Here is a 229,843-nt window from a genome sequence, read left to right as displayed (position 1 = left end):
TTCTTGCACTTAGGAAACTATGGAACCAATTCAGTACATTACCTCTGATTCCAAAGTATTCTAGAATGTTTAATAGAATACCGTGGTTGACCATGTCAAACGCGCTGGACATATCAAATTGTAAGAGGAGAACATTGTTACCAGTTGCAATAATTTGTTTGAATTTAGTCAGAAGTGTTATAAGAACTGTTTCGGTGCTATGATTAGCACGGAATCCAGATTGGGATGCATGTAATACTGAGAAATTGCTGAAGTAATTGGCCAGTTGTTTAGTTACTAGACTTTCCATTAACTTAGTTACAAGAGGGATGGATGTGACTGGGCGATAATTAGTTATATCATTTAATTTTTTCTTCTGGTCTTTGGGAATTGGAGTAAGTAATATATTGCCTTTATCCAAAGAGAAGGATCCATGTTGGAGCATGTAATTTAGGTAGGAAGTGAGGTCTATTGTGAAACGTTGACGGGCAGATTTTATTAAGTGACTAGGACATGTATCTAGTTTGCAGTGGGATTTGGTTAATTTGTTGATCGCTTGGATGACAGTGTCCTCCATTAATAAGTTGAAATTTGTCCAAATTCGGTCAGCTGAATATTCCTCAGTGGTTGGCTCCAAGCATTCAATGAATTTTTCATGGTCGGAGAATTTAGTTGGTAAGGTGGATTTTACCTTGATGATTTTCTATTTAAAGTAAGTGGCTAGGTCATTTTCTGATGGGGTATTTGTATTAGTTGAGGTGACAAGTGTGGTATCTTGGAGATTATGTACAGATTGGAATAATTTATGTAAATCTTTATAATCTGGCCCTATTTTGGATTTGTAATATGACCTTTTAGTTTGTCTGATGGTATATTTGTATTTTCTTAGCATTTGTTTCCAAGCAGTGAATGTTCGTTCATCTTTCATTTTATTCCATGCGCGCTCAAGCCTCCTTGTTTGAGTTATTAGTTTTTTCAGTTCGTCATTAAACCAAGGAAGTGAGTTATGTCTTCACGATGTTCTTGGTTGTAATGGTGCTATTGTGTCGAGTATTTTCTTGCATCTATTGTCCCAATTTAAAAGGTACTGATTAGAGTCTGTTTGTACTGTCCATTCATTTGTGTAAAACTGTTGCCAGAATAGTACCGGGTCAATTTGGCCTCTTGTGGTGAAAGTTTTTCATTCTTGTTTCTGGACTAGATTTTTTGTTCGCCATTGCATGGATATATTTAATTTGCAGTGGTCTGACCAGGGTACCTCTGTCCAGATTAAATCTGTTATTATAAAGGTTTGATCTGAAGAGAATTTGTGTGTGATGAGGTCAAGCGTATGTCCTTTGACATGTGTTGCTTGAGTATTGATCCAGTTGAATTCCCATTGTTGGAAAAAATCTTTACATTCTTGTATTGTGTATTGTGTATTGTATTGTGTATTGTGTACATGTGTATTCTTTGTATTGTGGTCTTCTAGATGCAAATTTATGTCTCCTAATATAAGAAGATTAGAATTAGATATGCAAGCATTCGAGATGAAGTCCATGAACTGTGGTTGGCATTCTTGCCAGTTTCCTGGTGGTCTATAAAACAAAATGATGTTTAGATGGTCGAGTAAGGTAGGATGATTAATTCTAATAGAGGCAATTTCGAGTTGTGGTGTCATAGATTCAGCTATAGGTGTTACTGTAAAATGAGATTTGTGAATTAGTGCCATGCCTCCTCTCTTTCCATTTCTTGGCCAGTGAGTAATTTTGTAGTCTGGAGGGCAGAGATCTAGTAACATAGTAGATGACGGCAGAAAAAGACCTGCATGGTCCATCCAGTCTGCCCAACAAGATAAACTCATATGTGTATACCTTACCTTGATTTGTACCTGCCTTTTTCAGGGCACAGACCGTACAAGTCTGCCCAGCAGTATTTCCCGCCTCCCAACCACCAGTCCCGCCTCCCATCTCCGGCTCTGGCACAGACCGTATAAGTCTGCCCTCCACTATCCTCGCCTCCCAACTACCAACCTCTCTTCCCCCACCTGCTCCGCCACCCAATTTTGGCTAAGCTTCTGCCAAAATACGGTCATTGTGACTATGAATCCAAGTTTTGTTGATAATTAGTAGATCCAGGCTATCATCGGTAATATTATGATCTACTACATCGAATGCGCTAGACATCAAACTGCATTATTAAGATCTTAGACCCTATGCTAATTAATATTCTGAGATTTGATACTAGGGTAGTGAGAACAGTCTCGGTGCTATAGCATGGTCTGAAACTTGATTGCGATTTGTGTAGTAGGGAGAAATGTGAAAGGTAGTCCATAGTTTGTTCTGCTACTGTTCCTTCCATCACCTTTATCATCAAAGGAATGGAGGCTACTGGTCTGTAGTTTGTTACATCAGTTATGGAGATTGAATTGTTTTCTGGTATTAGGATAATAGAACCTTTATTATCAGGGAAAGTGCTATGGAATAGTAGGAAGGAGATATGATGCTGAAGCAGATTGATGAATATATTAGGAGCTTCCTTCATAAGGTAACTGGGACAAGGGTTTAGTATGCATTGTGAGTTTGAACATTTTAAGAGGTAATGTTTTACTGTGTCATGGATTGGTAGTTAGAAGGAAGACCAGATTCTGTTGGTGGCTATTCCTGTATGTGTGTCTGACTGTTTTTTGTAAATATCTTGATGGTTGATTTTTAATTTGAGGACTCCTCTGATTTTAACTATTTTTTGTTCAGAAAAAGTAGCCAGTTGCTCTCCTGTTGGTGGAGACTCTGTGGTTGGGGTTATTTCTTTTGTGGAAATTAGGCTTTTTATCAGATTGAAAAGTTTACTGGTATTAAGGAAATTAGTACCGATTATTTTGTTATAGTGTTGAGTTTTTGCAATTTTGATCTCATTTTTATTTGTTTTGATGGCAATTTTCCAAGTTAATTTGCTTTCGTTTGGCATGTCTCTAGCCCATTTTCTTTCCAGTTTTCTACATTTTCTTTTCTAAAGAAGGATAGATTGATTAAACCAAGGTGAAATTTTCTGGGTTGGTTTGGATGTAAGTTTGAGGGGAGCTATGTTATTTAAGACATTTTCGCATAGGTCATCCCATTTAATCATGAAGTTGTTGTTGTCTGCTGGAGGAAGAGCAGGATTATTCAAGACGTTAGACCAGAAGGTTGTGGGATTTATATTTCCTTTATTTTTTGAGGAGTTGTAGTACTTTTATTTTTCATTGATTTTGTATTTTCCCTCCTATAAAGGGAGAACTCGAGTTTACTGTGATCGAACCAAGGAGTTTGAGTCCAAGTATGGTCACTTAGATGAAAGTTGTTGTTGTTTGCAAATTTATAGGCTAAAAGGTCAAACCCCAACAGTTCCTGTAAAGCAGTTCCCCAAAAAAGGGTTCAAAATCACCACCCATTGGGCCAGCACTATCTTCCAGGCACCTCTTCCCCATTGGATCCTCCAGAAAAAAACAGCTTCTCAGCTCCTCTTTGGAGAAAACCACCTTCTTCCTTTTTTCACCAAGCTCCCAACTGCTGCTTTATCTCACCTTTTAGTTTAGCTAGAGCTGAGGTATCCATCGGCTCCTCCTCTTTCCTCTCCCTTTTCTGCCCCTTGCCAGTCCATGGGTTCCTTCCCACACCCCTCTCCCAGCTGCCCCTCCTTTCCTTGATTGGACAGATTCAGGACCTCCTCCCCTAGCCTAGTTCTCTGTGTGAGGGTTGTCCAATTCCCCGCTCTTGTCTTTCTCTCAACCTCCTCTGGGGGCTGATGGGAATGGAAGTACCTGCTGCGATGGTATGCCTCCCTCCGGAGCTGCTGGGAAACGTAGTTCCGCATTCTAGATTGCGCTCGTCTTGGGGACTGGTGGGAGTTGTAATCTTTCTCCTTTCTCCACTTCTCTGGGGAATAGGATCTGCTCCTTTCTCTAGCCCTGTCTTCCCTCCTTCCCCCCTCATATTCCTTACACTGTTGATGTTGGCGTTACTACCTAGCAATTTTTGCACGTTAAAAATGTTTGAGATAAAACACAGTAAACAATACAAATACATTCAAACAATACAATTAACGATCTGTCAGAATTTTGCAGTCACTGCACCAGTGATTTCACAGTAAGAATACTGAAAGGTAATTTTAAAACAATACAGGAACGTAAGACCTTTGAAATAAGAATGATTGAATATTTTGACACCCAACAAACAGGACTTAATAAGGATCTGGGTTTTCTAACCCATTATAAACCATAAAGCTGTATTCCTCTGTTTATTTCTCTGTTTATCACCTTTCCACACCATCCTGTTAGAATATCAATGAAGTGCTTTGATGTCCCCATGCATACCCCCACCCTCCCACTCTGTCAGACTGTCAAAGTAAAGCTTTGATGTTTCTCTTATATATACTATCTGCTACCACATTTGCTTATTTCCGATCTGATGAAGAAGGGCAACCTTCGAAAGCTAATCAAGAAATTTATTAAGTTATGTCCAATAAAAAAGGTATCATCTTATTTTCTTCTCCATGTTTTATTTTGTTTGATTTCTATTGATAGCAGTCACATTGAGAAATGTTCTTCACAATGCTGAGCTTCTGGTTCTTGAGATGATTCTCAGCCATTATCGCCTTTGCTCTGAAGCTTAGTTCACAGAGAGGGGCATAATCGAAAGGGACACCCAAGTTTTCCTGGGGACGTCCTCACAGGACGGCCCCATGAAGGGGCGGGGAAACCCATATTATTGAAACAAGATGGGCATCCATCTTTCATTTTGATAATACGGTCAGGGACGCCCAAATCTTGAAATTTAGGTCGACCTTAGACTTGGTCGTTTCTGATTTTCAGCGATAATGGAAACTGAGGACGCCCATCTCAGAAACGACCAAATCCAAGCCATTTGGTAGTGAGAGGAGCCAGAATTTGTAGTGCACTGGTCCTCCTGACATGCCAGGACACCAACCGGGCACCCTAGGGGGCACTGCAATGGACTTCATAAATTGCTCCAAAGTGTATAGCTCCCTTATCTTGTGTGCCGAGCCCCCCAAAACCCACTCCCCACAACTGTACACCATTACCATAGCCCTTATGGGTGAAGGGGGGCACCTAGATGTGGGTACAGTGGGTTTCTGGTGGGTTTTGGAGGGCTCACAATTACCACCACAAGTGTAACAGGTAGGGGGATGGGCCTGGGTCCACCTGCCTGAAGTGCACTGCACCCACTAAAACTGCTCCAGGGACCTGCATACTGCTGCGATGGACCTGAGTATGACATTTGAGGCTGGCACAAAATATTTTTAAAGTTATTTTTTGAGGGTGGGAGGGGGTTCGTGACCACTGGGGGAGTAAGGGGAGGTCATCCCTGATTCCCTCTGGTGGTCATCTGGTCAGTTGGGGCACCTTTTGAGGCTTGGTCGTAAGAAAAAAGGGACCAAGTAAAGTCGGTCAGAACCGGTGGCTGCTGTGGACTGTCACCCGTTCCAGCTTTCAGCGCAGTCCGGTCCGGATCTTCCAAGCTGCCAGGTTTGCTTGTGCTGTTTGAGCCTGCACAGCACCCGTAGCTGCCTGGTGATTGCAGCAGCTGAGTTCCAACTGCTTCTGGGCTTATCAGCCATCTTGGAACATTTCTGCTTGGCCTTTGCATTGCGTCTAAGGTCCCTGGTTTTGTTGGTGCTGTGCTGCACTTCTGCCTAGTCTGATTCCCTGATTCTGGCTTTGACTCTGCTTGTCTACTGGACTATTCTTCTGCCTGCTGCCTGCCTAGACCCGGATTGTTACTGGACTATTCTTGCTGCCCACCTAAGAGACCTTGCCTGGATTTGCTGGTACGTTTGTTCTGCCTTGCTTCTGGTGTGGGGTGGTTTTGCCTGCCGCTGCTACCCCTCAGCAGTGGCCCAAGGGCTCACAAACCCAGTTTCCAGCTTTGAAAAAATGTGACAGAATGCAAAGGCCATGAGCTTGGCAAGATCACACGACCTGCTGGGCTTCCAGCCTAGAACTTCTGCTCCTGTTTCCCTTGTGGAGTTCGGTTCTGGCATTATGGTTGTTTTTGACCTCTTTGTGACACTGGAGGAATATCGTAGAGAACTTTTGTCTGATCCTCGGGTGAGGATGCTGCATGAAGCTTCAGCGGAGAGGAAGCGTGTCCGGCGGCTTGGGCGCGTGGTGAACCCAGTTTCTGCCATTGATCCTAGAACCCCGCTCTGGGAATACCGTCGCCTACTTGTCTCCGACCCAGCCCTGTGGGATACTCTGGAAGCTGCCATTGAGAGAGAGCGTGTTGCAAAGCCCAAGGTCCAAGCGTACCATCAGTCCATCCAGAGGGACGCTCTCAGCTGAATTGTTCCAGAGTCCAAGCTGAGTTCCAGCTCCAGTCAAGTTGCTGAGTCCATGTTAAGTTCCAGTTCCAGCCAAGCTCTGAGTCCTGTCCGAGTGACGCTTCTAACTGAGGCTCCAATTCCAGTTCAAGTAACGCTTCCAGTTAAGCCTCCGAGTCCTGTCCGAGGGAAGCTTTCGATTGAGCCTCTGATTCCTGCTCGAGTGGCACATCTGGCCGAGCCTCCAGTCCTCATTCAAGTGGCACGGCCAGTGAAACCCCTGAGGCCAGCTCGGGGGGTGCTTCTGATGGAGCCTCCGAGACCTATTCAAGTGGCGCTCCAGGTCGAGCCTCCGGTCCTAGTCCAAGGGACCCATCCAATCAAGCCTCTGAGTCCAGTTCGAGGGGTGCTTCTAACAGAGTGGACACCCCGGAGGGAGTGGAAAACATGAAAAAAGATCTGAAGAAGCTGGAAGAATGGTCTAACGTTTGGCAATTAAAATTCAATGCAAAGAAATGCAAAGTGATGCACTTAGGGAGTAGAAATCCAAGGGAGGCGTATGTGTTAGGTGGGGAGAGCCTGATAGACACGGACGGGGAGAGGGATCTTGGGGTGATAGTATCTGAGGACCTGAAGGCGATGAAACAGTGCGACAAGGCGGTGGCCGTAGCGAGAAGGTTGCTAGGCTGTATAGAGAGAGGTGTGACCAGCAGAAAAAAGGAGGTTTTAATGCCCCTGTATAAGACGTTGGTGAGGCCCCACCTGGAGTATTGTGTTCAGTTTTGGAGGCCGTACCTTGCGAAGGATGTTAAAAAAATGGAAGCGGTGCAAAGAAAAGCTACGAGGATGGTATGGGAGTTGCGTTCCAAGACGTATGAAGAGAGGCTTGCTGACCTGAACATGTATACTCTGGAGGAAAGGAGGAACAGGGGTGATATGATACAGACGTTCAAATATTTGAAAGGTATTAATCCGCAAACGAATCTTTTCCGGAGATGGGAAGGCGGTAGAACGAGAGGACATGAAATGAGATTGAAGGGGGGCAGACTCAGGAAAGATGTCAGGAAGTATTTCTTCACGGAGAGGGTGGTGAACGCTTGGAATGCCCTCCCGCGGGAGGTGGTGGAGATGAAAACGGTAACGGAATTCAAGCATGCGTGGGACAGGCATAAAGGAATCCTGTGCAGAAGGAATGGATCCACAGAAGCTTAGCTGAAATTGGGTGGCAGGGGGAAGAGGGGTTGGTGGTTGAGAGGCTAGGATGGGGGAGGGCAGACTTTTTATACGGGGTCTGTGCCGAAGCCGGTGATGGGAGGCGGGACTGGTGGTTGGGAGATGGGAAATACTGCTGCACAGATTTATACGGCTGTGCCCTGAAAAAGACAGGTACAAATCAAGGTAAGGTATACACATGAGTTTATCGTGGGCAGACTAGATGGACCGTGCAGGTCTTTTTCTGCCGTCATCTACTATGTTACTATGTAACTGAACCTCCGATTCCTGCCCGAGAGGTACTTCAATCCAGGCCGCCACTTCCAGTCCAGGTGGCGCTTCCAGTGAAGTCCCGGAGTCCTGTTCAAGTGGCGTTTCTGGCCGAGCCTCCGGACCCAGTTAAAGTGGCACGTCCAGTTAAGCCCCTGAGTCCAGTCCAAGGGACGCTTCTGACCGAGCCTCTGATGCCAGTTCGAGTGGCCCTGCTAGCCAAGCCGCTGCCAAGTTCCGAAGGGACTTTAATGCTTTACCTAAGTCAACTGTTGCCTCTGTTCACACAGAAAGAGGTAGGGATTAAATGGGTCTCAGGGTAATTGCCCTTCCTCTGCCCCACTTTTGCAAAAGCTGCCCCCAGGCTCCAGGTTACACACAGGAAACGTCATGGGAAGAGGTTGCTGTTCTCCCTGCAGCTCCCAGACCCCTGGGTCTCTGTAGCTAGGAAAAAAGGGAGGAACAAGGAAACAGGAAGGCGGGCAGACCAGTGGCGTAGCTAGGGTAGTTGACACCCGGGGCCGGTCATTTTTTAACACCCCCCCCCCCCCCAAATCCAGTACTAGGCATACCGAGAATACAAAACACTCAGGACCTATACAGCAATTCTTGCATACCATAAGCAGTCATTTCTACAAGTCACACAAGGAAAAGGAAAGCATCCTAAACACTACACTGAGCACTAGAACATCAATTCACCAATTGTAAAACAAAAACAGGCAGATTAGTACAGATCGCCGATCCTGCACAGTCAATGCCAACCGAAAGACATGTCTTTTTCACAAACACACCCTAATCCACAATAGAATAAGTAATCATAAACTTTCTATTTAGACAAAAACTGAACCCCCGATGCCAGACTCTGCAGACAATGCAACACCACAGAAACAGAAAATGTCCCCTAGTACTGTGCAAAATATCAAGACAGCAGATGTAAATTTGAAAAAACTAACAAATACCAATCACCACTTTACAAATTAACAAATAGAAATAAAACAAATACAGAAAATAAAATAATACCATTTTATTGGACTAATACATTTAGCTTTCAGAGGCCAAAACCTCTTTCCTCAGGTCAATACAGTATAGTGCTCTTATAGTATCCTATCCTGACCTGAGGAAGGGGGTTTTGTTCTCTGAAAGTTAAGTCAAAATGTATTAAAAATTAGTCCAATAAAATGATTACCTTATTTATATGTTCTATTTATAAACATTTATTAACACATAAACACAGATACAATACTATACCCTAAAGCAAAAAAATAAAAAATATATATTTTATTTACAGTTTGTTGTCTCTGGTTTCTGCTTTCCTCATCTTCTTTTCACTGTCTTCCTTCCATCCAGCATCTGTCTTTGCTCTTTCTCTGAAATCCAGTGTCTGCCCTCTCTAATGTCCCTTCCATCCAGTCTGCCCTCTCTCTCTGCCCCTTCCATCCACCATCTGCCCTCTTTCTCTCTCCCCCTTCCACCCACCATCTGCCCTTTCTCTCTGCCCCTTCGATCCGTCTGCCCTCCCTCTCCCATCCATCCAGAGTCTGCCCTCCCTCACGCTCCCCCCTTCCATCCAGGGTCTGTCCCCTCTCTCTCTGTCCCCTCTCTCTGCCCCCTCTTTCCACCTGCAGCTAGTTCCAGTTCCAGCCCACATCTCCCACCTGCCACCCTTTTCAGCCCCACTATCCCACCAGTCCCCAGCCCTTTTCTCCCATCAGTCCTGGGCTTCAGCCCCCAGCCAGTTCTCCCTGTCCCCTTTAAAGCCCCAAGTCCCAACAGTTTCAGCCCCTGCCCCTTTTCAGCCCCCAGTTCCAGTTTCAGACCCCTTCTCCCATTAGCACTTCCCTCCCCAGTCCCCTTATTCCCTCTGAGCACCCCACCCCTCCCCAATCCCATTCTCACCTCTGAGCACCCCTCCTCTGAACTCCCCCACCCCTCCCCTATCCCCTTCTCAACTCTGAGTACCCTTCTGAGCTCCCCACCCTCCCCAATCCCCTCGAGGAAATAGGAAGTTACCTCACAAGAGGGCAGGGCATCGAGGGAAGGCCCGACGCCAGCGCTGGCGATTTACTTCTTTCACAGCACACGCAGGGCAGACGCGAAGCGCTGCCTGCGTGGCTGCACGGATTTAAAAAAAAAAAAAAGAAAAAGGCAGGCAGTGGCAGGAGAAGAGACGCGACGGAGCACCCCCCCACCCGCGGACACCCGGGGCGGACCGCCCCCACCGCCCCGCCACTGGGGCAGACAGCCCTGGTGTCTTCAAATTACACAAAGTCCCTGACAAAGTTCCTGTTCCACACAGACACTCCTTATTTTCAAACTGAATTCAAGTTATAATGTTATCAATAGAAATCAAACAAAATAAAACATGGAAAAGAAAATAAGATGATACCTTTTTTATTGGACATAACTTAATACATTTCTTGATTAGCTTTCGAAGGTTGCCCTTCTTCGTCAGATCGGAAATAAGCAAATGTGCTAGCTGACAGTGTATATAAGTGAAAACATTCAAGCATTACTATGACAGTCTGACAGGGTGGGAGGATGGGGGTGGGTCGGAGGTATGCATGGGGACATCAAAGCATATCATTGATATTCTAACAGGGTGGGTGTGGATAGGTGAGGGGAGGGTGATCAACAGAGACATACAGCTTTATGGTTTACTAGTAAAAAAGCCCCGTTTCTGATGCAAATGAAACGGGGGCTAGCAAGGTTTTCTTCAGAGTGTGTATGTGGGAGTGTGTGTCCCTGCCCTCTGCCCTCTCTCCCTCCCCCTCCCCCCTTGGAGTCCAGTCCTTCAGTGTTAAGTTTCCTGCTGTTCTGTGTTACAGAGAGAGTGAGGGCATCTCTCTCCCCTCCCCCTCTGAGTCCTTCACTGTTACAGAGAGAGGGATTTCGTGCTGTGCTGTTTTCCTTCACTCATGGGGAAACCGGATATCTCTGGCGCTTCACACTTCCGGCTGGAGGCTTCATAGAACGTTGGTCTAGATAATGGGCTAGGAACCCCAGATCCTTGTTAAGTCCTTTCTGTTGGGTGTTACAATATTCAATCATTCTGACTTCAAAGGTCTTACGTTCTTGTATGGTTTTAAAGTTATAATGTGAAATGGAAACTGAATTCCTGCCTCACTTTTGCAAAAGCTGCCCCCTTCCTGAGATCTTTGCTTGCTGCAGAGCTGGGCTATGTCTCTGCCCCAGGATCCATCTTACACACAGGAAAGTTCATGGGAAGAGGTCACTGCTGTTCTCCCTGCAGCTCCCAGACCCCTGGGTCTCTGTAGCTGGGAAAAAAAGGGAGGAACTAGGAGACAGGAAGGAGGGCAGACAGCCCTGGTGTCTGCAAATTACACAAAGTCCCTGGCAAAGATCCTGTTCCACACAGACACTCCTTTATTTTGAAGATGTGAAACAGAAACTGAATTCTTACTCTCATTTCCTCTAAGAAGCATGGCAGCTGCAAATGCTGCTGAGAGTCTGCGAGATGAAGCTTCTTGTTCTATCTGTCTGGATTATTTCACAGATCCAGTGACCATAGACTGTGGACACAACTTCTGCCGCTCATGTATCACTCAGAGCTGGGAGGGGAGAGACACAGACTTCCCCTGTCCCCAGTGCAGGGCAATGTCTCCGCAGAGAAACCTCAGACCTAACAGGCAGCTGGCAAATATGACAGAAATGGTGAAAAATCTCAGTCAGACTTCAGTGAGACCAAAAGAGGAGAATTTGTGTGAGGAACATGAAGAGAAACTGAAGTTGTTTTGTGAAGAGGATCAGAGAGCAATTTGTATGGTGTGTGACAGATCCAGGGATCACAGATCTCACACCGTGATCCCAATAAAGGAGGCTGTGCAGGAATACAAGGTATGTGTCAGTTTCTTTATTATAACAGTGTGTCCTGGGGTCACAGATATCACACTCTGATCCCCCTAGTGGAGGAGTAGCCTAGTGGTTAGTGCAGCTGACTTTGATCCTGGGGAACTGGGCTCAATTCCCACTGTAGTCCCTTGTGACTCTGGGCAAGTCACTTAACCCTCTATTGCCCCAAGTACAAATAAGTACCAGAATATACCAGTGGCGTTCCTAGGGGGGTGGAGCCCCGCCCCCAGGGTGCAGCGCCCCCCCCCCCCCCCCGAGGCAGCGCGGCACCCCCGGCGAAAGAGCCCCCCCCCCAGGTGCATGCCGCCACGGCACCCCCCAGCAGCGTGCACCCGGGGCGGACCACCACCACCGCCCCCCCCCTTGGTATGCCACTGGAATATACTATGTAAACTGCTTTGAATGCAGTTTCAAAACCCACAGAAAGGTGGCAGATCAAGTCCCATTTCCCTTTCCTCCATAGTGGAGGCTGTGTAGGAATCCAAGGTGTGTGTCGGTATCTTTAGTATCACAGTGTGTGTCCTGGGGTCACAAATCTCACACCATGAACTCTATAGAGGAAGCTGAGAGACGAAGGTGTGAGTATTTAATGAAATTACTGAAAATGTACCTTTTCATTCCCATAAAACTAAACGGAGTTGAATTAGCAGCATTTTGAAGCATATGAGTAGTAAGATCAATCATCAAAACTTGAATCCTGGCTGCTGTCTATTCAGGCATCTTCCATATACATTCAGGGGTCAATATTCAGCCTGTGAGTTGTGGCTCCCAGAAGGAATACAGGTATTGCCAATACTCCATGCTGTACCCAAGAACCTAAACAGATGATAATAATAATTAATAATAATAATGAATAATCTTATTGAATTACCCCCTCGTAATGCTGTTTTATCTTTCTATTTCACTATCTGTAAGAACGTGATATATAAAACAATTCACTCTGCTAATTTCTCCTATCAAAGCACCAAAATTCTCTTCCTAAATCAATCAAGTTTACAGCTGATTACCTAACTTTTACAAGTCTTCTAAAAACACATTTCTTCAGTTTGACCTTTCTGAATACAAAGAATTTTACCCACACCCTTTTCTTGATCTAGTTTCCCATCTAGTCCTGCCTAATTATGCTCTCACCTATCCACCCTTGAGATAGTCTAAATCCCTGGTTAGGACACCTTGTTCATGGTTCAGTTTACCTGGTTAGATATGGGGTACTGGAACTGAATATCACTGGTACCCACATATCTCTCAGTTCCACCCTGACTGCCCCCGAATCACCCCTCCCTCCACTGTCTGGACAGAACCTTTGCCAATATTCAGTGGCACTGTTGGGTTAAGTGCTGTTTAATATTGGCTCATGGCCAGTTCAGCATGATTTAACCAGGCAGGAGCCTATCCTGGTTATATCACTTTGAATATTGACCCATCAGAATTCTGTTATTTCAAAGAAACGATCTAAATTGGAAGGGACATCTCACATTTACAGTCAAGTCTGAAATTGTGGCTATAAAAATAATCACATGCTAATCAATGATGTTTAATGTTCACAGGAAAAACTTAAAATGCACCTGGAGCCTCTGAAAAAGGACCTGGAAGATCTTCTGAAGTTTACATCTACTGAAGAGAAGAAAGCTGAAGAGCTGAAGGTGGGTGTCTGTGTCTCCTTCTGAGCCAGTTTCTGTAGGGTTTTTGTTCCTTTCAGTACTTCAATCCCATAAATCACCTGAATAAGAGAATAATAGACTTCAATCTGCTTCGTTACTTATAGTATGGAAACTATTGGTTCCTTATTGGCTGAGAACAGGCAGATTCTGAATCCGTATGTGGAACAAAGGAAAATTGTGACATTGTATTTCTTGCAGAGAGGTAGTGTGATGTGGGTTGCAAAATGGGAAAGGAGAACTGGGCTCAGGCTTGAGGCAGTCCAGCAGTGTTTGTCTTCACCACCCTCTTTGTGAAAAAGTACTTCTTAACGTTACTCCTAAGTCAACTTTCTTGTAACCTCAATTCATGTCGTCTAGTTCTACCACTTCTCCGTCTCTAGAAAAGATTTGTTTGCATATTAATACCTGTCAATTATTTAAATGTCTATATAATATCTCCTCTATCTCTCCTTTCCTCTAAGGTAAACTTATTCTGTTCATCAGAACTAGAGTACATGAACAGGATGTTCGACTTAGGAGTAACATCAGGAATTACTTTTTCACAGTGAGGGTGGCGGAGACAGGAAAACAATAGTAATAAACAAACTAAAAAGAGGTGAGTTAGGGTCTCAACGATATCAGATCAATTATACCAACTGAAAATGTAAATAGTCTTTCAACACTGAGTCATAATGAAGTATTTTTCAGAGTCTGTTTCAAGACACTTCCCTGATGGAGTCTATTAAAACACTGGCCACTCTCGGAAGTTCGTTTGATGCATCTGCACCGCTAAGATAAGTGTTGACACACAGACACACATGATATAGATAAAAATTCCCTTTTTAGTATATGGCAAGTATTCTGAGGCTTATTACTTCCTTTTTATCTTGGAGTTATTACATTTTGAGAGGGTATAATTGATTGGAGACAAAAATGGTGGCCAGAATTCAAACATTTCAATGAGTGGGGGCAGCTGAGACCTGTTAGCTATTCTCTGGAAAAACATTCAGATCTCCGTGAAGGCAGGAAAAGCAGGAAAATGCCTGTTAGTAATTTACCAGCTGAGATAGCAGAGAAGAAATAAGTTAGGACAAGAAGGAATTATATAGTCAATACTGAGGATCTTAATTCCTGAACAATTTAATCATCTCACCATTTGAGACTAGAATTAAAAAAAAAAAAATAGTGAGACTGAAGAGAGAGATTAAAAAGGTTGAGTAATAACTTGAAAATATTAAGAATCATTTCTTCAGTGGGAAAGTTAGGGAATATTATATTTTTAAATAAAAGGAGTTAGATAACAGATTATTGAAGAAAAAGATGCACAATAGAACATACAGTATAAATAATGGAAAGATGGGATTCTTGTATTTGTTGTAGATAGTCTAGTAGGGGGAGAATAACAGAAGACGACCCTTTCATACTTACCTCAGGAGGAGGATGGGTATCTTTCAATACTGGTCCATGCAAGAAGGATTTTCCTGGAAGACACTGAAAGATAAAAGAGATAAATGATTGAGAAAAATACACAGACACTAGAATGTGCACATAAAGAAAAATTGACTTAATTGAGAAACACCCTGTTGGTGGAAGAAAATATAAAAGAAAAGAAAAAAACTTGTAAAGTATCTTGTTTATACCAGACTCATTTCAAAACAATTTAAATGAAAGTTCAAGCAAAGAATACTGAAAAACTAAGGGTGATATGATACAGATGTTCAAATATTTGAATGGTATAAATCCGCAAACGAACCTTTTCCGGAGATGGGAAGGCGGTAGAACTAGAGGGCATGAAATGAGATTGAAGGGGGGCAGACTCAAGAAAAATGACAGGAAGTATTTTTTCACGGAGAGAGTGGTGGATACTTGGAATGGCCTCCCGCAGGAGGTGGTGGAGATGAAAACGGTAACGGAATTCAAACGTGTGGGATAAACATAAAGGAATCCTGTTCAGAAGGAAGGGATCCTCAGGAGCTTAGCCGAGATTGGGTGGCAGAGCCGGTGGTGGGAGGTGGGGCTGGTGGTTGGGAAGCAGGGGTAGTGCTGGGTAGACTTCTACGGTCTATGCCCTGAAAATGACAGATACAAATCAAGGTAAGGTATACACAGAAAGTAGCACATATGAGTTTATCTTGTTGGGCAGACTGGATGGACCGTGCAGGTCTTTTTCTGCCGTCATCTATATAAATCGGGAGATGGCCAGCGATCTCACAAAAGCGGTATTTTGACACCATCGCTGCTATCCTGTCGCAGAGCCGGCGAAAAGTCTAGGGGACGTGTCGGTGGTGTAGCAAAGGCGGGACATGGGCGTGGCTATCAGATGGCCGGCTTTAGCGTATAATGGAAAAAACAAAAGCGGCTTTAAAAAGCATTTCGCCAGTTTTACTTGGTCCTTTTATTTTCACGACCAAGCCTCAAAAAGGTGCCCCAACTGACCAGATGACCACCAGAGGGAATTGGGAATAACCTCCCCTTACTGCCCCAGTTGTCACCAACCCCCTCCCATCCAAAAAAAAAAAAACTTCTTTGCCAGCCTCTATGCCAGCCTCAAATGTGATACCCAGCTCCCTGACAGCAGTATGCAAGTCCCTGGAGCAGTTTTTAATCGGTGCAGTGCACTTCAGGCAGGCAGACCCAGGTCCATCCCCCCCCCCCCCCCCCCCCCACCTGTTACACTTGTGGTGGTAAGTGTTGAGCCCTCCAAACCCCCCCAAAACCCACTTTACCCACATATAGGTGTCCCCCTTCACCCATAAGGGCTATGGTAATGGTATAGAGTTGTGGGGAGTGGGTTTTGGAGGGATTTGGGGGGCCCAGCACCCAAGGGAAGGGAGCTATGCACCTGGGAGCAATTTGGATATTTTTTAACAATTTGTAGAAGTGCCCCCTAGGGTGCCCGGTTGGTGTCAGGGGGACCAGTGCACTACAAATGCTGGCTCCTCCCACGGCCAAATGCCTTGGATTTAGCCGGGGTTGAGATGGCCACTTTTCTCTTCCATTATCGCTGAAAAACAAAAGCGGCCATCTCAAACCCGGCTAAATCCAAGGCATTTGGCCTGTTCCAAACGTATTATCGAAACAAAAGATGGCCGGCCATCTTTTTCAATAATACAGTTCCTGCCAGCTGTTGCGGCACCACCAAAATAGATTGCCGGCAATCTATTTCGCCGGCGCCGTTCGATTATTCCCCTCAACGTTACTATGTAGTTGTGCAAACCTTTTAGCACAGCTAATGCTCGAGACACCCATAGGAATATAATAAAATTAGAGGGATTTGGCTGATAACATCTTTTAGTTTTCTGCTCTTACTCTATAAGGCTTAGGTTTGTCCTAAAATCATTAAATAAATGACATTAAGTGCACCCCATAGTGTTACAAGAAATGATTTATCTTGGGGGAAAGAGCTCTAGAGCACTCGCTACTGTTTATAATTTAAGAGCAGGCGCTGTATTTATAAGTTTTAGGATATTAATTTCTCCACCAATCACCAAAGGTGATAATTGCAATAAATTAAATAAATTAAGTATATATAAAAGATACCATATACTCAGAACACAAAGAGACCGTATTTTTAGCTTCAAAAAGGTTGATTTAATATACAATTGCACACGAGAGGTAGGTTTTAAGAGATCTTTACAGATAATCTGTGCTTAAGTAAGGTAAAGTAGAGTAGCAGGTCTAGATCAAAAGTTATAACTTACAAAGCAGTCTGTTGCAAAGCATTTTGTGGTCCATTGAAGAGCCATGAGGCAGGTGGACTGCAGATCAGGAGCAAGGCATCTGGATTGGTGCTGAAGAGAGAATCTCCTGGAGGGAGAGTCTTGAAGAGACTTCTTGAGGAAACAGCTTTTGCTTTTATATCTTGCAAGCTGCAGGAGGATATGATCACAGAGTCCCAGCACCTGCTTCCTGGTTTGCACTGGATAACTTGCAAGGCATTATGGTTATTGTAGTCTGTTCACATGATCTGCATTATAGGTCTCTCCTTTCTGCAGATGTCCTGGCGTCCATTTGTCTGATAGCTGATGGGAGGGGCAGGTATACCTTTGACAAGAAAATGTCTTGTTTATGGTTTCCCCTCTGAAGTCTTTGTTATCAATAGCTGGAGTTATGCCTTTTCCAGACTATCTGTCTGCTGGTGGAGATGTCTATGTGATTCTTCAAGTATCCACCTTAGTCATGCTTTTGTTCAGTCTTTTTAGGTGGGAGGGCAGAGAGAGTTTTATTTCTCTTTGAAGCACAGTACCCTTTTGACTCTTAAATGTCTTTGTCCTACTTCCAGAAATTCCCAAGGAAAAGGGGAAAGAAGGTACATCTTTTAAAAGCTGCGTTTTTATATTGATAAAATAATTCTGACAATTGGCTTATACCATAACAATAGTTGTACCTCTCTCTTGGTACCAGTTCATAGAATTGCCCCAAAGTGCTTTCATCACATCATAGCTGAGGTCATCCGCTCGGTGAACTGTGACATTATAGTAAGGACTGATCTGGTGACACTCACTGACTGTTACATGTACATTTCTGCTCATTCAGGGATGGGTCTGTCCTGATGCCTTTTAACTGAGTTCCAGGATATAGATTTCAATCTTAAATAACTCCTTTGATGTGGAAGCTCATTTTCATCTAATATAATCATGTGTAACCTGCAACTTTTGATGGGATTTTGAGAGCTCCAGGATAGAGTTGCGGATTCTGGATCCTCTGGTGTCACAAAGCTTAGCGAACCTCACATGTCACCTAGATAGGATTCTAGATAGTGCTGGGGAGGAGTCGGCTGTCTTGGTACATGTGAGTACCAATGACATAGGAAGATGTGGGAGAGAGGTTCTGGAAGCCAAATTTAGGCTCTTAGGTAGAAATTTCAAATCCAGATCCAGATTTGTTAGGAACTGGGCAACATTCTGGGGAAGGGGGAAGCCTATTCCGAAAGGATGGGCTCCACTTTAACCAGGGTGGGACCAGGCTGCTGGCATTTAAAAAGGAGATAGAGCAGCTTTTAAACTAGAAATGGGGGGAAGGCCGACAGTTGCTCAAAAGCGCATGGTTCGGGATAAGGTATCTTTCAAAGATATCACCAAAACAGGGAAAATAGAGTATCCTGATAGTGAGGTTGCAAACGAGACCGTAGTAGATCAGGTGTCCTTAAATAAAAATAAAAATCAGACAAAAGATTGCAAATTAATACTGTCAAGTACTGAGCATGATGTAAATAGGAACAACAAACACACTTTGAAATGTCTATATGTGAATGCCAGGAGCCTAAGAAATAAGATGGGAGAGTTAGAATATATTGCACTAAATGAAAAATTAGATATAATAGGCATCTCTGAGACCTGGTGGAAGGAGGATAACCATTGGGACACTGTCATACCGGGGTACAAATTATATCGTAGTGATAGGGTGGATCGAATTGGTGGATGGGTAGCATTGTATATTAAGGAGATCCTTGAATCAAATAGAATTAAAATTCTGCAGGAAACAAAACACATGATAGAATCCCTATTATTGAAATTCTACATGTAAAGGGGAAAAGGATAGTGATAGGAGTGTACTGCCGTCCGCCTGGCCAGGATGAACAGACGGAAGTACAAATGTTAAAGGAAATTAGGGACGCTAACAAACTGGCAACACAATAACAATGGGTGATTTCAATTACCCCGATATTGACTGGGTAAATGTAACATCGGGACACGCTAGGGAGGTAAAATTCCTTGATGAAATCAAGGACAGCTTTATGGAGCAGCTGGTACAGGAGCCAACGAAAGAAGGAAAAATTCTAGACCTAGTCCTTAGTAGAGTGCATGAACTGGTGCGGGAGGTAATGGTGCTGGGGCCGCTTGATAACAGTGATCATAATATGATCGGATTTGATATTAGCCTTGAAGTAAGTATACATAGGAAATCAAATACGTTAGTGTTTAACTTTAAAAAAGGAGACTATGATAAAATGAGAAGAAAGGTGAAAAAAAAAAACTTAGAGGAGCGGCTGCGAGGGTCAAAAATTTACATCAGGTGTGGATAATGTTCAAAAACACCACCCTAAAAGCCCAGGCCAAATATATTCCGCGTATTAAAAAAGGAGGACAAGGGTGAGCCGGTTGATGTTGTGTATCTAGATTTTCAGAAGGCGTTTGATAAAGTCCCTCTTGAACGACTGCAGAGGAAATTAGAGGGACATGGGATCGGAGGTAATGTCCTACTGTGGATTGCAAAATGGTTGAAAGATAGGAAACAGAGTATTTATTTATTTATTTATTTGTGGCATTTATACCCCGCTCTTTCCCGCTCGATAGCAGGTTCAGTGCGGCTTACAAAGTATGGTACATAGTATCATAGAGATAACACAGTTATATAGAGTGGGACAAAATTATGAGATGCTGCTTTTTAACATATTTATAAATGACCTGGAGATGGGGGTAACTAGTGAGGTAATCAAATTTGCCGATGACACAAAGTTATTCAAAGTCGTCAAATCACGGGAAGATTGTGAAAAACTACAAGAGGACCTTACGAGACTGGGAGACTGGGCGTTTAAATGGCAGATGACGTTTAATGTGAACAAGTGCAAAGTGATGCATGTGGGAAAGAGGAACCCAAACTATAACTACATCATGCAAGGTTTATTTATTTATTTATTGCACTTGTATCCCACATTTTCCCACCAGGCTCAATGTGGCTTACAAAGATCTGTTATGGTTCAGCGTTGGGAGTCACGGACCAAGAAAGGGATCTAGGTGTCATCATTGATGATACGTTGAAACCTTTTGCTCAATGTACTGCTGCGGCTAGAAAAGCAAATAGAATGTTGGGTATCATTAGAAAAGGGATTGAAAACAAAAATAAGGATATTATTCTGCCACTGTATCGCTCCATGGTGCGACCGCACCTCGAGTATTATGTTCAATTCTGGTTGCCACACCTCAAAAAAGATATAGTGGAATTGGAAAAGGTGCAGAGAAGGGCGACAGATGATACAGGGGATGGGATGACTTCCCTATGAGGAAAGGCTAAAGCGGCTGGGGCTCTTCAGCTTGGAGAAAAGGTGGCTGAGGGGAGATATGATAGAGGTCTATAAGATAATGAGTGGAATGGAACGGGTTGATGTGGAGCGTCTGTTTATGCTTTCCAAAAATACTAGGACAAGGGGGCATGCGATGAAGCTGCACTGTGGTAAATTTAAAACGAATTGGAGGAAAGTTTTCTTCACTCAACGCGTAGTTAAACTCTGGAATTCGCTGCCGGAGAAAGTGGTTAAGGCGGTTAACTTAGCGGACTTCAAAAAAAGGTTAGACGGCTTCCTGGAGGAAAAGGCCATAGAATGTTATTGAATGAACGAGGAAATAATACACTATTTCTAGGATGGGCAGGACAAATTGCTTGTTCTTTTGGCCACTGTCAGTGATATGGTGCTGGGCTCGATGGACCCTTGGTCTGTCCCAGCATGGCGATGCTTATGTACTTATGTACTTAAGACCAAACGACAGCCGGCATGGTTAAAAAGTGAGGTGAAGGAAGCTATTAGCGCTAAAAGAAAATCCTTCAGAAAATGGAAGAAGGAACCGAATGAAAATAATAAGAAACAGCATAAGGAATGTCAAGTCAAATGCAAAGCGCTGTTAAGGAAGGCAAAGAGGGACTTTGATAGCGTTGGAGGCAAAAACAGATAGTAAATAATTTTTTAGGTATATTAAAAGCAGGAAGCCTGCAAAAGAATCTGTTGGACCGCTAGATGACCGAGCAGTAAAAGGGGCGATCAGGGAAGACAAAGCCGTAGCGGAGAGATTAAATGGATTCTTTGCTTCGGTCTTCACTGAGGAAGATTTGGGTGGGATACCTGTGCCGGAAATGGTATTCGAAGCTGACGAGTCGGAGAAACTTAATGAATTCTCTGTAAACCTGGAGGATGTAATGGGGTAGTTTTACAAACTGCAGAGTAGCAAATCTCTTGGTCCGGATGGTATTCATCTCAGAGTACTGATAGAACTGAAAAATGAGCTTGCAGAGCTATTGTTAGTAATATGTAATTTATCCTTAAAACCGAGCGTGGTACCGGAAGATTGGAGGGTGGCCAATGTAACGCCGAATTTTAAAAAAGGTTCCAGAGGAGATCAGGGAAATTATAAACCGGTGAGTCTGACGTCGGTGTCGGGCAAAATGGTAGAGACTATTATTAAGAACAAAATTACAGAGCATATTCAAAAGCATGGATTAATGAGACAAAGTCAACATGGATTTAGTGAAGGAAAATCTTGCCTCACCAATCTACTACATTTCTTTGAAGTGGTGATCAAACATGTGGATAAAGGTGAGCCGGTTGATATTGTGTATCTGGATTTTCAGAAGGCGTTTGCAAAGTACCTCATGAAAGACTCCAGAGGAAATTGGAGAGTCATGGGATGGGAGGTAGTGTTCTATTGTGGATTTAAAGCTGGTTAAAAGATAGAAAACAGAGAGTAGGGTTAAATGGTCAGTATTCTCAGTGGAGAAGGGTAGTTAGTGGGGTTCCCCAGGGTTCTGTGCTGGGACCACTGCTTTTTAACATATTTATAAATGACCTAGAGATGGGAGTAGCTAGTGAGGTAATTAAATTTGCTGATGACACAAAGTTATTCAAAGTCGTTAAATCGCGGGAAGATTGTGAAAATTACAAGAGGACCTTACGAGATTGGGAAACTAGGCATCTAAATGGCAGATGACGTTTAATGTGAGCAAGTGCAAAGTGATGTATGTGGGAAAGAGGAACCTGAATTACAGCTGCGTCATGCAAGGTTCCACGTTAGGAGTCACAGACCAAGAAAGGGATCTAGGTGTCGTCGTTGATGATACGTTCTGCTCAGTGTTCTGCTGCGGCTAAGAAAGCAAATAGAATGTTAGCTATTATTAGGAAAGGAATGGAAAACAAAAATGAGGATGTTATAATGCCTTTGTATCGCTCCATGTTCGTTAACATTACTACTACTACTACTACTTAGCATTTCTATAGCGCTACAAGGCATACGCAGCGCTGCACAAACATAGAAGAAAGACAGTCCCTGCTCAAAGAGCTGACAATCTGGTCTGGTCTGTGACCACTTACTTTGTTGGTTTTTTTTTAGTTTTTCAAAGCTTTATTGAAAATAGAGTCAAATTTAACAGTAGTAAGCAGAAAATGAAGAGACCCTTTTACTAAGCTGCATTGGTGGCCCGGGCGGTAATTTCATTTTTTGCGTGTGTCTGTTACAAACGCCAGAAAATAATTTAAAATTTTCCGGCGCACGGCGGAAACCAGGTGGTAATCATCATTCTACATAATTTTTATTTTACCGCACGTCCATTTTCAGCCGTTTTTTACAGGCTTGCTGAAAAATGGATCTGCTCATGCCCAAAACATGAGCCTACACCAGTGCAGGCCATTTTTCGATGCGCCTTAGTAAAAGGGCCCCTAAGTCTTAAAGATTTAACAGCCCTTCATCCCCTCCCTCCCTCCCACCACCCCTTCCCCCCCAACTGTGACCTCTTGTTTTGAAAGTGCTCGCAGTGCTGTCGTTGAAGAACCACCACTCAACAAAATGTTCAAAAGGGCAGGGCAAGATTGTGGGGGAGGAACGAGAAGGAAGCTGGGGCTAGATACTAGAAGGAGAATGAGAAGAATGAGATGCTAATGAATACTGAGGAAGGGGAAGAATGGGGAGATGCAGGGAGTAGATGATGGGGAAGTGTGAAATGGAGGTTGCTTGTAGTAAGGGGTAAGAGCAGGAGAGGACGGAGACCCCTCTTCTGCTCACTTAGAAACAATATGGGGACAACAGTGGTACCGGGATGAGTACAGTTCACATGAGGAGAGAGGCAGAGGGAGTTTGTGGGTAGGGGGTGGAGGAGATACGCTTCTGAGTATGGTGAGAGAGGAAGGCTGGGAAAAGAGTGGGTGGTGAGTGGAGGAAAGCTGTGCTGGAGTCACCACTGTTAAAGGAGGGAGTGCTGTACCAGAGCCACCACTAAGAGGAGGGTAATGGAGTCACTGCAACAAAATCACTCTAGTGTTACTGAGAATTATCTCTCGTTTAATCCAGAGTGAGACACAGATCAAACGACAGAAAGTGGAATCTGAGTTTGAGGAGTTACAACAGTTTCTGAATAAGGAGAAGCAGATCCTTCTCTCGAGACTGGAGGAGGAAGAGAAGAAGATTCTTCAGAGAATCAGGGAACATGAGACCCAGCTAGAAGAACAAAGTTCTTCCCTCATGCAGCTGATCTCTGAGATAGAGGAGAAGATTCAGCAGCCGGCCACTGAGTTACTGAAGGTGAGATAAGCAAATATATTTCTAAGGAGGTTATAGTTCTTCCAGGAGGAATCAGGGAATTCAAGTAGCAGATCAAAATATCTTACATAAGGTCCTGAATAAGGGCTGATTTTTCTGCCATCAGCTGCACTTACCAAATCAGAGCTTTTAAAATAATTTCATGGGGCTTAAATGGCCAAATCCTCCTGCTCTGAAGAAGGTGTAAATTGTTGTATGTGTTCTACACATGTACACACAAGTCATGTTTTTAATGATCAATATTTGACTCACTGAGTGAAAAGATACCAAACGAGGGGTTACAAATAACAGAGATAAAGGCTATAAAACTTTGGAAGGGTAAATTGGGCACCTTTCATTTTTGAAAGTTTTGTTTACTGTAGGGTCAGTAGAGAGGGACTATACAACTTTTTCACAACGTTGATGTTGTTCATGTTCTACAGCCTAAAAACTGTGGGTATGTGATTTCCGGGGTTAATCACTTAATTGATAAACATTTCTTATTTTTTAAAGATGTAGTTAGTCCATTCCTGAGGCTGAAATTTTCCAGGATTATACAGTTGATATCCCTCTGGTAGAAATAAGTCACTTACCCCACTTTTGATACCTTTTCACCCAGATATCACAACTCCACCTCTGCCCAAACCAGGCTCTTGAGAATGTCTACATGGAGATCACAGATCAGAGCCACTAAGGAGGTTTCAGTACTGTTCCCCACCCAATAGTCTAATTGATTGGCATGAAGGACCTGTGTTTTATCTAAATACTTGAAAAGTTGCCCAAGTATCAATCAGGGGCGTATCTGCGTGGGGCCACAGGGGCCTGGGCCCCCGCAGAGTTTGCCCCGGACCCCCCTACCGCCGAACCTCAGTTACGCCCCTGGTATCAATTACAACTTAAGAGATAAATGTTAGGTTTGAAACAGGCTGATACACTTGTTTCCATAATGAGTTTGGGTGTTTCTTATAGATTTTTGGATGCTGATCATAGAAATGGCATCAAAATTTTGTAGCTGTTTTGTGATTGAGCAGAGCTATGAGTAGAGTATCCTAATGTATAATGTGTTCTCATAAACTGTGAAATCTAACTAGAAATATTCTCCGTTTCATTTCCCTTTAGGATGTGAAGGATGCCCTGAGCAGGTACAAGTTAGTTTTCTGTCATTTTCTATGCGGCTGGATGGATTTTGAGTGAGAAAGAAGGGAATTAATTGATTGGTGAAAGGGAGAGGAGTAGCCTAATGGTTAGTGTAGTGGGCTTTGATCCTGGCAACCTGGGTTCGAGTCCCACTGCAGCTCTTTGTGACCTTGGGCAAATCACTTAACCCTCCATTGCCCCAGTTACAAAAAACTCCGAATCTGAGCCCCCTAGGGACAGAGAAAGTACCTGTATATAATGTGTACAGTGCTGCGTACGTCTAGTAGTGCTATAAAAATGATTAGTAGTAGACGTTGAATTGAGAAAGTAGTTGGGATTAAGTGAGGAGAGGGCGAACTAAAGTTTAGAGGAAGCACTGAGAAATGGAGGGGAAGAGATGGAGGATGGGGAGGAGAATTACAGATCTACCTTCCCTTCCCTCTGATTCTCCTATTTCCTCTCCCACCAACCTCCCTGTCCTCACCCATTTGGCCCTCCGTGAATCCTCTGTTCATTCCCCACCAAACTTCACCCTGTGAATCTCCTTTCCACCTCTACTCTCCCAGTTGTGTTGCCCCTCAACCCTAGTGCAGAAGGAGTTGCTGGTGATGGTCTCTGCTCTGACGCTGTCTATAACAAAGTAATTCTATCAAAATGTGTTTATATTTCTTTGAAGGATGAATAAACATGTGGCATAAACCTATTTTTAGACGTTTTTCTATGAAGTCCATCAGAAGTGCGTCCAAATCTCAAGTGGTGTGTGAGGGGCGTGTTCAGACGGGGACTTATGCGTTCTTAAGACTTAACGTTTTTCAGTCATAATGGAACAAAACAAAAAAATCCAGGTCCAAAACTTAGAAGTTTTGAGCTAGACCTGTTTTTATAACGAATAAGGCACAAAAAGGTGCCCTAAATACCCAGATGACCACTGGAGGGAATCAGAGATGTCCTCCCCTAATTCCCCCAGTGGTCACTAACCCCCTCCCACCCCCCAAAATGTGATGAAAAACATTACTTGCCAGTCTCTATGCCAGCCTCAGATGTTATACTCAGGTCCATTAGAACAGCATGCAGGTCCCTGGAATAGTCTAGTGGCTCAACCTCTGGGGAATGGAAGGAGACACAGGGGGAGCTCGGGGTTGGCCGACAGCTCGGTGGGGAATCTTTCTCCATCGGGCACAAGGGCTCACATCTCCACTTGACCTTCCTGACAGCATGCAGGTCCATGGAATAGTCTAGTGGCTCAACCTCTGGGGAATGGAAGGAGACACAGGGGGAGTTCGGGGTTGGCCGACAGCTCGGTGGGGAATCTTTCTCCATCGGGCACAAGGGCTCACATCTCCACTTGACCTTCCTGACAGCATGCAGGTCCATGGAATAGCCTAGTGGCTCAACCTCTGGGGAATGGAAGGAGACACAGGGGGAGCTCGGGGTTGGCCGACAGCTCGGTGGGGAATCTTTCTCCATCGGGCACAAGGGCTCACATCTCCACTTGACCTTCCTGACAGCATGCAGGTCCCTGGAGTAGTCTAGTGGTGGGTGCAGTGCACTGCCGACAGGTGGACCCAGGCTCCTACCTCCCCCTACCTGTTACACTTCTGGACGAAACTGTAAGCCCTCCAAATCTCACCAGAAACCCACATATAGGTGCCCCCTTCACCCGTAAAAGCTGTGGTAGTGGTGTACAGTTGGGGGTGGTGGGTTTTGGGGGGGCTCAGCAGACAAGGTAAGAGACCAATGGTGAGATGTGTACCTGAGAGCCAGTGGCGTACCGAGGGCAGGGCGGTGGGGGCGGTCTGCCCCAGGTGCACGCTGCTGGAGGGGTGCAGAGAGCAGCCACACGCCTGTCGTCTCCGCTGGTTCCCTGCTTCTTCTACCCAAGAACAGGTTACTTATCTACAATGACACCCAGATCTTTTTCTTGAACGCTGACCCCCAAGATGGACCCTAGCATCAAGTAACTATGATTTGGATTATTCTTTCCAATGTGCATCACTTAGCATTCGTCCACATTAGATTTCATCTGCCATTTGGACGCCCAGTCTTCCAATTTCCTGAGATCTTCCTAAAGTATTTCACAGTCCACACGTGTTTTAACAACCTTGAATAGTTTTGTATCATTTGCTAATTTGATCACCTGACTTGTCATTCCGATTTCCATATATGTTAAATAGTACCGGTCACTGTTCACCCTCCTCCGTTGAGAGAAATGACCATTCATCCCTACCCTCTGTTTTCTGTCCAATAACCAATTCCTAATCTACACTGGTTAAAAGATAGAAAACACCCAGCTAATAAAGTCCACCTTCTACATTATCCTGCCTAACACCTCCCTTCTCTCTTCCTTTACCCAATCTTTGTATACTACTAATTTCATCTGATATCCTGGTATGACCATGTCATAACTAAACTCTGTAAGCCACATTGAGCCTGGGAAAGAAAGCCAGCAGATCAATATCACAACAAAAAGATTTTATTGAAGATACCGTGTATGAACAAATCGCTCGACACAGGCCGTGTTTCGCCCACCTAGGGCTGCGTCAGGGGCTACAATGAACAAATATATAATAATTATCATAGATCCTAATAAATAAAATATAACACACATACAAGCATAATATATCAAATATATACAGTGGGGGAAATAAGTATTTGATCCCTTGCTGATTTTGTAAGTTTGCCCACTGACAAAGACATGAGCAGCCCATAATTGAAGGGTAGGTTATTGGTAACAGTGAGAGATAGCACATCACAAATTAAATCCGGAAAATCACATTGTGGAAAGTATATGAATTTATTTGCATTCTGCAGAGGGAAATAAGTATTTGATCCCCCACCAACCAGTAAGAGATCTGGCCCCTACAGACCAGGTAGATGCTCCAAATCAACTCGTTACCTGCATGACAGACAGCTGTCGGCAATGGTCACCTGTATGAAAGACACCTGTCCACAGACTCAGTGAATCAGTCAGACTCTAACCTCTACAAAATGGCCAAGAGCAAGGAGCTGTCTAAGGATGTCAGGGACAAGATCATACACCTGCACAAGGCTGGAATGGGCTACAAAACCATCAGTAAGACGCTGGGCGAGAAGGAGACAACTGTTGGTGCCATAGTAAGAAAATGGAAGAAGTACAAAATGACTGTCAATCGACAAAGATCTGGGGCTCCACGCAAAATCTCACCTCGTGGGGTATCCTTGATCATGAGGAAGGTTAGAAATCAGCCTACAACTACAAGGGGGGAACTTGTCAATGATCTCAAGGCAGCTAGGACCACTGTCACCACGAAAACCATTGGTAACACATTACGACATAACGGATTGCAATCCTGCAGTGCCCGCAAGGTCCCCCTGCTCCGGAAGGCACATGTGACGGCCCGTCTGAAGTTTGCCAGTGAACACCTGGATGATGCCGAGAGTGATTGGGAGAAGGTGCTGTGGTCAGATGAGACAAAAATTGAGCTCTTTGGCATGAACTCAACTCGCCGTGTTTGGAGGAAGAGAAATGCTGCCTATGACCCAAAGAACACCGTCCCCACTGTCAAGCATGGAGGTGGAAATGTTATGTTTTGGGGGTGTTTCTCTGCTAAGGGCACAGGACTACTTCACCGCATCAATGGGAGAATGGATGGGGCCATGTACCGTACAATTCTGAGTGACAACCTCCTTCCCTCCGCCAGGGCCTTAAAAATGGGTCATGGCTGGGTCTTCCAGCACGACAATGGCCCAAAACATACAGCCAAGGCAACAAAGGAGTGGCTCAGGAAGAAGCACATTAGGGTCATGGAGTGGCCTAGCCAGTCACCAGACCTTAATCCCATTGAAAACTTATGGAGGGAGCTGAAGCTGCGAGTTGCCAAGCGACAGCCCAGAACTCTTAATGATTTAGAGATGATCTACTACTACTACTACTTAACATTTCTAGAGCGCTACTAGGGTTACGCAGCGCTGTACAATTTAACAAAGAGAGACAGTCCCTGCTCAAAGAGCTTACAATCTAATAGACAAGTGAACGGTCGGTCCGATAGGGGCAGTCAAATTGGGGCAGTCTGGATTCACTGAACGGTAAGGGTTAGGTGCCGAACGCAGCATTGAAGAGGTGGGCTTTAAGCAAAGACTTGAAGATGGGCAGGGAGGGGGCTTGGCGTAAGGGTTCAGGAAGGTTGTTCCAAGCATAGGGTGAGGCGAGGCAGAATGAGCGGAGCCTGGAGTTGGCGGTGGTGGAGAAGGGTACTGAGAGGAGGGATTTATCCTGTGAACGGAGGTTACGGGCGGGAACGTAAGGGGAGATGAGGGTAGAGAGGTAGTGAGGGGCAGCAGACTGAGTGCATTTGTAGGTAAGAAGGAGAAGCTTGAATTGAATGCGGTATCTGATCGGAAGCCAGTGAAGTGACCTGAGGAGAGGGGTGATATGAGTATATCGGTTCTGGCGGAATATGAGACGTGCAGCAGAGTTCTGAACAGACTGAAGGGGGGATAGATGGCTAAGTGGGAGGCCGGTGAGGAGTAAGTTGCAGTAGTCCAGGCGAGAGGTAATGAGAGCGTGGACGAGAGTTCGGGTGGTGTGTTCAGAGAGGAAAGGGCGAATTTTGCTGATGTTAAAGAGGAAGAAGCGACAGGTCTTGGCTATCTGCTGGATATGCGCAGAGAAGGAAAGAGAGGAGTCAAAGATGACTCCGAGGTTGCGGGCAGATGAGACGGGGAGGATGAGGGTGTTATCAACTGAGATAGAAAGTGGAGGAAGAGGAGAAGTGGGTTTTGGTGGAAAGACGATAAGCTCGGTCTTGGACATGTTCAGTTTCAGGTGGCGGTTGGACATCCAGGCAGCAATGTCGGATAAGCAGGCCGATACCTTTGCCTGGGTCTCCGCGGTGATGTCTGGTGTGGAGAGATACAGTTGGGTGTCATCAGCATAGAGATGATACTGGAAACCATGAGATGAGATCAGGGAGCCCAGGGAAGAGGTGTAGATTGAGAAGAGAAGGGGTCCAAGGACCGATCCCTGGGGAACACCAACAGATAAGGGGATGGGGGTGGAGGAAGATCCATGAGAGTGAACTTTGAAGGTGCGGTGGGAGAGATAGGAGGAGAACCAGGAGAGGACAGAGCCCTGGAACCCAAATGAGGACAGTGTGGCAAGAAGTAAGTCATGATTGACAGTGTCAAAAGCGGCGGATAGATCCAGGAGGATGAGGATGGAGTAGTGGCCTCTGGATTTGGCAAGGAACAGGTCATTACAGACTTTAGAAAGTGCTGTTTCTGTCGAGTGAAGAGGGCGAAAACCGGATTGAAGCGGATCAAGGATGGCATGAGAGGAGAGAAAATCAAGGCAGCGGCTGTGGACTGCGCGCTCAAGTGTCTTGGAGAGGAAGGGTAGGAGGGAGATGGGGCGGTAGTTGGAGGGACAGGTAGGGTCTAGTGATGGTTTTTTGAGGAGTGGCGTGACTACAGCATGCTTGAAGGTGTCGGGGACAGTTGCAGTGGAGAGAGAGAGGTTGAGGATATGACAGATGGAGGGGGTGATAGTAGGAGAGATGGTGTTAAGTAAGTTGGTGGGGATGGGATCAGAGGAACAAGTGGTGCATTTTGAGGAGGAAAGAAGGCGGACGGTTTCCTCCTCGGAGGTATCAGGAAAGGAGGAGAAGGAGGTCTGGGTTGGTTGGTTGAGGGAGAGGGTTGAAGGGTGAAGAGGAGGAGGTGGCTTGGTAGTGAACTCAAGGTTGATCTTTTGCACCTTGTCGCGGAAGTAGTCAGCCAGTGATTGAGGAGAGAGTGACGGGGGGGTGGGAGCGGAGGGCACGTTGAGGAGGGAGTTAAGGGTGGCGAAGAGACGACGAGGGTTAGAGCTGAGAGAATTAGTCAATTGGGTGTAATAGTCCTGTTTGGCAAGGAATAGTGAGGACTGGAAGGAGGATAGCATGAATTTGTAGTGAAGGAAATCTGAATGGGTGCGAGATTTCCTCCAGAGGCGTTCAGCAGATCGGGCGCAGGAGCGAAGGTAACGGATGCAAGGGGTCAGCCAGGGCTGGGGATTAGTACGCCTTGTGGGACGGGAGGTGGATGGTGCAAGGGTGTCCAGAGCAGAGGAGAGAGTGGCATTGTAAGCGGAGACAGCCTCGTCAACAGACTCGGAGGACATGATGGAGGGGAGGAGATTAGAAATACTAGATGATAAGGTGGGAGGGTCAATAATCTGGAGATTCCTGGAAGTAGTGGTTAATGTTGGGCGGGGCTGAGGGGGAGGGTGAAGAAGTGTGAAGGTGATCAGGTGATGATCAGAGACAGGAAGAGCTGAGGTGTGGAAATTGGAGGGTGAGCCGGAAGAGGAGAGGACGAGGTCAAGGCAATGGCCATCACGGTGAGTAGGGGTGGTGGAACAAAGCTGGAGGTTGAAGGAGGATGTTAGAGTGAGGAACTGAGAAGCGTGAGAGTTGGACAGGTCATCAACGTGTATGTTGAAGTCTCCGAGAATGAGGGATGGAGATGAGGGTTCAAGAAAAACAGAAAGCCAGGCATCGAAGTCGGTGAGGAAGGAAGGGAGGGATTTATCAGGGGGGCGGTAAATGACTGCCACTCTGAGTGGCAACGGGTAGAATAGACGGATGGAGTGGACTTCAAAGGATGAGAAGCAGTGAGACTGTGGTAGGAGGAGGGGTTGGAAGCTACAGGAGGGCGAGAGTAGTAACCCGACGCCTCCTCCACGGCCAACTAGGCGGGGAGTATGGGAGAAGAGATAGCCTCCATGGCATAGAGCCGCAACTGAGGCAGAGTCGTCAGGGGAGAGCCAGGTTTCAGTTAGGGCAAGCAGGTGAAGGGAATGAGAGATGAAGAGATCGTGGGTGAAGGGAAGTTTGTTGCAGACCGAGTGGGCATTCCACAGTGCACATGAGAAGGGGAGGGAAGAGGGGGGGAGGAGGGGAATAGATATGAGATTGGAGACATCCCGGAAACGTTTGCATGGATAGGACGAAGACAGGTGTGGGGGACCTGGATTGGGATTGATGTCTCCTGCGGATAGCAGGAGGAGGAGCAAGAGAGTGCGGAGGAGGGTGGGGGAGGTAGGGCGACGAAGGCGACGAAGACGGGATGCGCTTAGGTGGAATGGGGATGGGTTAATGGCAGGAAGGAAGTGTTGAAGGTTGAGAGCTAGGAAGGAGGAGGGGGACAGGAGAGATGGTGAGGTGGTGAGGGACGGGGGTGAGTAGGGTATTGCAGTAGTGAGCAAGATGGGAGAGGACATGGGTGGGCAGTGAGTTCCAGTGGTAGACAGCGGTAGGGTCTGCAAAGAGGAGTGGACCAAAATTCCTCCTGACATGTGTGCAAACCTCATCATCAACTACAGAAGACGTCTGACCGCTGTGCTTGCCAACAAGGGTTTTGCCACCAAGTATTAGGTCTTGTTTGCCAGAGGGATCAAATACTTATTTCCCTCTGCAGAATGCAAATAAATTCATATACTTTCCACAATGTGATTTTCCGGATTTAATTTGTGATGTGCTATCTCTCACTGTTACCAATAACCTACCCTTCAATTATGGGCTGCTCATGTCTTTGTCAGTGGGCAAACTTACAAAATCAGCAAGGGATCAAATACTTATTTCCCCCACTGTAAATTGACAGAAAACAAATAATAAAATATGGAATATTACTAAGTATACATAGAGAGTATACTAGAATAAGCATATCGCTACGCACTGTCCAATATAAATTATATATATATATACATGTACATAAAAGAGCATATATATGAAAATATATTTATAAAAGAAGTGTATGTAATGCAACAATTGTATGACAGTGCATATAAACATATATATAAAAGCATAATAAAATCTGACATCACATAACAGCAAAGCAAGGGCACTGGTATAGGTTACGAACTTCAATACAAATATGTATAAAAAATGTATAAATGAGATAATAAAAGGCACATACCTAATTTGAAACCTCTATGTGAAAAACACAAAACATCAAGCCTTAGGATGGATGTTTGCCAGTATTCTTAGTAGACTGGCCACACAGACATCCCAGCAGAGCAGTGGGGCACCCTAGGAGGTCCCAGTTAGACATCTTACCACTGCCCCATTATCTTGTAGGGTGAGCCTTCCAAAATCCGTAGAAAAACTACTGTACACATCTACAATAGCCCTTATGGCTGCAGGTGTCACCTATATGTAGGTACAGTAGGCTTTTGGTAAGTTTTGGAGGGCTGATACTTTCCACCACAAGTGGAACAGATAGAGGGAGATATGGGCCTGGTCCATATCTCTGACCACTAGGCTACTCCAGGGACCTGATTGCTGCTCTAAGAGGACTGACTATCTGAGGCTTTTCATAGAGGCTGTTATATACTGTTTCTTTCACATCTTTGGGGGTGGGGGGTGGGTGGGAGGGGGTCAGTGACCACTAGGGAAGTAAGGGGGGGGGGTCATGCCTTAATCCCTTTAGTAGTCAATTAGTCATTTAGGGCACCTTGTTGTGACTTAGTTGTGATAAAAACAAAACATATAAATTGTAGCCCTGGATATTTTTGTTTTGTTCCAATGCGGCAGAAAAACATCCGAGTATTAGGAATGCCCAAATCCCACCCCTAACACACTCCCTTGCGTAGCAAAATGTTTAAAAAATAGGTTTCAAAAATAGCGATTTCCAAATGCCGTTTTGTGCCACTTTTTGAATGTTTTCCTATTTCAAAAATCAGTCCCATAATCACAGAAAACTGAGTGTTGATGGTATATTTCATTCCTTCCACTGTCACATCTCTATCCCCTGGGTGTGAACATCTCCCAGAATAATCCCAGTGACTCTGTAACCCATAGGTGGCAGAAAATGAAGTTTCCAGTACCAGAGGCTGTTTCTACTGATCTGAAAATGGGTTTCCAATTGCGCTATCCTCAGCAGCTGAAAAAATGGATTACAAAATTTGGAGGTGAGGAATTGATCGCTTTTTTTTTTTTAATCATTTATTTATAATTTTTTCATTTTACAAGGATCACTTGCAAAACAGTAAAACAGAGATGATTGTACATTAAAACAATATTAGAAGAAAACAATTTCAACAAGATAAATGGATTTTATACAATCTTTCTCTTTCTTAGAGCACAAAATAAATAGGGAGAGTGAAACAAGACAAGGAGATCAATTTAAGCAACAGCAAACAAAGAAAACATGGTATTAACCCGATTATCCCCAGTCATTATTTATCTAAATCATTAATCCACATTGATCATCTGGTTGGTTTCTTCAAGACCATAACGGTGCTTAGTCCATCAATTTCATTGGAAACATACTTATTGTCCAATATTAATGAAAGTAATACACCTGATTTCATTTTTTTTCCCTTTTAAAACCAGAAATTGTTTAACAATACAAACCCTTGAATCTCCAATCCAATTCCCGCTGATTAAAGTAATCCCAGTTTCACAGGCTTCACTCCTTTTGAATTAATATATTAAGAGGAATCATTTCAGAGGAAAAAAAAACATTTGGAGTCATACCCGGAACTCTGGGAAAACAACAATCTCGATATTAATCATCTGTAACAATATTCATTTTGTTCAAATTTTTTCTGGTCTTTTATCATTTTCAAATCTTAACCGTTTCCTACTTCAGTAGAACTTCATTTGCTGTATATTCTCAAAGGATTCGATTAGATTATCCATGTGGCTCATTAACAAGACTATATCTGAAGCAAAGTCATTCTCTACCACCGTCAAGTCCTGGAGCACCCTCCAGATGACATTCAATGCAACCTCCACGGGAGCCAAAAACTCCAAGCTGATAACTCTTAAGGGTTTAGGAGTAGCACCGCCAACACGGGTTCAGCTGTAAACGACTTCCGTTTCAGCATACACTCCTGACTCACTCCTCCACTCCTTTGGGCATGGTGGTTAAATGATTTTTGAGCGATGAAGTTGTTTCCAGGTCCAAGAGCATCGACGCTCCTTCGTTGGCGCTAATCAAAGGACTCATCAACCCAGTCATCTATGGGCAGCTCGTCACACAGCGGTCCCACACTTGCTGCACAGGGGACAAAACGCTGGTCATCGGCGGCTGACCCCCCATTGTCCCCTTCCTCTGTTAAGGCAACTGCAATGCAGAGAGGAAATTTCAAGTGAACAAAAACTGAACTTCAGAGGACAGCTGGGCCGTTGAGTGTACGAGCTTCAGGTCACCATCTTTCCCCTCTCCCTAATTTGGGACACTCTTTGTCTGGTTTCTCCTCAGAGGCCTGTCTGATATGGGTAACCCTTCAGCGTAGCCCTCTGAGTCATTGAAACACGGAAGCCCCTCCATCACTTACAAGGTGGTGTCCCTTCGGAGGGGAATTGATCGCTTTTTAATTTGGTTTGTCTTCTTTTCAAATGCTCTGGATGATTCCACTAAAAATGTGCAGAAATAAAAGTATAAATCTGAGTTCTTTGTCATCAAACAGATGAATCCATTACGAATGGGTTGTGTCCACCTACCAGCAGGGGGAGATAGAGAGCACTAAAAAACCATAGTGCCTCATGGCCAGCTAGCTCCATCTGCCTCTTCAGTATTCTCTATCTCCCCAGCAGGGTGATTGCAGCTTTTTCAGCTCCTTCTAAATTCTGCCTGGGGTGGCTCCTGAGCTTTGCCAGTGGAAGCAGGGGTGTTAAGGCTATTGTAGCTTCACTTTAAAGGCACATAGGTTAGCCCTTTCCCTGCCTTACCCATCCCCCCAGTGGATGTGAACACAGTTCGCTTTTCCCTGCCTTTCCCACTCTTCTGCACCTCCAGAGTTGATTTGATTGCCTCTTTTGCTGTTTTCTCTACAGAGTTAAAAATAAAAAATAAAAATGCCGCGTTGCACTTTGGCGCTGCAACCTCAGAAAAGAGGTTTTCTTATGATTCTAGTGTGACCGGAGCTTTGATACTCGGTCCAGTGAGGTAAGAGTGCTTTCTAGCTCCTCTGGGGAGGGCCCGCGATCGAGACGTTTTTGGCGCGAAGCCGCCATTTTGAATTTTCCACCGTTTTCGGCGATGGCTGCGGAGGTTGTAAAGCGCTGTTTTAAGTGTGGCAAGTGCAGATCCGCAGCTGGGCTCTGTAAATTGTGCTGTTCAGGCGTTAGAGCCGGCCCGAGCATGGCGAGTGAGGATTCTTCCCGCTCTGTGGAATGCGCCACATGGCTTGACCCCTGCTGAGGCGGAGGGTCTTGAATCCGGGAGGGGTGCTCGGATTGAGGCTAATCAAAGAGCTTCTAGCCCCGGACTGGAACCGGGTGACCAGGGCGAGTTTTTCTCCCCTGACTTTGTTTTATTGATGCATAAGGCATATATGCTTAAAAGAGCTCTGCCCAAGGGGTCTTCTACGGCCCCCCTTACTGCCCCTCCAGCGGATTCTGGCCTGGGACTGCCCTCTGAGGCGTTTTTCCCTGATAGCTGGCCACAAGAGATGCGCAGAAGGGTTAATTCCCCTTTGGAGAGCGCCCCCTGGTATGTATGTAAATTTATGTGTGGTCTGGATCTATAATCATATCTCTGTGTTTTTATGTTAGACCCTGAGGCAGGCGCTTGTGTGCCGAAACACGGCCCATGTCGGGTCTTTTTCACAATAAAGGACGGCTGTTATCTCTTTCTTGAAGGCCCAGTGCTGCTTTTATTGTCTGTGTTCTATGCTTGTATGCTGTAATACCCTCTCTTTTGTGACTACGTTCTTACTTTATACCAGCTGTACCATCAGTTCTGCCCAAAGCAACAATGACCTTGCGTTGTCTATTGTCACTTCTATTTGAGTATAACCTGAAGAAGGAATGGGTGATAAGGCAAAGATTGTTTTATTTTGTTGCATTGCACCCTGGAAGTCATGTGTTTGCTTTGTCATAAGCTTATTCCTGGGATAAGCAGAAGAAAATCTGTTTTACTCTTTTGGGACCTTGCCAGGTATTTGTGACCTGGATTCACCACTGTTGGAAACAGGATACTGGGCTTGATGGACCTTCAGTCTTTCCCTGAATGGCAGTTCTTATGTATGAATGTAATTATAAGACAATTGAAGGACAGTTTTATAATTCAAAATCTCTAACATTTCTCTCTCTATTGTTTTTTTTACAAAATAAAATCATATCCTGCAGGAATAGGTAAGTTTTATTCAGTTAGCAACTTATATATTTTAGGGTGGGCAATTAATGTGTTAATAACACTATAAATGCATTAATATTTTAACGCATACCATGTTGTTTGATGCTGCCTGTGTTTTTTTAATGCTGACCCACCCCTCCCCCACGCTTACCTCTACAGCAGGACTCTTTTCTCCTTCCTCGGAGCTGCCTCAAACTCCTTCTCTCCCCCTGCACGGACAGGCTCTGCAGATACTTGAGCTGCATGGTGCATGAAGTTAGGGAAGGTCTCTTGAGACTTGAAACCGCGAGACTTCCCCAAATTCCTGCACTGCGTGACTCAAGTATCTGCAGAGCCCAATCACTGTGCAGGGCGAGACAAGGAGTTTGAGGCAATGCTGAGTCTGAGCCCTGCTGTACAAGTCAATGTAGGGATTGGGGAAGAGAAACTTGGTGAAGGCTGTTTGAATCTTTCTTATTTAATGCCCAAAATTCTGTGATTAAGCGCACTTAATTGCATGATTAACATTTTTAATCTCATAATTAATCACTATTAAAATTTTTAATCATTGTCCACCTCTAATATATTTTTTATATCATTGTACTTATTTCTCTTCTCTGCGATCTGATCATTGTTCATCTTTATTTTAATGCAGATTGGTGGATGGAATGTGGCAGATATACAGGTAACAATCTGATATATAATAATTATACAAAACCATCAAATCCACTAATGTGTTTTTTGACTGTGATTTTGCTATACCGACACCTACAGCCAGTGTTAGGGATCATTTTCAGCCCTGTGATAGAGAAGACAATGTGTGATTCCGATAGGGTACACTGAAAAGCTGATATCCAATAAGATGTGTCAAATCTATGAGGCAGGAAGGTGAAAAAGAGTAGTTACTTACCTGTAACAGGTGTTCTCCGAAGACAGCAGGCTGCATATTCTCACAAGTGGGTGACGCCACGTCGGCCCCGGAGGATTTTAAAGCAAAATCTCAAAATCTCTTTACGGCGTTCCGTCGCGCGAGCGATCGTACTGCGCATGTGCGCACACCTCTTCCCGCTCGCCGTGCGGACACGCCCCTCAGTTATATCCAAAAGATGGAGGAGACAACTCCAAAAGGGGAAGGTGGGAGGGTTTGTGAGAATATGCAGCCTGCTGTCTTCGGAGAAGGTAAAATTATGTATAATCATACCTGATAATTTTCTTTCCATTAATCATAGCTGATCAATCCATAGACTGGTGGGTTGTGTCCATCTACCAGCAGGTGGAGATAGAGAGCAAACTTTTGCCTCCCTATATGTGGTCATGTGCTGCCGGAAACTCCTCAGTATGTCGATATCAAAGCTCCATCCGCAGGACTCAGCACTTAGAGAATTACACCCACGAAGGGACACTCTGCCCAGCTCACCACCGCCGAAACGGGGGAGGGGAATTAACCCAGCTCATCCCCACACAAGTGGGGGAGGGGAATCCGTCCAGCTCATCCCCGCGGAGCGGGGGAGGGACACCACACCCGCCGATGCGGGGGGATCTGGCTTATCCTGCAACCGCAACCGCGGGAGGAGCTGACTGACCCTAACACCGCCGAAGCGGGAGGGGTACAAAGCTGCCCTACAGCCGCACGAAGCGGGAGGGAGTGCCGGCAGAATTTATGTCTCAATCCAGCCCCGTAAAACGGGGGGGAGAGGAATGCAGCAGCTCACTGTAACACAAACTCGTCTCAACTCTTGAAGAATCCAAGTGAAAAAACTTGAACACGAAGTCTTTCTGAAGTAACTGAAGACTAAACTTGAACCTGAAATGCAACCAGAATAAAAACAGTACAGATATCTGGGAGGGGCTATGGATTGATCAGCTATGATTAATGGAAAGAAAATTATCAGGTATGATTATACATAATTTTACCTTCCATATCATCAAGCTGATCAATCCATAGACTGGTGGGATGTACCGAAGCAGTACTCACCCAGGGTGGGACATTGAAATCCCTGACCTCAACACTGAAGCTCCAAACTGGGCCTCCGCCCGTGCAGCCACCGTCAAACGGTAATTCTTGGAGAATGTATGAGCCGAAGACCAAGTTGCCGCCTTGTATATCTCTTCCAAGGAGCCGGATCCGGCCTCTGCCATCGAGGCCGCCTGAGCTCTCGTGGAGTGAGCCTTCAGCTGGATAGGCGGCACCTTCCTTGCGGCCACATAAGCCGCTGCAATGGCTTCCTTGACCCATCTTGCCACTGTAGGCTTAGCAGCCTGCAGACCCTTACGAGGACCTGCAAACAGGACAAACAGATGATCCGATTTCCGGAAATCATTGGTCACTTCCAAGTATCTGATGATGACTCGTCTCACATCCAGATATTTAAGAGCAGAGTACTCCTCTGGGTAGTCCTCCCTACGAAAGGAAGGGAGACAGAGCTGCTGATTCACATGGAAGCGAGAAACAATCTTGGGCAGAAAGGAAGGCACTGTGCGAATAGTCACTCCTGCCTCAGTGAACTGCAGAAAAGGCTCTCGACATGAGAGCGCCTGGAGCTCGGACACTCTTCTGGCTGAAGTGATAGCCACCAAAAAGACTGCTTTCAACGTCAGGTCTTTCAGAGATGCCCTCGACAAGGGTTCAAACGGCGGCTTCTGCAATGCTCTTAGCACCAGGTTGAGATTCCACGCAGGCACCACTGAGTGCAGAGGAGGGCGCAGGTGATTAACTCCCTTGAGAAAGCGCACCACATCTGGCTGCGAAGCCAGGGAAGCACCCTTCAGGCGGCCCCTGAAGCAAGCCAGAGCCGCTACCTGGACTTTAAGGGAACTGAGCGACAGGCCTTTCTCCAGACCTTCTTGCAGGAACGCCAACACTGAAGAAATTGGAGCAGTGAAGGGAGAAAGTGAGCCTGCTTCACACCACGCTGCAAAGGTACGCCAGACCCTGGCGTAAGCAGTAGAAGTAGAGCGCTTCCTCGCTCTCAGCATAGTGGCGATGACCTTGTCTGAGAAGCCCTTCTTCCTCAGACGCTGCCGCTCAATAGCCAGGCCGTAAGACCAAAGGGGGAGGGATCCTCCATCACCACGGGACCCTGATGTAACAGGCCCTGCTCCACTGGCAGCCGCAGAGGATCGTCGACTGAGAGCCTGATCAAGTCCGCATACCAGGGACGTCTGGGCCAATCCGGACCCACCAGGATTACCCTGCCGGGATGCTTTGCCACCCGGTCTAGCACCCTGCCCAACATGGGCCAGGGCGGGAACACATAGAGGAGCTCTTGTGTCGGCCACTGTTGGAGAAGAGCATCTACTCCCAGGGATCGAGGGTCCCGTCCTCTGCTGAAAAAGCGCGGCACTTGGCAATTGGCCGATGACGCCATCAGATCTAGGCTCGGCTGGCCCCAGTGCTTCGTGATGTCCAAGAATGCCTGAGCAGATAGCTGCCACTCTCCGGGCTCCAAGGTATGGCGACTGAGAAAGTCCGCCTTGACATTCATGACTCCGGCAATGTGGGCCGCTGAAAGCTGCTCCAGGTTCGCTTCCGCCCACTGGCAAAGATTCATAGCCTCCTTGGCTAGAGGGGCGCTCTTGGTACCTCCCTGGCGGTTGACATAGGCCACAGCCGTGGCATTGTCCGACAGGACCCGTACAGGCTTCAACACCAGTACCGGGATGAACTCCAAAAGCGCCAACCGAATGGCTCTGAGTTCCAGGAGGTTGATAGACCACTTTGCCTCTGCAGGAGACCAGAGCCCCTGCGCTGTCCTTCCCAAGCAGTGGGCTCCCCAGCCCGACAAAGAGGCGTCCGTCGTGACGACAATCCACTCTGGGGTCACCAGAGGCATTCCCGCAGACAACTTGTCTGTCTGCATCCACCAGCTCAGCGCCTTGCGCACTGCTGGGTCCAAGGGAAGGCGCACAGCATAATCCTCCGACATCGGAGTCCAGCGCTGTAGCAAAGAGTGTTGAAGTGGTCTCATATGAGCCCTGGCCCAGGGCACTACTTCCATCGTGGCCGTCATAGAGCCCAACAGCTGCACATAGTCCCAAGCCCGAAGAGGAGAGGCTACTAGGAACTGGTCCACCTGAGCCTAAAGTTTGACAATCCGATTGTCTGGCAGGAACACTCTGCCCACTTGGGTGTCGAATCGAACTCCCAGGTACTCCAGGGACTGAGTCGGGCGCAGCTGGCTCTTCTCCCAGTTGATGATCCATCCCAGGGAGCTCAAAAGAGCAACTACCCGGTCCACAGCTTTGCCGCACTCTGCATAAGAGGGGGCTCGGATCAACCAGTCGTCCAGATAAGGATGGACTTGTACCCCTTCCTTTCGTAGGAAGGCCGCGATGACCACCATTACTTTGGAAAAGGTCCGCGGAGCAGTAGCCAACCCGAATGGGAGGGCTCTGAACTGGAAGTGTCGTCCCAGGACTGCAAAACGCAGAAAGCGTTGATGAGGAGGCCAGATGGGAATATGCAAGTACGCTTCCTTGATGTCCAAGGAGGCCAAGAACTCTCCTGCCTTCACTGCCGCTATAACAGAGCGGAGAGTCTCCATGCGAAAGTGCCGCACTTTCAAGGCCCGATTGACCCCTTTGAGGTCGAGGATAGGCCGGACAGAACCTCCTTTCTTTGGTACCACAAAGTAAATGGAGTAACGTCCCTTGCCAAGCTGACTTTCTGGCACCGGAACGACCGCGCCCAGGCGGATCAGATTGTCCAAGGTCTGCTGCACTGCCACAGCTTTGACCGGAGACTTGCAGGGAGAGAGTACGAACCCGTCTCTTAAGGGTCGGCAGAACTCTAGCTTGTAGCCGTCTCTGATGACTTCCAGCACCCACGCGTCTGAAGTTATTGAGGTCCACTCGCCCAGAAACGAGGACAGCCGTCCTCCAATCTGCACTGGGGCGTGGACCAAGGCCCCGTCATTGGGTACGAGACCCTGGGGGAGGACCGGAGGGAGCACCTCCGGGACGGCGGTCTCTGCGAAAGGAATGCTGCTTGGGGGAGAAATTCCTCTTGAAGGAAGAGGGGGCAGAGGAACCCGACTTGCCCGGGCGGTACCGACGGGCTTCCTGCAACCGTCCTCTGGAGGTACCGGGACGAGTACTAGCCCGAGCCCTGACCTCTGGTAATTTCTTGCCCTTAGACGTGCCGAGATCGGTCACGATTTTGTCCAGCTCGACCCCAAAGAGCAGCTTGCCTTTAAAAGGCAATCTAGCCAGGCGGGATTTAGAGGCGTGGTCAGCAGACCAATGTTTCAGCCAAAGCCACCGCCGCGCAGAGACTGTCTGAGCCATGCCTTTAGCTGAGGCTCTCAAGACATCATACAGCAAGTCTGCCAAATAGGCTAAGCCCGATTCCAGGGCCGGCCAATCAGCCCTCAAGGAATGATCCGAGGGGGAAGCCCGCTGCACCATAGTCAGGCACGCCCTGGCCACATAGGAGCCGCAAACTGAGGCCTGCAAACTTAAAGCAGCTACCTCAAAGGACGACCTTAAGGCCGCCTCCAATCTTCTGTCTTGGGCGTCCTTTAGGGCCGTGCCACCTTCCACCGGCAACGCCGTTTTCTTAGTCACCGCAGTGATTAAAGAATCCACGGTAGGCCACAGATAGGCCTCACGTTCACTCACAGCCAAAGGATAGAGGCGGGACATAGCCCTAGCCACTTTAAGGCTCGCTTCCGGGACATCCCATTGAGCCGAAATTAAGGTGTGCATGGCATCATGCACGTGGAAGGTTCTAGGCGGGCGCTTCGTCCCCAGCATAATGGCAGAGCCAACAGGGGCTGAGGGAGAGACGTCCTCCGGAGAGGAAATCTTCAAAGTGTCCATGGCCTGTAACAACAGGTTGGGCAAATCCTCTGGGCTAAAAAGCCGCGCTGCAGAGGGGTCATCCGCTCCATCCGAGCGGGGATCCGTCTCCTCCAAGGAATCCGCAAAGGACCGTTGGGAGACCTCAGACACGCTGCCCTCATCTACATCGGAGGAGACAAAGTCCTCCAAGGCCTGGGAATCAACCCGAGGGCGTTTACCTCTGGGAACCTCAACCTCTTTACCAGACGAGGGAGCAGGGGCAGCGTTTTGCATGAGGAAGGCCTGATGCAGCAGCAAAACAAACTCGGGGGAGAAACCCCCCAGACTGTGCACTTCCGCAGCCTGGGCCACAGCCCTAGACGCACCCTCAACCGGCGCTCGCCAGAGCGGGGGAGAGACATGCTGCGCATCCAAAATGGCGTCCGGCGTGACACTCCGCAAAGGAGCCGCGCGGGAAGAACGGCGCTTAACTTTAGCCGCTTTTGTGCCGTCGCCCAAATTAAGGGCGTTCATGGCATTAATGTCTCCAACCTCAAGGGCGGCCCACAAAGAAGCCGTCCGAGCCGCGTGGCCGGCCAAGATGGCGGAGGCGAGGAGCGGGGGATGGGCGTTTATGGCGGGAAAAACCGCCACGCCGGAGGAAGGACCGGGACATTCATCGGTCACTAAACTGTCACCCATCAAGGGCGAATCAGGCTGTAAAACCCCCGCATCCCCTTTAGAAGCGCTCCAGCGATCCGGGGAGCGACCCTTTGCGCCCTCGCCCTCCGACGCCATATGCCACGAGGAGAAGAATCGGGGAACCCCCTGCCCGCTATAAAAAGGTAAAATTACCTGCTTGCCGCTCCGAGCTGTAACGAACTGGTGTCCCAGTGAGTAGCTGCAATGAACGTTTAAATAAACGTCGAAATAAACGCCTTTAAGGACGTTTAAAAATTTTTTTTTTTTTTTTTTTTTTTAACGGAGCCAGCGGGAGGGGGGAGAAAAGGAGGGACCTGGCACCACCAGGTTTGCACTTGCTCAAAAGAGCCCTCAACCCCAGGCCTCAACAAAACCTAAGGATTAGGCTTGGAGGCCTAGCCAGAGCTGCTGCTGTGTGTGACCACCACCTGCTGAGATAGAGAACATACAGGAGTTTCCGGCAGCACATGACCACATATAGGGAGGCAAAAGTTTGCTCTCTATCTCCACCTGCTGGTAGATGGACACAACCCACCAGTCTATGGATTGATCAGCTTGATGATATGGAACACCTGTTACAGGTAAGTAACTACTCTTTCTCCAAAGACAAGCAGGCTGATATTCTCACAAGTGGGGTATCCCTAGCTTCCAGGCTTACACAACACAACAAACAGTGGTCAATTGAGTCTCGCAATGGCGAGGCCAGAATAAAATTGACCTGAAAAGAAGAAACATCTAAATGAGTGTAGCCTGGAACAGAACAAAAATGGGCTTAGGAGGGTTGGAGTTGGATTCTAAACCCCAAAGAAGTTCTGCAGCCCCGCCTGCCCAAACCGACTGACGAGTCGGCTATTGCTGAAGGCAGTAGTAAGATGTGAATGTGTGGACTGATGACCACGCCGCAGCTTTGCAGATCTCTTCAATAGTGACTGATCTTAGATGAGCCACCGATTCAGCCATGGCTCTAATTTTATGAGCCGTGACATGGCCCTCTAGAGTCAGTCCAGCTTGGACAAAAATGAAGGAGATGCAATCTGCTAGCCAAGAAGAAATGATGCGGTTTCCAACAGCAACTGGCATTAAAAGAAATAAACAACTGGGCGGACCGTCCGAGGGAACTCGTCTGCTCCACGCAAAAAGTGCGCAGCTTGCTTTCGCCAGGGATGTAAGATGAGGGAGAAAGAATGTTGGCAAGACAATTTACTGGATCAGCTGGTACTCTGATACCAGCGCCAGTAAGAACTTTGTCTGCATGCGGAGAACTACTCTGTTAAGATGAGAAGTAGGGTAAGGCGCTTGAGCTACTAGAGACTGAAGCTCACCGACCTTACGAGTTGAAGGAACAGCCACTAAGGAAAACGACCTTCCAGGTCCAATACTTCAGATGGCAGGAATCCAGTGGCCAGAATTGAGCTTGCAGCAGCTGGATGAAAACGACATTGAGACCTCAAGATACTGGATAAGGAGTGATAGGGACTCTGACCGAAGCATAAGAGCCAACTGTCAAAATTATTGGGGGTGCTAAGCCCAACAGAAATAATCTCCCATAGACACATACAAGGAATTCTCTCAATATTGGGGGAGAAAGAAACCTCTCATGAAGTGGACAGCTAAAGGCTGACCTTTCACACGTTGATGATAAGCTCTTATAGCACGAAGATGAATACTGACAGAGTTGGTCTTGAGACCAGACTCAGACAGGTGTAGAAAGAACTCAAGCAAGGTCTGTATAAGACAAGATGCAGGATCTAGGGCCTTGCTGTCACACTAGACGGCAAACCTCTTCCATGAAAAAGAATATCACCTCTTTGTGAAATCTTTTCTGAAAGCAAGCAAGAGTCGGGAGACACTCTGGAAAACTCAACGAAACCCCACTCTCAACATCCAGACTGTGTGAGCCAGAGATTGGAGGTTGGGATGTAGAAGTGCCCCCTCGTTCTGCGTAATGAGAGCTGGAAAACATTCCCACTGCAGCAGAAGAGGGAATCCTATCTGACGCAGCTAGAAAAGAGCAATCAGAATCATGGCTCCACAATCTTGCTTGAGAAACAGCAAAGTCTCTTCCACCAGATGTATGGGAGGATACGCATACAGAAAACCTGTCTCCCAAAGAAGGAGAAAGGCATCCTATGGTAGCCTGCTGTGAACTTGCAGCCTGGAACAGAACTGAGGGACTTTGCGATTGGACTAAGTAGCAAAAAGATCCACTGAGGGGTCTTTCGAACTATAGGCATGCTCAACTGTAGCATTATCCTGCTCAGCCTGTCGGCCAGACTGCTGTTCACGCCAATTAGATAAGTGGCTTGGAGAAAACATGCCGCATTGCGGTCCCACCGCTACATCTGCATGGCATCCTAAGTCAGAGGGCAAGATCCAGTACTCCTTTGTTATCGAGTACATCACAACCCGATTGTTTGTTGAATTAAAATAATTTGGTTGGATAGCCAGGAGGGATGCAACCTTCGTCAGCAGCTTTTGACTGAGTAAGGTGCCTCAGAATCAAAATAGAGAGAATTAACCACCTCTGAGGGGAATACCGAAGACTGGCGGACAGTCGGGTTACATCCTCTAGATACCCTAAACTTGATACCACTGGGAAGCTAGGATGCACTGAGCGGATGTCATGTGCAAAAGTGCCATGGGAGTTACGTGAACTGTGAAAGCCATGTGTCAAGAAGTCTCAATATGTACTGTGCTGTAATCTGTTGAGACGGGCAATCATCGTGTTAAGGGAACACATGCACTCTCAGTCCATGAAGATACGCTGCAACAACAGCGAGGCACTAGGAAAAAAACATACTCTGGATGCAAAGAGAGTATAAGTATCCTGTAAATCCAGAGAGCATAACCAATCGTTTTCCTGAAGCATGGGAAGAAGGATGCCCAGGGAAAGCATCCTGAACCAAATCTGTTTAGGCCCCTTATGTCTATGATGGGACGCAACCCACAAAGAAAGACCTGGAATAGAATCTCAACCCTTCTTGCCCTGGTGGAACGGGCTCGACTGCATTGGCGCTGAGAAAAACAGAGAGTTCCTCTGCAAGTACTCACTTTTGATGGAAGCTAAAGGATTAAGCTTCCAATGAACAATGTGGAGGGTTTGATTCCAGATTGAGAATGTATCCTAACCGGACTAGTTGAAAAACCCCACCGGTTGAAGGATAAAAGAAGTCACTTTTGGTGGAGAAAATGTAAACTTCCCCCCCCCGACAGCAGAATGGCCGGCACGGACATTTTTTTTTTTTTTTTTTTTTTTAGTGGCTATACTGAATTGGAGCCAGTCAAAAACCCCTCTGTTTCCTGGGGAATAGGTGCAGGGGCCTGATTAGGTGCACGCCGCTGACTAGAACGAGCGTGCTGAGGCATAGTCCGAACCGGCTGTCGAGAAGTAGGAGTATAGGTACGACCCCTTAAGGCACAAGGAAAACTACTCCTCTCTCTAAAGAACTTCCAAGATGAGGAAGTGTATGCACAGCATATCTACAGTTTTCTGCTGAGTCTCCTCCTCCAGGAGAGAGGCACACAGTCATGAGAGTCTGCGCATCACTGTACCTAGAGCAGAAATCTAGGTGTTACATTACAAGTGTCGAAAATGCCCTTGGACAGGAACCTGCGACACACCGTGTGCTACCTGACCACTTGGTGAAAAGGTTTAGCCTACTCCGGTGGGAATGCTCGTAATGCGATCATGCCAGCCTGGTACGCCATTCTCCAAAAGAGGCTAAGGACGTATGCTCTGGCCGAAATAAGTTCCTAGAACTCCTATCTGTTCTGAGTGCAGAAGACTCAGGTGAAGATAGTAGTCCAGGACCTCTAGCATCTGGGCATTGGGATTCACAATCTCCACTGTAATGTCAGATGACCATCATTGAACTGAACTAACTACTCAAGCAGAGCAGCTCAGATCCAAACGCGTCCGATATGGAGGCTACTATGGGTCGAGAAGTTGCTCCAGTAGGGTGCGAACACCCATACCAGAGGCAGCATCGGTGAAGGAGACCAGGTGAAAAGCCAGATGCCGCAGGAGGCGGTAGCACCCATGGCATCCAATGGTACCCATGGTCCCGAAGCTAGACCATGGCACCGACGGTACCGATGATACACATGGTACCGATGGACCCCGGTACCAATGGTACCCATGGTACTTGGTACTCCTGGTATCGATACTCCTCGGTACCGACGGTACCCATGACACCTGGCGCCGATGGTATCCACGGCACCGATGATACCTGGTACCGATGTACCGGTGCATCGACGTCCAATGCCAGGATACCTTCATAACAGAGGGAGCAACGCTCTCGTACACATGGCACCGACGGTGCTCATGACACCTGGTACCAATGGCACCCATGGCACCGATGGTACCTGGTCATGATATCTGGTATCGATGGTACTCATGTGCCTACGGCATCCATGATACCTGATACCCATGTGGCAGTCATGATACTCGGTACCGATGGGCGATGATACCTGGTACCGATAGTCGATGGTGCCCATGATACCTGGTGCCGATGGTACCCATGACTCCCGGTACCGACAGCACCCATGGCACCGATGACACTCGGCATCGACGGCACCCATGGTACCGATGATACCCGGTGCCGACGGGACCCATGGTACCGATGATACCCGGTACCGACGGGACCCATGACACCGACCATGGTACCAATGTAGTTGGTATCGATACTCCTCGGTACCGACGCATCGATGATATTCGGTACCGACAGTACCCATGGCACCGATGATACTCGGTACCGACGGCACTCATGGCACCGATGATACCCGGTACCGACAGCACCCATGGCACCGATGACACTCGGCGTCGACGGCACCCATGGTACCGATGATACCCGGTGCCGACGGGACCCATGGTACCGATGATACCCGGTACCGACGGGACCCATGACACCTACCATGGTACCAATGTTCCTGGTATCGATACTCCCCGGTACCGACGGTACCCATGACACCTGGCACCGATGGTATCCACGGCACCGATGATACCTGGTACCGATGTACCGGTGCATCGACGTCCAATGCCAGGATACCTCCATAACAGAGGGAGCAACGCTCTCGGCACCGACTGATGTCTGAAGCCCGGATACCTCCATAACCGAGGGAGCAGAGCTCTGGGCATCTCCTTTGGGCATCCCTGGCAGAGTAGAATACGTCTCGTTCCTTTGAGACACTACTTGCGCTTCACAGGGAGATGATCCGGCCCAAGACACATCCGCCGATGCGCCCAAATGACCTGCCAAGCAGGAGGCGCCGAGGCAGATGGAGACCTATTCGATGCATAACTATACCCAGCGTGCATCGGTCTCTGTCAGACTCCATAATGATCTCCTTTGGGCATCCCTGGCAGAGTAGAATACGTCTCGTTTCTTTGAGACACTACTTGCGCTTCACAGGGAGATGATCCAGCCCAAGACACATCCTCCGATGCGCCCGAATGACCTGCAGAGCAGGAGGCGCCGAGGCGGGTGGAGACTCACTTCAAAGGTTACACCACTGATATTGTGTCACCAGGTTGCCCATTCAGTGGCTGACCAGGGATGCACCTGTTTAGGTTCCTGGTTTTTTCTGTGACATACAGGCTTAAAGACAGTGGTGTGCTGGAGCAGGCTCTCACAGCTCTGGAGAGCCATTTGTAAAGTTTTAATAAATGGATTCCTAAAAATGTGGGCTTGTTTTATTTGCTGGCTAGAGAGAGCCCACAGATAACAATATACCAGCAAGTTAAAAAAGAAAAGAGAAGCTTAAATGCTTTGTTCAGGCACAGCCCCTTGTGACTCTGGCAATTACTTAAATTTTTTCTTGCCTCAGGTACAAAAAATACCTGTATATATAAGCCACAATGAGCCTGCCATGAAAAGTACAAATGAAAAAAATAAAAAAGAGATTTAACTCCGAAGACCTGAAGAAAACACGAAGCCCTAACGAACTCCGTGTCTCCTCAGACGCGGAAAAAGAAAAACTGAGGGGCGTGTCCGCACGGCGAGCGGGAAGAGGTGTGCGCACATGCGCAGTACGATCGCTCGCGCGACGGAACGCCGTAAAGAGATTTTGAGATTTTGCTTTAAAATCCTCCGGGGCCGACGTGGCGTCACCCACTTGTGAGAATATCAGCCTGCTTGTCTTTGGAGAATAGTCAATAGCAGAGCTCCTCAGGGTTGCCAGGTGGAAAATTTTTTTCCAGCCCACTGGAGCCCAAAAAACAGCCCAAAAACCGCCCAAACACAAACCCCGCCCCTGACACCCCCACCCCCGCGTCATCACCCCCGCCCCCGCCGTCATCAACCCCGCCCCCGCCGTCACCGGCCCCGCCTCCCACGTCACCGGCCCTGCCTCCCCGTCATCGGCCCCGCCTCTCACGTCATCGGCCCCGCCTCCCCGTCATCGGCCCCGCCTCCCACGTCATCGGCCCCGCCTCCCACGTCACTAACCCCGCCCAAAACGTCATTAACCCCACCCAAAAACGTCACTAACCCCGCCCCCCCGCGGCCGAAAAAACCGCCCGAAGCACAAAAACCAGCCCAAAAAACCGAAACCCGCCGCGGGCAAAAATTTCCCGCGGCGGGTCGCGGAAAACCGCCCAATTGGGCGGTAAAACCGCCCACCTGGCAACACTGGAGCTCCTGTCATAGAAAAAGTGATTGACTGAAGAACTAGCAAATGAGGGTTAGAGGTAGGTGCAGCAGCAGCCAATGAAGGTTAGACCTGGGTGTGTGAGGAGCCAATGAGGGTTAGAGGTGGGTGTGTGAGGAGCCAATGAGGGTTAGAGGTGGGTGTGTGAGGAGCCAATGAGGGTTAGAGCTGGGTGTGTGAGGAGCCAATGAAGGTTAGAGCTGGGTGTGTGAGGAGCCAATGAGGGTTAGCGGTGGGCGTGTGATAAGCTAATGAGAAGTGTTTGCTCATGTTTATTAATGTGTTTTCTCTGCAGTAAATGTGACTCTGGATCCTGAAACCGCTGGTCCTAATCTTGTCCTGTCTGAAAATGGGAAAAGTGTCAGAAGTGGAAACACAAGACAGATTGTGCCGGACACTCCTCAGAGATTTGATCTTTATTCCTGTGTGTTGGGGAGAGAGGGCTTCACCTCAGGGAAACATTACTGGGAGGTGGAGGTGGGGGATGTGAGTTACTGGATATTGGGAGTGTGTAAAGACTCTGTGAGGAGGAAGGGGGGGATCACACTGTCACCTGAGGAAGGATTCTGGACAGTGGGGCTGTGGTTTGGAGAGAGATGCTCTGCCTTCACCTCCCCTTGGACCCAGCTCCCCCTGAGAAAGAGACTCTGGGCGGTGGGGATTCTGCTGGACTATGAGGCAGGAAAGGTCTCGTTTTATGATGCAAATAATAAATCTCATCTCTTCACCTTCACTGACTCCTTCACAGGGAAACTCCGACCTTTCTTCAGGACTAATTCTGATTTTCCTCTGAGAATCCGCCAGGTACCAGCCTGGATTTAAACAGCAGGACTCAGGATTAACATTCCCAGACTCTCTCTCTCTGCTTGAGAATTTGTAGTTATGTTACCAAACTCTTATATACAAATAAATCTGGGAAGCTCTGCTGCTGTTCCTTATGATTTCATAAAATCCAGCTTCTGTCCTGATTTATTTCTTGAGGGCCCCTTTTACTAGGCCACGTGATTTTTGGTGTGAGTCCACTACGCATGTCTGGGAAATATTTTATTTGTGGACGGGCGTAGCAGATGCACACCAAGTGGCATCTGACGCCCAAATTTTTACCGCTAGGTCTATGGCTGGTGGTAAGGTCTGAGACCCAAAATGGACGCACGGAAATTTTGATTTTGCCGCACGTCCATTTTCGGCAAAAATTTCAAAAAGGCATTTTTTTCTAGGCACGCTGAAAAATAATTCTGCACATGCCCAAAACCCACGCCTACACTACCGCAGGCCACTTTTTACCGCTGATTAGTAAAAGGACCCCTTAATCTGAAGTCTCTGGCAGGATTGTGAGAGGTGGAAGATTGTTCAGATTTGTGTTAAACATGTTCAAATCGATCACTGCCACAGAAATATTAAAGTTTGAGGATTTCTTTCTTTCCTGTAAAGATGGAAACCAGAAAACTTTCACAGTTTAAAATATGAAATTATCTATATAATAATTTGTACCTCAAGATTCTCTGGCTATCTGAGTTCGTAACATCCTGACATTAGCTCTCCTCCAGCGTTCCCTTCCCTCTCACGGTCCCACCCTCGCGTAAAGACCAAACGATGTCAGAGGAGGGTGGGACACTGAGAGGGAAGGGAACACTGGAGGTGAGCTGACATCAGGACGTCCATCTCAGAAACGACCAAATGCAAGCCATTTGGTCATGGGACAAGCCAGCATTTGTAGTGCACTGGTCCCCCTCACATGCCAGGACACCAACAGGGCACCCTAGGGGGCACTGCAGTGGACTTCATAAATTACTCCCAGGTACATAGCTCCCTTACCTTGTGTGCTGAACCCACCAACCCCCCCCCCCCCCAAAACCCATTAACCCCAACTGTACACCACTACAATAGCCCTTATGGGTGAAGGGGGGCACCTAGATGTGGGTACAGTGGGTTTGTGGTGGGTTTTGTAGGGCTTGCTGTTTCCTCCACAGACATAACAGGTGGGGGGGGGGATGGGGCTGGCTCCGCCTGCCTGAAGTGCACTGCACCCACTAAAATTGCTCCAGGGACCTGCATACTGCTGTGACGAACCTGATTATGACATCTGAGGCTGGCATAGAGGCTGGTACGAAATATATATATATATTTTTTTTTTAATCTTTATTTATATAAGAACAAGAAAACGTGGTAAAAGTAATAAACTATCAGAATCACAACATTTTCCTTTTGTCCAATGTCCGCTCTGTACACCTACATACCCCCAGATCCCCCCTCCCTCCCCAACGTCTTACCCCCCCCCCCTCTTTGTGGGCTTAGCCATTCAAAATCCTACTGCGGGCTACCAGTGTTAATGTGTCCCAGAATGGAGACCAACATTGGAACAGGTGGTCTCCCCTCTTCGAGGCTAGGTCAACCACATCTCTGCGCTCTATTGCACTCAAAGAGATTGCGAGGGATATTCACCGCTGCAGAGTAGGTGGGTCTGCTGACAGCCAACCAAGCAGTATAGTCTTTTTCCCCATGATGACTGCTCTTCGGAAAAATGCCACCATTCCCTTCTTACGACGGCCCTCCACCTGATATACATCAAATAAAAGTGTGGGGGTAGGGTGCCAGTCAGTTCCCCAGATCCCTGACACAAAAGCACATAGTCGGGTCCAAAAGATTCGCACCGGGGGACAGACCCAAAACATGTGGCCCAAATGTGCCCCTAGGCCCGAACACTTCGGACAGTCATCCTGGGGTCTCAGAGTGGCTCTGAAGGCTCTGTGAGGTGAGATATACAGACGCATAATAAACTTATTTTGTAGCTCTCGTAGGGCACAAAATATTTTTAAAGATGTTGTTTGAGGGTTGTAGGGAGTTAGTGACCACTGGGGGAGTATGGGGAAGTGATCCCCGATTCTCTTCAGTGGTTATCTGGTCAGTTCAGGCACCTTTTTGTGCCTTGCTCGTAAGAAAAACACGACCAGGTAAAGTCGTCCAAGTGTTCGTCAGGGACGTCCTTGTTTCTTTCGATTATGGGTCGAGGACGTCCTAGTGTTAGGCACGCCCCAAGTCCCGCCTTTGGTACGCCTCCAACATGCCCCCTTGAACTTTGGCCGTCCCTGTGACAGAAAGCAGTTAGGGCCGTCCAAAATCGGCTTTTGATTATACCGATTTGGACGGCCCTGTGAGAAGGACGTCCATCTCCCAATTTATGTCGAAATATGGGCCTCGTCTTTCGAAAATGAGCGCAATAGTCACCTCAGGGATCACCTGCAGTATATAAAGCACTGAAGTAAAACAAATAAATAAAAACTATTTTCCATTTGATTTTCTGTCACTCTTTAGTTCCACAGATGTTTCCTGGGAGATCCCTGCTGTCTGAGGGATAACACCATACTCATATGTCCACATACAATCCTTTATGGGCAGAGTAATATTAATATTGGGCAATTTAAATGGCAAGGAGAGGGTTAACTGATTACTGCTACTGAATCTCCCCAGTAATCAGCCATCCCCTAACCGGATAGGGTAAGGGCGAGACATGGTTGAAACGCAAACTTAGCTGTTAGCGGTCATTTTCAGCCTGCTAACCGGCTAAGTAACCGCATAAAGTTAACAACAAGGCTACCCTAACTTAGAGTCCCTTTTACTAAGGCATGCTAGTGGATTTATTGATTTATTTATTTGTGACATTTATATCCCACATTATCCCAAACAAGTTTGAGTTCATTGTGGCTTACAATAAACAGTATAGGATACATAACAAAGAATAATAAATAAGAAAGTATTTTGTTGTAAGAATCCAATTTTACAATACAGTATCATAAACATACTGGGATAACTATGGAAGTTTAACATTTAGAAAATCTATTATGAATGAGAAATTGTACATGAAGCAAAGAGAAGGCTAATGGTAGAGTAATAACCAATTCAGGTAATAATTGTTTGAGATATGGTTGTTCTTTGCGAGGGTCTTGTTTTGAATAGGAACGATTTGAGGATTTTGCTGACTCTAGTATATTCCTGGATATTTCTTATTTCGGGTGGGAAGGAGTTCCAGCATTTGGTTCCTAGGTGAGTGAAGTCTGCAGAGTGGACGGTTTTGTAGATCACTTTTCTGCAATTTGGAAGGTGTAGTCTGAGATAGATCCTTGCCTCATATTTAATGTTTCTTATTTATTTATTGCATTTGTATCCCACATTTTCCCACCTTTTTGCAGGCTCAATGTGGCTTACAATACATCATAAGTGGTGAAGATATAATAAAAAAAATAGGCATTTTGTTTACAGAAGAATCGTGGTAATATGATAATGATATAACAGGATAGTAGTATAACAAGAAGATATTATATGGCAGTTCTGAATATCTGTGAAGGACTAGTGTATGTTTACATTTGTTGATCTTTCTTCAGTAGTTTTCGCAAGTTGGTTAGTTCGTAACTCATTTTTAGGTTGCGCGGCAGTGCGTTCCATAGCTGTGTACTCAAGTAGGTGAAATTCGACGCATGTATTAATTTGTATTTTAGGCCTTTGCAGTTTTTGAGGTAAGTTTATTAATGGTACCGTATAGTATTTGAAAGATAAAGGTACATAATTTGAAGGTGATTCTCACTTTGATGGGAAGCCAGTGTAATTTGATTAATAAAGGGGAGGCACTTTCAAAATGAGAGATTTTATATATGAACCTGGCTGCAGTGTTTTGAGCTGTTTGGAGATTTTTCAACAGGTTCTCCTTACAGCCAGCATATATGGCATTACAGTAATTGAATTGGGATAATGTTAATGATTGAATCAATAGACTGAATATTTCTGATGAAAAATAGGGTCTGATCCTTTTTAGTTTCCAAAGAGACCTGAAAGATTTTGTGATTACTGAACCTTTATTATCAGGCAAAGTGCTGTGGAATAGTAGGAAGGAGATTGATGAATATATTAGGAGCTTCCTTCATAAGGTAACTGGGACAAGGGTTTAGTATGCATTGTGAGTTTGAACATTTTAAGAGGTAATGTTTTACTCAGGGCCGTGCCTAGGGTCTCTGGTGCCCCCCTGCAGACTATCAGTTGGCGCCCCCCCCCCCCCCCCCCCCCTCCGTCTAGCAGAGCAGGAACAGAAGGGAGCAGGCAAGTAAGCAGGACCTCAGGAAAAAATAGCACTGTACTTATCCCTCATTGATAAGTCTCTGACTCTAAAGTTTAGCAATTTCATTAAAGCAAAATGTATTTTCATAACACTTCACAGATTTCCAACTCAAAATAGGAATGCTAATTCAAAATGTGAGCAAAGTCCTCTTAGTTTCCAAAGATTCTTTTTCTAATCTCCTTTGCACCAAAGGATATAATTCAGATCAAACATTTATCTCTGATCAACTATCTCAGATCAAATATTAAGGTTTCCTTGCTTACAGTCACTTAAATCTACCTAGCCTTTATATAGCTTATAGGATTTAAACACTCTTAAACTGAAATTCACCCTTTTCTATTCTTCATAAACGTCAAGTAATCCTGAAATATTCAGATCCTTTTTCACTAGAGAAACCTCAAACTTCAATCTCCTCCAACCTCTTTTCATTCATATTTTCTCATTTACCACATAATCTGGCAGTCTTTTATAATTTCAGTCAACACACACAGGAACTCACAGCTGCATGTCTCTCTTGGCCAAACCCACAGTCAGTTGCTGTCTCACTCTGTTCCCTTCCCGGCAGATTTCTAACAGAAACTGATCATCCAATCAGAGAGCTCTATTTGAATGCAGATTAACATACAGATACTGTAATGGGAATGTTTAGTGAAAAACACTAGATAAACCCTTCGTTTTTGGACCAAACTTCACACATTTGATGAGAGCCATGCCCTAACATTAAGGCTGTAAACACTTCCATCATTTTTTATTCATAAATATGCAAATGAGAACCTCCCCAAAACGGACTAATTTGCATATGATTTAAAGAAATCTGAGCATATGACAACCAAGTACAGACTCCCAGCACCTGAATTCTGCAATTAGATTTAATAAAAATACTTTTAAAACTTATTTTAGCACTTTTAAAATTTCAGGTTCTCTTTAATTTGAATGCTGGTCAAGCTCTGAAGCTCACCCTGAGTGAGGAGTTAGCCACAAACCACAGCATATATAGCAATTTGGTTGCATTATTTCAAATAACTTGAAGAGCCTGCCTGCCTCGTTGAATACTGCTGTGTTGCTATCACTTCCGGTTTGCCATGAAAAGGAGAGCAGGGGTGATCTCAACTTTAGGTAATAGATTTTGCAAGTGAGTGGAAGGCAGGGACCGCAGGGCAGCAGCGCCCCTCCAAGGCAGGCGCCCCCCTGCCTTGCTTACCCCGCTTACTGCATTGGCACGGCCCTGGTTTTACTGTGTCATGGGTTGGTAGTTCGAAGGAAGACCAGATTCTGTTGGTGGCTATTCCTGTATGTGTGTCTGACTGTTTTTTGTAAATATCTTGATGGTTGATTTTTAATTTGAGGACTCCTCTGATTTTAACTATTTTTTTGTTCAGAAAAAGTAGCCAGTTGCTCTCCTGTTGGTGGAGACTCTGTGGTTGGGGTTATTTCTTTTGTGGAAATTAGGCTTTTGATCAGATTGAAAAGTTTACTGGTATTAAGGAAATTAGTACCGATTATTTTGTTATAGTATTGAGTTTTTGCAATTTTGATCTCATTTTTATTTGTTTTGATGGCAATTTTCCGAGTTAATTTGCTTTCGTTTGGTTTGTCTCTAGCCCATTTTCTTTCCAGTTTTCTACATTTTCTTTTCAAAAGAAGGATCGATTGATTAAACCAAGGTGACATTTTCTGGGTTGGTTTGGATGTAGATTTGAGGGGAGCTCACGTTATTTAAGACATTTTCGCATAGGTCATCCCATTTAATCATGAAGTTGTTGTCTGCTGGAGGAAGAGCAGGATTATTCAAGACGTTAGACCAGAAGGTTGTGGCATTTATATTTCCTCTATTTTTTGAGGAGTTGTAGTACTTTTATTTTTCATTGATTTTGTATTTTCACTCCAATAAAGGGAGAACTCGAGTTTACTGTGATTGAACCAGGGAGTCTGAGTCCAAGTATGGTTACTTAGATGAAAGTTGTTGTTGTTTGCAAATTTATAGGCTAAAAGGTCAAACCCGAACAGTTCCTGTAAAGCAGTTCCCCAAAAAAGGGTTCAAAATCCCAACAGTTCATGTAAAGCAGTTTCCACAGGGTTCAAAATCACCACCCACTGGGCCAGCACTATCTTCCAGGCACCTCTTCCCCATTGGACCCTCCAGAAAAAAACAGCTTCTCAGCTCCCCTTTGGAGAAAACCACCTTCTTCCTTTTTTCACCAAGCTCCCAACTGCTGCTTTATCTCACCTTTTAGTTTAGCTAGAGCTGAGGTATCCATCGGCTCCTCCTCTTTCCTCTCCCTTTTCTGCCCCTTGCCAGTCCATGGGTTCCTTCCCACACCCCTCTCCCAGCTGCCCCTCCTTTCCTTGATTGGACAGATTCAGGACCTCCTCCCCTAGCCTAGTTCTCTGTGTGAGGGTTGTCCAATTCCCCGCTCTTGTCCTTCTCTCAACCTCCTCTGGGGGCTGATGGGAATGGAAGTCCCTGCTGCGATGGTATGCCTCCCTCCGGAGCTGCTGGGAAACGTAGTTCCGCATTCTAGATTGCGCTCGTCTTGGGGACTGGTGGGAGTTGTAATCTTTCTCCTTTCTCCACTTCTCTGGGGAATAGGATCTGCTCCTTTCTCTAGCCCTGTCTTCCCTCCTTCCCCCCTCATATTCCTTACACTGTTGATGTTGGCGTTACTACCTAGCAATTTTTGCACGTTAAAAATGTTTGAGATAAAACACAGTAAACAATACAAATACATTCAAACAATACAATTAACGATCTGTCAGAATTTTGCAGTCACTGCACCAGTGATTTCACAGTAAGAATACTGAAAGGTAATTTTAAAACAATACAGGAACGTAAGACCTTTGAAATAAGAATGATTGAATATTTTGACACCCAACAAACAGGACTTAATAAGGATCTGGGTTTTCTAACCCATTATAAACCATAAAGCTGTATTCCTCTGTTTATTTCTCTGTTTATCACCTTTCCACACCATCCTGTTAGAATATCAATGAAGTGCTTTGATGTCCCCATGCATACCCCCACCCTCCCACTCTGTCAGACTGTCAAAGTAAAGCTTTGATGTTTCTCTTATATATACTATCTGCTACCACATTTGCTTATTTCCGATCTGATGAAGAAGGGCAACCTTCGAAAGCTAATCAAGAAATTTATTAAGTTATGTCCAATAAAAAAGGTATCATCTTATTTTCTTCTCCATGTTTTATTTTGTTTGATTTCTATTGATAGCAGTCACATTGAGAAATGTTCTTCACAATGCTGAGCTTCTGGTTCTTGAGATGATTCTCAGCCATTATCGCCTTTGCTCTGAAGCTTAGTTCACAGAGAGGGGCATAATCGAAAGGGACACCCAAGTTTTCCTGGGGGCGTCCTCACAGGACGGCCCCATGAAGGGGCGGGGAAACCCATATTATTGAAACAAGATGGGCATCCATCTTTCATTTTGATAATACGGTCAGGGACGCCCAAATCTTGAAATTTAGGTCGACCTTAGACTTGGTCGTTTCTGATTTTCAGCGATAATGGAAACCGAGGACGCCCATCTCAGAAACGACCAAATCCAAGCCATTTGGTCGTGAGAGGAGCCAGAATTTGTAGTGCACTGGTCCTCCTGACATGCCAGGACACCAACCGGGCACCCTAGGGGGCACTGCAGTGAACTTCATAAATTGCTCCAAAGTGTATAGCTCCCTTATCTTGTGTGCTGAGCCCCCCAAAACCCACTCCCCACAACTGTACACCATTACCATAGCCCTTATGGGTGAAGAGGGGCACCTAGATGTGGGTACAGTGGGTTTCTGGTGGGTTTTGGAGGGCTCACATTTACCACCACAAGTGTAACAGGTAGGGGGGATGGGCCTGGGTCCACCTGCCTGAAGTGCACTGCACCCACTAAAACTGCTCCAGGGACCTGCATACTGCTGCGATGGACCTGAGTATGACATTTGAGGCTGGCACAAAATATTTTTAAAGTTATTTTTTGGAGGGGATCATGTGGTGCTATGAGCTAAGCAGCAGTCGGTTGCTTGGGCTCCGGAACCCTCACCCGCAATTCGCATAAATTAACGATTGCAGCTGAAATATTTTTTCACAGCGAAATGTGTGAACCCCACATGGATAGATATCTCCGTAGCACACCCGCGACAAAAGCTCCGAAGATCACAAAAAAAGAGAAAATTAAAGTCGCGGTCGGCGAAAACAAAATGGCGGACGGCGTGCACGAGGCTCCGGTGGTGTTCTCGGAGGTTCAGCTGGAACAACTCACCTCCGCAATGACAAGAGCGTGGGAGCCGAAATGGGCAGCGCTCGACAGAAAGCTGGAAGGGATCCAAACCACGCTGGCAGGTCTGCAAACCCGCGTGAGCGACGCGGAAGTGCGAATAGCGGCGATGGAGGATGAGGCGCGTGCATACGGGCCGGATATAACCAGTTTACAGCAGCAGATGGAAACGCATGCCTCCAAGTTGGAAGATCTGGAGAATCGCTCCCGCAGAAACAATATACGTCTGGTGGGACTCCCTGAATCGCTCCCGGAGCGTAATCTGGAGGTATGGCTGGAGACGTGGCTATCGAAAGAACTGGCCCTAACAGACTCTATGGGGCCAGTGGTGGTGGAGCGGGCCCACCGAGTGGGGAGAAAGATGGAGACACAGGGAAGACCTCGAGTGGTGGTAGCCAAGCTGTTAAACTACAGGCATAAACAAGAAATTTTACAGGGCTTTCGCATGAAGAGGGAGACTTTCAAATATAACGGGAGGAACGTCTTAATATTCCAAGATTTCTCAACTGAGGTGCAAGCAAAGCGAAAGCAGTTCCATCCATTGTGCACTGCGTTAATCAACAAAAAAATCCGTTTTGCCCTACAATATCCAGCACAATTAAAGGTGCAGCTACAAGACCAATGGCATACGTTTCCGACAGTGGAGGCCGCACGGAAATTCCTCCGGGACAAAGATATCACGGGAACAGGACAAGAACACGATAACAGGCCTTAATACAGAGGGGGCACAAAGTTTAGACTGTACGTGAGTAGAGAGAAAAGCAATCTACACATATTTGAGCATAGCGGGTGGGGGTCACTAGCCGAATAGCGTGATTCAGTTCCATAACTAGGTTGGGCCTAGAATATGGAAAGGGTGGTTGATAAAAGGAAGCATGGGAGGGTGGGTTCGGGTGGGGGGAAGGGTAGATGGAACGGGAGGTTATTAAATATCACCAGATTAAACGTGCAAAGAAGATGGAGATATATGAAGTTAGTTGGTACAAGTACACACAAGTGAGATCAGCTGATAACGGGGAGAAGTCAAACAGATGGGAAAGGAGCTCAGGGGTTGGTCGCGGAGGCAGTTTTAGAAACATCATGCCAGCACGGATAATATCGTGGAACGTGGGGGGGATTAGCACCCCCACGAAACGTTATAAGATCTTGCAAGCGCTACGAAGGCACAAAGCGGATATAGCTTGTCTGCAGGAAACGCGGCTGAATGGCCAGGAGCATACTAAATTGAAAAAGACCTGGGTGGGAGAATGTTATGCAGTAGCTGCGCAGGGGCGGAGAGGGGGCCTGGCGGTCTTGATTAGGAAAGGGCTCTCGTGCAAAGTGGATGTGTTAACTCAGGGCGGACAGGGGAGGTATCTTATTTTGAAGATATGGATACAAGGAGTGGAGTTTATATTGGTAAATGTATATGGCCCTAATGGGTATGTACCCGGTTTTTATGCGGCCCTGGGAAGCGCCTGCTTGCAGTATAAAGAGGCAAAATTGATGGTTGTTGGGGATTTCAATATGGTCTCAGACCCTGAGATGGATACATCGAGCCCCACCTCTCCACATTACCAAGGACAAAGGCGTAAAGATTTCAGTGCCTTCCGGAGAATGTTGGGGTTGGTGGATGCCTGGAGAATCCTACACCCTGGGGATAGAGAATACACTCATAGATCACGGGCGCATGGCACATTAGCCCGTTTAGATTACATACTGTTGGAGTCCACCATGTTCCCCTGGGTGCAGGCCGCAGAGGTGGATCCCGAGGAAGTCTCAGACCATGCGCTGGTGTGGCTGGATATTGCTGTTCCGGCGGATAGGGAAGGGGGTAAGGGATGGCGGTTCCCGGCATATTTGCAAGGAGATGTGCGATTTCAGACATATCTGCGAGAGAAATGGGACACATATATTACTTATAATGGGGTTCATGCAGAAACACAACCGGTGCTGTTCTGGAATGCTTCCAAGGCAGTGATACGGGGAGATATTATCGCATACTGTAGTGCACGGCGCAAGCGACAACAAGCTAGTATTTTACATTTAGAGAGACAATTTCAGAGGGCTAGACGTACACACATGCGCAAGCTCACTCCTGAGTCATTAGAAAGATTAAGGGCGGTTCAGGTGGCGCTGAACACCCTTCTGCATGAACGGGAGACACGATCTGCTATATACTACAAATATAAGTTAAGTAGATTTGGGAATAAAGCAGGTCCCTTGTTAGTAAGAGTGATTAAGACCTGGGGGGGATCTAGGGCCATTGTAGCGGTAAAAAATCAGGCGGGGTCATTGGTTAATTCTAGGGAAGAGATTGCACAGATATTTGACGAGCACTATGCCAAGCTATATGCAGCCGGGCCAACAAGCGAAGTACAAATAATAGAGCAATATTTGAGGAAAGCTGGCCTGGATAGGTTGACCGAAGAAGAGCAAGAGGGATTGAATGCCCCTTTGACCTTAGAGGAATTGAAAAGAACGATTAAGGGATTAAAGCTCAGATCGGCCCCGGGCCCGGATGGTTACACGGGGGAATACTATAAAATGCTGGCTCCAGAAGCGTTGGTTTCCTTGTTGGAATATTACGAGGGTGTAATAGATGCGGGCCAGTTACCTCCATATGCAAATCAGGCTTTGATTACACTAATTCCCAAGCTGGGTAGGTCACCAGATAGAGCAGATGCATACAGGCCAATATCACTTCTTAACGTAGATATTAAAATCTTAGCCAAAGTGATGGCCGAAAGACTGGCTGACTGCCTACCTCGCTTAATAGGTAGTGAACAAGTAGGATTTGTGAGAGGTCGACAGTCTACCCAAAATGTTCGCAGATTACTTTTGGCAATGGCAGTGTGCATAGAGAAAGCTGAGCCGGCTTGGATACTCAGCCTAGACGCGGAAAAAGCGTTTGATCGGGTGCAATGGGGTTACCTGTTTCAGGCGCTTGAACATATGGGTATTACTAGTAAGTTTCTAGAAATAATTAAGGTTCTTTACTGTCACCCCACGGCGCGAGTACTGGTGAATGGCCTGAAGGGTAGTGAATTTGAAATAGAGCGGGGCACTAGGCAAGGTTGCCCCCTCTCTCCCCTGCTGTTCATCCTGGCATTGGAGCCTCTACTGCGCACGCTGAAAGCAGAACAAGCAGTTGAAGGGGTCCAGGTAGGGGAGCAGTCAATAAAAGTGCTGGCATATGCGGACGATTTGCTGCTAACGTTGACCAACCCACAAAGATCTACAGAGGTCCTATTAGAACATATTAGGCAGTATGGTCATATATCAGGATTTAAGTTAAATTTATCAAAATCAGTGGTACTGCGGATAGGGCATGCGGGGGAGGGGGGAGCAAGGGGAGGACAGATGCCTTTCCAGATAGCTCAAGGTAAATTTAAATATTTGGGAGTCCTGGTTTCCGCAGAGAGGAGGGAACTCTATGATCTTAATATACAAAGACTGCTAATGGATACAAGAAATAGCCTACAAGCATGGACAGCATTGCCTCTCTCTTTGTTGGGCCGAATAGCCTTATACAACATGATCATTGCCCCGAGGTGGTTATATGTCCTCCAAACAATGCCGTTATACCTGAATAAGAAAGATGAGAAAGAACTGGACAGAATGATTCAGCATTACTTATGGCGGGGCAAAAGAGCTCGATTGCCGATGAGGGTACTATGCGTACCAGTGGACTATGGAGGATTAGGACTATTGAGTGTGCGGTACTTTAATGTGGCCTGTGGAATGAGACATATAAATGATTGGTTCCGAGGACTAAGCGACTTTTCAGATACTTCTGTGGAACTGAGTTTTACTTTGGGGACCCACTTCAGCAATTATCTGCACTCGACTGGGGCACCCATCCCGCAGGTCCTACAGCAAGCCCTAATTATGAGAACAGCAGCAGCAACCTGGAAATGGGTTAGTAGGATGCATCATTTTTCAACAAAGGTCTCGCCATACTTACCCATTTGTGACAACTCGGCCTTTGTACCAGGCAGTATGTATGGGACATTTAGGAAATGGAAAAAGCGGGGATTGGAGTATCTGCTACAGGTGCTAACCCGAGAAGGGCACATGAAATCGTTTGAGGCCCTGAAAACAGAATACGGCCTTCTTGAGGGAGAGCGATTTCATTATGAGCAGTTAAAACACTATGTGGCATCTCTGCCCTGGGAACACCTAGCAGAGGATGTTCAGGAGGAACTTGCATTGGCTTTCTCCCTAGAGGCCCAACAGAGAGTGCCACTCTCCCATCACCACAGGCACATAAAGGATACTATGCCAGAACCGGATTATAAAACTCTATCCCAGCAGTGGACAACAGACCTGGGGACAGACGTTACACCAGCGTTGGTGCGGTCTCACGTGCTATCAATCAGAAGGGTGACGTACCAGTCTACACACTGGGAATTACAGTACAAGTTTGTTTTTCGGCTGCATATTCCCCCTAGAAGAGCGTTTTATATGGGTCTGTCGTCCTGGGGGGAGTGCCCGAAGTGTGGAACAGAGGGCGCCAACTTGGGACACATGTTTTGGACATGCAAAAGCATAGAGGGACTCTGGAAGGCCATTATAAACTATGTTAACAAAATCTGGCACCAGTGTTGGAGCTATGATCCGGCGCTACTGTTTGGCCAACCCCAGCTGCGGCAGCCCTTGGCGAGGGGCTTTACAGCATTTGTAGCAAGAACCGTGAAAGCTGGCAAACAGATTATCCTAACGGAGTGGTTGGCTACTAAAGCGCCCTCCCTCCAACAGTGGCGGTTGAAAATGCTGTTAATGATGCGGATAGAGAGGGTGGAGATTGTTGACTTTGAATCACAGGCAGGGGAAAAAATTCAGCAATTGTGGGCACCTCTTTGGAATACGTTAACTCCATCAGCACGAAGTCATTTATTGAATGTATGAATAATGTGATATTAGTACAAGGGGGGGGGGGGAAGGGGGGGTGGAGTAGGGGGGGGAGAGAAGAAATGTAAAAACTCCATTTCTGTAACAAAAGTAGTTTTGCTACTGTGTATTTTGTTTGAATAAACATGATTTAAACATAAAGTTATTTTTTGAGGGTGGGAGGGGGTTTGTGACCACTGGGGGAGTAAGGGGAGGTCATCCCCGATTCCCTCTGGTGGTCATCTGGTCAGTTGGGGCACCTTTTGAGGCTTGGTCGTAAGAAAAAAGGGACCAAGTAAAGTCGGCCAGAACTGGTGGCTGCTGTGGACCGTCACCCGTTCCAGCTTTCAGCGCAGTCCAGTCCGGATCTTCCAAGCTGCCAGGTTTGCTTGTGCTGTTTGAGCCTGCACAGCACCCGTAGCTGCCTGGTGATTGCAGCAGCTGAGTTCCAACTGCTTCTAGGCTTATCAGCCATCTTGGAACATTTCTGCTTGGCCTTTGCATTGCGTCTAAGGTCCCTGGTTTTGTTGGTGCTGTGCTGCACTTCTGCCTAGTCTGATTCCCTGATTCTGGCTTTGACTCTGCTTGTCTATTGGACTATTCTTCTGCCTGCCGCCTGCCTAGACCCGGATTGTTATTGGACTTTTCTTCTGCCTGCTGCCTGCCTAGACCCGGATTGTTACTGGACTATTCTTGCTGCCCACCTTGCCTGGATTTGCCGGTACATTTGTTCTGCCTTGCTTCTGGTGTGGGGTGGTTTTGCCTGCCGCTGCTACCCCTCAGCAGTGGCCCAAGGGCTCACAAACCCAGTTTCCAGCTTTGAAAAAATGTGACAGAATGCAAAGGCCATGAGCTTGGCAAGATCACACGACCTGCTGGGCTTCCAGCCTAGAACTTCTGCTCCTGTTTCCCTTGTGGAGTTCGGTTCTGGCATTATGGTTGTTTTTGACCTCTTTGTGACACTGGAGGAATATCGTAGAGAACTTTTGTCTGATCCTCGGGTGAGGATGCTGCATGAAGCTTCAGCGGAGAGGAAGCGTGTCCGGCGGCTTGGGCGCGTGGTGAACCCAGTTTCTGCCATTGATCCTAGAACCCCGCTCTGGGAATACCGTCGCCTACTTGTCTCCGACCCAGCCCTGTGGGATACTCTGGAAGCTGCCATTGAGAGAGAGCGTGTTGCAAAGCCCGAGGTCCAAGCGTACCATCAGTCCATCCAGAGGGACGCTCTCAGCCGAATTGTTCCAGACTCCAAGCTGAGCTCCAGCTCCAGTCAAGTTGCTGAGTCCATGTTAAGTTCCAGTTCCAGCCAAGCTCTGAGTCCTGTCCGAGTGACGCTTCTAACTGAGGCTCCAATTCCAGTTCAAGTAACGCTTCCAGTTAAGCCTCCGAGTCCTGTCCGAGGGAAGCTTTCGATTGAGCCTCTGATTCCTGCTCGAGTGGCACATCTGGCCGAGCCTCCAGTCCTCATTCAAGTGGCACGGCCAGTGAAACCCCTGAGGCCAGCTCGGGGGGTGCTTCTGATGGAGCCTCCGAGACCTATTCAAGTGGCGCTCCAGGTCGAGCCTCCGGTCCTAGTCCAAGGGACCCATCCAATCAAGCCTCTGAGTCCAGTTCGAGGGGTGCTTCTAACTGAACCTCCGATTCCTGCCCGAGGGGTACTTCAATCCAGGCCGCCACTTCCAGTCCAGGTGGCGCTTCCAGTGAAGTCCCGGAGTCCTGTTCAAGTGGCGTTTCTGGCCGAGCCTCCGGTCCCAGTTAAAGTGGCACGTCCAGTTAAGCCCCTGAGTCCAGTCCAAGGGACGCTTCTGACCGAGCCTCTGATGCCAGTTCGAGTGGCCCTGCTAGCCAAGCCGCTGCCAAGTTCCAGTTCCAGCCAAGATGATGCTGAATCTGTTCCGAGTTTGAGTTTCAGCCCAGATGAGCCTGAGTCTGCTCTGAGATCCTGCCAAGTGCCGGAGTCTGCTCTGAGTTCCGGTCAAGCTTCTGAGCCAGCCAGGAGTTCCAGCCCAGATGTTGAATCCAAGCTGAGTTGCCGCTCCAGCCGAGATGCAGAGTCCGAGCCGAGTTCCAGCTCCAGCCGAGATGCGGAGTCCGAGCCGAGTTCCAGCTCCAGCCAAAAGGCGAAGTCCAGTCCTGATGCCTATCCGGGTTCCAGCCTTGAGCCTTGTTCAAGCTCTAGCCAAGCTACCCCTGGTCATGTTTTGCGACTCCTCCGTAGATTTCACCATTGCTACCCGTGGAGACCTGAATTCCCCGTGGAAGTTGGGGGGGCCTTGAGGGGGAGATACTGTCACGTCTGTGCTCACCTCGCCCTCTGGTGGCCAGAACCGGTGGCTGCTGTGGACCGTCACCCGTTCCAGATTTCAGCGCAGTCTTGTCCGGATCTTCCAAGCTGCCAGGTTTGCTTGTGCTGTTTGAGCCTGCACAGCACCCGTAGCTGCCTGGTGATTGCAGCAGCTGAGTTCCAACTGCTTCTGGGCTTATCAGCCATCTTGGAACATTTCTGCTTGGCCTTTGCATTGTGTCTAAGGTCCCTGGTTTTGTTGGTGCTGTGCTGCACTTCTGCCTAGTCTGATTCCCTGATTCTGGCTTTGACTCTGCTTGTCTACTGGACTATTCTTCTGCCTGCCGCCTGCCTAGACCCGGATTGTTATTGGATTTTTCTTCTGCCTGCTGCCTACCTGGACCCGGATTGTTATTTGACTTTTCTTCTGCCTGCTGCCTGCCTAGACCTGGATTGTTACTGGACTATTCTTGCTGCCCGCCTAAGAGACCTTGCTTGGATTTGCCGGTACGTTTGTTCTACCTTGCTTCTGGTGTGGGGTGGTTTTGCCTGCCGCTGCTGCCCCTCAGCAGTGGCCCAAGGGCTCCCAAAACCAGTTTCCAGCTTTGAAAACGTGACACATATGATGTAACCTAACTGGTGTAAGGTACCATCTGTAGAAGACTTTTATCGCATTCTCCTGCAAGGCCACTGATCTTGCAGACTTCAGTATGCTTTTCTCAAGCTGCTGCCAACTGGCTTCTATGAGTGTAAAATTCAACTCTCGCTCCCACTGCGTCCTATGCATCGGAGAGGGTCTATGGCGGACAGTTAAATGGGCATACAGAAGGGATATCATACCACGCGCTGTCGTAGAGTCTACACATATGTGCTCCAAGGGATGTACATCCCTCTTCATACATTCACCGTAGTCCGGCCCCCTCATGTAATGCAGGGCCTGCACATAGGCATAATGATCATCCTGCCTGAGACTATAGTGTTCCCGCAGGGTCTCGAAAAGTATCACTTTTGTACCCACATGCAACTGCCCCCACATGTCCAAGCCATTTTTCGCTCATCTACTAAATATAGTGTCTCCCACCCCCGGCGGGAACCTCGGGTTGTCCGCTATCGGTGCTAAGGCAGAAACAGGTGGCTGACGCTCTCCAAACATAAGGTCCCAATAATGGAATGTGGCCTGTACGGTGGGTGGGAACTTATCTATCTGGCCTCTATGCCGTGCGCTCACCCACATTAAGTGCCCCAGTCTGCGGGAACCCACCATGGTTTGCTCCATTTGGACCCATAGCTTGTGGTCATCTCTACAAAACCAATCCACAGCAGCTCGTGACTGTGCTGCACAATAATACCAAAAGAGGTTGGGAACTCCCAGCCCTCCCTCCCTTCTACTCCTATACAAGAACGCTCTCGAGAGCCTTGGTCTCTTCTGATTCCAAATGAACCTAATGATTTTGTCCTGCAACCCTGACAAGAAAGACCGAGACAGTCGCACTGGGATTATCTGAAACAGGTAGAGAAGGCGTGGCAACACGTTCATCTTGATGGTGGCAATCCATCCCATCCAGGATAGCCCCAAAGACATCCAGCTATCTAAGTCTCTTATTATCTCTCTCTTAAGGGCCGGGTAATTAACATCAAACAGTTCGGACAATTTTTTTGGGATCTGCACCCCCAGGTATCTCATGTCCCGCTCAGCCCATTTAAAAGCAAAAGATGTCTTCAACATGTCCATCAAACCCGCCGGAATGCCCACCGCCATGCCAACCAATTTGCTAGCGTTCAACTTGTAACCAGATATCCTAGCATATCCCTCTATCTCCCTCATCAAGTTGGGGAGGGAGACCATTGTCTTCGTCATATACAAGAGAACATCGTCTGCAAATAGTGCAATTTTGTGCTCCCGGTCCCCTATCCTGACTCCAGTAATGTCCACATTTTCACGAATAGCCTCCACTAAGGGCTCAATCGCCAGTGCAAATAACAATGGAGACAGAGGGCATCCCTGTCTAGTTCCTCTTCCCAATGTAAAGTTCCCCGAGTTCCCACCGTTAATTCTCACACATGCTTGGGGAGATGAATATAAGGCTTGGATCCAGGACCTATAATACGGACCAATCCCAACTCGATGTAGAACCATGTCCAGGTAACCCCAGTGGACCCTGTCGAAAGCCTTTTCTGCGTCTAATCCTAACAGCACTACAGGATTGACCTTCACCTTTGCACTGTACAGCACATTCAACGTTCTACGTACACTATCTGCTGCTTGCCTTTTGGCTACGAATCCTACCTGGTCCGAGTGGATCAGGTCTGGAAGCACCCATCCCAGACGATTGGCAAGCACCTTCGCCAGTATCTTGACATCGGCATTGAGTATCGAGATAGGGCGATAGGATGCACAGTCAACCGTGCCCTTACCCGGTTTTGGAATGACGGCCACCCACGCTTCCATCATGGGTTGGGGGAGCTTGGCCCCGCCCCTCACAGCATTTATTACCCTCGCCAGGTACGGCGCCAACTCCCCCCCAAAAATCTTGAAAAACTTGTTTGTGTATCCGTCCAAACCTGGGGACTTACCATTTGGCAGAGTTTTAATAACCTGAAGCACTTCATCCACTCCCACCGGTGCCTCCAAGTCCCTCTTCTGCTGCTCGGTTAGCACCGACAGGCCTCTGTCTTTCAGATATTTGTCTATCTCCCCGGTCTGTACAGCCGCATCCTCCCTGTATAGCGATTTGTAGTATTTAGCAAATTGCTCCCGTATCTGCTTTGAGGTGTTCAACATGTTCTCTGTGTCATCTTTTATTCTCAGGATTTGCCTATCCGCCCTCATCTTTCGCAATTTGTTAGCCAACAACCTTCCCGGCTTGTTAATGCTTTCATAGTATACCTGCTTCAGACGTGCATGCACAAACTTCAGACTCTCCTCATGCATCTCAGACATCTGCAGCCTCACGTCCTGGAGCCTACAGTAATCGGCCACAGCGCCAGTGGCCCTATACCTAGACTCCAACACCCCCAGTCTCTCCAAACAATTAGCCAGACGTTCCTTTCGTACCCTAGCCCTTTGACTTGCCCACTTGATGAAATAGCCCCTCGCTACTGCCTTGAAGGCATCCCATACTGTGGCTAAGGTGGGACCTGAATCTATGTTAATGTCAAAATATTCCTTCAAAATTGGTACAAATTTAGTCACTATATCTGGGTCTTGTAACAAACAGTTGTTAAAGGCCCATCTTCTTTCTTTCGCCTCTTCCCTTAGGGATGGGATGATTGCCCAAGCCGGTGCATGATCTGATATTGTGATATGCCCTATAGTTACTCCTCCCCTCCTAACAAAGATTTGTCAACAAACACATAGTCCAATCTTGAGTAGGAGGAATGCACATGAGAGTAATATGTGTAGTCCCTACCTCTCGGGTGCCCCTGTCTCCACACATCGCATAACCCCAATCCTTCCACCAAGTGGTTCATTGCCTGGGAGACTCTATTATTGCTTGTGGTAGGAGGAGAGGACCTATCGCGATGGGGCTGCATAGTCGCGTTGAAATCTCCCGCCAGCAGCACCTTGCCTCTTGCAAATGCCTGCAACTCCTTCTGGAGGCGCCGGTAGAAGCGTTCTTGCCTCTCATTTGGGGCATAAACACATGCCAATGTGCATTCCTCCTGTTCCAACATTACATGGAGAAAAAGATAACGCCCTTCTGCTTCCCGCTTCTCATACAATACCTGTACCTTAACATCTTTATGAAACATGATTGCTACACCTCTTCTTTTTGCCCCCTTCGTATCTGATGCACAGCATACCCTCAGGTATTGCCTAGAGGTCAGGAGTCTTTCATGCTGTCTACGTAGGTGCGTTTCTTGCAGGAACACCACCTGTGGGTGCATCAGGCTTAATTCTCGCCCCAGGGCATGACTTTTGTAGGGCGAGTTCAATCCTTTTATGTTATAGGTTAGGAATTTAAGATCTGTCATCCTGACTATTCTTTGCACGATACAGTATAGCTAAGCTGCGTGGTCGAGTCCCTAAAACTTCACCCCCCCTTGTGCCCCCCTCCCCACTGCCTACCACCCCATCATTCCCCTCCCAAGACCTTTCCCCCTTCCCTCTCTGAACCACCCACCAAACAGTGTACTACCATACTACTTGGGGCTATAGGAGAAGAAACCCCACCAGCCAAACAGGCAAATGTTATGCAATCTTATCAATATACTAACAAGTGATGTACCCCCAACTCCCCCCGCCCCGCACCCAACCTCCCACCTTCTTTTGCCTTCACACCCAAAAATATGAGTTATTAAAATTTAAATTTGTTTACAAAATTGTACAGCACTATGATATCATTAACAGTAAGCTGGTACCCTTGGGGGAGGGGGGTTCCAAATAATGGTAGTTTTACAGTGCAGGAAGGGAGGTGGGGAGAAAGAGAGAGGAGGACATGAAATAATGATGAGTTCTGCGAGGAAAGGAGGAAGAGAAAGATATAGTGAACCTACGAGATGTGAGCTCAGGGGCAGGAGAGAGAGGGACCTTTGCTGAATTTCTTTGGAGGAAGGCATGAGGAAAAGGCAAAAGAAGGAGAGATTCTGAATATGGGATAGAGGGATAGAGACACAGAGGGATGATGTGGGCAGGTGGAGGAGGGGGATAGGGATACAAAGGGATGATGACACGATTGGGATGGGGACACAGAAGGGTGATACTGGGTAGGGCAAGAATACAGACACAGAGAAGAGGAATATTTAACACGGTGGGGGGATAGGAGCAGGGACACAGGGGAAATAGTAGACAGGGCAATAGCGGCACAGAGGGAAGATGGATGGAGACAAGGAGAGAGAAGAAATGGCAAATGGACCAAGAGACCTTGACAAGAGAGTTCAGAGGAAAGCAGAAACCAGAGACTGAGATCAACATGATGAGGATAATGAAATGACCAGACAACAAAGGTAGAAAAAAGAATTTTATTTTCTATTTATTGTTTATATTTAATCTTGGGTTGTTGATTCTTTCCTATCATCAATGGAATTCTTTTCAATGCTTTAGTTTTTATGTTATGTAGTTTTCAATGTAAACCACCCTGACCTGCTTGTCCAGCAAGGGCGGTATAATAAGTTTGAAGAAACATGCACATTCCAAAAACTGACATATGTTTATCTGGCAAAACTGAGGCAGTGGGCAAAAGAAATTGAATAATTCTGAGAAATCATATGAAGGGTTAATTTTGTTTAAAGGTGCTCAGATATTATTTTAAATTCTCAGTTCTGCTAGCAAGTGAAGGTATGCCAGATGGTTCATATTATTTCAATGTCTAGCTTGGCCGAGCTAAGGTTAGGAAAGGTCAGTGAGAAATGAAACTCTGTCCCTTGTGAATTGCCAATGCTAGCTGGCACAGCTGTAAACTATTATGAATGAACAAAGCATGAGCCAGACATGCCGTAGTTTTAAAAGAATTAGTTTAATGCTAGTTAGATTCTAAATAATTCTAGATATTCCTGATGTTTAGACATGTCTTATAAGAATGCTTATTTTAGAATATGTGTATTCTGTGTAGTTCTATGTAGAATACCTTTTTAAATCTAATGTTACTCTCTGCTGTATTTTCTAAGCAAAGACTGCTGTGAGGAGGCCAACATGTGTTTTGACTTATTTGCAGTTCTGGCTGGTTCAATGTATAAGCTGATAGGTGAAAGAGGTCAGGGCTAGTCAGCTCTCTTCTCCTTGATTAATTATAGCTAAGTGTAGGACTGGCCTCCTGAAAGTATATATGTATGCTATTAAGTAAGATTGGCTTTTGACCTCTTTAATGAATGCCAGAGTTTAGTTAGCAGTTAGTACTAGGAATATGAGAAATCAATCATAATAACATGTAAGAGTTCTGGAGACCAAATGTCTGGCTTAAGGGGCCCCAGGTTAGAGGTCAGTTTGAGGAATACCAAACCTATGTAACTGATATTTTTAAAGTAATGATTGGTTGAGGCAAAGTGACCAATCTATTCCTTAACCAATTGGAGAGTAAGGGGGCTGGGCTAGGCTAGGCTGGATAGAACAGTATTTAAGTAGGAGCAGAAGCAGTTTACGTCAGAAGGAGCTCAGAAGAAAGAGAAGGACAGAAGGAACAGACAGAAGGAGGAGAAGACAGCATAAGAAGAGAGCTGAGACAGAGAGCTGAGAGAAAGACCCAGAGAGCTGAGAGAAAGACCCAGAGAGCTGAGAAGGAGGAGAAGAGAGCTAGAACTGATGTCCTGCTTTGTTTGCTGGCAAATAAAGAAGATTACTTTCTCATTCTGGTGTGTGCTGTCTGACTCCTGAAGTATCATAAATTCATGCATCCATTCCTGCAACAATTCTTGGTGGCAGCGGTGGGATGAATCCTGCATTAATCCCAGCACCCAACTGACTGGAGAACATTCGCCGGGTATGTATTCTGTATTTTGTATTGTAATTCTAGCTAGAAAATTGTAAATCAGCCCCTCAAACAAATTGAGGAAGGAGAGCCTGATCAACTCTCAGCGAAGGCCCTAGTACCTTCTAATCTAGAGGAGATTAGAAGCGAAAACGCTTGAGCTTATCTGTATCTGAGAAATCTGAAATTGTTGGGTGGGATTTTCTGTATGGAATGTGTGATGCGTGAATGATTATTGAGTGCGGACTTCTTATAGCTGCATTTCCAATTAACGCGAGTTCAATTGGTTAGCAACGGAAGGAAGCGATTGCTGTCTGTCTACCTAGTGTCTCGAGAGTGCAGACCCCTTACTGCACTTTCAAAAAAAATTCCCCCCCTCTTTGTGTGTTGTAACTGTAAGCATTATGGGTGGGACATCATCTAGACAAATTGCTACCCCCCTAGACTGTATGCTTAAGAACTTCAAGAAAGGATTTTTAATTAATGACTATGGACAGACTTTAAGCTCAAGTACTCTAAGAACCTTGTGTGAAGTTGAGTGGCCATCTATGGGAGTGGGGTGGCCCCCTAGTGGCAGCTTAGATATTGAAGTAATCCGGAAGGTCTACAGCATAGTTGTAGGAGAACCAGAATATTCTGAACAACTCCCCTATATAGATTCCTGGGACAGCCTTGTGACTGACCCTCCCTCCTGGTTGAAAACTTATATGGGATCCCCAGTAAAATTCATGTTAGGCCGTGTTCAAAGAAAGATTAGAAAATCTAAACTAGAAGAGGGAAAGAGCCCTAGGAAGCCTACCACCCAATCGGTGGCTTCCGCCCCTACCCTGTCCGAGAAACCCATACTCTCTGATGACCCCTCAGACCTTGAGCCACCACCTTATGGCCCATTGTTGGGGTTCCGTGCCACCCCCAGAGATCCACGCCGTCCAGCCCAAGCTTCTCCAGCACAGGCTTCTCCGGATAGTTCTTCCCCTCCTGTGCCAAACCTGCCACACCCTAGGTTGGACTTTTCACCCGGCCTCTACCCTTCTGTGCAAAATCCTCTCCTGTTAACCTCTGAAGACCCGTTTTGGGTTCCACTCCCTGACTCCTCAACTCCTGACAGCCCAGCCTCTCCCTCTAATACCCCTACCCACTCATCAGGGGCCCGGCATCCCTTTCAATGGACTGAATCACCTGTGACCACCTCTCAGTCTATGAGTACCCCTCCCCATCCCTCAGGGGTTCAACATACCTCCACTGAATGGGTTAGACCCGCTGCAATCACCTTTGAGCATGATAGGAGGGTAGCTCCTAGCTCTACCTCAGGTTCCATTCCCACCTCCTCGAGAGTTCTGCCCCTTCGTCAGGTAACTACCACTCGACCGGATCCTAATAATCAGGGTCAGGTTATACAGGCACAGGCCTATCAGTATGTACCCTTCACAACCACCGATCTCCTGAATTGGAAGACGCATTACCCCTCTTATACTGAAAAGCCTCAGGCAGTGGTGGACCTAGTGGCTAGCATTATGGCCACCCATAACCCAACCTGGACTGATTGTCAACAACTTCTCCTGACCCTCTTCACAACTGAGGAGAGGCGGAAGATTTTGCAAAATGCTGAGGCCATCACGCGAGAGCGTGTCCCCGGGGGGACACAGGACCCAGAGGGGTGGGTTAGAGCTCGGTTTCCTCGCGCAGCTCCAGCTTGGGATCCAAATGATGGGCAGCACTATGAACTGTTGTCTGGCTATTGCCGGGACTTGCTGGAAGGTATGAGGAAAGGCATAAAGAGGCCCATTAATCTGGCAAAGGTCTCTGAAATTCTCCAAGGGGCAACTGAATCCCCTGGGGCCTTTCTAGAGCGACTAATTGAAGCCTACAGAACATACACCCCATTTGACCCTGAAGCCCAAGAAAACCAGAGAATGGTGAATAGTGCATTGGTGGCCCAGAGTATGCCAGATATCCGGAAGAAGTTGCAGCGTCAGGAGGGATTCGCAGGGATGAATACCACCCAGCTAATTGAGATCGCAACCAAGGTTTTCATTAATAGAGATCAGGAGGTGCGCTGAGAGGCTGACCGGAAGATGCAGAAGAAGGCCGACCTTTTAGCGGCAGCCATTACTAATTCCACCCTTAACCGAGGTCGACCTCTAGCTAATGGGAAGCCAAAGTGGGACCCCGGACCACCAGCCAGGCCCCGAGATTCCTTCAATCAATCCCGGCCAAGGGGGGAGAATCCCAGACCAAGATTGGAGAGGGACCAGTGTGCCTATTGTAAGGAAAGAGGGCACTGGAAAGATGAATGCCCCCAGAGGCGCCAGGGACTGAGAAGGGGACCAGGAGATCGAGGAAGCCGAGGCCGAGTTCGAGAGGGAAGATATGAGCCTGCTGAATCTGACATCATCGGGATAGCCGAGATGGCAGAATGGGACGAATAGGACAGACCGGGTTCCTACAAACTGGGCTCCCAGGAACCTATGGTCAAGTTAACTATAGGGAGCCGCTCAATTCCATTCATGATTGATACAGGAGCTGAACATTCTGTTGTGACGGAGCGATTAGCGCCTGTGTCTGGAAAAACTGTCCGAGTGGTGGGAGCCACGGGGGTGCAGAACCGGAGGCCTTTCCTGACAACCCGTAGATGCCAATTAGGCTCACACATAGTCACTCATGAATTCCTGTATATGCCAGACTGTCCAATCCCTTTGTTAGGTCGAGACCTGCTGTCCAAGCTTAGGGCCCAAATTTCTTTTGACTCTGATGGCCAGACTTCAGTCTCCTTTCGGCCCCCAACATCCAGCCCTAAGGGTATATTGAGTTTCTGTTGCCCTCTTGAAGAAGAATGGCGGCTGCATCAGTCACATAGCCAAGTTGACCTACCCCTGGCAGACAGCTTTCAGGTCAGTGGGGTATGGGCAGAAGATAATCCCCCAGGGTTGGCCCGAAATATTCCTCCAGTCCATGTAGATTTACTTCCAAATGCCCGGCCAATCCATCTTCGCCAATACCCAATTCCCAGAAAGGCTCTGGAAGGGATTCAAGCACATTTGAATCGTCTGTTATCCTATGGAATTATTCGTCCTTGCCAGTCTCCATGGAATACGCCACTATTGCCAGTTCAGAAGCCAGGGACTGAGGACTACCGGCCAGTCCAAGACTTACGAGTGGTCAACAAATCCACTATCTCATTACACCCTGTAGTGCCTAATCCATATGTCCTGCTAGGATTGATACCTTCTGGAGCTACCCATTTCACGACACTAGACTTAAAAGATGCCTTCTTTTGTATTCGGGTGGCCCCAGCCAGTCAATTGCTTTTTGCCTTTCAATGGGAAAACCCAGTAACAGGAAGGAAGCTTCAGTATACATGGACCCGTCTGCCACAGGGGTTCAAGAATTCCCCCACTATTTTTGGGACAGCCCTAGGGCAAGACCTTAAGACTTTTAAATCTGAGCCTTCCAGGCGAGTTTTACTCCAGTATGTAGATGACCTCCTGATTGCAGCAGTGACCCAGGAAGAGTGTTTTGAGGCTACCAGAGAATTGCTGGAGCTACTCTTGGATGCAGGCTATAAGGTCTCACGCTCAAAGGCCCAACTTTGTCAGTCAGAAGTGAAGTATCTGGGCTTTTGCATTTCCCAGGGAAGTCGGAGACTGGATGCTAGTAGGAAGCAAGCGGTAGCTGCAATTCCCCAACCCAAGTCCAGAAGAGAAGTTAGGGAATTCCTGGGAGCAGCTGGATTTTGCAGAATTTGGATTCCAAATTTTGCATTGATGGCGAAACCCCTTTACCAAGCCACAAAGGGGGGTGAAAAGGAACCATTTGAATGGGGACCTACTGCTCAACAATCCTTCATTGCCATAAAGAAAGCCCTACTCCAAGCCCCTGCGTTAGGCCTTCCTGATGTGGAGAAACCTTTCTCACTGTATGTCCATGAGCGACAGGGGGTTGCTCTGGGTGTGCTGACCCAGATGATGGGATCCTGGCAGAGGCCTGTTGCATACCTGTCTAAACAGCTGGATGGAGTGGCTAAAGGATGGCCAGCCTGCATGAGGGCCATTGCAGCAACAGCCTTACTGGTCCAGGAAGCTGATAAGTTGACCTTGGGGCAAGAACTGGTTGTTAAAGTCCCCCATGCAGTTCTCACCCTCATGGAGTATAAGGGCAATCACTGGTTTACAAATAACCGCATGGTTAAGTACCAAGCCAGTTTGTGTGAGAATCCACGGATACACCTGGAAACAGTGGCTACATTCAATCCTGCTACTCTTTTGCCAGCATCTGAGGGACCACCGGATCATGACTGTATCCAAACCATGGATGAAGTGTACTCCAGTCGACCAGATCTTAAAGATGTTCCGTGGAGGGACCCAGATGTAATTTATTTCACAGATGGAAGCAGTTATGTGGAGAACTCCAAGCGATTGGCAGGCTATGCTGTGGTGACAGAGGACAAGGTGATAGAAGCGAGAGCCCTGCCCCAGGGAACTTCAGCCCAGAAAGCAGAACTTGTGGCCCTCATACGAGCTCTGGAGCTAGCAGCAGGACTGGTGACTAACATTTATACTGATTCTAAGTATGCCTTCACAACCCTACATGCTCATGGAGCTTTGTATAAGGAAAAGGGACTCATAAATGCTGCAGGCCAACCTGTTAAGTATGGACCTGAAATACTTCAGCTGCTAGAGGCTGTGTGGGCCCCCAAGAAGGTAGCTGTCATTCACTGTAGGGGACACCAAAGGGTAGATACTCCAGTGGCCCGAGGGAATCGCCATGCTGATCGGGTGGCCAAGGAAGCTGCTCGAGGACCCCCAGCAAGTACTGTGACCCCCCTGTTCCAAATCCGACTGCAAGAATGGACACCTATGTATACCCAAGTGGAAGAGAAATGGGCTCAAGAGGAAGGTGCAGTAAGGAGACCTGATGGCTGGTTACATCTCCCTGATACCAGAGTTCTGGTGCCACGCCACCTAGCTTGGCCTGTAGTGTCTCAAGCTCATGACCTATCACACTTAGGGAAAACAGCACTAGCCCGCCTACTCAATCGAGTAGTGGTGCTGGAAGGATTGGATAGTCTGGTTGCCACTGCCTCTGCCCGATGTACTCTCTGTGCCCAGAATAATGCCCGTCAGGGACCCCGTATTCCACCAGGAGTTCAGTCTAGAGGACTAACACCCTTTGAGTCCCTAGTTATAGACTTCACAGAAATGCCCAGGAGCGGTAGGCTCCGATACCTCTTAGTTATGGTCTGTACCTTTTCTGGGTGGGTGGAAGCATATCCTACAGTTACTGAGAAAGCCACAGAAGTAGCTCGAGCTCTCCTTAGGGATGTCATCCCCAGGTATGGACTGCCCCTTGCCATAGGTTCAGATAATGGTCCCGCCTTTGTTGAAGCTACACTTCAGGCCCTGTCCCGCGCATTGCGCATTACCTGGAAATTGCATTGTGCCTATCGTCCCCAGAGTTCAGGGCAGGTTGAGCGGGCAAACAGAACCTTGAAAAATAGCCTAGCAAAGATTTGTCAGGAAACCCAATTGAAATGGCCACAGGCATTGCCACTAGCCCTCTTTCGCCTCCGATGCACCCCAACTAAAGGAACAGCCCTCTCTCCCTTTGAAATTGTGTATGGGAAGCCCCCAGCCATTTTACAGGGAATTAAGGGAGACATAGGGATTTTAGGGTCTGCCCAGGTGCAGGAGCAGGTAGCCCTCCTGGGTAAGATAATTTCTGAGCTTCAGTCTTATGTGAGAGAAATAAACCCTGTCCCCTTCCAGGCTCAGGTACATTCCTTCCTGCCAGGGGATAGAGTTTGGGTGAAAGACTGGAAGCTCCAGACTTTGGGGCCCCGATGGAAAGGACCTTTTACTGTTTTGCTTTCTACCCCTGCAGCTGTGAAGGTCGCAGGGATTACTCCATGGGTCCATTGGTCTCGAATTAAGTCTGCTGACCAGACTGAGCCCAGCACGGATCAGACGGAGCCTAGACAGTGGAGAGCAGAAAGAGATCCAGCGGAGCCATTGAAGTTGCGCCTGACCCGAACCAAAGAATCTACTAGCTGAAAAGAAGGGTCAACTGCATACTGCAGGAGCGGCTGAACTTCGGCTTCACACTGAGACTCTTTCTTGCCCTGATTCTGGCTTTCCTGGAATTTGAAAGCTTGATCCTTATCAGTTGAGGGTCTATCCCAACTGGTATAAGAACTCAAAGACTGAGAACACTATATGAGAGTAATCTGTGATTAGCACAGACTGTTGAAATATTATTGCTTAATTAGTTTGCTGTATTTGTTTTAGATTAGGAAGAGAGAAAATGTTAGTAGTTTGGATGCTTTTGTTGTTTTCTACTCCTTGCCTCCTTGTTCCTAATACCCCAACTCGCTCCAACCTTTGGTTACACTCAGTCCAGGAACTAATTAGCCAGGCAAAGATTACTTCCCCTTGTATTGTGTGTTCCCGATTTTCTCCTTATACCACAGATGTCCCAGCTGTTCCTGTCCCTGTGCAACTCCCAGCTCTTATACCTCCCTACTTTTCGAGTTCAGGCCCTTGGAGCCAGGATTATACTTGGTGGTCCTTTTATAATGCTACTTCCCCCTCTGAATCTTCTCTAAGGCCAGTTTTTACGTCTCCCTATCCAGCTTCTGGAGTGTTTTGTTTAACAAGAAGCATCTCAACTGTTCTTCCCATTCCCTGTAATTATACTAATGTTCTCCCAGAAAAAGGAGAATCTGTGTGGGTAGTTTCTCCAGGTACTCCTATGTGCCCTGCTACCATACCTGCAGATTATGACCCAGGTGATTATCTGGCTCCTAAGCGTACCACTGAGAAGACTATAGTGTCCAAGCTTATTTTCTACTTTCATAAGTCCCCGGGGTATGAAGAGTTACTAACAAATGAGCAGCCTGTCACAATTGGGGATTGGCGCCTATGGTGTGCAAAGTCTCCATTTCGTCTTCGTTCCCCCTGGGATAGGGGCTCGCATTATGGGCACCCTAAGTACCCTGTCCAGCCTGAGCCAACATTTATTGGGAACTTTCCTCACCCTCTCCTTGGTCATTACTGGCTCTGTGATAATGTCCTCCACATGATTCTTCCCCCTACATATGATTTTTGTGTATTGGTAACCTTGAATTATTTTCCTAAAGTTATTCCTCTTAAGCCACTATCCCCGCACCGCTCTAAGCGAGAGGCTTTGTCCTTACCCTCCTCCGTTGCCACAGAGGATGAGGCGATTGAATTAGCCCTCCAGTATATTAATTCTACTTATCCTCTGACTAAAAAGAGACTTGTAGCCCTTTCTGCCACGGCCTGGATTCCAATTGGAGGCCCGGTAGCGGGTATTACTGAACTAGGTATGGCTACCCGGAGACTTCAGTCCCTACTCCATGTTTTAGTTCATGAGCTGAACGTGGTAGTCAATGCATTGCAGGATCAAATTAATGAATTAAGTATAGTTTCTCGGTATAATCGTATGGGCCTTGACTATCTCTTTGCAGCCCAGGGTGGCCTCTGCACAGTGCTAAATTCTTCAGAGTGCTGTACTATTGTCATAAATAGGACGCATGTAGTTAGGCATGCCATGGATAAAGTCCTACAGTTGGCCAGCCTTAATGTGGAGGATTACCGAGGAGGATTAGACCTTACCTCCTGGTGGTGGTCATTGACCTCCTGGATACGCCCCTTGTTCATTTCCCTAATAGTCTTAGTTTTAGCAGGGTTGTTGTTTTGTTTCCTGGCCTCATGTGCTTCGGCAGTATGCCGTCGGACCTTAACAAGTAGGGTAATGGTAATTCACAAGTCTATTCCCAGTTAGGATCACTATAATCTCCAGAGTTTGAGTAGTGAGACTTATCTCTGCATAAGCTGATTTTAGTCTCAAAGGGGGGAATGAGGCAGTGGGCAAAAGAAATTGAATAATTCTGAGAAATCATATGAAGGGTTAATTTTGTTTAAAGGTGCTCAGATATTATTTTAAATTCTCAGTTCTGCTAGCAAGTGAAGGTATGCCAGATGGTTCATATTATTTCAATGTCTAGCTTGGCCGAGCTAAGGTTAGGAAAGGTCAGTGAGAAATGAAACTCTGTCCCTTGTGAATTGCCAATGCTAGCTGGCACAGCTGTAAACTATTATGAATGAACAAAGCATGAGCCAGACATGCCGTAGTTTTAAAAGAATTAGTTTAATGCTAGTTAGATTCTAAATAATTCTAGATATTCCTGATGTTTAGACATGTCTTATAAGAATGCTTATTTTAGAATATGTGTATTCTGTGTAGTTCTATGTAGAATACCTTTTTAAATCTAATGTTACTCTCTGCTGTATTTTCTAAGCAAAGACTGCTGTGAGGAGGCCAACATGTGTTTTGACTTATTTGCAGTTCTGGCTGGTTCAATGTATAAGCTGATAGGTGAAAGAGGTCAGGGCTAGTCAGCTCTCTTCTCCTTGATTAATTATAGCTAAGTGTAGGACTGGCCTCCTGAAAGTATATATGTATGCTATTAAGTAAGATTGGCTTTTGACCTCTTTAATGAATGCCAGAGTTTAGTTAGCAGTTAGTACTAGGAATATGAGAAATCAATCATAATAACATGTAAGAGTTCTGGAGACCAAATGTCTGGCTTAAGGGGCCCCAGGTTAGAGGTCAGTTTGAGGAATACCAAACCTATGTAACTGATATTTTTAAAGTAATGATTGGTTGAGGCAAAGTGACCAATCTATTCCTTAACCAATTGGAGAGTAAGGGGGCTGGGCTAGGCTAGGCTGGATAGAACTGTATTTAAGTAGGAGCAGAAGCAGTTTACGTCAGAAGGAGCTCAGAAGAAAGAGAAGGACAGAAGGAACAGACAGAAGGAGGAGAAGACAGCATAAGAAGAGAGCTGAGACAGAGAGCTGAGAGAAAGACCCAGAGAGCTGAGAGAAAGACCCAGAGAGCTGAGAAGGAGGAGAAGAGAGCTAGAACTGATGTCCTGCTTTGTTTGCTGGCAAATAAAGAAGATTACTTTCTCATTCTGGTGTGTGCTGTCTGACTCCTGAAGTATCATAAATTCATGCATCCATTCCTGCAACAAAACTAGTTTTAGACATGGCTGTGGCCCACAAGAAAAATCTGCCTCATTGGCCTTCAATCTCCAGCACTGCGGTGGTAAATCTCCAACATTGGGATGCGGGGACTGGACAGGCCAATATGGTCTTTATCTGCCTTCATTTTTCTATGTAACATCTTACCTTATGCCCCGCCTCTGCCCTGCCCCTAAAGATAACTGGAGTGCAGGCTTTAGCCCTCATTTACAGTCCCTATCTTAATTTCCCAACAAATATACTCCCCCAAGCTGTTAAATCCAGAAATATATTATGTATCCCCCCTACAATATTTGCAGAGAAGAGTTAGGACATTACCCCACAGAGCCAGTTCCAGAAAGCCGCAATACTGAAGGCCGGACAGATTTTGGGTAGGCCTAGGCAAGAAGTGGGTGGGCACCAAGTATTCTCTCCCCCCCAGCAAAAATAAATCTCAGCAGTCAGGAAAACGCTTCTTTCCACCTTGGCAGTCTGCAGCACGCAGGTGGAAGTCTTCAGCTGGTGGAGCTTGGGATCCCCACCAGCTACCGCTAAATGTGTGCTACTGTCTGAGCCCTAATTAGGTGGGCCCTGGCCCATCCAGGCCCACCTGTGGCTACGCCACTGGCATTGACTGGTTGGCAACCCTACGGATATTATGTTTTCTCTGATAGAGGGTTAACAGTCTCGCTACATTTTTAACACATCACTTGCTTTTTTAACAGTGTTTTTGGTATTATAATCCCTCCGAAGGGACTTTAATGCTTTACCTAAGTCATGGGAAGAGGTCACTGCTGTTCTCCCTGCAGCTCCCAGACCCCTGGGTCTCTGTAGCTGGGAAAAAAAGGGAGGAACTAGGAGACAGGAAGGAGGGCAGACAGCCCTGGTGTCTGCAAATTACACAAAGTCCCTGGCAAAGATCCTGTTCCACACAGACACTCCTTTATTTTGAAGATGTGAAACAGAAACTGAGTTCTTACTCTCATTTCCTGTAAGAATCATGGCTGCTGCAAACCCTGCTGAGAGTCTGCGAGATGAAGCTTCTTGTTCTATCTGTCTGGATTATTTCACAGATCCAGTGACCATAGACTGTGGACACAACTTCTGCCGCTCCTGTATCACTCAGAGCTGGGAGGGGAGAGACACAGACTTCCCCTGTCCCCAGTGCAGGGAAACGTCTCAGCAGAGGAACCTCAGATCTAACAGGCAGCTGGTAAATATTACAGAAATTGTGAAAAAGCTTAGTGAGACTTCAGTGAGACCCAAAGAGGAGAATTTGTGTGAGGAACATGAAGAGAAACTGAAGCTGTTTTGTGAAGAGGATCAGAAAATGATCTGCATTATTTGTAGAGAGTCCAGAGATCACAGATCTCACACCGTGATCCCAATAAAGGAGGCTGTGCAGGAATACAAGGTGTGTATCAGTAGCTTTAGTATAACAGTGTGTCCTGGGGTCACAATCTCATACCATGAACTCTATAGAGGAAGCTGAGAGAGGAAGGTGTTAGTATTTAATGATATTACTGAAAATTTACCTTTTCATTCCCATAAAACTAAACGGAGTTGAATTAGCAGCATTTTGAAGCATATGAGTAGTAAGATCAATCATCAAAACTTGAACCCTGGCTGCTGTCTATTCAGGCATCTTCCATATACATTCAGGGGTCAATATTCAGCCTGTGAGTTGTGGCTCCCCGAAGGAATACAGGTATTGCCAATACTCCATGCTGTACCCAAGAACCTAAACACATGATAATAATAATAATGAACAATCTAATTGAATTACCCCCTCGTAATGCTGTTTCATCTTGTCTTACATTTCCCTATCTCTGTAAGAATGTGATATATAAAACAATTCACTCTGCTAATTTCTCCTATCAAAGCACCAAAATTCTCTTCCTAAATCAATCAAGTTTACAGCTGATTACCTAACTTTTACAAGTCTTCTAAAAACACATTTCTTCAGTTTGACCTTTCTGAATACAAAGAATTTTACCCACACCCTTTTCTTAATCTCGTTTCTCATCTAGACCTGCCTAATTATTCTCTCACTTATCCAGCCTTAATTATTTCTTTACCCTTGAGATAGTGTAAATCTCTGATTAGGACACCTTGTTCATGGTTTAGTTTACCTGGTTAGATATGGGGCACTGGAACTGAATATCACTGGTACCCACATATCTCTCAGTTCCACCCTGACTGCCCCCGAATCACCCCTCCCTCCACTGTCTGGACAGAACTTTTGCCAATATTCAGTGGCACTGTTGGGTTAAGTGCTGTTTAATATTGGCTCATGGCCAGTTCAGCATGATTTAACCAGGCAGGAGCCTATCCTGGTTATATCACTTTGAATATTGACCCATCAGAATTCTGTTATTTCAAAGAAACGATCTAAATTGGAAGGGACATCTCACATTTACAGTCAAGTCTGGAATTGTGGCTATAAAAATAATCACATGCTAATCAATGATGTTTAATGTTCACAGGAAAAACTTAAAATGCACCTGGAGCCTCTGAGAAAGGATCTGGAAGATCTTCTGAAGTTTACATCTACTGAAGAGAAGAAAGCTGAAGAGCTGAAGGTGGGTGTCTGTGTCTCCTTCTGAGCCAGTTTCTGTAGGGTTTTTGTTCCTTTCACTACTTCAATCCCATAAATCACCTGAATAAGAGAATAATAGACTTCAGTCTGCTTCGTTACTTATAGTATGGAAACTATTGGTTCCTTATTGGCTGAGAACAGGCAGATTCTGAATCCGTATGTGGAACAAAGGAAAATTGTGACATTGTATTTCTTGCAGAGAGGTAGTGTTTTGTGGGTTGCAAAATGGGAAAGGAGAACTGGGCTCAGGCTTGAGGCAGTCCAGCAGTGTTTGTCTCCACCACCCTCTTTGTGAAAAAGTACTTCTTAACGTTACTCCTAAGTCAACTTTCTTGTAACCTCAATTCATGTCGTCTAGGTCTACCACTTCTCCGTCTCTGGAAAAGATTTGTTTGCATATTAATACCTTTCAAGTATTTAAATGTCTATATAATATCTCCTCTATCTCTCCTTTCCTCTATGGTAAACTTATTCTGTTCATCAGAACTAGAGTACATGAACTGAGGTTACAGGATGTTCGACTTAGGAGTAACATCAGGAAGTACTTTTTCATTCACAGTGAGGGTAGCGGAGACAAAAAATGGTAATAATCTAAAAAGAGGTGAGTTAAGATCTCAACGATATCAAATCAATTATACCCACTGAAAATGTAAATAGTCTTTCAACACTGAGGACCAGATGCACTAAACTTTACGAGTCAATAACGAGGCAATAACGAGGACGTAGTAAACCTTGGCATGCACTAAATACTTTTTTCCGACGGCGGTAGCAGCTAACGCAAACGGAATGCAGATGAGTGAATTGTGTAGAAACCCTATTGAAATGAGATGCACTAAGGTTTTCCGCTTGCCCTAATGCTGGAAAATGCCTGGAAAGCTAACGAGAGGTCTGTACCTCTCTTTGGGGCTGTGCGGGCTTCGGAAACTTAAATGTAAAAAAAAAAAAAAAATCGGGAGGGGGCAAAAATGCTAGTCAGGAGCGTCCTTTATGGACGTCCTTTATTGATGACCTTGCCCCCCCCGCCCACCCCCCGCCCGAGGTCCTTTATTGACGGCCTTGCCCCCCGCCCCGCCCAGGTCGCCGCTCCCCGCTCCCCCCTGCATTGAAATCATAACTTTAGGCAGCCCCAGCCCCCCTCCCTTCCTCCCTTCCTCCTCTTCCTTTAAATGTCTGTATAATATCTCCTCTATCTCTCCTTTCCTCTAAGGTAAACTTATTCTGTTCATCAGAACTAGAGTAAATGAATTGAGGTTACAGGATGTTCGACTTAGGAGTAACATCAGGAAGTACTTTTTCATTCACAGTGAGGGTAGCGGAGACAAAAAATGGTAATAATCTAAAAAGAGGTGAGTTAAGATCTCAACGATATCAAATCAGTTATAAACACTCAAAATGTAAATAGTCTTTCAACACTGAGTCATAATGAAGTATTTTTCAGTGTCTGTTTCAAGACTCTTCCCTGATGGAGTCTATTAAACACTGGCCACTCTCGGAAGTTCGTTTGATGCATCTGCACCGCTAACATAAGTGTTGAAACACAGACACACATGATATAGAAAAAAATTCCTTTTTTAGTATATGGCAAGTATTCTGAGGCTTATTACTTCCTTTTTATCTTGGAGCTATTACATTTTGAGAGGGTATAATTGATTGGAGACAAAAATGGTGACCAGAATTCAAACATTTCAATGAGTGGGGGCAGCTGAGACCTGTCAGCTATTCTCTGGAAAAACATTCAGATCTCTGTGAAGGCAGGAAAATGCCTGTTAGTAATTTACCAGCTGAGATAGCAGAGAAGAAATAAGTTAGGACAAGAAGGAATTATATAGTCAATACTGAGGATCTTAATTCCTGAACAATTTAATCATCACACCTTCTGAGACTATAATTAAAAAAGAAGATAGTGAGACTGAAGAGAGAGATTAAAAAGGTTGAGTGATAACTTGAAAATATTAAGAATCATTTCTTCAGTGGGAAAGTTAGGGAATATTATATTTTTAAATAAAAGGAGTTAGATAACAGATTATTGAAGAAAAAGATGCACAATAGAACATATAAATAATGGAAAGATGGGATTCTTGTATTTGTTATAGATAGGCTAGTAGGGGGAGAATAACAGAAGACGACCCTTTCATACTTACCTGAGGAGCAGGAGGGGTATCTGTCAATACTGGTCCATGCAAGAAGGATTTTCCTGGAAGACACTGAAAGATAAAAGAGATAAATGATTGAGAAAAATACACAGACACTAGAATGTGCACATAAAGAAAAATTGACTTAATTGAGAAACACCCTGTTGGTGGAAGAAAATATAAAAGAAAAGAAAAAAACTTGTAAAGTATCTTGTTTATACCAGACTCATTTCAAAACAATTTAAATGAAAGTTCAAGCAAAGAATACTGAAAAACTAAGGGTGATATGATACAGACGTTCAAATATTTGAATGGTATAAATCCGCAAACGAACCTTTTCCGGAGATGGGAAGGCGGTAGAACTAGAGGGCATGAAATGAGATTGAAGGGGGGCAGACTCAAGAAAAATGTCAGGAAGTATTTTTTCACGGAGAGAGTGGTGGATACTTGGAATGCCCTCCCGCGGGAGGTGTTGGAGATGAAAACGGTAACGGAATTCAAACATGTGTGGGATAAACATAAAGGAATCCTGTTCAGAAGGAAGTGATCCTCAGGAGCTTAGCCAAGATTGGGTGGTAGAACCGGTGGTGGGAGGTGGGGCTGGTGGTTGGGAGGCACGGGTATTGCTGGGTAGACTTCTACGGTCTATGCCCTGAAAATGACAGATACAAATCAAGGTAAGGTATACACATATGAGTTTATCTTGTTGGGCAGACTGGATGGACTGTGCAGGTCTTTTTCTGCCGTCATCTATATAAATCGGGAGATGGCCAGCGATCTCGCAAAAGCGGTATTTTGACACCATCGCTGCTTTCCCGTCGCAGAGCCGGCGAAAGGTCCAGGGGGCGTGTCGGTGGTATAGCAAAGGCGTGGCATGGGCGGGCATGGGCGTGGCTATCAGATGGCCGGCTTTAGCGTATAATGGAAAAAACAAAAGCGGCTTTAAAAAGCATTTCATCAGTTTTACTTGGTCCTTTTATTTTCACGACCAAGCTTCAAAAAGGTGCCCCAACTGACCAGATGACCACCAGAGGGAATTGGGAATAACCTCCCCTTACTGCCCCAGTTGTCACCAACCCCCTCCCATCCAAAAATAAAAAAATAAAAAAACTTCTTTGCCAGCCTCTATGCCAACCTCAAATATGATACCCAGCTCCCTGACAGCAGTATGCAAGTCCCTGGAGCAGTTTTTAATCGGTGCAGTGCACTTCAGGCAGGCAGACCCAGGTCCATCCCCCCCCCCCCCCCCCCCCCCCGCCTGTTACACTTGTGGTGGTAAGTGTTGAGCCCTCCAAACCCCCCCAAAACCCACTTTACTCACATATAGGTGCCCCCCTTCACCCATAAGGGCTATGGTAATGGTATAGAGTTGTGGGGAGTGGGTTTTGGGGGGATTTGGGGGGCCCAGCACCCAAGGGAAGGGAGCTATGCACCTGGGAGCAATTTGGATATTTTTTAACAATTTGTAGAAGTGCCCCCTATGTTGCCCGGTTGGTGTCCAGGCATGTCAGGGGGACCAGTGCACTACAAATGCTGGCTCCTCCCACGGCCAAATGCCATGGATTTAGCCGGGGTTGAGATGGCCACTTTTCTCTTCCATTATCGCTGAAAAACAAAAGCGGCCATCTCAAACCCAGCTAAATCCAAGGCATTTGGCCGGTTCCAACCGTATTATCGAAACAAAAGATGGCCGGCCATCTTTTTCGATAATACGGTTCCTGCCAGCTGTTGCGGCACCGCCAAAATAGATTGCCGGCAATCTATTTCGCCGGCGCCGTTCGATTATTCCCCTCAACGTTACTATGTAGTTGTGCAAACCTTTTAGCACAGCTAATGCTCGAGACACCCATAGGAATATAATAAAATTAGAGGGCTTTGGCTGATAACATCTTTTAGTTTTCTGCTCTTACTCTATAAGGCTTAGTTTTGTCCTAAAATCATTAAATAAATGACATTAAGTGCACCCCATAGTGTTACAAGAAATGATTTATCTTGGGGGAAAGAGCTCTAGAGCACTCGCTACTGTTTATAATTTAAGAGCAGGCGCTGTATTTATAAGTTTTAGGATATTAATTTCTCCACCAATCACCAAAGGTGATAATTGCAATAAATTAAATAAATTAAGTATATATAAAAGATACCATATACTCAGAACACAAAGAGACCGTGTTTTTAGCTTCAAAAAGGTTGATTTAATATACAATTGCACACGAGAGGTAGGTTTTAAGAGATCTTTACAGATAATCTGTGCTTAAGTAAGGTAAAGTAGAGTAGCAGGTCTAGATCAAAAGTTATAACTTACAAAGCAGTCTGTTGCAAAGCATTTTGTGGTCCATTGAAGAGCCATGAGGCAGGTGGACTGCAGATCAGGAGCAAGGCATCTGGATTGGTGCTGAAGAGAGAATCTCCTGGAGGGAGAGTCTTGAAGAGAGAAGAGAGTCTGCTTCTTGGGGAAACAGCTTTTGCTTTTATATCTTGCAAGCTGCAGGAGGATATGATCACAGAGTCCCAGCACCTGCTTCCTGGTTTGCACTGGATAACTTGCAAGGCATTATGGTTATTGTAGTCTGTTCACATGATCTGCATTATAGGTCTTTCCTTTCTGCAGATGTCCTGGCGTCCATTTGTCTGATAGCTGATGGGAGGGGCAGGTATACCTTTGACAAGCAAATGTCTTGTTTATGGTTTCCCCTCTGAAGTCTTTGTTATCAATAGCTGGAGTTATGCCTTTTCCAGACTATCTGTCTGCTGGTGGAGATGTCTATGTGATTCTTCAAGTATCCACCTTAGTCATGCTTTTGTTCAGTCTTTTTAGGTGGGAGGGCAGAGAGAGTTTTATTTCTCTTTGAAGCACAGTACCCTTTTGTCTCTTAAATGTCTTTGTCCTACTTCCAGAAATTCCCAAGGAAAAGGGGAAAGAAGGTACATCTTTTAAAAGCTGCGTTTTTATATTGATAAAATAATTCTGACAATTGGCTTATACCATAACAATAGTTGTACCTCTCTCTTGGTACCAGTTCATAGAATTGCCCCAAAGTGCTTTCATCACATCATAGCTGAGGTAATCCGCTCGGTGAACTGTGACATTATAGTAAGGACTGATCTGGTGACACTCACTGACTGTTACATGTACATTTCTGCTCATTCAGGGATGGGTCTGTCCTGATGCCTTTTAACTGAGTTCCAGGATATAGATTTCAATCTTAAATAACTCCTTTGATGTGGAAGCTCATTTTCATCTAATATAATCATGTGTAACCTGTAACTTTTGATGGGATTTTGAGAGCTCCAGGATAGAGTTGCGGATTCTGGATCCTCTGGTGTCACAAAGCTTAGCGAAGGTGGCGGACCTCACATGTCACCTAGATAGGATTCTAGATCGTGCTGGGGAGGAATCGGCTGTCTTGGTACATGTGAGTACCAATGACATAGGAAGATGTGGGAGAGAGGTTCTGGAAGCCAAATTTAGGCTCTTAGGTAGAAATTTCAAACCCAGATCCAGATTTGTTAGGAACTGGGCAACATTCTGGGGAAGGGGGAAGCCTATTTCGAAAGGATGGGCTCCACTTTAACCAGGGTGGGACCAGGCTGCTGGCATTTAAAAAGGAGATAGAGCAGCTTTTAAACTAGAAATGGGGGGAAGGCCGACAGTTGCTCAAAAGCGCACGGTTCGGGATAAGGTATCTTTCAAAGATATCACCAAAACAGGGAAAATAGAGTATCCTGATAGTGAGGTTGCAAAAGAGACCGTAGTAGATCAGGTGTCCTTAAATAAAAATCAGACAAAAGATTGCAAATTAATATTGTCAAGTACTGAGCATGATGTAAATAGGAACAACAAACATACTTTGAAATATCTATATGCGAATGCCAGAAGCCTAAGAAATAAGATGGGAGAGTTAGAATATATTGCACTAAATGAAAAATGAGATATAATAGGCATCATTGAGACCTGGTGGAAGGAGGATAACCATTGGGACACTGTCATACCGGGGTACAAATTATATCGTAGTGATAGGGTGGATCGAATTGGTGGAGGGGTAGCATTGTATATTAAGGAGATCCTTGAATCAAATAGAATGAAAATTCTGCAGGAAACAAAACATATGATAGAATCCCTATTATTGAAATTCTACGTGTAAAGGGGAAAAGGATAGTGATAGGAGTGTACTGCCGTCTGCCTGGCCAGGATGAACAGACGGAAGTACAAATGTTAAAGGAAATTAGGGACGCTAACAAACTGGCAACACAATAACAATGGGTGATTTCAATTACCCCGATATTGACTGGGTAAATGTAACATCGGGACACGCTAGGGAGGTAAAATTCCTTGATGAAATCAAGGACAGCTTTATGGAGCAGCTGGTACAGGAGCCAACGAAAGAAGGAAAAATTCTAGACCTAGTCCTTAGTAGAGTGCATGATCTGGTGCGGGAGGTAATGGTGCTGGGGCCGCTTGATAACAGTGATCATAATATGATCGGATTTGATATTAGCCTTGAAGTAAGTATACATAAGAAATCAAATACGTTAGTGTTTAACTTTAAAAAAGGAGACTATGATAAAATGAGAAGAAAGGTGAAAAAAAAAACTTAGAGGAGCGGCTGCGAGGGTCAAAAATTTACATCAGGTGTGGATAATGTTCAAAAACACCACCCTGAAAGCCCAGGCCAAATATATTCCGCGTATTAAAAAAGGAGGACAAGGGTGAGCCGGTTGATATTGTGTATCTAGATTTTCAGAAGGCGTTTGATAAAGTCCCTCTTGAACGACTGCAGAGGAAATTAGAGGGACATGGGATCGGAGGTAATGTCCTACTGTGGACTGCAAACTGGTTGAAAGATAGGAAACAGAGTATTTATTTATTTGTAGCATTTATACCCCGCTCTTTCCCGCTCGATAGCAGGTTCAGTGCGGCTTACAAAGTATGGTACATAGTATCACAGAGATAATACAAAGTATGGTACAAAGTATCATAGAGATAACACAGTTATATAGAGTGGGACAAAATTATGAGATGTGGGGAAAGGATTGGAGTGTGGGTATTGTTTGTGGTGTGGGTTAGGTTCGAGACTTTGTAGGGTCATTTGGGTAGGCTTGTTTGAAGAGGTAAGTCATCAGTAGCTCTCGGAAAGGTAGATGTTCGCTGGTATTTTGGATATGTCGAGGTATGGTGTTTCAGAGTTGGCTGCCTATAACAGAGAAATAGGATGCGTAGTAGGTTTTGTATTTGAGGCCTTTACAGTTGGGGAGATGAAGATTGAGATAAGTTCGAGAAGATTTGGACCGATTCCTGGTTGGAAGATCGATCAAGTTGGACATGTAGCTTGGAGATTCGCCATTGAGAATCTTGTGGATCATAGTGTGGGCTTTGAAGTATATTCGTTCCTTGATAGGGAGCCAATGTAGCTTTTCTCGAAGTGGTGTTGCGCTTTCGAATCGTGATTTGCCAAAAATGAGTCTTGCTGCTGTGTTTTGGGCGGTTTGGAGTTTTTTCATGATTTGGGCTTTGCAACCGATGAAGAGTAGGATTAAAAGGTCAATATTCACAATGGAGAAGGGTAGTTAGTGGGGTCTCTTAGGGATCTGTGCTGGGACCTCTGCTTTTTAACATATTCATAAATGACCTAGAGATGGGGGTAACTAGTGAGGTAATCAAATTTGCCGATGACACAAAGTTATTCAAAGTCGTCAAATTACGGGAAGATTGTGAAAAACTACAAGAGGACCTTACGAGACTGGGAGACTGGGCGTTTAAATACCAGATGACGTTTAATGTGAACAAGTGCAAAGTGATGCATGTGGGAAAGAGGAACCCAAACTATAACTACATCATGCAAGGTGTATTTATTTATTTATTTATTTATTTATTGCACTTGTATCCCACATTTTCCCACCTATTTGCAGCCTCAATGTGGCTTACAAAGATCTGTTATTGTTCAGCATTGGGAGTCACGTACCAAGAAAGGGATCTAGGTGTCATCATTGATGATACGTTGAAACCTTTTGCTCAGTGTTCTGCTGCGGCTAGAAAAGCAAATAGAATGTTGGGTATCATTAGGAAAGGGATTGAAAAGAAAAATAAGGATATAATTCTGCCACTGTATCGCTCCATGGTGCAACCGCACCTCGAGTATTATGTTCAATTCTGGTTGCCGCACCTCAAAAAAGATCTAGTGGAATTGGAAAAGGTGCAGAGAAGGGCATCAAAGATGATACAGGGGATGGGATGACTTCCCTATGAGGAAAGGCTGAAGAGGCTGGGGCTCTTCAGCTTGGAGAAAAGGCGGCTGAGGGGAGATATGATAGAGGTCTATAAGATAATGAGTGGAATGGAACGGGTCGATGTGGCACGTCTGTTTGCGCTGAATTTTAAAAAAGGTTCCAGAGGAGATCAGGGAAATTATAAACCGGTGAGTCTGACGTCGGTGTCGGGCAAAATGGTAGAGACTATTATTAAGAACAAAATTACAGAGCATATTCAAAAGCATGGATTAATGAGACAAAGTCAACATGGATTTAGTGAAGGAAAATCTTGCCTCACCAATCTACTACATTTCTTTGAAGTGGTGATCAAACATGTGGATAAAGGTGAGCCGGTTGATATTGTGTATCTGGATTTTCAGAAGGCGTTTGCAAAGTACCTCATGAAAGACTCCAGAGGAAATTGGAGAGTCATGGGATGGGAGGTAGTGTTCTATTGTGGATTTAAAGCTGGTTAAAAGATAGAAAACAGAGAGTAGGGTTAAATGGTCAGTATTCTCAGTGGAGAAGGGTAGTTAGTGGGGGTTCCCCAGGAGTCTGTGCTGGGGCCGCTGCTTTTTAACATATTTATAAATGACCTAGAGATGGGAGTAGCTAGTGAGGTAATTAAATTTGCTGATGACACAAAGTTATTCAAAGTCGTTAAATCGCGGGAAGATTGTGAAAATTACAAGAGGACCTTACGAGATTGGGAGACTAGGCATCTAAATGGCAGATGACGTTTAATGTGAGCAAGTGCAAAGTGATGCATGTGGGAAAGAGGAACCTGAATTACAGCTACGTCATGCAAGGTTCCACATTAGGAGTCACAGACCAAGAAAGGGATCTAGGTGTCGTCGTTGATGATACGTTGAAACCTTCTGCTCAGTGTTCTGCTGCGGCTAAGAAAGCAAATAGAATGTTAGCTATTATTAGGAAAGGAATGGAAAACAAAAATGAGGATGTTATAATGCCTTTGTATCGCTCCATGTTCGTTAACATCAGGATGTGCTGGTATGTGACCACTTACTTTGTTGGTTTTTTTTTAGTTTTTCAAAGCTTTATTGAAAATAGAGTCAAATTTAACAGTAGTAAGCAGAAAATGAAGAGACCCTTTTACTAAGCTGCATTGGTGGCCCGGGCGGTAATTTCATTTTTTGCGCGTGTCTGTTACAAACGCCAGAAAATAATTTAAAATTTTCCGGCGCACGGCGGAAACCAGGTGGTAATCATCATTCTACATAATTTTTATTTTACCGCACGTCCATTTTCAGCCGTTTTTTACAGGCTTGCTGAAAAATGGATCTGCTCATGCCCAAAACACGAGCCTACACCAGTGCAGGCCATTTTTCGATGCGCCTTAGTAAAAGGGCCCCTAAGTCTTAAAGATTTAACAGCCCTTCATCCCCTCCCTCCCTCCCACCACCCCCTCCCCACCAACTGTGACCTCTTGTTTTGAAAGTGCTCGCAGTGCTGTCGTTGAAGAACCACCACTCAACAAAATGTTCAAAAGGACAGGGCAAGATTGTGGGGGAGGAACGAGAAGGAAGCTGGGGCTAGATACTAGAAGGAGAATGAGAAGAATGAGATGCTAATGAATACTGAGGAAGGGGAAGAATGGGGAGATGCAGGGAGTAGATGATGGGGAAGTGTGAAATGGAGGCTGCTTGTGGTAAGGGGTAAGAGCAGGAGAGGACGGAGACCCCTCTTCTGCTCACTTAGAAACAATATGGGGACAACAGTGGTACCGGGATGAGTACAGTTCACATGAGGAGAGAGGCAGAGGGAGTTTGTGGGTAGGGGGTGGAGGAGATACGCTTCTGAGTATGGTGAGAGAGGAAGGCTGGGAAAAGAGTGGGTGGTGAGTGGAGGAAAGCTGTGCTTGAGTCACCACTGTTAAAGGAGGGAGTGCTGTACCAGAGCCACCACTAAGAGGAGGGTAATGGAGTCACTGCAACAAAATCACTCTAGTGTTACTGAGAATTATCTCTCGTTTAATCCAGAGTGAGACACAGATCAAACGACAGAAAGTGGAGTCTGAGTTTGAGGAGTTACAACAGTTTCTGAATAAGGAGAAGCAGATCCTTCTCTCGAGACTGGAGGAGGAAGAGAAGAAGATTCTTCAGAGAATCAGGGAACATGAGACCCAGCTAGAAGAACAAAGTTCTTCCCTCATGCAGCTGATCTCTGAGATAGAGGAGAAGATTCAGCAGCCGGCCACCGAGTTACTGAAGGTGAGATTAGCAAATATATTTCTAAGGAGGTTACAGTTCTTCCAGGAGGAATCAGGGAATTCAAGTAGCAGATCAAAATATCTTACATAAGGTCCTGAATAAGGGCTGATTTTTCTGCCATCAGCTGCACTTACCAAATCAGAGCTTTTAAAATAATTTCATGGGGCTTAAATGGCCAAATCCTCCTGCTCTGAAGAAGGTGTAAATTGTTGTATGTGTTCTACACATGTACACACAAGTCATGTTTTTAATGATCAATATTTGACTCACTGAGTGAAAAGATACCAAACGAGGGGTTACAAATAACAGAGATAAAGGCTATAAAACTTTGGAAGGGTAAATTGGGCACCTTTCATTTTTGAAAGTTTTGTTTACTGTAGGGTCAGTAGAGAGGGACTATACAACTTTTTCACAACGTTGATGTTGTTCATGTTCTACAGCCTAAAAACTGTGGGTATGTGATTTCCGGGGTTAATCACTTAATTGATAAACATTTCTTATTTTTTAAAGATGTAGTTAGTCCATTCCTGAGGCTGAAATTTTCCAGGATTATACAGTTGATATCCCTCTGTTAGAAATAAGTCACTTACCCCACTTTTGATACCTTTTCACCCAGATATCACAACTCCACCTCTGCCCAAACCAGGCTCTTGAGAATGTCTACATGGAGATCACAGATCAGAGCCACTAAGGAGGTTTCAGTACTGTGCCCCATCCAAAAGTCTGATTGATTGGCATAAAGGACCTGTGTTTTATCTAAATACTTGAAAAGTTGCCCAAGTATCAATCAGGGGCGTATCTGCGTGGGGCCACAGGGGCCTGGGCCCCCGCAGATTTTGGCCCGGACCCCCCTACCGCTGTTAACCCTCCTTCCCTCGCCTACCGCCATCACCTACCCCGAGGTCCGCTTCCTCTGGCTTTTTAAAATATTGCTTCAGCTGGCGGGGGACCCCAACCCCCCGCCAGCCCAGCCGCTATCTTTAACTTTTTCATTCTCGTCGTGCAGCGCGCTGTGAAAGCTGCATGCATCTTTAGATCCAGTTGGATGGAGTCTGTCTGACGTCACAGCAGTTAAAGATCGCGGCTGGGCTGGCGGGGGGTTGGGGTCCCCCGCCAGCTGAAGCAATATTTTAAAAAGCCAGAGGAAGCGGACCTCGGGGTAGGTGACGGCGGTAGGCGGGGGAGGGAGGGAGTGTTAACGGCGGTAGGGGGGGGGGGTTGACGGTGGTGGTGGGGGGCTATAATGTGCCCCCTCACTCTAGCCCCTGCCCCCCCTACCGCCGAACCTCAGATACGCCCCTGGTATCAATTACAACTTAAGAGATAAATGTTAGGTTTGAAACAGGCTGATACACTTGTTTCCATAATGAGTTTGGGTGTTTCTTATAGATTTTTGGATGCTGATCATAGAAATGGCATCAAAATTTTGTAGCTGTTTTGTGATTGAGCAGAGCTGTGAGTAGAGTATCCTAATGTATAATGTGTTCGCATAAACTGTGAAATCTAACTAGAAATATTCTCTGTTTCATTTCCCTTTAGGATGTGAAGGATGCCCTGAGCAGGTACAAGTTAGTTTTCTGTCATTTTCTATGCGGCTGGATGGATTTTGAGTGAGAAAGAAGGGAATTAATTGATTGGTGAAAGGGAGAGGAGTAGCCTAATGGTTAGTGTAGTGGGCTTTGATCCTGGCAACCTGGGTTCGAGTCCCACTGCAGCTCCTTGTGACCTTGGGCAAATCACTTAACCCTCCATTGCCCCAGGTACAAAAAAACTCTGAATGTGAGCCCCCTAGGGACAGAGAAAGTACCTGTATATAATGTGTACAGTGCTGCGTACGTCTAGTAGTGCTGTAGAAATGATTAGTAGTAGACGTTGAATTGAGAAAGTAGTTGGGATTAAGTGAGGAGAGGGCGAACTAAAGTTTAGAGGAAGTACTGAGAAATGGAGGGGAAGAGATGGAGGATGAGGAGGAGAATTACAGATCTATCTTCCCTTCCCTCTGATTCTCATATTTCCTCTCCCACCAACCTCCCTGTCCTCACCTCTTTGGCCCTCCATGAATCCTCTCTTCATTCCCCACCAATCTTCACCCTGTGAATCTCCTTTCCACCTCTACTCTCCCAGTTGCGTTGCCCCTCAACCCTAGTGCAGAAGGAGTTTCTGTTGATGGTCTCTGCTCTGACGCTGTCTATAACAAAGTAATTCTATCAAAATGTGTTTATATTTCTTTGAAGGATGAATAAACATGTGGCATAAACCTATTTTTAGACGTTTTTCTATGAAGTCCATCAGAAGTGCGTCCAAATCTCAAGTGGTGTGTGAGGGGCGTGTTCAGACGGGGACTTATGCGTTCTTAAGACTTAACGTTTTTCAGTCATAATGGAACAAAACAAAAAAATCCAGGTCCAAAACTTAGAAGTTTTGAGCTAGACCTGTTTTTATAACGAATAAGGCACAAAAAGGTGCCCTAAATACCCAGATGACCACTGGAGGGAATCAGAGATGTCCTCCCCTAATTCCCCCAGTGGTCACTAACCCCCTCCCACCCCCCAAAATGTGATAAAAAAACATTACTTGCCGGTCTCTATGCCAGCCTCAGATGTTATATTCCTGTCCATTAGAACAGCATGCAGGTCCCTGGAATAGTCTAGTGGCTCAACCTCTGGGGAATGGAAGGAGACACAGGGGGAGCTCGGGGTTGGCCGACAGCTCCGTGGGGAATCTTTCTCCATCAGGCACAAGGGCTCACATCTCCACTTGACCTTCCTGACACCATGCAGGTCCCTGGAGTAGTCTAGTGGTGGGTGCAGTGCACTGCCGACAGGTGGACCCAGGCTCCTACCTCCCCCTACCTGTTACACTTCTGGACGAAAGTGTAAGCCCTCCAAAACTCACCAGAAACCATAGGCGTAGTTTGACTGTTTCATTTGGGGGGGGGGGCAAAAAATGGGCGGAGCATATTAGCATATCATTTGCATATATACATATGCAAATGAATATGCTAATATGGAGGAAGGAAATGAAATTTACAGGCAAAATATCACAGATGCACATTTCAAAAAGCTGACACATTTCAATTAATAAATTATGAATAAAATAAACTTTTATTTACCTTTGTTGTCTGATCATGTAGTTTTTCTATTCGCTTTGATCCCAGTGTCTTCTGTTTTATGCAGTGTCTTCTTTCCAGTAGGCTTCCCTCTGCTCCCCACCCTCCCAGTCCCATCCATCTCTTGCTCCTTCCCTCTGCTCCCCACCCCTCCCAGTCCCATCCATCTTCTGTTCCTTCCCTCTGCTCACCATCCCTCCGTCCCATCCATCTCTTGCTCCTTCCCTCTGCTGTGCCTGACCTCTCCAAATCCCATCCATCTCCTGGTCCATCCCTCTGCTCCCCACCCCTCCCAGTCCCATCCATCTCTTGCTCCTTCCCTCTGCTCCCCACCCCTCCCAGTCCCAACCATCTCTTGCTCCTTCCCGCTGCTCCCCACCCCTCCCAGTCCCATCCATCTCCTGCTCCTTCCCACTGCTTCCCACCCTCCCAGTCCCATCCATCTCCTGCTCCTTCCCACCCTCCCAGTCCCATCCATCTCCTGCTCCTTCCCACTGCTTCCCACCCTCCCAGTCCCATCCATCTCTTGCTCCTTCCCTCTGCTCCCCACCCCTCCCAGTACTATCCATCTTCCCTCTGCTCCCCACTCCTCCCCCCTGCGCGAGGTCCAAGATGGTGACTCGTTTACCCCCTCTCTTCCTCCCTCCCTCCCTCCGGCGCAGGCAGCAGTCTTTTCCAGCGTTCCTGGCAGCTGTAGCGATATACACGCTGCCTTCGGTCTGCCCCGGAAGCCTTCTCTTCAAGTTCCTGTTCCCACCTATGCGGGAACAGGAACTTGAAGAGAAGGCTTCGGGGCAGAGCCAAAGGCAGCGTGTACAACGCTACCGCTGCCAGGAATGCTGGAAAAGACTGCTGCCTGCGCTGGAGGGAGGGAGGAAGAGAGAGGAGTAGACGGAGACGCTCCTCTCCATCCGCTTGGCTTCCCTGCCCTCTCTGTCTGCGTCCCGCCGAAAGGAAATGACGTCAGAGGAAGGCGGGACGCAGACAGAGAGGGCAGGGAAGCCAATCGGACGGAGAGGAGCGCGTGCCTGCATGTGTTTGTTTGTTTTTTTTAAACTTTTTTTTTTTTTTTTAACTAATGGCGCGGCAGCGCCTCGCGTCGTTTGGGGGGGCACTGCCCCCCCTCGCCCCCCCCAGTCTACGCCTATGCCAGAAACCCACAAAAAGGTGGCTCCTTCACCCGTAAAAGCTGTGGTAGTGCTGTACAGTTGGGGGTGGTGGGTTTTGGGGGGGCTCAGCAGACAAGGTAAGGGACCAATGGTGAGATGTGTACCTGAGAGCCAGTGGCGTACCGAGGGCAGGGCGGTGGGGGCGGTCTGCCCCAGGTGCATGCTGCTGGAGGGGTGCAGAGAGCAGCCACACGCCTGTCGTCTCCGCTGGTTCCCTGCTTCTTCTACCCAAGAACAGGTTACTTATCTACAATGACACCCAGATCTTTTTCTTGAACGCTGACACCCAAGATGGACCCTAGCATCAAGTAACTATGATTCGGATTATTCTTTCCAATGTGCATCACTTAGCATTCGTCCACATTAGATTTCATCTGCCATTTGGACGCCCAGTCTTCCAATTTCCTGAGATCTTCCTAAAGTATTTCACAGTCCACACGTGTTTTAACAACCTTGAATAGTTTTGTATCATTTGCTAATTTGATCACCTGACTTGTCATTCCGATTTCCATATATGTTAAATAGTACCGGTCACTGTTCACCCTCCTCCGTTGAGAGAAATGACCATTCATCCCTACCCTCTGTTTTCTGTCCAATAACCAATTCCTAATCTACACTGGTTAAAAGATAGAAAACACCCAGCTAATAAAGTCCACCTTCTACATTATCCTGCCTAACACCTCCCTTCTCTCTTCCTTTACCCAATCTTTGTATACTACTAATTTCATCTGATATCCTGGTATGACCATGTCATAACAAAACTCTGTAAGCCACATTGAGCCTGGGAAAGAAAGCCAGCAGATCAATATCACAACAAAAAGATTTTATTGAAGATACCGTGTATGAACAAATCGCTCGACACAGGCCGTGTTTCGCCCACCTAGGGCTGCGTCAGGGGCTACAATGAACAAATATATAATAATTATCATAGATCCTAATAAATAAAATATAACACACATACGAGCATAATATATCAAATATATAAATTGACAAAAAACAAATAATAAAATATGGAATATTACTAGGTATACATAGAGAGTATACTAGAATAAGCATATCGCTACGCACTGTCCAATATAAATTATATATATATATATATATATATATATATATATATATATATATATATATATATATATATATATATATATATACAGTGGGGGAAATAAATATTTGATCCCTTGCTGATTTTGTAAGTTTGCCCACTGACAAAGACATGAGCAGCCCATAATAGAAGGGTAGGTTATTGGTAACAGTGAGAGATAGCACATCACAAATTAAATCCGGAAAATCACATTGTGGAAAGTATATGAATTTATTTGCATTCTGCAGAGGGAAATAAGTATTTAATCCCTCTGGCAAACAAGACCTAATACTTGGTGGCAAAACCCTTGTTGGCAAGCACAGCGGTCAGACGTCTTCTGTAGTTGATGATGAGGTTTGCACACATGTCAGGAGGAATTTTGGTCCACTCCTCTTTGCAGATCATCTCTAAATCATTAAGAGTTCTGGGCTGTCGCTTGGCAACTCGCAGCTTCAGCTCCCTCCATAAGTTTTCAATGGGATTAAGGTCTGGTGACTGGCTAGGCCACTCCATGACCCTAATGTGCTTCTTCCTGAGCCACTCCTTTGTTGCCTTGGCTGTATGTTTTGGGTCATTGTCGTGCTGGAAGACCCAGCCACAACCCATTTTTAAGGCCCTGGCGGAGGGAAGGAGGTTGTCACTCAGAATTGTACGGTACATGGCCCCATCCATTCTCCCATTGATGCGGTGAAGTAGTCCTGTGCCCTTAGCAGAGAAACACCCCCAAAACATAACATTTCCACCTCCATGCTTGACAGTGGGGACGGTGTTCTTTGGGTCATAGGCAGCATTTCTCTTCCTCCAAACACGGCGAGTTGAGTTCATGCCAAAGAGCTCAATTTTTGTCTCATCTGACCACAGCACCTTCTCCCAATCACTCTCGGCATCATCCAGGTGTTCACTGGCAAACTTCAGACGGGCCGTCACATGTGCCTTCCGGAGCAGGGGGACCTTGCGGGCACTGCAGGATTGCAATCCGTTATGTCGTAATGTGTTACCAATGGTTTTCGTGGTGACAGTGGTCCCAGCTGCCTTGAGATCATTGACAAGTTCCCCCCTTGTAGTTGTAGGCTGATTTCTAACCTTCCTCATGATCAAGGATACCCCACGAGGTGAGATTTTGCGTGGAGCCCCAGATCTTTGTCGATTGACAGTCATTTTGTACTTCTTCCATTTTCTTACTATGGCACCAACAGTTGTCTCCTTCTCGCCCAGCGTCTTACTGATGGTTTTGTAGCCCATTCCAGCCTTGTGCAGGTGTATGATCTTGTCCCTGACATCCTTAGACAGCTCCTTGCTCTTGGCCATTTTGTAGAGGTTAGAGTCTGACTGATTCACTGAGTCTGTGGACAGGTGTCTTTCATACAGGTGACCATTGCCGACAGCTGTCTGTCATGCAGGTAACGAGTTGATTTGGAGCATCTACCTGGTCTGTAGGGGCCAGATCTCTTACTGGTTGGTGGGGGATCAAATACTTATTTCCCTCTGCAGAATGCAAATAATTCATATACTTTCCACAATGTGATTTTCCGGATTTAATTTGTGATGTGCTATCTCTCACTGTTACCAATAACCTACCCTTCAATTATGGGCTGCTCATGTCTTTGTCAGTGGGCAAACTTACAAAATCAGCAAGGGATCAAATACTTATTTCCCCCACTGTATATATATATATATACACATGTACATAAAAGAGCATATATATAAAAATATATTTTTAAAAGAAGTGTATGTAATGCAACAATTGTATGACAGTGCATATAAACATATATATAAAAGCATAATAAAATCTGACATCACATAACAGCAAAGCAAGGGCACTGGTATAGGTTACGAACTTCAATACAAATATGTATAAAAAATGTATAAATGAGATAATAAAAGGGCACAAACCTAATTTGAAACCTCTATGTGAAAAACACAAAAAAATCAAGCCTTAGGATGGATGTTTGCCAGTATTCTTAGTAGACTGGCCACACAGACATCCCAGCAGAGCAGTGGGGCGCCCTAGGAGGTCCCAGTTAGACATCTTACCACTGCCCCATTATCTTGTAGGGTGAGCCTTCCAAAATCCGTGGAAAAACTAATGTACACAACTACAATAGCCTTTATGGCTGCAGGTGTCACCTATATGTAGGTACAGTAGGCTTTTGGTAAGTTTTGGAGGGCTGACACTTTCCACCACAAGTGTGACAGAGTGAGACATGGACCTGGTCGCCTTTTCTACAGTACACTGCACCGACCACTAGGCTACTCCAGGGACCTGATTGCTGCTGTAATAAGATGGACCATAACATCTGAGGCTGTTATAGAGGCTGCTATATATACTGTTTCTTTCACATCTTTGGGGGTGGGGGGGGGGGGGTGGGAGGGGGTCAGTGACCACTAGGGGAGTAAGGGGGGGGACATGCCTTAATCTCTTCAGTAGTCAATTAGTCATTTAGGGCACCTTGTTGTGACTTAGTTGTGATAAAAACAAAACATATAAATTGTAGCCCTGGATATTTTTGTTTTGTTCCATTGTGGCAGAAAAACATCTGAGTATTAGGAATGCCTAAATCCCACCCCTAACACACTCCCTTGCATAGCAAAATGTTTAAAAAATGGGTTTCAAAAATTTATTTATTTATTTATTTGTTGCATTTGTATCTCACATTTTCCCACCTATTTGCGGGCTCAGTGTGGGTTACAATAAGACTTGAATAATAGAAATACATTTGTTACGACTAGGTTATGGATTACATTGAACAGAGTTGTGCGAGGCATTCGAATATCATTGGTAGTATAACAATGGGACAACTACATAGAAACATTAGAAAGAGACAATGGGAAAAAAGGGCATTATTAGGCGCCTAGACATATAGTGTATATAGTTCCGTGGATGAATGTATGGTTGACTGGATAAAGGGATGATGGATCAGATGTGGATGTGTATTGCATTGTGAACAGTGAGTGGTCTCTATGTGTTTTGGCTCTTTCCGTAAGTTTGTTCAAACAGGTGTGTCTTCAGTAGTTTACGGAAGGAGGCTTGTTCGTTAATCATTCTTAGGTTGCGTGGTAATGTATTCCAAGACTTCGTGCTCTTGTAGGAGAAGGTTGACACGTGTATCGTCTTGTACTTCAAGCCCCTGCAGGTTGGGTAATGAAGGTTGAGGTGAGTTCGGGATGATCTTTTGGCGTTTCTAGGTGGTAGGTTTATTAAATCAGACATGTACGCTGGGGCTTCACCGTAAATGATCTTATGGACTAGTGTGCAAGTTTTAAAAGTAACGCAGTCCTTGAGTGGAAGCCAATGTAGTTTCTCTCGTAGTGGTTTTGCCCTTTCATATTTAGGTTTTCCGAAGATGAGCCTGGCTGCTGTGTTCTGGGCTGTTTGAAGTTTCCTTAGTATTTGCTCTTTGCAGCCAGCGTATAATGAGTTGCAGTAATCCAAGTGGCTAAGGACGAGGGATTGCACTAGGCTGCGGAAGACGAATCTTGGGAAGAATGGTCTAATCCTTTTCAATTTCCACATGCTGAAGAACATTTTCTTGGTTATGTTGTTTGCGTGAGTTTCGAGTGTTAGGTGGCGGTCGATAGTCACTCCAAGGATTTTTAGCGTTTCTGAGATTGGAAGTTTTAGGTTTGGTGTGTTTATCACGTTGAATTCTGTTGTGTTGTATTGGGAGGTGAGTATCAGGCATTGGGTTTTTTCTGCCTTTAGTTTCAGGCGGAATGCATCTGCCCATGTGTTCATGATGTGTAGACTTTTATTGATTTCGCTGGAGATTTCTTTGATGTCTTGTTTGAATGGGATGTATATTGTCACATCATCGGCGTATATGTACGGGTTGAGGTTATGGTTTGATAGGAGTTTTGCTAAAGGGATCATCATTAGGTTGAATATAGTTGGAGAGAGAGGTGATCCCTGTGGGACTCCACATTCAGGTATCCATGCCTTGGACGTGGTTGAATTTGATATGACTTGATACAAGCGAAGGGTTAGGAACCCCTTGAACCAATTCAAGACATTTCCTCCGATGCCAAAGTATTCAAGTATGTGTATTAGGATTTCATGATCAACCATGTCGAAGGCGCTGGACATGTCGAATTGTAAGAGGAGTATATTGTTGCCGGTTGCAATTCTTTGTTTGAATCTGGTCATTAGGGTGACTAATACTGTTTCTGTGCTGTGATTCGAACGGAATCCTGATTGGGCATCATGCAGTATTGAATGTTTGTCTAGATAGTTTGTGAGTTGTTTGGTTACCATACCTTCGGTTATCTTGGTTATTAGTGGTATGGATGCAATTGGCCTGTAGTTGGTTATTTCGCTCGTGTTTTTCTTTGTGTCTTTAGGAATTGGTGTGAGTAGGATTTTTCCTTTTTCTTTTGGGAAGAGTCCATTTTGTAGCATGTAGTTTATGTGATTTGTTAGGTTTGTTATGAATTGTTGAGGAGCAGTTTGCATGAGGCTATTTGGACATATGTCTAGTTTGCAGTTGGATTTGGCATATTTTTTGAGAGTTTTAGAGATGAGTTCTTCTGGTAATAGTTCAAATTCGGTCCAGGTTCTGTCTGCTGGGTGTGTTCCTTCTTCTGGATCTAGACAGTCTAGGAGAGTGGTGTATTCTATAGGGCTGGCAGGTATTTTTTGTCGTAATTGTACAATTTTCTCCTTGAAGTATTTTGCAAGGTTGTCAACACTTGGTATATCTTTGCCATTGGTTGTAACAGGTGTGGTGTCTAACAGTTTGTTCACGAGGTTGAAGAGTTTATGTGTGTCTTTGTAGTTTGGTCCTATTAATGTTTTATAGTGTAGTCTTTTTGTCTGTTTGATGGTGTATTTGTATTTTCTCCGAAGTTGTTTCCAGTCGTTTAGTGTTTGTTCATCTCTCTTTTTGTTCCAGGCTCGTTCAAGTCTCCTGACTTGTGTTTTCAGTTTTTTCAGCTCTTCGTTGAACCATGGATTTGCATTTTTCCTGTGTGATGTTCTGGTTTGGGCTGGGGCGATTTTGTCTAATGTTGTTGTGCTTATATCGTCCCATTCTTGGAGGAATTGGATGGTGCCAGCGTTTGTAGTCCATTCACTCTGGTAGATCTGTTGCCAGAATGTTGTGGGATCTATTTTTCCTCTCGTTGTGTAGGTTGTTCGCTCATGTTTGTTGATTGTGTTTGGTTGTGTTTTGTGCCAGTAAAGTGTGACATTTGCTTTATGGTGGTCTGACCATAGTGTGGGTGTCCATCTTGTGTTGGTGAGTGTGATAGTTGACCTTCGGTTCGAGTCTATTTGTTATGATATCTAGTGTGTGTCCTTTTTCGTGTGTTGGTTGTAAGTTGGGTGTTTGCAGATCCCAGAGTTGTAGGGATTCTTTGAATTCTCATGTACTTGGTAGGGTGTCATCTTCTAGGTGTAAGTTGATGTCTCCTAGTATGAGGATGTTTGAGGTTGATACGCAGGTATTCGAGATGAAATCCATGAGTTGTGTTTGGGCGTCTTGCCATTTTCCTGGTGGCCTGTAGAATAGGATTGTGTTAAGGTGTCCTATTAGACTTGGATGGTTGATTCTTGTCGATGCAATTTCAAGTTGTGGTGAGGTAGATTCGCCTGTGATTGTGATGGTGAATTCAGGTTTGTATATCAAAGCTATTCCGCCTCCTCTTTTTTCTCCATTTCTTGTCCAGTGCGTGATTTTGTATTCTGGTGGGCACGTTTGTAGGATGGCGGGGTCCGTAGGACTATGGAACCAGGTTTCTGTGATAAATAAGAGGTCTAGTTTGTCTGTGGTGATCCAATCTAGTATGTCTATCGAGTTGCTTACTGCTGATCTTGCATTGACGTATCCTAGTTGGATTTGGTGATGTGGTTCCAAGGCGGGGTTAGATGTGTTTATTTTTATTAACTGTCTGTGTCTTCGATGGTTGAATTTGTTGTTGTCATTGTTTTCCTTGTTTTGTCGGTGGTGTAAATATTTGGGGTTTGTTCCTGTTGGTTGGTTGTTGTGTCTTTGATTTGGTAGGTTGTTTAAAGGTTGTGCATGGGATTGGTGATATGTAAGTGGGTTGTTGTGGTTGTTGTTTTGGGTGTGCATGGTGTGTGTGTGAGTGTTATGCGGATTGTGAGTAGTGGAGTTGTTGTTGTCTAGGTTTTGTGTTGAGAATATAATGAGACACTGGATGGTTATGAGTGTATTGCTGGTGTTCATTTCTATGTGTTGGGTGTTGTGGCAAATAAGTAATTGGTGTATATTTGAGCAATACTACGTTACAATTGCTGTTGAGCTTGGTTACAATTCAAGCGAAGTAGTGCTAACATTTCCAGTTAATCTAGCAACAATTTAGTTCAAAGCTGGCAGCAGTTCAGTGCTAGGCAGGTGCAGTGTTACTTAACTTTGTATTTAAGTATGGCGACAATTTAATTTAGAGCTTGGTAACAGTTTATTGCTGGGCGAGCCTATTCTGAATGCTTGCCAACAGTTCACTATTAGGCAAATGAGGTAGTATTTGGATTCGCGTTAGTCTTAGCAGCAATTTTAATTGAAGCATGGCAACAGTTAAAGGTGCTATTTTGGCATAGGACGCTGTGGCTATCAGTTTAGAGTAAGCAGAGCAAAGCAGGGTAAAGCAAAGATTTTTTAAATTATGAAAAAGCTAAAGCAGTGCATGCAAGCTTGCTTGGTAACAGTTCGCTGTTATGCGAATGAGGTAATATTTACATTTGCATTAGTCTTAGCAGCAATTTAAATTAAAGCATGGCAACAGTTAAAGGTGCTATTTTGGCATAGGACGCTGTGGCTATCAGTTTAGAGTAAGCAGAGCAAAGCAGGGTAAAGCAAAGATTTTTTAAATTATGAAAAAGCTAAAGCAGTGCATGCAAGCTTGCTTGGTAACAGTTCGCTGTTATGCGAATGAGGTAATATTTACATTTGCATTAGTCTTAGCAGCAATTTAAATTAAAGCATGGCAACAGTTAAAGGTGCTATATTGGCATAAGACACAGCAGAGTATAGCGAGGATTTTTAAATCATGCTAAAGCAATGCATGCATTTAAGATGAGCAGGTGTTTTATTACTCTGTTCAGTCTCGGCAGGCAGCTCCTGTTCCCGGCAGGTTGGTCCTCTCAGTCGGTCTTGGTTGTCAGCAGTCGGCCTTTTCAAACTCACTACAAGTTACAGTGTGAAACAGGAACTGAATTCTTGCTCTCATTTCCTGTAAGAATCATGGCTGCTACAACCCCAGCTGAGAGTTTGCGAGATGAAGCTTCTTGTTCTATCTGTCTGGATTATTTTACAGATCCGGTGATGACAGACTGTGGACACAACTTCTGCCGCTCCTGTATCACTCAGAGCTGGGAGGGGAGAGACACAGACTTCCTCTGTCCCCAGTGCAGAAAAAGATCCAGGCAGAGGAATCTCAGACCAAACAGGCAGCTGGGAAATATTACGGAAATAGCAAAAAAGCTTAGTGAGATTTCAGTGAGACTCAAAGAGGAGAATTTGTGTGAGAAGCATGAAGAGAAACTGAAGCTGTTTTGTCAAGAGGATCAGAGAGCAATCTGTGTGGAAATCACTGCGGAAACCCAGGCCAAGGTATCGGCCTGCTTGTCCGACACTGCTGCTTGGATGTCCAACCGCCACCTGAAACTGAACATGGCCAAGACCGAACTTATTGTCTTCCCACCCAAACCCACTTCTCCTCTCCCTTCACTCTCTATCTCAGTTGATAACACCCTGATCGTCCCCATCTCATCTGCCCACAACCTCGGTGTCATCTTCGACTCCTCCCTCTCCTTCTCTGCGCATATCCAGCAGATAGCCAAGACCTGTCGCTTCTTCCTCTATAACATTAGCAAAATTCGCCCCTTCCTCTCCGAGCACACCGCCCGAACTCTCATCCACTCTCTCATTACCTCTCGCCTTGACTACTGCAACCTACTCCTCACCGGCCTCCCACTTAGCCATCTAACCCCCCTTCAATCCATTCAGAACTCTGCCGCACGTCTTATCTTCCGCCTTAACCGATATACTCATATCACCACTCTCCTCAAGTCACTTCACTGGCTTCCGATCAGATACCGCATACAGTTCAAGCTTCTCCTATTAACCTACAAATGCACTCGATCTGCAGCCCCTCCTTACCTCTCTACCCTCATCTCCCCTTACGTTCCTACCCGCAGTGGCGTACCTAGGGTAGTTGACACCCGGGGCCGGTCATTTTTTAACACTCCCCCCCCCCCCCCCAAATCCAGTACTAGGCATACCGAGAATACAAAACACTCAGGACCTATAGAGCAATTCTACCATACCATAAGCAGTCATTTCTATGAGTCACACAAGGAAAAGGAAAGCATCTTAAACACTACAGTGAGCACTAGAACATCAATTCACCTATTGTAAAACGAAAACAGACAGATTAGTACAGATCGTCGATCCTGCACAGTCAATGCCAACCGAAAGACATGTCTTTTTCACAAACACAGATACACCCTAATCCACTATAGAATAAGTAATCATAAACTTTCTATTTAGACAAAAATTAAACTGAACCCCGATGCCAGACTCTGCATACAATGCAACACCACAGAAACAGAAAATGCCCCTAGTACTGTGCAAAATATAAAGACAGCAGATGTAAATTTGAAAAAACTAACAAATATCAATCACCACTTTACAAATTAACAAATAGAAATAAAACAAATACAGAAAATAAAATAATACCATTTTACTGGACTAATACATTTAGCTTCCAGAGGCCAAAATTTCCTTCCTCAGGTCAATACAGTATAGTGCTGTTACAGTATCTTATCCTGACCTGAGGAAGGGGGTTTTGTTCTCTGAAAGTCAAAATACATTAAAATTAGTCCAATAAAAAGATTACCTTATTTACATGTTCTATTTATAAACAACACAGCTACAATACTATATCCTAAAGCAAAATAATAAAAATATATATTTACAGTTTGTTGTCTCTGGTTTCTGCTTTCCTCATCTTCTTTTCACTGTCTTCCTTCCATCCAGGATCTGTCTTTGCTCTCTCTCTCTGCCATCCAGTGTCTGCCCTCTCTAATGTCCCTTCCATCCACTGTCTGCCCTCTCTCTCTCTGCCCCTTCCATCCACTGTCTGCCCTCTCTCTCCCTTCCATCTACCATTTGCCCCAGTCTGCCTTCTTTCTCTCTCCCCCTTCCACCCACCATCTGACCTTTCTCTCTGCCCCTTCAATCCGTCTGCCCTCCCTCTCCCATCCATCCAGGGTCTGCCCTCCCTCATGCTCCCCACTTCCTTCCAGGGTCTGTTGTCCCCTCTCTCTCTGCCCCCCCTTTTCAGCCCCCAGTTCCACCTGCCCCTAGTTCCAGCCCCAGCCCACATCTCCCACCGGCCCCCCTTTTCAGCCCCACTATCCCACCAGTCCCCAGCCCTTTTCTCCCATCAGTCCTGAGCTTCAGCCCCCAGCCACTTCTCCCTGCACCCTTTTCAGCCCCTAGTTTCAACCCCAGCCCTTTTCTCTCACCAGTCCTGAGCTTCAGCCCCAGCCAGTTCTCCCTGTCCCCTTTAAAGCCCACAGTTTCAGCCCCTGCCCCGTTTCAGCCCACAGTTCTAGCACTAGCCCCCTTATCCCAAATACCCTCCTTTTCAGCCCCCAGTTCCAGCCCCCTTCATCCACCATATGCTTTGCAACCCCCCTTTTCAGCCCCAGACCCATTCTCCCACCTGCCCCAGGCATGGACCCATTCTCCCTCCTGCCCCCTTGTCGGACCCCAGTTCCAGCTTCAGACCCCTCCCCTCTGAACACCCCCACCCCTCCCCAATCCCCTTCTTCCCTGTGAGCACCCCTCTCAGCTCCCCCACCCCTCCCCAGTTCCCTTCTCCCCTCTGAGAACCCCTCTGAGCTCCCCCACTCCTCCCCAGTTCCCTTGTCCCCTCTGCGAACCCCTCTGAGCTCCCCCACCCCTCCCTCACCCCTCCCCAGTTCCCTTCTCCCTTCTGTGAACCCCTCTGAGCTCCCCCCACCCCTCCCCAGTTCCCTTCTCCCTTCTGCGAACCCCTCTGAGTTCCCCCACCCCTCCCCAATTCCATTCTGCAAACTCCTCTGAGCTCCCCCACCCTTCCCCAGTTCCCTTCAACCCTCTGCGAACCCCTCTGAGCTCCCCCACCCCTCCCCAATTCCCTTCTGCGAACTCCTCTGAGCTCCCCCACCCCTCCCCAGTTCCCTTCAACCCTCTGCGAACCCCTCTGAGCTCCCCTCACCCCTCCCCAATTCCCTTCTCCCCTCTGAGCTCCCCCACCTCCTTCTCCCATCTGAGCCCCCCCCCCCCCTCCGTGGAGAGCGACAGAGCCCTCTTCTCCTGCCACCATCCTGCATTTTTTTTTTAATCCATGCAGCGACGCAGGCAGCGCCTCGTGTCTGCCCTGCTGTGTGCTGTCAAAAAAGAAAATCGCTTCGCCGGCGTCGGGCCTTCTCTCGCTATGTCCCGCCCTCGAGGATGAAGTAAAGCAGATCGATTGCACTGAAAAAGAAGAAAGAAAGTTATAACAAAAACATAGTAACATAGTAGATGACGGCAGAAAAACACCTGCATGGTCCATCCAGTCTGCCCAAGACAAACTCATATGTGTATACCTTACCTTGAATTGAATTTGTACCTGTCCTTTTCAGGGCACAGACCATATAAGTCTGCCCAGCAGTATTTCCCGCCTCCCAACCACCAGTCCCGCCTCCTATCACCGGCTCTGGTATAGACCGTATAAGTCTGCCCTCCCCTATCCTTGCTTCCCAACCACCAACCCCTCTTCCCCCCACCTGCTCCGCCACCCAATTTCAGCTGAGGATCCATTCCTTCTGCACAGGATTCCTCTATGCATATCCCATGCATGTTTGAACTCTGTTACCGTTTTCATCTCCACCACCTCCCGCGGGAGGGCATTCCAAGCGTTCACCACCCTCCCCGTGAAAAAATACTTCCTGACATCTTTCCTGAGTCTGCCCCCCTTCAATCTCATTTCATGTCCTCTCGTTCTACCGCCTTCCCATCTCCGGAAAAGATTCGTTTGCGGATTAATACCATTCAAATATTTGAACGTCTGTATCATATCACCCCTGTTCCTCCTTTCCTCCAGGGTGTACATGTTCAGGTCAGCAAGCCTCTCTTCATACGTCTTGGAACGTAAATCCCATACCATCCTCGTAGCTTTTCTTTGCACCGCTTCCATTTTTTTAACATCCTTCGCAAGATACGGCCTCCAAAACTGAACACAATACTCCAGGTGGGGCCTCACCAACGTCTTATACAGGGGCATTAAAACCTCCTTTCTTCTGCTGGTCACTCCTCTCTCTATACAGCCTAGCAATCTTCTAGCTACAGCCACCGCCTTGTCGCACTGCTTCGTCGCCTTCAGGTCCTCAGATACTATCACCCCAAGATCCCTCTCCCCGTCCGTGCCTATCAGACTCTCCCCGCCTAACACATACGTCTCCCTTGGATTTCTACTCCCTAAGTGCATCACTTTGCATTTCTTCGCATTGAATTTTAATTGCCAAACGTTAGACCATTCTTCTAGCTTCTTCAGATCTTTTTTCATGTTTTCCACGCCCTCCGGGGTGTCCACTCTGTTGGAAATCTTGGTGTCATCCGCAAAAAGGCAAACTTTACCTTGTAACCCTTCGGCTATGTCACTCACAAATATATTGAACAGAATCGGCCCTAGCACCGATCCCTGAGGCACTCCACTACTCACCTTTCCCTCCGAGTGAATTTCATTAACCACCACCTTCTGGCGTCTGTCTGTCAACCAGTTCCTAATCCAGTTCACCACTTCGGGTCCTATCTTCAGCCCATCCAGTTTATTTAAGAGCCTCCTGTGGGGAAAGGTGTCAAAAGCTTTGCTGAAATCTAAGTAGATTACGTCTATAGCTCGTCCCTGATTTAATTCTCCTGTCACCCCACTTTTGCAAAACCTGCCCCCTTCCTGAGACCTTTGCTTGCTACAGAGCTCGGCTGTGTCCCTGCCCCAAGATCCATCTTACACGCAGGGAAACTGTTTGGGGACAGGTCACTGCTGCCCTCCCTGTAGCTCCCAGATCCCTGGATCTCTGTGGCTGGGGAAAAAAGGGAGGCACTTAGGAGACAGGAAGGAGGGCAAACAGCCCTGGTGTCTTCAAATTACACAAAGCCCTTGACAAAGATCCTGTTCCACAGAGCCACTCCTTATTTTCAAACTTACTACAAGTTATAATGTGAAACAGAAACTGAATTCCTGCTCTCATTTCCTGTAAGAATCATGGCTGCTGCAAACCCTGCTGAGAGTCTGCGAGATGAAGCTTCTTGTTCTATTTGTCTGGATTATTTTACAGATCCGGTGATGACAGACTGTGGACACAACTTCTGTCGCTCCTGTATCACTCAGAGCTGGGAGGGGAGAGACACAGACTTCCCCTGTCCCCAGTGCAGGGAAACCTCTCAGCAGAGGAACCTCAGATCTAACAGGCAACTGGCAAATGTGTCAGAAATGGTGAAAAAGCTTAGCGAGACTTCAGTGAGACCCAAAGAGGAGAGTCTGTGTGAGGAACATGAAGAGAAACTGAAGCTGTTTTGTGAAGAGGATCAGAAAATTATCTGCCTGATTTGTAGAGAGTCCAGAGATCACAAATCTCACACCGTGATCCCCATAGAGGAGGCTGTGCAGGAATACAAGGTATGTGCATTTAATGAAATTACTGAAAATTGACATTTTCAATCTCATAAAACTAGGAGTTGAATTAGTAGAGTTTGAAACATGAGCAGTAAGATCAATCATCAAAACTTGAATCCTGGCTGCTGTATCTGAGCACCTTCCATCTACATTCAGGGGTCAATACTCAGCTTGTGAGTTGTGGTTCCTGGAAGGAATACAGGTATTGCCAATACTCCGTGTTGTACCAGAGTACCGAAACAGGTAATGTTAGGGCACCTTGTGCAGTTTACCTGGTTAGGGGAGAAAGGGAATGGGATGATATACTGCCTTTCTGTTTTTTTGAGAATATGTCTATGAGTGGGAAAGTGCGGGGTACAAATGTAACTAAAATTAAATTTAAAAAATTAAGGTGCATAACATATACATTACATTACATCCGATCCCACCTATATCAAATGTATTATAGGCTTGCAGATACATACTACTACTATTTAGCATTTCTATAGCGCTACAAAGCGTACACAGCGCTGCACAAACATAGAAGAAAGACAGTCCCTGCTCAAAGAGCTAAGTAATAAAAGTGAGCCAAGTATAGGACAATCAAGCCATTGTGACATCACTGATGAGGTTGGCTCTTATTGGTGGACTGAGGCATTATGACATCACACTATTAGCTCTGGTTACAAGAGACTACTACTACTACTATTTAGCATTTCTATAGCGCTACAAGGCGTACGCAGCGCTGCACAAACATAGAAGAAAGACAGTCCCTGCTCAAAGAGCTTACAATCTAATAGACAAAAAATAAAGTAAGCAAATCAAATCAATTAATGTGAACGGGAAGGAAGAGAGGAGGGTAGGTGGAGGCGAGTGGTTACAAGTGGTTACGAGTCCTTCTATGTTTAAATTGTACAGCGCTGCGTAACCCTAGTAGCGCTTTAGAAATGCTAGTTAGTAGTAGTAGTAGTAGAGTCAAAAGCAATGTTAAAGAGGTGGGCTTTCAGTCTAGATTTAAAGGTGACCAAGGATGGGGCAAGACGTAGGGCTCGGGAAGTTTATTCCAGGCGTAGGGTGCTGCGAGACAGAAGGCGCGAAGTCTGGAGTTGGCAGTAGTGGAGAAGGGAACAGATTACTACTACTATTTAGCATTTCTATAGCGCTACAAGGCGTACGCAGCACTGCACAAACATAGAAGAAAGACAGTCCCTGCTCAAAAAGCATAGCAGTCGATACTACTTCAGATATCAAAATACAGTCTTACAGATCCTGCTGTACATTCTGTAGAAGCCATCACACAGCCATTCTATGTGCACAAAACAAATAGAACAGTCATTAAACAGTATTTATTTATTGCATTTGCACCCCACATTTTCCCACCTATTTGCAGGCTCAATGTAGCTTACATAGTACCGTCAAAGGCGTTTGCCCAAATCACCTTACTTTTATGTTAATGCCCCCCACAAACACACATCACCTATTTACTTCCCCTCCCTCCCTCCTCCCCCTTCCCCCTCACCCCGCCCTCTCCTGGAGAACGTTGAGATCCCGCGTATAACACCGCATAAAACTGCCATAGAGATCTATACGCCTGGCCACTTATTTGTCGAGATGCTAGTAGCCGCTCTGTCTCCCATCTAGCCATTTGTACCATCTTTGCTGGCCATTGCTGAACAGTTGGTGGTTCATCTGCTATCCAGTTCACCAATAAGGCTTTCCTATCTACCATTAGCGCCACACACACAAAACACACCTGTGAGGAAGATAATCCCTGGTCAGTCAAATGTGCCCCATCTCCCAGGAGTAGCACCTTGTAAGACCATTCCACCAAAACATTTAACATACTACTACTACTACTTATCACTTCCAAAGCCCCCAACACTCCCATCCAAAAAGTATGCAGTTTCATACATTCCAAAAAAGTGTGGACAAGTGTGCCCACTCGCTGTTTGCAGTGCACACACCTGTCATCCTCCCACAGCCCCATTCGCTTCCCCTTTTCCCTAGTGATGAAAGCACCATGGAGCAGCTTGTAAATTAGCACTGGGAGTCACTTTGAATGCTCCCATAAAATATTTTGGTAACATGTCCACCGTGGTCTCCTCTTCCAACTGCTCCCCCCACCGCCCCGCTAATCCAGCAAAAAAAAAAATGCCTCTCTCTGCTCCCTGCCCAAGGCATACCATACTGCAAGCTTATTGGCCTCCTTAGGCACCTGACAAAATATCTTGTCCAAAGGTGAGAAAGTGGGACCACATGTCCTTGTAGGTAACAGAGACCCACAGTACTGCCTCCATAGCTACCTTTGTTGTCTGGTGACTTTGTTTTTCCGATCATGTCGGTCCCAGTTTCTGATTCTGCTGCTCTCTATCTGTTCCCTTAACTCCGTTTCCAGGGATTCCTTTCCATTCATTTCTTTACTTTCCTCCTTTCTTCTTCATTTCTTGTTCTACATCCATAGGTAAAAGCTGTGGCCTCCGCAGACTTGACTGGAGGAGGTACAGAGTGGATCCAGTTTTTGCCTATTTTCTCCATCCATGTGCAGTTTTTCTCCTCTTTTCCCTTTCCCTCTTCTCCATCAGTATGCATCTCATAGTAGTAACATAGTAGATGACAGCAGAAAAAGACCTGCACAGTCCATCCAGTCTGTCCAACAAGATAAACTCATGTGCTATTTTTTGTGTATACCCTACCTTGATTTGTACCTGTCCTCTCCTTCCTAGTCTTTCCTCCCCTCCATCCATATGCATCTCCTGTCCTTCCTCTCTCTTCCCTCTCATCCATCCATGTCCAGCATTTCTCCTCTCTCTTCCCCTCCATCCATGTTCATCTCACTTCCTCTCTCTGCCCTCTGCTCCATCCATGTTCATCTCACTTCCTCTCTCTTTCCTTCCCTCCATCCGTGTCCAGAATTTCTTGTCTCTCCTAAATCCATGTGCATCTCCTCTGTCTTCCCTCCCCTCCATCCATGTACAGAATATATATATATATGTATAGAATATTTTCCAGGGGGGCAGAACGGAATGTAGGGGAGCTGTCGGCCTTCAGAAATAAAGGTGCCAGTATGCCGTACCGGTGCGTACCAGCACAAAAAAAAAAGCGCTGGTTATATCACTTAGAATTTTAACCTCTCAGAATTCAATTATCTTAAAGAAATGATCTAAAGTGGAAGGAACATCTCATATTTACTGTTGAGTCTGAAATTGTGGTTATAAAATAATCACATGCTAATCAAGGATGCTTTAATACTCACAGGAAAAGCTTAAAATGCACCTGAAGCCTGTGAAAAAGAATCTGGAAGATCTGGAGAAGTTAAAATCTACTGAAGGGAAGAAAGCTGAAGAGCTGAAGGTGGGTGTCTGTGTCTCTTTCTGATCCAGTTTCTGCAGGGTTGTTTTTTTTCCTCTCACTACATCAATCCCCTGAATCACCTGAATAAGAGAATTCAATCTGCCTCGTTACTAATAGTATGTTTTCAGCCAATAAGGAACCAACAAATAGTTTCCATATTATAAGTATTGCTTCCTTATACGCTGAGAACAGGCAGATTCTGAATCCGTATGTGGAACAAAGGAAAATTGTAACGTATTTCTTGCAGAGAGGTAGTGTGGTATGGGCTGCAAAATGGGAAAGGAGAACTGGGCTCAGGCTTGATCCCATCCAGCAGTGTAGAGTGGGGGTCTTCGGGGCTGTTGTGGTGCCAGGAAGGATGGCTGCAGGGCTGAGTGCACCAGGGCCTGTTAGGGGGCAGGAATTGGAGCAGTAGCATGGTCCTGAGAACTGAAAGAGTCTCTGGTGTAGGGAAGCAAAGCGAGAGGTAGGCAGGAGCCTGAAAAAGAGAAAGAAGTAAGTTCTGGGCACACTGGGGAAAATATTGTCCCGATTCAGCTGGCTTGCCTTGTTGGAGTGAGCCTGGGAAACCAACTTGAGCACCAGTGGGTCAAAAGCAGGAGCCCTGACAAACCCAGAAGTATGTTCATGGGTGCATGCATGTTCATGGGATCACAAGTCCACACAGGGCCCATAAGGAAAGTGGAGCTTGGTGTGGAACAGAACTAGGACTCAGTGGGGAGGTGAGAAGTGAGAGTGGAGGAAGAGAAGAGCAACAGCGGAGGTCTTTTAATGATTCTGAGTTGGTCATTGAAGGAAGGTTGTGAGAGCTGAGTTATCCTCCACCCGATAATACTTCAAAAAGTTGAAGATGAGTATTTTATATACATTTATGTAAAAAACATTTAAAAGACAGTTAAAGGTGTTAGTTAAAGGTGTTATATTAGATGTGCTTTTGAATTTTTGACCCACAGTAGAGTTTTGCCAGGTGTGACGTGAAGTTTTCAGATTTCTCAGCTGCTGGAGTTGCCCTCAAAGCCCATCTAGATCTGTCTTTCTATAATTCGGACAGAGATCGTACAAATGTATTTATTTATTTGTTGCATTTGTACCCCACATTTTCCCACCTATTTGCAGGCTCAATGTGACTTACATAGTACCGTCAAAGGCGTTTGCCCAGTCGGTGGATAACAAATACAAAGTTGTATAGTGATTGTATGAGGTATAAGTGGAGGGTCGGAATGGATGAAGATTGCGTGTTGTCTTGTTCGATCATAGTCATGCTGTGTTGGTAGGTGAAGAGGGTTACGTGGGGTTGTTGGGGTAGGCCTTTTTGAAGAGGTTGGTTTTTAGTGATTTCCTGAAGTTCAAGTGGTCGTGGATTGTTTTCACAACTTTTGGGAGCCCATTCCATAGTTATGCAGTTATGTAGGAGAAGCCGGCTGCGTAAGTTGATTTGTATTTCAGTCCTTTGCAATTTGGGTAGTGTAGGTTTAGGTAGGATCTTGATGATCTGACTTTGTTTCTTATTGGTAAGTCTATGAGGTCTGTCATGTATTCTGGGACTGTGCCGTATATGATTTTGTGGACTAAGGTGCAGATTTTGAAGATGATCTGTTCTTTGATTGGGAGCCAATGCAACTTTTCTCGGAGGGGTTTGGCACTTTCAAAGCGTGTTTTGCTGGTTAGAAAGCCTTTGATCCAGTTAAGTACGTTTCCTTCAATCCCGAAGTGGCCTAGTATTCTTAGTAGTATGTTGTGGTTTACCATGTCGAATGCGCTCGACATGTCGAACTGGAGAAGGAGTATGCTTTTGCCTGTGGCAGTCTCCTGCTTGAATTTGGCCAGGAGGGTGACTAGGACAGTTTCGGTGCTATGGTGGGATCGGAATCCTGATTGTGAATTATGTAGTATTGAGAACTTGTCCAGGTATTCCGTAAGCTGTTTAGTCACGAAGCTCTCCATCATTTTTACTACTAATGGGATAGACGCAACTGGGTGGAATTGGTGATATTGTTTGTGCTTTTCTTGGCGTCTTTTGGTATTGGGGTGAGTAGGATGTTGCCATGTTCCTCAGGGAAGAGACCTTGTTGTAACATGAAGTTTAGATGGGATGTAAGGTCTGCTATGAAGCGGTCTGGGGCAAACTTCAGTAGATGACTGGGACATGTATCCAGTTTGCAGTGGGTCTTGGCGAACCTGTGAGTCGCTTGTGTAACTGATTCGGTGCTGAGGAGATTAAATGTTGTCCAAATGCGGTCAGCTGGGTATCCTTCGGAGGATGGGTCCAGATCGTTGAAGAAGATTTCGATGTCGGTATTGTGATGAGGAGGTGTGCTGCATAGTTTTATTATTTTTTCGATAAAGAAGTTAGCAAGTTTGTCTGCGGGGGGGATGTCTGTGTTGGTTGTGGTGATAGGGGTGGCGTCTAGTAACTTATTTACGAGTTGGAATAGTTTCTTCATATCTTTGTAGTCCGGTCCTTATTTGGTTTTGTAGTAGGATCTTTGTATTTTCTACGCATTTGTTTCCATGCATTGAGTGTGTGTTCATCTTTTGTCTTTCTCCATACTCGTTCAAGTTTTCTAGATTGGGTTTTGATTTTTTTTTAGTTCATCATTGAACCAAGGTATAGTGTTTTGTCTTTTTGATATTTTTGTTTTTAAGGGTGCTATTTTGTTTAGTACACTGTTGCATCTGCCATCCCAGTGGTTGAGATAAAGTATGGAATCAGTGTATGTTGTCCATTCATTGTCATATTATTATTTATTGCATTTGTATCCCACATTTTCCCACCTCTTTGAAGGCTCAATGTGGCTTACATTACAGCATGAATAATGGAAATATATAAGAAAATATACATTTAGTATAGCATAAGGATCTTGGGTAACATGATAATAATAAAGGATAGTAGAAAAACAATATTTGTTGCCAGAATATTTGTGGATCGATTTGCCCTCTTGTAGTGTAAGTAGTACGTTCTGATGTACTGTTTGAGCCCTTCTTCCACCAGTTTAGAGTTAGGTTCAGTTTGTAATGGTCAGTCCAAGGTATTGCTATCCATTTGATGTCTGTTATTAATAGGTTAATGTCTGTAGGTAGTTTATGTGATAGGAGGTCCAATGTATGTCCTTTGATATAGGTAGTTTGCATGTGGCTCTATTTTGCCATATTTGGGACACAGACCATAGAAGTCTGCCTAGCTCTGGCCTTCAGTTTTCAGACTTCTCAGCTGCTGGAGTTGTTGCCCTCAGAGCCCACTCCAGCCCATCTAGATCTGTCTTTCTATAATTCGGACAGAGATCGTAGAAATTGGCCCTATTTTGCCATATTTGGGACACAGACCATAGAAGTCTGCCTAGCTCTGGCCTTCAGTTTTCAGACTTCTCAGCTGCTGGAGTTGTTGCCCTCAGAGCCCACTCCAGCCCATCTAGATCTGTCTTTCTATAATTCGGACAGAGATCGTAGAAATTGGCCCTATTTTGCCATATTTGGGACACAGACCATAGAAGTCTGCCTAGCACTGGCCTTCCTTCCCTACTACTGGAATTGCTGTCTAAGCATTGCTAAGTTCTCTTTTTATGTCATCCTTTTTCCATACAGTAATTTTTTTTGTGTTTATCCCATCACCATGTTTGTCTCCACCATCTCTCCCAGAAGGTTGCTCCAGGCATCGCCCACCCTCTTTGTGAAAAAGTACTTCTTAACGTTACTCCTAAGTCAACCACCTTGTAACCTCAATTCATGTTGTCTAGTTCAACCATTTCCCTGTCTCTGGAAAAGATTTGTTTGCATATTAATACCTGTCAATTATTTAAATGTCTCCCTCCTTTCCTCTGAGGTAAACTTATTTAGTGCATCAGAAGTAGAGTAAACGAATTGAGGTTACAGGGTTTTCAACTTAGGAGTAACATCAGGAAGTACTTTTTCACAGTGAGGGTGGCGGAGACAGAAAAAATGGTAATAAACTAACTAAAAAGAAGTGAGTTAGGATCACAACGATATCAGATCAGTTATAAACACTCAAAATGTAAATAGTCTTTCAACACTGAGTCATAATGAAGTATGTTTCAGTGTCTTGTTCAAGACTCTTCCCTGATGGAGTCTATCAAAACAGTGGACACTGTCAGAAGTTCATTTGATGCATCTGCACCACTAAGATAAGTGTTGACACACAGACACACATGATATAGATAAAAATTCCTTTTTTGGTATATGGCAAGTATTCTGAGGCTTATTACTCCTTTTTATCTTGGAGCTATTACATTTTGAGAGGGTATAATTGATAGGAGTCAAAAATGGAGGCTGCTTGTGGTAAGGGGTAAGAATAGGAAAGGAGGGAAACGTCTCTTCTGCTCACTTAGAAACAATATGGGGACAACAGTGGCACCAGGATGGGTACATTGCACATGGGGAGAGAGGCAGAGGGAGTTGCTGGGCAGGGGATGGAGGAAATTGTGAAAGGGGGATAAGCTTCTGGGTATGGTGAGAGAGGAAGGCTGGGAAAAGAGTGGGTGGTGAGAGGAGGAAGGCTGTACCAGAGCCACCACTGATAAGAGGGTAATGGAGACACTGGAACTCTGGAATATGGGTTTAGGTGGGAGAAGGTACAAGTCTCGATTAATCTAGGGTGCTCAGTACACTTGTACTGGCCCTGGTGATTCCTTGTTCATTGAAGGACCTGAATCTAGAGCTCTGGGCAACAAAATCACTCTAGTGTTATTGAGAATTATCTCTCCGTGTTTAATCCAGAGTGAGACAGAGAGGAAAAGACAAATAGTTGAGTCCCAGTTTGAAGAGTTGCACCAGTTTCTGAATAAGGAGAAGCAGATCCTTCTTTCGAGACTGGAGGAGGACGAGAAGAAGATTCTCCAGAGAATCACGGAACATGTGACCCAGCTAGAAGAGCAAAGTTCCTCCCTCATGCAGCTGATCACCGAGATAGAGGAGAAGAGTCAGCAGCCGGCCAACGAGTTACTGAAGGTGAGATTAGCAAATATATTTCTAAGGAAGATACAGATCTGCCAGGAGGAATCAGGGAATTCAAGTTGCAGATCAAAATATCTTAAAATAATGAGGGCTGATTTTTCAAAGCTGCACTTACCACATCAGAGTGTCACGATTGTGGCCTTGACCCCTCTTTGACTCACCTTATTTCCAGATGGTCAGCTTCTGAGCTGACTCCTGTCTGTTCTTTCCCACTTGCTGTGTGTTCCAAGCCTCACTTTGTTGTTCAGCCAATCAAAACCTTAACCCCTACATATATGCCGATGACATTACGATCTGTATCCCGTTCAAAAGTGACTTAAACGAAATAACCAACGAGATTAACCAGAGCTTCCAGATCATGCACTCTTGGGTGGACTCATTCCGGTTAAAACTTAACGCAGGAAAAACTCAATGTCTAGTTCTCACTTCCCAATACAACACAAACAACTACCCCACTATAACCACACCCTACTGCACACTTCCAATCTCAGAAAATCTGAAAATTCTTGGAGTCACTATTGATCGAAACCTCACTCTCGATACCCAAGTGAAGAATACAACGAAAAAAATGTTCCAATCGATGTGGAAACTCAAAAGAATAAACCTTTTTTCCCAAGAAACATCTTCCGCACTCTAGTACAGTCATTAGTAATAAGCCACTTGGACTACTGTAATGCTCTGTACGCAGGCTGTAAAGAACAGACCATCAAAAAACTCCAAACAGCCCAGAACACCGCAGCCAGACTCATTTTTGGAAAACCTAAATATGAAAGTGCGAAGCCCCTAAGAGAGAAACTGCACTGGCTCCTGCTTAAGGAACGAATTGAGTTCAAGATCTGCACGACCGTACACAAAATCATTCACGCAGATGCCCCACTATATATGTTAAACCTAGTGGACTTACCGCCCAGAAATGCCAAAAGATCGGCACGCAAATTCCTCAATCTGAACTTCCCCAGCTGTAAAGGAATGAAATACAAACAAGCTTATGCTACTACCTTTGCGTACAAAAGCACACAGTCTTGGAACGCACTACCCATGGCCCTGAAAACCATGAACAATCTAACCAGCTTTTGCAAAGCTCTGAAAACACATCTCTTCAACAAAGCCTACAAAAGTCACCCTCAATGAAACAAATCATTCCTTAAACCATCCAAGTACACCAAAAAACACCTCTCACACGACCTTACTTAACACCTTTCCATCTAATTCCTCTTATACCTCAGCTTATCATCGACTGTATTTAAATCATGTAACGACTTTATCATAACAATACTCTGCAAGCCACATTGAGCCTGCAAAAAGTTGGGAAAATGTGGGGTACAAATACAATAAATAAATAAATAATAATTTCCTGCCTCTGTCCTGTAGTGTTTTCCACTTCCTGTGTGTTTCAAGCCTCACTTTGGTGTTCAGTGTATTTCCTGCCTCTGTCCTGTAGTTGTGACATCATTAGTGAGGGCCTTTATAAGGAAGTGGTGGACTTTCATTCAGGGCCTTTGCAATTCCAAAGGTCTCCAGGTTAGTTTGTGTGCAGTGTAGCACTTCTGCCTTGTTCATAGTCTGTGTGCCCGTGGGCACTTCTGTCTTGATTCCTTGTTGCTTTGTTTATTGTCTGTGTGCCTGTAGGGCACTTCTGTATTGATTTCTTGTTGCCTTGTTCATAGTCTGTATGCCTGTGGGCACTTCCATCTTGATTTCTTGTTGCTTTGTTTATTGTCTGTTTGCCTGTAGGGCACTTCTGTCTTGATTTCTTGTTGCTTTATTCATAGCCTGTGTGCCCATGGGCACTTCTGTTTTGATTCCTTGTTTAGGGTGCCTGTGTGCACTTCTGCTTCTGTTCTTCTCGGTTTGTTTGTGTGCTAGGTTCAGCCTTCAGCCATAGTCTGTTGTTTGTCTGTGTGGGTCAGCTTTGTATCCTGCTTGTGTCTGCCCTGTTTGTCTTCAGCTCCAGTTCCCTTCCTGCTTGTGTCTGCCCTGTTTGTCTTCAGCTCCAGTTCCCGTCCTTCTGTCTGCCCTGTTTGCTTTTAGCTTCCATTGCAGCCTAGACTTTTCGAGAATCCTGAATCCTGTTCCAGTATCCTGTTCCAGTCAAGCTTGTTCGAGTATCCTGAGTATCCTGTTTGTTTGAGAATCCTGAATCCTGTTCCAATCAAGCTTGTTTAAGAATCCTGTTCCTGCCAAGTTTGTTCCAGAATCCGGTTCCAGTCCAGCCAAGCCCAGTCTGTTCCAGACTCTGGTTCCAGTCCGGACAAGCCAAGGCCTTTCCAGCATCTGGTTCCAACCAATCCAAGCTTGTCAGTCCAGTCCTAGTTGAGGGGTTTTGCCTCCTGCTGCCGCTCGTCTACAGTAGGCCAAAGGCTTATGTTGTTCCAGAGTCCTTGACTGTTTGTTTAAAGCCTGGGACCGTGACAGATGACACAGAGCTTTTAAAATAAATTAATGGGGCTTAAATGGCGAAATCATCCTGCTCTAAAGAAGGTGTAAATTGCTGTGTTTGTTCTACACAGAAGTCATGTGTTTTTAATGATCTATATTTGGCTCACTGAGTGAAAAGGTACCAAACGTGGGGTTACAAATGTCCTGCAAACCCCCCAAAACAAGTCTACTGTAAAATGTGGAGAACAAGGCTGGCTGCGAAATTGGCAATTTTAATAGATACGTTATACTCTTTTAAGTTCAACAAGTGCTCGGGAGTCAACAGTTCATGCAAACTCAACTGTTTATTCTTCAACTCTGCAAAACAGGAACTTCCAACTGTGTGAACTTTTCAACTTTGAATGGAAGTCTTCTAAAACCACAATCTTTCTGGTATTCCTCAAGGGAACTCCTGTATCTCCTCTCCAGGATTTATTTACAGATACTCTTCAGCAGGACTATATACACTTTTTACAATGCTTCTGTCCATGCCTATCCCTGAGAATAAGATTCCCAAAGACTGTGCTCCTCTCAGTTGTATAGGTCTAGACCCTATGTGGCCTGACCTCCCTGCTGGATGACCCTTTGCGTTGGCACCACCCTGATCCTTGAATGGTCAATCTCTGGCTTTCATCCCATGTTCCTGGGCTGGGTCTCTTCACTGCCCACCCATAGCTCTCCTCCTTGGTGAGCCACAACTCTCCTTTACACCTAGTGGTCTACTTCTCTCAGCTGAGATTCCTCTTTGCTCCTCCAGGTCAGTGGTAGGAGACCATCAGGCAACCAAAGAACCCCTCCCCCCCAAAGGGCAAACACTATCTCCTTGTAATCTTCCAACCCCCCCCCCCCCCCCCCCATCATTCTTAAGTACAAGGGCACTCTCTCTCCGCATTTTATTTCAAAACTATTTGCCTTGGGCCGGGCTTCCTTCCACCCAGAGACCTCCCAGTCACTCCCTCCAGTGACTCTCTACAGGGACTTACTCTCCTAGTAATCTCAAACTAATGGGATTACACTCTCCCCCCAGCCACCAATCCCTTGCCTTTAAGGGGTTTCTTTAGGTTTGGTTCTCCCTTTACCTGGAGTAACACAAACCCCACATAACATCATTCAGTTTTATTCAACACATAACATCATTTCAACATCGTCAATCCTCATAATGAATATACTATGTGCTCATATTACTAAGTTTCTCTTTCAAATATAAACAGGAAACCCAGACAACCACAGGGTGGCAACCTGTTCAAACTGGATTCTGGTTACCATTTTACTCTTTTCTTGTTTTTTTTTTTCCCCCAGACATCATGGGTCAGAACATTCTGGGTCAATCAAGAGTGGTAACCTGCTCAGTCATACTCCGTCCACCAGAGTCCAAAATGATACCCTCATAACATCTCTTAAATATTATACCATCCAATTGAGAACACTTTACTTGATAATAATAAACTTTTATTTTTATTCAACCATTTGTTCATCATCATTTGTTCCTTTTCTGCCGTTTCCAACCTTTATTTAACAATGTATCATAATTGGGCAACATAATATATTCATATACTTCCATTTTTCCAATGCTTATCCCCAACAGTATAACTTTGACCCACTTAATACCTTGGACCTGGGTCCACCCCATCATTTAACGTCCAATAATATAACATTTTTACAACCACATGAAACAACATTCGTATAACCAGGGTCTATTGCCCAACTATTTATTTTACTTGGCTTTTCATATTTGTTTATTGGACAACTCGGCATTAGTTTGTTCAGTGGTTCTCCCACATTTTCCTATGTGCCAAGAAAATCTAGGTGACATATGAGGGACTGTATGTAGTGTGTGGGAGGGGGCAGCAATTGCAGCGATGGGGGTGCTGTGATGTGCATGAGGGAGGTGGTGAGAGCAGTGGCTGGGGGTGCCCTGAAGACCCTTACTGCCCGGGGGTCCCGACCACTGTCAGTCTGCCCTTCTCCTATTAATTCCAGGGGATTACATAAATAACAGACATGAAGGCTATAAATGTTTGGTGGATTAAATTGGGTAACTTTCATTTTTGAATGTTTTGTAGAGTGTAGGGTCTGTAGAGAGGGACTATGCAACTTTTTCACAATGTTGATGTTTTTCATGTTCTACAGCCTAAAAACTGTGGGTAAACATTTCTCATTTTTTAAAGTTGTAGTTAGTCCATTCCTGAGGCTGAAATTGTGCAGGATTATCCCTCTGGTAGAAATGTATTTATTTATTTATTTGTTACCTATATGCAGGCTGAATGTGGCTTACATAGCCGTTCGCCAAGTCGGTAAATACAAAGTGGTATTAAGAATAGGGTTCATGTGTTACAGACACATTTGGGAATCGTAGAGAGCAAGAGTTGGGTTATGTCCATTACTAGCTTTAGTTAATTGTGTAGCAGGGTTCACTTACCCCACTTTTGATACCTTTTCACCTAGACATCACAACTCCACCTCTGCCCAAACCAGGCCCTTGAGAGCCTCTACATTGCAGATCACGGATCAGAGCCACTAAGGAGGTTTCAGTACTGTGCCCCATCCAAAAGTCTGATTGTTTGGCATGGAGGACCTGCGTTTTATTTAAATACTTGAAAATTTGCCCAAGTATCAATTTCTCTACAACTTAGGAGAAAAATGGTAGGTTTGAAACAGGCTGATTTACTGGACAACATGATTTTTGTTTCCATAATGAGACTGGTTGTCTCTTATAGATTTTTGGATGCTAATCATAGAAATGGCATCAAAATTTTGTAGCTGTTATGTGATTGAGCAGAGCTGTGAGTAGAATATGCTAATGTATAATGTGTTCTCATAAACTGTGAAATCTAACTAGAAATATTCTCTTTCTCATTTCCCTCTAGGATGTGAAGGACGCCCTGAGCAGGTAGAAGTTAGTTTTCTGCCCTTTTCTATGTGGCTGGATGGATTTTGAGTGAGGAAGAAGGGAATTAATCGATTGGTGAGAATTGAGATTGAGAATGGGAGAGAGGGAGGTGGGATTGTATGAGGAGAGGGAGAGTTAAGGTGTGGAGGGAGGAAGCACTGAGAAATGAAGGGGAAGAGATGGAGGAGAGGGGAGGAGAATTACAGACCTAACCTCCCTTCCCCCTGACTCTCTCTTTTTCATCTCTGTACTGCCAGAACTTCTCTCCCACCAACCTCCCTGATATCTCCTCTCTTCCTGTCCTCACCTATTTGGCTCTCCCAGAATCCTCTCTTCATTCCCCACCAATGAATCTTCTTTCCACCTCTACCCTGTCAGTTTTGCTGCCCCTCAACCCTAGTGCAGAAGGAGGTGCTGGTGAAAGTCTCTGCTCTGTCCGTAACAGAGTAAAATGTCCAAATGCCACTTTGTGCCATTTTTTGAATGTAGTGCCGATGAACTGCATAGCAAAATCTTTAAAAATGGGTTTCAAAAATAGTGATTTGGGCATTTTGAATGTTTTCCTGTTTCAAAAATGAGTCCCATAACCACAGAGAACTGATTGCTCATGGTATATCTCATTCCTTCCACTGTTCACATCTCTATCCCCTGGGCGTGAACTTCTCCCAGAATAATCACCGTCACTCTCTAACCCATAGGTGTCAGAAAATGACGTTTCCGGTACCAGAGGCTGTTTCTACTGATCTGAAACTGGGTTTCCAATTGAGCTTCCCTCAGCAGCTGAAGAAATGGATTACAAAATTTGGAGGTGAGGAATTGATCGCTTTTTAATTTGCTTTGTCATAAGAACATAAGAGTAGCCATTCTGGGTCAGACCAATGGTCCATCTAGCCCAGTTTCCTGTTTTCTAAACAGTGGCCAATCTAGGTCACAAGTACCTGGCAGAAACCCAAATCGTGGCAACAATCCATACTATAAATCCCAGGGCAAGCAGTTGCTTCCCATGTCTGTCTCAATAGCTAACTATGGACTTTTCTTCCAGGAATTTGTTGAACGTTTTTTGAAACCCAGATACACTAACTGCTGTTACCACCTCCTCCGGCAATGAGTTCCAGAGCTTAAGTATTCGTTGAGGGAAAAATTATTTCCTCTTATTTGTTTTAAAAGTATTTCCATGTAACTTCCTTGAGTGTCCCCTAGTCTTTGTACTTTTGGAAGCAGCAGAGCCATAATATAAAAAATAATACAAAACGTGAAAGACACTAAGGCGGCTGGACAAAAAAAGCGTCACATATCTAAAATGACCTGTTGCCAACAAACCATCAAACCAAACAAATATAGTGTAGACGCGTGTTGTGCAAAATGAAAATTGTCATGCGTCCATTTTGGGTCTGAGACCTTACCGCCAGCCATTGACCTAGTGCTAAAGTCTCATGCGGTAACCGGGTAGTAATGACCTACATGTGTCAAATGCCACTTGGCAAGCGTCCAATGCGCGCGGTCAAAAATAAAAATTATTTTTACGACGCGCACCAAAAATGAAATTAGCAGTAAGACATGAATATGCTCATTGTATATAACAACTTCAAGAAAACAACAAGCCGGTGTCTTGTCCCACCAATTTCAGCACCAAGTACAAATGATGAATAAGTATAAACAGTGTGTATAAATAAATAAAATACACCACCTGAGTGACACAGCCAATGGTTTATAATGCAAAAAGAGGAATTACAAAATAAATGGAATTTAAAAACAATCAAAAATTACACCAATTGCTGAAGTGAGAGTCCCACTTTTACCAGCTACTGACACACTCACAAAAGAAAACTCTCCCTCCAACACTTAAACTACAAAGGAACATCTGGGAACAAATGGGAAAAGAGCAGCACCCGTCACATAGTAAATAATGCAGAAGGCTGAAGTCACATAATGAACAAAATATTGCATATAAAAATACAAAAAACTAGCGTATTTTCCAGTCAGTATCACACTAATTATGCAGTCTTTTTCTCATTATTATGGTTGCTTAAAGGGGGGGGGGAGTGAGAAAGAGAATGGTTTGGGGTGGGAACATGGTTGTTGTTTATATGACTGGATTCATATGTTTTTGTGGATTTTGCATTAAAATTAATACAACATGATTTATGTTTAAATTTATTTATTGATTTTCACAGAAAGTTCCATATCATATTCAGAAATAGGCTCTAAACAGTTTTCATGTCTAGCATAAACAAGATATTTATAGCTTCAACTATCTCTTAATTTTGCTAACATAAACTTCTAATCTGCCATAACCTACAACCTATTTCCAATGTCCCTTTTTATTCTCCTGTGAAATCTTTCCTATTGGTGCCTAGTTTCCTATCTCCACCCCCTCCCCCCCTTCCCTCCCACTTCCACCCTCCCTTATGTTCTCATGTTCTTAGCAGATCAATTTGTACTGGGTTGTCCAAGCAGTTCTGTTACAAATTCAGGATCCGGCCTCTTCCCCCTAAGGGAATAGTTTGCCAGAAGGCAGTCCAAATCCGATAAAAGTCCTTTTCTGTAAATCTTCGTTCACTTTTATAGTCTGTCAATTGCTTTTCAAACTTCATGTAGTCTATCATCAAACTACGCCACTCAGTAAGTATAACTTTTTTTGCAATCATTATGGCTCTATGAGTAAATCCCTTGAACCCTGTCGGAATCGGGCGCACCAGCATGGGCTTTCCAAATAACATCTGTGGTCCCTTCTTACAAGTAGCACCCCACATCTGTGAAATCGACTGGGTAAGTATTGTCCAAAATTTTTGGATGTTGGGGCATGACCAAAACATATGTCCAAGTGTCGCCCCCTGCGTCCCACACTTAGAGCAAGCACAATCCGGGGATATTCCCATATGAAAGGCTCTCCTTGGAGGGATATATGCCCTCATTGCAAATTTGTATTCCATTTCGCTGTATTGAACCATCTTGGAGGCTTTTTGGATCTTGTTGATATACTCCTGTATTATAATTGGTAGCAAGATTGTGTCTAAGTCCATGTTCCACTGCCTAGTCAGCAACTGGTAGTCCGGTTCTTCTGTCCTGTCTTTTAGATGCCGATGATTCATGGACAATGACACTCTACCCTGGGACTGCAGGGAGTATGCCGATGCAAGTTCCTCCTGCACATCCTCTGTGAGGCATTCCCAAGGCAAACTTTTTACATAGTGAGTCAACTGCCAGTAATGGAAACGATCCCGTAGTTTGAGGGTAAATTGTGTCTGCAGTTCTTCAAAGGATCTCATTTGCCCCTCTTCTGTTACCACTTGATGATACAACATGATTTAAACATTAAAAAATGCTGACTGCTGTGGGCTGAATATGGGCTGGATGATGTCACGTTCTTACTTTATAACAGCTGTACCATCAGTTCTGCCCAAAGCAACAATGACCTTGTGTTGTCTATTGTCACTCCTGTTTGAGTATCACCTGAAGAAGGAATGGGTGATAAGGCAAAGCTTGTTTTATTTTGTTGCATTGCACCCTGGAAGTTATGTGTTTACTATGTCATAAACATATTCCTGGAATAAGCAGCAGAAAATGTGTTTTACTCTTTTGGGATCTTGCCAGGTACTTGTGACCTGGATTCACCACTGTTGGAAACAGGATACTGGGCTTGATGGACCTTCAGTCTTTCCCTGGATGACAATTCTTATGTATGAATGTAATTATAAGATCATTGAAGGACATTTTGATAATTCAAAATCTCTAACATTTCTCTCTCTCTTGTTTTTTTTTACAAAATAAAATCACATCCTGCAGGATTTGGTAAGTTTTAGTCAGTTAGAAACATATATATTTTAGGGGTGGGCAATTAACACATTAATAACGCTATTAATGCATTAATATTTTAATGAATAACATGTTTTGTGATGCTGCCTGTTTTTTTTAATGCTGACCCACCCCTCCCCCACGCTTACCTCTACAGCAGGGCTCAGGATTTTTTCTCCTTCCTCGGAGCTGCCCCAAACTCCCTTCTCTCCCGCTGCATGGTCCAGAAAGTTGGGGAAGGTCTCTTGAGACTTGAAACCACAAGACTTCCCCAACTTCCTGCATTGCGTGACTCAAGTATCTGCTGAGCGCGATCGCTGTGCAGGGGAGACAAGGAGTTTGAGGCAACGCTGAGCACGAGCCCTACTGTACAAGTAAATGCGGGTTGTGGTGAAAACTGTTTGAAACCTTATTCTTTAATGGCCAAAATGCATGCTGTCATTAAGAGCACTTAATTGCATGATTACAACTTTTAATCACACGATTAATCACAATTAAAATTTTTAATCACTGTCCACCCCTAATGTATTTTTTATATCATTGTACTTATTTCTCTTCTCTGAGATCTGATCATTGTTCATATTTTTTTTTAATGCAGATTGGTGGATAGAATTTGGCAGCTATACAGGTAACTGAATCTGATATATAACTAATTATACCAAACCATCAAATCCACTAATGTGTCCTTTGACTGTGATTTTGCTATACCGACACCTACAGCCAGTGTTAGGGATCATTTTCACCCCTGTGATAGAGAAGACAATGTGTGTTTCCCCTGATCAGGGTCAGAGAGTGATCCCTCTGGTTCAGACCTGGCAAGTTTTCCACATTCATTGGGAGACTCCCGTTTTCTCAGGTCACCTCCGAAACTTCCACAAGGGAGTGAATGACTCCCACTCAGCAGTCTGTGACAGTCCAAGGACTTTTCAATTTTGATGAGACTGGCTTGTTTTACAGACAGGCTGGCAAATGGAGATATATAACGAAAATGGCAGCCAAAGCCCCTGGTTTTAAGGCATTTAAAGATCTTCGAACAATCCATTATTGATCCACTAGTGCATTCGTATTTAATTGGCATGCGCCTTCCTAAAAGCATTACCTCTAACCCGATCATCAACACTACCCATAAGTTATTGTTGCTCTTAGACAAGTCTTTGCGTATTCCTTGGTCTGTTACGTCTTATATGCCCATATGGAATAATCCCAACTTTAGAATTCATAAAAAAACAAGCCTCTGGGCCCTGAAAGATCTGATTCATCTAAATCAGTCATGGAAATCTTTCTCAGATCTGAAAGTTGAATTTTCGCTGCCGGACGCTCAGTTTTATCATTGGCTGCAGATTAGTTCCATTTTAACGAAAAGTAAGTTACACATTCAGCTATTATCTCAAATCCCTGAGCTTATTCATTTCAATTTGAGGCTCCAGCATTCGGGTCATGCTGCTTCTTACATATATAAGCATCTCTTAAATACGTCCCCTGCTAAGTGTACAGGTTAACGACATACAACAGCCTATTGCAGATAAACTATGGGAACAGTTATGGAACTCTAACTCTTCTTCAACGATCCAGTCTTTATATTTCTTCATGCATAGAACTTTGTGGGTGCTGCATAGGTTGCTGAGAATGGACTGTACATTCAAATTTAAAGCAAACAACAGACTGGTCTCAGCCTTCATCTTCTGGAAAATTCTGAAACTTTGAAACACCTGGTGCCGTGGGCTGTGTCTCTCCTGGAATGGGATAGCAACACTGGACCTGGGGTGAGGGAGATGGAGATATCATTAGGGTTTCCATAGGGCTCCAGAAAAAGGAGGACAGATTGAGCCAGTTGGAAGAAGTTATTTTATTACTCAGATTTTTGTTTTCAAAACACTCAGGGGTTGATAGTCAAAGCAATTTAACCGGCTGAAAATGGCTCCTGGCCAGGTAAATCATTTGTTTGTGCTAAGCACTAATTTTCAGAAGTATCCGCCTGAGGTGGAGAACTCAAATGCCCCACGGAGAATCAGTGGAAGGTTGACCATGGATACCAAAGACTCCCACTCTTTGTCTAATCACTAATTTTCAGCAGTGCTAGGGTGTCCCTAAAACCGGCCCCTCCAAATGACACACTAATTACAATTTATAACAAATTACTACTCTGCCCATCTCCGTTATTATACATCCTCTGTGTACATCCGTATGCTGCACAAGATGGCATATTTGAAAATGTAAGTGAGATCAAATGAAAATGGCAACAACAATAAAGAACGACAAGGAGGAAGCATCAGCTCATTGTTTGCTTTGTTTTGAGAGTATGGGGATGACGGCTGAGTGGGGGAGGGGAAACAGAGATTAACCTCATTGGCTTTGATGTTTTGATGTCATCCCATGTCTTGAGTCAAATCTATGAGGCAGGAGGGTGACAATATCCAATATTAGAGTTCCTGTCATAGAAAAAGTGATTGACTGAAGAACCAGCAAATGAGAGTTAGAGGTAGGTGCAGGAGCAGCCAATGAGGGTTAGAGCTCTGTGTGTGAGGAGCCAATGAGGGTTAGTGGTGGGTGTGTGATAAGCTAATGAGAAATGTCTGCTCATGTTTATTAATGTGTCTCCTCTCTCTGCAGTAAATGTGACTCTGGATCCTGAAACTGCTCATCCTAATCTTGTCCTGTCTCAAGATCGGAAAACTGTCGTATGGGGAGTCACAAAACAGAATGTACCGAACACTGCTGAGAGATTTGATACTTATCCCTATGTGCTGGGGAGTGAGGGCTTCACCTCAGGGAGACGTTACTGGGAGGTGGAGGTGGGGGATGTGAGTTACTGGACATTGGGAGTGTGTAAAGACTCTGTGAGGAGGAAGGGGAGGATCACACTGTCACCTGGGGAAGGATTCTGGACAGTGGAGCTGTGGAATAAACAGAGATGCTGGGCCCTCACCTCCCCTGAGACCGAGCTCCCCCTAAGTGTGATCCCCCGGGCAGTGGGGATTCTGCTGGACTATGAGGCAGGAAAGGTCTCGTTTTATGATGCAGGTGATAAATCTCATCTCTTCACCTTCACCGATACCTTCACAGGGAAACTCCGACCTTTCTTCTGGACTAATTCTGAATTTCCTTTAAGAATCCGCCAGGTACCAGCCTGGAATTAAACAGCAGGACTCAGGATTAACATTCCCAGACTCTCTCTCTCTGCTTGACAATTTGTAGTTATGTTATCAAACTCTTATGTACAAATAAATCTGGGAAGCTCTGCTTCTTTCCTGATATATTTCCTTAATCTGAAGTCTGTGGCAGGAGTGTGAGAGGTGGAAGATTTTACAGATTTGTGTTAAACACGTTCAAACCAATCACTGCTACAGAAATATTATAGTTTGAAGATGGAAGCAAGTTTGAAACATGAAATTGTAGTATAATATGAGGGACAGAGATGAGATCAGAGCCTTTGAATGTGAGGTTTCAGTTTAACAGTGAGAGTGGCAGACATGGGTTTAGAGCCTATAAATGTAAAGAGGGTTTTCAATGACATAGTGAAAGCAGCCGATGGTATAAGATATTGTGAATAAATAGTGAATAACACAAAAATCTACTGATCTATCAATAACCAAGAGGTATATTAAAGTGAGACAGTAAGCTCAGTAGGGCAGGGACTCATTGTACTTGTATGTAATTTGTGTTAAATCTCACTCTCTTTCGTGATCTGTCACAAATACTGAAACAGTGGGAACATTAAGAATAAAAGCTATTTTCCACCCGGTTTTCTGCTTGTCAGTCTTCCTTTCCAGAAATGTTTCTGGGAGACCCTCACTGTCTGAGGGGGCACACTTTGTACATATTACTCTGCCCATAAGGATTGTATGTGGATACATTAATACAGATTGTAAGCTCTTTTGGGTTAGGGGTTCATTGTAATTGGGGGGTCATTTCTAGAATTTCTGTGGGACCTGCAAGCTGTTTTTCAAAAGAAAACGGATAGACTTTCTTTTGAAAATTCAGAGTCTGTACCTTCACCTGTAGTTAAGTGCAACCCTGCCTACCAGAAGACGGGCCAGGGCACACACACCATATGCACATACCCACATAGGGTCCTTTATGGGCAGAGTGATATTAATATATAAATTCAAAGGCATTTAATCAGGCAGCAGATTCTTAAACACCATCAGCTGGCAGGCTATTGATATTCAATGGTAATCAACTGGGTAATGTCACTGAAACTTGCTGCTAACCAGCCATTCCCTAACCATCTAGGTTACGGGCAGTCCAGGGTCAGAGTTTGGACAGAACCACAACTTACTTATTTATTTGGATTTATTAACTGGCTTTATGAAGAGGTTCAGCCAAGGCGCTGTACAGCAGGTACAGTTTAACAGAAAACATACAAGTATGTTAACAGCATAACATTAGTAAAATAACCAAGAATAAACTGAATACAATAAATGAGGTAAACTTAAAAAACAGTAGACTGAAACCTAACAATAGAACTAGTAGTACTTCCCTTGTCATAGTTATATTCTGAATGTTCTCCGTTAAATTTCTGTCCACATTTTGACTGGTCGATATTCAAAACAACTGAACTGGGGAGGAAGTGACGTCACCATCGGAGATGGAAGCCTGAATCCATAGCTCCGTCGGGGCAGCGAAGAAATCAGCGCTATTTCCCGGTTCCCAACCCCCCCGAGAGTGGCAGTTCCGAGGGCAGAGAGAAGAGAAGCGATGGCGACAAAAAAACGGCTGGAAAAGGGTTTACACATTGGGTCACGGAATGTTAGTGGGATGAATTCCCCACTGAAACGAAGTTTGATACATTGGGAATTGCAGAAACTTAATTGGGATATTATATTACTGCAGGAAACACACATTCAAAAGAGGGATGCACATTTACTTAAACATCGGGGATATAGTGACTGTATCTTACACTTTGATGCTAGAGGGGGTACGGTGGGAGGTTTAGTGATTTACATTCGTAAACATATTCCATTTGTAACAGAGAAAGTATACAGGGATGCTCTGGGAAGGTGCCTGGCGATTAGGGGTCAGTTGTATGGCAAGGAGGTGACCATAGTAAATATATATGCTCCTAACTCAGGACAGGGAGAATTTTTTACCCGGATACATAAGGAACTCTTCCAGTTTCAGAAAGGGGGGGATGATACTGGGTGGGGATTTTAATACTAGTATGACTTCAATGGATCATTCAAAGGGGTTGGTCGATATGTCCTCGGCCCACTGTGCACAGTTAAAATCACTTGTCTCCAACTTAGATTTAGTGGATGTCTGGAGGCTTAAGCACCCAAGCCAGCGGTCTTATTCACATTCTCAGAATACTTACACAAGAATTGACATGGTGTGGTGTAGCCGCCAATTATGGGATCAAGTGGCCGATTCACATGTTGGGTCCATTTCCACATCAGATCATGCCCCCGTGGAGACTGAGCTTAAGGGTTTGACAGAGGAGAGGCGCCAACTCTTTTGGAGATTAAATGAGCTGATTCTGGGGGATAGTAGGGTGCGGGAGGATATTCGTCAGGTCATTCAGAATTACATGCTTATGAATGACACTGGTGAGGTTCTGGATGGTACATTGTGGGATGCCCTGAAGGCTGTGGTGAGGGGCCATCTCATTAAATGGGGAGCACGGAAAAAGAGGCAACGGGAAAATAGGGAACTGGAATTACGGGCACGACTAGCGAAGCTGGAATGCCGTCATCAGGAGTGAGGTTCAGGGATAGTCCTGAGAGAGTTACGACAGTGCAAGGTGGAATTAGAGAAATTGCAGGTAGAACGGGTGGAGTTTTTACGTACGATACTCCAGGAAAAATTTTATGAATTCGGTAATAAGTCTGGACGGATGCTGGCTAATCTTCTGAGGCATAGACAAAGGGGCCACACAATAACAAAAATTAAAGGGGCGGGTGATAAGATGTATTATGGGGATGGAGAAATTAGAGATCAGTTTGAAAAATTTTATCAGGTTTTATATCGCAGTGAGAGGGGGGCAGAGGGGGGAGAAATTAGGAAGAGTTTAGGGGAGTTGCGCCTCCCTAGGCTGTCAAGTTTGGAACGCAAGCAGCTGGATGCCCCATTTCATCTTGAAGAGATTCAACGGGTGATTAAGGGACTCCAAGGAGGGAAGGCGCCCGGCTTGGATGGATATTCTGCCAGGTTCTATAAGACTTTTGTTGGGGAGGTGGGGCCCCTATTGTTGAGGTTGGGAATGCGTGCTTTGCCGGCCAATCACTGCCTGTGAGCATGCATGAAGCAGGGATTTCCCTGCTATTGAAACCAGGAAGGGACCCAGCGGTATGTGGCTCTTATCGCCCCATCTCATTGATAAACTTAGATGTTAAGATCTTATCCAAGGTAGTTGCCGATAGGCTAGGAAAGATTCTGCCTACGCTGATTCACACTGCCCAATCAGGGTTTGTCATGGGGCGGCAGGTGGCAGATAACATCAGACGCACCCTACATGTTATGTGGGCAGCCCAACAGAGGGGGACTCCGATGGCTTTTTTGAGTACGGATGCAGATAAAGCGTTCGATAGGGTGGAATGTTCCTATTTATGGGAAGTGCTGGAACATCTGGGGTTTGGCCAGGGGTTGATAGGGTGGCTACAATGGTTATATGATAAGCCCGTGGCAAGAATTAAAGTAAATGGGGGGTATACATCAGCCTTCCAGATTGAACGGGGTACTAGACAGGGGTGCCCGCTGTCACCACTGCTGTTCGCACTCTCGATTGAGCCTTTGGCTCAGAGGGTGCAGGATTCAGTTGACATTCCAGGAATCATGATTGGTGGTTCTGAACACAAATTGGCTTTATTTGCTGATGACGTGTTATTTTTTGTAAACAACCCGGGGTTAAATCTCCCTATATTGTTGGCAGAGTTGGAAGAGTTCAGTAGGCTCTCTGGTTTTAAGATAAACTATGATAAATCTGAAATGATTGGGTGTCTATAGCACAGCATAGGATGGAAGAGCTCTCACGTAATTTTCATTTTAGATTGAGGAGGGATAATATTAAATATTTAGGAGTTAAAATACCTGTTCAGATCTCTCAGCTATATCAGCTAAATTATATACCGTTGTTCCATCAAATACGTAAGGATATGGATAGCTGGGTGGGGAAGGATAGCATCGATTAGGATGAATGTACTGCCCAGACTTTTGTTTTTGTTTCAGACACTGCCTGTAGCGGTCCCTGGGAGGGAGTTGAGGAAACTACAACAAGCTATCTTGAAGTTTATTTGGGGGGGCAAAGCTCCGAGGCTCAGTAGGAAGCTGCTTTGGCGGTCGACAGATTTGGGTGGGAGAGGGGTCCCGAACCTTGAGTGGTATTATTGGGCAGCACAACTGAAACTTATAACCACGTGGGGTCATGAGAAATGGTCAGTGGCAGCACACATGGATCAGGAGATGGTGCAGCAGTATAGCTTGCAGTCAGTTATATGGGCCTCTTCGACTTACCCCACTTTTGGCAGGCTTTCTACTAATCCGTTTGTAGGACATCTATTGACACTATGGGGATCCCTTAGGGCACGCTTTTGGAAAGCTAGAACTACATCTACTTACGCTTACATTTGGGGGGAACCCACATTCAGGGTGGGGTTGGGAAACCCGGTGGCAAAGAGGTGGGCTGAGAGGGGTTTATTGAGGTTTCGAGATCTATTAGAAGATGGGAAAATGAGATTGTTTACAGAGCTTAAGGAAGATTATGGGGTTTTGGATAAGGATAGATTCTTTTACCTACAGGTCCAACATTACATTTATACACAAGGATGGTTACGAAAGGACCCAGAGGATTATGAATAATTAGAGAATTTGTGGGGCTCTTTGGGGACAATGAAGGGAGTTATATCTATGTTGTATAAATTTATAAGGGGTAGGAGTTTTGAGAAGTGTTTGTATATGACTCGATGGGAAAGTGATTTGCAGAAGGAGCTAACAGTTCATGAGTGGAAGGCCATTATCTTGGAAGTTAACAAAGCATCGACCTGTGTGTTGCTGAAAGAAAATGCCTTCAAGGTCCTCTCGAGATGGTATTTTACCCCACATAGATTGCATGTGATGTTTCCAGGGGCCTCACAGTATTGTTGGAGATGTTTAACGGATGTGGGAACTTTCTTACATATCTGGTGGTCCTGTGGGAAATTACAATTGTACTGGCAAACTGTTACTGCAAAGATAACTGCTCACACAGGTAAGGCCTTTTTGTGTGAGCCTCAGTGGTGCCTGTTGGGCTTAGGGAACAGAGGAGGAAGACGTTTAAAGAGGATGTGCCTGACAGCTGCAAAGAGTGTCATTGCTCGGTTTTGGAAACAACAAGAGGCACCAACAGAGCAAGACTGGCTTCTAAAACTTTCCCTTATTGGGGAGATGGAAAAACTAACTGACAAAAGGGTGGGATATTATAATATGAATGATGAGCTCTGGACTCAATTAAGAGCTATGACCCAAATGAGTTAGCAACAGGTGTACGATGGGAGAGGGGAGGGAGGGTAGGGAGGGTGAGGGGGGTTTGGGGAAGGGTGGGGGGGGGGAGAGAAATTAAAATTGAAGTATGTATTTCTATACTTGCAGATTTATTGTTGGTTAATAAAAAAATAATGTTAAAAAAAAAACAACTGAACTGGCCAGAAGTGGCCGCTGACCACTTGAATCACTCGTTCAGGGCCATCTTCTAATGTTTCAGTGGCCGTTAACCAGTTATTGCTGCTGAAAATGAGCTGTTAGCAATTCAATGAAAACCAGCTATTTTGGGGTGTTCCGGCACTTGGCTGGTGATATTCAGAAGCAAACGTGGGCGCTAGAGATTATTAGCACCATACTAGCTCCTGCATTTGCTCTACCGCTCCATCATCAGAGCCCCCAAGAGCGTCGCAACTAGCATCCAAATGCATGCTAAACATATTCCTCTCCAATGATCAGCACACATTGGTGTGCCATCCACGGCAAACCCTACACCAGCTCAGAGCTGGCGTTAGTGTTTGCAGACCATTGTGGAGGAATGGCGAACCCTGTCCAGAATGCATTTGCATGCTAGCAGGCCCCCCATTCTCCCCAATAGAACCCCGAGCCCCCCACCCCAAGCCAGTGACACAGGGGCTGGAGGTCCGGCTTCAATCCCCCCGACTGCCCCTTATATGGTGTGAAGCACCACCTAGTGCATCCCAGGATGCACTGGGCAAGGCTGGGCGCTGTAAGAGGAGGAACCGTGCAGGTCTTTGTCTGCCAACATCTACTATGTTACTGTGTTACTATAATCTGACTCAACTCCGTCCACTTCGCTCCACACACCTTCAGTCCATCTCCTTTCTCAGCCTCCCCTCTCTCAACCTACAGTCAAATCTTCTGTCTCAGGTGTGTAACAAACAGCTTTACTCAGCAGCTGCAAAAAGCAGACAAGAATGCATCTGCTGTTATTACACCTCTCCACGGTGTCCCCAGTCTTTCTGTCCTGCTAGGGCAGTCCTCTGCTAATATATTGCTCAAATCCTTCTTATGAAAGTGGTGATCGGGATTCTTAATACCCTGACACAGTGAGAGAAGGGACTCACAGAGATTGAGAATGACATAACTTTCAAATGAGTGCACCACACTCCTGAGGTAAATGTGGGATAAGGGACCCAAGCAGATCAATGCAGCTCTCAACCCTCATTCCGACCCTACCACCCCATCCCCAATCCTGAACCTCATATAGGCCGGGGCAGCATCCAGTTTGATTCACTACAGCCCAGCTAAGGCCACAACGATAAAAACTCTTTATAGGCTGGACAGGCACCACTACTACTACTACTATTTAACATTTCTAAAGCGCTACTAGGGTTACGCAGCGCTGTACAGTTTAACAATGAAGGACAGTCCCTGCTCGAAGAGCTTACAATCTAATAGATAAGAGTGAGACAAATATAGGACAATCAAGCCATTGTGACATCACTGATGAGACTGGCTCTTAGGCATTGGTGGAATGAGGCATTATGACATCACAATCTCAGCTCTGGTTAAATCACTGCTATATGTAATACTACTACTACTACTTAACATTTCTAGAGCGCTACTAGGGTTACGCAGCGCTGTACAAATTAACAAAGAAGGCCAGTCCCTGCTCAAGGAGCTTACAATCTAAAGGACAAATGTACACTTAGAGGGGCATAACTGAACGAAAACGTCTATCTCCATGGGCGTTTATCTCCGAGAACGGGTCCGTGAAGGGGCGGACCGAACCGTATTTTCGAAAAAAATAGACGTCCATGTTTTATTCGACAATTTGTGAGCTGGGCGTTTTTGTTTTTCAGCGATAATGGAAAATGAAAGCGCCTAGCTCAAAAACGAATAAATCCAAGGCATTTGTTCGTGGGAGGGGCCAGGAGTCGTAGTGCACTGGTCCCCCTCACATGCCAGGACACCAACCGGGCACCCTAGGGGGCACTTTTACAAAAACAAAAAAAAAGGTAAAAGAGCTCCCAGGTGCATAGCACCCTTCCCTTGTGTGTTGAGCCCCCCAAATCCTCCTCAAAACCCACTGCCCACAAGTCTACACCATTACTATAGCCCTAAGGGGTGAAGGGGGGCACCTACATGTGGGTACAGTGGGTTTGGGGGGGTTGGACGACTAAGCATTAAGCAGCACAATTGTAACAGGTAGGGGGGGATGGGCCTGGGTCCACCTGCCTGAAGTCCACTGCACCCCCTAACAACTGCTCCAGGGACCTGCATACTGCTGCCAGGGAGGTGGGTATGACATTTGAGGGTGAAAATAAACAGTTGTGAAGCGGCATATTTTGTGGTGGGAGGGGGTTATTAACCACTGGGGAGTCAGGGGAAGTCATCCCCGATTCCCTCCAGTGGTCATCTGGTCATTTAGGGCACTTTTTGGGGCCTTATTCGTGGAAAAACAGGGTCCAGGAAAAGTGCCCTAAATTCTCGCTAAAAACGCATATTTTTTTCCATTATCGGCGAAAGGCGCCCATCTCTGATTGGCCGATAACCACGCCCCAGTTCCGCCTTCACCATGCCTTCGACACGCCCCCATCAACTTTGTCCGCATCCGCAACGGAGTGCAGTTGAAAACGTCCAAATTCGGCTTTCGATTATACAGCTTTATTCGCTTTTGTGAGATAAACGTCTATCTCCCGATTTGGGTCACAATATAGGCGTTTTTCTATTTCGATTATAAGCAGGTTAGTTAAGTAGGGGTCATTAAATTGGAGCAGTCTAGATTTCCTGAAAGGTATAAAGGTTAGGTGCCGAAAGCAACATTGAAGAGGTGGGCTTTGAGTAAGACTTTGAAGATGGGTAGGGAGGGGGCTTGGCGCAAGGGTTCAGGAAGTCCATTCCAGGCATAGGGTGAGGCGAGGCAGAATGGGCGGAGCCTGGAATTGGCGGTGGTGGAGAAGGGTACTGAGAGGAGGGATTTGTCCTGTGAGCGGAGGTTTCGGGCGGGAACGTAAGGGGAGATGAGGGTAGAGAGGTAGTGAGGGGCTGCAGACCGAGTGCATTTGTAGGTTAGAAGGAGAAGCTTGAACTGGATGCGGTATCTGATCGGAAGCCAGTGAAGTGACCTGAGGAGAGGGGTGATATGAGTATATCGGTTCTGGCGGTATATAAGACGTGCAGCAGAGTTCTGAACGGATTGAAGGGAGGATAGGTGGTTAAGTGGGAGGCCAGTGAGGAGTAGGTTGCAGTAGTCAAGGCGAGAGGTAATGAGAGCGTGGATGAGAGTTCAGGTGGTGTGCTCAGAAGAAAGGGCGAATTTTGTTGATGTTAAAGAGGAAGAAGCGACAGGTCTTGGCTGTCTGCTGGATGCGCCGAGAAGGAGAGGGAGGAGTCGAAGATGACTCCGAGGCTGCGGGTGGATGAGACGGGGAGGATGAGGGTCTTATCAACTGAGATCGAGAGCGGAGGAAGAGGAGAAGTGGGTTTTGGTGGAAAGACAATAAGCTCGGTCTTGGCCATGTTTTTTATTTTATTTTTTTAGTTACATTTGTACCCCGCGCTTTCCCACTCATGGCAGGCTCAATGCGGCTTACATATACAGGCACTTATTTGTACCTGGGGCAATGGAGGGTTAAGTGACTTGCCCAGAGTCACAAGGAGCTGTGCCTGAAGTGGGAATCGAACTCAGTTCCTCAGGACCAGAGTCCACTACCCTAACCACCAGGCCACTCCTAGATGACGTTTCAGGTGGCGGTTAGACATCCAAGCAGCAATGTCGGATAAGCAGGCCGATATCTTGGCATGGGTCTCCGCGGTGATGTCTGGTGTGGAGAGATACAGCTGGGTGTCGTCAGCGTAAAGATGATACTGGAAACCATGAGATGAGATCAGTGAGCCCAGGGAAGAGGTGTAGATTGAGAAAAGAAGGGGTCCAAGGACAGATCCCTGGGGAACTCCAACAGAGAGCGGGATGGGGGTGGAGGAAGATCCATGAGAATGTACTCTGAAGGTACGGTGGGAGAGATAAGAGGAGAACCAGGAGAGGACAGAGCCCTGGAACCCAAATGAGGACAGTGTGGCAAGAAGTAAGTCATGATTGACAGTGTCAGGTTTTAACTGCTGGGGATTTTTCCAGCCGTGCTTAGATTTCTATTTCTTAATACTCCAGGCCTCTGAGCCTCTGTTTCCATAAGTATAAGTACATAAGTATTGCCATACTGGGAAAGACCAAAGGTCCATCAAGCCCAGCATCCTGTTTCCAACAGTGGCCAATCCAGGTCACAAATACCTGGCAAGATCCCAAAACAGTATAAAACATTTTATACTGCTTATCCCAGAAATAGTGGATTTTCCCCATGTCCATTTAATAATGGTCTACGGACTTTTCCTTTAGGAAGCCGTCCAAACCTTTTTTAAACTCCGCTAAGCTAACTGCCTTTACCACATTCTCTGGCAACTTATCACAATTTTTAGAAACATCTACAGAAATAATAACGGAACGTACGACCTTCGAATCTTGACAGAAATCATGTATTCAGACTTTATTTCAGACATATTTCAGCTCAATTTCTGGGATCAAAAATACAAAGTTTTCCTGATCTTAATTAGAGGAGTGTGGTAGCCGTGTTAGTCCACTCTTAAGGTTATCAATAGAAATCAAACAAAATAAAACATGGATAAGATGATACCTTTTTTATTGGACATAACTTAATACATTTCTTGATTAGCTTTCGAAGGTTGCCCTTCTTCGTCAGATCGGAAATAAGCAAATGTGCTAGCTGACAGTGTATATAAGTGAAAACATTCAAGCATTACTATGACAGTAAAATAGATACCATTGGAGATTCTACATGGAATGTTGCTACTATTGGAGATTCTACATGGAATGTTGCTATTCCACAAGCAACATTCCATGTAGAAGGCTGCGCAGGCTTCTGTTTCTGTGAGTCACTTAACCCTCCATTGCCCCATGTAAGCCGCATTGAGCCTGCCATGAGTGGGAAAGCGCAGGGTACAAATGTAACAAAAATAAAATAGATACTATTGGAGATTCTACATGGAATGTTGCTATTCCACTAGCAACATTCCATGTAGAAGGCTGCGCAGGCTTCTGTTTCTGTGAGTCACTTAACCCTCCATTGCCCCATGTAAGCCGCATTGAGCCTGCCATGAGTGGGAAAGCGCAGGGTACAAATGTAACAAAAATAAAATAGATACTATTGGAGATTCTACATGCAATGTTGCTACTATTGGAGATTCTACATTGAATGTTGCTACTATTGGAGATTCTACATGGAATGTTGCTATTCCACTAGCAACATTCCATGTAGAAGGCTGCGCAGGCTTCTGTTTCTGTGAGTCACTTAACCCTCCATTGCCCCATGTAAGCCGCATTGAGCCTGCCATGAGTGGGAAAGCGCAGGGTACAAATGTAACAAAAATAAAATAGATACTATTGGAGATTCTACATGCAATGTTGCTACTATTGGAGATTCTACATGGAATGTTGCTATTCCACTAGCAACATTCCATGTAGAAGGCTGCGCAGGCTTCTGTTTCTGTGAGTCTGACGTCCTGCACGTACGTGCAGGACGTCAGACTCACAGAAGCAGAAGCCTGCGCGGCCACATTGGTGATCTACAAGGGCTGACTTCTACATGGAATGTTGCTAGTGGAATAGCAACATTCCATGTAGAATCTATAGAAATCAAACAAAATAAAACATGGAAAAGAAAATAAGATGATACCTTTTTTATTGGACATAACTTAATACATTTCTTGATTAGCTTTCGAAGGTTGCCCTTCTTCGTCAGATCGGAAATAAGCAAATGTGCTAGCTGACAGTGTATATAAGTGAAAACATTCAAGCATTACTATGACAGTCTGACAGGGTGGGAGGATGGGGGTGGGTCGGAGGTATGCATGGGGACATCAAAGCATATCATTGATATTCTAACAGGATGGGTGTGGATAGGTGAGGGGTGGGGTGATCAACAGAGACATACAGCTTTATGGTATATAATGGGCTAGGAACCCCAGATCCTTGTTATCAATAGAAATCAAACAAAATAAAACATGGAAAAGAAAATAAGATGATACCTTTTTATTGGACATAACTAATACATTCTTGATTAGCTTTCTAACAGGATGGGTGTGGATAGGTGAGGGGAGGGTGATCAACAGAGACATACAGCTTTATGGTTTATAATGGGCTAGGAACCCCAGATCCTTGTTAATAAAACTACCCAGAGAAGGAGAAGAAAATTTCTGGGACTTAGATCTTGGGTTCTCTCTCTAGGAGGCACTTTCAAGTTGAAATTTATTTATTTTATTGCATTTGTATCCCACATTTTCCCACCTATTTGCGGGCTCAGTGTGGCTTACAATACATTGTAATGATGGAAGTACAATTTGTTACAACACAATTATGGTTACATTGTGAGGGGTTAAGTTAAAACAAGGTCCAGGTGTCGTTAAGGGGAATAGAACAATGGAGAAGAACGACTGAACAATAGAAGAACAACGGATACTGATAGGGCAACAGAACATTAGCAAGAGAACGTTCGGGCTTAATATTTTTTTACCTGTAAAATTAAGGTTTAAATGTGTTAAAGTTATGGGGGATAATAGTACAGAGGAGAATGTATTGATGCATTGTTAACAGTGTGTGTGGACTTAATGTGTTTGATAGATTTTTTCAAAGAGATGAGTCTTTAATAGTTTGCGAAAGTCGGTTATGTATTATTTCCTTAAATACAATATTCTATGTGTTTTTTGAGCCAGAAGAATTGAAGCAGTTGTATTACTGAAAAATTACCTAAGTCTCATAGAACTAAAAAGGGTTGAATTAGCAGAGCTTTGAAACTTGCGAGCTGTTGCATCAGTCGTCAAATCTTCAACCTTGCCTGTTGTCTGTTTAAGATCTTCCATATACACTAAAGATATCAAGAGGAAACTGGTTCCATTCATTCACTGTACTTATAAATACAGAACACAGTTATCAATGTGTAAGTCAGAGTTCTTCCATTAAAGGAGGAAAACGCCTCAAAACAAGCCCCTCCCACAGATGTAAATGGGGTGAAGGCTACATATTCATCCTCATAGGCGTTTCTAAAAACCTCCTCATTTTAAAACATTTTTTTGAAAAGTTCTTTTTCTTAATGCTGAATAAGAAAGCCGCTTTGCCGAGTAAGCTATAAAATTTTTTTTACTTAACTTCGGCTAACTGCAGACTTTCTCCTCCCAGACCATGATTCAACTGTGGTCAACGGGTCCCGTTTCACATTGCGCTGCTTCAGGACCACAGCCATTCAATCAACCAGTTCATCGGTCATAAATCCTGTGCAAAAGGGGGGGGAGAAAAAAGCTTAAATATTTATAAAATTTCTACAAAAAATCAATCTATTTCATACTGACTCTGCTTACAATCCGTTCAAAAATGCCGACGGTAGCATGAAGGGCAGGAGTATTTAAACATGGCGGTCCTATAAGTACAAACTGTGACGTCACATGCTGTCATCAGTATCCAATCACAATTCTTCAAGCAGCAAAAGGCATACCCACATTAATGAATGAAGATCAAAATAAAAGTCCATTCCGTATATCAAAGGAAATGCGTCCATTCGATCTTCCCATTCAGACCCGTAGGATTCATTGATTTTAATCCTTTAATGGAAGAGCTCTGACTTACACATTGATAACTGTGTTCTGTATTTATAAGATCTTCCATAGACATTCAGAATACCGAATGACACGGGGACAAAATTTGTCCCTGTCCCTACCCCGTCTCTGTGGGTTCTGTTTCCGTCCCCGCAGACCCCATCCCGTCCATGCAGGTTCTGTCCCGTCCCCACCCCATCCCCATGGGCTCTGTTCTCATCTGCAGAAGCCCGAAACACTTATAATATTATAGTTAAATCTTTTCATTAAAGTACTAGCTCTACCCGGCCACGCATTGCTGTGCCTCAGTCTGGTTAAATGGAAAAGCAAGAAAAGAGGAAGCGCTCGTTTCTAATATGTTTAATTTCACAATGCTTGTGGGTATACAATATTTTCTGTTGTTCCATTGTGTGTGCAGATATAGAGATTGTCTGGTTTGCTGACTCTACAGCATGCAACATATAATTGTCCATGTGAGAAGCAATCTGTGTGTTGATCTAAACCGCAAAATTGTAAAGATTGGCCCTGATGGTGATTGCAAACGCCAATCAAATTGGGAATTGCAATCTCTTAAATTGAAATGGCATATCCGTTGGAATGATAGGAATGCGAGGAATGAGGACATCTTCACCTTTGAAAGGTCCTGTCAAGATTGTTGCTTCTACGACATTGCTCATTAATTTTTTTACTGCAAGCCGCGTGCCGTTGCAAAGCTTTGGCTGGTTGATATTTCGCAACATGATAATTGGCACGCCGATTTTCAATTGCAGTATGTGCGGTGGCATCCCTGGGAGATCGAATGAATTCAAAAATTCTGTTGGATAATTAACCGCTTCATCTGCTTCCAGAACAGTGTCGACGGACTTGTATGTGAGTGGCTTGCTTTGAATGTTAGACTGAATAATATTGTTAAGTTCGTAGACGTCTTTGTTGTTGGCCGCAAGAACTTTTTATGCCGGTAGAAATTCCGCAGTGTGCATTCAATTCATCATTGCCATCACCGATGAAATACATTTGGAGGAATTTATGTTGACCATCTGAGAACGGAAACAGGGAGCCGACTTTATGATAAATTTGTCCTTTCACTTTGAAAGTTGGCATGAATTGAGCTGTTATGGTTTCTGCGCCGGACGACGTCATTTGGAAGCATGAGTTGTATTTCCTGATGTTAGATAGGAAATGCTTTGATTCGGCGGTATATCCGGCAAGCAAAGAGTGGAGGAGTGGCCTAGTGGTTAGGGTGGTGGACTTTGGTCCTGGGGAACTGAGGAACTGAGTTTGATTCCCACTTCAGGCACAGGCAGCTCCTTGTGACTCTGGGCAAGTCACTTAACCCTCCATTGCCCCATGTAAGCCGCATTGAGCCTGCCATGAGTGGGAAAGCGCAGGGTACAAATGTAACAAAAATAAAATAGATACTATTGGAGATTCTACATGGAATGTTGCTACTATTGAGATTCTGTTGCTACTCTTTGAGATTCTACATGGGATGTTGCTACTATTGGAGATTCTACATGGAATGTTGCTACTATTGGAGATTCTACATGGAATGTTGCTACTATTGAGATTCTGTTGCTACTCTTTGAGATTCTACATGGGATGTTGCTACTATTGGAGATTCTACATGGAATGTTGCTACTATTGGAGATTCTACATGGAATGTTGCTATTCCACTAGCAACATTCCATGCAGAAGGCTGCGCAGGCTTCTGTTTCTGTGAGTCTGCAGGACGTCAGACTCACAGAAGCAGAAGCCTGCGCGGCCACATTGGTGATCTGCAAGGGCCGACTTCTACATGGAATGTTGCTAGTGGAATAGCAACATTCCATGTAGAATCTCCAATAGTAGCAACAGTGGAGGAGTGGCCTAGTGGTTAGGGTGGTGGACTTTGGTCCTGGGGAACTGAGGAACTGAGTTTGATTTCCACTTCAGGCACAGGCAGCTCCTTGTGACTCTGGGCAAGTCACTTAACCCTCCATTGCCCCATGTAAGCCGCATTGAGCCTGCCATGAGTGGGAAAGTGCAGGGTACAAATGTAACAAAAACTAACAAAAACTTTAATGGCTCTGGTGGTTCTCCAAGTTGAGGCAGTTTAATTTTTCCGGCGGCGCAACACATTCCTTTCGTTTCTCCATTAAATTTGAGAGCCTTGCAATAAGGACACACTTCAGTCATAGTGCTGATGAGAATATGGCGGCTGAAACTATAATCATCAGCTGGGTTGTACCGGAATGCAAGGCGATTGTAATGGCGTGATTGCTGAGCATGGAGTCGTGTTTGACGCTGATCTGCTGTTTGTCGTTGACATCTTTCAACCACTCTCAGCCTGTCGCGTTCATTGTGTTGAGAACGAAGCAGATGTGAAGCTGCAGAATGCGATCGCCGTGCTCGCAATCGTGCATCCTCAAGTCTGGCTGCACGTCGCTCTGCTGCTTCCTGGGCACGTATTTGAGCCATTCTTTGTCTGTTTCGCTGATGCCCGTTCTTCCTCAGTTTGATTTGCAATTACTCGTCGCACTGCTTCCGCTCCGCGAGTACGACGACCTAAGTTTGATCTTCTGCGAGGCATTATTTGGATGAAGTAAAGTAGATCGATTGCACTGAAAAAGAAGAAAGAAAGTTATAACAAAAACATAGTAACATAGTAACATAGTAGATGACGGCAGAAAAACACCTGCATGGTCCATCCAGTCTGCCCAAGACAAACTCATATGTGTATACCTTACCTTGAATTGAATTTGTACCTGTCCTTTTCAGGGCACAGACCATATAAGTCTGCCCAGCAGTATTTCCCGCCTCCCAACCACCAGTCCCGCCTCCCATCACCGGCTCTGGTATAGACCGTATAAGTCTGCCCTCCCCTATCCTTGCTTCCCAACCACCACCCCCTCTTCCCCCCACCTGCTCCGCCACCCAATTTCAGCTGAGGATCCATTCCTTCTGCACAGGATTCCTCTATGCATATCCCATGCATGTTTGAACTCTGTTACCGTTTTCATCTCCACCACCTCCCGCAGGAGGGCATTCCAAGCGTTCACCACCCTCTCCGTGAAAAAATACTTCCTGACATCTTTCCTGAGTCTGCCCCCCTTCAATCTCATTTCATGTCCTCTCGTTCTACCGCCTTCCCATCTCCGGAATAGATTCGTTTGCGGATTAATACCATTCAAATATTTGAACGTCTGTATCATATCACCCCTGTTCCTCCTTTCCTCCAGGGTGTACATGTTCAGGTCAGCAAGCCTCTCTTCATACGTCTTGGAACGTAAATCCCATACCATCCTCGTAGCTTTTCTTTGCACCGCTTCCATTTTTTTAACATCCTTCACAAGATACGGCCTCCAAAACTGAACACAATACTCCAGGTGGGGCCTCACCAACGTCTTATACAGGGGCATTAAAACCTCCTTTCTTCTGCTGGTCACTCCTCTCTCTATACAGCCTAGCAATCTTCTAGCTACGGCCACCGCCTTGTCGTACTGTTTCGTCGCCTTCAGGTCCTCAGATACTATCACCCCAAGATCCCTCTCCCCGTCCGTGCCTATCAGACTCTCCCCGCCTAACACATACGTCTCCCTTGGATTTCTACTCCCTAAGTGAATCACTTTGCATTTCTTCGCATTGAATTTTAATTGCCAAACGTTAGACCATTCTTCTAGCTTCTTCAGATCTTTTTTCAAGTTTTCCACTCCCTCCGGGGTGTCCACTCTGTTGAAAATCTTGGTGTCATCTGCAAAAAGGCAAACTTTACCTTGTAACCCTTCGGCAATGTCACTCACAAATATATTGAACAGAATCGGCCCCAGCACCGATCCCTGAGGCACTCCACTACTCACCTTTCCCTCCGAGTGAATTTCATTAACCACCACCTTCTGGCGTCTGTCTGTCAACCAGTTCCTAATCCAGTTCACCACTTCGGGTCCTATCTTCAGCCCATCCAGTTTATTTAAGAGCCTCCTGTGGGGAAAGGTGTCAAAAGCTTTGCTGAAATCTAAGTAGATTACGTCTATAGCTCGTCCCTGATTTAATTCTCCTGTCACCCCACTTTTGCAAAACCTGCCCCCTTCCTGAGACCTTTGCTTGCTACAGAGCTCAGCTGTGTCCCTGCCCCAAGATCCATCTTACACGCAGGGAAACTGTTTGGGGACAGGTCACTGCTGCCCTCCCTGTAGCTCCCAGATCCCTGGATCTCTGTGGCTGGGGAAAAAAGGGAGGCACTTAGGAGACAGGAAGGAGGGCAAACAGCCCTGGTGTCTTCAAATTACACAAAGTCCCTGACAAAGATCCTGTTCCACACAGACACTCCTTTATTTTCAAACTTACTACAAGTTATAATGTGAAACAGAAACTGAATTCCTGCTCTCATTTCCTGTAAGAATCATGGCTGCTGCAAACCCTGCTGAGAGTCTGCGAGATGAAGCTTCTTGTTCTATTTGTCTGGATTATTTTAAAGATCCGGTGATGACAGACTGTGGACACAACTTCTGTCGCTCCTGTATCACTCAGAGCTGGGAGGGGAGAGACACAGACTTCCCCTGTCCCCAGTGCAGGGAAACCTCTCAGCAGAGGAACCTCAGATCTAACAGGCAACTGGCAAATGTGACAGAAATGGTGAAAAAGCTTAGCGAGACTTCAGTGAGACCCAAAGAGGAGAGTCTGTGTGAGAAGCATGAAGAGAAACTGAAGCTGTTTTGTGAAGAGGATCAGAAAATTATCTGCCTGATTTGTAGAGAGTCCAGAGATCACAAATCTCACACCGTGATCCCCATAGAGGTGGCTGCGCAGGAATACAAGGTATGTGCATTTAATGAAATTACTGAAAATTGACATTTTCAATCTCATAAAACTAGGAGTTGAATTAGCAGAGTTTGAAACATGAGCAGTAAGATCAATCATCAAAACTTGAATCTTGGCTGCTGTATCTGAGCATCTTCCATCTACATTCAGGGGTCAATACTCAGCTTGTGAGTTGTGGTTCCTGGAAGGAATACAGGTATTGCCAATACTCCGTGTTGTACCAGAGTACCGAAACAGGTAATGTTAGGGCACCTTGTGCAGTTTACCTGGTTAGGGGAGAAAGGGAATGGGATGATATACTGCCTTTCTGTTTTTTTGAGAATATGTCTATGAGTGGGAAAGTGCGGGGTACAAATGTAACTAAAATTAAATTTAAAAAATTAAGGTGCATAACATATACATTACATTACATCCGATCCCACCTATATCAAATGTATTATAGGCTTGCAGATACATACTACTACTATTTAGCATTTCTATAGCGCTACAAGGCGTACGCAGCGCTGCACAAACATAGAAGAAAGACAGTCCCTGCTCAAAAAGCATAGCAGTCGATACTACTTCAGATATCCAAATACAGTCTTACAGATCCTGCTGTACATTCTGTAGAAGCCATCACACAGCCATTCTATGTGCACAAAACAAATAGAACAGTCATTAAACAGTATTTATTTATTGCATTTGTACCCCACATTTTCCCACCTATTTGCAGGCTCAATGTAGCTTACATAGTACAGTCAAAGGCGTTTGCCCAAATCACCTTACTTTTATGTTAATGCCCCCCACAAACACACATCACCTATTTACTTCCCCTCCCTCCCTCCTCCCCCTTCCCCCTCACCCCGCCCTCTCCTGGAGAACGTTGAGATCCCGAGTATAACACCGCATAAAACTGCCATAGAGATCTATACGCCTGGCCACTTATTTGTCGAGATGCTAGTAGCCGCTCTGTCTCCCATCTAGCCATTTGTACCATCTTTGCTGGCCATTGCTGAACAGTTGGTGGTTCATCTGCTATCCAGTTCACCAATAAGGCTTTCCTATCTACCATTAGCGCCACACACACAAAACACACCTGTGAGGAAGATAATCCCTAGTCAGTCAAATGTGCCCCATCTCCCAGGAGTAGCACCTTGTAAGACCATTCCACCAAAACATTTAACATACTACTACTACTACTTATCACTTCCAAAGCCCCCAACACTCCCATCCAAAAAGTATGCAGTTTCATACATTCCAAAAAAGTGTGGACAAGTGTGCCCACTCGCTGTTTGCAGTGCACACACCTGTCATCCTCCCACAGCCCCATTCGCTTCCCCTTTTCCCTAGTGATGAAAGCACCATGGAGCAGCTTGTAAATTAGCACTGGGAGTCACTTTGAATGCTCCCATAAAATATTTTGGTAACATGTCCACCGTGGTCTCCTCTTCCAACTGCTCCCCCCCACCGCCCCGCTAATCCAGCAAAAAAAAAAAATGCCTCTCTCTGCTCCCTGCCCAAGGCATACCATACTGCAAGCTTATTGGCCTCCTTAGGCACCTGACAAAATATCTTGTCCAAACGTGAGAAAGTGGGACCACATGTCCTTGTAGGTAACAGAGACCCACAGTACTGCCTCCATAGCTACCTTTGTTGTCTGGTGACTTTGTTTTTCCGATCATGTCGGTCCCAGTTTCTGATTCTGCTGCTCTCTATCTGTTCCCTTAACTCCGTTTCCAGGGATTCCTTTCCATTCATTTCTTTACTTTCCTCCTTTCTTCTTCATTTCTTGTTCTACATCCATAGGTAAAAGCTGTGGCCTCCGCAGACTTGACTGGAGGAGGTACAGAGTGGATCCAGTTTTTGCCTATTTTCTCCATCCATGTGCAGTTTTTCTCCTCTTTTCCCTTTCCCTCTTCTCCATCAGTATGCATCTCATAGTAGTAACATAGTAGATGACAGCAGAAAAAGACCTGCACAGTCCATCCAGTCTGTCCAACAAGATAAACTCATGTGCTATTTTTTGTGTATACCCTACCTTGTGTATTTTTTGTGTATACCCTACCTTGATTTGTACCTGTCCTCTCCTTCCTAGTCTTTCCTCCCCTCCATCCATATGCATCTCCTGTCTTTCCTCTCTCTTCCCTCTCATCCATCCATGTCCAGCATTTCTCCTCTCTCTTCCCCTCCATCCATGTTCATCTCACTTCCTCTCTCTGCCCTCTGCTCCATCCATGTTCATCTCACTTCCTCTCTCTTCCCTCTGTTCCATCCATGTTCATCTCACTTCCTCTCTCTTTCCTTCCCTCCATCCGTGTCCAGAATTTCTTGTCTCTCCTAAATCCATGTGCATCTCCTCTGTCTTCCCTCCCCTCCATCCATGTACAGCATTTATCCTCTTCCCCTCCCCTCCATCCATGTTCATCTCACTTCCTCTCTCTTTCCTCCTCTTTATCCATGTCCAGCATTTCAACTCTCTCTCCTCCCCACTATCCATGTGCATCTCCTTCCTCTGTCTTCCCTCTCCTCCATCCAGCATTTCTCCTCTCTCCCTTCCCCTCCATCTGTGAGTATCTCCTTCCTCTGTCTTTCCTTCCCTCCAACATTTCTCTTCCCTGCCCTCCACTCCATCCATGTCCAGCATTTCTCCTCTCTCCCCTCCATCCATGTCCAGCATTTCTCCTCTTTCCCTTCCCCTCCATCCGTGTGTATCTCCTTCCTCTATCTTTCCTTCCCTCCAACATTTCTCTTCCCCGCCCTCCACTCCATCCATGTCCAGCATTTCGCCTCTCTCCCCTCCATCCATGTGCATCTCCTTCCTGTCTTCCCTCTCCTCCATCCATGTCCAGCATTTCTCCTGCCCGCCCCTCCATCCATCCATGTTCAGCAACTCTCTTCTCTCCCCTGCCCTCCCTTCCCTTCCATGTCCAAGGTAAACTACAAAACAGATGAAGATATGATTCCATGTGCCCCAATGAAAGAAGAGTTTAATTCTACTTCCATTTAATTTTAATATATTCCATCATCTTTATAAACACCAGGCTTCCCAAGGCAGATTACAACCAGTTAAGATGAACCCATCAGGAAACAAAATATTCTCACTGAAATCTGGCCATCTGAATTGTATAGAAGCACAGTGAAGAAAACTGAGCACAAACTACAGAATTTATAATTGCTGTTTCTACTAGCTACAATCATTTTTGAAGTTGTTTTAGTGATATTCAATTATGTCTTTTCTCCTCCACCTTGTAAGGCACTGCCTATCCGACAAAAACAGTGTTAGACTTGTTACAGATGGACCGACAATAAAGAATGACAACGTGGATGCAGCAGCTCACAGGTTTGCTTGCTGTGTTTTGAGTGAACGGCGACGGCTGAGCAGGGGAGTGGAAACAGAGATTCATCAAATGTCTTCCTTACAGTGGACTAGATAGAGAGTGGAGTGGAAGTGAGCCTATTTACCGAAGTCGCAGCGGCAAACCGGGGGGCGGTGGCAGTAAAGGCAGCAAGCAGGCAGGCTCGGCTCCGTCCTTCGCTTCCCTGCCCTCTCAGCGTCCTGCCCTCGTGGAAAGGAAATGACATCAGATGAAGGTGAGACGCTGAGAGGGCAGGAAAGCGAAGGACGGAGGCGAGCCTGCCTGCCTGCTTGCTGTCTTTACTGCTGCCACCCGCTGGTTCGCTGCTGCGACTTCGGTAAATAGAATATTTTCCAGGGGGCAGAACGGAATGTAGGGGAGCTGTCGGCCTTCAGAAATAAAGGTGCCAGTATGCCGTACCGGTGCGTACCAGCACAAAAAAAAAAAGCACTGGTTATATCACTTAGAATTTTAACCTCTCAGAATTCAATTATCTTAAAGAAATGATCTAAAGTGGAAGGAACATCTCATATTTACTGTTGAGTCTGAAATTGTGGTTATGTTTAAATCTTTTTTATTAATGTACATCAACTTAAGGTTAACAATTGTCCATATATTGCATATAACCCAAAAACAGTCGAACAACTATCCCAGTAAATAAACACAGTTGTAGATATACTTGTCTTTTTCATTTCCCCCCATCCTCCCTCCCCATGCCACACATCAGTGTTGTTATTCTTATAGAGATATTGTAACTTTACAACATGACTTGTCCTACCTATGTACTTTATCAAAAAACCTCTCCCCCCTTCCCCCAATCCCCCTCCCTCATTCCCTCTTACCTACCTCTTTAACCCCTCCCTCCCCCAAATATCAACCCTCCCCATCCCTTTCCCCCCTCCCTAACCCTCCCTGCCTCTCGTCCTCTGTTTAAGACTCTATAAGTTCAAAAGGTAACTCCTGGCCGGAGCCGACAAAGTGTTCCAGAAGGGGGACCATATCTGTTGTAAGTCTTCGCCTGCACTCGAGTTCATGTCCTTGACTCCTATTCGTTCCATACGCATCAAGTGTATCATCTGCGTGCGCCATTGTGTCACTATGGGATATTTGTGCGTCAGCCATTCTTTCAGTATGACTTGTCTGGCGACCACAACAGCTTTACTGATGAAATTTTTATATCCTTTTGGAATCGGGTGTCTAATTTTAAATTGACCAAATAATAACATTGGTTCACATTTCCACTGCTGTCGCCATAAGGTGGATATATTCTGTACCAAATCTTTCCAAAATTTTTGTATTCCTTTACAGGACCAAAACATGTGGCCCAATGTCGCGCCATCTGATCTACATTTGGGGCATTCTCCCCATGGCGAAAGTCCCATATAGAAAGCTCTTCGGGGTGGTATATTAAGACGGAAAACAAATTTATACTGTTGTTCCCAGTGTCCCACCCAGACTGAGCGTTTGGGAATGGACAAGACAAATGTCTTAATTGTTTCTGTTGTTATATTAACTTTCAAGTCTTGTTGCCAGTCAACCTCCAATTTTTTATAGTTTGGTTCTGGCATTGTATCTCTGATGTGTTTATGATAAAAGGATAGAGGCACTTTCTGTTGTGACTCCAGTGAAAGGGCTGCCGAGAGTTCTTCCTGAACATCCTCTGCCAAATGCTCCCAACGTAATGATGTCACATAGTGTTTCAACTGAGCATAATAAAAATTCTCTGTGTCCGGCAATGTAAATTCCTCCTTCAAAACTGAGAAGGGTTTCATGCGTCCCTCCTCTGTAACCACTTGCAATACATACTTTATTCCCCTTCTCTCCCACCTGCGAAAGACTGAGTACAGCTGCCCTGGGATAAATGCCATGTTATCACATATGGGGAGGAATGGGGTTACTTTTGGGTTAAATTTGTGCATACGACAGACCCATCTCCATGCTGCTCGAGCCGTCTGCACAATACCAGTTTCTCTCAATATGGCTGGAATACGGACTCCGGTCCCGTGCAAGTAATTACTAAAATGTACCCCTGGCGTTAATTGCAATTCTAGGTCTGTGTTGGAATATTCTTGGGTAGATCTGAACCAATCATTTATGTGTCTCATGCCGCATGCCACATTGAAATATCTTATACTAAGCAGTCCCAGCCCCCCATGTTCCACCGGGATCTGCAATGCCTCTATTGAAAGGCGCGCCCTCTTTCCCTGCCACAAGAATCTCTGTAACAGTGCGTTTAATTTTTTCTCATCTGACCTTCTTAAATATACTGGTATTGTCTGCAATACATACAGCCATCTAGGGATAATCACCATATTATATAATGCGATTCTTCCCCTCAGAGAGAGTGGCAATGAAGCCCATGTTGCAAGACTTAACTCAGTATCTTTGACCATTCGACGTATGTTTTGTTCATATAGTTTTGTGAGGTCTGAGGGAATGTGCACTCCTAAATATTTAATTGTTTCTGTTGCCCTCTGCAGTGGCATGGTCCCACCCACAACTGTTGGCGTTTCTGGGCCTAATGTGAGAACATAGGACTTAGCTTTGTTTAATTTGAACCCTGATAACTGGCCATACTGATCTATGCTTTCCAACAGCACTTCTAATGATTGATCTGGGTTTGCTAGGGTTATCATCAGATCATCTGCATAGGCTAAGATCTTCACCTCCTGATTTGCCACCTTTACACCCTCAATTTTCTTTACAGCTTTCACCACTCTTAACAGCGGTTCCAGCGCCAATATAAAGAGCAAGGGCGACAGCGGGCAACCTTGCCGTGTTCCTTTCTCGATTGTAAACTCCTCTTCACTGATCCCATTCACTATCACCTTTGCCCTTGGGTTGCAATATAGAGCCTTAACAGCTTGTACAAACCAGCCCTGTATGCCCATACTTTCTAAAGTTGAGAACAGGAAGTCCCACCTCACATGGTCAAATGCCTTTTCTGCATCTAAACTAATCACCATAGCAGACTCTCCCTTGTTGTGGCAGGAGGCTATTGCAAGTAATAACTTCCTAATATTATGTGTTGCCTGTCGCCTCCGCACAAACCCCACCTGTTCTGGGCCTATGAGCATGGGTAGCCACTGGGCCAATCTCTCAGCTAGAATCTTAGCAAGCAACTTCACGTCTAAATTTAGCAGTGAAATTGGCCTGTAAGAGCCCACTTCATCGGCCGGTTTACCGGGTTTGGGAATCATTGTGATAAGCGCCGTGTTTGTATGTAGGGGAAATTCCCCGGTGTTTACTATCTCTTCATGATATTCCAAAAGGGATGCCAGCGCGTCTGGGGGTAACATTTTGTAGTATTCCCCAGAATACCCATCTGGGCCTGGTGCTGAGTGTCGTTTTAGGGATTTCACTGCCTTCTGTATCTCTAACAATGTTATTGGACTGTTTAACCCATCTAATCCTTCTTGGGGTATCTGATCTAGTCCTGCATTCTTGAGGTACTCAGAGAGGTGTTTATTCGCCGGCCCTTGCTCTACCGAGTATAACTTAGCAAAGTACTCAGTGAACATCTTCCCGATTCCTTTCCTATCTGTAATTATGTTCCCACACGTGTCCTTTAGTGCCGCTACTGACCTGGGTCCCCCCCAATTTTTAACGAGCCGTGCTAAAAGTCTCCCTGGTCGGTTCCCGAATCTCTGCAACTTATATTTGTAGTACAGTGCAGATTTGTTCTCTCTTTCATGTAAAAGTGAATTAAGTGCCACTTGTGCAGCTTTCAAGTTTTCTAATGTTACTCGGGTCGGGTGTTGTATATGTTTTTGTTTGGCTCTTTTCATTTGCTCCTCCAATTTTAGTATGGCTTGTGCCCCTATCTTCCGCTTACGGCTACAAAAGGCGATAATTTCCCCCCTTAGTACTGCCTTCGAGGCTGACCAAAACAATGTGGGTTGGCTATGTGCATGTACTTTATTATTCTCTGCATAGTCCTCCCATTTTTCTTTTAAATGCTTTTGAAATTGGGGGTCCGTGGCCAGGTGAGCTGGGAAGCGCCAGCCCCTCCCTCCCCTTTCATTGGCCAATACTTCCAAGTCTATCCATATTAACGCATGGTCAGAAATCACCTCAGGACCAATAGTTGCAGTTCTTACCTGAGAGAACATTGTGCGTTCTACTAAAATGTAGTCTAGTCGGGCTAATGTGCCGTGAGCCCTGGACCTATGTGTAAAATCCTTTTCCCCCGGATGTAATGTTCTCCAAACATCTATAAGATCAAGAGCCTGAGAGAGGGCCCGAAACTCCTGTACTCTATTTCCCGCGTAATGCTGGGATGTGGGGTTCGTGCAGTCAATCTCGGGATCTGCTACCATGTTAAGGTCTCCCATTATGACTATTTGCTTATTATGATTCCCCAAACAGTGACCTATAATTGTTTTATAAAACTGTGGATCATGTGTCGTTGGTCCATAAATTCCCACCAAGATGAATTCAATGCCTTGTAACCACACTTGCAGCATTATGTAGTTTCCTTGCACCCCTTTAGCCAACATTTGAGCTTTATAATTTAGCCCCTTCCTGAACAATACTGCTACTCCCCCTCTCCTACCTTGTGGAGTCGCCGCAAAACTCTCCCCTACCCAGGACCTCTTTAATTTAGCATGCTCTACCTCTGTGAGTCGGGTTTCCTGTAGACACACTATGTCTGCTTTGTGTCGCTTTAATTCTGTCAATATTTTAGATCTTTTTATGGGGGAACTAATGCCCCCCACATTCCAGGACACTAATCTGACCAGCATAATGCTGCTTGTTTAATATAAACTGGATTGTCACCTTCTCTGGGTTTTCTTTTTAATTTGCTCTCAGCCCTGCCCAGGTTTTTTATCACTTGGGCTATTCTATGCAGTGTCATGGTCTTTACTGCTCCCCTAATCCCACCATGCCACCTCAGTCTTTCGCTTTGTATTGCCCCCTTTTTACATCTACTTCTTCTTACCCACAACCAGGTCCCCTCTCTACTATACCAATACTTGGACGAGTTCTCCCCCCTTTCCCCCATCCCCCACCCCTTCCTACAATCTCCCTTCTCTCTTCTACCCCTTCCTGTTCCGCAAGCTACTTACGGATTTGGTATTCCGGATTTTGCAGAGGGAGTCCCCACTCTCCTTTGAACAATTAAATTATTACCAGTCACCTTTTTCAATCATATGGTTCTGCTTCTTTTTTTTTCTTCCGCCCTCCATTAATGTCGCTCATGACTTTTTACCAAGTCCTTGATCAGTTATAAAGGCCTGAGCCTCTGCCACGTTTTGAAAGTGCTTCCACGTGTCCTGATGTCGTATCTTCAAATGTGCGGGATACATCAATGCAAATTTTACATTCTTTTGTGCCAATTCCGCACATATCGGGTGGAACGCCCGCCTCTGTTCTTGTACTTTCTGAGAGAAATCTTGAAAAATCATTATCTTCTGTCCTTCAAAGCGTAAAGACTCTCTTTTCTGGCGGAATCCTTGTAGTATCTCCACTCTGTGTCGAAAATTCATGAGTTTTGCCACTACTACTCTGGGGCGCTGGGAATTTTCCATTCGGCGCCCTACTCTGTGGGCCCTCTCGATAACCAAGTGGCCTGTGGAATCAGTCAGCGCTAGTTCCTTTGAAAGCCAGTTTTCCAGCCAGTCCGACAGGTTTCTATCCTGTATTCGCTCTGGGATCCCCACTATCCTTATGTTGTTCCTCCTGGACCTGTTTTCTAGGTCTTCCAGCTTAGCAGCATGTTCCGCCAGCTGCTGTTGTAGTTGAGCTATATCGGGGCCCTGTGCACGTGTATCATCTTCGAGCGCCGCAACTCTCACCTCAAGGTCTCCCGCTCTAGTCTCCAGTCCGTCAAGCCCAGTTTGAATGGCCTCCAGGCGTTTAGACAGTGCATCCCAGCGCGGATCCATCGCGCGAACCACCGCTGCTGTTAGTTGTTCTAGTTGCATCTCTATGAATGCCGGCGCCGCGACCGCGGAGCCGTCCACCATTTTGTTTTCTCCACCTCCAGCTTTTCCCCTCGTTTTCGTGCCGGTTTTCTGCGCCATTTCAGTGGGGGATTTATGGACAAACTTGTCCATGCAGCCAGTCACCTAGGAGGGCGTTTTGTACGCGATGTGACTTTTTATTTATCCGATTTCGAGCGGGGGTTCCCGGAGCTTCAAACAGCTGCTGCCGCTTCGCTCACTGCATAACCGGAAGTCTGAAATTGTGGTTATAAAATAATCACATGCTAATCAAGGATGTTTTAATATTCACAGGAAAAGCTTAAAATGCACCTGAAGCCTGTGAAAAAGAATCTGGAAGATCTGGAGAAGTTAAAATCTACTGAAGGGAAGAAAGCTGAAGAGCTGAAGGTGGGTGTCTGTGTCTCTTTCTGATCCAGTTTCTGCAGGGTTGTTTTTTTTCCTCTCACTACATCAATCCCCTGAATCACCTGAATAAGAGAATTCAATCTGCCTCGTTACTAATAGTATGTTTTCAGCCAATAAGGAACCAACAAATAGTTTCCATATTATAAGTATCGCTACCTTATACGCTGAGAACAGGCAGATTCTGAATCCGTATGTGGAACAAAGGAAAATTGTAACATATTTCTTGCAGAGAGGTAGTGTGGTATGGGCTGCAAAATGGGAAAGGAGAACTGGGCTCAGGCTTGATCCCATCCAGCAGTGTAGAGTGGGGGTCTTCGGGGCTGTTGTGGTGCCAGGAAGGATGGCTGCAGGGCTGAGTGCACCAGGGCCTGTTAGGGGGCAGGAATTGGAGCAGTAGCATGGTCCTGAGAACTGAAAGAGTCTCTGGTGTAGGGAAGCAAAGCGAGAGGTAGGCAGGAGCCTGAAAAAGAGAAAGAAGTAAGTTCTGGGCACACTGGGGAAAATATTGTCCCGATTCAGCTGGCTTGCCTTGTTGGAGTGAACCTGGGAAACCAACTTGAGCACCAGTGGGTCAAAAGCAGGAGCCCTGACAAACCCAGAAGTATGTTCATGGGTGCATGCATGTTCATGGGATCACAGGTCCACACAGGGCCCATAAGGAAAGTGGAGCTTGGTGTGGAACAGAACTAGGACTCAGTGGGGAGGTGAGAAGTGAGAGTGGAGGAAGAGAAGAGCAACAGCGGAGGTCTTTTAATGATTCTGAGTTGGTCATTGAAGGAAGGTTGTGAGAGCTGAGTTATCCTCCACCCGATAATACTTCAAAAAGTTGAAGATGAGTATTTTATATACATTTATGTAAAAAACATTTAAAATACAGTTAAAGGTGTTAGTTAAAGATGTTATATTAGATGTGCTTTTGAATTTTTGACCCACAGTAGAGTTTTGCCAGGTGTGACGTGAAGTTTTCAGATTTCTCAGCTGCTGGAGTTGCCCTCAAAGCCCATCTAGATCTGTCTTTCTATAATTCGGACAGAGATCGTAGAAATGTATTTATTTATTTGTTGCATTTGTACCCCACATTTTCCCACCTATTTGCAGGCTCAATGTGACTTACATAGTACCGTCAAAGGCGTTTGCCCAGTCGGTGGATAACAAATACAAAGTTGTATAGTGATTGTATGAGGTATAAGTGGAGGGTCGGAATGGATGAAGATTGCGTGTTGTCTTGTTCGATCATAGTCATGCTGTGTTGGTAGGTGAAGAGGGTTACGTGGGGTTGTTGGGGTAGGCCTTTTTGAAGAGGTTGGTTTTTAGTGATTTCCTGAAGTTCAAGTGGTTGTGGATTGTTTTCACAACTTTGGGGAGCCCATTCCATAGTTATGCAGTTATGTAGGAGAAGCCGGCTGCGTAAGTTGATTTGTATTTCAGTCCTTTGCAATTTGGGTAGTGTAGGTTTAGGTAGGATCTTGATGATCTGACTTTGTTTCTTATTGGTAAGTCTATGAGGTCTGTCATGTATTCTGCGACTGCGCCGTATATGATTTTGTGGACTAAGGTGCAGATTTTGAGGATGATCTGTTCTTTGATTGGGAGCCAATGCAACTTTTCTCGGAGGGGTTTGGCACTTTCAAAGCGTGTTTTGCTGAATATCAGCCTGGCTGCTGTATTTTGGGCGGTCTGGAGTTTTTTAATGAGTTGTTCTTTGTTGCCCACGTAGATTCCGTTGCAATAATCTGCATGGCTTAGGACCATTGATTGTATTAGGTATCGAAAAGTTGCTATTGGGAAGAAAGGTTTTAATCGTTTGAGCTTCCATATTGAATAGAACATTTTCTTTGTTACAGAGTTTACTTGGCTCTCGAGGGTAAGGTTGCGATCGAGTGTGCAACCGAGTATTTTCAAACTGTCCAAGGTAGGGAGGGTATGTCCTGGAGTATTTATGGTTGTGGGTTTGTATGTGTTATATGGAGAGGAGAGGACGAGGCAATGTGTTTTTTCGGTGTTCAGTTTCATTTGGAATGAGTTTGCCCAGGAGTCCATGATGTTCAGACTATCATTGATTTTGTTGGTTATTTCTGTCTGATCATGTCTGAAGGGGATGTATATTGTATCATCATTTGCGTAAATGAATGGGTTAAGGCCTCGGTTGGATAAGGACTGTGCCAGTGGAATCATCATCATGTTGAAGAGTATTGCTGATAATGGTGATCCTTGAGGTACTCTGCAGACTGCTTTCCACGGTGGTGATATGTTTGACTTTGATTTTACTTAATAAGTTCTAGTGGTTAGAAAGCCTTTGATCCAGTTAAGTACGTTTCCTTCAAACCCGAAGTGGCCTAGTATTCTTAGTAGTATGTTGTGGTTTACCATGTCGAATGCGCGCGACATGTCGAACTGGAGGAGGAGTATGCTTTTGCCTATGGCAATGTCCTGCTTGAATTTGGCCAGGAGGGTGACTAGGACAGTGCTATGGTGGGATCGGAATCCTGATTGTGAATTATGTAGTATTGAGAACTTGTCCAGGTATTCCGTAAGCTGTTTAGTCACGAAGCTCTCCATCATTTTTACTACTAATGGGATAGACGCAACTGGGTGGAATTGGTGATATTGTTTGTGCTTTTCTTGGCGTCTTTTGGTATTGGGGTGAGTAGGATGTTGCCATGTTCCTCAGGGAAGAGACCTTGTTGTAACATGAAGTTTAGATGGGATGTAAGGTCTGCTATGAAGTGGTCTGGGGCAAACTTCAGTAGATGACTGGGACATGTATCCAGTTTGCAGTGGGTCTTGGCGAACCTGTGAGTCGCTTGTGTAACTGATTCGGTGCTGAGGAGATTAAATGTTGTCCAAATGCGGTCAGCTGGGTATCCTTCGGAGGATGGGTCCAGATCGTTGAAGAAGATTTCGATGTCGGTATTGTGATGAGGAGGTGTGCTGCATAGTTTTATTATTTTTTCGATAAAGTAGTTAGCAAGTTTGTCTGCGGGAGGGATGTCTGTGTTGATTGTGGTGATAGGGGTGGCGTCTAGTAACTTATTTACGAGTTGGAATAGTTTCTTCATATCTTTGTAGTCCGGTCCTTATTTGGTTTTGTAGTAGGACCTTTTGGTTTGTTTTATTGCGTATTTGTATTTTCTATGTATTTGTTTCCATGCATTGAGTGTGTGTTTATCTTTTGTCTTTCTCCATACTCGTTCAAGTTTTCTAGATTGTGTTTTGATTTTTTTTTAGTTCATCATTGAACCAAGGTATAGTGTTTTGTCTTTTTGATATTTTTGTTTTTAAGGGTGCTATTTTGTTTAGTACACTGTTGCATCTGCCATCCCAGTGGTTGAGATAAAGTATGGAATCAGTGTATGTTGTCCATTCATTGTCATATTATTATTTATTGCATTTGTATCCCACATTTTCCCACCTCTTTGAAGGCTCAATGTGGCTTACATTACAGCATGAATAATGGAAATATATAAGAAAATATACATTTAGTATAGCATAAGGATCTTGGGTAACATGATAATAATAAAGGAAAGTAGAAAAACAATATTTGTTGCCAGAATATTTGTGGATCGATTTGCCCTCTTGTAGTGTAAGTAGTACGTTCTGATGTACTGTTTGAGCCCTTCTTCCACCAGTTTAGAGTTAGGTTCAGTTTGTAATGGTCAGTCCAAGGTATTGCTATCCATTTGATGTCTGTTATTAATAGGTTAATGTCTGTAGGTAGTTTATGTGATAGGAGGTCCAATGTATGTCCTTTGATATAGGTAGTTTGCATGTGGCTCTATTTTGCCATATTTGGGACACAGACCATAGAAGTCTGCCTAGCTCTGGCCTTCAGTTTTCAGACTTCTCAGCTGCTGGAGTTGTTGCCCTCTGTTTTAATTCCCCCCTCTTGTAGACCTCTTTCTGACTCCGTCACACGGGGGACTAAAGGTACTTAGTTCATATATCAGGTTCTGTATAGTTTCTCTAACCTCCATTGTCACCCAATCATAAGGGGGTCTGTTCTGGGGTGGCATTAGGAGCCGTAATTGAAAACTAATTCCCATAACTACAACTTTCTGTTTTTCTAGATCTAGGTATATTCTGGGCCATTTATGTTCCCACATAAATCTTATTAAACATCTGTCTAAGTTTCTGCAAAGACTGAGTGTCACTTGTATATGATCTACCTGGTAGGCTAAATGTAAGGTAAAGAGAAGATAGAATCAATAAAAATAAAGACAGAGATAGGTTTAGATAGATAGATACATTTTATTTCTTACCCAAACACAGGTCTTCAAGTTGATACAAATACAGACATCAGATTCTGGTTTTATCCGCACAGGGCTTCGCCGTCTGACAGAAGCTTTGGAGAAGACTCTCAAACTATGCCAAAATCTCCCATCTTTTATACTCTATCCTCTCCATAGAAGTGAATGGTGAGATACCTTGCTCCTAATCTTTCTCACTTTCTGAGATCATACTTTCCCACGCGATCTGCTATCTGATGTGCCCACCTCCTTCCGTTCTCAGCTACTGCTAATTATCAACATGTTTTGGGAAGCGTTGAGATAACAGTTTCACATCTTCCGGCTGCAATACTTTTCATACTTTTCATACCTTTCATACCATTTCATGAACTCTGTATTACCTCTGTATCATTGTATACCAAAACTAATAAGCTCCATTTTATTCATCTGATTTTTCATTACAGGTGCTATATTTGATTTAAAAATTGTACCAATTTGTGTCAGAAGTCATTATTCAGACCTGCTCTTTGCAGATTCTCAAATATTAAATCATTTCAGTACTTTTTAGCAGTTTAGGCTGTTTAAGGTATGTAAATTGACCCACCACTATTCCAGTGGATGGATCCCAAGCGGGGACACATATTAACTTACAGGAAATGCAAGTCCTTGCTCAGCCAGTCATAGATTTTTAAACCTAGCTGGTATTTTTACAGCCTGAGTCCTAAAATCTGGCCTTCCACCCTTCCGGTGGGCATCCAGTGAGGGCCTCTTGCTGTAGTATAATTATACATTCCCCACTTGTCACCCCCTCTGGAGAGGGGTGACACAAAGCTCGTCAAGCTCGTCATCATCCATTCCAGAAGGTGGCAAGCTATCAAACGAGAGGGGGAGTTTTGCTCTTATGCATTGCTAGCAGATATTATGCCAGACAGAAAACTTCATTCGTAGGTGGTATATTTTTGGGCATATGGAATTTCCTTTATATTACCCAAACCCTTGGGCTTAATCTTGATGTTACCCCTCTTGAGGCGTACTCAAACCTGTAGTGAGAAAGGTTTTATGATTGGAACAAAACCATGAGTTCATCTACAAAATCCCATGAAATATAGGTATGCGGGTAATAGCAATTTCAGGTGGATCATACTAATAAACACTTTCAGGTCTTGCTATGACTTCTATTGTATCTGTTGCATAGTACATGGGGAGATAATCTAGGCTGTTGTAGGTATTCAGAATCCTTAAACAGGTCGGGATTCCTGGACCTTACTAGTACTCATCATTGGCATCCAATCATGAGCACTAATAAGTGGATAGCAAGTATGAGGTTGCCTCATACAGCAAAAATGGTCAATCCTAGGAAAATTTATATTAACCAAGGTCATGCATGGATCTTGACATATGCATAATGACCTGGAAGTATGGGAAGCATTGTATATATCCGTTACCCCTCTTGGAGCTTAGTCAAACCTACAGAAAGACATGCAGCTCAAGTAAGCCTACACCAAAGTTAAACAATTGCATAACAGGTTGATACTAACAGGGTTTACATCTACATTATGATATCTTAGCCAGTATTAGGGTTTGATTTTACCCTTGTATCTGAGCAATATCAACTTCAATTTAAATTACATAAACAGAAATGACGGGGAAACTCGTGGAAAAACAATTAGAACAATTAAAGGAAATAATAGGAAAATAAAAATAAAACCTTTTCAATATCTAGACAGGATTGCTGCTAAACTGAAAATAAAACATAATATGAATCTATAATGTCCATAAACAGCAACAGTAGTTCTCAAATTAAGTATCAGTTCAAAAGTTTCTTTCATCGAACATGGTCGAGGCGGTGGAAGCGTTGAAGAATCTGGACGGAGTTCTGGAAGATCCAACAGGGCTGGGTTTTCAGGCTGGCTTGCTGAAGGAAGTTGCCGGTCTTGAGATGGTTAGGCTGGTAACATCTGGTTCTGCGGCTGAGTAAACACGTATATCTTTCACATGTGGTCCAGTAGTTTGCAAGGTGTAAAGATTATTGCCACAACCTTGGGGGATCTAACATCATTTGGACCTTAAAGACGTACTTATGGTGTACAAATTGGGATCTTTCCATGTCTTTATTCTACCATCAACTTAAAATTAAATAAAAAAAAATTGGAATTGGGATTTGGAATTGGGATTTGCATAATATATCCCCACTTCTGGCTTGCATAATGTGCGAGACAGATTGGTAATTTTAGAAAGACATGATCAAATAATAATGGTAAAGTATATGGAACAAAAGAGAAAAACAATTAAAATTTAGAGATGATGGTAAATGTTCAATTATTGATGTATGGAGGGCAATGCGTCGCCATTTATCGCCAATAGATATGGAATCTTCACCTACGATGACTACCATTCACCAAGGGTTGAGCCCTCAGCTGCAGGAGGCCAGCAGGACTTACGAGCTAGATGATTCAGAAGGAAGGGTAGAGGCCAAATTTTCTTGCAACTTCAGTAAGTGGAGAGCCTGTCTCTTTTGTTCATGGACCAATTGATGCATCTGTCGAAACTCACGTTCAATAATGTCTTGTTTCTGAAACCAGGTAAGGTTGGGGTCTGTGCATCTGTCTTTTAATTTAGCGATTCTTTGCTGTAACATAACCTTCAGATCGGATACATTATCGGGTAGCTGTTCTTTGCTAGCAGTCGTCTCCTCGGTGAGGGACGTCAACGGGATTCCTGTATCCATCTGGGGAAAGGCAAAACTTTAAACAGACCAGTAGTGCAATTTATGTGGTTAAGTTATTGAATGAAGTCATAATGCTAGGAGGCGGGTCGTGGGTATAAAATAGGGGCCAGGAAGGAGGGATGGTAAGAAACAAAGCATCGAGAATGAAAAAATTAAAAAAAATTAAAATATTTAAAAAAAAAAGCACCTTGAAGGGTGTAAGACAAAAATAGGCTTAAAAAAAAAATAAAACAAAATATGATACATCTGAATTGCAACAAGGCATATTCAAATGGCAATGCAAGAAAAAGGTTCCTCAAAAAAGACAAATGGAAGAAAAAACATTAAAAGTGCAGCTACTTGATTGACCTTCACATAGAGTTTAAGTAACCCTTTTCAATCAGTCAAAAAAGTAGGGAGAAGCATATCGCTTCAAGACAAATCCACTACGTGGCAAGAGTTAGTTGAAGCAAGGTGTTAGTTAAATACACAAAGCATAAATTCCAGGACCGCTGCACACAAATAAAAAGAGTAATAGTTGCCATATTGTGATAACCTGTTTTAAATAGAAAGGAATCAGAAAGTGGAGTGTATAATTTTCCCAATTTATGTCTGAAAGCTTCACCAATTCTCAGTCCAAGAATACTATAAAATCTATGATCAGCGCAAAATGCTCCCCCAAATGGCCAGTTCAAGGGAATATTTCTCGCATTCATTCCATATAACAGATAATGGTTATTAAATATTTCTTCTTTCTTAGACAAGGAAATAATGAAAAGCTTTCAGATGTCACACATATCATAGAGAGATTTCAAAAATGAAGGCTTTATATTCATAAAAAACTAAAGAAGTAAATGTCACATCAATTTAAACAGCTTAATAGTTAAAGCAGAAAACATTTTAACAATGAGCAATATACAGCTTTTATTTAAAAGGGATCTCGTATAAAGTAAAATGGCATAAATAAGTCAGTTCAGGTATATATATATAAATAGACATAAAATGAATATCCTCTGGGGATCGCTCACCCCTGCAGTTGATAAGGACTCCCCAGGGAAGGTATGCATAAAAACAACTAAATAACTTGCTGACTCAGTTAGGTCATTTGTATGGTACCATAAATATACACTTGAAATTAAACCTCGAAAAATATAAGATGAAGACATGTCACCTGTAATATAAACAGAAACATCACACCAATACATATACAGAGAAATGGTTTCTGGATACTACTAAGTAGCTGAGTAGTATGGGTAACTGAGAGCAACAAAATCAAATCGGGTTCGGGGTACCGTCTAGTCATTATGGGGTGGGCAATATTGATCCCTAGATCAGTGGTCACTGCGGACGGCGTTGATCCGGGTTCCACAAAGGGAATGACTGGCATTCTGGGGGATTTTGACGGACCTGCGGTTTTCTAAATCTATATGGCTGTGTCTGAAGACATTCAGCAGCATAATGACCGTATTGTTGGCAGCGATAACAGAGCACATCAGGATAGCGATCAGGGCTAGGCCAGGAACGATAGTCTCGTTGTCGCCTAGTATCTCCAAGAGGGCCCCTTGGGGGACCTCGCTGGGGTTGAGAGCGACGACCTCTTTCTTCAGGGTAATCAACTCTACGGTCTGGGCGGTAGGGCCGTGGGCCCTGATTTCGACCGTTATTGTCATAAGGCGGAGGGGCCGTAGGTGTTATTGCCTCTTGGCAAGGGGCTTGATCGCAATCAGACTTCGCTAGGGCTCTGTCATGCTGGTGTTGTGCAATAAGTATAAATTTATTAATAGCAGCTAAATGCTTCTCCCTAGATTTTCCTGTTTTGTTGGATTCATTATAGCAGACCAAGGCTTGGAGCTTACCCTGATCAAATGAGCCCTTTGTTGGCCATTCCAGTCCCGGGTCTCTGGCGGACCAAACGGTATGCCAGGTTTGACATAAACGGGAAAGGTCTTTTTTATCAGCGGGGAAAAAGTTGAGAACTCTTTCCAGGGGGCTAGTGGAGGACTGAGTGGACATAATGGAATTAAAAATAAGGGGAAAACAATCCACATAGGTGTGCAGTGTAAAATGGCAAAAGAAATCTCAAGTTGGATCCTAGTTCAAAGAATTATAATACGTGCCTCTATAAATATATATAAAAAAATGTGCAAAGGGAAATTATTTAAACGAAAACATGCATCATGCGTACAGAAAACACCTTTATACTCACGCGTCTTCAAGAGCGTCCCAGAAATGGAACCTAAAATATAAATTACTAATTGGCGGAAAGCTCAATGCTTTTGCCGCACATTAGAATCACAGACGAACAATAGTAGCAAAGATGAAAGGAATATGTAAGAAATTAGGTATGAGCAAGTGGTATGTCAGTATATAAATAAATAAATGCCTAGTATCTGCTTATTTATGTATCCTACGTAAAAATAAAAAACTGTTTCCCCAGGGTAGGCTTCCTACAACTAGGATTCTACTCTACCAGCTGCCAAGAGTCAGCTCCATTGGCCATGATTCGCTCCAATGGTGGAACCCTCAAAGGAGGGGAGACTACTACCCCTGAAAGTGCGCAGGAAACTGCGAAACTAGTTCCCTGAACTCGGAGAACAGATACCCCATGGATTTTCGCTGGTTAGGAAGATTCTGCTCTATTCTAATGAAGTTTCCGCTCAATTCGACTAACCTCCACCGGATATTTTAAATATACAGCTAAAATTTTAGACTGAAGATTCTGCTCAATTCAAACAACCAAAATTTAAGAATTTAGATACGCCCGAGTCACCTTGTATACAATCGCAACGAAAGTTATTAGACGTCTCTTTATTAATCCCGCGCTCATTTATACAGGTAACTCATAGGTGGGCAATAATGCCGAAACCGCAGGCCATTCCAAAAATGGAATGGAAGTCTGCCCCTAATAAATAAGATGCCGTTATCCATTGAAGGATCCCCTTCAATGCATGTAAGTCCCAGACATCGGTATCAAAGTTAATTGCATGACACTAGTACAATAAAGTAGAGAGAGGAAAAAAAAAAAATATTAAGAAATAAAGGAGAAAGAAGGGAAAAGGAAATAATAAATATGGCATGTTCCTAGAAAGAACCTCTGAAATCTAATCCAGAAGTAGCAAGAAAAAAATTATTTTAAGGGGAAAAAACATGTAAGCTCTTCGGGTGAGGCACCTGAACTTTACAGTGTATACTAAGGTTGCCACACAGCAAAATATGAAAAGAAAGCTTGAAGGTGGTAAAGCAGAACAGGAAGGAACAGTTTTGGTATACGTAGCTTAATGTTTTCTTGTATGGCTGATAAGATTAGTGTTATAAACATGTAAAGATTATAGATAAGCAGCGGACCAGCGCAGCCATCACGGAAGTAAAAGTTATGAAGATTTGAGCACAAATATTTTTACAAGAAAGAGTCTGTATCTAATATGCCTTGGAAACCACGCTAAACCCCTGTGTCATAGAACACAAGCACAATATGATATCATTTAAATAGAACAATAAAACAAAATATGCAACAGCCTTCCTAAAATATTGCCGGTTAAGCATTCAGCAAGAAATACATTATAGTGGACTATTAAGATATATATCTAGGAAGTGAGTAATACCATTTACCGTATAAGTCATGGGGGGGGCCACTAGGACAAAGAAGAAGAAAGCCGGTTTTTAAAGGGGAAAGTCAAATAATGTATGTTTGAAGGAAAGATACCCTTTTAACACTTTGTAAGCACATGGTGTAGCACAATAAGGTCTAGCAAGCTGTCAATTGCAGTACAAAAAGAAAGAAAAACCTGTCTCGGAGTTAAAATCATGGCTCAGAGACAGAATGAGAAAGCATTAGAATATCAGACGGTGTATTATTTAAGGGAAATGAAATAAAATAGAGGGCAACGCCCAAAAGTTCAGCAATTTTGGGGAGTGGGAGACAACCAGAGAATCAGATAATCTCCTCGGCGTTAAGGGAAGGACCCTTGCATAAGTCCACCAATTTCGAGGGGAAACCGGATTTGAAAGATATGAAAAAGATGGATTTAGGAGCAATACAGTTGACAGAGGATAGACAGTGAGAGGTTAAAAAGAATACCTGTGTAAATGACTGTTGTACCACTTCAGCATAGAACAAGGACTAAAACGAACGGAAAAGGGGGAGAGAAAAAAAAAATCACTTTCTTAGCTTTTAAAAGTGAACTGTAGAGCCTCCTCTGCCAAAGCAGTGCTGGACTGATAAGGCAGCTAAAGTGGGCAATCTTCCCAGATTCTCATGTCCTTGAGATAGTGAACTACAGCACTTGTTAGGGAAAACCTTTAAAAGCTACAGAAAGAAATGGCAGTTACGGAAGCCTGGATAAGGATATTAAAAAAATGTGAGAAAAAGGGGTTTAGAACTTACACCTCTTCGGGCAAGTTTAAATAGATTTACAAAGGCAGATTCGAAGCCCAAGAGGGAGTATATATTTACTAGTAATGTAATAAGCTTGGTTCTGGAAAGAGAATCAAAACTCACACCACATGGGACTGAGAAGGAAAAAGAAAAGTTTTCTAGGAAATCAAAAAATAAAAAAATGATTTCTGGTTTGCACAAGAAGCCAAAAAGGTGTATGTAAGGTATCAAGTTACCCCAATTGGTACCGTGCGGGCCACAGCCTTATAAATTTTACACGGACCACAGACATATAGTGTAGGAGTCGGTAGAGCATCAGAGAGGAGGGCAGGGAGGATTATTGTGGCAGAAAAAGGGGGACAAGAACAAAATGTTGTGGAGGAAGGGATTCAGATTGGACTTAAGGAAAGAAAAATGGCTATGGGGGTGGGGTGAGAGCACAGGACTGAACAGCTGTGAAAAAGAGCAATCAGTTGAACTACGCAGTAAATAATAAAGATTTTGACAGGTGGAAATGAGAAATAAGAAAAGCAGAGACGGCAGACAGAGTGCAAAGACACACACAAAGATGCAAAAGGAAAAAGAACGAAATAAGAGATACTACGCAGTTATTCATGCTGCACTATGAAAAAGAGCCGAGAAAAGTGTGGACAGGAAGGGGGGGTGTGGGCTGAGTGGTTAGAGAGAAAGCATAGTTCAGAAGACTGAAGGAACTGATTAGATAAGAGGAAAACAGCAGTTGGACGACGGTAAGCAGCTACAAAGCTGAACACCGTAATTACTGTTTCCAATAGGAAAAAAATGAGGAGGGACAGTCCCGAGACGTAAAAAGAATCTCGTGGATAACTGTCGCACACACAGAGTGAAGGCAATAGCAGATGTGAAAAGGTGGGGGCTGTCTGTCAGTTTTGAAGAGTGGTTATAAGAACAGAGAATTCAAAAGGATTTTAAGGGAGAGAGCAATTTGAAAGCGTGCTGTTCTCCTAGAGTAAAGGAAATTCCCCGATACGGGAACATCAAAGAAACTGTACAGAAAAGAAAAGAGCAGGAATAAGACCCAGGGGACTAATAGGAGAGATAGGTAGAAGAAGTTAGGATGAAGGAGAACAGAAAAAGGGATTAGGGAGGAAAGTAAGGTCGACAGAAGAAGAAAGAACAGAATACATAGTGAGAACAAGGGGACAGGGATTTGAAAAGGAGGGATTAAGACAGAACACAGGGTGGGATTGGAAACAGAAAATGCGCAATCTCTAAGGATTGTTAAGCGAGAATGCTAGCATAAAGACCAATCCAAAGATTTTGAACATTGAAATAAGCTTACAGCAAAACCCAAATCGCAGTCGCCTGGATTCGTTGTTATGCTTCATTCACACAACAAGCACACTCTTGCGCACATCACGCAAATCAAAGAGACGGACAGGAGAGAAGAAATGTAGGGAAGCAGGTGTGTTAGTTCAGCGCAGTGCATGAAGACAGCAAGAAGGTAAAAGAATATGAAAGATAGGGGTCAGAAAAAGTGTGCAAGTTTAGAGCTAAAGAAGGGAACCTGCAAAAAACAAAGGAAGAAGACAGAAAAGATAGAGGAGTAGGTAAAAGACAGGGGTAAGAACAAGAAAATTGGACAGAACAATAGTGCCCAATACCCCTGAAGTGGGCAGTGTCCGTGTGAGGCAGAAGGACAGAAAGTAGCGGCAGGGAGAGGCAGGTGAGTATGAGAGAAAGAGAGAGAAGGAAAATAAAGTAACAGAGAGAAACAGAGAACATTTGAACGCACAAAATTAAGTATCCCCTCTTGCGTTCAAAAGAAGATAAAGAAGGTTAGCGAGTACTGTCAGCGTTCGGGGCTCACCTTCCGGATTAAAAGACAGAAAAGATACCTCAAAGCCCACTCCAGCCCATCTAGATCTGTCTTTCTATAATTCGGACAGAGATCGTAGAAATTGGCCCTATTTTACCATATTTGGGACACAGACCATAGAAGTCTGCCTAGCACTGGCCTTCCTTCCCTACTACTGGAATTGCTGTCTAAGCATTGCTAAGTTTTCTTTTTATGTCATCCTTTTTCCATACAGTAATTTTTTTGTGTTTATCCCATCACCATGTTTGTCTCCACCATCTCTCCCAGAAGGTTGCTCCAGGCATCGCCTACCCTCTTTGTGAAAAAGGACTTCTTAACGTTACTCCTAAGTCAACCACCTTGTAACCTCAATTCATGTTGTCTAGTTCAACCATTTCCCTGTCTCTGGAAAAGATTTGTTTGCATATTAATACCTGTCAATTATTTAAATGTCTCCCTCCTTTCCTCTAAGGTAAACTTATTTAGTGCATCAGAAGTAGAGTAAACGAATTGAGGTTACAGGGTTTTCAACTTAGGAGTAACATCAGGAAGTACTTTTTCACAGTGAGGGTGGCGGAGACAGAAAAAATGGTAATAAACTAACTAAAAAGAAGTGAGTTAGGATCACAACGATATCAGATCAGTTATAAACACTCAAAATGTAAATAGTCTTTCAACACTGAGTCATAATGAAGTATGTTTCAGTGTCTTGTTCAAGACTCTTCCCTGATGGAGTCTATCAAAACAGTGGACACTGTCAGAAGTTCATTTGATGCATCTGCACCACTAAGATAAGTGTTGACACACAGACACACATGATATAGATAAAAATTCCTTTTTTGGTATATGGCAAGTATTCTGAGGCTTATTACTCCTTTTTATCTTGGAGCTATTACATTTTGAGAGGGTATAATTGATAGGAGTCAAAAATGGTGACTAGAATTCAAAAATGGAGGCTGCTTGTGGTAAGGGGTAAGAATAGGAAAGGAGGGAAACGTCTCTTCTGCTCACTTAGAAACAATATGGGGACAACAGTGGTACTGGGATGGGCACAGTGCACATGGGGAGAGAGGCAGAGGGAGTTGCTGGGCAGGGGATGGAGGAAATTGTGAAAGGGGGATAAGCTTCTGGGTATGGTGAGAGAGGAAGGCTGGGAAAAGAGTGGGTGGTGAGAGGAGGAAGGCTGTACCAGAGCCACCACTGATAAGAGAGTAATGGAGACACTGGAACTCTGGAATATGGGTTTAGGTGGGAGAAGGTACAAGTCTCGATTAATCTAGGGTGCTCAGTACACTTGTACTGGCCCTGGTGATTCCTTGTTCATTGAAGGACCTGAATCTAGAGCTCTGGGCAACAAAATCACTCTAGTGTTACTGAGAATTATCTCTCCGTGTTTAATCCAGAGTGAGACAGAGAGGAAAAGACAAATAGTTGAGTCCGAGTTTGAAGAGTTGCACCAGTTTCTGAATAAGGAGAAGCAGATCCTTCTTTCGAGACTGGAGGAGGACGAGAAGAAGATTCTCCAGAGAATCACGGAACATGTGACCCAGCTAGAAGAGCAAAGTTCCTCCCTCATGCAGCTGATCACCGAGATAGAGGAGAAGAGTCAGCAGCCGGCCAACGAGTTACTGAAGGTGAGATTAGCAAATATATTTCTAAGGAAGATACAGATCTGCCAGGAGGAATCAGGGAATTCAAGTTGCAGATCAAAATATCTTAAAATAATGAGGGCTGATTTTTCAAAGCTGCACTTACCACATCAGAGTGTCACGATTGTGGCCGTGACCCCTCTTTGACTCACCTTATTTCCAGATGGTCAGCTTCTGAGCTGACTCCTGTCTGTTCTTTCCCACTTGCTGTGTGTTCCAAGCCTCACTTTGTTGTTCAGCCAATCAAAACCTTAACCCCTACATATATGCCGATGACGTTACGATCTGTATCCCGTTCAAAAGTGACTTAAACGAAATAACCAACGAGATTAACCAGAGCTTCCAGATCATGCACTCTTGGGTGGACTCATTCCGGTTAAAACTTAACGCAGGAAAAACTCAATGTCTAGTTCTCACTTCCCAATACAACACAAACAACTACCCCACTATAACCACACCCTACTGCACACTTCCAATCTCAGAAAATCTGAAAATTCTTGGAGTCACTATTGATCGAAACCTCACTCTCGATACCCAAGTGAAGAATACAACGAAAAAAATGTTCCAATCGATGTGGAAACTCAAAAGAATAAACCTTTTTTCCCAAGAAACATCTTCCGCACCCTAGTACAGTCATTAGTAATAAGCCACTTGGACTACTGTAATGCTCTGTACGCAGGCTGTAAAGAACAGACCATCAAAAAACTCCAAACAGCCCAGAACACCGCAGCCAGACTCATTTTTGGAAAACCTAAATATGAAAGTGCGAAGCCCCTAAGAGAGAAACTGCACTGGCTCCTGCTTAAGGAACGAATTGAGTTCAAGATCTGCACGACCGTACACAAAATCATTCACGCAGATGCCCCACTATATATGTTAAACCTAGTGGACTTACCGCCCAGAAACGCCAAAAGATCGGCACGCAAATTCCTCAATCTGAACTTCCTCAGCTGTAAAGGAATGAAATACAAACAAGCTTATGCTACTACCTTTGCGTACAACAGCACACAGTCTTGGAACGCACTACCCATGGCCCTGAAAACCATGAACAATCTAACCAGCTTTCGCAAAGCTCTGAAAACACATCTCTTCAACAAAGCCTACAAAAGTCACCCTCAATGAAACAAATCATTCCTTAAACCACCCAAGTACACCAAAAAACACCTCTCACACGACCTTACTTAACACCTTTCCATCTAATTCCTCTTATACCTCAGCTTATCATCGACTGTATTTAAATCATGTAACGACTTTATCATAACAATACTCTGCAAGCCACATTGAGCCTGCAAAAAGTTGGGAAAATGTGGGGTACAAATACAATAAATAAATAAATAATAATTTCCTGCCTCTGTCCTGTAGTGTTTTCCACTTCCTGTGTGTTTCAAGCCTCACTTTGGTGTTCAGTGTATTTCCTGCCTCTGTCTTGTAGTTGTGACATCATTAGTGAGGGCCTTTATAAGGAAGTGGTGGACTTTCATTCAGGGCCTTTGCAATTCCAAAGGTCTCCAGGTTAGTTTGTGTGCAGTGTAGCACTTCTGCCTTGTTCATAGTCTGTGTGCCCGTGGGCACTTCTGTCTTGATTTCTTGTTGCTTTGTTTATTGTCTGTGTGCCTGTAGGGCACTTCTGTATTGATTTCTTGTTGCCTTGTTCATAGTCTGTATGCCTGTGGGCACTTCTGTCTTGATTTCTTGTTGCTTTATTCATAGCCTGTGTGCCCATGGGCACTTCTGTTTTGATTCCTTGTTTAGGGTGCCTGTGTGCACTTCTGCTTCTGTTCTTCTCGGTTTGTTTGTGTGCTAGGTTCAGCCTTCAGCCATAGTCTGTTGTTTGTCTGTGTGGGTCAGCTTTGTATCCTGCTTGTGTCTGCCCTGTTTGTCTTCAGCTCCAGTTCCCTTCCTGCTTGTGTCTGCCCTGTTTGTCTTCAGCTCCAGTTCCCGTCCTTCTGTCTGCCCTGTTTGCTTTTAGCTTCCATTGCAGCCTAGACTTTTCGAGAATCCTGAATCCTGTTCCAGTATCCTGTTCCAGTCAAGCTTGTTCGAGTATCCTGAGTATCCTGTTTGTTTGAGAATCCTGAATCCTGTTCCAATCAAGCTTGTTTAAGAATCCTGTTCCTGCCAAGTTTGTTCCAGAATCCGGTTCCAGTCCAGCCAAGCCCAGTCTGTTCCAGACTCTGGTTCCAGTTCGGACAAGCCAAGGCCTTTCCAGCATCTGGTTCCAACCAATCCAAGCTTGTCAGTCCAGTCCTAGTTGAGGGGTTTTGCCTCCTGCTGCCGCTCGTCTACAGTAGGCCAAAGGCTTACGTTGTTCCAGAGTCCATGACTGTTTGTTTAAAGCCTGGGACCGTGACAGATGACACAGAGCTTTTAAAATAAATTAATGGGGCTTAAATGGCGAAATCATCCTGCTCTAAAGAAGGTGTAAATTGCTGTGTTTGTTCTACACAGAAGTCATGTGTTTTTAATGATCTATATTTGGCTCACTGAGTGAAAAGGTACCAAACGTGGGGTTACAAATGTCCTGCAAACCCCCCAAAACAAGTCTACTGTAAAATGTGGAGAACAAGGCTGGCTGCGAAATTGGCAATTTTAATAGATACGTTATACTCTTTTAAGTTCAACAAGTGCTCGGGAGTCAACAGTTCATGCAAACTCAACTGTTTATTCTTCAACTCTGCAAAACAGGAACTTCCAACTGTGTGAACTTTTCAACTTTGAATGGAAGTCTTCTAAAACCACAATCCTTCTGGTATTCCTCAAGGGAACTCCTGTATCTCCTCTCCAGGATTTATTTACAGATACTCTTCAGCAGGACTATATACACTTTTTACAATGCTTCTGTCCATGCCTATCCCTGAGAATAAGATTCCCAAAGACTGTGCTCCTCTCAGTTGTATAGGTCTAGACCCTATGTGGCCTGACCTCCCTGCTGGATGACCCTTTGCGTTGGCACCACCCTGATCCTTGAATGGTCAATCTCTGGCTTTCATCCCATGTTCCTGGGCTGGGTCTCTCCACTGCCCACCCATAGCTCTCCTCCTTCACAGTTACTTCCTTGGTGAGCCACAACTCTCCTTTACACCTAGTGGTCTACTTCTCTCAGCTGAGATTCCTCTTTGCTCCTCCAGGTCAGTGGTAGGAGACCATCAGGCAACCAAAGAACCCCTCCCCCCCAAAGGGCAAACACTATCTCCTTGTAATCTTCCAACCCCCCCCCCCCCCCCCCCCCCCCCCCCATCATTCTTAAGTACAAGGGCACTCTCTCTCCGCATTTTATTTCAAAACTATTTTCCTTGGGCTGGGCTTCCTTCCACCCAGAGACCTCCCAGTCACTCCCTCCAGTGACTCTCTACAGGGACTTACTCTCCTAGTAATCTCAAACTAATGGGATTACACTCTCCCCCCAGCCACCAATCCCTTGCCTTTAAGGGGTTTCTTTAGGTTTTGTTCTCCCTTTACCTGGAGTAACACAAACCCCACATAACATCATTCAGTTTTATTCAACACATAACTTCATTTCAACATCGTCAATCCTCATAATGAACATACTATGTGCTCATATTACTAAGTTTCTCTTTCAAATATAAACAGGAAACCCAGACAACCACAGGGTGGCAACCTGTTCAAACTGGATTCTGGTTACCATTTTACTCTTTTCTTGTTTTTTTCCCCAGACATCATGGGTCAGAACATTCTGGGTCAATCAAGAGTGGTAACCTGCTCAGTCATACTCTGTCCACCAGAGTCCAAAATGATACCCTCATAACACCTCTTAAATATTATACCATCCAATTGAGAACAGTTTACTTGATAATAATAAACTTTTATTTTTATTCAACCATTTTTTCATCAACATTTTTCCCGTTTCTGCCATTTCCAACCTTTATTTAACAATGTATCATAATTGGGCAACATAATATATTCATATACTTCCATTTTTCCAATGCTTATCCCCAACAGTATAACTTTGACCCACTTAATACCTTGGACCTGGGTCCACTCCATCATTTAACATCCAATAATATAACATTTTTACAACCACATGAAACAACTTTCGTATAACCAGGGTCTATTGCCCAACTATTTATTTTACTTGGCTTTTCATATTTGTTTATTGGACAACTCGGCATTAGTTTCTTCAGTGGTTCTCCCACATTTTCCTATGTGCCAAGAAATTCTAGGTGACATGTGAGGGACTGTATGTAGTGTGTGGGAGGGGGCAGCAATTGCAGCGATGGGGGGGCTGTGATGTGCATGAGGGAGGTGGTGGGAGCAGTGGCTGGGGGTGCCCTGAAGACCCTTACTGCCCGGGGGTCCCGACCACTGTCAGTCTGCCCTTCTATTAATTCCAGGGGATTACATAAATAACAGAGATAAAGGCTATAAAAGTTTGGAGGGGTAAATTGGGCAACTTTCATTTTCGAAAGTTTTGTATACTGTAGGGTCAGTAGAGAGGGACTATGCAACTTTTTCACAATGTTGATGTTTTTCATGTTCTACAGCCTAAAAACTGTGGGTAAACATTTCTCATTTTTTAAAGATGTAGTTAGTCCATTCCTGAGGCTGAAATTGTGCAGGATTATCCCTCTGGTAGAAATGTATTTATTTATTTATTTGTTACCTATATGCAGGCTGAATGTGGCTTACATAGCCGTTTGCCAAGTCGGTAAAGAACAAATACAAAGTGGTATTAAGAATAGCAGAGTTGTGAGTAGAGTATGCTAATGTATAATGTGTTCTCATAAACTGTGAAATCTAACTAGAAATATTCTCTTTCTCATTTCCCTCTAGGATGTGAAGGACGCCCTGAGCAGGTAGAAGTTAGTTTTCTGCTCTTTTCTATGTGGCTGGATGGATTTTGAGTGAGGAAGAAGGGAATTAATCGATTGGTGAGAATTGAGATTGAGAATGGGAGAGAGGGAGGTGGGATTGTGTGAGGAGAGGGAGAGTTAAGGTGTGGAGGGAGGAAGCACTGAGAAATGAAGGGGAAGAGATGGAGGAGAGGGGAGGAGAATTACAGACCTAACCTCCCTTCCCCCTGACTCTCTCTTTTTCATCTCTGTACTGCCAGAACTTCTCTCCCACCAACCTCCCGGATATCTCCTCTCTTCCTGTCCTCACCTATTTGGCTCTCCCAGAATCCTCTCTTCATTCCCCACCAATGAATCTTCTTTCCACCTCTACCCTGTCAGTTTTGCTGCCCCTCAACCCTAGTGCAGAAGGAGGTGCTGGTGAAAGTCTCTGCTCTGTCCGTAACAGAGTAAAATGTCCAAATGCCACTTTGTGCCATTTTTTGAATGTAGTGCCGATGAACTGCATAGCAAAATCTTTAAAAATGGGTTTCAAAAATAGTGATTTGGGCATTTTGAATGTTTTCCTGTTTCAAAAATGAGTCCCATAACCACAGAGAACTGATTGCTCATGGTATATCTTATTCCTTCCACTGTTCACATCTCTATCCCCTGGGCGTGAACTTCTCCCAGAATAATCACCGTCACTCTCTAACCCATAGGTGTCAGAAAATGACGTTTCCGGTACCAGAGGCTGTTTCTACTGATCTGAAACTGGGTTTCCAATTGAGCTTCCCTCAGCAGCTGAAGAAATGGATTACAAAATTTGGAGGTGAGGAATTGATCACTTTTTAATTTGCTTTGTCATAAGAACATAAGAGTAGCCATACCAGGTCAGACCAATGGTCCATCCATCCCAGTTTCCTGTTTTCTAAACAGTGGCCAATCTAGGTCACAAGTACCTGGCAGAAACCCAAATCGTGGCAACACTTCATACTACAAATCCCAGGTTAAGCAGTTGCTTCCCATGTCTGTCTCAATAGCTGACTATGGACTTTTCTTCCAGGAATTTGTCCAAACCTTTTTTAAAGCCAGATACACTAACTGCTGTTACCACCTTCTCCGGCAATGAGTTCCAGAGCTTAAGTATTCGTTGAGGGAAAAATTATTTCCTCCTATTTGTTTTAAAAGTATTTCCATGTAACTTCCTTGAGTGTCCCCTAGTCTTTGTACTTTTGGAAGCAGCAGAGCCATAATATAAAAAATAATACAAAACATGAAAGACACTAAGGCGGCTGGACAAAAAAAGCGTCAAATATCTAAAATGACCTGTTGCCAACAAACCATCAAACCAAACAAATATAGTGTAGACGCGTGTTGTGCAAAATGAAAATTGTCATGCGTCCATTTTGGGTCTGAGACCTTACCGCCAGCCATTGACCTAGTGCTAAAGTCTCATGCGGTAACCGGGTAGTAATGACCTACATGTGTCAAATGCCACTTGGCAAGCGTCCAATGCGCGCGTTCAAAAATAAAAATTATTTTTACGACGCGCACCAAAAATGAAATTAGCAGTAAGACATGAATATGCTCATTGTATATAACAACTTCAAGAAAACAACAAGCTGGTGTCTTGTCCCACCAATTTCAGCACCAAGTACAAATGATGAATAAGTATAAACAGTGTGTATAAATAAATAGAATACACCAGCTGAGCGGCACAGCCAATGGTTTATAATGCAAAAAGAGGAATTACAAAATAAATGGAATTTAAAAACAATCAAAAATTACACCAATTGCTGAAGTGAGAGTCCCACTTTTACCAGCTACTGACACACTCACAAAAGAAAACTCTCCCTCCAACACTTAAACTACAAAGGAACATCTGGGAACAAATGGGAAAAGAGCAGCACCCGTCACATAGTAAATAATGCATAAGGCTGAAGTCACATAATGAACAAAATATTGCATATAAAAAATAGGAAAAAACTAGCGTATTTTCCAGTCAATATCACACTAATTATGCAGTCTTTTTCTCATTATTATGGTTGCTTAAAGTGGGGGGAGTGAAAAAGGGAATGGTTTGGTGTGGGAACATGGTTGTTGTTTATATGACTGGATTCATATGTTTTTGTGGATTTTGCATTACAATTAATACAACATGATTTATGTTTAAATTTATTTATTGATTTTCACAGAAAGTTCCATATCATATTCAGAAATAGGCTCTAAACAGTTTTCATGTCTAGCATAAACAAGATATTTATAGCTTCAACTATCTCTTAATTTTGCTAACATAAACTTCTAATCTGCCATAACCTACAACCTATTTCCAATGTCCCTTTTTATTCTCCTGTGAAATCTTTCCTATTGGTGCCTAGTTTCCTATCTCCACCCCCTCCCCCCCTTCCCTCCCACTTCCACCCTCCCTTATGTTCTTGTGTTCTTAGCAGATCAATTTGTACTGGGTTGTCCAAGCAGTTCTGTTACAAATTCAGGATCCGGCCTCTTCCCCCTAAGGGAATAGTTTGCCAGAAGGCAGTCCAAATCCGATAAAAGTCCTTTTCTGTAAATCTTCGTTCACTTTTATAGTCTGTCAATTGCTTTTCAAACTTCATGTAGTCTATCATCAAACTACGCCATTGCTGCAAGGTTGGAGTTTTATTTGTAATCCACTCAGTAAGTATAACTTTTTTTGCAATCATTATGGCTCTATGAGTAAATCCCTTGAACCCTGTCGGAATCGGGCGCACCAGCATGGGCTTTCCAAATAACATCTGTGGTCCCTTCTTACAAGTAGCACCCCACATCTGTGAAATCGACTGGGTAAGTATTGTCCAAAATTTTTGGATGTTGGGGCATGACCAAAACATATGTCCAAGTGTCGCCCCCTGCGTCCCACACTTAGGGCAAGCACCATCCGGGGATATTCCCATATGAAAGGCTCTCCTTGGAGGGATATATGCCCTCATTGCAAATTTGTATTCCATTTCGCTGTATTGAACCATCTTGGAGGCTTTTTGGATCTTGTTGATATACTCCTGTATTATAATTGGTAGCAAGATTGTGTCTAAGTCCATGTTCCACTGCCTAGTCAGCAACTGGTAGTCCGGTTCTTCTGTCCTGTCTTTTAGATGCCGATGATTCATGGACAATGACACTCTACCCTGGGACTGCAGGGAGTATGCCGATGCAAGTTCCTCCTGCACATCCTCTGTGAGGCATTCCCAAGGCAAACTTTTTACATAGTGAGTCAACTGCCAGTAATGGAAACGATCCCGTAGTTTGAGGGTAAATTGTGTCTGCAGTTCTTCAAAGGATCTCATTTGCCCCTCTTCTGTTACCACTTGATGATACAACATGATTTAAACATTAAAAAATGCTGACTGCTGTGGGCTGAATATGGGCTGGATGATGTCACGTTCTTACTTTATAACAGCTGTACCATCAGTTCTGCCCAAAGCAACAATGACCTTGTGTTGTCTATTGTCACTCCTGTTTGAGTATCACCTGAAGAAGGAATGGGTGATAAGGCAAAGCTTGTTTTATTTTGCTGCATTGCATCCTGGAAGTCATGTGTTTACTATTTCATAAACTTATTCCTGGAATAAGCAGCAGAAAATGTGTTTTACTCTTTTGGGATCTTCCCAGGTACTTGTGACCTGGATTCACCACTGTTGGAAACAGGATACTGGGCTTGATGGACCTTCAGTCTTTCCCTGGATGGCAGTTCTTATGTATGAATGTAATTATAAGATCATTGAAGGACATTTTGATAATTCAAAATCTCTAACATTTCTCTCTCTCTTTATTGTTTTTTTTTACAAAATAAAATCACATCCTGCTGGATTTGGTAAGTTTTAGTCAGTTAGAAACATATATATTTTAGGGGTGGGCAATTAACACATTAATAACGCTATTAATGCATTAATATTTTAATGAATAACATGTTTTGTGATGCTGCCTGTTTTTTTTAATGCTGACCCACCCCTCCCCCACGCTTACCTCTACAGCAGGGCTCAGGATTTTTTCTCCTTCCTCGGAGCTGCCCCAAACTCCCTTCTCTCCCGCTGCATGGTCCAGAAAGTTGGGGAAGGTCTCTTGAGACTTGAAACCACAAGACTTCCTCAACTTCCTGCATTGCGTGACTCAAGTATCTGCTGAGCGCGATCGCTGTGCAGGGGAGACAAGGAGTTTGAGGCAACGCTGAGCACGAGCCCTACTGTACAAGTAAATGCGGGTTGTGGTGAAAACTGTTTGAAACCTTATTCTTTAATGGCCAAAATGCTGTGATTAAGAGCACTTAATTGCACGATTAAAATTTGTAATCACTGTCCACCCCTAATGTATTTTTTATATCATTGTACTTATTTCTCTTCTCTGAGATCTGATCATTGTTCATCTTTTTTTTTTAATGCAGATTGGTGGATAGAATTTGGCAGCTATACAGGTAACTGAATCTGATATATAACTAATTATACCAAACCATCAAATCCACTAATGTGTCCTTTGACTGTGATTTTGCTATACCGACACCTACAGCCAGTGTTAGGGATCATTTTCACCCCTGTGATAGAGAAGACAATGTGTGTTTCCCCTGATCAGGGTCAGGGAGTGATCCCTCTGGTTCAGACCTGGCAAGTTTTCCACATTCATTGGGAGACTCCCGTTTTCTCAGGTCACCTCCGAAACTTCCATAAGGGAGTGAATGACTCCCACTCAGCAGTCTGTGACAGTCCAAGGACTTTTCAATTTTGATGAGACTGGCTTGTTTTACAGACAGGCTGGCAAATGGAGATATATAACGAAAATGGCAGCCAAAGCCCCTAGTTTTAAGGCATTTAAAGATCTTCGAACAATCCATTATTGATCCACTAGTGCATTCGTATTTAATTGGCATGCGCCTTCCTAAAAGCATTACCTCTAACCCGATCATCAACACTACCCATAAGTTATTGTTGCTCTTAGACAAGTCTTTGCGTATTCCTTGGTCTGTTACGTCTTATATGTCCATATGGAATAATCCCAACTTTAGAATTCATAAAAAAACAAGCCTCTGGGCCCTGAAAGATCTGATTCATCTAAATCAGTCATGGAAATCTTTCTCAGATCTGAAAGTTGAATTTTCGCTGCCGGACGCTCAGTTTTATCATTGGCTGCAGATTAGTTCCATTTTAACGAAAAGTAAGTTACACATTCAGCTATTATCTCAAATCCCTGAGCTTATTCATTTCAATTTGAGGCTCCAGCATTCGGGTCATACTGCTTCTTACATATATAAGCATCTCTTAAATACGTCCCCTGCTAAGTGTACAGGTTAACGACATACAACAGCCTATTGTAGATAAACTATGGGAACAGTTATGGAACTCTAACTCTTCTTCAACGATCCAGTCTTTATATTTCTTCATGCATAGAACTTTGTGGGTGCTGCATAGGTTGCTGAGAATGGACTGTACATTCAAATTTAAAGCAAACAACAGACTGGTCTCAGCCTTCATCTTCTGGAAAATTCTGAAACTTTGAAACACCTGGTGCCGTGGGCTGTGTCTCTCCTGGAATGGGATAACAACACTGGACCTAGGGTGAGGGAGATGGAGATATCATTAGGGTTTCCATAGGGCTCCAGAAAAAGGAGGACAGATTGAGCCAGTTGGAAGAAGTTATTTTATTACTCAGATTTTTGTTTTCAAAACACTCAGGGGTTGATAGTCAAAGCAATTTAACCGGCTGAAAATGGCTCCTGGCCAGGTAAATCATTTGTTTGTGCTAAGCACTAATTTTCAGAAGTATCCGCCTGAGGTGGAGAACTCAAATGCCCCACGGAGAATCAGTGGAAGGTTGACCATGGATACCAAAGACTCCCACTCTTTGTCTAATCACTAATTTTCAGCAGTGCTAGGGTGTCCCTAAAACCGGCCCCTCCAAATGACACACTAATTACAATTTATAACAAATTACTACTCTGCCCATCTCCGTTATTATACATCCTCTGTGTACATCCGTATGCTGCACAAGATGGCATATTTGAAAATGTAAGTGAGATCAAATGAAAATGGCAACAACAATAAAGAACGACAAGGAGGAAGCATCAGCTCATTGTTTGCTTTGTTTTGAGAGTATGGGGATGACGGCTGAGTGGGGGAGGGGAAACAGAGATTAACCTCATTGGCTTTGATGTTTTGATGTCATCCCATGTCTTGAGTCAAATCTATGAGGCAGGAGGGTGACAATATCCAATATTAGAGTTCCTGTCATAGAAAAAGTGATTGACTGAAGAACCAGCAAATGAGAGTTAGAGGTAGGTGCAGGAGCAGCCAATGAGGGTTAGAGCTCTGTGTGTGAGGAGCCAATGAGGGTTAGTGGTGGGTGTGTGATAAGCTAATGAGAAATGTCTGCTCATGTTTATTAATGTGTCTCCTCTCTCTGCAGTAAATGTGACTCTGGATCCTGAAACTGCTCATCCTAATCTTGTCCTGTCTCAAGATCGGAAAACTGTCGTATGGGGAGTCACAAAACAGAATGTACCGAACACTGCTGAGAGATTTGATACTTATCCCTATGTGCTGGGGAGTGAGGGCTTCACCTCAGGGAGACGTTACTGGGAGGTGGAGGTGGGGGATGTGAGTTACTGGACATTGGGAGTGTGTAAAGACTCTGTGAGGAGGAAGGGGAGGATCACACTGTCACCTGGGGAAGGATTCTGGACAGTGGAGCTGTGGAATAAACAGAGATGCTGGGCCCTCACCTCCCCTGAGACCGAGCTCCCCCTAAGTGTGATCCCCCGGGCAGTGGGGATTCTGCTGGACTATGAGGCAGGAAAGGTCTCGTTTTATGATGCAGGTGATAAATCTCATCTCTTCACCTTCACCGATACCTTCACAGGGAAACTCCGACCTTTCTTCTGGACTAATTCTGAATTTCCTTTAAGAATCCGCCAGGTACCAGCCTGGAATTAAACAGCAGGACTCAGGATTAACATTCCCAGACTCTCTCTCTCTGCTTGACAATTTGTAGTTATGTTATCAAACTCTTATGTACAAATAAATCTGGGAAGCTCTGCTTCTTTCCTGATATATTTCCTTAATCTGAAGTCTGTGGCAGGAGTGTGAGAGGTGGAAGATTTTACAGATTTGTGTTAAACACGTTCAAACCAATCACTGCTACAGAAATATTATAGTTTGAAGATGGAAGCAAGTTTGAAACATGAAATTGTAGTATAATATGAGGGACAGAGATGAGATCAGAGCCTTTGAATGTGAGGTTTCAGTTTAACAGTGAGAGTGGCAGACATGGGTTTAGAGCCTATAAATGTAAAGAGGGTTTTCAATGACATAGTGAAAGCAGCCGATGGTATAAGATTGTGAATAAATAGTGAATAACACAAAAATCTACTGATCTATCAATAACCAAGAGGTATATTAAGTGAGACAGTAAGCTCAGTAGGGCAGGGACTCATTGTACTTGTATGTAATTTGTGTTAAATCTCACTCTTTCGTGATCTGTCACAAATACTGAAACAGTGGGAACATTAAGAATAAAAGCTATTTTCTACCCGGTTTTCTGCTTGTCAGTCTTCCTTTCCAGATATGTTTCTAGGAGACCCTCACTGTCTGAGGGGGCACACTTTGTACATATTACTCTGCCCATAAGGTTTGTATGTGGATACATTAATACAGATTGTAAGCTCTTTTGGGTTAGGGGTTCATTGTAATTTGGGGGTCATTTCTAGAATTTCTGTGGGACCTGCAAGCTGTTTTTTAAAAGAAAACTGATAGACTTTCCTTTGAAAATTCAGAGTCTGTACCTTCACCTGTAGTTAAGTGCAACCCTGCCTACCAGAAGACGGGCCAGGGCACACACACCATATGCACATACCCACATAGGGTCCTCAATGGGCAGAGTGATATTAATATATAAATTCAAAGGCATTTAATCAGGCAGCAGATTCTTAAACACCATCAGCTGGCAGGCTATTGATATTCAATGGTAATCAACTGGGTAATGTCACTGAAACTTGCTGCTAACCAGCCATTCCCTAACCATCTAGGTTACGGGCAGTCCAGGGTCAGAGTTTGGACAGAGCCACAACTTACTTATTTATTTGGATTTATTAACTGGCTTTATGAAGAGATTCAGCCAAGGCGCTGTACAGCAGGTACAGTTTAACAGAAAACATACAAGTATGTTAACAGCATAACAATAGTAAAATAACCAAGAATAAACTGAATACAATAAATGAGTAAACTTAAAAAACAGTAGACTGTGAAACCTAACAATAGAACTAGTAGTACTTCCCTTGTCATAGTTATATTCTGAATGTTCTCCGTTAAATTTCTGTCCACATTTTGACTGGTCGATATTCAAAACAACTGAACTGGGGAGGAAGTGACGTCACCATCGGAGATGGAAGCCTGAATCCATAGCTCCGTCGGGGCAGCGAAGAAATCAGCGCTATTTCCCGGTTCCCAACCCCCCCGAGAGTGGCGGTTCCGAGGGCAGAGAGAAGAGAAGCGATGGCGACAAAAAAACGGCTGGAAAAGGGTTTACACATTGGGTCACGGAATGTTAGTGGGATGAATTCCCCACTGAAACGAAGTTTGATACATTGGGAATTGCAGAAACTTAATTGGGATATTATATTACTGCAGGAAACACACATTCAAAAGAGGGATGCACATTTACTTAAACATCGGGGATATAGTGACTGTATCATACACTTTGATGCTAGAGGGGGTAAGGTGGGAGGATTAGTGATTTACATTCGTAAACATATTCCATTTGTAACAGAGAAAGTATACAGGGATGCTCTGGGAAGCTGCCTGGCGATTAGGGGTCAGTTGTATGGCAAGGAGGTGACCATAGTAAATATATATGCTCCTAACTCAGGACAGGGAGAATTTTTTACCCGGATACATAAGGAACTCTTCCAGTTTCAGAAAGGGGGGGATGATACTGGGTGGGGATTTTAATACTAGTATGACTTCAATGGATCATTCAAAGGGGTTGGTCGATATGTCCTTGGCCCACTGTGCACAGTTAAAATCACTTGTCTCCAACTTAGATTTAGTGGATGTCTGGAGGCTTAAGCACCCAAGCCAGCGGTCTTATTCACATTCTCAGAATACTTACACAAGAATTGACATGGTGTGGTGTAGCCGCCAATTATGGGATCAAGTGGCCGATTCACATGTTGGGTCCATTTCCACATCAGATCATGCCCCCGTGGAGACTGAGCTTAAGGGTTTGACAGAGGAGAGGCGCTTATAAATACAGAACACAGTTATCAATGTGTAAGTCAGAGCTCTTCCATTAAAGGAGGAAAACGCCTCAAAACAAGCCCCTCCCACAGATGTAAATGGGGTGAAGGCTACATATTCATCCTCATAGGCGTTTCTAAAAACCTCCTCATTTGAAAACATTTTTTTGAAAAGTTCTTTTTCTTAATGCTGAATAACAAAGCCACTTTGCCGAGTAAGCTATAAAATTTTTTTTACTTAACTTCGGCTAACTGCAGACTTTCTCCTCCCAGACCGTGATTCAACTGTGGTCAACGGGTCCCGTTTCACATTGCGCTGCTTCAGGACCACAGCCATTCAATCAACCAGTTCATCGGTCATAAATCCTGTGCAAAAGGGGGGAGAAAAAAGCTTAAATATTTATAAAATTTCTACAAAAAATCAATCTATTTCATACTGACTCTGCTTACAATCCGTTCAAAAATGCCGACGGTAGCATGAAGGGCAGGAGTATTTAAACATGGCGGTCCTATAAGTACAAACTGTGACGTCACACGCTGTCATCAGTATCCAATCACAATTCTTCAAGCAGCAAAAGGCATACCCACATTAATGAATGAAGATCAAAATAAAAGTCCATTCCGTATATCAAAGGAAATGCGTCCATTCGATCTTCCCATTCAGACCCGTAGGATTCATTGATTTGAATTCTTTAATGGAAGAGCTCTGACTTACACATTGATAACTGTGTTCTGTATTTATAAGATCTTCCATAGACATTCAGAATACCGAATGACACGGGGACATAATTGTCCCTGTCCCTACCCCGTCTCTGTGGGTTCTGTTTCCGTCCCCGCAGACCCCATCTCCATCCCGTCCATGCAGGTTCTGTCCCGTCCCCACCCCATCCCCATGGGCTCTGTTCTCATCTGCAGAAGCCCGAAACACTTATAATATTATAGTTAAATCTTTTCATTAAAGTACTAGCTCTACCCGGCCACGCATTGCTGTGCCTCAGTCTGGTTAAATGGAAAAGCAAGAAAAGAGGAAGCGCTCGTTTCTAATATGTTTAATTTCACAATGCTTGTGGGTATACAATATTTTCTGTTGTTCCATTGTGTGTGCAGATATAGAGATTGTCTGGTTTGCAGACTCTAGAGCATGCAACATATAATTGTCCATGTGAGAAGCAATCCGTGTGTTGATCTAAACCGCAGAATTGTAAAGATTGGCCCTGATGGTGATTGCAAACGCCAATCGAATTGGGAATTGCAATCTCTTCAATTGAAATGGCATATCCGTTGGAATGATAGGAATGCGAGGAATGAGGACATCTTCACCTTTGAAAGGTCCTGTCAAGATTGTTGCTTCTACGACATTGCTCATTAATTTTTTTACTGCAAGCCGCGTGCCGTTGCAAAGCTTTGGCTGGTTGATATTTCGCAACATGATAATTGGCACGCCGATTTTCAATTGCAGTATGTGCGGTGGCATCCCTGGAAGATCGAGTGAATTCAAAAATTCTGTTGGATAATTAACCGCTTCATCTGCTTCCAGAACAGTGTCGACGGACTTGTATGTGAGTGGCTTGCTTTGAATGTTAGACTGAATAATATTGTTAAGTTCATAGACGTCTTTGTTGTTGGCCGCAAGAACTTTTTATGCCGGTAGAAATTCCGCAGCGTACATTCAATTCATCATTGCCATCACCGATGAAATACATTTGGAGGAATTTATGTTGACCATCTGAGAACGGAAGCAGGGAGCTGACTTTATGATAAATTTGTCCTTTCACTTTGAAAGTTGGCATGAATTGAGCTGTTATGGTTTCTGCGCCGGACGACGTCATTTGGAAGCATGAGTTGTATTTCCTGATGTTAGATAGGAAATGCTTTGATTCGGCGGTATATCCGGCAAGCAAAGAGTGGAGGAGTGGCCTAGTGGTTAGGGTGGTGGACTTTGGTCCTGGGGAACTGAGGAACTGAGTTTGATTCCCACTTCAGGCACAGGCAGCTCCTTGTGACTCTGGGCAAGTCACGTAACCCTCCATTGCCCCATGTAAGCAGCATTGAGCCTGCCATGAGTGGGAAAGCGCAGGGTACAAATGTAACAAAAATAAAATAGATACTATTGGAGATTCTACATGGAATGTTGCTACTATTGGAGATTCTACATGGAATGTTGCTATTCCACTAGCAACATTCCATATAGAAGGCTGCGCAGGCTTCTGTTTCTGTGAGTCTGACGTCCTGCACGTATGTGCAGGACGTCAGACTCACAGAAGCAGAAGCCTGCGCGGCCACATTGGTGATCTGCAAGGGCTGACTTCTACATGGAATATGTGCAGGACGTCAGACTCACAGAAGCAGAAGCCTGCGCGGCCACATTGGTGATCTGCAAGGGCCGACTTCTCCATGGAATGTTGCTAGTGGAATAGCAACATTCCATGTAGAATCTCAAATAGTAGCAACAGTGGAGGAGTGGCCTAGTGGTTAGGGTGGTGGACTTTGGTCCTGGGGAACTGAGGAACTGAGTTCGATTCCCACTTCAGGCACAGGCAGCTCCTTGTGACTCTGAGCAAGTCACAACCCTCCATTGCCCCATGTAAGCCGCATTGAGCCTGCCATGAGTGGGAAAGTGCAGGGTACAAATGTAACAAAAACTTTAATGGCTCTGGTGGTTCTCCAAGTTGAGGCAGTTTAATTTTTCCGGCGGCGCAACACATTCCTTTCGTTTCTCCATTAAATTTGAGAGCCTTGCAATAAGGACACACTTCAGTCATAGTGCTGATGAGAATATGGCGGCTGAAACTATAATCATCAGCTGGGTTGTACTGGAATGCAAGGCGATTGTAATGGCGTGATTGCTGAGCATGGACTCGTGTTTGACGCTGATCTGCTGTTTGTCGTTGACGTCTTTCAACCACTCTCAGCCTGTCGCGTTCATTGTGTTGAGAACGAAAGAGATGTGAAGCTGCAGAACGCGATCGCCGTGCTCGCAACCGTGCATCCTCAAGTCTGGCTGCACGTCGCTCTGCTGCTTCCTGGGCACGTATTTGAGCCATTCTTTGTCTGTTTCGTTGATGCCCGTTCTTCCTCAGTTTGATTTGCAATTACTCGTCGCACTGCTTCCGCTCCGCAAGTACGACGACCTAAGTTTGATCTTCTGCGAGGCATTATTTGGATGAAGTAAAGCAGATCGATTGCACTGAAAAAGAAGAAAGAAAGTTATAACAAAAAGTAACAAAATATTTCAATTGAAACGCAGATCAATCGACACAGCTGAATTGCACCGCTCATTGCACTGAAAAATAAGAATAACCTTTTACCTGTCACAGGTGTGACATCTATATAATAGTAGGTATATAAAAACACACGCGTATTCAAATGCAACATTGTGTCCAAATTTCAAAGTATACATACATGGTAGAAAAGATTCCTGAGTAATAAATTGGATTATAACCTACGTTAGGTCATCGACTATAGAGAGACCCTAGTTGACATAAGGTTTTCGGTGGTAGTGCTTGTCATGTGATAAGATTTCGGTTTTTTGTAGATCGTGTATAGTGTTATTATTTAGTATTTAAGATGGATGTTTATGGTATGCCTTCTTGAAAAGATCTGTTTTCATTAGCCTTCGGAAGATGGTTAGGTCTTACGTTGTTTTTATGGCCTTCGGTAGTGCGTTCCATAGCTGTGTGCAGATGTATGAGAAGCTGGTCGCATATGTGGATTTATATTGTAGCCCTTTACAGTTAGTAACATAACATAACATAGTAACATAGTAGATGATGGCAGAAAAAGACCTGCACGGTCCATCCAGTCTGCCCAACAAGACAAACCCATATGTGCTACTTTTTGTGTATACCTTACCTTGATTTGTATCTGTCATTTTCAGGGCACAGACCATATAAGTCTGCCCAGCACTATCCATGCCTCCCAACCACTGGCTCTGGCACAGACCGTATAAGTCTGCCCAGCAATATCCTCGCCTCCCAACTAGTGTTGTCAATTACCCGGTCCCCAAACCCGCCCAAAAAGTTCACACTCTGCCCCCGCCGTCATCAACCCTGCCCCCGCCGTCATCAGCTCCACCCCCACCGTCATCAACCCCGCCTCCTCCATCATCAACGCCGCCTCCTCCGTCATCAACCCCACCCAAAACGTCATCAAACCCTGCCCAAAACGTCATTAGCCCTGCCCCCACGGCCCGAAAAACCGCACAAAAATGCAGAAAAAACCCCAAAACTAGCCCAAAAAAGTGTTAGGATAGTGGAGATTGAGGAATGTGCGTGATATTTGTAGTATTCTACTCTGCTCTGATCTTTCAGTGGTAGAGTGCCTAGCGGTATGGAAAAATTCAATAAACTGTAACTCTAGCAATACCACAACCCTCCTCCATTAGACATAGGTCTCATTCTTCCCGCCACATTAAAATCATGTTTTGATTTCCCAGATTAAAATTAGGTTCAAAAAAGATCTTTTTCATAAGTACATAAGTGTTGCCACACTGGGAAAGACCAAAGGTCCATCAAGCCCAGCATCCTGTTTCCAACAGTGGCCAATCCAGGTCACAAGTACCTGGCAAGATCCCAAGATAAAGATCCCAAGATCCCAGATAGAGGGTGAATCTATTTTCATTTTGATATTTTCCCCTCGGAATGGTTAATTACTCTGCTTTTAGTGTCGAAACTTATCAGTCACTTCATTGTTCCCTCATTCAGTTTTATGAGATTGATTTCTAGATATTCATCAGTGGCTCTAGGTTTCATTATTCGGAATAATTTTGAACCTACTGCAGACTTTGTCACTATACTGTTTCATTCTTTTCCCACATATTAATGTATCAACCTGTACAATTTCCTGCATAGTTCCAGGTGGGACCCCATTATTTACCTTCTACCCCTATGAAAACTGATTAACACTCCCCACCCCATACACACATTCTGCCCTCCGTTCAGCTCCCAGACCCCTGGATCTCTATCCCTGGGAAAGAAAAGGGAAGCACTAGGAGACAGAAAGGAGGATACAAAGCTCTGGTGTCTTCAAATTACACAAAGTAAGTCCCTGACAGTCCCTTATTTTCAAACTCACTACAAGTTACAGTGTGAAACAGGAACTGAATTCTTGCTCTCATTTCCTGTAAGAATCATGGCTGCTACAACCCCAGCTGAGAGTTTGCGAGATGAAGCTTCTTGTTCTATCTGTCTGGATTATTTTACAGATCCGGTGATGACAGACTGTGGACACAACTTCTGCCGCTCCTGTATCACTCAGAGCTGGGAGGGGAGAGACACAGACTTCCTCTGTCCCCAGTGCAGAAAAAGATCCAGGCAGAGGAATCTCAGACCAAACAGGCAGCTGGGAAATATTACGGAAATAGCAAAAAAGCTTAGCGAGATTTCAGTGAGACTCAAAGAGGAGAATTTGTGTGAGAAGCATGAAGAGAAACTGAAGCTGTTTTGTCAAGAGGATCAGAGAGCAATCTGTGTGGAAATCACTGCAGAAACCCAGGCCAAGGTATCGGCCTGCTTGTCCGACACTGCTGCTTGGATGTCCAACCGCCACCTGAAACTGAACATGGCCAAGACCGAACTTATTGTCTTCCCACCCAAACCCACTTCTCCTCTCCCTTCACTCTCTATCTCAGTTGATAACCAGTGCTTTTTTTGTGCCGGTACGCAACGGTACGGCATACCGGCACCTTTTTTTTTTTTTTTGCTCCCCCCGCCCCGTGACGGACGCAGTGCCAGCCCCCATTTCCGGCCACTGCTGCTTCTCCTGTTGAGCAGCAGCGGCCGCTACACAAAGAAAAAGATTAAAAAAAAACTTCAAACCTGGCTGAAACGCGGCACCCCGGCACTGTAGACAGCCATTAGGCATTGGCTGTTGCCCCGCAGCCGCTCCGCCTCTTGCCTCTACGTCACTGCGCTCCTCCGGGGTCTTCCTCCAGGGGCAGTGACGTACAGGCAAGAGGAGGAGTGGCTGCGGGGCAACAGCCAATGCCTAATGGCTGTCTACAGTGCCGGGGTGCCGCGTTTCAGCCAGGTTTCATTTTTTCTTTGTGTAGCGGCCGCTGCTGCTCAACAGAAGCAGCAGCGGCCGGAAATAGGGGCTGGTGCCGCGTGCGTCGCGACTTCGCGCCGTTCGCGGGAAACTTGGCAGGGAGAGGGAAACCAACAGAGGGAAGGATTGGGGAGAGAGGGAAACCAACAGAGGGAAGGATTGGGGAGAGAGGGAAAGAGGGAAACCAACAGAGGGAAGGATTGGGGAGAGAGGGAAAGAGGGAAACCAACAGAGGGAAGGATTGGGGAGAGAGGGAAACCAACAGAGGGAAGGATTGGGGAGAGAGAGAGAGGGAAAACAGATGGAAGGATGGGGAGAGAGAGAGGGAAAACGGAAGGATGGGGAGAGAAAGAGGGAAGACGCTGGATGGAAGAATGCAGAAAGAAATAGGGGAGACACTGGAAGGATGGGGAGAGAAAGCAGAGCTGCTGGATGGAAAAGGGGAATAGAGAAAGACTGGAGAATAAGAGGAAGAGGCATGGGGAGAACAAGGGTGAGGAAAAGATGAAAAGCCACGGGTAGATGAAGGAAATTAAAGAATGGATAGTAAGAATGAATTAAATCTGGACAGAGAGAGAGCCTGAAAAATATTGAAGAAAGCAAAGAAAAAGGAGACAAAAAATGACAAATGGCACAGAAGAGTTAAGCGAAAACAAAGGAAAGGAGAATCACAGTCTGGGACCAATATGGAAAGAAAAACAGTCACCAGACAACAAAGGTAGAAAAAAATCATTTTATTTTCATTTTAGTGTTTGTAATATGTCCAATTTGAGAATTTACATTGGCTGTCTTATTTTGCACTGGGTATACTACTACTACTACTTAGCAAATCACGTTATTTTTTTCTCCTATAGTACTGTAATATTTTCAATGACGTCTGTTTATATGCGCCATGGCTGGTATAGGGGGTGTGGTTAATGTGGGTGTGGCTGTCATAGGGGTGGAGCCATATGTGGTGACCCCGCCCATAATGAGTACCGGCACCTTTTTTTCTACAAAAAAAGCACTGTTGATAACACCCTGATCGTCCCCATCTCATCTGCCCACAACCTCGGTGTCATCTTTGACTCCTCCCTCTCCTTCTCTGCGCATATCCAGCAGATAGCCAAGACCTGTTGCTTCTTCCTCTATAACATTAGCAAAATTCGCCCCTTCCTCTCCGAGCACACCGCCCGAACTCTCATCCACTCTCTCATTACCTCTCACCTTGACTACTGCAACCTACTCCTCACCGGCCTCCCACTTAGCCATCTAACCCCCCTTCAATCCATTCAGAACTCTGCCGCAGGTCTTATCTTCCGCCTTAACCGATATACTCATATCACCACTCTCCTCAAGTCACTTCACTGGCTTCCGATCAGATACCGCATACAGTTCAAGCTTCTCCTATTAACCTACAAATGCACTCGATCTGCAGCCCCTCCTTACCTCTCTACCCTCATCTCCCCTTACGTTCCTACCCGCAGTGGCGTACCTAGGGTAGTTGACACCCGGGGCCGGTCATTTTTTAACCCCCCCCCCCCCCCAAATCCAGTACTAGGCATACCGAGAATACAAAACACTCAGGACCTATAGCGCAATTCTACCATACCATAAGCAGTCATTTATACAAGTCACACAAGCATCTTAAACGCTACAGTGAGCACTAGAACATCAATTCACCTATTGTAAAACGAAAACAGACAGATTAGTACAGATCGTCGATCCTGCACAGTCAATGCCAACCGAAAGCCATGTCTTTTTCACAAACACAGATACACCCTAATCCACTATAGAATAAGTAATCATAAACTTTCTATTTAGACAAAAATTAAACTGAACCCCCAAGATGCCAGACTCTGCATACAATGCAACACTACAGAAACAGAAAATGTCCCCTGGTACTGTGCAAAATATAAAGACAGCAGATGTAAATTTGAAAAAACTAACAAATACCAATCACCACTTTACAAATTAACAAATAGAAATAAAACAAATACAGAAAATAAAATAATACCATTTTATTGGACTAATACATTTAGCTTTCAGAGGCCAAAACCTCCGTCCTCAGGTCAGTACAGTATAGTGCTGTTACAGTATCTTATCCTGACCTGAGGAAGGAGGTTTTGTTCTCTGAAAGTTACAGTAAGTCAAAATGCATTAAAATTAGTCCAATAAAAAGATTACCTTATTTACATGTTCTATTTTTAAACAACACAGCTACAATACTATATCCTAAAGCAAAATAATAAAAATATATATTTACAGTTTGTTGTCTCTGGTTTCTGCTTTCCTCATCTTCTTTTCACTGTCTTCCTTCCATCCAGGATCTGTCTTCGCTCTCTCTCTGCCATCCAGTGTCTGCCCTCTCTAATGTCCCTTCCATCCACTGTCTGCCCTCTCTCTCCCTTCCATCCACCATTTGCCCTGGTCTGCCCTCTTTCTCTCTCCCCCTTCCACCCACCATCTGACCTTTCTCTCTGCCCCTTCAATCCGTCTGCCCTCCCTCTCCCATCCATCCAGGGTCTGCCCTCCCTCATGCTCCCCACTTCCTTCCAGGGTCTGTTGTCCCCTCTCTCTCTGCCCCCCCCCCTTTTCAGCCCCCAGTTCCACCTGCCCCTAGTTCCAGCCCCAGCCCACATCTCCCACCGGCCCCCCTTTTCAGCCCCACTATCCCACCAGTCCCCAGCCCTTTTCTCCCATCAGTCCTGAGCTTCAGCCCCCAGCCACTTCTCCCTGTCCCCTTTTCAGCCCCTAGTTTCAACCCCAGCCCTTTTCTCTCACCAGTCCTGAGCTTCAGCCCCAGCCAGTTCTCCCTGTCCTCTTTAAAGCCCCCAGTTTCAGCCCCTGCCCCGTTTCAGCCCACAGTTCTAGCACTAGCCCCCTTATCCCAAATACCCTCCTTTTCAGCCCCCAGTTCCAGCCCCCTTCATCCACCACATGCTTTGCAACCCCCCTTTTCAGCCCCAGACCCATTCTCCCACCTGCCCCAGGCATGGACCCATTCTCCCTCCTGCCCCCTTGTCGGACCCCAGTTCCAGCTTCAGACCCCTCCCCTCTGAGCACCCCCACCCCTCCCCAATCCCCTTCTTCCCTGTGAGCACCCCTCTCAGCTCCCCCACCCCTCCCCAGTTCCCTTCTCCCCTCTGAGAACCCCTCTCAGCTCCCCCACCCCTCCCCAGTTCCCTTGTCCCCTCTGCGAACCCCTCTGAGCTCCCCCACCCCTCCCCAGTTCCCTTCTCCCTTCTGTGAACCCCTCTGAGCTCCCCCCACCCCTCCCCAGTTCCCTTCTCCCTTCTGCGAACCCCTCTGAGTTCCCCCCACCCCTCCCCAATTCCCTTCTGCAAACTCCTCTGAGCTCCCCCACCCTTCCCCAGTTCCCTTCAACCCTCTGCGAACCCCTCTGAGCTCCCCCACCCCTCCCCAGTTCCCTTCAACCCTCTGTGAACCCCTCTGAGCTCCCCACCCCTCCCCAGTTCCCTTCTCCCTTCTGCGAACCCCTCTGAGTTCCCCCCACCCCTCCCCAATTCCCTTCTGCGAACTCCTCTGAGCTCCCCCACCCCTCCCCAGTTCCCTTCAACCCTCTGCGAACCCCTCTGAGCTCCCTCACCCCTCCCCAATTCCCTTCTCCCCTCTGAGCTCCCCCACCTCCTTCTCCCATCTGAGCCCCCCCCTCCGTGGAGAGCGACAGAGCCCTCTTCTCCTGCCACCATCCTGCGTTTTTTTTTTTTTTTAAATCCATGCAGCGACGCAGGCAGCGCCTCGTGTCTGCCCTGCTGTGTGCTGTCAAAAAAGAAAATCGCTTCGCCGGCGTCGGGCCTTCTCTCGCTATGTCCCGCCCTCGAGGAAATAGGAAGTTACCTCAAAAGTGGGCGGGACATAGCGAGAGAAGGCCCGACGCCGGCGAAGCGATTTTCTTTTTTGACAGCACACAGCAGGGCAGACACGAGGCGCTGCCTGCGTTGCTCGCTGAATGGATTTTTTAAAAAAACGCAGGGTGGTGGCAGGAGACAACGAAGCACCCCCCACCCGTCGACACCCGGGGCGGACCGCCCCCACCGCCCCCCCTTGGTACGCCACTGCCTACCCGTAACCTCCGCTCTCAAGACAAATCCCTCCTTTCAGTACCCTTCTCCACCACCACCAACTCTAGGCTTCGCCCTTTCTGCCTCGCCTCACCCCATGCTTGGAACAAACTCCCTGAGCCCATACGCCGGGCCCCCTCCCTGCCCATCTTCAAATCATTGCTCAAAGCCCACCTCTTCAATGTCGCCTTCGGCACCTAATCACTACACCTCTTCTCAGGAAATCTCAACTACCCCAACTTGACATTTCGTCCTTTAGATTGTAAGCTCTTCTGAGCAGGGAGCGTCCTTATTCGTTAATTTGTACAGCGCTGCGTAACCCTAGTAGCGCTCTAGAAATGTTAAGTAGTAGTGTGTGACAAATCCCAGGATCACAGATCTCACACTGTGATCCCTATAGAGGAGGCTGCACAGGAATACAAGGTCTGTATCAGTAGCTTTATTATCACACAGTGATTCCCATAGTGGAGGAGAAGCTTAGTGGTTATTGCAGCTGACTTTACTTCTGGGTTTGATTCCCACTGCAACTCTGTGACTCTGGGCAAGTCACTTAACCCTCTGTTGCCCCAGGTCTAATCTTGTGTGTAAGTTTAGCTAGCCTTCTGCAGAGATCAGTATCCGTATTGGGTCTAGTTTCAGTAAAGAGCAGGGCAGCTGGAGGAGGACAGTAGCTCTGAGTCAGGGTCTTTCTTTGATCTATCTCCCAACAGTTAATGCTTCACACCTCCTTAGCCCAGAGAATCTTCTAGGGTTTGTCTGGAGACAGAGGGGAGGCAGGGGGGAGGGGAGAGGGACTTCAAGGCCCTTTCAGGTAATTGTTAGCGGGGAGGGGGCTTGTTACATTTGCTTCCTGGCCAGTTGGCTCAGAGGGAGAGGTGCTTGGGAGACAATGGTGGGGTATTTAGCTTAATTGCTCTTTGGAATGTGTTAGGCAGAGGATTCTAGTGCTTGAATATTGGTTTTAGATTTCACTGGAGTTTTCACAGTCATGTATAGTCAGCAGTCTTGCTTCTCTAGCTGAATGCTCACTTGTGTGCAGACCACTCAATGTCAGGCTGATTCACTCACAGGCAGATGATCAAACTCACTACAAGTTACAGTGTGAAACAGGAACTGAATTCTTGCTCTCATTTCCTGTAAGAATCATGGCTGCTGCAAACCCTGCTGAGAGTCTGCAAGATGAAGCTTCTTGTTCTATCTGTCTGGATTATTTTACAGATCCGGTGATGACAGACTGTGGACACAACTTCTGCCGCTCCTGTATCACTCAGACCTGGAAGGGGAGAGACACAAACTTCCCCTGTCCCCAGTGCAGAAAAAGATCCAGGCAGAGGAATCTCAGACCAAACAGGCAGCTGGGAAATATTACGGAAATGGAGAAAAAGCTCAGCCAGACTTCAGTGAGACTCAAAGAGGAGAATCTGTGTGAGGAACATGAAGAGAAACTGAAGCTGTTTTGTGAAGAGGATCAGAAACTTATCTGCCTTATTTGTAGAGAGTCCCAGGATCACAGATCTCACACCGTGATCCCTATAGAGGAGGCTGCACAAGAATACAAGGTGGGTGTATTTAATGAAATTACTGAAAATGTACATTTTCAGTCTCATAAAACTAGGAGTTGAATTAGCAGAGTTTGAAACATGAGCAGTAAGATCAATCATCAAAACTTGAACCCTGGCTGCTGTCTATGTAAGCATCTTCCATATACTTTCAGGGGTCAATACTCAGCCTCCGTACTGTACCCAAGAGCCTAAACAGGTAAAATTAGGGCACCTTGTGCAGTTTACCTGGTTAGGGGGGGAAGGGAAATAGGACGATATGCCCTCCCGCGGGAGGTGGTGGAGATGAAAACGGTAACGGAGTTCAAACATGCGTGGGATATGCATAGAGGAATCCTGTGCAGAAGGAATGGATCCTCAGAAGCTTAGCTGAAATTGGGTGGCGGAGCAGTTGGGGGGAAGAGGGGGTGGTGGTTGGGAGGCGAGGATAGGGGAGGGCGGACTTATACGGTCTGTACCAGAGCCGGTGATGGGAGGCGGGACTGGTGGTTGGGAGGCGGGAAATACTGCTGGGCAGACTTATATGGTCTGTGCCCTGAAAAAGACAGGTACAAATTCAAGGTAAGGTATACACATATGAGTTTGTCTTGGGCAGACTAGATGGACCATGCAGGTCTTTTTCTGCCGTCATCTACTATGTTACTATGTTACTGCCTTTCTGTGCCTTTTACAACTCCAGTTCCACCCTTACTCTGCTCCTGGATCAGCCGTCCACAGCTGTGGAGGCAGTGGCGTAGCAAGGGGGCTGCCATCCGGGCCGGGGCGGTTCGCCATTGCACCCCCCCCCCCGGGTGCAGCACGAAGACATCCCCCCCCTCGGTGCATCGACACCCCCCCCCCCCCCGCTGACCCAGTGCCTACCCTCCTCCGTCCAACTCCCGCACCCTACCTTTAAAAAAAATATCGGAATCCGAGGTGAGGCGTAGCGTCTCGCGCCTGCTTGTAAAAGAAGTGCGGACCTGTCTCATCGGGCCTTCTCTCACTCTGTCTGTCCCGCCCTTGCGGAAATAGGAAGTTGCGTCAGAGGAGGGCGGGACAGATAGAGCGAGAGAAGGCCCGATGAGATGGGTCCACACTTCTTTTACATGCAGGCGCGAGGCGCTACGCCTCACCTCGGATTCCGATATTTTTTTAAAGGTAGGGTGCGGGAGTTGGATGGAGGAGGGTAGGCACTGGGTCGGGGGGGGGTGTCGATACGCCGAGGGGGGGATGACATCGTGGTGCACCCGGGGGGGGGGAGCTGGCAGGGAGCACCCCCCCCCCCTGAGCTGACACCCGGGGCGGACCGCCCCTCCTGCCCCCCCCTTGCTACGCCACTGCGTGGAGGTCTCTGCCAAAATCCAGGAGCAAAGTAATTAAGTGCTGTTTAATATCGGATCATGGCCAGTTCAGAACCTACCCTGCCTGGTTATATCACTTTGAATTTTAACCTCTCAGAATTCAATTATCTTAAATAAATGATCTAAAGTGGAAGGAACATCTCACATTTACTGTTGAGTCAGAAATTGTGGTTATAAAATAATCACATGCTAATCAAGGATGTTTTAATGTTCACAGGAAAAGCTTAAAATGCACTTGAAGCCTGTGAAAAAGGATCTGGAAGATCTTCTGAAGTTTGAATCTACTGAAGGGAAGAAAGCTGAAGAGCTGAAGGTGGGTGTCTGTGTCTCCTCCTGATCCAGTTTCTGCAGGGTTTTTTTCCCTCTCACTACATCAATCCCCAGAATCACCTGAATAAGAGAATATTCCGTATCATCAAGCAGATCAATCCATAGACTGGTGGGTTGTGTCCAACTACCAGCAGGTGGAGATAGAGAGCAATCCTTTTGCCTCCCTATATGTGGTAATGTGCTGCCGGAAACATAAACATAGTAACATAGTAGATGACGGCAGAAAAAGACCTGCATGGTCCATCCAGTCTGCCCAACAAGATAAACTCATATGTGTATACCTTACCTTGATTTGTACTATTCAGGGCACAGACCGTACAAGTCTGCCCAGCAGTATTTCCCGCCTCCCAACCACCAGTCCCGCCTCCCATCACTAGCTCTGGCACAGACCGTATAAGTCTGCCCTCCACTATCCTCGCCTCCCAACCACCAACCCCTCTTCCCCCACCTGCTCCGCCACCCAATTTTGGCTAAGCTTCTGAGGATCCATTCCTACTGCACAGGATTCCTTTATGCATATCCCATGCATGTTTGAATTCCGTTACCGTTTTCATCTCCACCACCTCCCGCGGGAGGGCATTCCAAGCATCCACCACCCTCTCCGTGAAAAAATACTTCCTGACATCTTTTTTGAGTCTGCCCCCCTTCAATCTCATTTCATGTCCTCTCGTTCTACCGCCTTCCCATCTCCGGAAAAGATTTTTTTGCGGATTAATACCTTTCAAGTATTTGAACGTCTGTATCATATCGCCCCTGTTCCTCCTTTCCTCCAGGGTATACATGTTCAGGTCAGCAAACTCCTCAGTATGTTCTCTATCTCAGCAGGTGGTGGTCACACAAAGCAGCAGCTCTGGCTAGGTCTCCAAGCCTAATTGACACCCTACCTTTACTCCTCCTCCTGCTATCCGCGGGAGACATTAATCCTAATCCAGGCCCCCCTCACCTGTCCTCCTCCTATCCATGCAAACGATTCCGTGATGTCTCCAATCTCATTTCTATTCCCCTCCTCCCCCCCTCTTCCCTCCCCTTCTCATGTGCCTTGTGGAATGCCCACTCGGTCTGCAACAAACTGCCCTTCACCCACGATCTCTTCATCTCTCGTTCCCTTCAACTGCTCGCCCTAACTGAAACCTGGCTCTCCCCTGACGACTCTGCCTCAGTCGCGGCCCTTTGTCATGGAGGTTATCTCTTCTCCCACACTCCCCGCCCAGCTGGCCGCGGTGGAGGCGTCGGGCTACTACTCTCGCCCTCCTGTAGTTTCCAACCCCTCCTCCTACCGCAGTCTCACTGCTTCTCATCCTTTGAAGTTCACTCCATCCAGCTATTCTACCCATTGTCACTCAGAGTGGCAGTCATTTACCGCCCCCCCCCTAATAAATCCCTCTCTTCCTTCCTCACCGACTTCGATGCCTGGCTTTCCGTTTTTCTAGAACCCTCATCTCCGTCCCTCATTCTCGGAGACTTTAACATACACGTTGATGACCAATCCGACCCTCACGCTTCTCAGTTCCTCACTCTAACATCCTCCTTCAACCTCCAGCTATGCTCCACCTCCCCTACTCACCGAGACGGCCACTGTCTCGACCTCGTCCTCTCCTCCTCCGGCTCTTCCTCTAATTTCCACGCTTCAGCTCTTCCTCTCTCCGATCATCACCTAATCACCTTCACACTTCTTCATCCCCCCCCCCCCCAGCCCCGTCCAACTTTAACCACTACCTCCAGGAATCTCCAGGCTATTGACCCTCCCACCCTATCCTCTAGTATTTCTAATCTCCTCCCCTCCATCATGTCCTCCGAGTCTGTCGACAAGGCTGTCTCCGCTTACAATGCCACTCTCTTCTCTGCTCTGGACACTCACGCACCATCCACCTCCTGTCCCACTAAGCGTGCTAATCCCCAGCCCTGGCTGACCCCTTGCATCCGCTACCTTCGCTCCTGTGCCCGATCTGCTGAACGCCTCTGGAGGAAATCTCGCACCCATTCAGACTTCCTTCACTACAAATTCATGCTATCCTCCTTCCACTCCTCCCTATTCCATGCCAAACAGGACTATTACACTCAATTGACCAACTTTGTCAGCTCCAATCCCCATCGTCTCTTTGCCACCCTTAACTCCCTCCTCAAAGTGCCCTCCGCTCCCACCCCCCCCTTCGCTCTCTCCTCAATCACTGGCTGATTACTTCCGCGACAAGGTGCAAAAGATCAACCTTGAGTTCACTACCAAGTCATCTCCTCTTCACCCTTCAACCCTCGCCCTCAACCAACCAACCCAGGCCTCTTTCTCCTCCTTTCCTGTCATCACCGAGGAGGAAACCGCTCGCCTTCTTTCCTCCTCGAAATGCACCACCTGCTCTTCTGATCCCATCCCCACCAACTTACTTAACATCATCTCTCATACTGTCACCCCCTCCATCTGTCATATCCTCAACCTCTCTCTCTCTACTGCAACTGTCCCTGACACCTTCAAGCACGCCGTAGTCATACCTCTCCTCAAAAAACCATCACTTGACCCTACCTGTCCCTCCAACTACCGCCCCATCTCCCTCCTACCCTTCCTCTCCAAAACACTTGAGCGTGCCGTTCACAGCCGCTGCCTTGATTTTCTCTCCTCTCATGCCATCCTCGATCCACTTCAATCCGGTTTTCACCCTCTACACTCGACAGAAACAGCACTCTCTAAAGTCTGTAATGACCTGTTCCTTGCCAAATCCAGAGGTCACTACTCCATCCTCATCCTCCTTGATCTATCCGCCGCTTTTGACACTGTCAATCATGACTTATTTCTTGCCACACTGTCCTAATTTGGGTTCCAGGGCTCTGTCCTCTCCTGGTTCTCCTCCTATCTCTCCCACCGCACCTTCAGAGTCCAGTCTCATAGTTCTTCCTCCACCCCCATCCCCCTATCTGTTGGTGTTCCCCAGGGATCTGGCCTTGGACCCCTTCTCTTCTCAATCTACACCTCCTCCCTGGACTCCCTGATCTCATCTCATGGTTTCCAGTATCATCTCTATGCTGATGACACCCAGCTGTATCTCTCCACACCAGACATCACCGCGGAGACCCAGGCAAAGGTATCAGCCTGCTTATCCGACATTGCTGCCTGGATGTCCAACCGCCACCTGAAGCTGAACATGTCCAAGACCGAGCTCATCGACTTTCCACCAAAACCCACTTCTCCTCTTCCTCCACTTTCTATCTCAGTTGATAACACCCTCATCCTCCCCGTCTCATCTGCCCGCAACCTCGGAGTCATCTTTGACTCCTCCCTCTCCTTCTCTGCGCATATCCAGCAGATAGCCAAGACCTGTCGCTTCTTCCTCTTTAACATCAGCAAAATTTGCCCTTTCCTCTCTGAACACACCACCCGAACTCTCGTCCACGCTCTCATTACCTCTTGCCTTGACTACTGCAACTTACTCCTCACAGGCCTCCCACTTAGCCATCTATCAGCCATCTAGCCATCTTAGCCACTTCAGTCTGTTCAGAACTCTGCTGCACGTCTTATATTCCGCAAGAACCGATACACTCATATCACCCCTCTCCTCAGGTCACTTCACTGGCTTCCAATCAGATACCGCATTTAATTCAAGCTTCTCCTTCTTACCTACAAATGCACTTAGTCTGCTGCCCCTCACTACCTCTCTACCCTCATCTCCCCTTACGTTCCCGCCCGTAACCTCCGTTCACAGGACAAATCCCTCCTCTCATTACCCTTCTTCACCACCGCCAACTCCAGGCTCCGCCCATTCTGCCTCGCCTCACCCTATGCCTGGAACAACCTTCCTGAGCCCATACGCCAAGCCCCCTCCCTGCCCATCTTCAAGTCTCTGCTTAAAACTCACCTCTTCATTGCTGCGTTCGGCACCTAACTTACCGTTCAGTAAATCTAAACTGCCCCAATTTGACCGTTCACTTGTCTACTAGATTGTAAGCTCTTTGAGCAGGGACTGTCCTATGTTAAATTGTACAGCGCTGCGTAACCCTAGTAGCGCTTTAGAAATGTTTAGTAGTAGTAGTAATTGTTTAGGTTTTTGTTGAGTACCTGGGGTTGAGGGCTCTTCGTGAGCAAGTGTAAACCTGGTGGTGCCAGGTCCCTCCTTTTCTCCCCTCTCCTGCTGGCTCCATTAAAAAAAAAATATTTTTTTTTTAATGGGCAAAATAGACGTCTTTGAGATAGAAACGTCTTTGCCTGCAGCTACTACTACTATTACTACTACTATTTAACATTTCTAAAGCTCTATTAGGGTTACGCAGCACTGTACAATTTAACATAGAGGGACAGTCCCTGCTCAAAGAGCTTACAATCTAAAAGACAAGTGAACAGTCAGTCCGAAAGGGGCAGTCAAATTGGGGCAGTCTGGATTTCCTGAACAGTGCCGAACGCAGCATTGAAGAGGTGGGCTTTAAGCAAAGACTTGAAGATGGGCAGGGAGGGGGCTTGGCATAAGGGCTCAGGAAGGTTGTTCCAAGCATAGGGTGAGGCGAGGCAGAATGGGCGGAGCCTAGAGTTGGCGGTGGTGGAGAAGGGTAATGAGAGGAGGGATTTGTCCTGTGAACGGAGGTTACGGGCGGGAACGTAAGGGGAGATGAGGGTAGAGAGGTAATGAGGGGCAGCAGACTGAGTGCATATGTAGGTAAGAAGGAGAAGCTTGAATTGAATGCGGTATCTGATTGGAAGCCAGTGAAGTGACCTGAGGAGAGGGGTGATATGAGTGTATCGGTTCTTGCGGAATATAAGACGTGCAGCAGAGTTCTGAACAGATTGAAGGGGGGCTAGATGGCTAAGTGGGAGGCCGGTGAGGAGTAAGTTGCAATAGTCAAGGCGAGAGGTAATGAGAGTGTGGACAAGAGTTCGGGTGGTGTGTTCAGAGAGGAAAGGGCGAATTTTGCTGATGTTAAAGAGGAAGAAGCGACAGGTCTTGGCTATCTGCTGGATATGCGCAGAGAAGGAGAGGGAGGAGTCAAAGATGACTCCAAGGTTGCGGGCAGATGAGACGGGGAGGATGAGGGTGTTATCAACTGAGATAGAAAGTGGAGGAAGAGGAGAAGTGGGTTTTGGTGGAAAGATGATGAGTTCGGTCTTGGACATGTTCAGTTTCAGGTGGCGGTTGGACATCCAGGCAGCAATGTCGGATAAGCAGGCTGATACCTTTGCCTGGGTCTCCGCGGTGATGTCTGGTGTGGAGAGATACAGCTGGGTGTCATCAGCATAGAGATGATACTGGAAACCATGAGATGAGATCAGGGAGCCCAGGGAGGAGGTGTAGATTGAGAAGAGAAGGGGTCCATGGACAGATCCCTGGGGGACACCGACAGATAGCGGGATGGGGGTGGAGGAAGATCCATGAGAGTGAACTCTGAAGGTGCGGTGGGAGAGATAGGAGGAGAACCAGGAGAGGGCAGAGCCCTGGAACCCAAATGAGGACAGTGTGACAAGAAGTAGATCATGATTGACAGTGTCAAAAGCGGCGGATAGATCGAGGAGGATGAGGATGGAGCTACTCACTGGGACTTCAAATTGTTGCAGCTCGGAGCAAGAAGCAGGTAATTTTACCTTTTCTAGCGGGCAGGGGGTTCCCCGAACGGTCTCCTCGTGGCTAATGGCGTCGGAAAGCAAGAGCACGAAACGGCGCTCCCCGGACCACGTGCGCGCGTCTAGCGGGGAAGCGGTGGACTCGCAGGCCGGAACGCCTTTTTCGGAGTCGGGCGAGTTACCCGGTTTTTCCTCCGGTGCGGCGGTTTTTCCCGCCTTGTGCGCCCATCCCCTACTGTTGGCCGGCCACGCTCCTCGGTCGGCTTCTTCTTGGGCCACCCTCGAGGTAGGAGACGTTAATAATATGGTCGCCCTTGACTCGAGTGACGGTAGCAAGTTGGCAAAATTAAAGCGCCATTCTTCCCACGCGGCTCCTTCACGGAGTGTCGCGATGGACGCCATTTTGGATGAGCAGCGCGCCTCTCCCCTGCTCTCGCGAGCGCAGGTTGAGAGTGCCTCTAGGGCCGTGGCCCAGGCTTCAGAAGTGCATAGACTGGGGGTTTCTCCCCTGAGTTCGTTTTGCTGCTGCATCAGGCTTTTCTTATGCAAAACGCTGCCCCTGCTCCCCTTTCTGATAAGGGTGATGAGGCTTCTGTGATCAAACGCCCTCGGGTGGATCTCCAGGCCCTAGGGGACTCCGTCTCCTCTGATGTGGATGAGGGCAGCGTATCTGAGTTCTCCCAACGGTCCTTAGGGGATTCCTTGGAGGAGACGGATCCTCGCTCGGATTGAGCGGATGACCCCTCTGCAGCGCGGCTTTTTTCGCTCAGAGGATTTGCCTAACCTGTTAGTGCAGGCCATGAGCATTTTGAAAATTTCCTTTCCGGAGGAAGGCCCTCTCTCAGCCTCAGCTGGCTCTGCCATCATGCTGGGAACTAAGCGCCCGCCTAGAACCTTCCACGTTCATGAGGCCATGCAGACTTTAATTTCGGCTCAATGGGATTCCCCTGAAGCGAGCCTTAAAGTGGCCAGGGCTATGTCCCATCTGTACCCGCTGCCTGAGGGTGAACGGGAGGCCTTTTTCTGGCCTACGGTGGACTCTTTAATCACTGCGGTGACTAAGAAGACAGCCCTGCCTGTGGAAGGTGGCACTGCCCTGAAGGACGCCCAGGACAGGAGATTGGAGGCAGCCTTAAAGTCGGCCTTTGAGGCGGCCGTCCTGAGTTTGCAAGCCTCGTTTTGCGGCTCCTATGTGGCCAGGGCGTGCCTGACTGTTTTGCAGCGGGCTTCCCCCTCAGATCCTTCCTTGAGGGCGGATTGGCCGGCCCTAGAGTCGGGCTTGGCCTGCTTGGCAGACTTACTCTATGATGTCTTGAGAGCCTCAGCTAAAGGTATGGCTCAGACTGTCTCTGCCTGGCGGTGGCTATGGCTTAAGCACTGGTCAGCTGACCATGCATCCAAATCTCGCCTCGCCAAGTTGCCTTTTAAAGGCAAGCTGCTCTTTGGGGACGAGCTAGACAAGATCGTGACGGAGCTTGGCACGTCTAAAGGCAAGAAGTTGCTGGAGGTCAGGGCACGGGCCGGCAATGCTCGCCCTAGTTCCTCCAAGGGTCGATTTCAGGAAGCCTGTTGATATCGCCCGTGCAAGTCGACTTCTTCCTCTTCCTTCAAGCGGAATTTCTCCCCCAAGCAGCATTCCTTTCGCAGAGACCGCCGTCCCGGAGGTTCGTCCTCCGGCCCTCCCCCAGGGTCTCGTACCCAATGACGGGGCCCAGGTCCATGGCCCAGAGCGGATAGGAGGACGGCTGTCCTTGTTTCTGGGAGAGTGGACCAGGGTAACTTCAGACGCTTGGGTTCTGGAAGTCATCAGAGACGGCTACAAGTTGGAGTTCTGCCGGCCCCTGAGAGACGGGTTCGTGAACTCTCCCTGCAAGTCTCCAGTCAAAGCTGCGGCAGTGCAGCAGACTTTGGGCAACCTGATCCGCCTGGGCGCGGTGGTCCCAGTGCCAGTAGATCAACTTGGCAAGGGATGTTACTCCATTTACTTTGTGGTGCCAAAGAAAGGAGGTTCTGCTCGCCCTATTCTCGACCTCAAGTGAGTCAATCGGGCCTTGAAAGTTCGGCACTTCCGGATGGAGACTCTCCGCTCCGTGATAGCTGCGGTAAAAGAGGGAGAATTCCTGACATCCTTGGACATCAAGGAAGCCTACTTGCATATTCCCATCTGGCCGCCTCATCAGCGCTTCCTGCGCTTTGCAATACTGGGCCGACACTTCCAGTTCCGAGCCCTCCCGTTCGGTTTGGCTACGGCTCCGCGGACCTTTTCCAAAGTAATGATCATCGTGGCTTATCTCCGCAAGGAAGGAATACAAGTCCATCCCTACCTGGACTACTGGCTGATCCACGCCCCCTCTTATGCAGAGTGTGGGAGAGCTACAGAAAGGGTTATTGCTCTTCTCAGCTCCCTGGGATGGATCGTCAACTGGGAGAAAAGTCAGCTGCGCCCGACTCAGTCCCTGGAGTATCTGGGAGTTTGATTTGATACCCAAGTGGGCAGAGTGTTCCTGCCAGACAACCGGAGCGTCAAGCTTCGGGCCCAGGTGACCCAGTTCCTAGCCTCTTTTACACTTCGGGCTTGGGATTATGTGCAGTTGTTGAGCTCCATGACGGCCACGATGGAAGTAGTGCCCTGGGCCAGGGCCCACATGAGACCACTACAGCACTCTCTCCTGTGGTGATGGATTCCAGTTTTGGAGGATTACGCTGTGCAGTTTCGGAGGATTACGCTGTGCGCCTTCCCTTGGATCCAACAGTGCACTCAGCGCTGAGTTGGTGACTGAGGCCAGACAAGCTGTCTGCAGGAATGCCTCTCACGACCCCGGAGTGGATGGTCGTTACGACGGACGCCTGTTTGACGGGCTGGGGAGCCCACTGCCTGGGAAGGACAGCGCAGGGGATCTGGTCTCCTGCAGAGGCGAAGTGGTCCATCAACCTCCTGGAACTCCGAGCCATTCGGTTGGCGCTTCTAGAGTTTCTCCCGGTACTGGTGCTGAGGCCAGTACGGGTCCTGACGGACAATGCCACGGCTGTGGCCTATGCCAATCGCCAGGGAGGTACCAGGAGCGCCCCTCTAGCCAAGGAGGCCATGAAGCTATGCCTGTGGGCGGAAGCGAATCTGTAACAGCTGTCAGCGGCTCACATTGCGAGGGTCATGAATGTCAAGGCGGACTTTCTCAGTCACCATACTTTGGATCCCGGAGAGTGGCAGCTCTCTGCTCGGGCGTTCTTGGACATCACGCAACGCTGGGGCCAGCCGAGCTTGGATCTGATGGCGTCCTCGGCCAATTGCCAAGAGCCACGCTTTTTCAGCAGAAGACGGGACCCTCGATCGCTGGGAGTCGATGCTCTCCTCCAGCAGTGACTGGTGCAGGAGCTTCTCAACGTGTTCCCACCATGGCCCATGATGGGCAGAGTTCTAGGCCGGGTGGCAAAGCATCCAAGCCGGGTGATCCTGGTGGGTCCAGATTGGCCCAGACGTCCCTGGTATGCGGACTTAATCAGGCTCTCAGTGGACGGCCCTCTGTGGCTGCCAGCGGAGCGGGGCCTCTTGCATCAGGGTCCCGTAGTGATGGAGGATCCCTCCCCCTTTGGTCTTACGGCCTGGCTGTTGAGCGGAAGCGGCTGAGGAAGAAGGGCTTCTCAGACAAGGTCATCGCCACTATGCTGAGAGCGAGGAAGTGCTCTACTTCTACTGCCAGGGTCTGGCGTACCTTTGCATCGTGGTGTGAGGCAGGCTCTCTATCGCCCTTCACTGCTCCATTATCTTCAGTGTTGGCGTTCCTGCAAGAGGGTCTGAAGAAAGGCCTGTCGCTCAGTTCGCTGAAAGTCCAGGTGGCGGCTCTAGCTTGCTTCAGGAGTCGTCTGAAGGGTGCTTCCCTGGCTTCGCAGCCAGATGTGGTGCGCTTTCTCAAAGGAGTTAATCACCTGCACCCCCCTCTGCACTCGATAGTGCCTACATGGAATCTCAATCTGGTACTATGGGCCTTGCAGAAGCCGCCCTTTGAGCCCTTGTCGAGGGCATCGCTGAAGGACCTGACATTGAAAGCAGTCTTTTTGGTGGCTATCACTTCAGCCAGAAGAGTTTCTGAGCTCCAGGCACTCTCGTGTCGAGAGCCGTTCCTGCGGTTCACTGAGGCAGGAGTGTCGATTCGTCCAGTGCCTTCCTTCTTGCCCAAGATTGTTTCTCGCTTCCATGTGAATCATCAGCTTTGTCTACCCTCCTTTCATAAGGAGGATTACCCAGAAGAGTACTCTGCTCTTAAATGTCTGGATGTTAGACGAGTCATCATCAGATACTTGGAAGTGACCAATGTTTTCCGGAAATCGGATCACCTGTTTGTGCTGTTCGCAGGCCCTCGTAAGGGTCTGCAGGCATCTAAGCCTACTGTGGCATGTTGGGTCAAGGAGACGATTGCGGCGGCTTATGTGGCTGCAGGGAAGATTCTGCCTATTCAGCTGAAGGCGCACTCTACTAGAGCTCAGGCGGCCTCGATGGCAGAATCCAGATTCGTCTCCTTGGAAGAGATTTGTAGAGCGGCTACTTGGTCGTCTGCTCATACCTTTTCAAGACATTACCGCTTGGATGTGGCTGCTCGGGCCGAGGCCCAGTTTGGAGCATCAGTGTTGCGTTCAGGGATTTCCATGTCCCGCCCTGGGTGAGTACTGCTTTGGTTCATCCCACCAGTCTATGGATTGATCTGCTTGATGATATGGAAGGTAAAATTATGTATCATACCTGATCATTTTCTTTCCATTAATCATAGCAGATCAATTCATAGTCCCTCCCAGACATCTGTATTGTTTTTTTGTTCTGGTTATATTTCAGGTTCCAGTTGAGTCTTCAGTTCCTGTTTAGAAGGACTTCATGTTCAAGTTCTTCACATTGGATTTTTCCTTGAGTTGGAACGATTTTGTGTTACAGTGAGCTGCTGCATTCCTCTCCCCCCGTTTCGATGGTGGCTGGATTGATTACTAAATTCTGCCGGCGCTCCCTCCCACTTCGTGCGGCAATAGGGTAGCTTTGTATCCCTCCCGCTTCGGCGGTGTTAGGGTAAGCCAGCTCCTCCCGCGGTTGCAGTAGCAGGATAAGCCAGTCCCCCCCGAGTCGGCAGGCGTGGGTTCCCCTCCCCCGTTTCGGCGGTGGTCAGCTGGGTTGATTCCCCTCTCCCGCTTCGACGGTGGTGAGCTGGGCAGAGTGGATCTGGATGGGAGGGGAGAGCAGGGCCCAGGCAGGGAGAGCGGAGAAATTGCTGTACAGGGAGGGGAGGGAGGAGAATTGCTTGAGATGGATGAATGGATGGAGGTGGGCAGGGGACAGAGGAGCATCAATGGACATGGATGGGAGGGCAGGGCCTATGGAGAGAGGAGAAATTACTTGGTATGGATGGATGGAGGTGCGCAGGGGACAGAGGAGCATGGATGGACATGGATGGGAGGGAAGGGCCCTGGGAGAGAGGAGAAATTGCTTGATATGGATGAATGGAGGTGGGCAGGGGACAAGAGCATCGATGGACATGGATGGGAGGACAGGGCCTAGGGAGAGAGGAGAAATTACTTGATATGGATGGATGGAGGTGGGCAGGGGATAGAGGAGAATGGATGGACATGGATGGGAGGGAAGGGCCCAGGGAGAGAGGAGAAATTGCTTGATATGGATGGATGGAGGTGGGCAGGGGACAGAGGAGCATGGATGGACATGGATGGGAGAGCAGGGCCCAGGGAGAGAGGAGAAATTGCTTGATATGGATGGATGGAGGTGGGCAGGGGAGAGAGGAGAATTGCTGGATATGGATGGATGGAAGGGGACAGGGGAGAGAGGAGGACCCTGCTTTTACTTATGGATATAGAGCAAGAAATGAAGAAGAAAGGAGGAAAGTAAAGAAATAAATGGAAAGGAAGCCCTGGAAACGGAGTTAAGAGGACAGATAGCAGCAGAATCAGATACTGGGCCAGCATGATCAGAAAAACAAAGTCACCAGACAACAAAGGTAGAAAAAAATCATTTTATTTTCATTTTAGTGTTTGTAATATGGCCACTTTGAGAATTTACATCTGTTGTCTTATTTTGCAATGTGTTTCTTTCTGTTTATCTGGTTTTGTGCTGCATTCATAGTCTAACTTCTTAGGATTTCAGGTTAATTTTTGAAGAATTTGAAGAGGGGCTAGCTCTGTTCTGCATGTGTGACTGCAAGGCCAAGTGTCTGAATAGGGATCTGTTTGTTAGATTCTGAGATTGTGCTAACACATTGTTTTTCAGAGTTGGCAAGACTGTCTGTTCTCATATGCTAATTTGGTTTGTGTCATTTAGGGTATAATGGAGCTGTAACAGCTTACAGAAATTATTTATAATGAAAACAAAAACACAAGTTACTTTTCTTCTATACTAGTATAATATTTTCAATGACGCCATGGCTGGTAAAAGGGGTGTGACTACTGTAGGGGCGGAGCCATAGTGATCCCACCCCTGGATGGGTAGGGGCGCCGACTAATAGGCTACAGGAGGGCGCCAGAAACCCTAGGAGGCTCTGCACCCGCCGGAAGTCGGAAGTTCCCTTCCCAGCCAGCCCACCTGCCCGGTGCCCGCCCTCTTCTCCCTCATTTCTCCGCCGGTCCGTCCTTGCCTTCTTGCGTGCCGCTCAGAATTTTAAAACTCATCTTACTTTGGGGTCCCTGCGGCAGCAGTGAAAGGCGAGCAGGCTCGGCGCTTCAGCCTTCCCTTCTCTCTCAGCTCTAGTCCCGCTCTCATTTTCTGTTTCCGCAAGGGTGTGACCAGAGCTGAGAGAGAAGGGAAGGCTGAAGCACCGAGCCTGCTCGCCTTTCACTGTTGCCGCCGGGACCCCGAGGTAAAATGAGTTTTAAAATTCTGGGTGGCACGCAGGAAGGCGAGGACGGACCGGCGGAGGACTGTTGTGGGAGAAGAGGCCAGGCTGGGGTTGGGACTGGCACTCGGAGGAGAGGGGTCCTGGAACTCGGAGGAGGGGGGCCTGGAACTTGGAGGAGGGGGAGAGAGGGGGGCAGGGAGGGGGCGGGGGAATTTCACCACGTTAAAAAAAAAAATTCAGCACCCCCAATCATTTTGAAAAGTTGGCTCCTATGGTTGACACATAGACACACATGATATACATATAGATAAAAATTCCTTTTTTGGTTTATGGCAAGTATTTAGAGAGTAGCCTAGTGGTTAGTGTAGTGGACTTTGATCCTGAGGAACTGAGTTCAATTCCCACTGCAGCTCCTTGTGACTCTGGGTAAGTCACTTAATCCTCCATTGCCCCAGGTACAAATAAGTACCTGTATATACTATGTAAACCGCTTTGAATGTAACTGCAAAAACCACAGAAAGGCGGTATATCAAGTCCGATTTCCATTTCCCTTTCCCCCTTTCCCTTTCTATCTTGGAGCTATTACGTTTTGAGAGGAGTCAAAAATGGTGACCAGAATTCAAAAATGGAGGCTGCTTGTGGTAAGGGGTAAGAATAGCAAAGGAGGGAGACGTCTCTTCTGCTCACTTAGAAACAATATGGGGACAACAGTGGTACTGGGATGGGTACATTGCACCAGGGGCGTATCTGCGTGGGGCCACAGGGGCCTGGGCCCCCGCAGATTTCGCCCTGGCCCCCCTCCCGCCGCCAACCCTCCCCCACTAATGTTGTTTACCTTTGCTGTAGGGGGACCCCAACCCCCGCCAGCCGCCGAGGTCTTCAAAGTTCTTGTTCGTCGTCCTCCGTGGCCATGCTGTACCCTGTTGATTCGGAGTCTGTCTGACGTCGCACCACGTTGTACATGAGTACAACGTGGTGGGACGTCAGACAGACTCCGAATCAGCAGCGTACAGCATGGCCACGGAGGAGGACGACGAAAAAGAACTTTGAAGACCTCGGCGGCTGGCGGGGGTTGGGGTCCCCCGCCAGCTGAAGAATTATTTTTAAAAGCAGGCGGAAGCGGACCTCGGCTGGCGGGGGTTGGGGTCCCCGCCAGCAAAGGTAAACAACGTCAGCGGGGGAGGGTTGGCGGCGGAAGAGGAGGTGGAGAGAGTCGTTGGTGGAAGGGGGGGCTCTGGCAATGGCGGAGGGGGAGTCGTTGGTGGCAGGGGGGGCTCTGGCAATGGCGGGGGGGGTCGGTGGTGCCGGGGGGGGGGCTAAATGTGCCCCCTCCCTCTGGCCCTGGCCCCCCCTACTGCTAGAGTCCAGATATGCCCCTGCATTGCACATGGGGAGAGAGGCAGAGGGAGTTGCTGGGCAGGGGATGATGTAGATTGTGAAAGGGGGATAAGCTTCTGAGTATGGTGAGAGAGGAAGGCTGGGAAAAGAGTGGGTGGTGAGAGAATGAAGGCTATTCTGGAGTCATCACTGTTAAATGAGGAAGTGCTGTACCAGAGCCACCATTTATAAGAGGGTAATGGAGACACTGGAACTCTGGAATATGGGTTTGGGTGGGAGAAGGTACAAGTCTCGATTAATCTAGGGTGCTCAGTATACTTGTACTGGCCCTGCTGACAACAAAAGAGATTTCTTGTTGAATGAAGGATCTGAATCCTGAGCTCTGGGCAACAAAATCACTCTAGTGTTACTGAGAATTATCTCTCCGTGTTTAATCCAGAGAGAGACAGAGAGGAAAAGGCAGATAGTTGGGTCCGAGTTTGAAGAGTTGCACCAGTTTCTGAATAAGGAGAAGCAGATCTTTCTCTCGAGACTGGAGGAGGAAGAGAAGAAGATTCTCCAGAGAATGAGGGAAAATGAGATCCAGCTAGAACAGCAAAGCTTCTTCCTCAAGCAGCTGATCTCCGAGATAGAAGAGAAAAGTCAGCAGCCGGCCACCGAGTTACTGAAGGTGAGATTAGCAAATCTATTTCTAAGGAGGTTACAGATCTTCCAGGAGGAATCAGGGAATTCAAGTAGCAGATCAAAATATCTTATAATAATAAGGGCTGATTGTTCAAAGCCCTTATGCAGCCAACAGCTTCACTTACTACATCAAATGCTCAATATTGTTCATTTTTCAATTGTATTTTTTTTTTTGTTTCAGCTCACTTACCACATCAGAGCTTTTAAAATAATTTCATGGGGCTTAAATGATCAAATCCTCCTGCTCTGAAGAAGGTGTAAATTGCTGTGTATGTTCTACCCAGAAGTCATGTGTTTTTAATGATCTATATTTGACTAACTGAGTGAAATGGTACCAAACGTGGGGTTACAAATGTCCTGGGCACTTCTGGGTTCCTGGCCTTCGGACCCTCACTGTCCTGGTGCTCGGTGCCTCCACCTGGGAAAATAAGGGTTAGCAGCTGGGATGATCCTATTCACTCCCAGCAAACCCCAAAAAACAAGTCTACTGTGAAATGTGGAGAACAAGGCTGGCTGCGAAATTGGCAATCTTAATAGATACGTTATACTCTTTTAAGTTCAACGAGCACTCGGGAGTCAACAGTTCATGCAAACTCAACTGTTTATTCTTCAACTCTGCAAAACAGGAACTTCCAACTGTGTGAACTTTTCAACTTTCCCCAAGGGAACTCCTGTATCTCCTCTCCTGGATTTATTTACAGATGCTCTTCAGCAGGACTATATATACTTTTTACAATGCAATAAGATTCCCTAAGACTGTGCTCCTCTCAGTTGTATAGGTCCAGACCCTATGTAGCCTGACCTCCTTGCAGGGTGACCCTTTGCATTGGCACCACCATGATCCTTGGATGGGCAATCTCTGTCTCTCATCCCATGCTCCTGGGCTGGGTCTCTCCACTGCCCACCCATAGCTCTCCTTCTTCACAGTTGTTGCTTTGCTGAGCCACATTTCTCCTTTATAGCTAGTGGTCTACTTCTCTTAATTGAGATGCTCCTCCAGGTCAGAGGTAGGGGACCATCAGGCAACCAAAGACCCCCCCACCCCCTAAAGGGCAAACACTATCTTCTAATCTTCCTTCCCCCCCCCCCCCACCCCGTGACTCTTCAATACAAGGGCACTCTCTCTCTGCATTTTGTTTCAAAACTATTTTCCTTGGGCTGGGCTTCCTTCCACCCAGAGACCCCCCCAGTCACTCCCTCCAGTGACTCTCTACAGGGACTTACTCTCCTAGTAATCTCAAACTAATGAGACTACACTCTCTCCCCAGCCACCAATCCCTTGCCTTCAAATGGTTTCTCTAAGTTTACCTGGAACAACACAAACTCTACATAACATCATTTCAATATCGTCAAACCTCATAATGAACATCATCTTCGTACAACCCTTCCTCTATAGACACTTTATACTCATCAGTGGTAGGGGACCATGAGGCAACCAAAGACCCCCCCCCCTTAAAGGTCAAACACTCTTCTTTATCTACTTCTAATCCCTCCCCACCCCCCATCGCTCTTCAGTACCAAGACATTCTATCTCTGCATTTTATTTCAAAATTTCTCCTCTTGGGCTGGGCTTCCTCTCACCCAGGGACCTCCCAGTCACTCCCCCCAGTGACTCTCTACAGGAACTTACTCTCCTATTCAGGGATGGACCGACCATTTGGTCAACTGGGCAGTGAATGAGGGCCCAGAGGCTCCAGGGGGCCCAGAGGCTCTGCCTGGTTGCATGCCGTCACTGGCAGTCCTACCTCGAAAGGTCCTGGCTGTCTGGTGGTTTCTTCGGGGGCATCCAGGCAGGAAAGAATCACACTCTTTTCTGCCTGCTGCCGCTAGTGTGCCTGGGGCTGGTGCCAGTGTGTTTTAAAAATGGCTGTTGAGATTGCCGAGAAGCTTGAGACTGCCGCGGGAAATCTCAGAAGCCATTTTGAAAACTCACCGGTGCCGGCCCCGGACACACTAGTGACAGAGGGCAGGAAAACCAATAGACCACCAGGACCCTTTAAGGTAGGAAGCACTTGCAGGGGTCATAAGTACATAAATATTGCCACACTGGGACAGACCAAAGGTCCATCAAGCCCATCATCCTGTTTCCAGCAGTGGTCAATCCAGGTCTCACAAATAGCTGGCAAGATCCTGAAAAAGTTCAATACATTTTATGTTGCTTATCCCAGAAATAAGCAATGGATTTTCCCCAAGTCAATTTAATAATGGTCTGTGGACTTTTCCTTTAGGAAGCCATCCAGACCTTTTATAAACCCCGCTAAGCTAACCGCCTTTACCACATTCTCTGGCAACGAATTCCAGAGTTTAATTACATGTTGAGTGAAGAAATAATTTCTCCGATTCATATTAAATTTACTAATTTATATCTTCATCACATGCCCCCTAGTCCTAGTATTTTTTTAAAGAGTAAACAAACGATTCACGTCTACCCATTCCACTCCACTCATTATTTTATAGACCTCTATCATATCTATCCTCTGCCGTCTTTTCTCCAAGCTAAAGAGCCCTAGACTCTTCAGCCTTTCCGTATAGGGAAGTCGTCCCATCCCTTTTATCATTTTCGTCGCCCTTCTCTGTACCCTTTCAAATTCCACTCTTTTTTGAGATGCGGTGACCAGAATTGAACACAATATTCGAGGTGCGGTCGCACCATGGAGCGATACAAAGGCATTATAACATTCTCATTTTTGTTTTCCATTCCTTTCCAAATAATACCTAACATTCTATTTGCTTTCTTAGCCGCTACAGCAAACTGAGCAGAGGGTTTCAACGTGTCATCAACAATGACGCCTAGATCCTTTTCCTGGTCGGTAACTCCTGATGTGGAACCTTACATCACATAGCTATAGTTTGGGTTCCTCTTTCCCACATGCATCACTTTGCACTTGCTCACATTAAACATCACCTGCCATTTAGACGCTCAGTCTCCCAGTCTTGTAAGGTCCTCTTGTAATTTTTCACAATCCTCTTGAGATTTAATAACTTTGAATAACTTTGTGTCATCAGCAAATTTAATTACCTCACTAGTTACTCCCATCTCTAGATCATTTATAAATATGTTAAAAAGCAGCGGTCCCAGCACAGACCCCTGGGGAACCCCACTAACTACCCTTCTCCGTTGAGAATACTGACCATTTAACCCTACTCTCTGTTTTCTATCTTTTAACCAGTTTTTAATTCACAATAGAACACTACCTCCGATCCCATGACTTCCCAATTTGTTCTGGAATCTTTCATGAGGTACTTTATCAAATGCCTTTTGAAAATGCAGATACACAATATCAACCGGCTCACCTTTATCCACATGTTTGTTCACCCCTTCAAAGAAATGTAATAGATTGGTGAGGCAAGATTTCCCTTCACTAAATCCATGTTGACTTTGAGGGGCATAATTGAACAAAAACGTCTATCTCCATGGGCGTTTATCTCCAAGAACGGGTCCGTGAAGGGGCGGACCGAACCGTATTGTCGAAAAAAATAGACGTCCATGTTTTATTCAACAATGTGTGAGCTGGGCGTTTTTGTTTTTCATCGATAATGGAAAATGAAAGCGCCCAGCTCAAAAACGAATAAATCCAAGGCATTTGTTCGTGGGAGGGGCCAGGATTCGTAGTGCACTGGTCCCCCTCACATGCCAGGACACCAACCGGGGCACCCTAGGGGGCACTTTTACAAAAACAAAAAAAAGGTAAAAGAGCTCCCAGGTGCATAGCACCCTTCCCTTGTGTATTGAGCCCCCCAAATCCCCCTCAAAACCCACTGCCCACAAGTCTACACCATTACTATAGCCCTAAGGGGTGAAGGGGGCACCTACATGTGGGTAAAGTGGATTTGGGGGGTTTGGACGACTAAGCATTAAGCAGCACAATTGTAACAGGTAGGGGGGATGGGCCTGGGTCCACCTGCCTGAAGTCCACTGCACCCCCTAACAACTGCTCCAGGGACCTGCATACTGCTGCCAGGGAGGAGGGTATGACATTTGAGGGTGAAAAAAAAAATTGTGAAACATAATTTTTTGTGGTGGGAGGGGGTTAGTGACGACTGGGGGAGTCAGGGGAGGTCATCCCCGATTCCTTCCGGTGGTCATCTGGTCATTTAGGGCACTTTTTGGGGCCTTATTCGTGAAAAAACAGGGTCCAGGAAAAGTGTCCTAAATTCTAGCTAAAAACGCATACTTTTTTTCCATTATCGGTGAAATGTGCCCATCTCTGTTCGGCCGATAACCATGCCCCAGTTCCGCCTTCGCCACACCTCTGACACGCCCCCATCAACTTTGTCCGCATCCGCAACGGAGTGCAGTTGAAAACGTCCAAAATCGGCTTTCGCTTATACCGATTTATTCGTTTTTGGGAGATAAACATCTATCTCCCGATTTGGGTCGCAATATAGGCGTTTTTCTCTTTCGATTATAAGCTGGGTTGTGTCATTAATCCATGCTTTTGAATAAGCTCTGTAATTTTGTTCTTAATAATAGTCTCTACCATTTTGCCAGGCACGACGTCAGACTCACCGGTCTATAATTTCCCAGATCCCCTCTGGAACCTTTTTTAAATGTCGGCATTACATTGGCTATATTGGAGTGGAGGAGTAGCCTAGTGGTTAGTGCAGTGAACTTTGATTCTGGGAAACTGAGTTCAATTCCCACTGCAGCTCCTTCTGACTCCAGGCAAGTCACTTAACCCTCCATTTCCCCAGGTATAAATAAGTATCTGAATATACCACATAAACTGCTTTGAATGTAGTTGCAAAAACCACAGAAAGGCAGTATATCAAGACCCATTTCCCTTCCCTTACCCTCCTATCGTGCAGTACCACACTCAATTTTAAAGATAAATTACATATTACTAACAATAGTTCCGCCAGTTCATTTTTTAATTCTAGCAGTACTCTGAGATGAATACCATCCGGTCCAGGAGATTTGCTACTCTTCAATTTGTCAAATTGCCCCTTTATATCCTCTAGGTTTATTTATTTTATTTATTTATTTGTTACATTTGTATCCATCTTTTCCCACTTATTAGTAGGCTCAAAGTGGCTTCTATAGTTCCGGAGAGGTGGTTACAGACTCCGGTGTAAAAACAAATACAGTAGGGGTACAATTACCATGACAAATACAGTAAAGAATAGAGATTTCATTCAGTTTCTCTGACTCGTCAGCTTTGAATACCATTTCTGGCATCGGTATCTCTCCCAAATCTTCCTCAGTGAAGACCGAAGCAAAGAATTCATTTAATCTCTCCGCAATGACTTTGTCGTCCCTGATCGCCCCTTTTACCCCTCGGTCATCTAGCGGTCCAACCGATTCTTTTGCCAGCTTCTTGCTTTTAATATACCTAAAAAAAATTTTACTATGTGTTTTTGCCTCCAATGCAATCTTTTTTTCAAAGCCCCTCTTTGCCTTCCTTATCAGCGCTTTGCAGTTGATTTGACATTCCTTATGCTGTTTCTTATTATTTTCAGTCGGTTCCTTCTTCCATTTTCTGAAGGATTTTCTTTTAGCTCTATCAGCTTCCTTCACCTCACTTTTTAACCACGCCGGCTGTCGTTTGGTCTTCCGTCCTCCTTTTTTAATACGTGGAATATATTTGGCCTGGGCTTCCAGGATGGTGTTTTTGAACAGCATCCATGCCTGATATAAATTTTTGACCCTCACAGTCACTCCTCTAAGTTTTCTTTTCACCGTTCTTCTCATTTTATCAGTCTCCTTTTTTAAAGTTAAACACTAACGTATTTGATTTCTTATGTATACTTACTTCAAAGCTAATATCAAATCTGATCATATTGTGATCACTGTTATCAAGCGGCCCCACCACCATTACCTCCCGCACCAGATCATGCGCTCCACTAAGGACTAGGTCTAGAATTTTTCCTTCTCTCGTTGGCTCCTGTAGCAGCTGCTCTTGATTTAATCAAGGAATTTTACCTCCCTAGCGTGTCCCGATGTTACATTTACCCAGTCAATATCGGGGTAATTGAAATCACCCATTATTATTGTGTTGCCCAGTTTGTTTGCGTCCCTAATTTTCTTTAACATTTCTGCATCCGTCTGTTCATCCTGGCCAGGCAGACGGTAGTACACTCCTATCACTATCCTTATCCCTTTACACATGGAATTTCAATCCATAGTGATTCCAAGATGTGTTTTGTTTCCTGCAAAATTTTCAATCTATTTGATTCAACGCCCTCCTTAACATACAATGCTACCCCTCCACCAATTCGATCCACCCTATCACCACAATATAATTTGTACACCAGTATGACAGTGTCCCACTGGTTATCCTCCTTCCACCAGGTCTCAGAGATGCCTATTATATCTAATTTTTCATTTAGTGCAATATATTCTAACTCTCCCATCTTATTGCTTAGGCTCCTGGCATTCGCATATAGACATTTCAAACTATGTTTGTTGTTCCTATTTACATCATGCTCAGTACTTGACAGCATTAATTTGCAATCTATTGTCTGATTTTTATTTAAGGACATCTGATCTACTATGGTCTCTTTTGCAACCTCGCTATCCTGTTTTGGTGATATCTTTGAAAGATACCTTGTTCCAAACCATGTGTTTTTCAACGATTGTCGGCCTTCCCCTAGGTTCTAGTTTAAAAGTTGCTCTATCTCCTTTTTAAATTCCCATGTCAGCAGTCTGGTCCCACCCTGGTTAAGGTGTGGAGCCCATCCTTTTGGAATAGGCTCCCCACTTCCCTAGAATGTTGCCCAGTTCCTAACAAATCTAAAACCCTCCTCCATGGACCATCGTCTCATCCACGTCTCTGTAGCTCTGCCTGTCTCTTGGGCCCTGCGCGTGGAACGGGTAGCACTTCAGAAAATGCTACCCTAGAGGTTCTGGGTTTGAGCCTTCTACCTACGAGGTTAAATTTGGCTTCCAGAACCTCTCTCCCACATTTTCCTATCTCATTGGTACCCACATGTACCAAGACAGCCGGCTCCCCCGCAGCACTATCTAAAATCCAATCTAGGTGACACGTGAGGGTCTGTAGTGTGTGGGAGGGGGCAGCAATTGCAACGGTGGGGAGGAGGCTGTGATGTGCATGAGGGAGGTGGTGGGAGCAGTGGCTGGGGGTGCCCTGATGACCCTTACTGCCCGGGGGTCCCGACCATTGTCAGTCTGCCCCTGCTGCTATTAATTCCAAACTAACAGGGGATTGCATAAATAACAGACATGAAGGCGAAAGTTATGTATACTGTAGGGTCAGTAGAGAGGGACTATGCAACGTTTTCACAACGTTGATGTTTTTCATGTTCTACAGCCTAAAAACTGTGAGGTATGTGAGTTATGGGGATAATTACTTTTTTAAAAAATTGATAAACATTTCTTATTTTTTAAAGATGTAGTTAGTCCATACCCGAGGCTGAAATTTTGCAGAATTATACAGTTGATATCCCTCTGTTAGAAATAAGTCACTTACCCCACTTTTGATACCTTTTCACCCAGTGGTTCACAACTCCACCTCTGCCCAAACCAGGCCCTTGAGAATGTCTATATGGAGATCACGGATCAGAGCCACTAAGGAGGTTTCAGTACTGTGCCCCATCCAAAAGTCTGATTGATTGGCATGAAGGACCTGTGTTTTATCTAAATACTTGAAAAGTTGCCCAAGTATCAATTTCTCTACAACTTAGGAGAAAAATGGTAGGTTTTGAAACAGGCTGATACACTGTACAACACAATTTTTATTTCCATAATGAGATTGGGTGTTTCTTATAGATTTTTGGACGTTGATCATAGAAATGGCATCAACATTTTGTAGCTGTTATGTGATTGAGTAGAGCTGTGAGTAGAGTATTGTAGTGTATAATGTGTTCTCATAAACTGTGAAATCTAACTAGAAATATTTTCTGTCTCATTTCCCTTTAGGACGTGAAGGATGCTCTGAGCAGGTACAAGTTAGTTTTCTGTCTTTTTCTATGTGGCTGGATGGATTTTGAGTGAGGAAGAAGGGAATTAATCGATTGGTGAGAATTGAGATTGAGAATAGGAGAGAGGGTGGTGGGATTGAGTGAGGAGAGGGAGAGTTAAGGTGTGGAGGGAGGAAGCACTGAGAAATGAAGGGGAAGAGATGGAGGAGAGGAGAGTTACAGACCTACCCTCCGTTCCACCTGACTCCCCTTTTCATCTCTGTACTGCCAGAACTTCTCTCCTACCAACCTCCCTGTCCTCACCTATTTGGCTCTCCCAGAATCCTCTCTTCATTCCCCACCAAACTCCACCCTGTGAATCTCCTTTCCACCTCTACCCTGCCAGTGGTGCTGCCCCTGAACCCTAGTGCAGAAGGAGGTGCTGGTGATGGTCTCTGCTCTGATGCTGTCCATAAGAGTAATTCTATAAAAATGTGTTTATATTTCTTTGAAGGATGAATATACCAGTGGCGTACCAAGGGGGGTCGGTGGGGGTGGTCCGCCCCAGGTACACGCCGCTGGGGAGGGGGGGTGCCGCGCGCCTGTCGGCTCTTTGTTTTCATGCTCCCTCTGCCCCGGAACAGGTTACTTCCTGTTCCGGGGCAGAGGGAGCATGGAAACGAAGAGCCGACAGGCGCGCGGCACCCCCCCCCCCCCAGCGGCGTGCACCCGGGGGGGGGGGGGTTGCGTTGCACCCGGGGGGTTATTTCGCCAGGGGGGGTCTCGCTGTTCCGGGGGGGGGGTGCTGCACCCGGGGGGGGTGGGGCGCATCGGTGATCTGCCCCGGGTGTCAGCGCCCCTAGGAACGCCACTGGAATAAACATCTGGATAATGGTGAACCGGTCGATATTGTTTATCTGGATTTGCAGAAGACATTTGATAAAGTAACCCAGTATACCTTGGACTTCTCGTGAAGAAACTAAAAAGTCATGGGATAGGAGACAGTGTCCTATTGTGGATTAAGAACTGGTAAAAAAGATAGAAAACAGAGTAGGGTTGAATGGTCAAAATTCTCAGTGGAGAAGGGTAAATAATGGGGTTCCTCAGGGTCTGTGCTGGGACCTCCACTTTTTAACTTAGACACAAATGATTTAGAAATGGGACTAATGAGTGAGGTGATTAAATTTGCTGAGGGCATAAAGTTATTCAAAGTTCTTAAAACATAAGAAGATAGTGAAGAATTGCAAGAGGAACTTACATGACTGGGAGGCAGAATCCAACTGGCACATGACATTTATTTTATTTTTGTTACGTTTGTACCCCACACTTTCCCACTCATGGCAGGCTCAATGCGGCTTACATGGGGCAATGGAGGGTTAAGTGACTTGCCCAGAGTCACAAGGAGCTGCCTGTGCCTGGCCCTTACAGATCACCAATGTGGCCGCGCAGGCTTCTGCTTCTGTGAGTCTGACGTCCTGCACGTACGTGCAGGACGTCAGACTCACAGAAACAGAAGCCTGCGCAGCCTTCTACATGGAATGTTGCTAGTGGAATAGCAACATTCCATGTAGAATCTCCAATAGTAGCAACAGAACCTCAAATAGTAGCAATATCCCATGTAGAATCTCCAATAATAGCAACATTCCATGTAGAATCTCCAATAGTGGCAACATTCCATATAGAATCTCCAACAGTAGCAACATTCCATATAGAATCTCCAATAGTATCTATTTTATTTTTGTTACATTTGTACCCTGCGCTTTCCCACTCATGGCAGGCTCAATGCGGCTTACATGGGGCAATGGAGGGTTAAGTGACTTGCCCAGAGTCACAAGGAGCTGCCTGTGCCTGGCCCTTACAGATCACCAATGTGGCCGCGCAGGCTTCTGCTTCTGTGAGTCTGACGTCGTACGTGCAGGACGTCAGACTCACAGAAACAGAAGCCTGCGCAGCCTTCTACATGGAATGTTGCTAGTGGAATAGCAACATTCCATGTAGAATCTCCAATAGTAGCAACAGAACCTCAAATAGTAGCAATATCCCATGTAGAATCTCCAATAATAGCAACATTCCATGTAGAATCTCCAATAGTGGCAACATTCCATATAGAATCTCCAACAGTAGCAACATTCCATGTAGAATCTCCAATAGTATCTATTTTATTTTTGTTACATTTGTACCCTGCGGTTTCCCACTCATGGCAGGCTCAATGCGGCTTACATGGGGCAATGGAGGGTTAAGTGACTTGCCCAGAGTCACAAGGAGCTGCCTGTGCCTGGCCCTTACAGATCACCAATGTGGCCGCGCAGGCTTCTGCTTCTGTGAGTCTGACGTCCTGCACATACGTGCAGGACGTCAGACTCACAGAAACAGAAGCCTGCGCAGCCTTCTACATGGAATGTTGCTAGTGGAATAGCAACATTCCATGTAGAATCTCCAATAGTAGCAACAGAACCTCAAATAGTAGCAATATCCCATGTAGAATCTCCAATAATAGCAACATTCCATGTAGAATCTCCAATAGTGGCAACATTCCATATAGAATCTCCAACAGTAGCAACATTCCATGTAGAATCTCCAATAGTATCTATTTTATTTTTGTTACATTTGTACCCTGCGGTTTCCCACTCATGGCAGGCTCAATGCGGCTTACATGGGGCAATGGAGGGTTAAGTGACTTGCCCAGAGTCACAAGGAGCTGCCTGTGCCTGGCCCTTACAGATCACCAATGTGGCCGCGCAGGCTTCTGCTTCTGTGAGTCTGACGTCCTGCACATACGTGCAGGACGTCAGACTCACAGAAACAGAAGCCTGCGCAGCCTTCTACATGGAATGTTGCTAGTGGAATAGCAACATTCCATGTAGAATCTCCAATAGTATCTATTTTATTTTTGTTACATTTGTACCCTGCGCTTTCCCACTCATGGCAGGCTCAATGCAGCTTACATGGGGCAATGGAGGGTTAAGTGACTTGCCCAGAGTCACAAGGAGCTGCCTGTGCCTGAAGTGGGAATCCAACTCAGTTCCTCAGTTCCCCAGGACCAAAGTCCACCACCCTAACCACTAGGCCACTCCTCCACTGTTGCTACTATTTGAGATTCTACATGGAATGTTGCTATTCCACTAGTAACATTCCATGTAGAAGTCGGCCTTTGCAGATCACCAATGTGGCCGCGCAGGCTTCTGCTTCTGTGAGTCTGACGTCAGACTCACAGAAGCAGAAGCCTGCGCGGCCTTCTACATGGAATGTTGCTAGTGGAATAGCAACATTCCATGTAGAATCTCCAATAGTATCTATTTTATTTTTGTTACATTTGTACCCTGCGCTTTCCCACTCATGGCAGGCTCAATGCGGCTTACATGGGGCAATGGAGGGTTAAGTGACTTGCCCAGAGTCACAAGGAGCTGCCTGTGCCTGAAGTGGGAATCCAACTCAGTTCCTCAGTTCCCCAGGACCAAAGTCCACCACCCTAACCACTAGGCCACTCCTCCACTCCTCCTCCATTTAGATCTAGATTCTATAAATCTAAACCATCTAAGTGAAAAAGACACAAAATCAAGCCATTTGGACGAATGGGGGCCAGTATTCTTACTAGACTGGTCATACAAGCATCCCAGCAGAGCAGATGGGCACCCTAGGAGGTCCCAGGTGGACATCGTACTGCTGCCCCAGTATCTCGTATAGTGAGTCTTCAAAAACCCACCAGAAAACTACTGTTCACAACTACAATAGCCCTTATGGCTGCAGGTCTCACCTATACGTAGGAATGGTAGGCGTTTGGTAAGTTTTGGAGGGCTGACAGAGTGAGATATGGGCCTGGTCCATATCTCTGACTACTAGGCTACTCTAGGGACCTGCTTAGTGCTCTAATAGGGCTGACCATAACATCTGAGGCTGTCATAGATCCTGGAATATACTGTTTCTTTCACATCTTTAGGGGGTGGGAGGGGGTCAGTGACCACTAGGAGAGTAAGGGGGGGGTCATGCCTTCATCCCTCCAGTCTGTGGTGTGCTGGTAAATTTTTAACAGGCACTCTCCCCGGTCCACCTCGGCGCCCCCTGTCCACCACTGCGCCCCCCCCCCCATCCACCTCTACGCCCCCCCCAAAATTGCAGAGCTGGCTATAGCCGGGGGAGGGGGGCAATGCATTACTCTCTCCAGGAAAAAAAAATTAAATGATCCCAGGTTCCATTCTAATTCATGTTTAATATGGGATAAAATGCCATAAATAAGTAAATAAATATAAACTTTTAACGCTCAGCACCTGATTCTCAAAGTGGACATATTCCAAACACTATAATGAAAATAAAATTATTTTTTTTCTACCTTTGTTGT

General features: G+C 45.5%; 4 protein-coding genes across 13 annotated transcripts in view; all 4 read left to right on the top strand.

Moving 5' to 3' along the window:
• The first annotated feature begins 10,808 nt into the window (after positions 1-10,808).
• On the top strand, positions 10,809-50,819 carry LOC115468293 (E3 ubiquitin-protein ligase TRIM39-like). Of its 2 annotated transcripts, XM_030199918.1 has the most exons (8): positions 10,809-11,613; positions 13,176-13,271; positions 23,321-23,551; positions 24,668-24,690; positions 33,505-33,614; positions 36,784-36,789; positions 37,425-37,454; positions 50,196-50,819. In XM_030199918.1, exons 1-8 carry the CDS (start codon positions 11,200-11,202, stop codon positions 50,720-50,722), a joined length of 1,437 nt encoding a protein of 478 aa, XP_030055778.1. In that variant the 5' UTR covers positions 10,809-11,199; the 3' UTR covers positions 50,723-50,819. The 2 variants fall into 2 exon arrangements, with proteins under 2 accessions (XP_030055778.1, XP_030055780.1); XM_030199920.1 differs by lacking the exon at positions 36,784-36,789.
• Positions 50,820-82,877: 32,058 nt separating this feature from the next.
• On the top strand, positions 82,878-133,767 carry LOC115468290 (E3 ubiquitin-protein ligase TRIM39-like). 6 transcript variants are annotated; one of them, XM_030199913.1, is made up of 8 exons: positions 82,878-83,305; positions 116,362-116,457; positions 121,189-121,419; positions 126,711-126,733; positions 127,432-127,541; positions 130,520-130,525; positions 131,127-131,156; positions 133,139-133,767. In XM_030199913.1, exons 1-8 carry the CDS (start codon positions 82,892-82,894, stop codon positions 133,663-133,665), a joined length of 1,437 nt encoding a protein of 478 aa, XP_030055773.1. In that variant the 5' UTR covers positions 82,878-82,891; the 3' UTR covers positions 133,666-133,767. The 6 variants fall into 6 exon arrangements, with proteins under 6 accessions (XP_030055773.1, XP_030055772.1, XP_030055771.1 ...); XM_030199912.1 differs by lacking the exon at positions 116,362-116,457 and adding an exon at positions 84,378-84,473; XM_030199911.1 differs by lacking the exons at positions 116,362-116,457; positions 121,189-121,419; positions 126,711-126,733 and adding exons at positions 84,378-84,473; positions 94,869-95,099; positions 96,639-96,661.
• Positions 133,768-150,966: 17,199 nt separating this feature from the next.
• On the top strand, positions 150,967-187,735 carry LOC115468278 (E3 ubiquitin-protein ligase TRIM39-like). 4 transcript variants are annotated; one of them, XM_030199871.1, is made up of 8 exons: positions 150,967-151,399; positions 160,977-161,072; positions 175,639-175,869; positions 180,676-180,698; positions 181,397-181,506; positions 184,194-184,199; positions 185,095-185,124; positions 187,107-187,735. In XM_030199871.1, exons 1-8 carry the CDS (start codon positions 150,986-150,988, stop codon positions 187,631-187,633), a joined length of 1,437 nt encoding a protein of 478 aa, XP_030055731.1. In that variant the 5' UTR covers positions 150,967-150,985; the 3' UTR covers positions 187,634-187,735. The 4 variants fall into 4 exon arrangements, with proteins under 4 accessions (XP_030055731.1, XP_030055730.1, XP_030055729.1 ...); XM_030199870.1 differs by lacking the exon at positions 175,639-175,869 and having other exon boundaries at positions 150,984-151,399; XM_030199869.1 differs by lacking the exon at positions 184,194-184,199 and having other exon boundaries at positions 150,984-151,399; positions 185,107-185,124.
• A 13,420-nt stretch (positions 187,736-201,155) lies between these two features.
• The window catches only part of LOC115468202 (E3 ubiquitin-protein ligase TRIM39-like), a 31,022-nt gene continuing 2,334 nt past the window's right edge, over positions 201,156-229,843 (top strand). The window contains exons 1-4 of the mRNA XM_030199738.1: positions 201,156-201,601; positions 203,159-203,254; positions 217,403-217,633; positions 225,527-225,549. Of these exons, the coding sequence (XP_030055598.1) occupies positions 201,188-201,601; positions 203,159-203,254; positions 217,403-217,633; positions 225,527-225,549 (764 nt within the window). The 5' untranslated portion in view covers positions 201,156-201,187. The remainder of the gene's footprint in view (positions 201,602-203,158; positions 203,255-217,402; positions 217,634-225,526; positions 225,550-229,843) is intronic.

Source organism: Microcaecilia unicolor, chromosome 4, assembly GCF_901765095.1.
Source record: "Microcaecilia unicolor chromosome 4, aMicUni1.1, whole genome shotgun sequence".
NCBI lineage: Eukaryota > Metazoa > Chordata > Amphibia > Gymnophiona > Siphonopidae > Microcaecilia > Microcaecilia unicolor.
The sequence above is the reverse complement of the archived record's forward strand: the minus strand, read 5'-3'. Positions and strand labels throughout refer to the sequence as shown.

Bases quoted from the DNA above. Each gene is read 5' to 3' on its own strand.
- LOC115468293 (XM_030199918.1), top strand. From the start codon at position 11,200: ATGGCAGCTGCAAATGCTGCTGAGAGTCTGCGAGATGAAGCTTCTTGT. The intron at 13,272-23,320 runs GTGGGTGTCTGT...CGTTTAATCCAG, and splicing joins AGAAAGCTGAAGAGCTGAAG to AGTGAGACACAGATCAAACG. The intron at 24,691-33,504 runs GTACAAGTTAGT...TGTAACCCATAG, and splicing joins GTGAAGGATGCCCTGAGCAG to GTGGCAGAAAATGAAGTTTC.
- LOC115468290 (XM_030199913.1), top strand. From the start codon at position 82,892: ATGGCTGCTGCAAACCCTGCTGAGAGTCTGCGAGATGAAGCTTCTTGT. The intron at 83,306-116,361 runs GTGTGTATCAGT...TAATACTCACAG, and splicing joins AGGCTGTGCAGGAATACAAG to GAAAAGCTTAAAATGCACCT. The intron at 116,458-121,188 runs GTGGGTGTCTGT...TGTTTAATCCAG, and splicing joins AGAAAGCTGAAGAGCTGAAG to AGTGAGACAGAGAGGAAAAG.
- LOC115468278 (XM_030199871.1), top strand. From the start codon at position 150,986: ATGGCTGCTGCAAACCCTGCTGAGAGTCTGCGAGATGAAGCTTCTTGT. The intron at 151,400-160,976 runs GTATGTGCATTT...TAATATTCACAG, and splicing joins TGGCTGCGCAGGAATACAAG to GAAAAGCTTAAAATGCACCT. The intron at 161,073-175,638 runs GTGGGTGTCTGT...TGTTTAATCCAG, and splicing joins AGAAAGCTGAAGAGCTGAAG to AGTGAGACAGAGAGGAAAAG.